Raw genomic sequence first — 259,944 nt, forward strand, 5'->3', positions numbered from 1 at the left:
GCTGCCTGACCCATATAATCGCATTTGTCATGTAAAATGGACCATAAAACATGTATCACACGACACTTTCATATTGTGACCCCCCCGTGACCTGACCTCTGTGACCTGACCTGGTATCATTGACCTCAAATAGCAAAATATGTGTTTGAAGAACATTTCCCCATCGATGATTTTCAATGAAATGCATTTTACTCGATTTTACAACGCATTTCTTGAAGTGCCTGTAAACGGTGAAAATTGGACCTTTGACCTGACCTGTGACGTCATCGGTTTGACCTAGGTCAATAAAATTGGGTCACAAGGTAGTTCCCCGTTGGGGCTATCCAACACCGTTTACCGCTTGTCGCTATGTTGCGTGGTTCTCGAGATCTTAGGGGGGGGGGGCCAAAATGGCCCCCCCCAACCGGGCGCGTTGCTCGGCAGAGCCCAACGGGGCGCGGGTTAATGCAAGACGCCATGTCATTAGATATATCCATGCAATGTGTCTATATAGGCATTATGCACATAATAACCTTAAAATATTGGACTCAGGTTTCCCGTAAAAAGCCTTATGGCCAATGGTCTGGTTGTTGTTTTGCGACTGTTATATTCCTCGAGATAAGCATTCATCCGATCTGGTGAGCAAGTGTGAGACATTTGATGACTTATAGTATTCTTGCGAGTCTGCGACCTACGTGCTGTTTTCTAATTGAGTACCGTTTTTATGCTGAACTTCAGGTAATGTAACAAAATGATTTTTATAGTGAAAAACAAAGTGTGCATGTATTTACTAAATGGTGAGCTACTAGACGAATACATTAACCTACCATTATGACGCCGGCGCTGAAAGTGGACGCTGACCCGGAGCTGGAGCTGGAGCTGGAGCTGGAGGAGGAGGCCTGGGCCAGCTGCTGTTCGAGCTGTGCGATCCGCTCGTTCCTGTCGATGGCCGTTTGTCGGGCCACCATCAGAGTGATGTAGAGCATCTGCACGGACAGATAGCCGGCTAAAGAGAGCAGTATCAGCGTGATGGGAGGCATGGTCAGCCTCTGGTCCTGCGCCGGTCCTCCAGCGGCTCTTTGATGGCCCTCCGCTGGCCCTCTGCTGGCCCCCCGCTGGTCTTTCGTCGGTCTGCTGCAGGTGTTCGCTTCTGATGTTACGGCGACGATGTTGGCTGTCTTCCTCCTATATCCAAAACTGCTGTGGAGTTGTGCTCTCCTTCAACCGTTCGGATAATCTCAGTCTGTGGCGCTGCAGTTAACTCAAAGGTCTTCTCACTTTACCCAGGAGCCACACTCACTCGGCGTCATTCTCCAACAAAATATGCCGAGCGAATTTAGCGCACACACACACTGCTCCGTCCGTCACCAGCAGCACACACCGTCTCTCCTCTGTCTCCTGTGTCCGTCTCCGTGGATGTCTCCGTGGGTGTGTCTATGCGCCTGTAACCCACAGCGGCGTGTGGCTGCTCGCAGTACCGCCCAAACAAGGTAACCACTGATGGACCGCGGGCGGGCGCCGCGGTACTGCCTGCAGCTGTTCAGACGGGTAGGCCAGTGGGACACACAGTCGGTGGTCCAACTGGGCCACCGGGGAGGGAAAAGAAGCTTATGTATACGCACAAACCAACAGGACAGGTCTGTGTTTTTGTTTGTTTGGTCAAATATTTATTGATGATTGGTAGACGTATATTTACGCATTTCAACCAAAACACCAAACCCTGAGATCGTAAAATAATTAGTGGATCCTAGCAACTGCTCACTAGTCCTTGAATTACTGAAGCGTGACAGTGACGTGAATGAGTGAAACAGTGTGCGTGATTCTGCGAATTCACGAGTAGCTAGTGAGATTGCGGATTTTCCGGGTAATTCTTAATGAATCCGTGGACTATCGATTCGTTTTCAGAGAATCCACGGATATTGTTATTGTTATGAGACTTGTTTATCCATAAGCATCTTGATCCCGTCAGTGCTTTTATCATGTGCAACTGCAGCCCACTTGAGAATACCTGTGCTATTAGCTAAGACTCTCAAATCCCTACTTAGCCAACCCCTATTTCATTCATTTTTATTAAAACAACATGCTGTTTTTCGTATATTTATTGCCCGCCTACACGATGCACGTAAGTGCACGCTGACATAGCGTCACAGAGCGGGGCCGGGGCTCACGCTCTGTCGTGACGCCGCTGTGACGTCACTCCCAGGTGGGCGGTGACGTCACAGGGCGTCACGACACGGTTCGTGACGCTGTCGTCGCCGCTCGGCGGTTCGGGCACAACACTCAGCTCTACACATCGATGGACACAGCTCGGCAACAGAAGAAGCAGGGAGTCCCGTCCGGGCTGCACAAGTCCGCGGAAGGAGCGCACGAGTCCGGTACGGACAAATGACAGCGGCGTCCAATGTATGACTACCACAAAACAAATACGGACGTTTTTAGGCAGACATAGTGACACTGATGATAACCATTCAAACGTCTAAAGTGAATGGTTGATTAAAAACGGCTCTCACATTTACGGTTACAGCGATTATGAAACATAGGTGTGCAAGCTATATTCGTCCTGAATACAATGAAAATATTAACCGCCCTGCTAACAACGAGCAACACAGCTTTCGTAACGCTAGCTTGCGTTATCGAAAGCATAACGACGAACAGTGTTTCATGCATCGCACTCTCTCATGAGATCACTAAAGCAAATGAAGCAGCCGCTCGCTCCTCACGTTCACAGACAAGCTGACAAGCTGGATTACAACGCGTCCCTGGTCATAGGGAAACGCTTTGTCCACACACGCGCGCACATAACGATTGTCCGCTATTAGGTACTTAGCAATAGGTATAAGTCATCTTGTGCTATGGTTTCAATCAATGCAATGCTGTCACCTTTTTACATAACTTTTTTGCAAGATAAATTATATTATTGGCAAGCTGGAACGAAGGCCAACCCTAAACGGGCTATATTAGTCGAATCGGAATATGTCAACCGTTTGAGATCGCTGTTTTCTACCATCGATACCTTCTTGGCGCCAGAACAAACCAACGCCCATAGCATGTAGAATTGCACATCAGCACATATATCATGACAGCACACTCATCATAACGCAATTTTCACTCACACATCTGATATCTCTCTACCTCAGACTCATTGGGCGGCACCCTAGCGCCCAACACTTATCCTAGCTTGGAAGACTTGGATCTTATTGCCCCGAATGTAAACTTCGGTTCTTCTCGCCAAAAGGCGGCACACTTATGCACACATGATACAAGCTATATATTGCGGGGTCGCAATGGTCGGACCAGCATCATGGGAAGCACATCGTTTAATGGCAACGTCACACATGAATAACCAGGAACACCGCTTTGGAAGACATAGTTTTCTCATGGAAGATACCGTTTGGAAGACTTAATTCTCCTCCAGCTTTCGACAGCCGTTTGAGAGCGACTGTCAAAGGTCAGTCATTTGTCTAAAGTGCTGATGCGGTGCGGTGATTTTATTTGAAGTGAGGTGCTCGATAAGGTGTAGTCAGGATCGGTCCACGTGGGAGGGAACATCTGGCCCATCCCGGTTTGGCGTGCTGTGACGGTGCTTTTGTGTCGTGCCATTGTGCGATGTGGCTCGAGATGCTACACACAAACAATGCATAGATACTGGCAGCTAAAGCAACGCTGAACATGCCGCAAAGGATCGGATGGTCACTATGGGGCTTTCCATAGCATAATCGTCATATATACGTAATTTGGATAACCTTCAGTAGCATGATAATCATGCTTAAGGCAGAAGCAATTGAGAAGTGAGCCGTCTTGTGACGTAAACGAATTTCCGACCATTCACTGGCATGTCAGCGCTGCTTTACCCAGCCACGGTCCCCAATGCTACCAATACACCGAGTGCTGAGTGCAGTATTGTGCGGCATGCAGTGCAGGAACAAAACGGCATGCGTCCACTACCGGCAGAACTGAGTCGAACTGTGAGTGGCGCTTGGCCGCAGCGTGCATAAAGGAAGCGACTGACCCGCCCTACGGCATGTCAGGTCAGCTGGAAACGGGGTCCACCTCGGGGACGACGCTACATCGATATACAATACAGACCGGGACACAACGTGCTTACGTCAGAACACACTTATTCGAAATAAAGCGCTTCAAGTAAAAAAGTTCAAACCAAAAGTTCCCGGTCAGATCATCCTTTGGAAGAACATCTGAGTGCAACTTTACAAAAATGAAGCAAAAGCAAACCCTCCGGATCACAACATCCCGTTTAAAAAGCATTTAAGTGTCAACACCATCCGCCAATCGTCGGCCCATTCACACATTTCTATATGTACAACATGCCTTGCTCCGCTGTTCAGACTATCACTAGTTATAGCACCAGCACTAGAAGAGCTTGCAACAATTCGGTACCAACTCAAGAACGTCGGAAACATTGCTGTGAAAACAAACGCACCCGTACAAACACACACATTCTTACAATAATTACATGTGCATTATGCAAACACCTCTCGAACGCCCATCACCATCGGCATCAACCATACAAAAATTACCCCTAAACAAAGTCCCCACAGGAATCCCATCCCATTCGGACCCAAAACAGTCAGAATGACGGCCCGAAGCTTACTGGCAAGCGCGGGCACATAACATTGATACATGTAAAGCCAGCTACAGCTCCGGACAGCTCCACGACGGCCACAGAAGGGACCACCGAGCTGGTGAGATTCGTGCCCAATAGGGGCCGGCGAGTATAAGAAGCGTGCAGCGAAGGGCCGGTCATGAGGAAGTGAAACCGGCGAGAACTTTGAGGCAGCGCAGTGCAGCAGAAGTGAATGAAGGGCGCTGCTCTAGGAGAGGAGTGACAATGACTGACCCAGGCCAGTGCAGTGTAAGAGAAGGAGGCGGCTGCTGTGAGAGACGGTGAATGCAAACGGCCAGATATTGACGGGAAGAATTAGAATGATGGCCTGAAGCCCTCGTTTTCAGATAAAGATCAGTAGAAGATAATTGATGCAATGCAAGCAGCTTATAGTAGCAGACAGCCGACAGGGACATCAGACAGCAGACAGCGACAACAGACAGACAGCGCCCAGCCAGACAGCTGACAACACGACATGGGCGATGGAGCAGACAGGATGCAGACAACAGATGATAGCGCAAAGAACAGCAGTGCAGACAACAGTGCGTATAATACACAGTGGCCCCAGACAACAGTACATCAAAGGTCAGGAATGTGTTATGTTACACATCATAGCTGAAATGCCCACTAATTTAGATCGGCCAAGGAAGAATTTTGGAAGACAAAAGTGCTACTGACTTCTGGAAGGCATCCATATAATAACCATGCATAATTTAAGTCCTTAATGGATGGCAACTGGCAAATCAATTATCCATGTAACAATGTGCTTTTATAATTACAATTTCATGGTGAAACTGTTGCAGTGCTAGACGGTGGAATAAATTATCGGTATAAGCCCTGCACCGACACAGACGAGTTAGAGTCCATTGAGTTTAAGCGAGAAGGCCCGTCCTATACATTGTTTGTTGATCGAGGATAGTGTGTTTTCCGGGCACAAAAAGACCGTGCCAACCGAGGATTGGGAAGACGAGGGTGTAACCGGGGCTGGTGGGTTTGTGGACCCCACCAGATGGGGCCGCGCATCGAGTTTGAGCACGTATCAAGGGTTGCCAAACATCCAACACAGAAATCGCCCTCTCACGCTCAGCAGTGTCGAGAGACAGGTCCGTGACACCACCTTTAACGGGAACGACAAGCTGCGTGCGCATCACATATGTTCAACGGGAAACTAGGTTAGCACCTATATCACATTCGCTGCAAGTAATTTCTGATATCATGTTCAACAAGCATTCGCGCTCACAACTCTCAGAAGGATATGTGAAATTCAAATAAGCCTTTGTCTTCAACTTTCGTAAATAACGTTAACTTGGCTCTGGTATAACTGTGATAAACGTAGCGTTTTGATAATAAGCACAACGATCACATTGCACATCAATCTACACGAACAACAGCACGTTGATAAATATCGATAGATCGACCAGCCTCTGATGATACTCGCGCCGCACAAAGTGCCCTGGACAGGCCACCTTGCTCCGTCGTCAGCACAAACATTAACATCACGATGTGTCTAACATTAACACGGCAATAAACGATGTTGATAAACGTCATACGTATCACTTCGCTCTCGTCGTCAGAAACCCTGCTTGAACGGCCATCTCCGCGTCATCCCACAACACATACATCCTACCCTGATTTCCCACAAACAAGAAATACATCCGTAAATAAACTCGCTCCGAATTCATTCATTCTCTCCGGCGACGGCAGGTTTCAGCGGCTGCCCGCCGCTCCTGCTATCTGTCGGGTGGTGCACAGCGCCTCTGGCGGCCGCTGTGGGAAGCGTTGTCTACAGGTCGTTACCGAGTCGCTCGATCTCGTCGAGCATGAAGCGGATGTCGTCGCGTGTGACGGCCTGGTTGTTGATGATGTTGCGGAAGAAGTTGGGTCTCTGGGTGGAGGTGGTGCGCAGAGGCTGGTAGCACACCATCAGTGTGCCGTGCTCCATCATTCGAGCTTTGATTGTCGGGCACAGCTGAGAAAGAGCATAAGCTCAGTGAGGCCAGCACGCACAAATGCTTCGTCTACTGCTGTCTGCTTGATAAAAATTCACACTCGTTTCGGGGTTCCATGCGTGGTTGAGTAACCGAAGTGATCAATGCCAGAAAAAATATTTTACTCCTGATCGGATATGAACTCAAATGAAAATGAAACTGCTCGTTTATACCTCAGCTACGTAAACATACGTCGCTGTTGAATGCTCTTTCATGATACACTCAATCTTGCACTCAATTGTAAAAAGCCTTGAGCGCCTGCCACTGACCTTTCCCAGCTCCTCCTCCCGGTTGGCGTCGTGCGGCGTCTGGCGCAGTCGGGCCGGCACGTACCAGAAGCACACGTTCAGACACTCGGGCTCCTCCCAGATCAGGTAGAACCGGTCGCCGCGCCGCTTGATCTCCTGAACCATGAAGTCGGTCACGTCCCAGAGGTACTCGACGTGGCGCGCGAACCCGCTATCTCCCTGGGTAGATATAAGATAAATGATGTCAGACGGGGTTGGAAAGCTCAGAGAAGGTTCATGTATGTTCAAACGTTTGACAGAGGTGCGTATGGGTTTCAGGCAGGTATTTTGGTGGGAAACAGGTGTAAGACGATTTGTTATGGGATGTGAAACGTAGTATGTTGTGGTGCTTCGTTTCGGGCGAATATGATATACTAGAGGTAAGAAATACGGCATTAAATTCGTGCTGTTGCGACTTGGGATTGGAGTGGGGACGCTTGCATTGCCTGTTATTTGGATGTGGCACCGATAACACAGGAAGGTTATGTTGAACAATGAACATACCACGAGACTCGGTCTCAGCCTATTGAACAGTCAATAGATGTCGCCACCCATCAGCGCCTGGAGTGATACTGTACCGCACGACGCGACCATAAACCTTATTATTGTCAATAGGTGTCGCTACACGTCAGCGCCTGAAGTGATACTGTACCGCACGACGAGACTATAACTCGATATTACGGTCAATAGATGCCGCTACCCGTCAGCGCCTGAAGTGATGCTGCGCCGCACGACTCGGTTCAACTCACGATACTGTCAATAGATGTCGCTAGCCGTCAGCGCCTGGAGTGATACTGTACCGCACGACGCGGCTATATCTCATATTACGGTCGATAGATGCCGCTACCCGTCAGCGCCTGAAGTGATGCTACGCCGCACGACTCGACTTTAACTCACGATACTGCCAATAGATGTCGCTAGCCGTCAGCGCCTGGAGTGATACTGTACCGCAGTACTCTATAACCGCCTGACGTTGCTACGAGTCCGCGTTCGAAGTGATGCTGCGCTGCATTTCATTGTGGCTGCTTATTGCTTATTTTACTGTCGTTCAATGAACTGATGTGATACTGAATCGCATGCATTCATCGTTATTTCCCGGCTTCCTAGTTTGGACGGTATATAGGGCCTTGGTTTGGACATGAATATGTATTTAGACCTTAGCTGGAAACGTCAGCTGTGATGTATGTACCACATGAACAAAGGCAAACCAAAGACCGAAAGTTGAACACCTTCCTTTCCTGATAAATACAATACTCCGCTTCTTTACCAACTTTCAGTTCTGTCATCAGTTTCATCACCCCTGCGCGGCTATTACAGGGCTCACTTCGCATTAGATCTCCGCGAAACGGCTCCTCTTTCCGCGCCATTTACCTTGGCGCGCCAGAGAAGCCAGAGCTTGAAGATGTCGTTGTGGCGGCCGCACTGGATGACCTTGTCGCCCGTGTCGAAACTGGTGTCGTAGTGTTTGTCCTGCTGGAACAGGTACTCGGCGCACATCTTGTTGCAGTTCATCAGTAGGCCCTGTAAACGATGGGAGCGACAGTTTGGCTGGTGTTCGTACAAATAATTGAACATTTGAAGTCAAATTTAGATTGCTTAATGCCATTCGATTTTCAAATGGTGATTGCAAAAAAGAAGCTGCACTTGGACGAGAGAAAGAGGCCGATGGCTTTTACTCTTATGCGATTAAATCTTGGCCATGCTTTCACCATTATCGGATTATGCGCTAAGTGAGAGACTTATTTAGGTATTTCAACAATTGTGTGAGCGCGCACTAGGCTTCCCATCTATTTTGATTTTAAGAATCAGTCACGAGAAATGGCTCTTTGTTAAAATGGAAAACTATAAAAGATCCAGCGCAAATTTTATGCACAATATATCTGTGCACTTTTACAGCAGCAAAAGCAACGAGTAATTTTCCCCAAATCCTTGCTTAAAGCTCGCATTCCCGTCCAATCGCTTATTTTAATTTGCTCCTTTGCGGAATCAAACTATTGCTTCCACACGACTTTCCATTCATTTGACGTCGTTCTAGAATGACTGGAATTTGTGGAAAAACACTGTCTGATAGAAGCAGCCGACATTGCTGCTCACTCTTCCGTGCATGCTCTCCCTTGCTCACGTGCTCTCTCTCTCTCTCTCTCTCTCTCTCTCTCTCTCTCTCTCTCTCTCTCTCTCTCTCTCTCTCTCTCTCTCTCTCGTCTGATGACTCACGTCCTCCCTGATGTGGATGGTCGAACATTGCAAAAGCACACCCATCTGCTTGTGTGGGTTCCACGTGACAGAGTCGGCGCGCTCAATGCCGGCGAACAGGCGGGCCTTCAGCTTTGGTGAGAGCAGGGCGCCGCCGCCCCAGGCTGCCTGCGAGGTCACCGTGGAGGAAGCGGTCAGAACTCCTGTGCATTCGATCCTGTTTAATGTTTATTCATCAAATACTTGCGACTTTTTTTCTTGTATAGTAACTCTCTTGTAAGGTTTATTTTGATAGTGATTGGCTATCTTGAAGCTCAAAAAGCATTGTTTTCAGAACATGATTAGGTAAAAGCAATTTGATTCCGACTCATGAAACTCTCGCTATAGCCAATCCACATCGATCTCAGCATTTGACATAAGAAAGCTACTACTTTTCCGAACTCACGTCGACGTGCATCCACACTTTGTAGCGTTTGCAGATGTCAGCGATGGCGTGGATCGGGTCGTAGGCGCCCACCACTGTGCTGCCGGCCGTGCAGTTGACGAAGAACGGGATCATGCCCTTCTGCTTCGCCTCCAAAATCCTGCCGATGAAAGAAACTTTTCAATATTTTGACAGATCACATCGGTAAAACTGGGTGTTGGTTAATTAACTTGTCACCATCTACAGTTTTTTAACCTTACATAAAGTAAAGTCAACTGATAAGTCTCAATGCATAGGTTGCAGTAGTTTTGTCAAACTTGTTCCACCGAAAGTCAATTGTGTCCGTCCTATCTGATTAATTTATTGTTTCACCTGCAACGCTTTCCTTACGCGTTTTATTTGGCTCGTTCCCACCTGAACTCCTAATTGGCGTTGCCTGTTCTTACCTGGCCTCCAGTTTGGTGGTATCCGTTCTTACCTGGCCTCCAGTTTGGTGGTGTCCGTTCTCACCTGGCCTCCAGTTTGGCGTTACCCGTTCTTACCTCGCCTCCAGTTTGGCGTTGCCCGTTCTCACCTGGCTTCCAGTTTGGTGGTGTCCATCCGTCCGCGTTTGTCGCAGGGCACCTCCCAGACGTGGTCCGTTCCCAGACCGATCACTGCGCCCGCCGTCATGATCGAGTAGTGGCTCTGACGGACGGGGAGCAGGGGTCATCGAGAGGCCGGTGCACTGGTGCGGGGGAGCCAGCAATTGGTTGTATGATGAGGTACATTGGTAGCATTTATTTCCGCATCAAGTTAAGCATGATTTAATGACTTTAACCGTGAAGTTATAATTTTCATTTACCTGATATTTTTAATTAGATTCATCCTTTTTTGTTGAGTCATAGTTATTATAAAAAGGCACAGATAGTAAGTAGGCTCATGCTTTTGAGTAATCCTTCCCCCACGCCCTTTATATCACCAGTTCACTCACGTATTCAGATGTGAACATGACCAGGGGCGCCGGCAGGCCGTACAGACCCTGGGCCTTGACATTGGGGAACATCTTGTGTCGAGCCACCAGTGCGGCGTACAGGTTCGATATCGTGCCGCCTGCCAACACAGCATCAGGGGAATACAAGAGACCATTTGAGGCCATGTTACATGTTGAAAATCCTAAAGCGCAAACTGAAGAAATGTAGTAACCGTTAAATGAAGTTATCCATGAGTGTAGGTGCAAAACATCAGTTTATATGTCCACATGGCTATATGTACAGTTTCATTACTTGACCTTATCCTCAAAGTAAGTGTGCAAAGTTTTTTATCGATGTCCACATGGCTAATCAAATTATTGATGCACGTTTGTCGCTGATGCTTGATTTGGTGAATGGCACACTACTGCCCAAATTAGATCGCGTTGAACATTGTTCTCTATGTACCGGGGCAGAGTATGCTGTCGCCGTGGTCGCGCCAGCCGATGATCTCCCTCATCTTCTGCATGGTCTCGGCCTCCATCAGGATGAAGACGGGCGCGATCTCGTAGGTGAACATGTTGGTGTTGGCGGTGGCCGTCAGCCACTCCCCGGCTAGGGAGACCACCTCCAGACCGGTGGACAGCTGGTTCATGTACCGCGGGTGACCTGAGGGAGGGGGTCCACAGGGTCAGGCTGGTTCAGCTGCTGTGGGCAGCCTGAGGAAAGTAGGGCTGAGACGGAGAACCTGGTCATGAAGAAGATGACCTTTCGCCAAAGGTCAGTTGTGGGCAAGATGGGCCTGTAGAATTGCACATGTCCTAGTTGACTGTACAGAGCCAGAGGTCTCTATGCACATGTATTTTTTATCATGTACTTATATCGTTGGTATCGACAACACAGAACAGTGCCTCATTGTTTTTTGTTTGCCATTTTGCATTCACTCTGTCATGGACCTTATGCAAAAATATATTCCATTAACCACATTTTCATAACCACCACCCCAGTATCGTTTGCAAATGATTGACTGCCCGGCGGCCCTATTAGGAATTCCATTTATCCGAACCATAACTCAGTGGGCAACATCCGCCGAGGTCTGGCCGCCGGCGCGGTACGACCCGCCGAGGTCTGGCCGCCGGCGCGGTGCGACCCGCCGAGGTCTGGCCGCCGGCGCGGTGCGACCCGCCGTTGAGGCCGTTCCCCGGGGGACATTACCCGCCGCCGGGCATATCTCATTTCCCTCCGACCACCCAATCTCCTGCCCGACGGCCAATGTGCCGCAATCGCGCCGAAATCTGGCGCGGCGGTGGCGAAATCGCGGCGCGTTTATCATGCCGCGCAGCATCCGGACACACCCGCTAAATCACTTATCTGCGCGTTTTGTGAAGCGCCCTCCCGCCAGAGGAGGCGCGCGAAAAAGCACGCGCGCCGCCGCCGCTAGTGTCAGTGGCGGTGTAAGTGGTTTTCTTATCTGTGGTCGGCATATTTGGCGCGTCGGCGGCGGCTGAATGGCGCGGCGGCCGATGTAAATGAACACATTGTGTCGCCGCGGCGACGGCGAGCTGATTTATAGAGAGCGGGCGTAATCGAATCAAAACAGCGCCGATTGAACGGAAGGAGAGGCGGCGGGGCCGGCGCGGGACGGAGGCCGTGGTCGTCTCCCGGAGACGGGGGCGTCAATACGACACACTAATTGCTGCCAGATGCGACCTGCCCGGAGAATGACAGTCTTCCCGGTGGGTCGGCACTGTGTGGATGACTAGGATCCTTGCATGAATCCAATGGAGTCAGGGCGGCGGAGCAGGCAAAGAAATGTAGAAGCCTGTAAATGCTCGTAGCTTGAAAAAAGAATTGCCACCTTCAAGCTTCAATATTTTTCAGATGACTACCCTTTTCAATGTCGTTCGCAAACTTGGGACAGTTGTAAGTACCGTCTTTTTAATTAAACGACCAGTGTCCTACCACTCGGAAGATTTCTGCCAGAATCAGACGAGGACGTCGGCCTGAAGATGATCACAAATTACTGACGATGACAGCAAACGACGCTGCTCGTGCCTCCTTCTCCGAGTAAAGGCTCGGGCTCTTCGTCTTGTCGAATGTCAGACAGCCAATTTTGTTGGGGATTGGCCGCTCACAGTGGCGAAAAGCCCAAAGTGTTCATTTCTCCGTCCTTTATGCAATATCTCATACTAAAGCTTCACACCCATTACAGAGATTTACAGAGATGGCAAGAAGCGTGAGTGTCTTCCCGTTCTTCCCTTACATGTAGTGCAAGTGTTATGTTTTGCTCCATTCCCTTCTGCACTCCCTTTACACCTTTTTGCACTCAAAATAGGCATCTTTTCATTCAATTTCGGCGAATTGCATTCAATTTTAGCGATCTCTCATTTGCTTCGAATAGAGAGATCGCTAAAATTGAATGCAATTCGCCGAAATTGAATGAAAAGATGCCTATTTTGAGTGCAAAAAGGTGTATTTTCCCTCACCATCCTCGCTTTGACCCGTCACCGGCTGCGCTGAGGGGCTCTCACTGTTCCTCCCCCGCCGTCCGCCCTCTGACCTGTCACCGACCACTGCCGCTGACCGGGCACCCCTGAGGGGAGTTGTGACGTCACGGCCACTCGAGTGTCGGCGGCCGACAGCCGGACACGGTCCGCCAGTCAGCTGTCAGGGACACGTGACGCCCCCCTCCCCCTCCCCTCTGCGTCACCGCCGGCCGACACTCCACGTAGAGAGGAAGGGCGCGGCTGTGGTCGGCCAGTGACGCTGCAATATCGGAGCGCACTGCCCGGCGCGGTGGGTTACAGGAAGACAGAGAAATTAGTACTCGTACGTTTCCTGATTATCAGATTTTGTTTGCTACCTCAGAGCCATCCACTTCATCCAGACCTTTTCTGAAGTCAAATATTCGCTTACCGTATGAACGAACTGTCTTATTTGGAATATCTCAGCCGCATTATTATATTTTGGTGTAAATGTATTTCATGAGGCTGCAAAGAGCAACGAATCGTCAATGTTTACTTGTTTTTACGCCTGACCATCGAATAAGGGAATTTGCCCTTTTTCTGTTCAGATTTTCCTGAGCCTTGTTGTTACTGTGATTGGTAGTGCTGACCCAATGGCGGCGGCGTTATTGGTTTAGCCCCATCAAATGGGAGCCGCCCGGTCATGAGCCCCTAATTTATAGACCGCTCCTTATTGAAATCCACAAATGCGGGTCGTTCCGGCCAGCCGGCGGAGAAATTTACGGCCCTCCGCCGACCAATCGGGGTCGCCGAGGCCGCTGTTGTAGGACACAGTCTCCCATCGGCTCCGACTACTGCGGTAATTGGTGTCCATCTATTGGTTCATGGCGCCTCGCCGCATCCGTCGTCCGCGGCGGCAGACAGCTCCGCCGCGTAAATAAAGCTTTTGATGGTAATCGGCGGACGCAGATGCTACCATCATCCCCTAATAAATTCCCCCGTCGGCGACTGAGTGTTATTAAAAGCCCGATTGGAGAGGCAGGGTGGCGACGACAGAGGGGTGATGCCGGGATCCGGCAGTGCCGAGACGGCGCCGCCGCGCTGGCTCCGGTCGAACGGGATGGACAGGCGGGACGGAACGGAGCAGACAGTAGGATCAGAACGGAGCGGAACAGACCTTGGTTCCTTTTTTCGCTTAGAGTTATATTGCTGTTAAAGAGAAGTGGGGGCCCGATCAGTCAGGCCTGCATTTAGGTGCGATGCTTGGTAAACACCCGGAAAAATGTTTTATGCATTACTTTTGGGATACCTAAGTCCCGTGCCGGTAGGTGTTTGCTTTGCACAACATTTTTTTATTGTTTTTCTTTTTTTATAATATTTATTTGACCTTCGGATTCATGTGTGTCTTCCGTAAGTTTGTTGCACGTGTCGGTCGTAAGTTTATTTTTCAAAGGGAAGTATTGATAAGCAGTTCGCCAGTGATTACCTGATAAATCTCATCTCTTTCAAATAAATCAACCCTTGTTCGTAGATATTTGCCCGTATAATCAGCCGCCTTTATTCCCTCTGCCGCCGCCCGTTTAGTCAGAGTTTGTGATATACCTCATCGGCCAATATTGTGTGCTTCCCGGTCCGCCGATACGGGCCCAACCATTCGGCATTCAGGACCACTTATTCGGCCGTAAATAAGCCATCTGGTTGAATGGGTGCCGTGGGCGGGAGCCTCCCCTGTCGCGCGTTCGTCAGTCTAGTTACGACTCTATTCCGGAATAATTCCCAATTCCGATGGCTGAGTGAAAAGTAATGGAGAGCGCCCAAAAATACGAAGATTTCGGGATCAGGCCAAAGCCAGGGGTCTTAATGAAAATCCCCAACATATTTCAGTCTGACGTATTTGCCGGCTGGCCGGGCGGGCGGGGCGGCTGTTTTGCTATGTGGGGCCGGCCGCGGGTCGGTGCGGCTGGGGACAGGACCATCTGGCGCGTGCGGGGGCTCAGGGTGCAGTCGGAGGTGGAATCAGAAAGGGACAGAGGGGCTGGCCTCGGACAGATGGAGCTCCGCGGGAAACAGCAACACGACGTCTGCGGCCATAGAAAGACAGGCCAGGCAGAGGGCCACGGGAAACGGCAACACGACGGCCGCGGCGACAGACAGACAGAGGTCGGGACGGCGCAGAAATGGACCGAGAACAGGGACTGAAATAGCAGTGTGATAGTACTGAGAACACAAACTGAAACCAGAAAAACAGACTGAGAACAGGGCCTGAAATAATAAGGAAGCAAAACTGGGAAAGGTTGACACGACTGAAAAATGATGCTGGGAGACGGGGTCAAAGGACCAAGAATTGTGGGCTCATGTAAAAGAACCGGAGGCAGCATGAGCACCATTGCGAACTGATGCTCTTGCTAAAGATGCTTTAGTGATGTTAACTATTTAAAACAAGATGCCGCAACCTCGTCTCTACTTTTTGACCAGCTGATCCGATCCTACGCATTTTCCCGTCCTATTCTCGCTGCTGTTCCATTTATCTTTTCTATATTACTGCAGGTTATATTTAGTTATAACCTGCAGTAAAAGTGAAGTCCCCACACTGCACCTCGCCTCTCTGACCCTGTCCTGTTCTGTTCTATCCCGTCCCGTCCCGTCCCGCTCTGTGTCCGTGCCCGGGGAGCCCGTCGCTGACCCTCGTCTGGCGCGGGCGTCAAGAGAGACCGATGGGGGCGCTCTGCCGCCGCTCAGGGCACCGCCTGCCACTGACATCGCCCATATTTCCGAGATCGATCTGCCGCCTGAGCTGTATGTACGAGTGACGACCATGCTTCTGACGTGGGACGCGAGACGTGGGATAGCAATGGTAAATGGTCGTCAGTCGGTCTTCAATAGTGGACTGGCATTCTGCATATTCTATTCATCTAACTGTGGGCAGGTTTCCCTGTGACATTGCTTATGCGTGTCTCATGCTATAGAGAAATACGGAAAATACGAACCTGGTGAAATGAGCTGGATAAAAAGCGATTAGCATTAAATAAGATTTAAAAGAAAAAAAGAGAAACGCAGGATAGAGAAATGATGTCTAAATAAAACAAAAATTCTGGAATAAGGCGACAGAATATGCCGAAGCATAACAGCGAAAGAACGAAACATCTGATCAAATGAATGCCTGTCACCGTAAGGCTTATGCTGTTGTCTTTTGTCGCCACTGCGTTTGAGCCTCGCTTTCCGAGCGACCGCTGCAATGTAATCCCCGCTTTAGCTGGCACTACCGTGGGCGGCGGTGGCGGCGTCCGGTCCATTTTTCACCGTGCCACGTCGGGGGCGTCTATCGGCCAGTATTAGCGCGTGCCGGCCGTCCATCACAGCGCCAAGTGTTTTAACCCGGCCGCCGGTCGGGGGCCATCCATCAGCTGGCGGTGACGGCCGCCGGTCGGCCTCGCGCGGCGCGCTTTCACACCGCAAACGTCGACAAAAATCTCCCCCTGGCTGGCAGAGGGGCGCCGCTCAGTGCAGCTCGTAGCGTTCGCGGCTGTGTGTGAGAGCTGCTCCGAGTGGTGGTTGGTGAGAGTGTTGACAGTTTAATTAGAGCCCAGGGGAGTGTGTTTACCCCCCGGCTTAGCAGCCACTCGTGATATGGAGATAAATACGGGCACGTGGCAATTCTCACCTACATTTGGCCCGCCTCAATCCGCCGGAGCCGATTGGAATGGGAGAGCGTGGCGCGAGAAAAACAAGGACTTTTGTGGAGAAAAATACAAACGGAGAAGGGCATCTGCGTTTGACAGTTGCCGGTGCTTGCTTTTGATGTGGAAGTTACGTGAAGGAAAGCACGTATTTCAAATGCATGTCAGTCAGAGGCTGGATCAGTTAAGGCATCCTAGTATAACCACTATCATGATATTTATGACACTGCATACTGATAGCGGAGGTAGAAGAAGTATCAATTCAAACGCACGATTTCTTTCGGCACTACAGAAGGGGGTTTTATCAGCTAACGAGTGGGACGGTAGCTTACGAAGACCCGGCGGCTGCCACCAAGAGTCTCCGGCTGGGCTGAGTTCTCTCAGCGCTCCCACTCGAGACACTTGAAGTCAACAGACACCACTCAGGCTCCGGCTGCAGAGGTGCTCCGGAAAACTTCTCCGCAGACACTTCAAATGTTGAGAGATAAATAAGAACGGATTGTTTTCCTCTTTTGCCACTCGTGGACTCTTTTTATCCCCTCCAGTCAATATCTCTCGCACACTATCCATCCAATACATCTGTGATATAAAAAATGCCCTCGTAACCTTACTTTTTTGCTTTTTCTACTTTTCTTTTCTTTCGTCTTCTGTTCATCTTCTCTTTCTCTCCACCTCCCTTTTCCCCTACGTCAGTCTGATCTCTGTACCTAATGGGCCTCCGCAATGTTATTCTTTGTTCTGCTTTCTCTCTTTTTATTCTGTTTTATTCGAAATTATTCTCTCTGCACTGTTTTTATTCTCTTAACCCCTTTCTCCTTCTCCTCCTCTACTTTTTATCCGCTTTAAGTCCTCCTTCCTCCCACCCTCCGTCGAGGAGGAGGCTGCTGTTCGGGGGCGGCCCGCCATTTTGTGCCCGTCGCCGGCGGCTGCCGCTGACAGCTTGCCGCCGCAGCGATAGTGGCCAACTTTAGGCGTCGGATTACAGAATTAATTTCCTTCGCCGCCAGATATCAGCGGCGAGCTCCGCCGCGCCGCCTCCGACGGCGACGACGGGCTAGAGGGGCGCTGGGACCGCCAGCCGAAGGCAGTGGCGAGGTGGTTGATGGGGGGGGGGATGACAATTCTTTTAGAACTGGCTATTCTTAGACGACTGCTAATAGTGAATTTTGGAGAGAAATTTGCAAAATATTTTTAACTGCTTGTTAATTTACCCTGTAGAAACGGTATTGAAGTAGGGGAGAGTGGGGTAATTTGGCCGGTGGTGTAAATTGGCCGCCCCCACCTGTACGAAAGCTGATAAAAGTGAATGAAATAACTTAGGTCTCTATTCATTTGTCATCGGCAGAATTAACTCGAGAACAAATATCAAAACTTTCCCCCTCTTAGTTTTATTCAAAATTGATAAAAGGTGAATTACGTTACAAAATGGTAACTTTTACTTCCGTTTAAAAATTTGTATAACATGTAGTATTTGGGCTGTAAACGAATTAAAACATTAGTAGCGCCATTTTTGAGGGTGTTCAGCGGCTCCAAGAGCAATTTCATCTAGTTCTGTACAGCCATGACGACTTTATAGACAAAAAATTTCAGAATGGCAATGTGGGGTTATTTGGCCGGGACTAGCGGGGTAACTTGGCCGGTGCGCTCAGAGTCACTATGCTGGGACGGCCGAGTTGTCATGGTCAATTATACCATAAAGGACATAATTCATGACCAACTTTGACTACCTTGATGCCATATTTCCTATTGGACAGCTGTAAGGGCATGTGACGTCATCAAAGGTTAACTAACGCTTTTTTGCTAATAAATACTTACAGAAAAAAGATACAACCGCGCAAATGGTCTCATTGTGTTCAGCTCGTCAAGGCGCATCGAATGATATACATGATGACCTTGAACTCACGTAACCTTGAGGTCAAGCGACCTGAAGTAACGAGACCTGAAGCCAACCTTGACCTTGACCTTGACCTTGACCTTTCGAGGTCAACACATACATGTTTCGATGCGGAATGACGAGAGAATTACGATGGTGTTTTTAGTTTTGGCCTAACTTGATTACTTCAAAAGTTATTCGTAAAAAAACTGTCATCGCATCTAGAGCCGCTATTTTGACTATTTTCGACCCCTGTGACGGCTGAGTCAACCTCCAAAATGCTTCAAATGCGTCGTAGGACACGCGTCATTGCTGAATGTGAAGCTGACTCGCCTATAACAAAAATAATGGCCTCAAACTAACACCGGCCAAATTGCCCCACACCCCCGGCCAAATAACCCTGCTACTGGGGCAATTTGGCCGCTTTGCAGACCTGTGTAATCCGCCACAATTTCAATATAAGTAGTTACTCAATCATTTCAAGTTTACTGTCCAAGAAAGTAAAATGTATGCCACACCTGTCCGCGTTGAGAAAATGCAGAAATGTGTTGTCGATTTTTAGTTACATCGTTTTCTAAAAAAAAGCGGCCAAATTACCCCACTCTCCCCTATCAAGTAACACACCTTTCTGTAGTCAAAAGAAACACACTTTTATCCCTGTCCTGTTTCACTGGCAATGGCCGTGGACATGCTAAGACATTTCATGCACTCTGTGAGCGGCGGACCCGTCTCGGCCGTTGGGGACTGACCTGTTTTGACCTGGTACTTGAGCGTCTGGCTGCAGTCCTGCAGCAGCTGCTCGATGGTGACGCCCTGCTCCGGGATGCGCAGGTCCAGCAGCCGCCTCAGCTCCTCCGGGTGGTGGAAGTCGATCACCTTCTCGTTGCGGTCGAACGTCTTCTGGATGAAGTCGTACAGGATGTCGACCACGCTCTGCAGAAATTCCTTGGTCTCCGGGTAGCCGTCACCATTACTGGGCAGCAGATCTGTGGAGCGAGTGGGTAGAGATGATGAGGGTAGTTACTAGTTGACAGTTGTGGTCAATACTCGTTAGTGGATGATTAATGCATCTCTATGACAGTTTCGGTTTCTGCCCATCTCATACAGGCGCTTAGATGAGAAAGCGCAAAATACTAATGTTGCCAATGTATTCAAAGATGCTTAAATATCAAGATGCGTCTTGCCAGTCTGTCTTCAGGTCATAACTGTGTGTATACGGATATGTATATGTCTGTCTCTCTGCCTGTATTTCTATCCAGATTAAAAGTATAGTCTCCGGACGTGCCCGTACCCAGGCTGTTGTCGCCTGTTTCTACCGCGCGCCGCTGCCGCAGCAGGAATTAAATCGCGGCGGGCGCCAACTGGGGACTAATTGGCGTATTTATATATGCGGGATCTGCAATCAATGGGGCGAGATCCTCAATTAGGCCCAGAGGAGGGGTGGAGGGCAGAGCCGGAGGGGAGGGGAGGGGAGAGGGCCAGCTGCTCCCGACTGTGTAAATACCGCTGGCGGCCGACGGCCAGCCGCCGTGGCAGGACTTGGTGAAGGCTGTGTTAGGATGGGGCGGTGGTTTTGGTATGGGTGGTGGACGTGGTGTAGCAGTGGCTGACAGATGGAGGCGGTGGCTGGAACACGGCACAGCGGTGTAAGAAGGTCGATACGACACATATCGTTTACGTTCATCATATCATTCACACACAAGTACCGGTGAGACTACAAACATGGCTTTGTTTGCATCCAAAGCAAACGTCGATCTAGTGTATGCTCTCGTCTCGTGCAACTAACGGCTTTTGCAATGCTTTGGTGTAGAGATTTTAGCATAGAACACACAATGAATGTGACTGAAATCAGCGCTGCTGTCAGAAAAAAATAAGTTCATTTAGCCAAGTTGCAAATAATAGTGCTGCAGCAGCGGTTTTGTGGTATACCTTCAGTCTTTTGCATACCATTTTCCTCAACGAAAGATGTGGTATCTTTCTCTCGCATCTTTCGGTGTCAAGAGTGTTCAACACACCATCCCATCCTGGGTATGCAGATCGGATATGCCGTATTTTCCGTCCGAGCTGCCTTCAATAGCCCCACTCCTTTCCAGGGGGACGGCACCCCTCGCCTCCCTCCGTTGACTTTGTTCCCGCCCCGGCGCACAGATGCTCGGAATGCCTTTGCAGGCGGCTGGGCGCGGAATGCGGGGGAGACGGCAACATATTGCAGCCACGTCAGACGGCCGCTCATTTCGTCGCTCTCAGACGGGGAGATATTGTATCTCCCGGACGGGGAGATATTGTAGCCGAGCTGGTGGTGTCACCGGCACGGCTGCCACCCAACGATTTGTTTACTGAACGTGAAACGGCGACGGTGTCAACATAGGAGATGAGAGGTCCTGATGTACTGCCGGTGGGGGCCAAATACTGCGGTGGATAGGGGCGATGACTACCTTTTTGCACCGCTATTTGATAAACATGACAGTGTTTGGTCAGGGAGCCGACAGACAGGCTCAAATTCGACTCTTTTTAGACGGGATGTCCGCAAGAAGGTGTCGGACTACACATAAACTAACTATTATAAATAAAATCAGTAAAACACACATCACGATTCACGCGGTGCACGCTGCCTGCTTGGTAAACACTGAGCAGCATGTTACAATTTGGTGTTTGGTTGACGGGAAATCTTTTTGAAGTATAGCCGAAGACGTCCCTCTAGGCTCTAACGGTTACGTTAAAAAAAATATTTTGCAATAATATTATAGGTTAGGGATGAAAACAATGCAAAGTCTCTTTTAATTTGAAGGCTTCTCCATTGCCGCAATAAGCAAGTGCGACCACACCGCCGCTCTCTTCCGTTGGGATCGGCGCCGCGCTCGAACCTGAAACGTAGACTGTACCGCAGTAGCTGCCTGTGCTGCGGTGCAGCATGCGCCTGGCTCTTCCTGCCGAGTGCCTTTATGCATAAGGCCGATTGGAATGCTTTGCGTGTCTCAATTCTCATAATAAATCTGCGTAGTTTCTTCAATACGCAAGAATATTATATGAGTACATCGCATACCATTTTCCAACCCTTCATCAACATTTCCGGGAAGCACATGAAATAACAAACTGAATACCGACAGCAAGCAATTTCAACAATGAACGAGCCCTGCCAGATAAAAGAGGCCAATATCGCGTGTTTTCGTCGTATGCAGCCGTGGTTCGTAAGGGTGAACGGAGCTGCTATTGCCGGCGCATTTGGGGCCTTATTGATCGGTGGTCACATCTGTTAGTCGGGGTTTAATTAAACGGGGCTCGCCGGCTCCAGCACAGGCGAGAGGTTCGGCACACAGTTGGACAGAGAAAAAAGAGAGAATGATGCTGCTGTTTTTGTCAGAAGAGAGAGAGAGAGAGAGAGAGAGAGAGAGAGAGAGAGAGAGAGAGAGAGAGAGAGAGAGAGAGAGAGAGAGAGAGAGAGGAGAGAGAGAGAGAGAGAGAGAGAGAGAGAGAGAGAGAAAGAGAGAGAGAGGGAGAGGGACGAGGGAGAGAGAGGATGTGTGCTATATATACAGATTATCCCGAAAAGAAAGAGGATACGAAAGAGGGAAGGTAAAAAGAAAGAAGTGGTGAAGTAAACACTAATGCGTACCTCTTAAACTACTCAAACAACTGATGCTTGGCAAAAAACTTCAAAATGAGACTGAGCAAACGGCTTTGCCTTGCGTTCATATACCTATTGCTGCATGCTGCAGCATGCCTTCACTCACAGCTGATTCCTCCTCCCCGTTACCGTTGACCTGTGACCATTCGACCTGTGACTCCCCTGCCGCGTTCAATACGCCCACGCAGATTGTAGACAAACAATCCGTAATGTGTAATCGCATTACGTCATCGCCAGCCGCGGCGCCCCGCATCGCCGCGGGCTAATCACGCGCGGTCTCAGCTGAGTGGCACCGGATTCCGGACTGGGGTCGGTCGCCTCGGACAGACCTACGGAGGGAGGGTCCCCGGCTGCTGACCAGCGCACGGCTCACGGGATGGACACGAGCTCATGGTAGGCGGATCAGTACTGGTGTAAAGCAGGTTTATCGTGGAGTAACGATGTTGTTAGTTTTAGATTAGCGCCCTGGTAAGTGGTAACGCTGGGTGGTGTCGCATTTCTGCGTGGTTTGCATTTCGTAGTGCTGGAGGTGTGTTTCACTGCCTAAATACATACTACACTGGAATAGATTATCGCGGTTGATTTGTGCAAACGCAAACGCGCATTGAATGCAATGGCCAGCGTGATCGTTTTGCTTGCAAGCTAGACATAAACACCAGTTTATATATATATATATATATATATATATATATATATATATATATATATATATATATATATATATATATATATATATATATATATATATATATATATATATAACTAGCTTACATAGTTGTGAGTTGTGTAGTGATTCTTTAGCGTGGCGCGATGGTGTTATTCCGTTTGATTATCTTACATTACACAGGTACGAGGATTGCAGTATTTTCATAAGTGCGCTTGAAAACGTTGCTTCCCTGGACGTTTTATGTTTATATAGCGTTAAGAGCTCTTTTTGATTTCAATCTCTTCAATTGAGAAGCAATTGTAGTTCTATTCTTTCAAGAACCACCTGGCCCAAGAAAACAATTTCTACTCTCAGTACGGCTCAGGAAATCCTCTCTGTCTCTGCACTCCTACCGCTCCGGGCCCGGTACCGGCACATCTGTCGGTTCCCGGCGGCTGAGAACGGCCTCTTACCGTCTGTGCTGTGCCCCGCGGCCGCCCCCACTTTGTCACAATCCGCGGCACTTCCGGACCAATCTGAAAACGCTTTTAAATCGCTCCGACGTCGATCGACGTTAATCGGTTCAGCGGCGCTCTGTGCGGCCCGCTCGGATCTAGAGAGAGACAGAGGGAAACGTCGGGAATGACGGGGGGAGGGGGTAAGCCCGCGGCGACGGCGGTAAGCTCCTCCGGCAGCCCGGGTGTGGTAAGCCCCCATTCCCGGCCTAGCCCGGGTGTGGTAAGCCCCCAGTGCCGGCCCAGCCTGGGTGTGGTAAGCCCCAGGTCCGCCCCAGTGACAGTTGGAGGCTGGAGATCAGGCGCTGGGGTCGCGAAATGCCGGTGGCGATTCGTCGGTGATCAGGGACCGCGGATTCAAATTCTCGTAGGGTGTGCAAGATGTGGCGACTGGGCCCCCCACCTCACGCCGGGCCCCTTCCAAAAAGTCAGCGCCGCCACTGCTCCGGAATAAGCCGGTTCTAAGGAAGCGGGGCGGGAAAACCTTCAAAATTGACGGTCGTAAGATGACTGAGCGAGCATCTTACGGTCAGGAGATGCATGAGCAGAGTAAATGCACATGCATGCATGCAACGTGATCCAAATCGATCTCCGATTTTACCAAGCAGGCCCCTAAAGGCTTACAGTGACCTTCAAGGGCCCCTACGGGCCTCAGAGAGACCTTTTGCACAGTTGATGTTGGCACACTTCTTTTTATCATGGATTACATTAATTAGTTTAAAAATAAAACACGGCCGGCGGGATGTTTGGGCCCATCGATTTGGCCCCTATGACCTATGGGGGTCTGGCCTCCGGCCCCCCTTAGCTTCCCCATTGCTCTACGGTCCACACGCTGGCTTTGGGGCCCCATAAAGGCCGCACGCCAGCTCCTGAGACCCAACGCCGGCAATTCTAAGGGTCACCGGCGCACCGCACACGGTCTTTGAAGGTCCCATAACGGCCTCTGGAATACCTCATGTACATAGAACTAGATGCCGGCAGCGCTCTTGCGTTGCCTTGGGCCAGAATTGGAGGAACGGTGCTGAGGGCACACACCGGGCAAAACCACCGAAACCCAGACTGAGCTTGGACTGAACCAGGAACCTGAAACCAACCGAAACATCCCAAAAATGCTTGAAAGCACGCGAGATTGGTGTGAATATCTACCTACAGTAAGATATGAATTAACTGCACGTGCATAGTTCATGCCCCAGGCACCCCAGTGCAGTCATTTTCATGACATCATGTAGCGTGTGTCTAGTTCTATCAGTGTACTGACTTTTGTGTCGCTAGATCGACGTTTCCCGGGATCAGAGGATCCCTCGTCAAAACCGTTATCCGCCCCCCGCACGCGCAGCTTGCACCCCTCGGATATTATCTCGCCGGAATGTCGTGATCAAATGTATTCTTCTTATGACCTGCAAGTTTTGAACCAGTTAGAGCTGCCGTTTACCCTGCAGGCGTGGCAACGTACGAAGGGGTGCAATCGGCTTGCACGTGCATAGCTCATGCACCACAGAGTTTAGCTCAACCAAATGTGCATTATTTTGGAGGCCTTGCCTGGGACTACCATTGAACCGATTTTGAGGTTGATAGCTTAAAATTTCTTTGAGCCAGAGGACCTCACGTCAAAACGGTTTTCCGCCCCCAGCACGTGCAGCCTGCACCCCTAGCAGACGGTGACCCCACTGGAAACTGGTTCAAGGTGTTAACGATGTGTCCCGCCAGTATGGCTTTGCCCGTGACCTCTGGTTGACCTGTAGCCTTGACAAAAAATTTCGTGTCACCGAAACTTTGAAGCGGAATAGCATGTGCCACGAAGCACCGAGCGAACCGAGGCCAGCACCAAAAGTTTACCTCGCCGGAGACGAATCAAACGGTCCCACTTTCGTCCCGATCGGTCCACCCATTTTGACTCCAGGTCCAAAAAAGCTTGGACAAACTCACATACTCACTCACTGACAAACAGGTTCAGGATCTCAGGTATCTCAGGAATCGGCCTGGGGCCTTCAAGAGCCAGTTAGGGCCCTCGGAAAGTGGCATTATACCCTGAGATAGCTGTGTAAGGCCCTCGGGTAACGGCTTGGAGCCCTCGGGCATCGGCCTGCGCCCCGGGCATTGGCCAGAGGTCCTTGGATATCGGTCTAGGGCCCCTCAAGAGCCGGTGAGGGCCTTCAGAAACTGGGGTGGGGCCCTGAGATAACTGTGGGGGCTTTCAGGTGCTGATGCGGGACCCTTAGGCATCGGCCCCAAGAGGAGGTTAAGGAGGGCAGGGGGCAGGGGCCCTCAAGAGCCGGTTAGGGCCCTCAGAAACTGGCGTGGATCCCTGAGCTAGCCATGTAGGTACTCAGACACCGGCGTGGGACCTTTAGACATCGACTTGGGGCCCGATCGGGCATCGGCCTGGGCCCTCAAGAGCCGGTGGGAGCACTAAAAATGGCGTGGGTGGGGTTCTGAGATAACCCCTGAGATAACACTAGAGCCTGTTCACGCCTTCAGGCACCGGTGCGGGACCATCAGGCTCGCGCTGGGGCCCTCGAGAATCGGCTTGGGACACTCAAGCGCCAGGGCCGCATGGGCCCCCACAACGAACTGTGGGTGTGCAAAAATAGGTGTTTGCACACCTGTGGTGCTGTGGGGCAGTTCACCACATATCAGTGACTGGGTTTTACGTTAATCAGAAATGGAAAATATCAACCTGGTGCGTGTTCCAAAAATTCAATCAGTTCGATCCAAACGGCCCCAAGTAAAAGAATTAATTTAAGAGCGGGTTGTTATATTTAAATTACCAAAACGAAGTCAAAAACCAAAACAGCGAATCAGACAATGGAGCGACGAAGAGACGAGAATGAAATCCAAGTTTGCCAAATATGCCCTGCCTAATCTAAGTTATAAATCCCGGACAGAACGGGCCAAATCGCGGAGCCAGACGTGACGCGTCTGCTCGGGCCAAGAGCTCGGCCAGAAGTCCCGGGGTAGCGCGCGGCCCGACGCAGCGGGCCGGGTCCAGACATGCGCAGAAGCACTCGGACACCACGTGGCTGCCGATCGGAGCGCGGATTGGTCACTGGCCGACGCACTGCGGCAGCGCAGGCCGCAGACACGCGGTCGCATCGTGATGGGACAAAGTTCACGAACAGACACGTCCTGGGCCGCCTCCCCAGCGCCGGGGCGGGGTAGCGACGTCACAAGTCGGCGCGCGAATCGGTCTGCGCCGGGAACTCCCGTGCCGGCCGGCGACACACGTGGTTACCACAGTACTCACCGCCTCAGCGCGGAGCGCATACACGATAAGCCAAAACAATCACTTTTCACATCACTCGGTGCGCGACGCGATCGACACTTCACTGCGCGACGCAATAATCACTACACGGTACGGCGCAACGCAATTGTCACTGCACGGTCCTGCGCGACGCAAGAATCACTACACCGCGCGACGCAGTTATCACTTCACTGTCGGCGCCACGCGATCAGGATCGTCCTCGAACGCACGTACGCGGGCGCACTTAAAAGTATCGGAAGTCCGGTTGCGGCCGGAACTGCACGCGGCGGCCGCTGCGGGTGTGCACCGGCGCAGCCGCGGACGGCTTGTCGTCCTTGGCCGGCGATGCGGAAGACGTCACTCCAGGTTTTGAAGTCCTCTTGCTGGACGGTCTTGTAGTCGTTGGCGTCGGTGTCGGCTCGTCGGGCGCCCCAGTGGCGAGGGACCCGAGCGAGGTCGACGGTGACGGCTGCTGCTCCGGAGCCGCAGGCTCGGTACTGCTCGGACCAAGCGTGTCCTCAGGTGGCGGCATGTGTGCCGGTTTGAGTCTGTCGACACTTACAGTGTCGTGGGCGCCAGTCGGCAGCTCCAACGTGAACACTTTAGGGCTGCGTCTGATGACTCGCATGGGGCCGCGGTACGGGGACTCCAGAGAGTGCCGCACGCGGTCAACGCGTACCCACACGTGTGTGCATGTCATGAGATCGGGTGGCACGTGCGTCGGTGGTGTGCGGGCGTGGTTCGAGCCCTGTGAGAGTGTGACGAAATCGATTTCTGACATACGCTTTGCCAGTTCTTGGACGTACTTTGTCCCGACGGGGACCTTCTCGACGGCGCAGCGGGGAAACAGCACCTGCGCGCCTGTGACGGCAGTGAATGCCGAAAAACCCGACTCTGCTGGCATGGCTCTCAAACCTAGCAAAACGACGGGTAGCGCGCGCAGCCACTCTTGCCTGCGCGCCCGGATGGCGGCTTTGAGCGTTCGGTGGACTCTTTCCACCATCCCATTGCACGTCGGATGATAAGCAGTGGTTCGGAGGCGATGGAAACCTATCATTGAAGACAAATGCGCAAACAGTTCCGATTCGAATTGGGAACCGCGGTCCGTGACTACATGCAGTGGCACTCCGAACCGGGACACCCAAGTGTCGAGGAAAGCAGAGGCTACACTTTCCGCGGTGATCGAGACCAACGGCACGGCCTCGACCCACCGCGTGGCGCGATCGATGCATGTCAACAAATAACGAAATGGCGCGGTGAAGGGGTGCCCGTGGGGTACTGACGGGGGCAGCGGCCCGACTATGTCTATATGTACAGTTTCGAACCGCTGTGAGGGCACGTCAAACCGACCGGGCGGAGAACGAGTGTGCCTGTGCACCTTGGCTTCCTGGCATGCTTCACACTCCTTCACCCATCGCGCAATGTCACGGCGCATATCATGCCAGAAATAGCGAGAGCTGATGAGACGGGTGGTGCCTTTCCTACCCGGGTGTGACAGGCCGTGGAAACGATCAAACACGGCGCGCCTGCATGCCTCTGGTACGTACGGGCGTGGATGTGGTCCAGTGTTGTCACACAGGACTGTGATGTCGCCAGACAGTGTTACTGGCTCCAATCGGGAGGTGTCCTGCGGCTTTGAGCGCGATTCTGAACCTGACTCGGCATGCTGGTGCTCTGAATCAGCAATGCCGGCGTCTCTGTCCTTTTCCTGCTTCTGAGCCGCCGCGATAAAATGGAGGTCACATGCATCGAGGGACACTGCATTTACCGGGCGACTGAGGCAGTCCGCCACCACGTTGTCACTGCCACGAATGTACGAGACCTCCGTGATGTATTCCGTGACGACACACCAGTGGCGCTGTTGGCGGTCAGACTTAGCAGTGTGCGGGCTGTGAAAAGCGCGCACGAGTGGCTTGTGGTCCGTTCGCAGGGTAACGTGGCGGCCTTCGATCATGTCACGAAAATGGAGTGTGGCCAGATAAGCCGCGAGTAGCTCTCTGTCATACGCGGCGTACTTCTGTTGGGCCTGACTGAGCTTCCGTGAGAAGAAGCCAATGGGAACGGGTACTCCGTCCACAATCTGATGGAGCGCGGCACCCACCGCGACTTGTGATGCGTCAGTAACAAGCTCGTACTGCTCGCAGTGTGGCACTGGGTGTGGCAGAGTGCAGGCGCCAGCTAGCGCTGCTTTACTGTCACTGAACGCCTGAGTCTGTTCCTCTGTCCACGTCAGTTCTTTGCTTTTTGGATTGAGTCGAATCAGTTCGGTCAGGTGGAACGTGACATCGGCGAATCGCGGAATCATGCGCCGGTAGAAGCCGATGAGTCCCAGATAGCGACGCAGTGACTCTGAGTCATGCGGTAGAGGGAGGTCCAGAATCTCCTTCACTCTGGCCTTGGGAGGTGTGACACCTGTGCTGGTGACGTCATGACCGAGGAAAATGAGCGACCTTTTCATGAACTCGCATTTCTCCAGTGAGATGCGAAGCTTGTGCTCAGCCAGCTTGCTGAACACGAGGCGCAAATCTTTCTCATGCTGCTCCTGGTTCTCGGAAAATACCAGGATATCGTCAAGATAGACGAATACGCACGGCACGTCTCGGAAGATGCCGTCCATGACCCTCTGGAATGTGGCACCTGCGTTGCGAAGCCCCATTGGAATGAAGGTGTATTCGTACAAGCCGAAGGGCGTGGTGACGGCCGTCTTCTCTGAGTCAGCGGGGTTCATAGGCACCTGGTGATATGCACGGAGCAGATCGATTTTGCTGAACCACTGAGCGTTGTGGAGCTTGGTTGAGAGGCTCTGAATGTGCGGCAGTGGGTAGCGGTCAGGTTTGGTTACGGCGTTGAGCGCGCGGTAATCACCGGTGACACGCCACTCACCAGGGGTACTCTTCGGAACCATGTGAATGGGTGAGGCCCACGGGGACCTAGAGGGACGAATCACTCCTGTTTTGAGCAGCACATCGAGTGCTTGTTTTGCCGCGGTTAGTTTGTCGGGCGGCAGCTTGCGTGGGCTGGCGAACGTGGGTGGAGCGCTGCCGGTGTCGATGAAGTGAGTGGTTTTGATTGGCGAGTCTGTGTAATCCGGCTGGTTAGGGCTGAGAACAGCGGGGTGATCCTCTAGGATGGGCCGCACTGCCTCAGGCACCTGGGCGAGATCGTTTATCACCAGATGAACAGACTGCCCGGTCGTCGGTACACCGGGAGCAGAGAGCAGAGTGGTGGAGTCGCGGAGAACTTGTGAACCACAATCGACAACCAACGAGTTGTGAGCGAGAAAATCGTTACCGAGTAGCGGCTCTGTCACTTCAGCCACTACAAATGTCCATGTGTAACTGCGTCGGAGTGTGGGGAGGACAATATCGAGAGTGGCCTCGCCATGCACGCGCAGTGGCTGCCCGCTGGCAGTCGTGATCGAAACAGCGGACGGGTGAATTAGAGTTCCATTCACATAGGAGGGTGGAACCAGGGATACACCAGCGCGAGTATCCACGATGAATTTCAGGGGCTGATCATTCACCTTGGCTGTTACCCTAAGGAGCGGCAGGCCGAGGGCTGCGTTTACGGCCTGCTCCTCTCGTTTCCCGACTCTGAGGCTGCACGGGAGGGAGATGCAGCTCGTGAGGACGGCTGCATGGTCAGATCAGCAGCTTTGTCGGGCCAGTGACACCATGGCTTGCAAGTGCGTGCTCTGCTGCCGAAAAACAGGTGAGCACGGCATACTTTCGGCTTCTGGTCAGGGTGGAACGGCGTGAGACCGAGAGACGCCCTTGAATCACGAGCATCACGAGCAGGGGAGTGTGTGGCGGCTCGGCTCTGCGGCTGAGTGGCCCTGTGGTACCTTGGGTGCTGCTGAGCCACAAAGAACGCCTGTGAGTCGGACTGTGAGTCCTGATCCTGACAGTGAACCATGTTAGCAGCTAGGTTTTGCACAAGAGGGATCAGCTCGTCCGCGAGTTTGCCCAACTGCGACAGTGAGAGCTCGCGCTGAGAAGCCAGGGCCGTTGCAATGCCTGTAGGTAGCGACTGGATAAATTTGTGCCGAACGAGATCGTCTCCGACACCAACCTTGTCGGCCACCTCTCTGAGCTCGCTCAGAAAGAGTGAGGGGCGGCCCGTCAGACGCGTTTTGCTGATCAGTTTCTCAAACATCTCTGGCTTTGTCTTTTCGTACATGTCAGTGACGGCTGTCTGTAGCTCAGAGAAATTTTTGTTGCTCAAGACAGCACGCGGAATGTGTGAGATGGTTTCCGGAGGCAGGGCAGAGAGAACGTGGTAGAATTTGGTCTGCGAGTTGGTGATTTTGGCAATGTTAAATTGGGCATCCATAATAGCAAACCAGCCGTCAACCGCGGTGTCCATAAAAACCGGCGGCTTGATCGACACATGATGGACCGGCTCAGCATGAGCGGGTTCCATCGTGCCCTCGTTCGTCATGATCGTTAAAGTATAGCCGGTGTTTGCAATGCACTGAACAATTAAAATTTAAAACACCGAGTGCAAAATCCGAAAGAGCCAATGGAACGCCGAAATAAGATCACCGAGAAGATAAATGCTTAACTAATCACACGGCGGAGAGATGGCACAGAAACCATCATGGAAAAATGGCGCAGAAGCCACTGTGGAGCGACGGAATAGCAATCCATGTGGGGGAATAATATAAAATAATTGATTCGGGAATGAGCGGAGGCGACAACCCGGAAGTATGGAAAAATCGAACAAGAATCACGTCGGGGTCACCAATATGTGGTGCTGTGGGGCAGTTCACCACATATCAGTGACTGGGTTTTACGTTAATCAGAAATGGAAAATATCAACCTGGTGCGTGTTCCTGTCTGTCTGGACCCGGCCCGCTGTCTGGACCCGGCCCGCTGTCTGTCTGGACCCGGCCCGCTGCGTCGGGCCGCGCGCTACCCCGGGACTTCTGGCCGAGCTCTTGGCCCGAGCAGACGCGTCACGTCTGGCTCCGCGATTTGGCCCGTTCTGTCCGGGATTTATAACTTAGATTAGGCAGGGCATATTTGGCAAACTTGGATTTCATTCTCGTCTCTTCGTCGCTCCATTGTCTGATTCGCTGTTTTGGTTTTTGACTTCGTTTTGGTAATTTAAATATAACAACCCGCTCTTAAATTAATTCTTTTACTTGGGGCCGTTTGGATCGAACTGATTGAATTTTTGGAACACGCACCAGGTTGATATTTTCCATTTCTGATTAACGTAAAACCCAGTCACTGATATGTGGTGAACTGCCCCACAGCACCACATATTAGTGACTGGGTTTCACGTCGGGGTCACCAATATGTGGTGCTGTGGGGCAGTTCACCACATATCAGTGACTGGGTTTTACGTTAATCAGAAATGGAAAATATCAACCTGGTGCGTGTTCCAAAAATTCAATCAGTTCGATCCAAACGGCCCCAAGTAAAAGAATTAATTTAAGAGCGGGTTGTTATATTTAAATTACCAAAACGAAGTCAAAAACCAAAACAGCGAATCAGACAATGGAGCGACGAAGAGACGAGAATGAAATCCAAGTTTGCCAAATATGCCCTGCCTAATCTAAGTTATAAATCCCGGACAGAACGGGCCAAATCGCGGAGCCAGACGTGACGCGTCTGCTCGGGCCAAGAGCTCGGCCAGAAGTCCCGGGGTAGCGCGCGGCCCGACGCAGCGGGCCGGGTCCAGACATGCGCAGAAGCACTCGGACACCACGTGGCTGCCGATCGGAGCGCGGATTGGTCACTGGCCGACGCACTGCGGCAGCGCAGGCCGCAGACACGCGGTCGCATCGTGATGGGACAAAGTTCACGAACAGACACGTCCTGGGCCGCCTCCCCAGCGCCGGGGCGGGGTAGCGACGTCACAAGTCGGCGCGCGAATCGGTCTGCGCCGGGAACTCCCGTGCCGGCCGGCGACACACGTGGTTACCACACACCCTCAGGATTTTCAGGGTGTGCAATTGCACACCCTGCCCCCCGGAATCCGCGGTCCCTGTCGGTGATGTGTGAGCTGTGGACACTGGCCAGCTTTCTGAGAGCTCCTTGGAATATGGTTTCACGCACATTTTCATAGCATAAAGAAAAGTTCGAATAATCTTTACAAGGTCATTATGATTTCACGGATATTCTGTTGAACTTGCATTCTCTAGATACTTATTAGCTTCTCGAAGTCCATTTGGGATATATTCGTGATTGAGCGGACACGATATCGCATTACAGTCTGTTTTACCCATCAATTTCCGCATTTTGCAACAAGTCCAATCACCTTGCTTTAATAAAACTGATGCGTACTACCATTTCAATAAATTCCTAGAACACATCCTTGCAGCACTGCGAGTAAAGTATGAACACGAATGACGTTCCATTTTGTCATAATAGACGTTACAACACTGCCATAGTGATTATTTGTGTATGTGGTGGGTAATAAAACTTACGGTGCCGGCTCGAGCCGAAGTAATTGATGACCAATGATCTCTTACAATATCCACCAATTGCAGGATCGACATTTGCTCTTACTCATCTATATGTATTGTGCGCGTCTGTGAGCATTTGTATGCGTTGTGGGACAGCTGCCCTCGGTGCCGTCAGTGACAGCTGGTGCCGCTGTGTGAGGCAGCTGGTGCTGCTGTATGAGGCAGCGGAGCGGTATGAGACAGCGAACCTGAATGCTGATTGGTCAGAAGGCAGTGGCCAGGACCGGCCAGTTTGTGACTAGGCCAGTGACCAGGCCAGTTTGTGTGGCGAATGGAGTCCATGGTGTCCAAAATCTGGCCCAAGTTGAACATTTTTTTTTCAGCGACAATTCTCTCCGACTGGACTCGGCAAGAAAATAGGAGGATGTAAAATGCATGATCAGTGTGGTGGAAAATGCATGGAGTTGTGAACCTGAACTGCGTATTACGCACGCCGATATGAGACACCGCAGCGGTCCTGGTGGTGTACATACAGGGTGTCCCAAAAAAATGTACCTCATTTGAAATTAAGATATCTCAGTGTCTGAGCATACAATGACCCTAAATTTGGTATCATATGAAAGCTCATTCCATAGCATTTTGTTTGATATAAACTATTTTACTGTACGTTACGTGACAGCCGAGTGATAACGAAAGAGCAAAACCTTTGCAATTTCGCACTTGAACTCCTGCTACAAGTGTTTCTAAATTGTGTCTCATGTCAACTGAAGACATCTCAGAAAATACGCACGTGATGATAACTATCATTTATTTTATCTAACTTACTATTCCAACAGAATCCGTCTGTCTGTGAGTCTGTGTGTCCGCACATCGTGTAGTGGGTTCAATTTGTTACGGCTTCAGGGCAGACGGTACGACGTAGGGGGCTGAAATTTGCACGCCTTCTAGGTGACAGAGCGGGTCAGCGCCTTTTCTAGGTTTCGACTCGCTGGGGTCCACGGTTCGCGCGTGGGGCGCGCTGGAACAACGCCAATGAAATTTTGATCGGTTCGTAGATCTTCATTGAGAGCCGGGGTCGACAAACTTTGTGAACTAAATGCATGCCGATCGGCGGCGGGTGCCTCGCATTGACGGATGGGCAAGTTATTAATTTGAATGAAAAGTGGCGAAAAAATGTGTTGATTGTCGCTAAATGGGTACAGTTTGTGATGAAATTTCCAAATACACCGAGTTTGCCGCAAGGCGTCACATTGGTCACAAGGCGTCATTTTTGCCGCAAATCGCACAGTTTTGTCAAATATGGTCCGATATGGGTGCAATTTAGTGCAAAGATGCATGCTCAATTACCGGTTGAAAATGAGCCGTGTTTGCCGCAATGCGCCACATTTGTCACAAAGCGCCATTTCCGACAAATACAATTAAGGGTAATGGAATGGCACGAACAGGAGCAGGACTAGAAGCACTTTTAAAGTTTAATTAAAAAAGAATATTGGATCCAATTATTATGCGACCTGACATGAACCAGTGGTAGGTAGTGGTAGTGGTAGGGGTAGGGGTAGCGGTAGGGGTAGTGGTAGGGGTAGGGTAGGGGTAGGGGTAGTGGTAGGAGTAGTAGTAGGGGTAGGGGTAGTAGTAGGGGTAGGGGTAGGGGTAGTAGTAGGGGTAGTAGTAGGGGTAGTAGTAGCGGTAGTGGTAGTGGTAGGAGGTAGGGGTAGGGGTATGGGTAGTGGTAGTGGTAGGAGTAGTGGTAGTGGTAGGGGTAGTAGTAGGAGTAGTAGTAGGGGTAGTGGTAGGGGCAGTGGTAGGGGTAGGAGTATGGGTAGTAGTAATGGTGTAGTGGTAGGAGTAGTAGTAGGGGTAGTAGTAGGGTAGTGGTAGGGGTAGTGGTAGGGGTAGGAGTATGGGTAGTAGTAGTGGTAAGGGTAGGGGACAGGGGTAGATGTAGTGGTAGTGGTAGGGGTAGGGATAGTGGTAGGGGTAGTGGTAGGGGTAGTGGTAGGGGTAGTGGTAGGGGTAGTGGTAGGGGTGGGGGTAGGGGTAGTGGTGGAGGCAAAAGTAGAACAGTGGCCCGGGCTGATCCCATCGGACGAGAGGTGACCTATGTGACATGGCCTGACCCAAAGTGACCGGGGCTGACCCCTTTGACCCGTCTTGACTCCGTATCAGCCAAATGGTATCCAACACAGCCCTCAGAACAGTTCTTTTTTAAATTCTCTTCACATTTCCGTCCATATCTATGCTTCTAGACGACACATCGATTTGAATCGACCACCATTCGAAAGCAAATTGGCTGGTGCCGCAATTTTTTCCTACCACGCAGCAAAGCAAGTGGCGCAGCCGCTTGTCTAACTTACTATTCCAACAGAATCCGTCTGTCTGTGAGTGTGTGTGTGTGTCCGCCACGCCGTGTAGTGGGTTCAATTTGTTACGGCTACAGGGCAGACGGTACGGGGTAGGAGGTTGAAATTTGCACACCTTTTAGGTGACAGAGCGGGTCAACGCCTTTTCCAGGTTCCGACTCGCTGGGGTGTACGGTTGGCACGTGGCGCGCGCTGGAAGAACGCCAATGAAATTTTGATCGGTTCGTAGATCTTCATTGAGAGCCGGGGTCGACAAACTTTGTGAGCTGAATGCATGCCGATCGGCGACGGGTGCCTCGCATTGGCGGATGGGCAAGTTTTTAATTTGAATAAAAAGTGGCCAGAGAATGTGCTGATTTTCGTTCAATGGGAAGAGTCTGTGATACAAGTATAAAAATGCCCCGCGTTTGCCGCAATGCGCCACAATTATCTCAGGGCGTCATTTTTGCCGCATATCGCACAGTTTTGTCAAATATGGTCCGATATGGGTGCAATTTGGTGCAAAGATAGGGTTACCGGATGAAAATGCGCCGCGTTTGCCGCAATGCGCCACATTTGTCACAAAGCGCCATTTCTGACAAATACGATTAATGGTTATGTAATAGCAAGAATTGGAGCAGGGCTAGAAGCACTTATAAAGTCTGATTTTTGTCTTAGTACTTATTGGATCCAATTATTCCGTGACCTGACATGACCCAGTGATAGGTAGTGATAGTTGTACGGGTAGTGGTAGTGGTAGTGGTAGTGGTAGAAGGTAGTGGTAGGGGTAGGTGTAGTGGTAGTGGTAGTGGTAGGGGTAGTGGTAGTGGTAGGGGTAGTGGTAGGGGTAGGGGTAGTAGTAGGGGTAGTAGTAGGGGTAGTGGTAGGGGTAGTGGTAGGGGTAGTGGTAGTGGTAGATGTAGTGGTAGTGGTAGATGTAGTGGTAGGGGTAGGGGTAGTGGTAGGGGAAGGGGTAGTGGTGGAGGCAAAAGTTGAACAGTGGCCCGGGCTGATCCCATCGGACGAGAGGTGACCTTTATGACCTGGCCTCACCCAAAGTGACCGGGGCTGACCCTTTTGACCCGTCTTGACCCCGTATCAGCCAAACTTTATCCAACAAAGGCCTCAGAACAGTTCTTTTTTAAATTCTCTTCACATTTCCGTCCATATCTATGCTTCTAGACGACACATCGATTTGAATCGAACACCATTCGAAAGCAAATTGGCTGGTGCCGCAATTTTTTCCTACCACGCAGCAAAGCAAGTGGCGCAGCGCTTGTCTAACTTACTATTCCAACAGGATCCGTCTGTCTGTGAGTGTGTGTGTGTGTCCGCCACGCCGTGTAGTGGGTTCAATTTGTTACGGCTACAGGGCAGACGGTACGGCGTAGGGGGTTGAAATTTGCACACCTTATAGGCGACAGAACGGGTCAGCGCCTTTTCTAGGTTCCGACTCGCTGGGGTGCACGGTTCGCGCGTGGGGCGCGCCGGAAGAACGCCAATGAAATTTTGATCGGTTCGTAGATCTTCATTGAGAGCCGGGGTCGACAAACTTTGTGAGCTAAATGCATGCCGATCGGCGGCGGGTGCCTCGCATTGGCGGATCGGCAAGTTATTAATTTGAATGAAAAGTGGCGAAAAAATGTGTTGATTTTCGTTCAATGGAAACAGTTTGTGATACGAGTATACAAATGCACCGTGTTTGCCGCAATGCGCCACTTTAGTGACAAGGCGCCATTTTTGCCGCAAATCGCATAGTTTTGTCAAATATAGTCCTATATGGGTGCAATTTGGTGCCAAGATACATGCTCAATCGCCGGGTGAAAATGCGCCGCGTTTGTCGCAATGCGCCACATATGCCACAAAACGCCATTTCCGACAAATACGATTAAGCGTAATGGAATGGCACGAATAAGGGCAGGGCTGGGAACACTTGAAGTCTGATATTTTAGTACTGATTGGATCCAATTATTCTGTGACCTGACATGACCCGGCGGTGTTGGTAGGGGTAGGGTAGTGGTAGGGGTAGGGGTAGGGGTAGGGGTAGGGGTAGTGGTAGGAGTAGTAGTAGGGGTAAGGGTAGTGGTAGGGGTAGTAGTAGTGGTAGGGGTAGTAGTATGGGTAGTAGTAGGGGTAGTGGTAGGGGTAGTGGTAGGGGTAGGAGTGTGGGTAGTGGTAGGGGTAGGGGTAGATGTAGTGGTAGGGGTAGGGGTAGGGGTAGTGGTAGGGGTAGTGGTAGGGGTAGTGGTAGGGGTAGGGGTAGGGGTAGGGGTAGGGTTAGGGGTGGAGGCAAAAGCAGAACAGTGGCCCGGGCTGATCCCAGCGGACGAGAGGTGACCTATGTGACCTGGCCTGACCCAAAGTGACCGAGGCTGACCCCTTTGACCCGTCTTGACCCTGTATCACCTAAATTTCATCCAACAACGCCCTCAGAACAGTTCTTTTTTTAAATTCTCTTCACGTGTTCCGTCCATATCTATGCTTCTAGACGACACATCGACATGAATCAAACACTATTCGAAAGCAAATTGGCTGGTGCTGTATTTTTTTTTTCTACCACGCAGCAAAGCAAGTGGCGCAGCCGCTTGTCTAACTTACTATTCAAACAGAATCCGTCTGTCTGTGAGTGTGTGTGTGTGTCCGCCACGCCGTGTAGTGGGTTCAATTTGTTACGGCTTCAGGGCAGACGGTACGACGTAGGGGGTTGAAATTTGCACGCCTTCTAGGTGACAGAGCGGGTCAGCGCCTTTTCTAGGTTTCGACTCGCTGGGGTGCACGGTTCGCGCGTGGGGCGCGCTGGAACAACGCCAATGAAATTTTAATCGGTTCGTAGATCTTCATTGAGAGCCGGGGTCGACAAACTTTGTGAACTAAATGCATGCCGATCGGCGGCGGGTGCCTCGCATTGGCGGATGGGCAAGTTATTAATTTGAATGAAAAGTGGCGAAAAAATGTGTTGATTGTCGCTAAATGGGTACAGTTTGTGATGAAATTTCCAAATACACCGAGTTTGCCGCAAGGCGTCACATTGGTCACAAGGCGTCATTTTTGCCGCAAATCGCACAGTTTTGTCAAATATGGTCCGATATGGGTGCAATTTAGTGCAAAGATGCATGCTCAATTACCGGTTGAAAATGCGCCGTGTTTGCCGCAATGCGCCACATTTGTCACAAAGCGCCATTTCCGACAAATACAATTAAGGGTAATGGAATGGCACGAATAGGAGCAGGACTAGAAGCACTTTTAAAGTCTAATTAAAAAAGAATATTTATTGGATCCAATTATTATGCGACCTGACATGAACCAGCGGTGTTGGTAGGGGTAGGGGTAGGGGAAGGGGTAGGGGTAGGGGTAGTGGTAGGGGTAGTGGTAGGGGTAGGGTAGTGGTAGGGGTAGGGGTAGTGGTACGAGTAGTAGTAGGGGTAGGGGTAGGGGTAGTAGTAGGGGTAGTAGTAGGGGTAGTAGTAGGGTAGTGGTAGGGGTAGGAGTATGGGTAGGAGTAGTGGTAGGGGTAGTGGTATGGGTAGGGGTAGTGGTAGGGGTAGTGGTAGGGGTAGGGGTAGGGGTAGGAGCAGTGGTAGTGGTAGGGGTAGTGGTAGGGGTAGGGGTAGTGGTAGGGGTAGTGGTGGAGGCAAAAGCAGAACAGTGGCCCGGGCTGATCCCAGCTGGACGAGAGGTGACCTATGTGACCTGCCCTGACCCAAAGTGACCGGGGCTGACTCCCTTGGCCTTTCTAGGCCCCGTATCAGCCAAATTCCATCCAACAAAACCCTCAGAACAGTTCTTTTTTAATTCTCTTCACATTTCCGTCTATATCTATGCTTCTAGACGACACATCGATTTGAAACGAACACCATTCGAAAGCAAATTGGCTGGTGCCGCAATTTTTTCCTACCACGCAGCAAAGCAAGTGGCGCAGCCGCTTGTCTATACTACTATTTGAACAGGATCCATCTGTCTGTTTGTCTGTCCGCCACGCCGTGTAGTGGGTTCAATTTAGCCGGCCTACAGGGCAGACGGTATATCGTAGGGGGTTGAAATTTGCACACCTTCTAGGTGACAGAACGGGTCAGCGCCTTTTCTAGGTTTCCACTCGCCGGGGTGCACGGTTTGCGCGTGGGGCGCGCTGGAAGAACGCCAATGAAATTTTGATCGGTTCGTAGATCTTCATTGAGAGCCGGGATCGACAAACTTACTGAGCTAAATGCATGCCGATCGGTGGCGGGTGCCTCGCATTGAAGGATGGTGAAATTATTGATTTTGATAAATGGTGGCGAAAAAAATGTGCTGATTGTTGCTAAATGGGTACAGTTTGTGATAAGATTGTACAAATGAACCGCGTTTGCCGCAATGCGTCACATTGGTCACAGGGCGTCATTTTTGCCGCAAATCGCACAGTTTTGTCAAATATGGTCTGTTAAAGTTGCAATTTGGTGCAAAGATGCATGCTCAATCACCGGGTGAAAATGCGCCACGTTTGCCGCAATGCGCCACATTTGTCACAATGCGCCATTTCCGACCAATAAGATTAAGCGTAATGGAATGGCACGAATAGGAGCAGGGCTAGAAACTTTTTTAAGCCTGATTTTTTAAAATACTTATTGCCGGATCCAATTCTTCTGTGACCTGACATGACCCAGTGGTAGGTAGTGGTAGTGGTAGGGGTAGGGGTAGGGGTAGGGGTAGGGGTAGGGGTAGTGGTAGGAGTAGTAGTAGTAGGGGTAGGGGTAGTGGTAGGAGTAGTAGTAGGGGTAGGGGTAGTGGTAGGGGTAGTAGTAGGGGTAGTGGTAGGGGTAGAGGTAGGGGTAGGAGTATGGGTAGTAGTAGTGGTAGGGGTAGGGGTAGGGGTAGTGGTAGTGGTAGTGGTAGGGGTAGGGGTAGTGGTAGTGGTAGGGGTAGTGGTAGGGGTAGTGGTAGTGGTAGGGGTAGTGGTAGGGGTAGTGGTAGGGGTAGTGGTAGGGGTAGGGGTAGTGGTGGAGGCAAAAGCAGAACAGTGGCCCGGGCTGATCGCAGCGGACGAGAGGTGATCCCTTTGACCCGTCTTGACCCCGTATCACCCAAATTTCATCCAACAACGCCCTCAGAATAGTTCTTTTTTAAATTCTCTTCACATTTCCGTCCATATCTATGATTCTAGACGACACATCGACATGGATCAAACACCATTCGAAAGCAAATTGGCTGGTGCCGCAATTTTTCCTACCACGCAGCAAAGCAAGTGGCGCAGCCGCTTGTCTATATTACTATTTGAGGAGGGTGCGTCTGTCCGTTACCGAGGTCCCGACTTGGTGGTGCTTTGCGTGGACTACAGGCCAGACCGTTGCACCTAGCGCGCTGAAACTTGCACAACTCATAGATCAAGGATGCGCGACGTGCCTTTGAGGGGTCTCAGCTCGATCGGGTCGTTAGTGAGCGCGTGGCGCGTGCCCAAAAAGTGCAAATTTGCGTCATAGACTTTACATGTATAAATCGGCGTGCGAAATCGGGCGAAAGCAGCTAAATTTGCCCGACACGGGTCCGGTCCCGGTGCCATATCTTGGTGACCAGGGATCCGACCGGCACGGGGAAAACAGCATCGTGTAGATAATTGAATGGGCAATGGAATGGTGTGCGATACAGAGGATAGCACGCACCACGTGCACCGGGGAGGGCACTTTTGTTGAAAAATTGCGGTTTTTGGCGGATTTTGGAATTGATTTTATTTTTAGGTGACCGTTAAATGGAACGAGTTGAATCAACGCCTATTTGCAAGAGAAAGGTACCGCCTCTCATATAAAAATTGTGAAAAGCTGATTGATCCAAATCAAGGTGGTGCAAATCACAGGAGAAAATGGTGTTTGTCAATTTTTTGCCACTTTATTAATCACACGGGTTTTGCTCAATGATCTGGTACCTCTGGCAATTAAAAATGGCACCGTTGGAAAGAACATTCAATTCTGTCCAAGGTTCAGTCTTTATTTTTGCATGATGAGCAACAGTATTCTTAAAAATATAAATGTTCCAAACCATTACATTGTCATTTTAAGCGAAATTCATCGATGGCCCTCAAAAGACTTCACGCCAGTTTTCGAATCATTGTTAAGTAGAACGCATGATAATACGACACGGGCACCTCGATGCGATGTATCGTTTATGTTTTATTACAAAATGCTCGGCCGTCAAAAAAGCAATCAAACGAAATGGATACCAACCAAATCGACACAGACCAACCCAATACCCACGAGTCAAAAATAGCCCTTCTTCGCGTTGCGGAGCACGCGGGTAACCCTAGTTAAAACTAATTTCATGGCAGGCAGTTAATGCCTGGTTAATGCTCCACATCTTTCATTTTGAACAATGGGGCAGCTGAGCAAGGAGGAAAGGATTCAAGTTGCAAAATTCTACCTCCAAACCGGCTCTGTGGTGCAAACACAGCGGAAATTAAATCCCCACTTAAAAAACAAAAAAGAGCTCCTCCCACAAGTGTGCAAAAAGTGTGTGGACACCATCAGCCTCCAATGGCTACAGCAGGACGGGGCTCCTCCACACACTTCCGAGATCAACGATGGTCTGGCTCAACGAGCGCATGGGTGATCGGATCATATCCCAGCGTGCCAACGTTAGCTGGCCGCCACTCTCCCCACACCTATCGCCTCTTGACTTTTATCTGTAGGGGTTCCTCAAGAGTGTGGTATACGCAAAGAATCCTCAAGCTCTGGACCAGCTGAGGAACTCGATCCGGATATGCATCCGGAAAATCCCGCTTGAAACATGTGCCCGCGTAGCCCAAGAGTCCTAAAGACGCTCCGCCATGTGTGCCGAGCGAAAGGGAGGGCACTTCGAGCGTTAGCACGGCTGAACCTTTAACTGGGATGTGATGCGATGTGTGTTTTTGTTATGTTAGCAATGCATGAATGAAACCTAGTTTCAATATTTCTAATGATTTTTGTGTTTTGTTCTGAGTTGCTGAAAATATCGTCAAAACAATTGAAAGCTTTTTCCCAGAAACGCCCGTGGAAATAGTTGAAGAGCGAAATTGCAAGGGTTTTGCTCATCCGTTATCACTCGGCTGTCAAGTAACGTACAGTAAAATAGTTTATAGGTATGAAACAAAATGTTAAGGAATAAGCTTTCATTGGTACCAAATTTAGGATCATTGTGTGTTCAGACACTGAGATATCTTAATTTCAAATGAGGTACATTTTTTTGGGACACCCTGTACATATGCTTGGAATTACGTGGGTCGAGAGGACCGGGGCTCGATTTCCGATGCAGCCGATACCCCGGGCTGCCGTTTTAACTGCTTCACTATGGGGGTTGGGGCGGGCTGCATCTGCCGTAAATCTGATTAACTGTCAAAAAATGTGATTGTTGCTATGATTCTGTTCGTTTATTGCTGAAAACTGCCCAGCCTTACAGAATAATAACTTATAGGTGCTCGCAATGTTTCTCCAAATGTTTAGCCCGGTCTCACACATAACGGGATTTAAACACCGTTTTTTTTACGGACGAAAGGGTTTTTGCATTGGGCGGTGTGTACTGCAGACAGGATAAACATGAGGATGAGAAGGTGGGCAGGATGCAGGAACGATTTGTGTACGTACGAGCGCGAAGCGCGAGTTTCCAATATAACGGTACAATATCAGTATGGCGGCCCGACCCGGCCCGGCTTGTACGCTTTTGAGAGGCTTATATCTCAGCAGCCGCTGGACCGATTGGCCTGCGGTCTTTTTGTTGTGTAGCCCCATCCCTTCTACTCCGTAATTGGCTACTCTTGGTGCATCTGATGCACCGTCGTGGCATGTGCCACGTGAAAGTCAAGGGTGTTCAAGTTGTTCTTTCTGCTGGAGTAGCGCCTTTGAGAGGCCTATATCTCAGCAACCGCTGGGCGATTGACATACGGTTATTTGTGTAGGGTAGTTACATTTACATCCCTTCTAAAAAGCATAATTTGGGATATTCTCGACCATGTGGGTGACCCCCACTTCGCGTGCCATGTGCTAAATGAAAAAATTGTCAGCTTCGTTTCCATTATAAAAATCTGCAATTATTGGCTCGAATGCGCTGAAACGTGGTCTTATATTTGTATTGCTGGCCTGCTGCTATCAGCAATATCAGCCGAACTGTGCTTCTGGAAAGTGACAGGCGAATAGCGTGTATTATATATTTTTTAACTTTCTTTCACTGTCATTCTTCAATGGCTTTTTTCCTCAGTTTCCAGGAGAGTCGATGCTCCTCTTGCAGGAGGCGGGCCGACCAGGTCAGGGTCACTTATCTCCCTGTTGGAAACAGGTGGGGATGGGAGACTGACGCCGGCAGCCCGTCCATCGTCTGTGCCGGTGTAGTGTCCAGACAGGGCGGACGGCAGCTATTGTCACTGCAGATGTGCTGATTCCGCCGTCAGAGCCGGCTTACATACAGCACTACCGGTACCGCGACATCTTCTTGTAAACAGCCCGAATACCTACTTGGCATGTGGCTAGCAAATACATTTCCACGTGTCACGGACAAGGTTGGGGTGCTACTGCACAGTGCACATTTGCACGTGCAAGAGTCGCTTCCAGATCTCGAGAACGACTGGGCCGATTACACTCAAATTTGATAAATCGTTATAGCGACCGATGGGCAAGGTCTTGGGCCAAAGTTTGTTGGAACCCAGTTTGCACGCGCGCACGTACAGGTATCGCGGTTTTTAGCGGTAGGTTTTGCACCTAGAACATTTAGTGTACTTCAGGCTATATCTTCGTCGTCTTAAGCTTTTAACTGTTGAAGATGCGATCCACTTGTTGGTTCACAAGCCGGCCATGATCGTGTAAAATGGCTTCATCGTAGATCGATTAGCTTCTGAGATATAACCGGAAATGTATAAGTGCAAACCCTACCGCTTAATCTCGCGAGAGCCGCACAGGTGCCGCTTTTACATCTCTTGAACGGTTCGACTGATTGCGCTCACATTCGGTACACCCTTAGTGACCGGTGAGTAGGGTACCGGGAAAAAGCAAGTTTATAGGTTGCACGAACGCACTTGCAGGATGACGTTTTCACGCCTTGAGAACGGCTGGTTCGGTGGTGCTAAAATTTGGTACACTGTTGGGGACCACTAGAAGAGTGGTCTGCAGACTCCACAGGTCATTTGGAGTACCTTTTCGCACTTCCGCACCTGTAGGGCTTGCTCTCGCCCTCGCTCGATTTTTTTTTTGCGTCTTAAGGCGTCTGACTGGTTAAATGGTTGATGTGCTAAAATGTTATCATCTTTGTGTTTCCCTCCTTCTTCTGAGGTCTCTATTACCTAAGAACCAACCCTGACTAACTGCGTTTCCATTGTCATACAGCAAAACGTTTACCTTACTTTAATTGTTTCTTATTTTCCCCGATTGTGCTGTGGGTGCCTCACTCACCGATGTAGCGCAGCGGTCGGATGTCCTTGGGCTTCCTGTTGGGGTCGGTGGCCGTGCCGTTGGGCAGGTGCACGTCGATGGTGTCCTTGGCGCGGTCCTTGAACGTATCCACCGTGTCCGACACCCAGCGGAGCAGGTTCTGGGCCATCGCGGACAACTAGACGACCGGCAACTTCACAATCCGATTAGCAACTACGGCGGAAGGTCGAAACAAAACCCTGGGAAGGAGAGAGTGGAGAGACAGAGGACTGGGGCGGGTACAGGTCAGGACCCAGGACGGTAAATAATGCAGCGACTGTGTGAGACGCTGCAGTGTGCCAGCAAAAAAGGTCGGCACCGCCGGGCCCAGCAGTGCGGCCCGTTTGATGTTGCGGCCTCCCGCTGCGTAGCTCCGCCCTCTCCCCATGTGACCGGTCAGTCGACCAATCGGGAGCCGGGCAGCTGCCGCCGACCGGCGTCCGCCGCTCCGATTGGTGCCGCCGCACACCCACCCCGGCAAAATAGCGTCCAATGGCAAATCGATACGGGACGGCTTCTTGACAGTGGTCGCCGCCGCCTTGGCCGGCATATTTCTGCGCGACGCCGTCGGCACTGACTACTATCGCGACCGGCAGGCGTGGGCAGGTCGCCCCATAAACGGGTCACCGGAGCCGCTCAGCAAAATTCATGGCAAGATATGAGGCAGACCTGCACCGGCGTGGGTTAATTCGGGAACGTGTGCTCGGGGAATGAGATATTCAACAGTTCGCCAGACAATGCCGAGTTGGGCGCAGCCCCAGATTCCCTGCGAAGTAAGCTATGAACATAGATACTAGACCTATAAACATAGACATTTGCTACAGAAATAGGTCCATTATTTAACCTTTCTCCAGATGTCTAGTTACTATAAACGGTTAACAAATAAAGCGAAGGTAAATCACTTGTCTTTCACAGCTCTGCGCTGGCACAGGGTAACCGGACATAAGCATAAAGAAAATATAATTGTATGTAGGTATTGTTGGCCTCTCGTGTGACGCCTCCGCCTGTCTGTCGTTTGACGTCATCACCGACTGACGTCACGCCTATTGACGTCACTGACGACAAGAAGTAGACGAACATCGTGGAGTTACCGGCGGCCATTTTTAGCACCGTGTCCTTGGAGGAGGTCGCCATGTGTTGGATAAAGCCAGGGGTAGATGTGATTTCGGCCTGACGTATATCTATGAATAGACATAATAGAAGAAGTTTGTCAGCAGGAATGTGGAGCTTGATCGGAAAGAAATGATGCATTAGTTTTTTATCGAGTGGTGCCATTGACAGTAAGTGCCTTTCTCTTGTAGATGAATACGGAAGAACGATACAATCGAAGTGGAATGTGCTTGACTTCTATATTTGACTTAAGAGAAACGATTTAAACGCAATCAGTCGATAGAAACAATGAAATACAAAGACGTTTTCATCATCATGAGGACGTTTGAATCATCATGAGGTGCAAACGCCTATGCAATGCCCGTAGGAAATAACAGTGCACAATTCTGGCCGTCTTTGTGGTTGATGTGAATAGTTTTTGGTTTTTGATTTGAAGACTTGTCTTTAGATTTATCGCGTCCGCCCCACCTCACCTTCCAATCGTTCGGCTTTACAGTTGAGGTGTCTAGAGATGTTTCCAGCACGTTTTGTTTTGCAAGCTATGTGAAAATCAATTGTCTTTTTATATAAATCAGAGCAAATTCTCATTAGAGTTCACTGTTCTCAGCATGGATGACCCAAATTAGTCCAGTTTTAACATTTCTCATTACCACGCTTACTTTACTTCCTCTTGTTATGAACAGATATAGAGAGGTTTCATTTAACTTATCAAATTTCATTAAGCTTATTTTGCATGAGATTTAAAGCTACGTTTATGCAAATCGCTTGCATTTGCCTAAAGCACATATTCATCAAACTTGACCGGCATAGATGCATTTGGCAGACATGAGTTGGATGTGCCATCGAGCACAGAAGAAATCTTGATGCTCCTGGCCATACAGATAATGTGTTTGGTTTTAAGCCCCGCCATTGGGCTGGCACAGGCTGCAAGAGGTAAGTGAGCGATGCTAATAAGCTGCCTGATCTGATCTCTTGGTAAATCGCGCATATTTCATTTCCTTTATATAAGTGGTAGGGACGGAACTTATTCAAATATGACCTCTGCCTCTGATAGTCATAGCTATTTCGTTCCTAATGCAGTTATCGAATGAGAAGGCTCCTAAAACAGTCATCGAATGAGCTTCATCATTTCATTTCCGTCGGCCATTCAGAGAGACCAGCGTCGATGAGGGTCGGACCTCGGACGGGACATCTGTTTGACCGATGGAGCGGAGCAAAATTGGAGGATATGCAAATGACGCCATTAAACAAGTAGAGAGCGTCATCTGTCTTGTTGAACCCAGTCTGGCGTGTTATTTAGCTTGATAAAGTGGCCTGAGGCAAGGCTATGAGCTGGGAGTGTCAGCTGTTTCATTATTTAAAATCTGCATTTGAAGCACCAAACGAAATCTATGAACTGTAATTAAGCAGGGTTTAATCTTTCCTCTTTTTATTAAGCGGCATGTGTGATTAAATCGGTAGTGGCAATGCGGATTTTTTTGCGATTTTCTGCCGTATTTGCTGGCAGCTCGTAGGTTTTAGCCGTTTTCACGACGGGCTATCCGGCGAATGCACCTGATTTGACCAAATCTGCACCTAATTTCTTTTACAGCAAATATCTTCATTTTATGAATTTATTTCAGTGTTTTAATCGATGATGCTCTCTGATAATATGACAAAGCAAGCATATAAGCAATTAGTGCAACCCTAGCTGATAGCTGCTAAGAGACACACTGAACCTGATTTGACCAAATCTGCACCTAATCTGTACCAGATGTGCACCAAATGTGTACCAGATGGCCGTCGTGAAAAAGGCTATTATCAAGTTGCGTCATGTTCTGCACGGCAAACGCTTTATTTGCTAGTTTGCTACCTGCAATGTGCGTGTTTGGTGGGTCGTAGGCCGTGCCGCGTAGTTTATTTACAAACCGCTCTGCGTGGATGTTTGAAGGCAAAGCAGGGACACCAAACCGGATCGAAACGCATTGTATATAGGCATCGTGTGTAGTGGGTTACTTACGGGCTGCGAGATTCTCACAGAATAATACATGACATTGCCATTCGCAAAGAACTATGAATCGTTCGAGCTCATTCCATTCCTTGTTACCCTTTGCTCCTCAGCTGGTGTGTTTGTTTGTTTCCAGCGTCCTCAGCCACACACCACCCGGGGCCGGACCGTTTGGTGCCGAGTGGCCTGTACTACCCGCTGCTGCAGGGGGTCGGCGCCCCGTGCCACCAGCCCTCCTCCCTGAGCCCGGCCAATGTGTCCGTCTGCTGTCCGGCGGACCAGGCCAACTGGACGTGTCCGCGGCCCGAGCTGGACCCGCCCGAGCACAGCTTCTGCTGCCACGTGCGCGCCGACTGCGCCTACTGCTGTCCAGAGGCCGAGTTCTTTGGCGGCCACGACCCGGGACACTGCCAGCAGACGTGAGTCGAACACTGCCAGCAGACGTGAGTCGTAGACTGCCAGCAGACGTGAGTCATACACTGCCAGAAGACGTGAGCCTTAAAGTGCCAGCAGACGTGAGCCTCACGATCGTACATTGCCAGCAGACGTGCGTCGTACAGTCGAACATTGCCGGCAGACGGAAACAGACACTGTCACCAGACGTGAGTTGCACACTGTCACCAGACCTGAGTTTCACACTGCTAGCAGACGTGAGTCGTACACTGTCAGCAGACGTGAGTCGCACGCTAGAGGCATGTATTGTATGTACTAGCAGACGTGAGTCGCCTAGTCACTCAGTGTTGTGTGTCATAAGACGTAAGTCACATACCGGGTGGCCCAGAAAAAACGTTCCCAACTTAAAATCAATATTTCTCAGAAAGCGATAACGATACAACATTACAACTTCCAATAGTCAATGCGGCATACATTTTCAGTAAATGGTATGATTTTTATGTTATTCGGTCAATTACTTTTTAAATGGTTCGTGTTTCTAGCATGCCATGTAAAAATTACTTTTTTGCTCAGATGTTTACTAAATGTGAGTGAACGGGCCACTTCCATCTCGGCACCACGGCCTGCAGCCATGGCTGCTACTGGCAACTAGTCTCATTGATGGTTCAGGCCTCAGGGTGACACATTCCCTCTAGCTTTTTTCCTTATTCGGTCGATTTACTGTTTGATCTTCTTGAAGGGAGGGCGATCAGCAGTAACCCATGCACCGTGCCACTCCTGCTCGAAACAGGACTTGTTAAAACAAATGGCATCCATTAACACTATTTTGGCTCAGCATTTGAATATTTGGCACATAAGGGGGACAAAAATATTTATAAAATAACAACACACGTGCTGGTTTCATTCACGTGTTCTATTTTTCCATTCTTTTTTCTAACATGGTACGTCTAAGCCAATCATTACTGCCGTTCAACATCGGCAAAAAGAGCAAAAATTCAACATAAGATTGCTGGCTTGAAAATAATGTTACAGTGTTATAATTTGGCATCCTACCAATGCGCAAAGAAGTGACGCGACCTTGATGAAAATTTTGGCTCGTTATTTGCACTCGAATTTGAGATATAGGCCTCCAAAGTTCGGAACGTTTTTTTTGGGCCACCCGGTATATGTAGGAGAGAGGTGCGTCGTACACTGCCAGCAGACGTGAGTCATATGGTCACTCAGAGTCGGTAGACGAGAGTCGCACAGTCGCACACTACCGGCAGACGAGAATCGCACAATCGCACACTGCTGCAGACGTGGGCCGCTCACAGGGGGAGGTGAGAGTTGCGGGAGAGGGTTGAGTTACACGATGCATTTGCAGTCTTGAGTCACGAGAGCCTCAGTTGTGTCTTGAAATGCTTGAGTTGGAAGCTGCACGTTGGGCGCATTAGGTACAAGTTGATATAATTTTTCAACGTGACTAATTATCTTTAGAATATCATTTCAAAACTGTAAATTACATTGTAATGAATCATGTTATTTTTCTTAGGCACGTTTCAAGATGCGGTAAATTTTCTCAGATGTGTCTTTTGAGGACTGATGTGCCTGCTGATGACTGACTGGTTTACCTTCAGACCTGGGCAGCTGATCTCACTGTCGGTGTGTGTGCTGGCGTTTGCCGTCATCCTAACACTGACCTGCTGCGCCGTGACGCCGGGAGCACCGCTCTACACACAGATCTTCCCCGGTGAGAGGGGTGAGAGGGCAGCCGTGGGGCAGGGGGAGAGAGAGAGAGAGAGAGAGAGAGAGAGAGAGAGAGAGAGAGAGAGAGAGAGAGAGAGAGAGAGAGAGAGAGAGAGAGAGAGAGAGAGAGAGAGAGAGAGAGAGAGAGAGAGAGAGAGAGAGAGAGAGAGCGGGAGAGGGAGGGAGAGAGGGAGAGCGCTGAAACGAAAGAGACAGAATGAGAGGTAGGGATAGAGAAATAAGAGATGATATGTATATGAGAAGCTAAAGCGTACTATGGCGTGACTACAGGGTCTTTCATAATGAATGTTATTTTTAAAGTAGCCATAGCTCAGGTGATATACATCGCAAAGCTATTGTCAATACCCGAATGAAATAAGAAATCATGGGAAATTATGTACACATGACTCACATTTAGATACCCTTCATGGATTTTGAACTGTGTCGCCTCGCTTTCGGACACAGATTTCGGCCCGCTGACGCAAATGGGGCACCACGCGCTTCACATCCTCCGCGCACATCCTTGCAGCAAACCTCTCCACTGTGACCTGTAGCTCTTTAAGGGTCACTGGAAGGGTCTCTTCTGTGGCCAAGACGACTTCTGGGCCCAAAATCAGAAGTCCATCGGTGAGAGATCAGAGCTCCAAGCTGGCCATGGCCACTCAGTGAGACGGCTGATCACCCGTCTGTCAAAGCTGCCATCCAACCACTGGCGCCCAGCCGCCGTTGCGTCACATCAGTGCCGTCCTGCTGAAACCAGAGGCCTTGCCTTCGAACCCCGCCAGGCACATGAGGCCATAGTTCTTTCTTAAGCAGTCTCAGATGAGCTGGCCCGGTCACTGATGAGCCAGAAGCGAACCAGTGGACGAAGACCCGCCGGTCGACCACGGCAGCCCAAAACATGACCTTCCGTGCGTTTTGTTCCTTGCAGTCAACCGTGACATTTTGGAATCTGTCCACAAGCCTTGGATCATTTTAGAGCGGACACTGTGCTTCTTTTGAAAGTGTACCCAAACTTACGGTGGACAGCCGTCAGTCCCTCAGTGAGCCGCTTCCCACGACCACCCAAAACTCCTACGTGAAAAAGAGCTGACCCGTGTTGTAGGGGAGGCATTTCATGTCCGCACAGGGGGGAAGTTTGGTGAGCTGTGACGGTTTTAAATGCATCAACAGAAATTCCAAGAAATTTTCAATAATGTAAATACAAAATTTATGCTCTTACTATTTACAAACACCCTAAACTTCGCGCTTTAAAAATAACCTTCATTATGAAAGACCCTGTACCTACATATGACTGTAATAGACATAAAATGATAATGCCGAATTATAAAATATCGAAGCTATATGATGGAGAAACGTTATTGTAATCATAGTGCGTATAATAGTGCCCCAATGCCTTTTGTTGTCCTTTCAGGCTCCTGAACTTCGTGCAGGCAGCTCATTTCAATGGCGCTATCATCCAGCTATGAAAATCAGCATTGCTATTGAAGATATATTGAGGCCTGTGAAGTTTCCACCTCTGGTGCGCGTGTCATTGTTGTGAACCAGCTACAGTGGGACTCAGGCAGTGACATGGAAACGGCATCCTTTCATTTGTCTGTTTACCAAGGTATTTTTATATCATGTCTCATTTTGTTTGTCCTTTTTCTTGAATAAATTTCGTCAGATTCTATTGCCAGGATTCTATTGATAATTTTTACTGCCTATACAAGGAATATAGCTCATGTGTAGACATAGGCACGAAATAAGCCGGCCAAATTATGTATATGCGTCATACGAAGCACAGCGACCGACTTATGCTCGTCATACAAAACTAATGACCTCGTGTCAACTGTCAACCCACCTTGAAAGACGTCATTGAACACGCTGTACGGTCCTTATGTCGTGTCGCTGTAGCGCGTTCTTACTTAAAGGCCTAACACTCGCTCCACCATGCACTTTTGGGAAAGGCAGATACATATACATAAATGTCTCACTCAGAAACTTCCATGTTTTTCATTCTTTGATTGTAAAAATAACAAAACGTTACGAAAAGTAGGCATATAAGCGATTTTGTTTTGTCTTTCGAATCAGAAGTCTTTTCCCATTTTATTCACCCTTTGTAATTTCTTCATCTTTATCATTTTGGAAACAGATCAAAATTTTATTTCAGGAGCGTGAAATACACGTCCATCTGTCGGCCGTACGCACTCACGCACCCCATTTCAGACAAATTGAAAGCTTTTGGAGTGAATGACGTTTAAGTGACGTCATAACTCCATATTTGCAAAACAATGTAAATGGTGTTATCTCCCTTCGTGTGGAGGTACCGATAATCGATAAGACCGTTTTTGGCGTGTTACGAAATCTATATTTCAAAAACGATACAAATGAAACTTTCAAGAGCATGACACAATCAGACACAATGCTCACATCAAGTAATTATTTCATGTAATGGTACATCACATCACTTATTTTTAATGCCCTAATGCTTCACTCATGCATCGCTTGCAATGGTAGTTGTAATTTAATGACTAACTGCACGCAACTCCCCTAAATAAATTCGCCGTGGATGCAAAATGACACATTTTGACCATGGGACCTACATGTAAAGCAGTTTGTCTTGTGATCCTAGGATTGTACATCCCATTCCAGCTAGTTGAAACTTTTTACTTTGATCTGGGTGAAAATAACCAAGATGAACAAAACTCTCAAGAGTTCTTCGGACCATTCTTTGAGATACACGGACCTGTACCGACTGATAAAGGCAACGAACGAGAAGACGAAGCGAATAGCTCACACGAGAGTGACTTAGCCGACTTTTTCCCATCAGTTAACAAAAGTAAGATTTTCTTCTCTGTGTATGTACCTACGATTATAGTCAATGCTTAGAACTATCGGTTTAGCGAAAAGCAATGAACCTTTCCCCACTTCCAACCGTTTAGAAGAGCTACGACTTTCGCATAAGCCAATATCTTTGTTATGAGTCTACGGCGTTTAACCCAGGTGTTTCTGCGATATAATTCGACCAGTAGTACACGAATTATGAGAGCCCCACTACGTGAAGCGAGAGAGATGTTAACAGTCTGGGTCGATTACAGCAGAGACGAGCGGCCTGTCGCTACTTCAGGAGCAGGGTCTCGGCTGTGATGAGGTCCGTGAAGAAAGATTCCGCTGCTGCCGGGTGTACGACCAGGTGATCGAGGCCTGGTGGTGTCCCGAGAGGCGGCCCTTCTGCTGCCATCAGGTAATGGTTCGACGCTACTCTTTTACGATACGATACTTAGGGGATAGGCGGGAGAATTGGGACTCATTTCTAAGGCCATGTTTATTGAGATTGTCATTGTCCCAATACCAGGTATGGACAATGACAATCTCAAATTATTGTCGTGTCTATAACTAGGCAATCATTTGATACATTGGAACTTATCTTCACACTATCTGTTTCGTTAAAGGGCGGGATTGTCAAGCACGATAACAAAGTTCCCATTGAATGCACATTTTCCTTACCAGAGTAAGACTTTCTGGTCACTCTTCGCTTTGATGCATTTGTGGCTAGGGGGTGCAGCTGCAACCCCATCCAAAACATGGAAGTGCAAATACATCTTTTTGCACCTCTTTACTATTTGCACCATTTGGAACAAGTGTCCCATTATCCCACACACCGCCATATTAAGTCACGCATTTTTTGGTCATTTCTCACTTCACATAGCGTGTTCATGCAAACCAGCAATCGCATTAAGACGTGACATGTTCAAAGAAATATAAGTTGTCATTTGAAATACACAGACAACTCAGAAAAACACGAGAAAAAAAAGAGATATTTTAATGCTCAGCCCGCATAGCGCAACCGACGGCCAGAAAAAGGTTGCTAAGACTTCCCAAAGTTGCACGACACGTAAAATAAGAAGGCAAAGGCAAAAATCATGCAAGGATGCTGCCCATTTTTTTTATTTTTGCGTGCCCCTATTCTGCGTCCCAATTCTCCCGCCTCTCCCATGCATGTTGCGTAGCTTTAAGTTTATGGCGTAAATTAGCTATAACAATTAACAAGCATTTTATCATGTTAATAGCGCATATTATCAACCATGTGCCGTATTACCTTTTTTTGCCTTCCAATCATCCTAAGTCATGCTTAAGCACGGCAAAATTAAGAGCTTGCGACAAAAAGTTCGTCCACTCGCCTGCTACCCAGCATATCGCGAAAGATGTGTCTGTTTGTTTTCCCCGTTCCCCTGTCATTACACAACCGGGATTATTGGCCTGCCTGCCTGGAAAATTATTTGGAGCGGACGTTGGTCTGCTATCTCCTGAGGTTATATTTGGCTTTGCCAACAGGATATATGTTAAAGGGACTATCCCACCTTCTAAAATGTTGTTAAAACCAGTTAAATTGTGCCCGACTTTATAGATTGGATGACCAGGAACACGGTTCTGGCATTTATTTTTCATAAAACATCTTAGGCTTCCCATATTCCAAACACAAACTTTCAAATATGTGACGTCACAGCCCAAAATTACCTCCTTCCCCAGGCCACATTACTGTCATAAAGCTGATTCTTTTTACTCTGTAGGCACCACAACAAAGTTCAGACCAAGTTTTAAGCGATTTTTCAACGAACAAACCCATTTAAATCAGAATGACTAAACGAGGTGACGTCACACTAACGGTCGCTCCATGTTGAAGATAGGGCCTTGTACAAGGCCCATTTTCAAATGAAGGGAACGAATTTCTTCAACACCAAGAGGCCGCGGGGGTTGCAAACTAGATAGATAGTGGTTTCTGAACCTCGCCGCAAACTTGGCTATCTCAACTCAAACCCCATGTTAAAGGTGGGATAGTCCCTTTAAACAAACTTGCAAAGCCCGCAGGACTGGGATAGGCGTTGTGAGCTCTCAGCTTGGTCACCTCGATAAGTCTCGTAAACACTTCGCATGTTCTATGACCGGCCGTGTGGAGTCACCGTGATCCAGTGAGTCTGCTGTTTTTGCCGTTCAACTAAAAAGTGGGAGAGAGGGAGATAGAGAAGGTTTGGAAATGGGCTGGAGTTATAAGTAAAGTAATCTTGGGTTGGAGTGTCATGCAAGTGACTGCAGGAGATATTCGAGCATGCAGGATAGGAGGGAAAGGGAAGGCAGCGAGGTGGGGTATTGTGTTTCACGCGCCATGGAGTCGACCGAACATCGCGTTGGAACGCATTCATGGGCGATTGTTTGGGTGGCCAGCGACCGCTTGTGCCGTGCTAATCGACGGTGACTGGCGACTGGCCGCTGACCGTCCTGTGTCGACCTCTGTGTAATACCCTGTGTCGATGGGTGGCCTCTGACTGCCCTGTGCTGTTGACCGCTGGCCGTCCTGTTCAATAGCGGTGACCTCTATCCGCCCCGCGTCACAGTCAGGGCACCTGCTGCGCCCTCTCCTGCTTTTTTTTTTTTTTGTTAGTTTAATTCGGTCTGACTAGAAGATTTCAAGGCCGGAAGAATGATAGGAATTAGGGGGAGACGTTGGTCTGGGTGGGCATCCTGGTGCTCCGCCGAGGTTGGGCCTGTCGAGAGGACAGGCCACCCAACCCCTCTAACGGTCACTGCAACCGGCCACGGGCCTGCTCCGGGGTGGAGCTCCGCGCATGGGATAAAGGTGACCGTCCAGCCCAGATCAGGGGGTTGAGGCGTGCAGGAGAATGATTTGACTATCCTGGTGATGGAAAAGACGGAATGGTGCGACTGACTAACCGTTGACCGCCCTGTGTCGATGGAAAGTGACCTCTGCTCGCCCCGTGTCACCCTCAGGGCACCTACTGCGCCGTCTGCTGCACCCCAGACGAGCTGCGCCGCTGACCGTCCTGTGTTGTTGGGTGACCTCTGCCCGCCCCGTATCCCCTCAGGGCACCTACTGCGCCGTCTGCTGCACCCCGGACGAGCTGCGCCGCTGACCTCCCTGTGTTGTTGGGTGACCTCTGCCCGCCCCGTATCCCCTCAGGGCACCTACTGCGCCGTCTGCTGCACCCCGGACGAGCTGCGCCGCACAGAGGCCGGCCCGCCGTCCGCCAGCTGTCAGGAGGGCCGGCCGAGGTCCGCCGACGACCGCCGCCAGCCGCCCCGACCCGAGATCGCGGTCGATGGCACCTGGTGAGAGCCGAGCGACGGGCAGCGTCATCAGGCGGGAGGCGCGGTAAACTGCAGTTTACGTACCGACCGTGGGTGCCGGTGGCGGCGGTCGGGTATTGATTTCGGGCCGGCCGTCTGGAAGGATCGGTAAACGGTGAATCATAGCATCATTGCCTCATTGGCCGGCGTCGGCCTCAGAATAGCCCGTGCCGAAAACACACGGTCGAACAATGCATATGTTTGATGAGGATGAGTGGGGCCTCAGCAGAGAACGGCACGATGTAGGACCTCGAGAGGAGAGGCCGTTTCTCAATCGAAAATAATATTTGTCAGCAGTCAATATTTTTATGTTAATTATTAAGCATTTTATTTTAACCTTGCCGAATAAGATTTTTTCGGCTTCGCTGCTGTGTCAAAGCAAGGAAATATTGAGTTTTACTGTTTATCTGGGGTTATTTTTTACATTCTCCACTCTCCAGTGATTTATCTACTTTCCAGACTTTTTTAATCATGCCAGATCCAGAGAAGTGATTCAGTGCCGATGTTCTGGTTGGCTGCAGGTTCTGGAGCGGGATGAAGGCGGCGTGGCTGACCATGTTTGCCGTGCTGCTGGCCTCCCTCCTCTGCACCTGTCTGGCCTACAGGTGCATCAAATTCCTCGTCACATTCGTCAATGAAGAAGGTCAGAACAGGATAGGTATAGGTTCTCCATGTGCGATGGAAAGGCCGAAGACGGTTTAGTTGTGAAAGTAGTTATTTGCATAACGCCAAACTTAAACGTTTTGTTGGTGACACGTATGACGGCATGACACATCGTTGACCAGAGCGTGTGTCATAGACGACCCACCGGACCGGTTATCTGACCCGGCCGTGACCTGCCCGCCGGCAGACTCTGACCTGGAGGAGGAGTACCTGGCCTACCACTTTGACAGCCTGGGCCTGGTGAACGCTGAGGACCGCCAGGCGGGCCGGCCGGTGATCTCGCGGGCCCTGCTGCCGCCCAAGTACTCCGACATCAACTTCATACCGGTCCAGCCAGGTCAGTCAGAGGCGCTCCGAGAGGGCACCGGGCGCTACCGTGGGGAGGGCTGGCTGTATTTTGCACCGCCGTGTTGTCGGGTGGTCGTGGTCTTTTGTTTTTTCATCGATAGCTTCCGTTTAAACTTGTTGACCGATCGAATTAGTTTATGAAACGATTAAAAATCAAATAAATTGATCTCATATGACTGTTTTTAAACGTTTTTGCCATTTTTATTTCCAGCACTTGGTAAGAATAGTGACGTACTGAATGACGGAATGACATAAAAAAATGGACGAATCAGCCAGTTTCTGTTATCCAGAAGTTCAATTACCGACCATTCACGGCGTCCCGTCCCTGGCTCCGTTACAGACTCTGCCCCGGTGGTGGCGGCAGTGCCCGGCGAACCGCCGCCTCAGTACACCAGCGAGCCAGAGACGGAGACGGCGGCTGTGACAGAGACGGAGACAGAGACGGAGACGAGGGCGGAGACGGCGCGTCCGACCAGCGCGCCGCCGCCGGCCGGCCAGCTCTGAACGCCGGCGGCGGCAGTGACAGTCACTCTACATCTGCACAGGAAGGGGGCCGAAAACCGCTCTGAAGGCTCAGCGATGTTTCTGGATGCATTGCCTTGCAACACAGCACTACGGCGTAACTGAGTTCCGTTCCGAGCCGCCTGACCCGTAATTGCATGAACACTGAACAGCACCATTCATGGGCCGTTTCTTCACCTAACCAGCGAAAAAAAATCATTGTAAACAGTTCTGCATATCTAATGACATGGAAAAAATTGTTTTAATACTGCCTGAAAAATAAAATTAAACGCATTAGTTGTAATTAATTGAAAAGGCATATGCCGATGCACCTCGGCTGTAAAGCTCTCCACGAGATCGTCAACCATCATCGTCGGCTAACGGGATCCTCATCAAATATGTCTTTCTCTTGATACTTTGACTTGATGAGGAAAATGGCTTGCCTTGTTGGTAACTTGTAGGTATTTGTAAGTCGTGAACTTCAAATTGAGCTGACCCTAGACCTATGTCGCCGTCCACTCCTATAGGTAGGTAAACAGAAAATCGGGCGGTACTTCCTACCACAATTTATATCGCGGTATACGTTACATCTGCCTATATCTATTGGGGCGTTCCACGACAAATCGACAAATAAAAAATTAAATTTGCACCCTCATATTTTATTCTTCGTTGAAAACTGGTGTAAGGGGTTGTGATGGGCGGGGAAGCCAGCTGTGGCAAGGATTTTTTTCTTCAAACAACGGTTTCCGAGATATAGCCTCGGGCAATTCCTGGAGTTCGCGCTGCAGCCCTATGTTTGGAGGCCTATAACTCAGAGACTATTGTTTTTTTACCATAAAAACTTATATGGTTCAACTCACAATCAACCAACAAACTTTTTGGCTATCTCGAATTTTCAATTTTTGAAAATTTTGATCACGTGACCTTTTGTCCTATTTTTCTAAGAGTGACCTTGATATTTTCCCCACTGAAAGTTGCAATTTTGTCTGATGACGATTAAAGCCTTATCGATTGTCATTCATATGCGATAATAAAAAAACTGGTTATCGCCCTGCATTGACCTCAGGTCAGGTCGTTTTTATGACCTGTCCATTATTACGAGCGGGAGCGACAGCGAGATCTCGAGAATAAAGCAAGATAGCGACAAGCGGTAAACTGTAAAGGGTACACATGGATAAGGTCTATAATTTTTACTGAGGTCATTTTCAGGGCAGGTCAAAGATGACGTCACAGGAGCTAAAAGGAAGTCAAAATAGCGGCACTATACATATATATGAAGTTTTTTTTCTAATAACTTTCAAGGTATCCCAGCTAGGAACAAACTAATAGCACCATCGTGATCCTCTCGTCGATCCGCATCGAAACATATGTATGTTGACCTCGAAAGGTCGAAAGGTCAAAAGTTGACCTTAGATCACGTGACCTAAGGTCAACTTTTGACCTTTCGACCTTTCGAGGTCAACATACATATGTTTCGATGCGGATCGACGAGAGGATCACGATGGTGCTATTAGTTTGTTCCTAGCTGGGATACCTTGAAAGTTATTCGAGAAAAACTTCATATATATGTATAGTGCCGCTATTTTGGCTTCCTTTTAGCTCCTGTGACGTCATCTTTGACCTGACCTGAAAATGACCTCAGTAAAAATTATAGACCTTATCCGTGTGTATCCTTTACCGTTTACCGCTTGTCGATATCTTGCTTTATTCTCGAGATCTCGCTGTCGCTCCCGCTCGTAATAATGGACAGGTCATAAAAATGACCTGACCTGAGGTCAACGCAGGGCGAAAACCACTTTTTTTATTATCGCATATGAATGACAATTGATAAGGCTTTAATCGTCATCAGACAAAATTGTAACTTTCAGTGGGGAAAATATCAAGGTCACTCTTCGAAAAATAGGACAAAAGGTCACGTGATCAAAATTTTCAAAAATTGAAAATCCGAGATAGCCAAAATGTTTGTTGGTTGATTGTGAGTTGACCCATATAAAGTTTTTATCGTAAAAAAACAATAGTTTCTGAGTTATAGGCCGCCAAACACAGGGCTGCAGCGCAAACTCCAAGAATTGCCCGAGGCTATATCTCGGAAACCGTTGTTCGAAGAAAAAAATCCTTGCCACAGCTGGCTTCCCCGCCCATCACAACCCATTAGACCAATTTTAAGCAAAAAATAAAATATGAGGGTGCAGGGCACTTGTCGATTTGTCGTGGAACGCCCCTATTCTATCATGACAGTCACCATTATGCAAGTTTAAAAAAGAAGTCGTTCAGTCGGTTTAGCCAAGGGGACATCGGGTCAACTTCAGCTAGAGATGAGGTCACCTGACCTTGCTGAAAGACAGTGGAAATTGTTGTGTGTCGATAAGGTGCGCCACTGTCATTGAGTTATTCGCGATTTAACATCCGTAATCAAATGCGGATGTAGGGTAGGAGCCTGTAGGGGAGCCCCCCTCGGCTCGCCACCCTCCGGTCACCGACCGTTATCCTCCCGCCTCGCTCCGTCCCCCCGTTACCGTCGATAGCGGACGCACGCGGCCCCTCCGGCCTCGCTGCTCACCCTCCTCTCCCCCGCCCGGCGCCCCAGCCTCGCTCTACCCCCCCCCCCCCCCCCCCTCCCGGCTCCCGCCTCTCCCGACCGGCGCGCGCCGCAGGCTCCCCGTCCGAGAACGTCCAACATCCGGTCTGTGACCTTGAAATAGACCCAACATCGCTGAAGGATCTGGCCTCTGATTGGCTGCTGAGGGATGTTGGACCTTAGACCGACCAATCAGGTGCCTGCAATTGTGCTCTGTGTCCCACATTCTCTGCATTATCGTTCATACCCCGCCTACGGCCGCCCTGCCCACGGCCGACCCACGGCCCAAGACATTATTTCAGCCCGGTCCCTCAGTCGTCGTTCCGCCACCGAGGAGAGGGCTGGCATCGAAACAAACATCAACATAGACGACACGCCGTCGGCATTCTGTAACGACAGCGTCGGCGGCAGACATGACACTTGATACCACCTAAAGAAACTACTAGATCGATGTGATATAAATAGATAAAAACAAATACCATGTCAAGAAGAACCAAAATGATGAAAATGCAGGGTTGTTTTGAAAAAAAAACGTTTATGGTACGAAGTTTCGAGCCTGAAAACAATCGCTACTGTTCGAAAAGTATATACTAGACTAGGCGATATGGTCTGATTTTAGTATAAACTAGGCCGTTATACTAAGGATCCTTCACAAAAATGCGTTCCCGACTGAATGGTGGATTGTCACTTGAGGGGACAGGAAGCGCCAATTGTCAAAAGTTGTGGGAAATCAGCCTAATGAGCCTTGTTGACATGTCGCGTGATTGACATTCAATCCAGACATGCCATAACAAAGGCCTGTTCTGGTTTTTGGGTTGGGTTAACGAATGAAGTGTTTGAACGACCCCAAGGTTAAATGCAACGCAAATGGATCACGATGAAAGGTGAGCTGTTTAAACAAAAATAGATGTTAATTTGTTGACATTTACTAATTAAACTTGATGAGCTTCTCTCGAAGAATTATAAAGCTAGTTTTTCTTGCGATTTTGATCTTTGAACTCGATTTATTGTTTCATTTGTCATACAAAGGCTCATGAAAAGCACCAAAATCAGTGGTTGTTGTTTTTCATTGTCACTGCTTTTATTGACCTTCTTGAATGAATGCAACAAATGTCAAAATGCTTATACATTTATTGTTGTATATAGTTTTTGGTCACTGAACCATAATATATGGTTAATGGAACTGTATGTGTAAATGGCAGTGACCAGTTTGATTACAAAATTGAATGTTATTTTGACTATGACGCTAAAAAAACATCAGGTTTGAGCTAAGTCTCATAGATACTCCAATTTCTTTCAATATTATTTGTTTTTTATTGTTAATGTGTTTCTTCATCAGTATTAGTTTTGAAGTTACTTGCAGTTTGCAAACATAACGCCGCATCTATGGTGCGTAAGACTTTGAACATTTTTTAGCTGAATATCTGGCACTAACAAACACTTTTTAAGCATTTTATATAAGTATTTGATGGTCTTAATGTCACATTTTACCTGAACTGAATCAAGTTTCATTTTATATTCAATATGAGTATTTTAATCTATTTGGTTTATTTACTATTGGCTGTTTTATTAGTACCTCAAGATAGGTACCTACATAAGAACATTCATGTTGATACTTTCTACCAATAAGTCAATGCTCTGATGTGCTTTTTGGCTCCAAATGATTTGCATGAGGTGTGCTTTAGAGTTGTGTCTTACCAGTTTGTCCCTGCGTGCTTGTCATAATAGTTCCTGGTTTGTCAGTGATGAATATTTGGTATTAACCCGCGCCCTGCTGGGGGGGGGTGTTTGAACACCCCCCCTTGTGGTTTTTCGCGAATATCTCAAAAACGGCGGCGCTCCGCGCCGCCGTTTTTGGTACACCTTATCATACATCAATTCTACACATGTTGTGAAAATTTCAGACCAAGGTCATTCAAGGTCAGGTCACCAGGTCACTTGAAGTGACCTCACCTCATAAAAACTTTCAATGTCTGTCATAGCCACACCGAGTGACCGATCGCTTTGAAACTTTCAGCGATTGCTAAGAGCAATAGCATGTACAAAATGTATATCTCAGAATTTTGATATCGATGACCTAAGGTCAGGTCAATTTTGCGACCTCCCCATTATAAGTCAATGGGAGAAAATTGAAATGCGCCTCTTTTGGATGAAAGACATTATAAACACTCCCAAACACCGAATTACAAGTGGTTTAGACACACTGAACTTGAAAATGGTGTCCGTGACCCTTGTTTATGCCCTGAGGTCATCTTAGGTCACGAATGGTATCTAAGTTTTTCGCAAATAACTTTTGATAGAGGCATGCTAGAGCGATGAAAACGCCTTAGATGTGTTCAGCTCGACGATACGGATCGACTGATATGCAACATGACCCTTTCCGGTCAGGTCATGACCTTGACCTGAGGTCAAATTTTCAAGTTGACCTTTCAAGGTCAAGTTATAGTTCATTCGATGCGTCTTGACGAGAGGAACACGATGCCGGTAAAAGTAAGCTCGTACAAGGCTTGGGTCAAAAGTTATTGCAGAAAAACTGTTTTCGAAAAAATCGGCTATTTTTGCAGTTTTTGCCCCCTGCAGGCAAAACCGTTGACGTTAGGTCAAATCTGAGAGAATTACTCAGAAAGGGCGTTAATAGAGCTATCGAATGCGCTTTTCCGCGGCGCTGTAGCTCTATTGGTTCCCGAGTTATGCGTTGGCTTCTTGGAAATTTTCGACATTCGACCTGGAAATCGGCGAAATTTTGCCTTCAATTACCTCTGGTGACCTGACCTTTGACCTGACCAAAAAATTGACCGAAGTGATTTCGTCATTATTTTTGACGCTCTTTCGAACGCCGCCTTCCGCGTATCGCTACGTGGCCCAGGAGCCGAGTTACAAGGGGGGGGGGGTGTTCAAACACCCCCCCCAGCAGGGCGTGGAAATCCAGGACCCCCAGCAGGGCGCGGGTTAATGAACCAATCTCATTTTTGAAATAGTATTCAATTGCAAACAGTAATGGAAATTCATGATTGAATTTATGGAGGCTACCAGTAATCCTTATCTTCTGCCTGGTTCTTTTGTCTTATTTGCCCTATTTAAAGCCAACTTGATCACCTAGGTTTAAAACAATTTGTGTTTTGACTTTTTACGAGCGAGCGAGCGCAGCGAGCGAAGCGAAGTCTTTTCAATATAACGGAAAAATTTCAGTATGAGCGGCCCGGCCCGGCCCGGCCCGGCCCGGCCCGGCCTGTAACGCTTTTGAGAGGCTTATATCTCAGCAACCGCTGGACCGAATAGCCTGCGGTCTTTTTTGCTGGGTAGCCCCATCCCTTCTACCCCGTAATTGACTACTTTTGATACATCTCAGTGACCGCCGTGGCACGTGCCACGTGAAAAGTCAAGGGTGTTCAAGCAGTTTTGCAAAAGTAATGATTTTGAGAGGCCCATATCTCAGCAGCGGCTTGAGCGATTGTCTTGCGGTCATTTTTATAGGGTAGCTGCATCCCTTCTACCAAAGGTCGGATACTCTTCATCTATGTGAGTGACCCCCACTGCACGTGCAAAATACAACAATAAGAGGTGCCAAATTTGTTCCCATTTCAGTAACTCGGTAATTACTGGGGCGATTTCGCTGAAACTTGGCATACAGGTAGGCACCCACCAGGCAATGCATTCCCATGTGTTTCGGTTAGGGTGCTACTGCACGTGCGCACGTGCAGGGGGCGTTTCCAGATCTCGAGAACGGCTGGGCCGATTGCGCTCAAATTTGGTACACGGTTGGGGACCGGTTAGTAGGGTGCCGTGCAAAAGTCATTTTGGACCCCGTTTGCACGTGCGCACGTGCAGAATGCCGCTTCCAGATCTCAGGAACGGCTGGGCCGATTGCGTTCAAATTTGGTACACCGCTAGCGACCGGTTAGAAGGGTGCTTTGCACAAGCCCGTTGGAAGTACCCTCTCGCCCTTCTGCACGTGCAGGGCTCACTATCTCGCTCGCTCGTTCTTCGCCCAAAAGGCGTTTTACTGGTATTATCTTTTTTCTAAATGTTTCACTAACATTGTTCTGCATTTTTCAGTGATCCAAGTGAGCTGGAGAGCTTTCTCCAAAGCTGTTTGGAGAAGGTGAGCATGAATTCCCACAAAACAACTTGTAACCAGTCCAAAATGTTTTTCACATAGTTGTATAATCATTAGTTATCAGTAAGTGTGAATATGCAAATAAATAGGTAGCTCTGCTTAGGGTACTGGCTTTGATATGTTATGACTTGGTGAAGGTACACTTTAAAATGTCACTTATGTTATCTTGAAGGCCTAGACAAAGACATGGGTTGTTGTTGTGTGTTTGTTTATTTTTATCCATGCCATAACATATAAATCTTTAGCTCATTTTGTCTGTTTTTGCCTATAGCCCTCATGAGCCATGTGTAACCAACCATTTCTGTGTGTCAGGCGAGTAACCTGCTGGGCATGGATGAGCAGCTGCCCAGCAGTGGTCTGGCACCAGCACCAGCGCCCGCGCCCGCGCCGCTCACCAGCCTAGCTCCGACGCCCAGCCAGCAGCAGCCGCCGCCGCAGGTAGTGCGGGTGCCGGTGGGCCGGCCGGCCGGCGGCCACAGCGGCCCTGCGCCGGCTCCCGCCGCCGCCCGCGGCCCGCGGGTCGTGCAGAACGGCCTCCAGCACGGCCTGCTGCCCAAGTCGGCGCCGGCGCCGGCCGCGTCCAAGCCGCTGAACGGCGCGCTGGCGCCGGCCGCCCAGCTGCTGGCGCCCTCGCAGGCGGTGGCGGCCTCGCCGTTCCAGGCGGCGGTGCGGCCGCCGGCCGGCAGCCAGCCATCGCCGGTGCCGGCCGCCAGCCCGTACTCTGCGGCGCGCTCCCCCGGCCAGTCGCCGGCGCCGGCCAGCTCGTCACCGGCGCTGGCGCTGGGCACGGCTCGCGGCGCCGGCAGCATGACCACCCTGTCACAGGGCGTGGTGCCCGCCATGCCGCACGGAGTCATCCTGTCGTCGCAGTCCGGTAGCATGCAGTCCGTCGTCGGTGAGTTGAAAAGGGAGACGTGTTCAGTAGCTGTTGGTTCTTGTAAATTTGTCGTTAGTAAAATGCACGAGGTTGTAATTAATGAAGAAAAATACCTAGCGATTTGGTTCTCGATGGTTTGTTTTTCTGTTGCGCATCGGTCTGTTTTTATTAGCGTTTTTTTTTTTACACTCTACCATGTCGTGTCCGCAGGTCCGAGCCTGATTGCCGCTGGCGGCACCCTGATGCCGTCCAACGGGCTGCAGATGGTGGCCGGCGCCCAGAACGGCACCGTGATGCAGCTGGTGCCCGGCGGCGGCGTGTCGGCCGCGCCGGCCCCGCTCTCGGCCGCGCCCGTCCGCGCCGCAAAGGCCGCCAAGCAGCCGCAGCTGCTGCCCAAGACGCTGGCGCCCAGCCTGCCGCTGGCCAAGCAGACGCTGATGGCGCAGCCGCCCATGGTGCTGGCGGCGTCTGGCGGTCTGGGCGGCGGCGGCGGCGGTGCCATGGTGGTGGTGCCCGTCATGGTGCAACAGCCCGGCGGCGGACACCACATCCAGTACATCCTGCGCGAGCAGCCCAACCTGCTGTTCCCGGCCGTGTCGGCGGCGGCCGCCGGGAAGCCGGGCGGCGCGCCGGCGGCGCCGCAGCAGGCGGTGCTGCTGCCGGCCGGCGGCGGCGGCCAGACGGTGCTGCTGCAGCCGTCCCAGCAGCTGCTGCAGCCGGCCATCCGACTGCTGGCGCCGCAGATCCAGCAGGTGCAGGCGGCCGGCGGGCCGGCGCTGTTCGCTCTGGCGCCGCAGCAGCAGGCCGCTATGCTGCCGCAGCACATGATGCCGCAGCAGCTGCTGGCTCAGCCGCAGCAGCCGGAGCTGCGCGCCCAGCACCCGGCGCCGGTGTCTGCTGCGGCGGCGGCCGCGGCCCGCCGCACCCCCACCAACAAGAAGAAGCGGCGGGACGAGCCGCCGCCCGGCCAGCCGGCCAAGAAGGCCTTCGTCGACCTGGAGGACATCATGAAGAAGAGCGGCATTTTCGGCGACATGGACGACGAGCCGGGCCTGCACACGGAGCCGGCGGCGCCCGATCCGGCGCCGGCAGCGCCCGTGAAGGCGGAGCCGCCGCCGCCGGCACCGGCGCCCGCCGAGCCGCCGCTTTCCATCGTACAGCCGCTGCAGGTCGGTCCGACTGCTCACCGCCGGCCGCCACCTGACGTGGCCGGACGGTGGAGTTTTGCTCTCTCTAGATATTGGTAGCTTTCATTCCAGCATTCAGTCTCATCTGTAATAGGTGACCTGCTCTAACTCTTTTGCTCTTAAACATTTTTGTTTTTGTCTTGTCCTAGCATCTGCTTGCTTACTAAGTTTATCTTCTAGTACTAGAACCTAATCTAGTTTATTTTAGACTGTCTTTATGAATGTTTTTCGGTCGTTCATTCGTAGTTTCTGTGCACGATGCTCCCCGTTGCTGCTATCATTTTACCTGATTAGCTCTTTCGTACAATTTTCTCGTTTTGTGCTCGATTTTGGTTGATTTTGTCTGCTCTGTCTGCTGTCCGGGCTGCGCGCCTCCCTCCTCTGTCTGCCCTGTGCCTGTACGTTTGCTGCGTGTGTGTACCCAGGGCGGTGCTGGCACCAGCAGTGGTCTCGACGTGAGCGCGGCCGCCCGGCTGTCGGGCGCTCCGCTCTCGCTGCCGACTAACCTCAGTACAAACTCGGAGCCCGCTGCGCACGCGGTGTTCTCGTCCGCCGGACAGGTCAGGCCCGCTCGGCTGTAGCTCATCCATCAGCCCTCCCCCGCCCGCCCTCCTGATCGGTGGCCCCCGCCGCCGACCAGTTCACCAACCACGCTGGCAACGTGCACCCGGCCAAGTTTATGCAGTTTTCAGTGGACATTTGCATAACCTGCTGGCGTCGCGATTGTTTCATTTTTATTTTTGTCGAGTCTGATGCAATCGTCCCGGAGTTGATAGCCAATTTTATAGACCGGGATGCATTTTAAGAGACTGGAGATGGCAGTTAATGTATCATTTTATGAACCGTTCACATTCCTGAAATGGTTGGGGTAATGATGCTGTGATTTCGCGTCTATTGTATTTCAACCAGTGTCGTTTAGTGATGCTGGTTGCCCCGCACTGACTGGTGTTGACGCTGTTCTGCCTCCGGACAGGTGTTTCTGAACGGCGCGGCGTTCGTCTCCTCTGCGCATCTGACGCCGGTGACGGCCTTCTCGGCGGCCCAGCCGGTGCTCTCGTACGCGGCCGGTCCGGGACGGCCGGTGCTCTCCACGGCCGGCTCGGTGGTGCTGCCGCCGCGCGCCGCCGCGCCGCTGGTGGTCAGCACGGCGCCGGCGGCCGGCAGCGTGCTGGGCAGCCTGCTGAGCCAGCCGAGCCGTCTGGCGCGGCCTGCCGGCGCGCAGACGCTGGCCGTGGCGGCCGCCCCGCTGCCGGCTGCCGTCTCCGCCCCGTCTGCGGCCGGTCTGCAGCCCCTGTCGGCGGCCGTCGGGTTCAGCGTGCCGCAGCCGCTGGCCGCGGCGGCCGCGCAGCCGGCGCCCCGTCCGACGGCGCCCACCCCGCCGGCAGCCTCCACCGGCGGCAACGCCTCCTTCCAGAACGCCTTCCTGGAGAACCTCATCAAGAACCAGCTGTGCTCGCGCAGCAACAGCAAGAAGAAGCGGAAGGAGCAGGTGGTGCGGGTGACGGCGGCGCGCACGCCGGCCACGGTGACGGTGGCGGCGTCGGCGGCCGACTCCTCGCGGCTCAGCAGCGCCGCGGCGGCGCGGCTGGCCGACAACAGCGTGACGAGCACCACGCAGCTGGAGCCGGCGCCGGCGCCCTCTCCTCTCACGCCCACGTCTTTCACGGCGCCGCCGGCAGCCGCCGAGCCGGGCCCGGGCGCGCCGCGGCCGCTGGTGCCTTCAGCGCTGCGCGCTATCGCGCCGGCGCCGGCCGGGGCCGTGCCCGTGTCCGGCGGCGCGCTCACCGTTCCTCACGCACAGAAGGTGCAGACCATCCAGCTGTCGCCAGAGAACCAGCAGGTGAGTCCGCACTACCCAGGCGCCGTGTAGGTCAGGAGCGGCTTAGCCTTATGATAATTATTTAGTGGCTTGGTCTTGTTCATCGATTGAAGGGTGGTTGTCCGCAGCTATATGGGATAATATTTCAGAATTTTATTTGGCCGACTAGGTCGATTAATCCGTCAATCAAACCCTTGACTGGGATTGAGCCGGGGCTAGCGAGTGCTCATCTCTCAGCCAAGTTCGACCACGCCATCCAAGAAAAGTAGATTTACTGCAGGTCACGGTTCCAAGTTCGGCGTCCATCTCCCAGTTCCTGGGTGGCAACTGCACTGACCTTTACAACGGGAACTGCTGGAATCAGGAGATTGATGCATCGCGGAATGCGACCTTTGTGCAGTTTCATTTGTATTGAATATTAAATATTCTATTTCAATCAGCCTGTCGTCCGTATAGAAATTTGTTCATAAAATGCCCACGATAAAATATGTTGCTTTGGATAGGATGCGGCTGGGTGTCACTTTGATGTAAGAGGGCTTTTTAAGCTTTGACTGAGTCAGTTGCCGAAGTTGACAGTCATTTGGTGGTGGGGGGGGGGGGGGGGGGGGGGAGCGAGGGTTGACATGGAAATCGGTTAGTGTTCTGTTGAATGTAATTCGGGGACTGCCATGAAAATCGGTTAGTGTTCTATTGAATTCAAGTCAAATTTGTTTGACGTTTTTATGATATCGCGATATTTTACATATTCTGTCAGGTGACTGCTGGTCGGTTGCATGGGCGCCGATGACCCCCTGTCTGTAGTCCGGGTGCCCAAAAACCCCAATTCATCATCATCATCATTGGTTACCTGCAAGCCATGTCGGCTCGGTCAATGTTACACAATCCGCTACGATTGCCAAACCTAGCCTTGTCTAACCTCCCGTAGCCACCGTTACCCATCAGCTGACGCTCTGCGATCTCCCTCGGTCCGTGCAGGAGCTGAACCGGGTGAACCTGCGGATGCAGCTGCTGCTGCGGCACCCGGAGCGCTCGGCGCGCGACGCGGACGAACTGAAACGGCTGGAGGCGGCCCGGCAGAAAATAATCGCCACCGGACAGTCGGTCAGCCTACCGGTCAGTGTTGTGCTTCGGGCTGGTCGAAATTGACACGCGTCTCCCTGCCCGGGAGTGGGACTTTCATTGTTTTTGGTAGACGTCCCACCGCCCTTGATAGACTCCCACTAGGCTGGCCTACCCCGGGGTCGGCACTGGCCAGCTCAAGAACATATTTATAGTTGTTACAAGTGGTAAAGCGTGTCATGCTGTGCTTGTGGACACAGGTGCAAACCAGATAGATTTCCGTTAAAGATAATGCTCCGGTTCGGAGTTTTGATATGCGCGCGGAGCCTTCATTCCTTGACAGATCTGTTAAAGCTGTGTTGTGGGAGCCATATTCAATGTCAGTAATTTGTGATTCTAGCGTTTCGTTGTCGGGTTGCTTTAATGTCGCCTGTTGCTGGGTCGTTTTGTGTCATTTGAAAGCTTGATGGCCTCATTTTTTGTTCTAAATTAGTTATTGTCTCCGTCCAAGAGTCCAAGGTAGTCTCACGTTTAATTTACAGGGTAACTAGCCGTTACGATGTGTCGGGGTCCCAGTTGGTCCGTGTCGAGCCGCTGGTCGTCGGTCGGCGGCCAGCGGGGCCATTAGGACGTGTCGCCGTCCCCTATTGGCAATCGATGCGGTCGGTCCGGCCGGCCGTCTGTCGGGCTGTGGCCGGTACCTACGGCTCTGTGCGGCAGTGGAGTGCCGCTACCCCCCCCCCTTCCCGTCCCCTGCCTGACTGACTGACACGCCGCGGGCTGTGTGCCGCAGGTGCGGTGGTCGCTGCCGACCTCCACCGCCGCCCCCGCGCCCGCGCCCGCCGCAGTCACCGCCGCCGTGGTCTTCTCCACACCCTCGACGCTTTCATCGCAGCCAGCAGTACCTCAGCCGCCGCTGGTGGCGGCCAGCTCCGCCAGCCAGCAGCACCCTCAGACGCCCAGTCAGTCCCAGTCCCAGCCGCCGCCGCAGTCTCAGCGGCAGCCGTCCGGTCAGCAGCAGCAGTCGGCGCCACACCAGGAGCAGTCTCAGACGCCGCAGGCACAGTCACACTCGCAGCAGTCACATCAGTCACATCAGTCGTCCAGCGCGGCGGGGCCCTCCTCCCAGTCGGCCGCGCCGGTCCAGGAGGCGCCCGCCGTCTACCCGTCAGACGAGAGGTGGGTGATGGAGCGACAGGCGACGGACGCCTTACTGACAAACGGTATAGTTGTCCGAGTCAGTTCGTAGACAGTTACGGTGATTAGTGAATTACTCGGAGCTGATTTTGTCGGTTCTACGTGAGCCTGGTCATGAAGCTTGTGTTCCTTTGGGTCATGAGAATTTTAACAAGAGCTCTAATGGGTTCGTCTATATAAATTGTCTGTATTGCGCCTGTTTTCCCCGGTCGGCTGTCTGACGGTGCCGTTTTCCGCAGGTTCGCCGCCCAGCTGCGGTGCGACCAGCGGGCCGCGCTCTGTCCTGACACGGAGACGCCCTTCCTGAACGTGGCGGACGCCGTGAAGCGTCTCTCCAAGTACCACGTGCTGCAGGACGCGCCCGCCGAGCCCGAACAGGTGCTCATTGAGGACGAGGTGTTCCGGATGCGTGCAGAGTACATCCGCCACAAGCGGCACGTCATGAACAACAAGTACCGCCGGCTGCTGCTGAAGGAGAGCATGGTGAGTGTTACTGAGGGGGCGCTGATCTGGATGGGAGAGGGATGACTGGGAATGGGGACGGTTGGGCGGCGGTGGTTTGAGCTACGGGGCACTGTTATATGTAGACGTGGTGAGGTATCGTGTTTTGGGTGAGTCTGGATTGCGTATGTTCAGTGATTAAGTCTGTTATGTAGGTTTGTCGCGAGTCTTCTCAAACTCACGGTTTATCTAATCTTTGTCTTAACTGAGTCGGTGATCGGTGATGTCTGTCTATAACTGAGAGGTAGTCCGTCCCTTCCGCTGGCGCTGCTCTGTGTCCTTGTTTATCTATCAGTACCGGTCTTTAACGCCACCCCGTCCTTTTGCAGCTGCTGCACCCGACCTGCGAGAGCATCCAGCTGCTGCGCTACCTGAACCAGTACGACCGGGAGCAGCTGCAGCAGGACCGGCAGGCGGCCGAGGAGCAGCGCCGGCGGCACGACTCGGGCGGCCCGCAACCCGTCAAACAGGGTCAGTGGAGGGAGCGCGGTGGGGCGCAGGGACGGGAAGGAAGCGGATAGAGCTCATGGTGCATCGTTTGGTGAGGTGAAGGTGGGGGATACGTCTTAGCAGCTAACACAGGGTTGAAAAGTTTCGGGTCTTTGGGTGGCCGACTTCGGTGTCTTTAGTGGTGGTTTCTTGAGTTGAGGTTGGTGGCTGTACTCGATGGACATCGTCAGCTGGAGCACTATTGTACAGTAACTCATCTGGACGCTGTTGTAGTTGTACCCAAATGGCTGACTTTCATTACCTTGACATTCCATTTTTCTGTGTTCCAGAACACGCATCTCAGCCGGGTGCCGAGTCCAGTGCAGCGGCGGCCCCGGAGTACCCCTTCCACCCGGCCAACAGTCGGTCTGGCGCGCACGGGGAAGGCCCGGCGGCCCAGTCGGACACTCAGCCCGCCGTCAAAGTTGAGCCCAAACATGAGCCGAAGCCGGACCGGGAGCCGGCGGCGGCGGCGGCCTCAGCACCCGGTGCGGCCGGGCCGGGGCGGACAGATCTGACGGCGCCCGACGAGCGGCTGCTGCACCCGGCGGCGGCCGCCGCCGCGCAGGCCGACGCCGAGTTCGAGCGGCTGTTTGACGAGCCGCTGGTGAACGGTCACGGCGGCGCGGACGGCGACCCGGCGCCGGCGGCGCGCTCCCGAGTCGAGGATGACCTCCAGAGCGCCATCAAGAGCATCCTGAACCTGCCGCGCACCGACAGCGAGCCGGTCGACGAGCTGACGCCGCCGCTGCCGCCACCCAGCAGGTTCAACATCAACGCGTCCTTCTTCAACGCGGACGGCTCGACGGAGGACAGCGAGGCCCTGGACGAGGCGGTGCGGAGCATCCTGCTGTAGGCCAGCGCCGCCGGCCGGCCGGCGCCGCCATACGCAAGCTGTGATGGATCGTACAGTTCAAACTACTGTGTGATATTAGGGTAGTTGTTTCTGTAGGGTATGTTTTGCAGTAAATTTTGTACCCTTTTCTCTGGCATTTGCTGCGTTGCGATCTCAAAAGAGGACACCCTGTCCAACGCGGCACGAGCCGGTCTGCTCGCACGAATGTTTCTGTCGATTTCTTGCCGACACCGAGCGGCAGCGAAGCCTGAGTGCACTTTTTACGTTTTTTTTTCTGGTATTCGCTAAGTATTACCGCGGATGATCTATTCGTGTATGGGCATATTATGCCTTCTTTCATCAATCATGTCATGCATTCGTGGCAATATGGTGCCCCGTTCGTGGCTCCTTCCCATCGTCATGTATTTTTAATGGCATTAAAATAAAACATGTGGAGCGTTTAGCGAAAGCATTGTGTCGTATGTTCGATTGAAGGACTGAGGACAGGCGAAATCAACGTTTCGTTGCGTTTTTTTTTTTAAACCTTTTCAACAGATGAGGTTTTCGAGGGACGGCAGCCGTCAAATGGAATATTAATTGGGTTCACACTGCGGAGGAATCCGAAGCCACTTCATATCTCACACGTACTCTAGTCTAGCTCCCAAACTACATTCAGCGGGGTCAGCGGGACAGAACACATAGTTTGTGTGTAATAATCGTTCGAAATGTGGCAGCTTCGATCAGTACCCGTAACGACTCCAGCGGATCTGCAGCACAAAGACCTCGTGGGGTGACGTCTAGGTCGACAAATAAATTTTTGATGGATCTGTGAAATTATAGGTAACCACAAATTGATAGTATTCCAAATTAACTAGTAAAAAATCGGTCATTTAGGTACAAAATTCAAGCTTTTGTCAAAATAACTTTGGACTTCAAAATCCCGAATCGGTAAGATACTTTATTGGGATTATCAAGCAATGTAAATTTAACAATGTGCTGCCACTGAACATGCGATTACATCAGAATTTTGAAAACTTCCATGCACCGATTCATGTTATGGCAGGGTCCAAACGCCGAGGCCGATGACGGCGATCTTGATGACCTGACCAACTTCAACGCCAGACCTCCCATCGTACACGTCCTAGTGAGAGACGAGGCAAACGATGGCAGGCGCCATATGCCGAAGACAATTTTCACGGCACCGAACATGGAGCTATCCGATAACGACCCACGGCAGGTGCTGCAAAACCTCAGACGTAACATGCAGGCCGCTGCAGAGCAAAACCGGCTACGTCAGTTGCAAGTTGCTGAAGAACAGGCAAACAGGCGGACCACGATGCTCTACACAGGACTCGGCCTCTCCATCATGATAGTGGTAATGTTGTACATTCTCGACCCTTACATCATGCTACAAGATGTCCAAAACATTTTCACGTACTTTGGCGAAAATCTTCTGAGCTCAGATTCGTCGTACTTCCTGTGAAACGTTCACGTCGGCAACAGAACACAAGAACGTAACAAGAATCTTGCGGACATCCTGCAGCAAATCATCGCCGAATCATTAAACACGCGTTCGTATTTAAAATGTATTTGTTATCCCAAAGCCACATATTCTGCTCCCGGAATAAAAGCCCCTAAACGTGATGGCGGAACATTGGAATAAATAGCGTCTAGGGAAAGACTGGAAATATTAATTTGGCTCACGGTACGGGGTTCAGGAACAGTGCAAGCGTGGTCCGAACGCGTCATAAGCTCCGATCTCGACCAGTCGCTGACGCGAGCTCCGTCTATTTCCAACCAATCATAATTTGACAGCTACATGAGCGCTCCGCGGCGGCGGCGGTGGCGGCGTCCCGACGGCGCGGCGCTGGTCGGACCGGCCGGCGGCAGCGGACCGTGTCCCCACCGGCGACCCTCTGTGACACACGGCCGGTGGCAGCCCGCACCGCGCCGGGGCCGGACACACCGCGCGCGCGCCGGCGGCGGCGGCCGAAATCTCAGTCATTATCACAACCTAACACGGCCCCTGGCTCTCGCTGTTTGATGCGCGCGCGCCGGCGGACGGGCGGGCGGTCCGCGGACCCGTGCGGGCGCCGGACGGCCGTCCATCCTCCGCCGGCGGCAACACAATCCCACGCGGCAAGACTAGATGGGGTGAAGCCTATCGGGATTACAATGCGATACCGCTGTCATCGAACGGAACAACCACAAACTGGCATCAACAAAATTATTAAAAATACAATTTTTACAGCATGGCAGTACGCAATATTGGGCGGCGAACAAAGCGAGCCCCGGAGTCGACCGAGCAGCATGGTACAAAAATAAGCATTGTTCTTGATAAATTTGTTTATCGGTCATCGAGAGACGCCGAGCGTCACTGCGCGGAAGAATCACATTTCAACTCTCGAGGAGCAACGTAGGCGGTAAATAAGAGGTAGACGCGTACACCGAACAATAAGGGATAGACGAACACGAGGAGAGAGAAAGGGAGGGGCGCTCGGAGGTGGAGAGAGAGAGAGCAGACGACGGGCGGGGCGGGAGACAGAGCACTGCGGGCGGGCGGGCGGACGCGGCGGGCGGGGCGGGGCGGGCAGCAGGCGGCGGGGCCGTGGCCGAGTATTCCCGCCTCCCTGACGGGCGCGTACCGCACGGGCCGCCGGCGGCAGCGGCCCAGTTAGTACAGTGTTCGGTCACCATCTCTTCTCTCGCTCTCTCAAATCATAATACACGTCCTATCCATATGACAAATTAATAATCATCTGTATATATATCTACACAAGCACGTGAGGGTGGCGGTCTCGGCCTGGGGAGCCGTCGGCGGCGCTGGCGCCATCTACAATAAATAGTCCGCGCCGGTGGCGCCGCCTACAGGGCCGACTGGGGCCGGTGTCCGTGCAGGTGGCGCGGCGGGTACTGGGGCGGCGCGGCGCCGCTGGCCGGCCGGCCGCGCGCCACACTCAGCTGACCACTGCTGCCGCCGCCGCCGCCGGCCAGCGACGAGCCGTCGTCGCCGCTGCCGCCGCCGCCGCTGCCGTCCTCCACCTGCAGGGCCGAGAAGCCGAGCCGCAGCGACTCGTCGTCGAACTGCTCCAGGTTCAGGTGGTGGCGCTCCTGCAGGAGCCGGATCCGCTCGGCGCGCTCCTGCTGGAACTGCTGCCGCTCCTCCATCATCTGCAGGGGACGCAGGCGCGTGACCGACGGGGAACGGACCGGAGGGCGACGGGGAAACATTCCAAGACTGTCTAAACTCGACACATTAACATCATGGATGATCCATTTCAACCCTGACTAGACTGCAAGCTGATCACCTGACCCAAAGATTATCTCACGAGACCCCGCCACGTTCTCTCCCCCATGATTTGCATACCTTCTGCTCGAGCAGCTGGCGCCGGACGCTGACGCGCTCCTCCAGCTCCCGGCGTTCCTTGTTACGCTGACGCTCGGCGTTCAGCTTGTTCTTGCTCTGGTAGGCCATCAGGATCTCGAGCTCTCGGTCGAGCCGGTCCTTGAGCTGCTGCTGCTCCACCTCCTGAGACTCGTCCAGTCGGATCTGCAGGACGGGCAGGAGAAAGATGAGATAAGGAGGGTCCCACGCTCTCCTGCCTACTTTCCCCAGCATCGATACTTGAACAGAATTGAGACACATTACTCTAACTACCGTTTGTTTGCACCATCGTGAGCTCACGAAGCAGGCATCCAACACAAGCATCCGACTTAATCCAGTCAACTAGCCACAATCACCACTGGACAAAACAGTGAACACTCCCGTCTTACAGCTCACATAGCCCATCCCCAAAACAAACCACTAATATAAATCCCTCCTTTCCCTTCCACACAAACACAAATATAACCAATCACCCAACGTGACCCTCGTCCAGTCTTTACCGACTGTTTCTGGAGCATCTCGGCGATGCTGTGCTCGTACTGCTGGCCGAGCAGCGCCAGCTTGCGCTTCTGGTCCTCCTTGAGTCGCTTCAGCAGGCTCTTCTGCTCCTCCTTAGGCGTCGTCTGCTGAATCTGCTGCTTCAGCGCCTTGAACTGACGCGTCTGGATCTTGCACGTCTCGCGGTACTGCTTGCGGATCTGCACCTCCTTTTGCTGAGAAATGGAGAGGAGAGAGCGTCAGGAACTTTCTCGAATAAACACCATTCTAAGCATTACCAAGGATATGGTGCATTATCACATTTGACCGCTCCATCCAACCGCTTCTTTGCAAACTATATTCGCTTAATTGGATCAATTGGAACTCAGGTGCAGTCGGGCGATGCACACACCCCACTTGACATCCGAAAAATGATCCATCGAAAGCTGCGTCCACAACACCAACGCGTCAAACCCGCGGCCTCAACCGACTCCATCCCGACCCTTCCATCGCGCCCACTACACTAACCTTCAGACTCTTGGGCTGCTGTTTGAGCTCTAGGGCGTGCTTTTTCCGCAGCTCGCGCTGGGCGCGCCGCATGTACTCGTGCTGATTGTTCAGCTCGGTGGTGTGCATCGACTTGACGTGCTCCTCGCGCATGGCGTGCACGGCCTTCTGCTGTCGGTACTCGAGCTCCTGCGTCTGATCGTGGTGGCGCAGCAGCATGGCGTGCGCCTGCTCCAGCTGCTGCTGCCGCTTGTTCAGCTCCTGGAAACACAGAGAGTAGGGAGGATTAGACGGCGCAACGTAGAAACGTGTTAGGTGGTTGACATATTATCATTGATAACTCTGGCCAACGCCCTTGCACTCGGCATCAAAATAACAGCACGATTACGAACAACCCCCTCATTACAATCATCGTCAAGGCCCAGACGCGTATAACCTAACACTACCCTGTCCACGAAGTGTTTACAATCGTGCACCCTTCCCGCACTCGAGTATCCACCGTCACTCGTAACTCACATCTCTGAGCAGGTCCTGTTCGTGGTGGTGCTGGCCGACCAGCTTCCGGCGGCGGAACTTGCGGATCTCCAGGTCCAGGTAGTCCTTGTGGGTGCGCTTCAGACGCTGGTCCTCGGACGACTCGTGCTGCCGGATACTCTCCTTGTGGTTCCTGGAATAAGCGAGTGGGATGAGTGACCTAGTCGGTCGCAAAGGACCATGTAGTCCGAGCGCCCATAAACCCCGAAGGCGGACGGCGTCTAGCTCTAATACTGTGGACGGTTTAGTTTTTCATAAAAGCGATACACTGGACTCAAAATGAAAATTTCTACTTTAGTAATTCCATGGCAGTAATCCTACACACCGAAACCCCCAGAGACTAGATTAAGACCCCGCCCCGCCCTCACTTTCCGCTCTGTCACAACCAGGACATCCCACCACGATTACTTCCTTCAACCACTCGTCACGTCCCGCCGTCCCTGTTCCAGTTATACACCTCGCCCCTGCCCCTTCATCCGCCCCACCGCCCACACTCACTGCAGCATGGCGTCTCGCTGTTTCTTGGGCGTGCTCTCGTCGGTGCTGAGCTCCCGCTTCCAGCGCTCGATGTTCTGTTTGTTCTCCTTTTTGGCCTGTGCCAGGTAGAGTTTGTGTTCGGCCGCGTGCCGAGTGGTGATCTCCTTCTGTAGCGCCCGCTCAGCGGCGTTGTCGCCCTTCACCTGCAGCCGAACGACACAGGGAGGGTCACAAAACGATTATCGGAGTGTGTGAAGATTGGACAGCGTAAACAAAATAACCGTGAGAGAGCCTACATGTGCCGAGGGATAGTTATTATCACTAGCAAAATGTAAGCTAGTAAGGGACTAGAACCAGTCTGATCTACTTATGGCCAATCTGATCTATGCGGACTCGCACGGAAACAGATGAGGAATCCAAGGTTGTGTCTGGATGACGTCATGATACACTGGATACCCCTATTCTATCTGCAATCAGTCCTCTACATGCTTAATCTGCAGTCGGTCTCAGCACCCACCTTTTTCTCCATTTCCTGGTTGTGTTTGACCTGGAGCCGCTCCAGCTCCTTGGTGAACTGGGTGATGAGACTCTCGTACTCCTTGTCCAACACCGCCTTGTGGTTCTCCATCTCCACACGACACTTTTCCTCCAGCTGAAACACGGCGCAATATGACCGGTCAGAGCCGACGGACGTAGGACAGAGCAGCTGCAACGTTCGGCCATACCCAGCAGCTCAGAGCAGAGCTGTTGAAGGTATGATCAAAACGGCACAGTACTACTGCTCCAGGAACCAAAACAGCTGGAGGTGCCGTAAGATGGAAGCATCAGATTGCATGGACATTGTCTGCGAAAAGGCGGGAAAATACGCGCAACCACAGGCTGCCTACGTCGACCTCATGATAGAGCACACTGACCAAAGTCATAGCATGACATGGCTCTAAGCCCACAACACCGCTCCATAAAAACAAAGACAGTTAAAACTAAGCTCCCACCCCAAACCCCGCTCAGACGGCCGTACCTTGATGAGCGCGGCCTGGTGCTCGCGGCGCATGCGTTTGTAGCCGGACATTTGTTCGTGCATCTCCTCCTGCATGTGCTCCTTCTGCTGGCGCGTGATGAGCGTCGTCGTGCGGATCGTGGCGAAGTTGTTACTGTTCGCCTCCGTCTGCAGAAGAGAAGAGGAGAGAAGAGTCGCATTAATAAACATCGTGATGGGAAATATGGTAGGCTTGGCGAATGGTGACAAGCTGCTGCTAGAAACTGATCAGGAGCTGAAACAATGTAAGGCTTATGGGGTGTTTCAGAATGTCTATGTAGACCTAAATACGATAATAAGCTTGTGTTTTGATGCCATTCGAGTTTGGGTGGTAGTAACTAGAGGTGGCACTCGAGCTGAACCTACTACCGGTGACAACCTTTTTCGACGACAGATTATCCCATTCAAACAACTAGCCCAATCACTACACATTTCATGCTGGTCCGCGAAAGTCTTCTCCCTTTCCAACCACCCTTCAGCCCGGCGTCTCTGACCTTTGGTTTTCTGCCGGCGGTGAGGAAGCCCTGCGCGCCGCCCTCCCCGGGCGGTATGCTGCTGGTGGAGCTGCTCTGACTGCTGGCCGATATCGCCGCAGACTGCTCAGACGTAATGCTGTTGGACTTGCTGCCGTCGCCGAGCAGGTCGCCGTTGTCGCCCACAGAGTCCACTGTTGGGATGTAGAGGGGCGCGGATTGTCAGTAAGGAGTCCAGCTGAAGCCACTGCAATTATAGTAAGTCGTAACGGTACAGGCAGCACAGAGGCTAGTATGTCTGGAGCTCTAAACGAATTATATAAAAAAGAATAGAGAAGAGCCATAGAAGAATTAGCCCTGAAAGAACTGAGCCACGCGGAAGGAATCCGGAAGTCAATCAAAAACTGTGCAGTCCACCACAAACCTTTTCACATCAACGACTCCACCCGGACCCTGTCAACATTGAACCATCGCCCACCCTCACACCCCCATCTTCCACAACAGCCTATCAGCCTCCCCGCACACAGTCCCGACGTCCCCGACTGACCCTCGATGTCTCCGACGGTGCTCTCCGTCTCCGTCTCCACCATCAGGATCTTCTTCATCTTCTTGTAGTTGAGGTTGTCCAGTTCGCGCACGGCCGCCTTGGTGCGCGCTATCAGGTCCAGAATGATGTTCGGAGAGCGAGGCCGCACGATAAAATGGTGCTGCGGGAGGGGACAGAGATGGTGGTGTGATCAAAAGATATTAGACCGAGGCAGTCATGAGACGGTGGTATTCTGGTTCAGATTAATGGTTCCGCCAACTCATCGCACAGTGTCAGGACTCAGGTAATGGCTCGGATTCTCCATAAACCAGACAAATTTGCGAAAGATGGAGGGGGGGGGGGCAGCAAATCAGCGGTAATTACCAGCAAGCGATCTTTCTAAATATGGACTTCTATCACGCATGAGGCGGACTTCTAGCATGACGTATGAGAAGACCCTCAACAACAATATCGGCCTTCAGACATTATTTTGCAACAAAATGATGCAATAAGAGGCTACTTTAGACACTTGATAACTAGGGAGTCCCCGACCCGCCCCCGTCCCCCCGTTCCGTCCCCGGAGTTATCAGCCCGCTGCGCTCACCGAGAGTAACCGACTGGCCGTGGGTCGGTCACACGGGTCCTTCATCAGACACAGCGTCACAAAGTGGCGAAACACGTCCGACCAGCCGCGAGACGCCAGCGTCGGGCTGTCGTTCTGCGCTATGTGGTACAAGGCACTCATAGCGTTCATGTTGAAATACGGCGGCTTCCGCTCCGCTGTGGGGTGGGGGAGACGGAGCTGTCAGCGGGGAGGGGAGGGGAGTCAGACATCCCGGACATCAGTGAGGGGTTCATCCTAATATGGCAAAAGTCCTGACAAGGTACGAATAACACTGCGGCTGTCATCAGCTGATCTGATAATTGAGCTATCTACCACACCCAAAATCTGAGATATCCACCGCATTTAGCACCAAAGGCTCAATCATTCTATCTTATCCTATCATACATAAACACCGTCATCCGACCGAGATTCCGTCCGTCCGTCAGTCATCTGACTGAGGCGCCACTGCCGTGGGAGGCGGCGGAGATCTTATGTAACGGCCTCAGATGGCTCAAAAACTAATCGGCTCTCGTACTATTTACAGACGGTCCACAAGCACACGTGCGCACCAGCGCAGTGCGGGAGCCGTCGCCGCTGAATGATAACGAATAACGATACGGGCAGCAGAGCATCGCAGTGGTGGTCCTACGCATCTTGTCTGTGATATGACGCCTGCGCTACGACATGCACACGTGCCAGAAGTGTGTGACAATAGTTGGTGTACTCCTCGCGAAGCTGTACCACGAACCTCTATATAAGAAGTTACAATCAAATCCTTCCTTTTTAAACTTACTGCATTCGCCCAAATCATTACCCCAACGCATAATTACAACATCACTAACAGACTTTTCAGTCCCACTGCCACGGTCCGCCCTAGCCATCGTCACGCCGTACGGCCGTCGGCCAGAATCCGGACAAAAACGCATAAACAGCTGTCCAGGCACGCGTTCTGTCCATCCGGCGGACGGCGGACGGCGGCGACGGACGCGTCTGGCCGGCCCCGCGCCCTCGGCGGGGGAGTAGGGTGTACGGCAACTGACCGACTATTCTGTCTCCACTGTCCGTCTCCACCGACTGTCTCCAGAACAGTGTTTGTTTGAGTTGGATGGAAGACCGGGTTTTAGGGAGGAGTGTCATATTGACACACCCCGTACACACGCCCATTCACGTGTTTTGTCGAAAGTTGGAGCGTGCGCAAGTTTGATAAGACAAACTATCATGTTCGAGGACTGGCTGCTCCGACGCCGAAGTTATTGAAACTTGAAATGAAAAATATTTCTCTCGTATGCTCAGAACACGACAGCCGGGAGCAAAAAATCAAAGCCCACACAAAAGCATCGAAGCCGAAACGGAGCTACAACGAGAAGTCGACTGAAGAAATAGTTTTATCGTCCCAACATTCCGGCTATATCGACCAAGCATGAAGTCACAGCTGACAAGGAAACTATACCTGCGAGCTGTTTCTTTTAATAGAAAATCGATAGGTAATTAATCATGGTCAACACACCCAAAGCGGCTCAAACGCCGGACAAACACAACCAGAAGTCCCAAATCACCCGATAACCAGATTCAGCCGGCATTCTCAGTCACCTACCATTCCCCGGTGCCACTAAACCAGTCCCTTATCACCCACCACGCCGTCCCCTATAATTTCCTTCACTTCCATTCAGTTCACTGACCCTGAGCGCCCGTCCCACCCACACAAAACTCACCGAGTTCCAGGCAGGTGATGCCCAGTGACCAGATGTCCACTTTGCCGTCATACTGTCCCTCATCCATGGCCAGGATCACCTCCGGGCTCATCCAGTACGGCGTGCCCACAAAACTATTGGCCGGACACTTGAGACTGGCCGAGCCGAAATCAGCTGAGGGAGGGGGGGGGGGGGGCGGGTCAGTGCGGGCGGGGCGGGGCGGGGAGAGAAATACGTCACGCTGGGATAACACGGCGGCGGCTGGGCGGCTCCGCCGCCATCACCCGTGGTTAAGTGTCAAGTGAATCACTGGGGTGGAATGACGACGGTGAGGGACGGGGGAGGGGAGAATTGGAGCCAGGAGAGGGGGGAGCTGGAACACGGACCGCTCACATGCAGCCGGCCCAATTGAAGCCAGTTGTTGGGAGGTCGACTAGACTGAGCATCCCACGCTGTAGCTCGGCTCACCGGCCGCCGCTACCATCTCCACACGCGCACACACCTAACAAGGTCATATCAGCGCCAAGGGCTGGTGGTCGGCGCCGCTCTGTTGACGGACATTGCCAAATGCCACCAGTGAGCACTCGAGCTCGAGTGTGATGCATACCGGCAGATTGTATATCACCTACTTGACCCGACCTCAATCACTCACCCATATATACTCACACCTTGTCTAAGCCTGACATTCACAGCACACCAAGGTCACACAATACAAACATCCCCATCAATGAGTGTGCACCCACATTATAAACCGTGTAGCTAAATGTCACTACTTAAACGAGCTACTAGATTTAATTCCAACTGACTACTCTATCGTCCAGCCCCGACCCGCCACTATCCCCGTTTGTGGCACGTACCGAGTTTGACGTGTCCGTACTCTGTGAGCAGGATGTTTCCGGCCTTGATGTCCCGGTGGATCTTGCCCATCGAGTGGAGGTAGTCGAGCCCGTTCAGCACGTCCTCGGTGATGGCAGCGATCTCGTCCTCCTTCAGTGGCGCCTTGTGCACCTCGATGATGTCCGAGGCCGAGCCCAGACAATACTCCATCACAAACTGACGGAGGAGAAGTAGAATACAGACATGCACTTAGAGGGTACCAAGGGCAAACATTGCCGTTCATAACTTTGGCATTATAAAAAGCATACGTCAGCCTGACCTTCGCCATGAACTGAAGGCCAGCGCAATACGCATACCGTAAAACAGTAGCATCCAAGCGAACATGAGCATAAATCAGCCCGACTTCCATAAAGAAGCGGACTAACCCTGCTTATAAACTTTGATCCGCCTAATAGACCGTATGATATGATAGATCCAGTGTGGCGATGTCGGATGACATTTGACACCGGGACTGATGACCGGCATCTTCGCAATATTTTGCCCGCGACGACGTCTGCTGCCAGCCTGACGGATCCGTGCCCTCCCTCTCGAACTACTTAGTCCTCTCTGCACCCTGACGTATCGCCCCTGACATCCGGTCCACCGCTCCATCTCCGCTGGAAAGACCGAACAGCCGCTCCGCGAGCCCTACTGTCCGCGGTGGACCGTCCCCACTGCCCCGCTTCCCATAATCTAAAACAGAAGTGGTTAACCCCGTAATGCGGTCCTAATCAGGCCCACGACCGCCTGACGTCCGGGCCGCGACTGGCGTCGACAATAATTTGAAACTCGCTGTTGGCTACTGGAGCATTTCAACCAAGAAAGTATATTCCATCGTGACATGACCCCAGGACAAGAAATATCGGCTCTCACAGTTCACCACTACATAACTTTGCTGTCATATTTCCCAAATATTACATGCAATTGTCAATTATGCAATATCCATTTACGCCATCGTCTCTCCGATCCGCTGACTTGTTCCAGATCTCATCCGGCCCGCGTCCAAAAAAGTTGGCCGTCTCTGCTCTGCAGCCTCCCCCTCCCACCACGCCGAACAGCGACCCTTCCCATCACAAGGCCACGCCCTACAGGACCCTCCCCTCCCCTCTCGCAAGGCCACGCCCTACAAGACTCCCCCCCCCCTCCCTCCCACAATTCGTCTGAATGGCCGTCAGCAGCGCGCACAGAGACACTGTCTCGGGTGATTCAGGTTTTCCAGTGAGCGCGGCAGGCGGCTGCGGAGGCGTGTGCGGTGGGACGGACTGTGTGGGTGTCACTATCGGACCGGCCGTGAGTGACAGCACGCGCCCATCACACCAACATACACACACGGGCTAGATAGTGGCTACGGGGTAACGAACGAGCGTGGCACGGGTTCATACGAAACCCGTCGCCGGGTTTAGGACGTTTATTCTCAGTTTTGTCGGAACTCGGTGACGTGTAGCCGACATGTTTGGACGCCAGCCGCTGATGAATTGGGATGAGCCACACTGAGATGGCACGGAGCGCGCTGGTGAGTTAGTGTGGCATGAGCCGGCCCCGTGTCGGACGTAAGGGCTGAATGTATGACCCGATGACGCTCTGAGTCAGTCGGTCGACTCGAGGAGCCCGTGGCTGCGTCCATCATCGGAACCCCTGACGCACCGGGCCCAACTAGCCAGCAGTGACACGACGAGAAACTATGCAGCAACCTATATCGACGGGCACTTCTACTTTGAAACCTCTGCACCATGCTCAGACGTTAGGCACCAACAATGAATGAAATGATGTACCTAGTGGATAGCAGTGATTGTCACAGTGACTGAGCTGAGAAGTAACTAGAAGTTCGTAATAGTTGCGGCCAGTGGACATCACCAGAATTACGCTGGATGACGTCATAACAGCCCAAGCTGTTTTAACATCACCGGATGAGGTAATTTTGTGTGCCGTTATAATAAACATCGTTCATCAGCACCAGGCTTACGATGAATAACGCTACACATTTCGTGAGAAAAAAAGCTATAAACACGAACCCGGTGAGACGAAATGATTCAGCAATATACTTAATGTTAATAGTTCATCGGATATATTTCGCTGAAATATTCGCAATGCAGTGCTAATTTCAATAAATAACTCAAATGACGCCGTAATTGTTAAACTGACCGATAATGCGTTCAACTGAATTTTGCGAGTCAAAGAATATATGATGCATCCGCTCTGTGATAAAGTTGGACAGAGACAGATAACCGTAATTACAGTAATTTATTTCACTTAATAAACTACGGACAACCGTGAAAACTTCCTCATTTCGATGAAATGAATTAATACGATGGCTATCAAATGTGATTGTCGAGAGCATCACTCCCGACTAAGCCTCAGGGATGGCGAACCGGGGAAGAATTACATTCTTGAAGTTATTATATGAAGCTCACTGATCTCTGATACAGTTAGCTGCTATCAATAGCTATCTTTTGTGAACCCATATCTAACGAAAATAACGTGTATAAACGAAACGTTTTACGGTGTCACGCCCACCTCTCTATGTTCTGGCACTGCGGTGCCATGCAAACTATTCCAGTTTTTCTCATGACTAAAATACTTTATCAGAACTGCATCTGGTCAGAGACTTCACAGTCGTACGTACGAGACCTGCATTTCTGTGTACAACCCAGTATGAGTTACAGAGTAGTCCTGGCACGCATGCATCATCACATGGATTAGGCATCATAATTCAGAACACTCACCCATGCCGTATGATCCTTGAGATAGCAGGCCTTGTACTCGACAGTGTTTTTGTGGTTGAGCTGCCGCAGGAAGCGCAGCTCCTTCAGGATCTCCTGCCACTTTTCGGCGCTCTGTTTGCCTGTGTACGACATCTTCTTAATGGCGACCACCTACGAACGGCCGCGAGGGGAGAGGGCGGGTCAGAGAGCCGTCAGAGGGGCGGAGGTTGGCGGTCCGACACGGAGGAACAGAGACATGTGACCCAACATTAGCAGCATAAACAAACACATTTACACCTCACTACAGACCCCTAGTGCGCTGATAACACTGTCTGCGTCTCGGTAATCTCGTACCTCCTTTGTGACGACATTTCTGGCGTAGTAGACGGCGCCGAAGCTGCCGTGACCGATCTCACGCAGATCCTCAAACACTCGCTCCGGGTCATCGCGCTCAAACAGGTCGGCGATCTCGGGGTCCTTCAGACTGCCAGCCCTGACAAACACAAACACACAAACACACAGGTCAGATTCTCAGCCCTACCACAGCCAGACAGACAACCAGGCCAAAGACCACACATACTGCCAATCCTGCCACACAAACATCAACAGGTTGGCAATCTCAGGGTCCTTCAGACTGCCAGCCCTGACAAACACAAACACATATGTGTCAGATTCCCAGCCCTGCCACGAAAGATACAAACAGGCCAGCATGTTTTTAGCAGTTTGTCAGTTCTACTACAATATGCAAAAAGGTCGAGAAAATTAGGAACCTACTGCTTGCAGCCCTTAAATTCACAAACATACAAATAGTTCAGTGGTCTCAACTTCTCAAGGCCTTTCAGACATTCAGCCCAAACTAGCCAGTAAATCTTGGCCCTTCAGGCTGCCAGTAGCCAATCACTGCTACTTCCAGACAAGCAGATCATCAATATTTAGAGCATGATGTTCAACCATGTACATGGTTGTAGGAATAAGCTACATGCATGTAGCTTATTCCTGCTAGCAAGCCTGCACAAAACCATATCCTGATTTTTAAATACTAGTTTTCATACACACAAATTCTATGCCATATCAAAAATAATCAAATTAATTTACAATAGAGTGGAGTAAGAAGCCAATGGAGTAAAAAATGGAGTGCTTACTTCTGGAAAGCACTGGTTCATTTATGCCTTTGGCTGGTAATTAATTTAACATATTTGATTAACATTCAAGTGACATATGAATCTATGAGAAATCACAGAATTGTTTGTAAGGTAAAACAGTCTGATGAGGGTAAGTATTTGATACTTCTTCATGCCAAGACATAAAACTCATACAAAATGAATATCACAATAATAAGACACAGAAGTAAAAATAGTAGTGAAACATGAGTTAAAGAATTAAGAAGTTATTAATGAAAGTGTATAACTCAGCAGATATCAAACAAATGTTTGGCAAAGATACAATCTTTAATTTCCTGTTCACAATTGACAAATGAAAATGCAGCATACATCTGCTCTTATCATAAGAGTACAACTTGGCTGTGTCATATGATATATCTCATCATAATGCTCAGATTTGTTTTCCTATGAAAACAATATATAAATTTATACATGAAAGGTAGGTATTCCACTATGAACAAAAATGCTCTTCAAATAGAGCAAATTCCTTATTGCTTTTTGTAACACACATCTCCAGATTGGAAGGTACCTCAAACAGGAGCAAAGCTTGTATGCGTGTTCTCACCTTATGCTGGGCGGTGGCTGAGGCCTGGACCCTATGGTGCCAGCTTCCCGAGTACAACGTGGTAAAAACACTCCCACTCACACACCACCTGGAAGACCAATTATCTGAAAATGCGCAGAAATTAGCAGTAACAGCAAGTAACACAAAGTTGAATGTTTATGTTTTATAAAGCAATAGTTCTATTCTAACAAAATCACAATATAAAACAATAGTTCTATTCTAACAAAATCACAAATATTAATAGCACATTGAGGTAGGTACCTATGTAGCAAAGTATTACTTTTAATATGAATTGATAGGTATGTTATTTGAAACTTTTCCTAAACTTCCAGTGAATTCTGCACAAAAGCCAAAGCTTAAAATACTCCAGACCCTATAGAGCTAAAAAAACTGAGCAATACTTGAGAAGCGCTTAAAATCTTAGGATGTGTCGGGAATGTGAAATAAAAATTCTTTAAATAATCAATTAAACAACATCACACTTAAATGAAACCAATGAAGTGGAAAGGTTTCATAATAATAGCCATCTGTTAATTGGATCATGAACATAAAGAACCAACAAAACTGCATTCCAAAACAGTAATTATTCATACAAAAGGAAGCCAACTGGTGTAGACAAAAGCGGCGCTTTAGGGTGTGCCAGTTGACCCTTCAGAGATTCACCTCCTTACTTCGATAAAGGCATTACGGTAACGATGATTTTTACATTAAAACGCAAGCAGAATTATTGGTCTTTTATCTCTAACTGAGCTAGACCTTCAGAAAAAGCACAACAATGAAAACGGGTGGCATCACGCCGAGCCTTTTACAGACCGTCCTTCACGGAGGACTCGCAAAAACACGATGAAGGAACAGCTTGGTGAAGACACCACAATACATGCGAATAAAATTGCCAATCTGCAAGCGAGAATGATAAATTAAGTGTCACTACAAACCTCTTTTGTCTTGAAACAAAACAAAAAGGAAGAACGGGACAAATTCTATCTCCGATAGGAAAATGGCGCACGAATGCGCATGCGCGAGTCAAAAACATGTGTTTTGCAGGTATCAGTAAGAACTGATTCTCATTAAGCCAGTCTTTTATTACCTTAATAATTATTCAAAAAATATTTAGTTTTTAAAAAGGATGCTATACCCCTAAAATATCACAAAAACTTGAAGTCATATTGAAAACTTAGCATTTGATATTGTTTCATATCTCACGCGTCAAAGACGTAATAGACGCAAATGTAGATGGCCCTTGTTTTTTTTTTTCAGTTTTTGAAGTTTTGGAAGACTGCAGCTTTGGCGGGGAAAATAGCTTGTTGTTGGATGCTGTATTGTTGTATTTCGACCTGTACCTACGCATCTTAGTGTTGTTCTTTGGATTGTGGCAGAAAATAATTGCCTTTACGTCCTTTACGTTTCGGAAATCTTGAGCTCAAGGCCTTGATTGAGCTGATACTCTTGAACCAGTCCCTGCCAAAACAGGTAGGTAGGTTAAGGTAAATATATCGTCTTGTATTTATTTCATTACAATTATATAATTTCAGAGTAGGCATTATCATGGATTAGGTATTCCTGCGAAATGCACGTGAGTCGTGAACGTTTTGAATTTAGTCTTAAACTTATTGAAATTGCGCCTATAAAGGTGTAGTGACTTACCTACAGACTTATCCCTCCTACACCTGTAGATATTGCTATATCTCAATCTGATGTCATATTGTCATGTCAATGAATTTTTATTCATGGGGTTGGTTTGTTTCACAAGCATGGTGACACATACCCGCCCTGCCTATCATCAGGAGGTGCTCAACGATGCCAAACGTGCGGCTTGGTCGGCCAGCAGGAATGTCAGAGGATGAATCTGACTCGGACGATGGCATGGCGGTGGGCCCTGCACCGCCGCCAAGAACCCGATCCAGCAAACCGATGACGAACGGCACACCAGCCAAGGTCAGTGTCTGGTCAGCTGTACTGTAGCAGAACCACAGAGTTCTGTTGCCCTGTAGCCCATCCATTCCCACTTCCCAGCAAATGTCTGTTTGTCATCCATCTGTTTGATCGCCTGGCCGTTCGTTCGTCGATTTGTTTTTGTCCATCTGTCCACCATGCACCATGAAACACATGTACCTAATATCCAAAACACGCAAATCATCTAACCAATGGCCGATGCCGTGTGTTATCCTTCCAGGGCGGCTCGTCGTTCCTGACCCACCCCCGGCGCCGGACCGATTTCACCGCCCCGCCACTTGAGGATTTCCGCACTGCCATCGCCCAGGGCAGCCTGGCCGACGTCAAGATACTCGTCAACCAAGGTAGGGACTTAAGGGGTGCAGGCTGCACGGGGACGGCAGTGAAGCCTAATCCTCTGATTGTTTTAACGGGGATTCGAATATTCGAACTCGGACTCGCGTCATGGATGAAAACTTGGGTATCTTGACGCATTTGTCATCTTATTTTGTGAGTTTGGAAGGCTTTTTCTTTTTTGCGCTGAAATATACATTAAAGGAAAAGGGCCACCTTTAACATGGGGATTGAAACTGAGATAGCCATCTTGTAGCCCGTGTCCGAAAACCTTTTTGTCTACCTCCTTACGGCCGATTTCGGCCTCCATTCGTAGTTATCGGCAATTTTAAAAGAAAATACGCCAGGAATGCGTCCTTATCCCAGGAATGCGTTCTTATCCGACAATACAGCCACCCGCGGCGAGGCTTTGGTTTTTTATCAATCAGCTCCAACCAGCTCAGCTTTAACCAATCAGCTTATCTGACACAATCCGACGAGTCTGTCTTCTGAACGCTGATTGGCTTGAGTGTGACGTCATCGCTATGCCATCATACAGTAGGTGCCGTAGAGAGTATCAACATAGTACCAATATGTTAAATAGTATTAAATACTTTTTAGCGAATTGTGCACTTCTGGCACCAGTTTTAAAAAGAAAATGAAAAATAATAATGTCAAAATGAAAAACAACGATATCTTCATATTTCACGAAGGTGGCCCTTTTCCTTTAACGTCAATTATCCGATATCTACTACCCCTGGCAAGTTTCCGGCCGTTGGCGTCACGTGAATCATCTCTGCCTCCTCTGTCAGGGATATCTGTGAACCAGCTGCTGAAAAACAACTGGCCGGCGCTGCTGTGCGCCTGTGCGGCGTCCACCCCGGCCGTGGTGCAGTACCTGATCGACCAGGGAGCCGACGTGAACACGCATAAAGGTAACTTATGCGAGAACGGTTCGGGAAAGGAGTAACCTCGTTTGTAACACCTGGCTATCTTCCTAGCAACATGCATCTATGAAGTTTGCCTTGCCATTAGTGTATTGTATGAAAAACACAAAGCACTAAATTAATGGATGGAATATGGACTATCGGAGCATCACATCACATCTCACTTGTCGTTTTTGCACATTATCTGTCGCTGTGACCTGACTCCGCTCTGTCTCCCCGTCAGACCTGTACACCCCTCTGATGGCGGTCTGCTGCTCCACCCACTACTCGGAGGAGGACGCCGAGGTGGTGGTGAAGGCCCTGCTGGCGGCCGGCGCCAGCGCCTCGGCCGCCGACCGGCACCGCTGCACGCCGCTCATCTACGCCGCCAAGGAGGGTCGCTCGGGCGTGGTGCGCCTGCTGGTGGCGGCCGGCGCCGAGACCGGCAAACAGGACACCATGGGATGGACGGTACGTGGGGGCGGGGAGGGGCGAGTCTGCGAGATTGGGGACGAGTGTGTATCGTGAAGGTAGCGTAGCGTTCCTTTTTTTGGGTTAGGCCCTTTCGGTCCAATTAGACCATTTCAGAGCCGGAAGGATGCTAGGAATTAGGGGGAGACATTGGTCTGGGCAGGCACCCTAGTGAGTCACCGGGGCTGAGCCCATCCCGTAGCACAGGCCGACCAGCCCCAAGGTACTCACTAGTCACTGCACCCGGCTACGGGGTGCGCTCCCTCGGGAGCAGCGGTGCCGCTCCAAGGGAGCAGCCCGCGTGAGATAAAGTTGCCTGTCCAGCCCGGAGGAGGGTTGCGGTGTAGAGGAGAAGGATTTCAGTATCCTGAGGATAGAAGCACGGAACGGTGATGTAGCGTTTCTACTCCTGGCTAGTCGTTTGAGGTGCCCATAAACGACTTTGGGACTTGTTATATTTACCTTTTCGCTGACTTGCTGGTCTATGTGAGTTTGGCTACATAATCCTTGGATTTTGTTTGTGTCGCTTCGATGTGCTCTACCACCACATATAACCCGTACGGTCACCGAGCTCTGTTTGTCGTCAGGCCATGATGCACGCGGCCAGCCGCGGCTACGGGCACATAGTGCGACATCTGGTGGAGGCAGGCGCCGACAGCGCCACCTATAACCTGAGCGGACAGACAGCGGCTGACCTGGCGCTGGCCAACGGCTTCCATGCGGTAGGTCATGTTATTGGGAAATGAGGGTCGAGGGATGGACGTCTGAATGGTGAGGAGGATGGAACTGATTGAACAGGAGAACTATGTAACTTTTGACTTTTGACATTATGCAATGGATGGTTGGATGGTTCTGTTTTAGGCGGTTTAGGCATACCAGGCGGCCGAACGGGGAGGGCACCGGGGCACCGTGCCCCCTTTGATTTTGGCATTTTGACATTAGCCCTATGGGCGTTGCATGGAAAGAATGGGATCAAAAGTCGGCAGTGCCCCCCCCCCCCCCGTTCCGCCGCTACTTGGTTTAGGGTCATTTACGACGCAATGTGACGCCTGGGCTCGTATTGTCCCGTGGGGCGAGGGCGGGGCGGGGGAAGCTGGAGTGAGATACCTGAGCGGATACTGCTGGGAGGGGTCGAGCTAGTGCCGTCTCATGTTCACGCGTTGTGCGGGGCTCGGGTCCGTATCTGATCTGAGGAGCAGTAATACGATCCGGCAATCCAGCTCAGTCGAGCGGAGGAGCCGCCGACACATGACACCGGAACTGGGGAGTGAGATGGGCGATAGGCGGTCACTGCTGCAGTGGGGGTGGGGGCAAGGTGGGGGGGAGTACTCAGTCATAAACGAGAATGAATGAAATTATGAATGCCTGATGAAGCAGATTCATTCAATACTTTTGGGCTTTTATGTTGAACTGAATATGTTCACTTATGAGTTCATAAGCTGTTATCTTACAACTAACTTTTCCAATTTAAAATTTGAATTTTACGTGAAAGACGAGAAAAAATATCAAAACACAACATGCACGTGAATACACCATGCTTGTCTGCCCTGTGAATTGGGAGCGTGGCTGCCAAGCCCGGCTAGCTCAGTCGGTAGAGCATGGGACTCTTAATCCCAGGGTCGTGGGTTCGAGCCCCACGTTGGGCGATGCTTTTCGCTCTGCACCTCTTGTTGGTCTCTGAGCATGACGGAAATTTGGAAGCTTCAGTCATCGATGATTATTGAAACCTTGGTGACCACTTTGCTGTATCTTCAGTCCTTTTTACTTTTCATTTATTGATGGGTTCATTTTATTCTCATTCGTACAGTCTCAAATCTATCTTACTATTTGAACAGGATCCATCTGTCTGTCTGTCTGTTTGTCCGCCACGCCGTGTAGTGGGTTCAATTTAGCCGGCCTACAGGGCAGACGGTATATCGTAGGGGGTTGAAATTTGCACACCTTATAGGTGACAGAGCGGGTCAGCGCCTTTTCTAGGTTCCGACTCGCTGGGGTGCACGGTTCGCGCGTGGGGCGCGCTGGAAGAACGCCAATGAAATTTTGATCGGTTCGTAGATCTTCATTGAGAGCCGGGGTCGACAAACTTTGTGGACTAAATGCATGCCGATCGGCGGCGAGTGCCTCGCATTGGCGGATCGGCAAGTTATTAATTTGAATGAAAAGTGGCGAAAAAATGTGTTGATTTTCGTTCAATGGAAACAGTTTGTGATACGAGTATACAAATGCACCGTGTTTGCCGCAATGCGCCACTTTGATGACAAGGCGCCATTTTTGCCGCAAATCGCATAGTTTTGTCAAATATGACCCGATAAGGGTACAATTTGGTGCAAGGGTGCATGCTCAAACAACAGGTACAGATGCGCCGCATTTGCCGCAATGCGCCACATTTGCCACAAAGCGCCATTTCCGACAAAATCGAGTAAAAGCAATGGAATGGCACGAATTATTCTGTGACCTGACATGACCCAGCGGTGTTGGTAGGGGTAGGGGTAGGGGTAGGGGTAGGGGTAGGGGTAGGGGTAAGGGTAGTGTAGTGGTAGGGGTAGGGGTAGTGGTAGGAGTAGTAGTAGGGGTAGGGGTAGTGGTAGGGGTAGTAGTAGGGGTAGTGGTAGGGGTAGTGGTAGGGGTAGTGGTAGGGGTAGGAGTATGGGTAGTAGTAGTGGTAGGGGTAGGGGTAGATGTAGTGGTAGGGGTAGGGGTAGTGGTAGGGGTAGTGGTAGGGGTAGGGGTAGTGGTAGGGGTAGTGGTAGGGGTAGTGGTAGGGGTAGGGGTAGTGGTAGGGTAGTGGTGGAGGCAAAAGCAGAACAGTGGCCCGGGCTGATCCCAGCGGACGAGAGGTGACCATGTGACCTGGCTTGACCCAAAGCGACCGGGGCTGACCCCTTTGACCCGTCTTGACCCCGTATCACCCAAATTTCATCCAACAACGCCCTCAGAACAGTTCTTTTTTTAAAGTCTCTTCACATTTCCGTCCATATCTATGCTTCTAGACGACACATCGACATGAATCAAACACCATTCGAAAGCAAATTGGCTGGTGCCGCAATTTTTTCTACCACGCAGCAAAGCAAGTGGCGCAGCCGCTTGTCTATACTACTATTTGAACAGGATCCGTCTGTTTGTTTGTTTGTTTGTCCGCCACGCCGTGTAGTGGGTTCAATTTAGCCGGCCTACAGGGCAGACGGTATATCGTAGGGGGTTGTAATTTGCACACCTTATAGGTGACAGAGCGGGTCAGCGCCTTTTCTAGGTTCCGACTCGCTGGGGTGCACGGTTCGCGCGTGGGGCGCGCTGGAAGAACGCCAATGAAATTTTGATCGGTTCGTAGATCTTCATTGAGAGCCGGGGTCGACAAACTTTGTGGACTAAATGCATGCCGATCGGTGGCGGGTGCCTCGCATTGGCGGATCGGCAAGTTATTAATTTGAATGAAAAGTGGCGAAAAAATGTGTTAATTTTCGTTCGATGGGAAGAGTTTGTGATATAAGTATAAAAACGCACCGAGTTTGCCGCAAGGCGTCACATTGGTCACAAGGCGTCATTTTTGCCGCAAATCGCACAGTTTTGTCAAACATGGTCCGATATGGGTGCAATTTAGTGCAAAGATGCATGCTCAATTACCGGTTGAAAATGCGCTGTGTTTGCCGCAATGCGCCACATTTGTCACAAAGCGCCATTTCCGACAAATACAACTAAGGGTAATGGAATGGCACGAATAGGGGCAGGGCTGAGAAGTGAGAACACTTTAAGTCTGATATTTTAGTACTGATTGGATCCAATTATTCTGTGACCTGACATGATCCAGCGGTGTTGGTAGGGGTAGGGTAGTGGTAGGAGTAGTGGTAGGGGTAGTGTAGTGGTAGGGCTAGGGGTAGGGGTAGTGGTAGGAGTAGTAGTAGGGGTAGTGGTAGTGGTAGGAGTAGTAGTAGGGGTAGGGGTAGTGGTAGGAGTAGTAGTAGGGGTAGGGGTAGTGGTAGGGGTAGTAGTAGGGGTAGTAGTAGGGGTAGTGGTAGGGGTAGTGGTAGGGGTAGGAGTATGGGTAGTAGTAGTGGTAGAGGTAGGGGTAGATATAGTGGTAGTGGTAGGGGTAGGGGTAGTGGTAGTGGTAGGGGTAGGGGTAGTGGTAGGGGTAGTGGTAGGGGTAGTGGTAGTGGTAGGGGTAGGGGTAGGGGTAGTGGTGGAGGCAAAGGTAGAACAGCGGCCCAGGCTGATCCCATCGGACGAGAGGTGACCTATGTGACCTGGCCTGACCCAAGGTGACCGGGGCTGACCCATTTGACCCGTCTTGACCCCGTATCAGCTAAATTTTATCCAACAAAGCCCTCAGAACAGTTCTTTTTTTTAATTCTCTTCACATTTCCGTCCATATCTATGCTTCTAGACGACACATCGATTTGAATCAAACACCATTCGAAAGCAAATTGGCTGGTGCCGCAATTTTTCTACCACGCAGCAAAGCAAGTGGCGCAGCCGCTTGTCTATACTACTATTTGAACAGGATCCATCTGTTTGTTTGTTTGTTTGTCCGCCACGTCGTGTAGTGGGTTCAATTTAGCCGGCCTACAGGGCAGACGGTATATCTTAGGGGGTTGAAATTTGCACACCTTATAGGTGACAGAACGGGTCAGCGCCTTTTCTAGGTTTCGGCTCGCTGAGGTGCACGGTTCGCGCGTGGCGGGCGCCGGAAGAACGCCAATGAAATTTTGATCGGTTCGTAGATCTTCATTGAGAGCCGGGGTCGACAAACTTTGTAAACTAAATGCATGCCGATCGGCGGCGAGTGCCTCGCATTGGCGGATGGGCAAGTTTTAATTTGAATAAATAGTGGCGAGAGAATGTGTTGATTTTCTTTCAATGGGAACAGTTTGTGATACGAGTTTACAAATGCACCGCGTTTGCCGCAATGCGCCACAATTATCTCAGGGCGTCATTTTCGCCGCAACTCGCACAGTTTTGTCAAATATAGTCCGATATGGGTGTAATTTGGTGTCAAGATGCATGCTCAAACAACAGGTACAGATGCGCCGCATTTGCCGCAATGCGCCACATTTGCCACAAAGCGTCATTTCCGACAAAATCGAGCAAGGGCAATGGAATGGCACGACTTATTCTGTGACCTGACATGACCCAGCGGTGTTGGTAGGAGTAGGGGTAGGGGTAGTGGTAGGGGTAGTGGTAGGGGTAGTGTAGTGGTAGGGGTAGGGGTAGGGGTAGGGGTAGTGGTAGGGGTAGTGGTAGGGGTAGTGGTAGGGGTAGTGGTAGGGGTAGTAGTAGTGGTAGGGGTAGATGTAGTGGTAGGGGTAGGGGTAGGGGTAGGGGTAGTGGTAGGGGTAGTGGTAGGGGACAGGGGTAGGGGTAGTGGTAGGGTAGGGGTAGTGGTAGTGGTGGAGACAAAAGCAGAACAATGGCCCGGGCTGATCCCAGCGGACGAGAGGTGACCTATGTGACCTGGCCTGACCCAAAGTGACCGGGGCTGACCCCTTTGACCCGTCTTGACCCCGTATCACCCAAATTTCATCCAACAACGCCCTCAGAACAGTTCTTTTTTAAATTCTCTTCACATTTCCGTCCATATCTATGCTTCTAGACAACACATCGACATGAATCAAACACCATTCGAAAGCAAATTGGCTGGTGCCGCAATTTTTCTACCACGCAGCAAAGCAAGTGGCGCAGCCGCTTGTCTATCTTACTATTTCAACAGGATCCATCTGTCTGTTTGTCTGTCCGCCACGCCGTGTAGTGGGTTCAATTTAGCCGGCCTACAGGGCAGACGGTATATCGTAGGGGGTTGAAATTTGCACACCTTATAGGTGACAGAGCGGGTCAGCGCCTTTTCTAGGTTTCGGCTCGCTGGGGTGCACGGTTCGCGCGTGGGGCGCGCTGGAAGAACGCCAATGAAATTTTGATCGGTTCTTATATCTTCATTGAGAGCCGGGGTCGACAAACTTTGTGGACTAAATGCATGCCGATCGGCGGCGAGTACCTCGCATTGGCGGATGGGCAAGTTTTAATTTGAATGAAAAGTGGTGAGAGAATGTGTTGATTTTCTTTCAATGGGAGCAGTTGGTGATGCAAGTATAAAAACGCACCGCGTCTGCCGCAATGCGTCACATTGGTCACAAGGCGCCATTTTTGCCGCAAATCGCACAGTTTTGTCAAATATAGTCCGATATGGGTGTAATTTGGTGTCAAGATGCATGCTCAAACAGCAGGTACAGATGCGCCGCATTTGCCGCAATGCGCCACATTTGCCACAAAGCGCCATTTCCGACAAAATCGAGTAAGGGTAATGGAATGGCACGAATAGGGGCAGGGCTGGGAACACTTAAGTCTGATATTTTAGTACTGATTGGATCCAATTATTCTGTGACCTGACATGACCCAGCGGTGTTGGTAGGGGTAGGGGTAGGGGTAGTGGTAGGGGTAGTCGTAGGGGTAGTGATAGGGGTAGTGGTAGGGGTAGTGGTAGGGGTAGTGGTAGGGGTAGTGTAGTGGTAGGGGTAGGAGTAGGGGTAGGGGTAGTGGTAGGAGTAGTAGTAGGGGTAGGGGTAGTGGTAGGGGTAGCGGTAGTAGTAGGGGTAGTGGTAGGAGTAGTGGTAGGGGTAGTAGTAGGGGTAGTAGTAGTAGGGGTAGGGGTAGTGGTAGTGGTAGGGGTAGTGGTAGTGATAGTGGTAGAGGTAGTGGTAGGGGTAGTGGTAGGGGTAGTGGTAGGGGTAGTGGTAGTGGTAGGGGTAGGGGTAGTGGTGGAGGCAAAAGCAGAACAGTGGCCCGGGCTGATCCCAGCGGACGAGAGGTGACCTATGTGACCTGGCCTGACCCAAAGTGACCGGGGCTGACCCCTTTGACCCGTCTTGACCCCGTATCACCTAAATTTCATCCAACAACGCCCTCAGAACAGTTCTTTTTTAAATTCTCTTCACATTTCCGTCCATATCTATGCTTCTAGACGACATATCGACATGAATCAAACACCATTCGAAAGCAAATTGGCTGGTGCCGCAATTTTTTCCTACCACGCAGCAAAGCAAGTGGCGCAGCCGCTTGTCTATCTTACTATTTGAACAGGATCCATCTGTCTGTTTGTTTGTCCGCCACGCCGTGTAGTGGGTTCAATTTAGCCGGCCTACAGGGCAGACGGTATATCGTAGGGGGTTGAAATTTGCACACCTTCTAGGTGACGTAACGGGTCAGCGCCTTTTCTAGGTTTCGACTCGCTGGGATGCACGGTTCGCGCGTGGCGGGCGCCGGAAGAACGCCAATGGAATTTTGATCGGTTCGTAGATCTTCATTGAGAGCCGGGGTCGACAAACTTTGTGAGCTAAATGCATGCCGATCGGTGGCGGGTGCCTCGCATTGGCGGATGGGCAAGTTTTAATTTGAATAAAAAGTGGCGAGAGAATGTGTTGATTTTCATTCAATGGAAACAGTTTATGATACAAGAATAAATATGCACCGAGTTTGCCGCAATGCGCCACATTGGTCACAAGGCTCCATCTTCGTCGCAAATCGCACAGTTTAATATGGTCCGATATGGGTGCAATTTGGTGCCAAGATACATGCTCAATCGCCGGGTGAAAATGCGCCGCGTTTGTCGCAATGCGCCACATATGCCACAAAACGCCATTTCCGACAAATACGATTAAGCGTAATGGAATGGCACGAATAGGGGCAGGGCTGGGAACACTTAAAGTCTGATATTTTAGTACTGATTGGATCCAATTATTCTGTGACCTGACATGACCCGGCGGTGTTGGTAGGGGTAGGGGTAGGGTAGGGGTAGTGGTAGGGGTAGTGGTAGGGGTAGTGTAGTGGTAGCGGTAGGGGTAGGGGTAGTGGTAGTGGTAGGAGTAGTAGTAAGGGTAGGGATAGTGGTAGGGGTAGTAGTAGGGGTAGTAGTAGGGGTAGTAGTAGGGGTAGTGGTAGGGGTAGTGGTAGGGGTAGGAGTATGGGTAGTAGTAGTGGTAGGGGTAGGGGTAGATGTAGTGGTAGGGGTAGGGGTAGGGGTAGTGGTAGGGTAGTGGTAGGGGTAGGAGTATGGGTAGGAGTAGTGGTAGGGGTAGGGGTAGTGGTAGGGGTAGTGGTAGGGGTAGTGGTAGGGGTAGTGGTAGGGGTAGGGGTAGGGGTAGTGGTGGAGACAAAAGCAGAACAGTGGCCCGGGCTGATCCCAGCGGACGAGAGGTGACCTATGTGACCTGGCCTGACCCAAAGTGACCGGGGCTGACCCCTTTGACCCGTCTTGACCCCGTATCACCCAAATTTCATCCAACAACGCCCTCAGAACAGTTCTTTTTTAAATTCTCTTCACATTTCCGTCCATATCTATGCTTCTAGACGACACATCGACATGAATCAAACACCATTCGAAAGCAAATGGGCTGGTGCCGCAATTTCTCCTACCACGCAGCAAAGCAAGTGGCGCAGCCGCTTGTCTATCTTACTATTTGAACAGGATCCATCTGTCTGTTTGTTTGTCCGCCACTCCGTGTAGTGGGTTCAATTTAGCCGGCCTACAGGGCAGACGGTATATCGTAGGGGGTTGAAATTTGCACACCTTATAGGTGACAGAACGGGTCAGTGCCTTTTCTAGGTTTCGGCTCGCTGGGGTGCACGGTTCGCGCGTGGGGCGCGCTGGAAGAACGCCAATGAAATTTTGATCGGTTCGTAGATCTTCATTGAGAGCCGGGGTCGACAAACTTTGTGGACTAAATGCATGCCGATCGGTGGCGGGTGCCTCGCATTGAAGGATGGGCAGGTTTTAATTTGAATGAAAAGTGGCGAAAAATGTGTTAATTTTCGTTCGATGGAAACAGTTTGTGATACGAGTTTACAAATGCACCGCGTTTGCCGCAATGAGCCACAATTATCTCAGGGCGTCATTTTTGCCGCAAATCGCACAGCTTTGTCAAATATGGTCCGATATGGGTGCAATTTGGTGCCTGGATGCATGCTCAACCAACAGGTACAGATGCGCCACATTTGCCGCAATGCGCCACATTTGCCACAAAGCGCCATTTCCGACAAAATCGAGTAAGGGTAATGGAATGGCACGAATAGGGACAGGGCTGAGAACACTTTAGGCCTGATATTTTAGCACTGATTGGATCCAATTATTCTGTGACCTGACATGACCCAGCGGTGTTGGTAGGGGTAGGGTAGTGGTAGGGGTAATGGTAGGGGTAGTGTAGTGGTAGGGGTAGGGGTAGTGGTAGGAGTAGTAGTAGGGGTAGGGGTAGTGGTAGGGGTAGTAGTAGGGGTAGTAGTAGGGGTAGTGGTAGGGGTAGTGGTAGGGGTAGTGGTAGGGGTAGGAGTATGGGTAGTAGTAGTGGTAGGGGTAGGGGTAGATGTAGTGGTAGGGGTAGGGGTAGTGGTAGGGTTAGTGGTAGGGGTAGTGGTAGGGGTAGTGGTAGGGGTAGGGGTAGTGGTGGAGGCAAAAGCAGAACAGTGGCCCGGGCTGATCCCAGCGGACGAGAGGTGACCTATGTGACCTGGCCTGACCCAAAGTGACCGGGGCTGACCCCTTTGACCCGTCTTGACCCCGTATCACCCAAATTTCATCCAACAACGCCCTCAGAACAGCTCTTTTTAAATTCTCTTCACATTTCCGTCCATATCTATGCTTCTAGACGACACATCGACATGAATCAAACACCATTCGAAAGCAAATTGGCTGGTGCTGCAATTTTTTCCTACCACGCAGCAAAGCAAGTGGCGCAGCCGCTTGTCTATATTACTATTTGAGGAAGGCGTAGTTTCTGTCTATTACGAAGGTCGCGACATGGTGCTACGTAGCGCGGGTTACAGGTCACACCGTTGCACCTACCGCGCTGAAATTTGCGCAAGTTATAGAACAAGGATGGACAACGTGCCTTTGAGCGGTCTCGGCTCGATCGGATCGATAGCGAGCGCGTGGCGCGTGCCCAAAAAGTGCAAATTCGCGTCATAGACTTTACATGTATAAATCGGCTGGCAAAAACGGGCGAAAATGGCTAAATTTGCCCGACACGGGTCCGTTCCCCATGCAATATCTCGGTAGCCGTGCGCCCGATCGGCACGGGGAAAACAGCATCGTGTAGAGAATCGAACGGGCAATCGAATAGTGTGCGGTGCAGGGGTGGCACGCGCCACGTGCAAGTGTGAGGGCAATTTCATTTCAAAAAGTGTCATTTTAAACGGATTTTGGATTTTATTTTATTTTCCCGTGACCATCAGACTGAGAGAGTTGAAACAACGTCAATTGCCAAGAGAAATGTACCGCCTCTCATGGAAAAATTGTGGACAGCTAATTGATCAAAAACAATGTGGAAAAATCGCTGAATTAAAATGGTATTTGTCCATAATGTGCCACTAAAAAGATACACGGGATTTGCTGCTTAACCTGATACGCTTGATAATTGAAAATGCTATCATTAGAAAGAGCATTCAATTCTCTCCAAGATCCAATCATCACGTTTGCATGACAAGCAACAGTATTCTTAAAAATATAAATGTTTTAAACCTCTGCAAAACGATTTTTAGCGAAAATTATCTACGCCTTTCATTTGTCTTAAAACTACGCACCTCAATTATAAAGCACATTTGACAGATTCTGAAGTGGAAAGCATGCTTATCAGACACGGGCACCTCGATGCGGTGGATATTTTTTCCACAAACCAAAACGTTTAGCCGTCAAAAAGCAATCGACCGAAATGGATAGATAACCCAACCGACACAAGAACAACCGAACACCCGCCGATCGAAAATATCCCTTTTCGCGTTGCGGAGCACGCGGGTCACCCTAGTACCATGCTAATCATACAGTGTATACTGTATACGAACTTTCCATGCCTTCTCTTCTCCATGTAGATGGTATTCATGCCGGAGCCTCACTTCTGCGTATCGTTAGAATGATATCCACACCAGCACTGCCACCGGCGCCGCGGTCCGTTACAGATTGGCCAAATCACCGGTTCTTGTTCGGACATATTTTCTGAGAACCGTCTCAGGGAGAGAGGGAGGGACAGGATGCGTTACCCCGGCGCCCCCTCGGCCTGTCTCGTCTCGCTGCTCTCTCGTCCCTCCTCTCCCTCCCTCCGTGGCAGAAACTAGCTAGCCTAAAATATGAATAATAACAGACTGTCAACTTGTTTGTCGACTTGTATGAGACTCTCGTCGAGTTGTTGTTTTTTTCAGTTGTGATGCTTTTGTGTTCTTGAGAGTCGTAAGAGTGTTACGCGCAGTGTATGGTACGAGTGTAGGATACAGCTACAGGATTCGGGCAGTGAGCATGGTGTAAAGGTGGCATTGAGCTCCCCCCCCCTTCCCCTGCTGAGGGACCCTCGATAAAGCAATATTAGTTCCGTTTTTTTTTCATGTCCATGATCTAAAGTTCGTTTATGCTAGTTATTTAGCCTTTTAATTGGCACCTTTGACCTTAGGTCGTTAGTGGGAAGTTAGACACCAGTCTGGCCAAGATCTGTTTGTATTGGATAAAGCACCGCCAGAGTTTCCTCCTAATATTGTATACTTTGCCTGCCGATTAATTTCTGGTTTCGCGCCTTGCTTATGTGAAGACTAAGAGCTTCAGGCGATGGTGAGCTCACTTAGTATTCCGTCTGAATTGTGTGAGAAATGAGAGTACCACACTAACCCGGACATGTTTCAGAGAAGTTGGTGTATGGTGGAAACACAGTGACCTTCAGTGACCTCCGATGTTGTGTACTGTTCCAGATCGGTGACCTGCTATCCCGGGCACTGGGAGGACCGGTGACCTCCGATGACCTCGGAACACTGATGGAAAAAGAAAAATCACAGGCGGAAATAGCGCAAACCAGGTTTGTAGACTAGGAATTTTGCGCAAACAAAAAACACGCGAAGCTTAAAAGAAATATGTCATTTTTTCCCTCGGCAGGACTATGGGAATAGGCTATGACCTTGATTACGAGATCGCCCGGTCAAAGTGACAAAGAGCACGCATTTATCCTCAAATTGTGTATGCTAAAGCTTGCTACGTAGAAACTGACTTTGCATAGTCTCCCCTGCTCGTCAAAGTGCCAGTTTATTTGCTTATCAGAGCATAGATTTGTTGTCCGCTCGCGTCCGTCCCCCTCCATCTCCTGTGTATTTCTGTCTGTCCGGCAGCGTGTTCGGTGAGCTGGAGATGGTGCTTTCCGGACTGGAGCTGCAGCACCTGATCCCACTGTTCCACGCGCACAACGTCAGCTTCGTCACCTTTCTGCGCTTCACCGACGACGACCTCGACCGCATGAAGATAGAGAAGGTGAGACGCTGAAGGATGTGGTGGCCGGGGACGCTTGATTGTGAGTGGATCGAGGCAGGACTCAGGAAGGAGAAAGAAACTTGTAAGTTATCGGCTGTGGAGCGAGTGATGTTGCTTGGCAGAAGAGAAAACAGTACGTCGTTCCGTGATCGGTTTGCTGTAGATATACCGTAAGTGTGACGTGCGGGTGCCGGCTGCAGTCAGTTCACAAACGCCTATCCACCACGGGGATCTCTTTCCAGCACTGCCCATCGTTCCCTGTTCGCCAGAGCCAGGTCTAGCTCCCCTTGCTATGGACCGGGCTCCCCGCGTTCTGACCCACTGTGGTCCTTCATACCACTCCTCGCCGTGTCGCCGTAAGTCCCACCGTCCCATTCGCTGGACGTAATGGGTGGTCCCCTCCATCCCGTCACTGACGGCGGCCGCCAGCGGGGTGTAGGACGGCCACTGCGCCGCCACTGCGCCCGCCCAGACAGGGAGATTGGGGAGGCGGCGGTCCAGAGACGGACGGTGCTCGTATTGTGCGCCGCCCATACCGACAATGACGGGAGAGAATGGGAACGGGAGATTAGAATTGGCTCGGGACGGGCGGGTCAGGAAGGCACTGGATCGCTTTTGTGTAAGGTACTGTTGTTTGCTGTGGTGTTTTACGAACATTTTTGGCCGTGTGATAATTCGATGGATGATCTGCTTTCAGCGGCTCAAATCATGGGCGGACTTGATTTTTACGTAGGATCTTTAGTCCACGATTGTGTGCTCCGATGTGTTCGGTGCTTGTACGATATTGTGGTACGCATTCTATTTAATACCCCGCGTGCCACTGTTTCTAACAAGCATATTTTTTGCTCATGCCCTGCTCAATGTTCATGCCATTCCTGGCATCTTTATTATTCCCTCTGTGTATGGATAGTTTCTCGGCACATTCCTATTCTATGCCTGCTTCCGGACGTGAGCGCTAGTCCGTCAGGATGAGCCCGTGTGGCGTTTTCCCTGTATATTTCCCTACCCCGTGTTACGGCTGGATTACAGGTGGGAGAGCGACGTAAGATCCTGGACGGAATCCGAGAGATCCACCAGCGCGAGTGGGAGCGATCCAGCCTGCCGACACTGCACTACAACAAGTACCTGACGTGAGTACCGAGTACCGACACTGCACTACAACAAGTACCTGACGTGAGTGCCCGCCGACGTTACACTGTAACACGTACCTGGCGGAAGTAGTTACCTGCCGACGCTCGAATAGGATGGAGTTATTTGTGAACAAGTGAGGCGTTGCTGCTAAAAGTTTTTCTTTTTTAACACGTTTGCAATATTATAAATGTTTGATTCAGTAGTATTGCGTTATTACACTACCTTTTTTCATTAAATAAATGCTCGACGTCCCATCTTCTATCTATGTAAACCAATTCATCATGGTTGAGCCAACTGCCCCGGGCCGGTTTAAGGTTCCAGCCGCCGCGGACCTTCAGAGGTCACGGGTTTAATTCTCTCAAAGTCTGTCCGCCCAAGAACGTCACACTGGCTGGCACTGTGAACAAATCGATGTCCGTAACGACACGGCGATAAATACAATTCCTCGAAGCTGCTGCCGCCACGAATATCAATCACTCGGCTGTTAGGAAAAGACATTTTGGCAAACGACATTGGTTAGGCACTGGAATCCCCATGAGCTCGATAAACCACTCATGGTAAACTTTGGCAATTCAATTACTTCTCGAACTTAAGCAGCGTGTGTCATATTCCTCTCTGCCGATTCAGAACTCGTTAGCCCTCGCCCGGCCAACACCCGGCGGTGATTTATTGCGCCGACATTGATCCAGGAATGCCCCCGCCGCGGCCGTCGGCTGGGCGCGGGGGCGACGGTCACGAGACGGTCTGCCGTCCGCCTCCGTCGACACACATTGTACAGTGGATACCCACGCAGGTGACTCCTTGAGAGTGGTGACGTCAACAGGCACGCCGACGCCCATGTTCTACCGGTGGCCGTTCCGTGGGCTACGCGAGGACTCCGTCTCCTGGCATCCGACCAGAAATACCGACTGTCTACTGGCTCGCTTATATCTTTCGCGCCTCCCAGACTCGAGCTGACCTGACCCGACCTGACCCAATCTGGCTCAAGATAATCCTACATCCGGCCTTTATCCCTCAGCATTTCTGCCCATATTGCTTGTCACATTTTCTACACAAACTCTCCAGCCCAACCCCACCTGCCCAAGTGTACCACTGTTCCCGATCCGGTGTCCATCCTACCACTGGCCGCCTCATCTCCCTCCCCGCCCCGCCGCCGCCGCCGCCACCCGCTGAGTGGCTTACCGTGCTCTCCGAACTGACCTCAGCATCAATCGACCCTTCGCCAGCAGCCGGCCGTCCCGCGGGTGGTCAACGACCGCTCAATCGGGTCATTTCAGCGCCCGCCGCCGGCTGGAAAGGTTCACCGGGGTGCAACTCGGTCACACTGTCAAAGGGGTTACTGATACAGCTTTGGGCGACGGTAGGGAGAAAAAAGCGAGACGGGCAGAGAGGCGGCATTTGTGGTAGGGGAGAGATGTTGTTAGATACTCGATCCTCAGTATCGAGTGCGTTTTTTTTTTTTTTTTTGCTTTACAAGAGCGATAATAATTATATTGGCCTAAAGCATTGAACAAAGTTGGTTTGATGGAAGTTCCGGAATGTCTGCCCATATTTTGCGACATATTTAAGCATCGGCGCCGGAGACCGGAGTCGATCGTTTCGATTGCATCAGCCCGTTCTGCTGACGAGGTCGTCTGATTTGGTCCGGGTCGCATCGGTCAATACTGACCATCATATGTCTGGCAATGTGGATGATGCCGCAATCGATTTGTCGTAACCAGTTGGCGTTATGCTTCTTCTTAACCCTGTCTTATCTGATGCCACAAAAAAGTAAAACCTCTTTGTTGTGCTCATTTTTTGTTTTCTTTTTTAATTCATCAGTATGTATGGCCCGATTCGTTTCCTTTGTTGAACCCGTATTACGCTGTTCAAATTACGCAGCGTTAATTAAGATCTCATCATAGACTCCTGCTAACCATTATTGGCTTTCCTCGCTACTTTCCTCGGATTGGTTTTCGAATCAGTAATTAGATCGGCCTTTTTGCGTTGCTGTGATCTCATTGCTATGCATCAGACTCAGGTCTCCAAATTTGATTTCAGCTGACCTCGATCGACCTGTGTGTTTGTTTGTCTAATGGTGTCTTGACGAAACCTTGACTTTATTTTGTCAACGTATGTGTGACTTAATTGTGAGTGTCTGCTGGTTTTTTGATGCGATATTTTGTCAACGTTTATGTGACTTAATTGTGTGTGTCAGCAGGTTTTCTGATGTGGCCTTTGCTGGCCTCTGCTGACCCGTGTGGATGCCCTGATGTGACCTTTGTTGACCCCCGCTGACTTGTGTCCACAGGTGTCCCGACGCCGTGGGTCTGATGATGAACGTGTCGCGTCACATTCGTCTGATCCACGCCTCGGTGGGATACCTGCGGGATCAGATCCAGGCGCGGCCGCGCATCCTCGAGCTCGGACAGGACACCGCCGGCGTCACGTGAGTGACAGCGGATGCTCTCCACAGGGAGCGGCCTCTCTCCCTCTCCCTCTCCCTCTCCCTCTCCCTCTCTCTCTCTCTTCTCTCTCTCCTCTCCCCTCTCTGCGTTTGACAATCTCTTTTGAAATTTTACCAGAGACCGTCGAATTGAAAACTGGACTGCCTGCCCTCTCATCCCGTTCCTCGCGTGCCCTGTTAAACGGATGCAGCGGCCAGCAGCACGAAATGTTTTACTCGCTACACTGAGCCTCTTACGTAGAATCCTGAGCGTGGAGACGATGCCAGAAAAGACATAAGCTAGCCACGAGCGATCTGAGGAGATCCTCAGATCGCATAATATATTGTGCATGTGTATAATAATATGCATAATATTGTGTACTCTAAAAGCTAAATTAAGCCGGATATAACGGTCTCGTATTTTGTGCATACGGTTGAATTGGATGTGGTGTCGTACTTCAGTTCTACGAACTGAACAAGTCCTGGCTGGATATGACGTAACGGTGGCCTGCATGCAGACTAACTGTACCGTCATCCGTTTGTCTGGATACGACGTCACGATGCGACGTCCCTTTGAGCCGCCCTGCTCCGCCACTTGTCAGCTGTTACATAGATGTCTACCACGCCCTCCGTCTGAGAGACCCTGTGAAGGGCGTATACCCGTCTCAGACGCCTATATTTCTGACAGTGCTGGTTCTACAATGAACCGGGGCCTTGCCAACGCTACTGAAGCAGACAGGGAGCTTATATAGAGTGGGTCTCTCAGCTGCAGCCGTTGCCCACTACCCTGAGTGAACCGTCGCCCAGCGACCGTCCGTTCGGCCGGTTCGGCTAGGTGTCGGTAAGGTGCCGTTAATTACGGAAGAGATCAGAGTGGTGTCTTCCATAACGGCGGTCAGAAAGTGCAACGCACCCGGGAATGGGCTGTTTTATCGGACGGAATGGCGCAGCCGGATTCACGATGGCCTGTGTTGTGGCCTTCGATCGGTATTGGTTAATTTCTCGTTAGTGCGAGATGGTGTTTGGTCGGCATCAATGCTAACGAACGACTCTCCTGTTAATTCTTTGAAGATGCTGTATAAATTATGTGCCACAGTCGCCTAACAAGGCACTGATTGAAGCAGGGCTCTTGTTTATGTCAACCTCTCATCTTTTCACCGGGGCTGCTTGTTGACTCTCCCCGTCCAACTCCTCCCGTTTCCCAGATCCTCTTACGGCGCTGCTCGACTCTCGAGGCCTCTCGTCCGCTCCCTATCCGTTGTGTGCTGCGCCGTGCGCGGCAGGCTCTGCAGTGGCTCTCGACCCGTGTCTCCCCTCCCTCCCCGGTCCCTTGCTCCGGTCCGCTCCACTGAGACCTATAGGTGAGCACTGAACAGGTCGACATTAACCTTTGTCTCTGGAGACGTCCGGCGCTCACCGCTACCTGAGAGGGCCCGGGTGTCAGAGCTCTCACAGATAACGCCGAGAGGCGGCTATCTGTGCGTGCATCGCAGTGGGCGAGAGCCACTCTCATAGCGTGAACTCGCTGAGACTGGTGACTCCTTAAGGTCCCATCGTCCTTGAAATGCTATTTAAAGGTTGAAAAGAATCATCAAAACTTTGCTTGTATCTAAATGTTAGCTGCCTTTGGGCTAATCAAGCAAGATAAATCCAGTTCGTTAATTGATTTTAGTCTTACAATAAGTCATCAATTAAACATGTTTTCAGGCATCTATCACTTTAAGCACATCCAAAATGTACGAACGTTTTCCGGCCCGGCGCGGCGGTCCGTTTGAGCTCACCATTGTTAGCTGCGTTTCTTTCCTGCCTGAATCGCTATGCCTGCACCCGGCTGCTCCCGACACCCTTTCAAAACTCAGCGCTGCGCAGCCAATGGTCTGCACGGCACCAACCGGCCCGCAGCGGGCAAACTTCCGACCGCGGCAGTTCAACTTTGCACCCGGAACTCTGAGGCGAGCTCGGGAATCACCTGTAAAAAAGCAGAACTGCTTCCCTGTAGATGGGGCGGAAAGCCCTTGCAGTGGAACGGATAGTCGGTATTCGGTGAGCTCGCCCGAGTTTATTTGAGGCGCGTTTGCGCGGTGTCCTGCGTATTGCATGACTTTTTCACAGTCAACCACCTCGCAGGGCGCAGCGTTAGTCGTTGGATGCTCGCTAACCAACCATAAATTCCTCGGCGTTAGTTACAACTCGTGTTGGTCTCTGTTTCCTTGTTGACTGAGAAGAGGATGGTTGGAAACTTTGTCAAATTAGTTCGCCACTTCGAGTTGGGAGCGGAGGGGTTTGCTGAAGCCGAGAGTGGGGGTTTACAGAAGAGCGGGATGAGCCCTCACTGCACTGGAGCGGTTGGACATGCCGGTGGAACGGAACAGCTGCTGCTTGGTAATCTTGTGCGCCAGATGCCTGGAAAATCGGCTAATGGGGCTGCAGCAGCAAAATTAGCAGTATAATGGCACAGAGCCTCAACTGTAATGGGAGCTTGCAGCCACAGTTTTTCACTGCGTCGCAGAAAATAATTTGATTCTATAATAGTGCAAACAAATAATTAGAAACATTGCGAAACTTAATCAAGTTACATGGAAAGTATCTCCCAATCGTAACCGAATGTCATTTTGACCGACGCTTTAACCGTATGGCAATTTCCTGGTGTGAGCATTGCCCTAATGAACAAGTTTTGCCCACCATAATTTTCCTGTCTTAACTTCAATCAGGCGCTCATTATTTTGTAATGTAGCTGTCGAACTTGAGCAGAAAGAGCTAACTTATCTCGGAAGATCATTAGTCATTCGGAATCAAGTAGGCATTTAATAACTATCTTCTGTCGAACACCTTTCATACGTGTAAGCTGGTCAGCGACCAGTGGTGCGTTCATACGATCTCGTGAGGTCGAAGTGAACCGATTAAACTAAAATCCTGGCTCCTAATCCAGTGACCCAGATCGGGAGAGGGCGCTCTGCTGAGCCTGTAAAATGTCAGTAGAAGCCCGGGCGCGTCCGGTGTTGGTCGGGCAGATTGAAAGCTCCCTGATCGAGTGGGTTCTCTCGGAGACGCGGTGACATTCCCAGATGTCACAGTAGGCCACCAGAATGTCAGAGAATCCTTTGGAAAGCACAGCGACTCCGTTCGAACTCGAGAGTGACCCTAGGTGGTCAAGGTTGGCGACAGCAGGCGACAGTGTTGTTGAACACAGTGGTGGTGTATTGCTGCATGCCCAGTGAGACATCCATCGTCGCGACTCAGGAATTCCCCAGAGTAACGTGTCAGTCAGGGATATCATTAAAAGTGTGCTCAGTGTCTGATCTAGTCAGGGTTTAGCATTCAGGCAGTCTGATACGATTTTCTGGCTGTCAGTTTCAAGCTATCAGCCACTCAGGCGGCCAAGCTATTCATTTTGAACCTGGTTTTACCGGTGGTATTATTCTGTAAATGAAACATCACACTTTGCGTATTACAAAGAATATTTGTGCAAACGACAAATGAATTTCTTGATTTCAGAGCGCTGCAATCCGTTACATCCCATCGTCAACCCACACAAACAGACGCGTCCAGAAACAGAAATAAACTCCAATTTCCTCTCAGCGCCCGGCTCACGGGCCGCCCCAGCAAATCTCCATCTCAACGCCGCGCCCGTTCCTTTTCCACCACCGCGCCGTCCTGCTCCGTTTTTCCTCTCTAGCCACTAAGATAACGGACGACTGCAATCGGCGAGATATATATTCGAGCGGGCAGTGGACGCGCATGCATGTCTGATGGCCGAGCGGTCAGCTGATGACCGGCGCCCGAGCGCGCCGGGGCTGGGGCTGCTGCGGCGGCGAGCCGAGGTAAAAATAGAGCCTGATCTGACATTGATCGCGTCTACTGACGTGTGTGGGGGTGGGCAGGGTTGGAGGGAGTTGGAGTGGGAGAGGAGGGTGTGGGGTGGGAGTTGGAGCGAGTGGAGGGGTGGAGTGATGCCAGATGGGGGAGGATTGTTAGGAACAAGTGGTGTTGGAAGAGGATGGTAATTTGTAAATGAGACTTATGGCAGAGAATGGGGTAGCGGGTAAAACAGAAATTAGCAAAAGGAATGGGCTCGAAGGCAGAGGGAAAAATGGAATTAAAGAAAAAGTCGACCAGTTGTGCTTAAACTTGAAGAAATCGCCTTTGATCTCATGTTCGGTGGACATCTTACACAAGACACTGGAAGGTTTTGCATCATGCATCACCGCAATCACTATTGCACTGTCCGTTGAATTAATGCAACCACTCAGCGATCACCCACCCGCCCGTGGCCTTTACCTTGACCTTGACCTTGACCCTTGACCCTTGACCTTCTCCTCCTGTACAGGTCGCTGGCAGACACGACAGCCGAGACGAGCCGCCACCTGCGCGGCCTCTACCAGGAGCTCAAGTTCCTCAGCCTCCACCTGAAAAAGGTAAGGACCCACGCTCTCCTGCTGCGGGCTGCAGCGTACTTGCAGCGCCTCAGGGCTCAATGCTTTCTGCTCATGGCTTAGTGGGCTCAGGAGATTAGCTGATCCTATATGCAGAATACTTGATAGAAATAAGACAGACTTTCATGAACCACCATAAATCCATAACTAGTTAGATAAAGCTCTAGACTACTTGCAGGTTTATTTTTTATCAGGCATTCTTGACTTGTCATCCGTAAAGTTTCCCACATTCACGTAATTCTGCCTTCCAATGCATAACCTCCTACCTCGATATGCTGTGCCTATGTATGCATCATTTCGTCTATAGCGTTCAGCCGTGTGTCATTCCATTGATCCCCGGGCGGCATTCGATCAGCGTTAGTCCGCGGGGGGCCATTGGGACGCAGTCTGAGGAGCCGCCTCGGGGTCTCCCCATGGAGGGGGGAGAGGGTACCCGAGAGATGGCGGTCAGAGGCTGAGGGTGTGTGAGAGAGAGGGGGGGAGGAAAAGAGAGAGAGAGAGTGAGTGAGTGAGTGAGTGAGTGAGTGAGTGAGTGAGTGAGTGAGTGAGTGAGTCGCAGGAGTGAGATGGTAGGGGTTACCGTGACTGTGCCTGTGTTCATGCGTCTTGGTTACTGAGACCAGAATACTCTGTAGTCACCACAATAAGGTGCGAGTCGTGGCTATCACGGTTTATCGTGCCGGGTTCGAAATCAGTCGCGTGATATCATCATTGACCGTGTTTTATTTGACCCGGTCATTGGACTTTGTCGCTGACTGCTGGTGGTGTATCATAAACTGCGTAAGTTGTCCGCGATAAGAAATGAAAAAGTGGCCTGTGCCGTCGAGCATGACATGTTTCGGGGGCTTGAGGACGGCTCAACTCAATCAATGTATTCATCTATCTATTTTAAGGGTAGGGTACTATGGTTTTCCCATCAAGTGCGTCTATTTTCATTCGCCATGAACAAAGATAAATGGCACTGCTTGATTGTATTGAATCATCAGCATTCAACAACTATTCATTGGCGTCCTGAAGACCGTACCGTCACCAACCATCCCTATACATACTGTTTACGTCGGTGCGTGCTCTGCGGTCTCGAAGATAGGTAGCACGACCGTGACCTCAAGCTGCTACCGGGTGGGGTGGGAAGCAGCCGACTGTTCTTCTCATGAAATACCGGCAGCAGCAGCGATCTGCCCCGAACTCTGAGACCAAGGGTCGGGGGAGTCGAGGGCGGGCAGGGATGGGCGGTGTACTTGGACTGGAGTTACACAGGGTATTCGGCCCGGCGTTGGTCGCCTTTCTTCCGCGGATGGGTGGAACGCGGTCGCTATAGATCGCTGTTTCACATGAGGGTGAACATTGAACCAGATTGGGATATTGTGGCCGTCGGACGAGCTCTGAGCACCAGCACCGAGACTGGTCCAATCAGCCTCCATGTTGGCCGTCTCTGCCCCGCCCCTCACTCCCACCCACGCACTCCTCCCTGCCCCCGCCCCGTCCCTCCCGGCACCCACGTACCGGCTCCCCCGCTCCGCAAACAGCCAGTTCAATCGATGTAGCTCGCCGGAAATGGGTGGCGGCACTGGCGGAGCGGCGGCGACGACCGAGGCTGGTCGGTGTCAGACACCATACTCGTACAGCGCCCGGGATGGCGGCAGGGAGGGACCCTTTCAGCTGGGACACTGCATACTGCGTAGTGCATTGTCCTTTCGGTCATGAATTGTCATGGGGCTGGATTGTCATGGAATCTACATTGACGTGTAAACATCGAACCATGATGTGCATGGGACGTAGAAATTCAAAATGCTTCGCTGGTCCCGCTAACGGGACCTCGGACATGGTGTTCCCATGATATTTGTTGGTACTCGAATGGAATCCGAACTGGGGCACCGGCGAGCATGCTTTTGAAGCGCTTCAAAACGTATTCATCTTACTTTTACATGTAAAACAAATTGATAATTTTGCACTCGCTCATCAGTCAGCTATGGGAAGAACCGTCCATTCCCCCTCCGCCTCCCCCTCGCTGCCGCTGAAGTTCATCCACCATCATCGGCAAATGGATGGCTCACTGGGCCTGCGGACTAATATAGCCGTGAGTTTGATCTCCCGGATTGGCGAACTTTGCCACTTGACAAACATTGCCATAAACATGTCAGCGGTTGATATAGCGGCACGGCCAGACTCCAATAGACGGATCATCAGTAGGATGCATGTTGTCAAGCGGTTTGTTGGTATTGAATCGTGGCATGACGGCTCACATATAATTTACTGGCGGATGTAAGCCACAATCCACATGGTGCTGATCATGCCATTAATCGCAGAGATATTGATCGCCCTTGCCCCTTATTTAGACAAATGTTCAGCCATAACATTATTTCAAATGAACTAATTGAGTGAAAACTGCGTAGGGGAAGTTGGGGCAATGCAGGAGTTGGGGCAAAGCCGAAATTCGAGATATTTCGAAAACTGTACGACATGGGTGCCACCTGTCAGTGATGCTCTGAAGCTTAAAGGTAGTGTGCCACCTTTGAAAGATTTCCCGTTTTATTTTTCCTAGGATAAGAAGCTTCTATTTTTACCTAATATCGCAAAAAAATCAAAAATGGGCCTGGAATAGTGCCTTTTTCGCCTAAAAGTTTATCGGTTTTTAGATATGTATAACAACTGTAGTGGGCTCACCTGCAAACAGGCGTCGGGCAACAATCGCGAATGCGGCGCACTTGTGACAATAAGCAAAGGTCATTATAGTGTTACGACCATACGACGTACGGGAATGAGTTATCAGCTGTCTAATCGTAGACAACTCAATGTCGAGCCTTAAACTGTAAGCCTGTATTGGTATTGTTTCTTAAATTTGGCTGTCGAACATTAATTTGTGGTTTAAAATATGATTTTATGTAAAATAATTGATATGAAACAGCCGTCTCTTAAGTTATGACCCCATTACACCACACGCAAGTGGCAGAAATGACAATGATCAGCTGACGCATTTTTCTTGGCCGAAGTCAGAGCGCGCGGCCCGACGCACCACGCGTATTTGGAAATTCCGACCTCGACGAGCATCAGAAGCCACCTAACAGGCGTGTTTGAAACCGCAGGAGATGATGATGAACGGGTTTATCGAAACTTGATTGGATGAGCCTATCGGTAATAGCGATTTTAGTGTGTGCATTTATTGTTCATAGTGGTGTGAAATGTGGTTGGGGTACGACCGACAACCCGTCGGGGCGAATTTCGCACTGGGGTACTCAAAATTTGAAGAATTTAAGACGTTTCCATAAGTTTTGAAGGTATGGATAAGTTCTAAAAATCCGGTTCTCCTTATCCGGGTCATTAACTCCATATGGTCCAAGAAAGCTGGCACACTACCTTTAAGTGACTACCAATTATCGCATGTTTGTTACGAGTCGTCATTCGGAATACTTCGGCTGTGAGGGCGCCAAGAGCGTTTTCAAGGTACGTTTTCCTTGTACTACATGCGCCTTTCAAGCAGCATTTCTTACTCATTATGCTACCGTTTGTCTGGCCAATTCGGTCAAGTAATCTTCAGCATGTCTTTGCATAAGTGTGCTGCCTATTTGAAATTCATACAGCACGTTGAAAAGTTATGGGCCTGGAAATGAAAGTATGGCTGGCTGGGGTAATGCCGAAAACGTGCAATTACGCACGTTAAAGCACGCTACGTGGACTTTACTGCTGTAGAAAAGCAACGCATATTTTTAGTCACACAAATTACACTTTCAACCGGCACATCGGCCTGTTTCCTATAAGGAATGATTTACCTGGCCTTTTCTTATTATATCACACAATTATAACTTCCAGTGTGCACCAAGCGTCCTCAAACTAATAAAAAAGTGTCAGCTTTGATGAATTCTGGATAAAGTTTGAGATGAAATGGCAAAACATCAATTTCAGCATTCCCCGTAGATCATTTCTCCCATTTTCGGCTTTCCCGCAGTCCGGGGCAACGCCGAAAAAAGTCACTTCTTTGATATTTTTAGTTTGTGCGCTTAACGGAATGCGAATTCATCAAATGCGCCTGGTATGTTTGAAAGGCAAAAGACTGGCCTCTCGAATGACGCCAACAAGAATAGCTTATGTTGTCTACCTTGCGTGCTACGGGCGTCAGAAAAAAGTATTCGGCGTTCCCCCAACTTCCCCTAATGTTTGCTTTTAATCAGCGTCCGTTTTACGCGACTAAATCTAGCTAGTTGATTACGTGTGGTAGCTGTTCGCCCACCGGAGAGGCCGGAGAGGCCGGTGGGTATAGCTTTAGGGGCTGGTTCCTAGGAGATGTAGCGGTGGTGGCAGCGACCGTCTTCGGCCCTGACACATGTGACAGGACTGCAGACGGTCACGGAAAACTGGAACAGACGGGTCGGGTGACGGGGCAGTGGGACGGCCATGATACTGGGACGGCTGTCATCCGGGGAAGGGTACCGGGTAGCTAATGCGATCGTATTATGAGAATATTGGTCTGGACTGGGCAGCAACAACGGGCTGCATTTAAACCTCCTTACTCCCTCTATGCAAAAATAACGGGACGGTAAATTGCAAGTTGACCTGACACATCTAAGTTTATGATTAAATGATAATCAAGCCGTTCTATTTAATTATCAAATTCTTTCTCCAGCGACCCTGGAGCCGCCAAGGCCCGGTCAATCATGTGGCCTAGTTCATTACTGGCCTGCACTCATAATCGCGCTATTGTTGATGCAGCATTTTCTCGGCGTGTCCTCTCAGTATGTGGTGCCTTGAAGGTGACCGGTGTGGTATGCAGAATGTAGGCACATACGGCGGTGGAGCTGAGAGAGCATCACTGGCTGGAGGTTATCCTCTGTTTGTAGTTCGCCGCACACTATGTTATTAGGCGTCTCTATCTATTAGGCCTCCTCACGAATTGAAAGCGATGTCTGCATGCATTTCATGCAGAGGACAATGATTGATTGCCCTAACGAATGCTGATAGTATCGGTATAATTAGGTGAGTGTGTAAATATTTGACCTGGCTCTATGTGAGCGTGGTATTGGTTCCTCTGTTTCGCCCAAGGACGCACTGCCCGGTACGCCCGTCTCAGTAATGCGGATAGATCACCGTCCCGTCACGAGGTTGTGTGGTGTGATCTATTCTCCCGTATCAGGCGACTTGAGATGAAGGTGACGACGGTTTTCTACTTCTGAAGAGCGTGATTATCTTGTTGTTTCTGTACACATGGGAGCGGACTTATGATAATTGATACGGTCTATGTAGTAGCACGCCGAACGCATCCGGCTTTTTTACATTTGTGCGTCACTTCCCCCGATGTCACATTGGTTCCAAATTAGCTCCGACTGTGTGCGGCGACATGCGGATCAATAAGGAGCACCATCCGCACGGCGTAGCCACTTATCGATTGGTCTGTTCTCCGTATACGCTGGCTCAGTCGGCGTGATCTGGCCTCGTCCATCCTTCTAAAATGCATCATTGCTTGATAGTTACTTATTAAGTAGCCAGCCCCTAGCTAGGGAGTGTGTTATTTCAAGACTTTCCTTTGAGAAAGCATGTTTACTCGTGTTTGCTCCAGTGCTAGGAGATGTCGAGTTTAAAATTTTTGACCCTGCACCTATCAGGTAAACCTCCTCTCCGCCGCCGTAATTATTCGTGCACATCTGAAGTTCTTGAGTTATTGTGAAGAGATTCCTTGCTGCGTATTTTGCTCCAGATGCAACCAGTTTTGAGCTCAAGATGCTTCCTTGTTTTCTTTAAAAAACGGCTGATTACAAAACTACATATTCACGACGAAAAAAACTCGACAAAACAATGAAACTTTGCGCATGAAGTGCGAGTGTTTCTTACGTTGTGTCAGATGCGGTGCATCCCGTTCCTTGGCACTGGCTCTGGTATTTTACCCTCCAGAAAGTTCACTTCAACTTTTAGACGAAAACACTACCCACAACACTTCAACATACCCACAATGCTTGATTAGTACACACCGCTCATAAGTTGCAACTCACATGGCATGTCTACTGTGGCCGTTTACAAACCCCAGCTCTCTAGCGTCGGACGCGGCGCGCCGGCATCGATCTCTGTTTCTGCAGACATCAGTGCGGACCACTGTAGATCAGCGTTGAAGGCGAACCGGGCGGCACTCCAGCCGGCTATATTTGGCCCGCTCATTGACCATCACTGGGTCCGGGTGTCTACTGTCTAGTCTGGTGATGATTTTCGGTCACTGCGCTGAATTAAACCTCTGCTTACTGACCGCTGCAGTCGTGCCATCGGTAACGTTGATTGGACAATGGACATGTTTGGAACAGTTCTTCAAAGCTTTTAGGCGATGAAAATATAGGTGATGAGGTTAATATGTTCGAGTTGTGTCAAATTTATAAAATTGTTCTCTTTTTGACCCTCGCCCTGGCAGGGAATTTTTCATAACACGGCCTGGCAGGGGCGGGGGGGGGGGGGGGTCGATGCGACCCCCCTCGCAATTGGCTCCTATGGCACCTAGAAACACCGAAGTTGGTAGGTAGGTGGGCCCCCTTAAGTTCTCGCCCCTGTGCAAATTTGGTTGCTCTAGGTCAATATTTAGGGGGGGGGTGCTTGGGGGTATAAATGTAAAAATTTCGCTAAAAACAGGTCAAACGTTTTTCGTTTCTAACTTTTGATATAATTAAGCTAGAGCAAAAAGAAAAGCACCAGTGAACTCAGCACGTCAAGGCGCGTTGCATGACATACTTTTTTGCTTGCTTAAGTGTACTTAAAGTTTTTCTTAATTATTAAGTAAACTTTAATTAATTTATTAAGTTCAAGTTGACCAAATTGCATCATATTGCATATCGTTCGATTCGGCTGATCACCAGGAACACAATGACACCATTTTTTAAGCTCTAGCGTCATTATGTGCCAAGTTATTGTCAAAAACATCATTTGACCTCAGTTGACCTCATTTGACCTGACCCATGGATAAGTACACCAAACAAAGAAGCACCAAGTGACCTGTTGTTAAGGACTGTGGTTTCGAAGCACAAAAGTGATAGAACGAAGCGTATATCTAGTATTTTCCGAATTTAGTATTTTCCCATAGGCTTAACATTACGACGTAATGACCTCTAGGCTCTAACTGACCTCAGGTCAGTGACATAAAAAAAACGAACTACATGTTATAAAACTCAGTGAACTTAGCATATCCTGAAAGTTTGAAGGAAATCAGTCCAAAACTGTGAGTTGGACAGGTGCAAAAAGAAAATTGAAATTTGACCATGACCTTGTACCGGTTTTTCTGACCTGGTGACGTGACCCAAGGTCACCCGGACCTGAAATTTTCAGGTCACATGTAAAAAGGTTGCCCAATAGACTGTGCCAAATTTGGCGGCGCTGCGCGCCGCCGTTTTTTACGCTATCTTCGAAAAACCTTAGGGGGGTCGCATCGACCCCCCCCCTCCCTGCCAGGGCGAGGGTTAATTCTTATTTTTACACATCCGTCTTCCTTTTCTTTTCAACCTAGCCTGATGGTATTTTTGTTCTTTCTTTCATTCTTTTTCTGTTATCCTTCCGCTGTTCTCTCTCCCTGTCCTTCCCTCGCTCGCCGTCTCTTCCTCTTCCTCCGGCCGACCGATCGACCTCTGCCTGTTGGCCGGCCGTGGCAGTGCAGTGCAGCGGGGCAGCCATCAGCCACCTCTGTTTACCGCCCCCACCAGCCGCATTTGCCGCCCGCTCTGTGCCGCTGGCCGCCTTCTGCCTGCGTCCCCACTACACCCAGCAACGCATCGCTGTGTGCCGGAGACGGCAACAGCCATCGCTGTGTCCCGGTTTGCTCTCTGCCGCCTCGCTGTGCCGCCGGCTGCTCTCTGCCGACGGCACCAGCCATCGCGGCTGGGAGCCCAACGTATGCATCCGTTCACATGTGTTTCGTCTGGTCTGGATTCCTGCATATGCGTATCGCAGGTTATTCCAATTTATGTTGCGAACGTTGCTACCAACCTTCCGAAATGCTGCAACTGGTACTGCCAATGAAATAGACCACCGGCTTTTGGCATTTTGCTGTCAAGTGCTGCTATGCCCTGCCCTGTTACGCTCTTGTCTTCTCTTTTCTGCTCTCTTCTTTATTTCTCCATCTCTTTCTCTTTTATATCTCCCGACCTCTCATGGCAACAGAAGACGTGATCTCTCCCCTCCGGCGGACCCCAGGGCCCCTCCTCGTGAAGCAATGGCCAAATGACAGTCCCCGGTGATATGATATGCTCCTCTAGCTCCGTGACCCTGCGCCTGGCTATATTGACGCCCGCCCTGAAAGGAGGCCGCCATTACCGGTCACCTCACGTTCCAATATGGCGCCGATATCGCCGCACCCGGTCGCCGCCGGACGGCTCATTGAAGGTGCGCTGTTTGGGGTCTTGCATTAATTAAACCGAAATGAAATGAAGATGGTGTTATTTTGGGACAGCATAGGCTCCTATGACTGCAGAATAGATGATTTCCGGGTCAGAAATGTTTCTCATTCTGAGAAGATGAATATGCTAAATGTACGGGGTGGTAAATGTCGGATAACATTGGTCTTATCAAAAGCATCAGTTTCACTTCCAGTTGATTTGATCATTGTTAAGCCTCTTCGTTCAGTTGATTAGATAATTATCTGTCGAGACAGATTCTGGCCATATAATGCTTTATTTAAAGACGGATTATATCTTTCAATTTTACCGCCGTTCTCATTTTGCAGAGAGTGGGGTGACCACTAGTCAGCGGCCAGCCTTCCGATTATTGGGTTTGGTCTGTGGTGTGCACGTGCGGACGACGGAGAGCGTCCACCGTCTGTTCTGGGCTTAGATCAGCTGTTTTACCGACCGTCCGTCTGTTTTCTGCTTGATCTCCCCTCTCGGCCGTCCGTTCAGTGAAGATTCTCTGCTGCTCCGCTAATGATGGTCTATTGTATTTCAATCTTTAGTCCAGAAATTCGGTTATTTGCCTCGCTATCCATGCTTGTTTGGGGTTCGTGTTAGAATTAGACAGACACTAGCTGGTACTGGTCGCGCTCCCATGTAATTATCCTATATAGTTCGGAAATCGAGCCGGCTACGTCGACCAATGACCGCGGCACATTTTATTCCAGCTGTTTATCTCCAATTTTCTGACTGCTAACGGTGAACAATTTCCTCAGTTCGGACGCAGACCCGTTACAATTATCTCCGAAATCCCCAGCGGTGTCCCAGCAGCATGCCTCCAGCTCGTCCGTTGAGTTTGGAGTTTGTACCGAGTTGGACGGCGGCAGCGGCGGCCGGCGCTCGCGGGCCGCTCCCAACTTGTTACACCGGGCCCGGTGCAGCTGCGACCGGCACCTATCGAACGGAGACTCGGGCTGACGCCGCGCGGTGACCCTCGTTACGCGCCGGAAGTCGGTCGGTTCCGGTGCGCCCGGCGCGTGGGAGGATCTCGGGGGTCGGCGGAGAGCTGGACGGAGATTAGATCGGTGGGGTGTTCGTATCAGCTTCAAAAGGAATTTATTGATGAATGTATTCTGTAAAGGTAGGAGACTGTACGTGTGGTGGCCTGGAATAGAGCTCGTCGAATCACAGATGCTGCTCGTTTACCATGCAAATACCTGCTGTCATCAATCTATTGAAATTGGTTCGCCTCGTCTTATATTTAGTGGGTAATTTACGCTAATTAAACCGTTCCTGTAAGCAGAATACACGAATGAAAGGGCCTCTGCGTGTTTAAGGAGGAAGCCTTTGTTTTTGCTTAATTGAGCAGAAGCAACGTATGTGCGTTCGCTTTTACGTTACATCGCTATCTGAATAAAACTCTTTGGTTTGCGTTCTTATAAAAAGAGAAGATCAACATGCTTAATGCAATATTTAATTTCTTTCATTTAGCGACACATAATTTTGCAAGGAAGTTTATTGCCACAATGCCATTGAAGTGCTTGCTCACCTACACTGCATGCCAAGCAGCACCGGCGACATTCTGCAATGGCCAATTTCGTGGTAAGGTCATGGCGGAGCGGAGAGACAAGCCGACTTTTGTCCCTGAGGGCGCGGGGTGAACGATGGCCCCGCACCACGGACTACGTTGAGCAGGTCTGGCGGTTCCAGGGGAGTCGGGCACATCCTACTCAGCATGGCGCGTGTCTCGGACAGTCGGCCAGCCGGCTCGGAGACCGCCTCTCGGTTAGATTAGCCGGACTCCGATCGATGTCTTCAGGGAGAGCGACGTCGGGAGGCGGCGCGCTGCGCCAAATAATGCATGGAGTTATGGAGGCGCTGCCTGCGACCGGGCAGTGCGCCAAAGGTCAGCGAAACTCTGCTGACGACCCGACTGGCGACCCCGTAGCGACACGCCGGCGGTCGGCTCGCTAGAGGTGCCTATAGCTGGCAGACGAGTGCTGGAAATAGAAACGGTCTTAGTGTTATGCATCCCGGAGATGCATACCAACATGCAAGCCTGGTTTTAAGTGCGTTTATTGGTTGCCTTTGTGAGATTGGCGTGCACGTGTGGCACAAATACGGCATGGCAGCCAGTTGATCTGGCGGGCGTTCTACCCATCCGTCCGGGAGTGGTCGGATCAGCGTCAGTTGCTGAGGCGGCGGCTCCAGGACCTCACCTCACACCACCCCTACAACGCTGGACCACCATGCTATCACCGGCATGGCACTCCGCTGGGACCCATCTGCTGTGTGCTATTTTCAGGCCACGAACGGCCACAGAACATCGTGAACCATATTGTCCGGTGGCGTCTTAGATCCGCCGACATCCGCGGTGGTTGAAAATCTGTCACCGTTCCGCGGCCTGTCTCCGCCTCAGAGAGTAATGGCGTGGCTGATGACAGTACGGTCGTGGATCCATTTCGGTCTGCTGAAATATCGCCCCTATTGCGGCGGCGGCCCGTGTCCGGTTCTAAGAACTGTGTGACGTCACGACAATGACCCTGTGTCGTCGTCTCGGCTGGCCACGGCTGTCGTGTCTGCATTGCGCATCCGCCGCCGGACCGGTTTGGGGTGACTCAGAAATCTGACGGACCTCCGGCCTTCCGACCGCTGAGCTCGAATGTCGTAATATGGAAATATCTGGGAATCGCCAAAGTCCTACCCATCCGATTTAACAGCGAGTCTTGGTCGGCAATACCTTGGCATTGCCCGCCTGTCACTCGTGTGCCTGCCTGCTTGTCTGCTTCGCTGCAGTACGGGCAGTGGACCGTGAAGTAGAGCCAGTTCAGACTGGTGAAGTCCAGCCGGTAAGCCTATGATGAGCTTACCTTACCATTCGGCAACCTAAGTATTAGTTACGCTGAATTCCGGGATTGCATAATGCAAAGGACGAAAAATCCTCGACCCTTCACTTGGTTATTGAAATGCTCTCGACTTCGCGTCCGGATTCGGGAACGAGGGATGGGGACGGAGACCGACATCAGGGGTATCTGACACTTGGGTGACATCCCGACTGGAATACATACTCAAAACGGACTGATTAGGCAGACTGATAGACGACGAGTCATTTGACATGTTGTATGCGAGGATGGTGGTAAGTTGGCTTCAATTCTCGCAGAAATGTAGAAACGTGATGTTGAGGTCGAAGTAAAGAGTTAGAGATCATTTGATAACGTTTGATATTTGATTTAGATGATTTGATAACCTCTGACCTTTGAGGTGCTGGACGTTTGATGTTAACTTGCATGACATGAAATCCCGTTATGTTTATGGATGATGTGATCAGTCCTGGTATTTCCTTAGCTTCATGATCCTTCATGATTCCTTCGCCGCTCATGCCAATGTGATTTTTAGATCAGTCGTGAATGAACTCATTTTCAACGTAATCGTAACAGTGTCATTTGTGGGAATTCATTGATTCCACAAATAGATCTTTAGCAAACTTATGCATGCAAGCCTCGCCGCCTTTTTCTGGACTGGTTTTTAGATTCTCCGCAGAGCTGTTCATCAAATAATTCATGCACCGATGCTCTTTGGGTGTGTGAAATATCCATGGCTCGCGATGGACGACTGTTATCTCTCCTATAGTCTCCCTCCACGTCCATGTAAGTGGTGGCTACGTTGAACGTTCCTTGAGTACGCTGAAGAGTGATTCGATGCCGATTATAAAACCAAGGACGTGCTCTTACTGCTGATGTGGCATTGTTTCCGTTAAATTGCCCTCATTTGTTTAGCTACCACGTCTCTGTTCTTCCCGGCATAATAAGCACCTCTATAGCTCGTCGCATTGTGAGCACATAATCATGGTTCGAGACAACGGCACCTTGTGTCGCAACAGCTCCGTGTCGTGTCACAGATCGATCACGCTCTCCGCGGGGGATATTAACAGATACATGGGAAGTTTGGCGGCCTGTGAGAATCACCGACGCGTCAGAAGCTTATACGAGTACACACGCACCCGCAGGTAAACACGAGCACACGTACCGCGGGCATGCCAAACTCCAGAAGTGACAAACCCTAGACAAACTTTTGTCCGGGACGTGATTAGGTCTCATATCCATTATCCAAGGATGTTGTGCCTAAAAGCAAAGCAATGTTCTGCGATGTTTTATCAATGTTTGTGCTCACTGTGCAACTTTGCGCAGATTGCACAACCTTTAAAGCTACGACATTGACTTCAACCGTACCGGGCAGCCCACGTATGTGACTGGTCCTCGGCTACAATTCCTCAGCTCTCCCAGCCGCACCCAGCTGGCACGCCTATATCCTACTGCAGAGGTCCCGTCCTTGTCTGCTCTGACCTTCCCGTCCTTCCCCCTCCCCCGCACGGGCCCGTGAGTCGGCTGATTACCTCAGGCTTGGTTCGGTGACTGAGTTACCTCTCCGTGAATCACCCGATAAACGTTCAGCTGCGGGCGGGTTGTGAGCGTCATCACACGACCGTCTTCACGGCAGTGATCAGCTCAGCAGGCATGTCACCGTTGATTGATATACCAGATGTTTAACCCGCGCACCGACGGGGGGGGCGGATATCCGCCCTCCCTGAGGTTTTTCGCGAATAGCGGAAAAACCGCGGCGCGTAGCGCCGCGAAATTTGGTATGACTATAACCTCATCAATTTTACACATGGTGTGCAAGTTTGAACCTCCTATCTTTTAAGGTCAGGTCACCAGGTCACTTTGAATGACCCAACCTCAAGTCACTTTTTTGCAACTTTGTCACCGTGCCAGAGCTACAGTAGATGTCGGAGGCCTTTGAAAGTCGCAGGATATTATTAGGTCATTAGTAGCTACAATTTGTATATCTCGGAATTTTGATATCGGTGACCTAAGGTCAGGTCAATTTCGCGACCTCCCCATTATAAGTCAATGGGGGAAAAATCAACTCCCTGTTTTTACCACTAAAACGGGTCGGAATGGCCCCATATACCATACATGACTTCATATACGATCAACCTTCACTACCTTGAGGTCTGTTTTGCTGTTGGGCAGCTGTGAGGTCATGTGACGTCATCAAAGGTCACCAAAGGTTTTTGGCCAATAACTCCGTACAGGAACAAGATACAGACGCGTGGATGGTCTCATTGTGTTCAGCTTGTCAAGACGCATCGAATGATATACATGATGACCTCGAGGTCACGTGACCTGAGGTCAACCTTTGACCTTGACCTTTCGAGGTCAACATATATATCATTCGATGCGGATTGACGAGAGGATCATGATGATGCCCTTAGTTTGTTCCTATCTTGACTAATTCGAAAGTTATTCGAGAAAAACTCTCTCCATATCTAGCGCCGCCATTTTGACTTTTTCGACCCCTGTGACGTCATCTTTGACCTGACCTGAAAATGACCTTTGTAAAAATTGTAGATCTTGGCCGTGCGTATCCGATGCCGTTTACCGCTTGTCGCTATCTTGCTTCGTTCTCGAGATCTCAGGGGGGGGGGGCGGTCATCCGCCCCCCCCCCCCCGTCGGTGCGAAGTTGGCGCAGACCCCCGTCGGTGCGCGGGTTAAGAGATGGCTCAGCATATCCTACATTCTATATGGACAGATGCTATTGCCGATACATGTTCCTCGAGCCGAATTTCCGCATGGGTGTTTTCCTTCATTTTACGAAACGGTGTTTGCAAATGGCGCACAGCACAAACGAAACGTTTTCGGTTGTTTTGTGCTGAAAGAAACATTGCCATTAGTTACCACAACTTTATTGATCAGTATAAAATTAAAAGTAGCAGTAAATTTTGCTGCATTTCCATTATTGCAAAGTAACTTGTCTCGTAATGAGCACTGCTGACTTTCATACCAGGCTGAATTCTCACGGATTCACAGATTCTTACAAAATCGCGCCACGTCACACTCTGCACACCGTAGTGGTGAAATATGACCGGTGGGACTATGTGTTGCAGGGACAGGGACCACCGATATGTGATGAGATAATCTATCAGACGGCGTGACCCACGCTCCATGCTTCTAGATTTGACCTTGTCAGGTCTATGTTAATTACGACGGTCACAGCAGGTCGCCTTGTGTCGTAAATACTTGACCCAGACTCGACTCCAGGTAGTGTATAGTGAAACTGGCTCACAGCTGTGCAGCGCAAATGGCCCTCCTCTCCCGTAGCACGGCGCTGCCACTGTGCGTGTCACCGCCCCTCTCCCCGGGGTGAAGCAGTGTCACGCAGTCACTGTGACCCTCGCGTCACGCGCCTGTCGCGTGCTGTGTCACGGTGCAGGTTGTCGCCATGCATTGGTCACATCACCCCCACTGCGCCTGCTACCGTTACCTGCTACACACCGGCCAACAGCCCGCGTACCACGGCCGCTCCAGCACGTTCCCTTTCATCCAGCAGTGCGCGGCGCGGGCCAGTCCACGGTGACGTCACGCGAAAGGTCACGGCGCGGGGCTGGCGGCCGGCGGTTCCGCGCGCCACTCCGTGTCCCGTCCTCCGCGCGGCCGCCGCGCCGCTCGAGCACCCGATTAGATTGCGCTAATCGTCGCACTGGGAGGTTTTGTCTTGGGTTATCTGCGGGTCGTAAACAGGACGGCCCGGCGGCGGCTCAGGTGGACACAGACGGTGAGCGCCGCAGGATGAAACGGTCGCCGGCTGACAGCCAGCCGGGTGGTGATTTGTGGCCACAGAGAGCGTTCGTGGTGTGTTGTGACGTATTTGTGCCGGAACTTGTCGATAGTGAAACAGCGAGTGCAGCGGCCTAACGTGAGCTGGTTTGGTTTGTGCATAAGAAGTTTTATGAGTGGTCGGTGCGATATTTCGCAATGGCCAGCTGATAAACAGTGAAAGAACATCGGTGCTTTCCAATGAGGTCTTCACTGTGAGAAATGTGGTAGTGAACTCGTCTCCCTGAGGCTAAAACTGTGTGTTTGTGCTGGACGTTCATCATCATCAACAAGATGGCGCCAGTCTTTACGCTGGCTCTGCGGAGTATGGACTTTGGGGACGGGCCGATAGAGATCGTCGACATCCAAGGACTGGAGGCGCAGCTGGAGCGCAAGGAAGCTGTCAAGGGTGAGGACGGCAAGACCACGCTCGTGCATCAGCACACGTTCACCGTTCACTCCTTGCGAAACGCGTTCGTCGTACCAGTCAAAGACAAGTCGTTCTTCGAGATCACGCTCAGCTTCAAGTCTGGCAGCAAACTGCACACACTTGTAGCTGCCACCACTCTATTGCAGAAGTGCGAGGATACTAAACAAAACCATGCGCAGGTGATGCTCAAGCTCAAGCCCTCCGGCAAGCTGAACATACGTGTAAAAGTAACAGATGACGGTGAAGGCGACGACACACCCGAGGGCACGGAGATCGAAACTCAGACAGCCGCTCCCGCCAGGCGCGGGGCGGTCAAACACCTCAAGGTTTACGAGGTGCGCGGCCACAAGTTCGTCGCGAAGTTCTTCCGCCAGTTCACCTTCTGTGCCTTCTGCCACAAGTTCATGTGGGGTTTCAAGAAGCAGGGCTACCAGTGCCAGCAGTGTCAGTGCTCAGTTCATCGCGACTGCCACGGCAAAATCCTGTCACGTTGTCCGGGCTCTGCTGCCGAGAGTGAGCAGAGCGTCATCCTGCGAGAACGCTTCAACATCAACATCCCGCACCGTATGAAGGTGCACAGCTACCGCACGCCGACGTTCTGCGATCAGTGTGGCACGCTACTCTACGGACTGTTTCGGCAGGGCGTGCAGTGCGAGTCGTGTGGTATCAACTGCCACAAGAAGTGCCAGAGCTTGTTGCCGAACCTGTGTGGGGTCGATCAAAAGCAACTGCAGGAAATGCTTAAACAAGTCCAAGACTCGAAGCGACCAAAGAAAGTCCCGGGCGAGCTCTCCCTGCAGCCGATCACAGAGGGTGAAGGAACGGGTGCCAGCGATGCACCCTCTTCACTGCAACACGATGACACCTACTATGCCACGTCCACCGAATCTGAGGCCAACGAGCAGGGCTACAGTGTCGATGACTTCAAAATGCTGAAGGTACTCGGCAAGGGAAGCTTCGGAAAGGTCATGCTGGCAGAAATGAAGAATGTGCCGAACCGATCATTTGCCATAAAATGTCTCAAGAAAGACGTTGTCCTCGACGACGATGATGTTGACTGCACGCTGATCGAGCGTAACGTGATGGCGATGGGCACTCGTCATCCGTTCATTTGCCACCTCTTCTGCACTTTCCAGTCGCCGTCCCATCTCTTCTTCGTCATGGAGTTCCTCAATGGTGGAGACCTCATGTTCCACATCCAGCAGGCGGGACGCTTCGAGCAGGACCGTGCTCGCTTCTATGCCGCTGAAATTCTCTGTGGTCTTCAGTTTCTCCATTCGCACAACATCGTCTACCGTGACATCAAGCTGGACAATATCGTGCTGGACTCGGATGGTCACGCACGCATCGTGGACATGGGTCTGTGTCGAATGAACGTGTCTGACCAGAACCGCTGCGCCACGTTCTGTGGCACACCCGACTACCTGGCGCCCGAGATCGTGAAGGGCAAGCGCTACGACCAGGCCGTCGACTGGTGGTCGTTCGGAATCCTCCTTTACGAGATGCTGATCGGGCGGTCGCCGTTCTCGGGAACGGACGAGGACGAGCTGTTCTGGTCCATCTGCAACGAGGACGTCTACTATCCGCGCTACCTCACAGTTCAGGCGAAGGAGCTGCTGGGATTGCTGCTACTCCGAGACCCGGAGAAGCGACTGGGTATGCCCGGATGTCCGGCAGGCAGAATCCGCGATCAGGTCTTCTTCAAGTCGATCAACTGGGAGAAACTGGAAAAGAAGAAGCTGCCACCGCCGGTGAAACCGAGATTGAAGAACTCGCGCGACTGGTCATGCTTTGACAAGACGTTCCTGCGAGAGACGCCAGCGCTCACTGTGATGGACAAGGAAATCATGAAGACCATCGACCACAACATCTTCCGTGACTTCGCTTACGTAAACGAGGTCATGTTCCAAGATGTAAAGATGGATGGTAGGAAGATGTCGAAGGGTGATCCACCGAGCCGTAAGACATCAAAACAGGCGGATAGCGAGAAAGAGCACATGTTGAAGCTTCTCAATGACAAGCGCAACCTAACGGGAGGCAAGGCCCCTCACCGAAAGATGTCTGCGCCTACACCCCATGGTCTTTTCCCTCCACCAGGTAGCAAGTCTTCCAGCTGCCCCGGTCGAAAGATATCTGTCCCGACAGACATATCTGCGCAATATATCGACTCTGAAGCTACAGCGACCCAGGCAAGAAACAGGAAGATCTCAGCTCCTGTTAGTGGTGTGATGCGCAAGATCTCCAACGTCCTCGGCCGAGGAACCGACTCTACAGATGGCTCTGGTGGAAGAGCCAAGAGCCCGTCACCGCCAAGTCGTAGCTCGAGCCCTGCTCGCTCGCCGAGTCCCCGTGCACGAAACGGATCTCGCAGTCCCACGCCGACGGACGCCCACGCAGACAGCGTGCGGTCCCACGAGAGCCGCTCTCGCTCTGGGAGTCCATTGATGCGTGGAGCAGACTCCGGATACCGCTCCGATCTTAGTGCCAGCTCGCCGCGCCGCCGCTCCCCCTCGCCGAATTCCAAGGCGAAGGACCCCTCGACCACCAGAGGTCGGTCGAAGAGTCCGTCTCCGACGCCGGCTGACCTTCGTTCCCCCAACACACTGGCCGTGAACGGACACGACGCCAGCAAGGGCTGGACGCCTGGTCGCCGCAGCCCGGAGGGGCGACAAAGGTCTCCGGCGCAGCAGGAGCCCTCCCTACGGCCACCTTCGCGGTGATAAAATACATTGTTGTGGCATGCTAGACCTGGTCACTGACAGTTAAGTGCTGCCGAGAAAGGCAGCACCCGAGATGATGCTGATGATGCCGGGTTTGTTATATCTTGCTCTCTGGCTCAACCTCGATGTGACTGACGCGATGTGACGATGTGAAACGATGGAGGGTGATACGGCAGGGATCAAGCTCACTATGGCTCCGCCCTGGTTGGTGGAATGGCTGGTCCATTTTGTGTTTACTCTCCGTTGTCTAGTTATCATGGGCAGTGAAATGTCCGATGTGAATCAACGTATGTTGCAATGCCAATGCGGCAAACTCAGGTGTGAGCTGGTAGGGTTCCTTGCGTATGATACCTACCGCGCTGCGAATGCAGAGACGGCGAGCGAACATCGTCACAGATTTAAATGAATCGTTCACCATGGGGAACTTCATTATGTGCTGTATGCCACTTGTGCAACGGACAAGATGTACTTATAACATATCATTGATTGCCGAATCATGTTTTACTTTTGATATTATTTTGATGAGTGCCTGTTTGATTCGTGTTAGTAAATGTCCGCAGCAGATTAAGAATGGTAACAGTTCTTGCATGGTGTTCCTACCTTGCGAGTGTGTTTTCGAAAATACATGACTTGCACAAAGCTTTGTTTTCGTCTCATGCGGCTGTATCTCACCGTGACTTCACGCTTCCCCGCCGTGAGGGTCGCGGATTACTTCTGTTGCTGTCAACCTTCGTTTACTCTGTTTTCTCTCCGCATCGCACGCCACATTCTCGAAATATAGTGGCAAGGTGCCACGATACAATCGTATTCATTGTCCGTTGCTCACGTCTTTACATTTGACATTTTACGAACAATTTTTGAGTTGCTGCACCATAACCATACCATAACTATTTGCGCGTTGTCTGATAGCCCATCAGTCCCCTTTTGTTTCAACAACTTTGCGTAAATGTTATCATAATTATGCTTGAATGCCTAAGCTATAAGTATTAAGTAGTGACTAGTGGTTCGGCTTTTTCCATCTGTGTAGTGTTGGTAAAGACAGTAAGCGGTCGCTGCCCCTCCCCCCTCTCCTCCGTGAATCAGCCCAGCCGTGTGTGACGTCACTGCCACGATAGGCGGAGTATGACGTCATTAGTGCGGAATGTCGGCAGTGACGCCGGGAGCGGGGTGGCTGGCGGACTTTCCCAGCGTCGCCAGGTGCTGTGTCTGTGCTGATGACACTGTCCTCTCCGCGCTGGAAACTGCACGGCCGTGCCTGGTGCAAAGGGTTGATCGGAATTCGGACTGACATGTACCTAAAAAGTTGGAATGTTTCGATCAACTAACGCGATTAATAGCGTTTGGTCGGTGCAAAGACTGCAAAGCATCAAGCGTGATTCATAGCTTATCGAAAAACTGACGCTAGCTAACTTTTATTTATGATCAGGAAGGAGCTGTGTCTCATTTATGTGTCCATTTATTAGTCTCGGGCTCTCGGCAAAGTCTGGCATCTCTTCAATATAGCTGCAACGTGTACGGTGTAAAGGTTGACGGTCACGTTCCATTGCAGTGTTGACTATGCAACAGGCAGCGACGGCGCTCTAGGCGGCAGCTGTCGCACGTCAGCTGCTCTTTTAGTGGACGGTGGATGTGAAATGGACCAACACGTGCTATGAAGTGCAGGCTTGTTTTAGATAATGGTCTGGGTCAAGGAAAGCTCTGGCCAACGGGCTGCCTGTTGCAAGTCTGTCGTTCATTCTGCCTTGGCCGAAGGATTTAAAGCTCGGAACCTTTTGTCGCGGAGAATAGTAAAACGATCGGAATTCGAGGAATATCAGACACGTCATCAATACTCCTGACAATCAGCATGCATCAGCAATTATTCAGTTAGTTCAAGGAGCGGAAACATGCCGGAATTAAAAAGGGATTATAAGTGTCATTTATTTCGACAGTTATGAAGCGACACGCTGCCTCAAAAACAGAGTTGTTCTTTGAAGTGCACTCTTTGGAAAGAAAAGTACAATTTAAGGCAACTCAGACAGCAAAACATGAATTGAATCAATTGTGTACCTATTTTGTAGCACGTAACTAGTCAAGTTTACACATGCATACATACAGTGATGCACATGCATGCATACAGTGATCAATCCTACGCCACCGGGCTACGGCTATGGTGTCAAGCTGAATTCTACGTTCGTTGCATTGCAATTAACTCCGAAACTATTCGTGCACATTGCATATTTTGAACCTTTTGCATCACAAACAGTATGTTCATCAGTTCAGTATGTTCATTACGTTGCTGTCAGTGAACTAGCACACAAAGTTCCTGCATTTTAAGGAGCTGGTATCAACCCTTTGAGGACTTCAGTCCACTCACAGTTAGAACTCGCAAGCCTCGGCCCAGACGTGTGCTGTTAGTACTTTCTGGTTCGTCATTAGCGTAATACATTTGTCTAGCAAATGGCAAACAGCTTATAACACGTTCGCCCTACGCGACAGACGTATCACCAAAGTCTCCTGTTCGCAGTTATGTGTCATATCGCATCACCTTGACGGCGGTCGAAGTCTGTTGGAGCTCTGTCGGCCCGGTTTTCCTTGGCCTGCATCATGTCCGTTCACTCCCAGAGTGTTGGCTGACTTGGTGTGACGCAGTCGCGAGCTCCCACCAGACGCTGCCTTCCTCCCCGGCGCCGGACTCGGCGAACGAGCGCCGGACGCGCGCGGAGACGGACTCTTGGAGCGGCCTCTCCGCGCGGAGGCGTCCTTCGTTCGGGGGTTAGGCGACGGTGAGCGGCCCCGTGCTGAGGCTGCCTTTCTGACGTCGGGACTGCGCGAGCGGGGCCGTGGTGAACGCGCGCTGCGGTCCGAGCGGTATCCTGAGTCGGCCCCGCGCGGCGCCGGACTTCTGGAGCGAGATCGGCCATCGCCGGGTCGTAGACTACGCGAGTGTCCATCAGCTGGCCTGGGACTGCGTGACCTGTCACGCGGCTTTGGGCTCGGCGAGTTGTCATGCTTGGGTCGTGGACTGGGAGGACACTCGTCCCGGGATTTTCCGTATTTGCCCTGCGGACTGCTGGCGGCGCCGTCTGTCGAGTCGGAACCCCGGCCGAGTGCCTTGGAAATCTTGCGCACCATGCCGCCGACTGGAGCAGAGATTTTCCTATTTCTGGCCTGGAGGGGAGAGTCGTTTTGAACACCGGCTGGCGCGGAGACCGGCGTTGGGACAGATATTTTGCGGTTGGGCGAGCCGGTCGGTGTCTTGCCTGGCGGTGGCAGAAGCCCTGTTGGGGTTGGCGCAGAGATCTTACGGTGAGAGGCCTTGTTGCCCGTTAGACTGCGGTTGTCGTTGAGAAGCTTTAGCATGAGTGCCTTCTCACCTTCTTGCTGCTTTGAGATTTTTCGGTTTGGCGCCTCGGCCTTCGACATCTTCCTTGCATCTGTCGTGACGTCCTGGAACATGGCTTCGTTGACGTAGGCGAAGTCGCTGAATATGTCGTGGTCGATAGTTTTCATGATTTCCTTGTCCATCACAGTAAGCGCCGGTGTCTCTCGCAGGAACGTCTTGTCAAAGCACGACCAGTCACGCGAGTTCTTCACCCTTGGTTTCACCGGTGGCTGCACCCTCTTCTTTTCCAGTTTCTCCCAGTTGATCGACTTGAAGAAGACCTGATCGCGGATGCTGCCTGCCGGACATCCGGGCATGCCCAGTCGTTTCTCTGGTTCTCGGACAAGGAGCAGCCCTAGAACCTCCTTCGCCTGAACTGAGAGGTAGCGTGGATAGTAGACGTCCTCGTTGCAGATGGACCAGAACAGCTCGTCCTCGTCCGTTCCCGAGAACGGCGACCGTCCGATCAGCATCTCGTAAAGGAGGATTCCGAACGACCACCAGTCGACGGCCTGGTCGTAGCGCTTGCCCTTCACGATCTCTGGCGCCAGGTAGTCGGGTGTGCCACAGAACGTGGCGCAGCGGTTCTGGTCAGACACGTTCATTCGACACAGACCCATGTCCACGATGCGCGCGTGACCATCCGAGTCCAGCACGATATTGTCCAGCTTGATGTCACGGTAGACAATATTGTGCGAATGGAGAAACTGAAGACCACAGAGAATTTCAGCGGCATAGAAGCGAGCGCGGTCCTGCTCGAAGCGTCCCGCTTGCTGGATGTGGAACATGAGGTCTCCACCATTGAGGAACTCCATGACGAAGAAGAGATGAGACGGCGACTGGAACGTACAGAAGAGACTGCAAAGGAATGGGTGCTGCGTGCCCATCGCCAGCACATTTCGCTCGATCAGCGTGCAGTCAACATCATCGTCGTCGAGGACCACATCTTTCTTGAGACACTTGATGGCGAATGATCGGTTGGGCACAATTTTCATCTCTGCGAGCATCACCTTCCCGAAGCTGCCCTTGCCGAGAACCTTCAGCATGTTGAAGTCGTTGACGTTGAAGCTGGGTACGCTCGGCTCTGGCGGCGGCTCGATGAGCGCCAGGGAGTCCTTTCTGTCGGGTTTCTCTTCACGCGGAGGCAGTTGTACTGCCTCGTCACTAATCTGTACCGGACCGTCAGTTTCCTTGATCGGTTCCAGCCGGTTCTCTGTGCTTCCCTTCTTCGGTCGCGTTGACTCTTCGCGTACTATTTTGAGCATGTCTTGCAACTTCTCCTGATTGATGCCGCAGAGGTTTGGCAGCATGGCTTCGCATTTCTTGTGGCAATTGAGTTCGCACACCTCGCACTGTAGACCCTGTCGGATCAGGCCGTACAGCAGAGTACCGCAGTGATCGCAGAACGTCGGCGTGCGGTAGCTGTGCACCTTCATACGGTGCGGGATGTTGATGTTGAAGCGTTCTCGCAGGATGACGCTCTGCTCACTCTCGGCGGCAGAGCCCGGACAACGTGACAGGATTTTGCCGTGGCAGTCGCGATGAACTGAGCACTGACACTGCTGGCACTGGTAGCCTTGCTTCTTGAAGCCCCACATGAACTTGTGGCAAAAGGCACAGAAGGTGAACTGGCGGAAGAATTTGGCGACGAATTTGTGGCCGCGCACCTCATAAACCTTGAGGTGTTTGACCGCCCCGCGCCTTGCGGGAGTGGCTGTCTGAGTTTCAATCTCCATGCCTTCGGGCGTTTCGTCGCTCTCGCCATCATCAGCCAGCTTCACTCGGAGGTTCAGTTTACCGGAGGGCTTGAGCTTGAGCACCACCTGTGCGTGGTTCTGTTTGTTGTCCTCGCACTTTTGCAGCAAGGTGTTGGCAGCCACTAGCGTCTGCAGCTTGCTGCCAGACTTGAAACTGAGCGTGATCTCAAAGAATGACTTGTCCTTGACTGGAACGACGAACGCGTTTCGCAAGGAGTGAACGGTGAACGTGTGCTGATGCACGAGCGTGGTCTTGCCGTCCTCACCCTTGACAGCTTCCTTGCGCTCCAGCTGCGCCTCCAGTCCTTGGATGTCGACTATTTCCATCGGCCCGTCCCCAAAGTCTACACTCCGCAGAGCCAGCGTAAATACGGGCGCCATCTTGAAGTTAGCTGTCCTGTAGCACAGCTTCGATCAACCCCCGCAGTTTCGTGTCCCTTACACCGTTGCCACCTTTACGCACTCTACTAATCACGCCACTGTTGGTCGTTGTAATGCATGTTTGAATTCTCCTTTCGAACGCGTTTTTAACACAGCCACAGCTCTGTTCAGGATCACAGCACCGGGGTTAGTTGTCGCGCAGCGCGGAGACTAGCGGCGACCTGCGCAGTTCACCGCGATCTGATTGCCGGGGCCGGCAGAGCCCCTGCCAGCCATCGGCGTCCGCCGTGGTTTATGGCACGCTGATAATGTAAGACAGGTCTCAGTGGCGACAGCACTTCTTGATTGTCGGTAGGTCGAGAGGATCCGCAGATCGGCGCCGGCCGAGATCGGTGCTCTTGCACCTTCTCTGCGGGGGCTCAACAGTGCATTGGTCTCATCTGGCCCTCCCCATAATTTCCTCCAATATCACTGTGTCGGCAACGATGCCAGTGCCATCTTATTTATCATTCTTCTTGTCACTTAGTTGAAATTTTCATTAGCTTTTTCATTTACTCACCGCAAAGCATAAAAAACTGTTCTTCTGAAGGGTCTTCAGATGGCATGTAAGTGTCGCTATCAAAATGTTGGTAGCTCTTCAATAGTTTGTGGCAGATATTAAATGACAAAGAAAAGCACTGTCCTCCCCCATCACGCTGTATGTAGTTACGCCCCTGACAAGATCGCCCAACTTTTCGAAGTGTGACAGTCTTATCTCTCTAATCTGAATGCACGGAATGTCGTTCTGCTCCTTGATCTGATAGTGTCACAATAGAGTCGATGCTAAGAGTGCGTGAGGTTTATATGCTTGAGCTGAATGACGTTCAATCTCGATTCTTATGCACAAGTGCAACTAAACGTGCACCAACTGTTCCTGGGGAAACTTTTCGGGATTTATGTGTCCCTGAATAACTTCATTCTAGCCAACATGCGCATTCGTCAAATTTTCTTCAAATCCATATGATCCATTCATTTCCCAGCACATATGCTGGTCAGCATATCTTGACATAATGTGCGGTGTTATAGCTGGATCTCTTAATCTCAATATAATGGCATGGGCGACTCCGGCGACCGGATATTGAAATATTTGGACGGGAGGCCCCTACTAACTTTGAACTGCTTAGAAATTAAACGCCGTCACTGATCTGTGAGAAGTGTCAGGTCCACGCGGTTTATTAGAAACCCGGCAGTCGGTCTGAAAATTCTTTCACGCCGGATGCCCCTGCTCTCCCGAAAGTTCAAATTGCTTGAGTTTCGAACCATCCACATGCTGCATTGACTTTGGTTGCTCTTCCATTGCCTATCTGCATAGGTTAACTTTCCTCGCAAACCATTGTTACATGGATGATTGCATCCTTCTAAGTTGTATCTGACCTGAATTTCCGATCTCTTGCGCTGATCACTGATCAGTGTTCTCAGACACAACCTGCTTACTGAGATATTCCTTAAACCGGATACGTATTCTGACATACACGAGATCTTATGAAAACATGCCACCCCGGCCCCAGCACGCCGGGCGGTACGGGTCATTCAAACTCGTTATTCTCCCACGTTTTTCTTCCGTCCTTTCTTTCTGGCTAAACTCCGCTCAGCAGTAGCTGTTCCTGTCCTTGACATCTGACCGGTACGAATCCCGCTGGCGGCTCCTCACGCTCTCGGGGCGTGTGCGCGCCGATATGTTATCAGTCGCCCTCCGGCGGCTCCTGGGCGGCCGGACTCGCCGCGCTATCTGTGCTCGGCGCTGTTTGCACGCCCGGCCGGCCGCCGGCACCTCCTCCTCCTCCGGCGGCTATCGGACCGCCACCGCCCCCGCCTCCGCCTCCGCCTCCGCCTGGGCGGTGGGCGGTCGGTCGATAGCCGCCGGCTGTTAAACTGTCAGACGAGGTCGCACCGGTGGCCCGAGGCCGCTAATCTCGACCACACCGCAGCGCTCTCCTCTCAGTCGCGCTCTCTTCTTTCTTCTTTATGTCTTTCTTCTTTCAATCCCTCCTCTATCTTTATCTTTCTTCTTTCTATCTTCATTCTGTTTACATTCTGTCTTTATCTCCTCCGTCACTCTCATTCTCTCTCTCCCCCTCTCTCCTCTCTCTTCTCTATCTTGTTTGTTTTCCCACGTTTTTCTTCCGTCCTTCCTTTAAACTGTCATGCATTTTCTACTTTTTCGCGGGTGAAGGAAAAAAGAAAATAAATTAAGTAGCAGCTAAGTTGTTGTGCTAATCTGAATAAGTCGTTTTTTTCTTCGTTTTTGGCGCCCCTGGGACTTAATTAACACAATTTTGAACAATATTCTAGTTTGTGGTGCCTTTAACAAGAAAGTATTCACTCTTTACTGGGCACTGGGTGTCTGTCAAGTTCGCCACGCCTTTTTCCTCAATTGTCTCTTTTGCCCACTTTGTTTAAACCCATCCCATTTGGCACCTCTCCCCGACATATTGCCCCCTATTTCATCCCCGACCTTCTCAGAGGGCTTACTGGGAGATGGATGCGGCCGTGCCAATATTACATGTATGAGCCCAGTTTCAAACTCGTCAGTAAAGCTGGGCTATATTCCCGCGTGGGACGCTGGGGCTACTTTGATTAAACGCGTCACATACGTCTCCCAAGTTGTACTGGTGGTGGTGTCGAGCGAGCGGCCAGCGCGGCGGTGGCTGAGCGGGGATGGATTGAGAGCAGAGGGTGGGCGGATGGAGAGCAGAGTGGGGCGGAATGGAGAGCTAAGCGGAGGGTGGGTGGGTGGAGAGCAGAGGGTGGGCGCATGGAGAGCAGAGAGTAGGATGGGATGGAGAGCTGAGCGGGGGCGGATGGAGAGCGAGAGAGGTACCCAGCGAAGCGAGCAGTGGGTGAGCGGGAGAGCGGCTGGCGAGATTGGTGTGTTGCACGCCTTCGCAGAGCGACCGTCAGCTGAGAGTTCTCGCCGGCGTAGTATATCTCCGTTCAGTGCAAGATGAGTCGTGCTCCTCCAATCCCCTTACGGTAAGACGAGCAAAAATTATTTGATTGTAGCACAAATTTCGATACTCGGTATCCTTTTTCCTTTTCGACTGTTTTGGAATGTTGGGTCCTAGGTCTCTTGAGTTATGCGCAAAACACGAGCCATTTTTTTTGCACTACATATCCGTCTTCTTGGTCATTCTGTTCGGTCCCATGTGTGCATTCGACCTTGTTTGGGAGATAATGATGGGGCGCCGTTGACCTTGACCTTTGGCCGTCGCTGGCCGCCGTCCGGGTGCGTCCATTGTCTTTCCTGCGCGTCTGGCGAGGGCTCCTGGCCGTCACATAGGGCGCCGGTCGCACGGGCCGGCCGCCAGCCAGGGCCAATCTATCTAATGAGTCGTTTTTACCGTCCCATCGGCGCGCGGATTAGACGGCGCGGCTGACGGAGACGCCAGACGGGCGACACTGAGTCTGGGGTAGCGGCTGATTGCCGACTGTCTGCGCAGACAGGTGGACTGAGTTGGTGGAGAGGGGCCGGGGCGCCCCTCCCCGGCTGATTGCTAAACGGACAGTGCAGACAGGTGTGCTGAGTCGGCCGCACTGGTAGAGGGGTAGCCGGGGCGCCCCTCCGCGGGCTGATTGCTGAGCGGATAGTGCAGACAGGTGGCCTGAGTCGGCCTGAGTCGGCCGCGCTGGTAGAGAGGCGGCCGGGGCTCCCCTCCCCGGCTGATTGCTGAGCGGAGAGTGCAGACAGGTGTGCTGAGAGTCGGCCGCGCTGGTCGAGAAGAGGCCGGGGCTCCCCTCCTCTGCTGACTCAGAGGCGGCGGTGAGAGGTCTGCCGAGTGCTCTCGGCTGATATCGCACTGATGGTCGGTAGCCGGAGGTCGAACCATACAGACCGCCTCTGTTCATGGGGTGGGTGCAGTCAGCCGTTACGAAACCTGTACGGTCTGAGCTTTTATGAGTCTGGCTACAGCGATTTTACGGGCTGTGATCTGTGGTTATCTCTACTTGACCAACTGCAATGTGGTTCATGCTTGGGCCTGTGTTTCATGGTCTGTGATTTTGTTGAAGACGGGTATTGTTTGCAGGACAGTAACTCCAAAACCGCTACCGATCCGGTTGGTGATTTCGAAGCCAGACGATTGATTCTGCAGTACCTTCGCTCTCAGATTATGGCTGTGATGCATAAATAAAGGAATAATATCTTTGATAGGGACTGCCTTTGTTCTGATCTGTAGGTCAGTGTATTCTCAGCAGATATACGAGGCCGTGCCGGATGTGCTACGTGATTGAATGATATCACTGTGCGGGTATTCACAGTGATCAATGCTTTGTTTAAAGTGTACGTATCTATCATAGCGTTTCAGCTCGCAGTTAGCGTGTTGCCACAGAAATTGCAATCGGTCCCCGAGGTATGCGCGCTGCACAGAGACTAGTTATATGTATCGCATTCGCACGCAATGCGCTGTCGGCGGTCAGTGCTAAAATGGCTCGTTTTCGACGCAACTGGGTTCCGTGACAAAAATTTCGGAGAAGCAGAGCAGCATTTTGTGTGTTGTTTCCGAAGAAAAATACGATGATGCGTATTGTTAAATGAACAATGCACAGCAAAGTCTCCGTCAAGAAAATACTATATTATAGTTTTGAGAGATGATGCTCCTAAACTCAATGCTGAATGCTGATATAGGTACTCTATCATTTACTCCTCGGTATATAGCACAGTCGATCCAAAGATCTGCACCGTGACACTGTTACTCTCTCCCATTTCTATTTACCGACTGAGAACGTAAAGGGCCGGTGTCACGCCGTCTGATTTCTGTGTGTAGGTATATGTGATCACTGTATTTATGTGCGTATTATATACCGTGAATGGGATAATTTACGCTTCATTGCTTCATTCATATTCACTCCAGTGGTGTATCTGCATTCTGCAGGCCAATTTGTGACCTTATGCTTCACCTATGTAGGATCGCCATTCATAGACTAGATTTGTGTTTATTGAATGTAACTTAGCTAGTGAAAGGGTACTGGTATGTAACTATAGGTATACTGATCCGACGGTGCCTCGGTGCGCTGTCTCCACATTACGCCGTGTCTCAGAGTCTCCATGTTACTGTGAATCGATGAAAGCTGAACTTTGAGGGATGACCGACGGCCCCTGACCCTGGCCTATCGCTGATCGTCGATCAAGACAAATGACCTGTGATCCGATGGGCATTGACCACTGGCGGCCACCCCCGACACCTGACCACTGTCCACAGCCGCTGACTTCCGACCGTTGACCGCCAAACGCTGACTGCTGACCGGCTCCCATCTGACCACTGACCTCCCCTCCCCCTCTGTGTCCCCAGATGTGCGGCGCCTGTGACCTCTGACATCTCCACCCTCGTCCCCTGTGTTCCCAGGTGCGCTGTTCATCTGACATTTCCTTCCTTCCCTGTGTCTTCAGTTTCGCTGTGCCTCTGACCTCCCCCCCCCCCCTGTGTCCCCAGGTGCACTGTGCCTCTGACCTCTCCCTCCCTTGTGTCTTCAGTTTCGTCTGACCCCTTTTCTCTCCCCAGGTGCGCGGCGCCTCCGATCACGTGCCGGCCGACCTGGTGGTGTCAGCGCCGGCCGCTCGCTGGGCCGGCCGGCTCACCGGCTGGGCGCTAGTCTCCGCCGTGCTGGGCTACCTGGCGGCGCGCCGCTGGCCCCAGCTCGGCGCCAGACTGCTGGCTTCACTCTCTGCCAAACGGGTCGGCTCGGCGGTGACACTGGTCTGAGGTGGTAGGGTTTAACCCCGGGCTCAGGTCTCGGGCAATAGCGTTGTGTGAGCGCACAGAGAGCTGGTTGGTTGTGACTGACTGTGACAGAGCAGTAGTGAGCTGCGGACGATGCGCTGTCTTTGGCGTGATGGTAGGATCTGCCCGGGCCCAGCGTTGATAGGAGTATCTCCTAGACGTAGATGGGTGTTTCTGTTGCAGTGTCAGCGAGATAGCTGTTTCCTAGAGTTCCGGAAGGAGTAAAACAGTATTGTTCACTGCCCCCGATAGTCACCTCTCAGGAGAGCCAGGTGAATTGTATCAGCTGACGGCCGCCAGTTTGTCAGACAGGTCTGGTGGAGAAATCTGTGCCATTCTCTGGCTGCAGGACACTGCCGTGTGGTACCCAAACCCTGCTTCAGCCGCCGCTCAGCTAACTGCTGCTTAGTGCCTTTACGTGTCGGTGTTGCGAGCTGGTAGGGTTTTAGCGCGCAGACTTCCTCCTCTCTGGTTTTTCCGTGGTCAGCTCGAGATTCGGTCGATCGAGTGAATCTCGATCTGACTCCTTTTTCAGCAGTGGGTGTGTGGATTGCCAACGAGGGCGGGGGCCGTTTGGAGGGGAGAGTGAGGGAGGAGGGCCGGGTGCGTCGGTCGGGCCGGGTGGGGCTCTCTGCCGCCGTCGGTACCGTTACGGCCCGTCGGAGAGCGGCCCGAGGCGCCGGAGGAGCCAGCTGCGCCCTATCGCCGCCGCCGCCAGCCCGCCCGGCGAGAACAGATGGGCACAGCAGCGACCGGAGCGCTCAGAGACACTGAAGGAAATGAAACGACATCGACGCTCGACTGAACGCGACTGAAATGAACCGACAGCGACTTTGGCCGAGTTAAACTAACTAAAACTATAATGAGGCCATGGCTCGGCGCCCCTAGGGGGCTCAGTTTCAGCTCGATCTGACGGAATGAGAATCCCTGTAAAGTGTGGGACGGCAGATGTGTTTCGCGTCCGGTGCTCCCGTGTGAACCCGACTGTAGCGTTGACGCTGCGTAGGACCAGAATAGCCGTGTTGCTCGCGCTTAGCTCCAGTACAAAGAAACGGGTGGACGCTGCGACTCGCGGACTGTTGGTCGCGTTGGCTGTTTCTCGCTTTCAAAGAGATGTGACCCATTATTGTTGATGCCGTGCCGTTGCGAGCTTTTTCTAGTGTTAGTTTGTGACATGTCTGGCAGCCAAGAATAAACGTTATTACGTTGTATAAGGAGGACGTTTATTCGCGCCAGGAGTCTCCTATTTACCCAGTCTGTGGCGAAAGGTCCGTCCCACGGGGTCCGCCGTCCCGCTTCCTGACAGTAATTGGCGTCAGGATGTCCGTCTCACCAACGCCTCTCAGCTTCCCAGCTGGGCCGGTAGGCGGCGCGCTGGTCGGCGGCCGCAGCTTCGCCCTTCGTCCGCCGCGCGGCGCCAGCGTCGACTGGCCGCGCGCCGTCGCAGCGCTCATTGATTTTCTTATCAGAACATCCGGGACTCTGGGTGGCCGACGGCGCCGAGCGGCGGCAGCAACAGTAAGGCCAGGTGTCGGAGCGTGTGGTGTGCCGTCCGACTGCCGACCGCCGGCGCCGCCCTGCCCCAGCTCGACCTCGGCCGCCTCCTCCGCGCCGCCCGCCGGCCCAGCCTGCAGCCCGCCGCCCGCCGGCACCGGTGGAGCCGAGAGCGCCCGACCAGCGGCCCTTACGGTGAGTCTCGGCCCGTGTCGCGCCTGGCGCCGTGCCGTGCCGCCGCGCGAACGATCGATAAAGGCGCAATCACGGCCGACAGATGCCCCGGGGGTGTGCCCTGCGGCCGTCACCCGAGCACCGCGCCCCGAGCTCTTTCGGTAAACCCCTTGAACGAGAGCAACGAGCGGATAGGATAGTCTGGAAAGCGTAGAGTAACGTCCATCCTACGGGCTTCGATCCGCCTCGTCTGAGGCCACTTCAAAGCAGCAGGCTTCTTTCGTCGTGGTTATGATTCTCGACCCTCGCAATGTCCCCTGTTTCATCGAGCGGAAATCAGTGCTCTCGAGCTACCAACAGCTCCCATCAGCTGTAGAACATCCAGCCGATGATTCGACATTGTGGACCATCTCTCCAGCGAGTGGATCGGAGTTTGAGTTCCCGATCGATGTGGTGAGCGCCGTTTAATAGGTGGCCGGCGGGTCCGGCGTCGCAGGTCGAGCGGTCATTTGGTGGTGAATCGCCGCTTGTCAGAGGACAGTGACGTCAGCCGGGCCCGCCTCTGTTTGGGGTGACGTCAGCACCCCCCCCCCCCCACCCTCCTGAGGGAGGGGGTGGGACAGTTTGGGGACCGACCCGGCGAAAGAACACCTGTTGCGGCGGTAATGAGAGGCTGGACGACGTATGGTGTTGCTTGATCAAGTGATGTGAAGATAAGTGAGATGAGGTGGGATTGGAAGATGTAGGACGGCTTTCAACCCTATATTGGGCGGGATCCGTGGAATGCTCCTGATAAGGCTATTTGCACCACTCGACATAGTTTACACTCCGTCCTCGGCTCCTTGCTCGCGCTTGATTCGAGCCCGTGGCCACGTCACCCAATTGCGACTGCCCCCGAACTTCCAGATGAGGAAGAGCATCCTAGATTTCGATTAGACAGGTACCATTGCCTCTCATTCAGCACGCACTTATCACATTAAGCATCTAGCCTTGATGATTGAACACGGTATTGATGTAACCCTCACTGGGTCATTGGCCGGGTCAGGCGAACCTCCTATCACCATCGACCTACCTCTCGGCGTTCTATCGCAATGATCATGAGACGGCTCCTCCGCCGAAGCTACGGCTCCCGGGGGAATCATGACCTGTCTCCTCCTAAATAAGCGGCTGTTCTAGGAACACGGGACACAAGCTTCGTCCGGCGCCTGCCGACCGAGTCCTTTGACAGCTGAGGGGACCGGCCGAACTGCTAGCCCTGTTAGATCGGAGGAGGACCGGCCGAGCTGCCGCTGAGCCCGTTTACAACCGGTGACCCATGCCGGGAATGACGGCGAAGCTCCGGCCGACCCCCGCCGTACACAAGTGTCAGTCTTGTGCGACTCACAGCTCCGCAAGTGTCGCGCCTGACCTGGGGATGGGGCGGGGAGGGAGAAACAGCTGCGTCTACGGAGGTCACCGGGCGGGGGTCACCGTGGAGCGACCTCAGACGGGGCCTGTCACCGCCCGAGTCCCTGTAATAGACCTAACACAGCCGGGGGACGGGTCCGAGCGACGCGTCCCACGCGGCTCGCGACTCACGTGTCCCTAATGACAGACGAAGCCGGGGCGAATAACAAACACGGGTATCGTTCCAAGAAAGCTCAGAGTTGAGCCATGTCACGGCGGTGTGATCCTGTCATGTTTCGTTCGGAAGACTCGATGAGAAGTTTTGTCCGAAATGTGTGTGGCTGTGCAGGCTGGTGCCTCTTGCTTCATCCGTCTAACCCTGTATCAGCAGCCACGTGATGACACCATCGGAACAACACGCTATTGAGGACGATGGAACAGTGAGCTGCCCGGTTTGCGAAACCTTATCGTGTCGGCACACATGACATCCGATATGTTGTGTCTCTGTGATGATGAAATCACAGCCAATTGTGCTCGGGACGGTGGGATGTGGTGGCTTTGTGGTGCTATTTCGGGGAAGGTCGGGCCCTCTGTCAGCTGATAATTATGCGGTCGGGGTCACCTTAGGCCGGCTGTGTTTGAGGTAATTATTGCCTCTGTCATCTTCAATGATCGGGATGGCATTTACCTCAGAGCTGCTACGAACAGCTCAGCTCGAATCCTATTTGGTAGATACAATAACCGCCCACAACAACAACACATAAGAGTTGGAGCCAATGTACAAAACGCACACAATAGATTCGTATTGCTTTTGCTTCTTACTGCTTCTTACTCGACTTCTGCCATCTATCTTTGGTTCTCATGTGATCGATAATCGTTTTTTCGGAGAAGTACGAGTATCTACCGCTGAATCTCCGTGTCTCTGCCTGTCCTAATTGGTGATGTTATTGGGCGTCAGCAGTAGGTAGGTATCATGTTCACTATTTTCAATAAAGGTTTTATGAGAATCCGTGTAAGTACCTTATGCTTTGATGTCGAGCACATCTAAGTCGTATTGATAAAAGAGGATCAGTTGCCTCTTTGTGGGATAGATTCGCATATAGATCTCTATACCGGTATACAGAGGTCTATGGCTCGCATATTCTGATTGTATTTCCCAGCACCTTTCTGTTTGCTAGTCTCACATATCTATATCTGTTAGATCTGAATTTTACATGTTATTCGTAACTCTATCTCAAAAAGTATACGCTGTGTCGACAAGATTCAATTTTCCCTGCATTCTGGGAAACATCACCAGATGTTTGTAACAGGCACGGCCTATTCAGCTTTCCGCCCGAGCCGTGGGCTTGTTATCTGAACGGAGCACAACAGGTATCCTGTCATACACAGGCTGCGACGCGGCGGCGACATTCTTGACGCACACTGCGTCACTAACGCCGTATGCGTGCCGGGCTGGCATAATGCGGAATACTGCGTGAAGGATAAACTGGAAGGCTGCGAGGAGTGTTACTTTTACAGTAGCGTGTTAGAAATATCGCACTGTGATTCTGTTATCACTATGGTGGGAAATCATCATCTCATCTCATCTCTCATTTATTTTCAACAGAAAAAGACAAAATAAGTACAAAAGTGAAACAAATAGGATGCCTGCCTGTGGCTGGCGGCTGCTTTTCCAGAACATAGCCAAACAAGCATGCCTCTGAACGCCAGCTTCCCTGCCGGGGCCGTTAGGAGAATGAAGCGGTCCCAACAACCAAGTCTGTCGCACTACCGGCCACCTCAGCCGCTCCTGCGCCGCCTATCAGGCCGCTCAATGGCCTCTTGTCGCCAGTGGCTCGCTGCCTATGACGGCCTTTATGGCCGTTCTCGAGCAGCTCACGCCCACGCTGCGCAAAATCACCAGACGCCCGGCGACCAGATTCCCGGAGACACTTCGCAGAGTGTGGGCTGACGAAATCCGACAGGCGAGACGGCCTCTCTGAAGCCGTGTGCGTCACCTTTATCGGAATTGGGCACCGTTTGCCGCTAACTCGTTTATATCGTTTTCGTGCTAAGCTCCTGTTTGCTAGTGGGTCGTTGCACCAAAATTACCGCTGGTGCGCTGAGCGTTGCTGACCTTTACGGTCTCCAAGGTGTTGAATTTTTCATCGATTGGTAAAGGTCGCGTCTGCTGCAAGTGGCGGCACTGTTAGAGACATGGTGTGTCATGTACAAACAGTGAGTGTCGGATCGTGGGTCGTCTCAGGCTGCGTGGGTGCAGTTCGCAGCAGTGAAGATTGCTGCATGCAACAAAACACTGGACAGCTAGCTGATTCACACGGGGATAGCATGAAGCAAATGCAGCGTCTGCCCGAGCTGCCTGTCTCCTGCTCTGTGCCGGGCGACGAGGGGCCAGGCTGCCTGGAAGGTAGGCTGTGCCGTCTGGTTATGTTCCAGTCCATAGATGTCGCTAGTGGTAGGCGCCTGAAACCATGCTGTGCCGCACGACTCTGCCAGGCGTGATTCAACGTTTCGCGGGGCAAAGGCTGCAAGTGCAGTTGAATGAATTGCGTTTTGAGTGACGTTGGACTTTTCTGAATGTTTCAACGTTTGCCGATATCACCGTGGGTGACGGACAGTTGCGTGGGTGTCGTACATATGTCAGAAGTTCGGAATAACTCAATTTAACATTCCGCACTCTGGATTCGACATAACATGAAGGTTATTTTTGATGCACTTATATAGTGTAGTTTGATAAAACATGCAGAGCTGCTTCATTCACTATGAGAGCTCCGAGATAAAGGCGTCATACAGCCGTGTACGCCATTCAGCTGTAATGGCACCTCACACCACTGGTCGTCGTTCCTCACTGCGCCCGGTGGTAGGTGTTTGTTCCTTTGTTGGCCGTGTTGATCGTGGGTGGCGTGCCGGCTGGACCCGCCACCGGTCACCGTGATCGATCTGCATACGCCGCCCCTTCGGCCGATCATTACGTTCACGGTATTGGTGCGGGGTAGTGTGAGCTTTGGACCTGCGCGGTGTAGTGTCGGCCTAAGAACGTTGTGGTGTGAGCCTAGGACCGGTGTACGGTGTCGGCCGCACAGCACCGTGTCAGACCAACAGTGAACTGCTCCGTCACCCCGCGGCTGCTGTGTCACTCCGGCCACTGTCTGCCGTGTTAGGTACCGTGAATCGGGGGCCTGGGTGCTCGCCAGAAGGGGGCGGTACAGTCATGGTACAGCCATGGTACAGCCTTGGTATATTGCCGCCAATTTGCAAAGAATGGGTGCAGCGTGATAGGTTCATTGACCAAGTTATTCCAGCTTCATGAGTTCGTCCTCATTTTTGTCATTTCAAGTAGCCTGGTCTCAAGTCTGGTATTTTATTCTAAGCTATGCTGCTATTTGCCCTGGCTTATTTTTACTCGCTTTATTCATTTCAATTCTGTTGAGGATTACGACAGAATTAGGTTTAGAGCCCCTTGATGGCTAACTTTATCGCGATTTGACGCCCGACGTTACTCACGTCCGGACTGATACGCCTAATGCAGCTTCAAACGCCGTAATAGTAGGTATATTGTCGGGGTGGATGTTGAATGCAATCTACTGCATGTGACTTATAGGGCTTTCTAGGAAGGGCATCATAACGCATGTGCTGAATCAAGTTTCCTGATAAGAGTCATAGCTAACATGCCACGGTTATGTTGCCATGGTAGTCCATTTTATCTAACTTTATGCCAACAATATGTTTCTTTAACAGGAATCGAATAGAACACTTGTGTCAACTAAGCATTTACGTGCTACTCCGAGAAAACAAACAAACAAACAAACAAACAAACAAACAAACAAACAAACAAACAAACAAACAAACAAACAAAGGCGGAACTGAAAAGGGGTATCATTTAGGGCAGAAACAGGGCAGATAAGAACCTGATTTAGAGAACATTGCTTTGTGAGACAAACCTTTTACTAGCAATACTTTAAGGCGTAGGCGGTAGGCCTTAGCTCAGTTTTAACCCGCGCCCCACTGGGGGGGGGGGGGGCTATTTATAGCCCCCCTCCCGTTTTTCTGCAATAACTTCCAAACCGCTTGACGCATCGACGCCAAACTTTCAGTACCTTCGGCTGCATCAATTTGACACCTTGTGTTAAAATTTTAACTTCGTACCTACCATAGGTCGGCCGGAAATGACGTCAGAGTGACGTCATGTTCGGCCGATTTCGACGCAAAACATTGAACCACGGCAATCGCTCCCAAGAGCTCAGTTTCTAAGCTAGATCCAATTTCTTTGCATGAGAGGACTCAGAATAGACTGCGCTATCAAACTGCTATCTCGGATTTTCAAAATATTGAAAATTTCGAAAATTTTACATAATAAAATTCAAAATTTATATTTTTACATTTTTTCAAAAAGTTTTTGACTTTTCGAAAAAACCGGAATATATGTGATAGAACGCATTATTATGACTAGCTCTAGCAAGTTTTAGCTTAATATCTTCAAAAATGGCCAAGTTATACGAATTATTGCAAAAAATTTCCAATTATTAATTTTTCAAATCAATTTTTCAGCACGAATTTGACATCGTACGCCAATATAAATAGCACCATCATGTTCCTGAGCTCAAACTGCATCCAATAGACACCTTTTTTGTTGAAAAAAATTAACTTCAAAATTTGACCTTTTTTGACCTAAAAGTGACCTGACCTTAGCTAAATTTGACTCAAAATGACCTCGAATGACACAGACGACATCAAATTCGAAATGTTTGACCTAAATGGACCATAAAACATGTGTCACGTGACCGACGGATGATATAATATTTTCGTGACCTGTGATGACCTGACCTTGACCTGCAAATCAAAGTACAAGTTTGGTACCCTCAGAGTATCTAGAGCATCTGTTCACGAGTGTGTGAACCAAAAATGAGCCTGATCTGACTTGTAAGACGGCGGCCAGAGCCCAAAACGTGACGAAGCCAAAATGCTAATAATTTTTACTTTGACCTGACCTGTGACGTCATCGGTGACCTCGAGGTCAATGAAATTAGGTTTCGTTCGACAGTTTTTCCGGGGCTATCAGACGCCGTTTGAATTTTGACGATCGGCCCAGTAGTTTCGGAGTTAGGAGGGGGGGCTATGAATAGCCCCCCCCCCCCCCCCAGTAGGGCGTGTTATACGCAGACCCCAGTGGGGCGCGGGTTAAACGTAATGTGTGTGCAGTAACGCTCTTCAGGCCGGGTCTGTATCTGAGGGGCTCAGTCAGTGAAGGCCATACATCACCATAAAGATAGGCCGTGGGAGAAGATACGCCCGCTGTGGTCTGATGGCCGACCTTCGCCGTCCCATCATCGCTGCTCCTGGCTGGGAGGCCTCAGAGGTCAGACCGGCCATTGGAATAGCGCTGGTCGGACGGAAGTGAACATGACTAGTGGACGCTGACTGTGTAAAAATGTGTGATCTTTAAGGTGTGATACTATATACGTGAGAGAAGCTTACATAGAGACAGCATAGATTGAGCATAGGTGCATTTGGTCTCAAGCTTTTGTGATAAGACGTATACCTGTCAGCGAATAGCGTAGTTCTGATAGCTTGTCGGCACACAAATTCGCTCAAGCAATCTTAGAGGCATGCACACAAAGTCAAAGAGCTTATTTCTGCTTAGCTGCTTACTGCTTGGCAATTAAGCTAATTATTGGTGGTGCCCTTTTGTTTAAAAATCTGTTTCACCTGACACATTTCGTCTTTTGTCTTCGGCGTTTTCTTCATTTGATCATCAAAGATCACGTTAGTGTGAATTACGGTTGTGCATCACGCTTCCTTGTTTTTCAACGGTTTTTCCAAGGGAAGGTATGCTGGAACTGTCGCGGGTCCCACTGCAGTTCTATGTCAGAAGCATGTGCCAGTGAACAGTGATGGTAGGTGTCTGGTGATATCGTCCATCATCTGATACCTATCATCTGTTGGCCAACTTAATTGATAGTAGCTAGTTCCCAATCTTCGAAGGCCCGTATTGATGAGACCATCAGCTGGTTTGTTTCATTTCACATACAAATGTATAACAATAGGTAGGTTTTGCGTAAAAATATGTGGCCTTTACCTGATTTGTGTAGTCATCGCTTTTTCTGTCTTAGCTCGCTTTATATCAATGTCACAGAGGTGTTGAAAACGACTTATGTCAGGACCATTGAAGGACTGATATCGACATTTAGCGCCTCCGTTTGCGGTATAAAACAGATAGCGGTAGTAGGTCGTTGCAGGTCCTTATCTACCGCGGAACTGCGATGGAGTGGGCCGATTACAGACCGCTACGACAGGAGTCAGGACATGAGTCCGCCTGTCGCCATTCAAGAGGCAGTGCAGGCGGACTGTGCAAGAGCCAATGCAAGAGGCAGACGTAGGCATCGCAAAGCGTGGTTTACGCGGAGTGGCGATGCTATAGCATTACCAGACCGAAGGTTTCAAAGCATAAGCTAAGCAAATAGAATGAATGAAAATCGCCCACCTCGTCTGCCGCATGCCCGCAGCCCACCACAAACAACAACGCCACCGCAAACGCCACAATATAAGAAAAGAAAAGAAACGCCCGCAACGCCCCGCCACCTAAGATGCCAAAGCGAACGCCGCGAAAATTAAGATACACAAAAAATAAATAATAAAAACGGCCATCCCATCCGCCGAAAACATCGGCTTGCTTTACCGGCTGCTTTAACGGCCTACTTTGGCGATGATGGGTAGCCCGAAACTCGTTTGTTTATTTCTTTATTTGTTTATTTCGCAACATATCCAACAGGCAATGCCCTTTAATAGGCGAAGTTTGGGCGGAGATTGGTTGACATGCCCCGCAACAGCCTTTCATCATTCATCAATGAAAAGCTGTGACAAGTATAGCCTGAGGCCGTCATCGATCGGTGGCGATCAAGTTTTGTCCTTGGCCGTTTAAATAGGTAGCTGTATAGGTATAAAACTTTCCAAATAAGACCTTCGGGTACCCAGACCTCCGGCAGCCCAGACCTCCGGGTGCCCCAACTTCAACTCATGCTCAAACTCGTCCTTCAACCCGTGATAGGGTTCAGAGTCATACTCGGACCCATTCCCGGAGTCACACTCTGACTCGATCTCAGACTCGGCCGCTGTCTCGGTGACGTCCCCACCCACCGGTCATCCCGACACTGGTACCGGCGCCAGCCCCCAGTGGTCTCCTCTCGTGCTCTCCGGCGACGGGCTGACGCCGCCAACGCGTTATCGATTATCGATTGTCGCTGCTGACTCAGTGCCGGCCGTCTCGGTCAGTCAGACGCACTCGGAACGGACCATGCGGTGGGTGGCAGACAACATGCACGGTCGGGTACCAACGATGGCTAGGTATAACGTGTTAAATGTATCTACCATACGCAGTTGATCTTCTGTCTCATTGTGCTATTTGTTTGGAATCATCAATAAGCTAGGCGTCCAAAAACATGTGAAGTCGATACGTACAACGAAATCGTCAGTCGGTAGACATGACTCTGTACCTCATATATACGCCTACGGCCAGAGTTTTTCACCTGATGATGGTCTAATTTGCATGAGAAAGCAGGCTTGTAAAGTGGAACAGCTCCATAGGCGGCTTTAGCACTTAATCCTCCTTGTGTACTCGGGTCGTCGAAAATCTGTCGCTCTCCCAGCCCTTGTCCATCCGTCCCTGACACGGCGCCGCGGTGCCGCCCATCGGTAGTCGGCCCCGCTGGTCGTGTCCGGAACCTAACGATCCGCACTTCCGAGACGTGGCGCGAGCGCCGCGCGACAGAGCCGACGGGGCCAACGGGTCGAGACGGCGGCGACGGCCGGCCGTGTGACGCGAGCGCCGCGCGACAGAGCCGACGGAGCCGACGGGTCGAGACGGCGGCGACGGCCGGCCGTGTCGGGCTGATCCGGGGGGCCGCGGAACGGGGCACGGGGCGGGATATGGATAGTCGATGAGGAAACGGACATGGGGAGTGAAGGAAATGATATGGATTTTAGACATTGACACAGACGAAGGGAGTGGAGGGCACGTATGGATAATAGACACATAAGGACACGATCTCGACACCTTGCATAACGTAAATGGATACCAAGCATGGACTCTGATCGATGAAGAAAATAGCCTAGAGCGGCACTCGCCAGAACGGCATGAGATGCCCCGGCACAAGACACATCTGACACGAATCTCGATGAAATTATAGATGAATCTGGCCGCCACGGAGCTAGAAATTATTACATAAACGACGTCGATCACGTCCCCAGGCAGGAATATGGAAGTTGTGAAGACGGATGACTCAACAGCTACCTTTCATGCCTAGCATGGGCCCTTATTATGTTTTTAATCATATAAACTGAATTGCAAATTACGCATAACGTCCTATATTCGATGGTTGTTGACACATATCTTGGTCGGACAAAAAAAAAAGTAGACGGACAGATATGACGAAGGGTCATGGAGGACATGTGATGTGGTCTCCGAACAGAGGGGCGATTACAATGCACGACATGCACAACAGAGTGCTCGTTTCAAATACACAATGCATGGCACTTCTATGTTTACGTATACCACGAGTTTGCGTCTTTAATTGAGATTGATTGGTACTTGACATTTGAGGTGAATAATGAAGGTCTGTTGTTTTGATGAAGGGCAACAGTAGGACAAATTGCAGGCAAAAGTAGAGCTTTGTTAATAAAATGACGGGCTATTGGTTAGGTTCAGAGGTTTACATTATTTATTACGTCGGCCCGAATGGCTATTCACTATCAGTGACCTGTATGGAAAAATTGACGCCTGGCCAGCTCATAAAACATCTAGTACAATTATTTTTACTTTGAGGATATAATTAAACCCATCTTGAGGCATGTGCTCAATGCTGGATGCAATTAGGACCTAAATCACAATGGCGCTCAGTGAAAATGCAGAGTATGTTCGCTACGAGTATACCCAAATAAGTCCTCGCTATCCATAATGCTGCATCAAGCAAACGGCTCGAGCAGCTTCCATGATGACATTGCCACGTCGATCACATGCTGACGGAACATTGCTGCTCACTCGCGCTGTCTGAATTCCATTCACTCGTGTGTGAACGATCTCATTCAATCGATGAGTGCAACGATCGACAAATCAATATGCTTTGTGCGCTGTGCTGTTTGTCGTCTTTGACACGATTACATTGTTCTTTCGTGTGAACAGTATTAGCTGAGAGCGGATTGTGACTGTTGAACTGCGTTTGGTGCTCGATGTGTGACGTCAACGTTAACCTTTAGGAGCGAGTCATTCACAGCATCGCAAATAAAAATGGCGAGGGTTGGCTCTATAAGAGTACATATGGCGCGAGATGCTGGCTTGGCCAGATTAGGGCTTTACAGTTCCTTGGCTCTGAACCAAGACCTCTGGCTTCTGACCCAGGTAAGCATTATCCATGACAAGCCATCATGTTCTGAGCGCCACCACTAGCCTGACTCCACCTATACCGGCAGGCTGCATCTCGGGGCTCCACAGAGGTCGACCTCGGGCCACGGTACCGGGCGCTGGCGCCCTCTAGGTACCGTCACCCCGTAGAGGGCGCTGCAGCCGTGTGAGGTCTGTCAGCTGAGGGAAAACGTCGATAGGGGTCGACTGGTACGCCCACCTGGGTCTGTTTTATCCTTTCTATATGGTTATCTATATGATTATATGATTATCCTTTCAAACTGGCCTTCGAACAAGTGCAGCTTCACCCTCTGAGCAGGGGATGGATATCTCAATCCGCAGGTCTCGAAATTCATTTCTCTTACATAAAGACACCCTAAGCACAATGACATGACCTACGGTGTTTCACTTCTTAATGACAGAATCGATACTCCGATTGAAGGCCGAGTATTATATAACTTGCCATGACATTGGTTCCCTGCGGAGTGCATGGAGCGTCATAATCTACAACCGTGATCGTAACCTCGTGATCTAGAAGAGTTAGTGCGTAGTATTCGTGAGCGTTTGGTTCGGCGAATGTTTTTTTACATATGACAAGTACTAGGTTAACCCTCGCCCGTATTGGTGTTTTTCCAGCCGTGAACGTATAGGGGGGGGGGGGGGTCCGTTGGACCCCCCCTTGCCGTTTCGCCCCTGATCGAGCTAGAGCTTCGCGGAAAAAACGAGCGTGTTGCCCGTGACGAGAGGAAGCTGATGATACCCAATTTTAAGGTCCTAGGTCATTGGTTGACCTTGCAAGTCAGGTCAATGACCCAAAAGTCGGGAAAATCGGGACCTGTTAGAACGTCGTAAAGTGTGGCTGCTATGGGTTTTTTCGGGGTGCTGATCACGAATATCATGTTAGTTTTGATCACAGATGATGTCTTCATGCATTTAGGTCAGGTCGGGTCAGGTCAGGTCAGGTCAACCAGTAAGGGTATTCGTAGTAGGTGGCAACCGCCTCTGACAGCTTCGTAACATGTTACGAAGGCACCAAAACTACTTCGTAAATGTTCATATGGTTGCTAAATTCGAATTCAGCTCCAAAAACTGGCCTAGAAACATGTAAAACTCGAAAAAAGTGAATCAAGGTCATCAAAGGTCAATGACCTGACCTGACCTTCAGGTGACCTTGACACCCACCCTAATGCATGTAGGCAACATCATATCACATGTTTGAACGCTTGAAACCACGAAAAGACTGCAAACGCGCGGCTAATGCGAGCCGACATACGCCGAATCGCGATTCCGGCCAAACATGGTCTCGAAAAGTAGGTCACAGGTCAAAGGTCATTTGGGTCAGGGTCATGAAATTTTCAGGGTAGGTGTAAAATTGATGAACGCGAGGGTACTGAAAGTTTCGTCGCGATCGGCCGCTTTTTACGCGAGTTATTCGCGAAAAACCATGGGGGGGGTCCGTTCGACCCCCCCCCCTATACGGGCGAGGGTTAAGGTACATATTTTCGCCTATAAAATACATCCGTTTTTACAGGCGACATTTTCCGTGTCACTTTACGAATTCCAAATAGGTATTTCAATTTCGAAGAATGTTTTATCTTCCTTAACATTCGATATACCTACCTATAGTTGCTTTTAATTGGCGTATTTTCTAAAAGCTTGGTAAAAGGACGACCAAGTTTCGGCGAATTTACAATGAACTTGAACAATGAACAATGAACATGTCATGGGGCGGCCCGGACCGCCGCTCCGGGCAGGAGCCATGACCGCTCCCTCCCCTCCCCTTCCTCCCACCCCCACATACCGGGAACGGTAGCGGTGTCGGGCACACGCTGAAGCCCTGTATGTATATCGCGCGACTGACATGTATCGTCGGGCTATTTCTGCCGCTCTGGCGCGACCCGACACGCGATCAGGCGGTGCTCGGCCCCAACCCGTCCCACACCGCCGGGAATTCCGGATAGTGCAGCAGCGCTGGGGTAAATCAGTGCAGTTATTCGATTCAGATATTACACAGCTCTGACGTTGCTTTCATTAGGCCCGGACATTACCTTATCCCAAGACAGTGCCCCAGCCCCAGACCAGGCCCAGACCAGACATAGGCAGAAAAGTGCGACAGTCTCACTCTCAGACAGTCCAGCATTCCCATCCCATCCGCATCAATATTAGCCCCGTCTTCCACCACCGCCTCCTCCGGCGGACCAGGCACGGCGGGAGCCGCCGGCGCGCACGTCTAAGTTCCATAATTCACCGACAATCAATGGCCGACCACTGACGGCCGACCGCCCACCGCGCCCGGCGTGCTTCCGCCGTGCTCCGGGCACGCCAGCGGCGTTCTCGGACGTGCTCGGCCGTGCTGGACGTTTAGTGGGTGTGAGGTGATTCAGCTATAGCGCATTTATAACTATGTGGCCTGCAGTGTGCGGTTGCCGGTTTAGTGCAGCGAACTGCGCCGCAGTCGCCAGAAGTATTGCGGAATTTGGTACCTTGACCAAGTCCGGTCGTTTACTGAGCAGTTGTAGCGGTCAGTGTCACAGTGCAGCCATGGCACGGTGACAGCCGAGTCGCAGCTCGCTGGTACCGCGGCCCTGTCTCTGCGGGGGTCCGCGGCAGGGGGAGCGGTGTCGTGCAGAGAGGGTGTGAACACCGCCTGGTGTGCCCGGACGGCGGCCAGCCCCCATGGCGCCAGCCGACCGTCCCAGCGCCGCCGACCGACCGACCATCGACACCACCGACAGTGTGAGGTGTGCGGGCGGCGCGGCCGGGCGAACGGCCGGAGTGAGCGCGGGGAGAGGGAGGGAGACGCGGTGACACGAGAGTGACGTGACAGGGAGAGAGTGAGAGAGGCGGAGGGAAGGTCACGTCACCCTGTCCGTTGGGTCCAGTGAGGATATCGACGCGTTGAGAGCGCCGAGCACTGCCGGTCTCGGCTGTGACGAGCCCCGCGTGGGAGGTGAAACGGGAGCGAATCGGGCAGTTACCACCGCCATTCCGTCTCACTGAGCCCGGCCTGTGAATATCCCATGGCGCAGTCTCAGGTGGTGCCCTATCGCGTCGGCAACTGAATAAATCCACCTGAACGGAGCGCTGAATGTCCTGGTGAAGAGCGCGGTCAAGTGAGCACTGAATGTTCCGGGAACGGGAGCTGAGCGGATAATGCTCCGGTGATTGGTGCAGTGAAGTGAATGCGGGACTCTGCGAGGCGGACCGCAGTCACGGTGGCTGACCCACACTGCTCAGTGGGAGCACAGAGCCATGGGGGACCCCGTGTACATGCCGCAGCGCAGCGGAGCCGGAAAACACTTCGCCGCTCTGTCAGAAATGGTACGAAATGTGCAACATCACACTTTTATTTTATTATTTGCCATAAATGGAGGGATTTGTAAATGATATCAGGGAACAAAGCGGTTTTATTTGTTTTGGTTTATTGATAACCGTCTTCACCACCACTCATTTCCTTTCATTTATTGCGGATATTTATTACCTAAATTACAATGAACGTCTGACTACCTAAACCGGCATGACATATTTTTTGTTCCTGTGGTACCTACAGCTGTTTTCACGTGAGAGGTTAGGTACGTGCTCGAAAGAGCACTAGCATCGAAGTCTTGTCTGGTGCCTTAATGCCTTGCGTTGCAGTTATGTGTACTTGTGCTGTGACAGTCATTCGCGAGCGTCTGGCAGCGTCCGTGAAAGCTGATTACTTCGTCGCTAGGTGGCACCACCAGTAGTTACTTGGATAGGTAGACTGTGCCGCACGACATGAATCCAGTCTGAAGAACGGGTAATGTAGTGTGGTGTCATATCGCAGAGTGGTGGGCTTCGTAGCATCCTCGCAAATGGCTCAGACTGGTAAATGGCTAAGAAGAGCGGAAAAACATTTCACGACTACGTGTGGAATTGTATCATTCGATATTTATGGAAGGTTAACATCGTAAGTACATAAGCCCTCGCCGAATCTCGTGCTTGGGGCGAGTAATGCGCGTGCGGGCATGCCGTTTTTAAGCCGTGGCGTCTTCGGCAAATAAGCGCAGGTAAAAATGTGGCCCTGGCACGAATTGCGTATCGATTTATCCGCTGTCAGACGCCGTCTTATCCACCGGATACGTTACGGCTGACCACCCATGACCTCTCGCTTAAAGGTGAAATGTCATGACCGATTCACAGACCGGTTATCATGCATTGGTGGGTACTGGGTAGCCGCAATCTATGTCTCATCCCATCCCCTAAGTAGCTCGTTTAGAGTATCTGTCTCGTCTAGTGGTGCCGTGGATGGTTGGGGGGATGGAGTCACGATAATTTAGATTTTAGTTAGCTTACAGTACGAAAACTCCGTCCCTCACCGTGCCGGCATAGTATCTCCAGTTCCCTGCTAGATTTGTTACTCCTTTGGCTGAAACTGAGGTTGTCGCTGTGCCTTTGCTACCGCTGCACCTTTGGCTGAGGTTGCGGCTGTACATAGGGGACAAACTCGACGGCCTGTTACCTGGAGTGTCGCGGCCGCTGTCGGCGGGTCAGCCTCGGCTTCTGTTCTCTGACGTGTCGCGTCCGTGGGACAGTCTCGGTGTCTATTCCGGATAGTGGACAAGTGTCGCGGCGCCTGGCTGCGGGACGGGCTCGTTGCCCTGTTCCCTGGACAAGTGTCGCGGCTCTGGAGTGTCACCTCCGCTGTCGTCGCCAGCCGCCTGTCGGTGACGTAGCGACTGCTGACGCCACCGTTGGACCGGGCCACAGCCCCAGACCGGGGTATTGTCCCCGGCCGGTCAGCCGTGGTCCCACCACCGATCACAGGGACAGACACTGAACTCGGACTTGGCAACTCCACTCGAATTAGATGCACGGTTTAACATAGTTATTTATAAGAGTATTTGATGACAATAAATAGTGTGAAACGGGTCTAATCAATCATAACTGATATGGGTGATATAATTTTGTTATAGCGTCTTGTTTAGATGAACAGACAGCAATTTTATCGCAATCGGACCACACAGGTATCGAGTGGTAATTATCGACATCGATATATTTTGAAAAGTAGCTTTTTATTCACTTCGGTGCACAGTGGAACAAGCGAGATAACTTGCATTTTCGACGCGTACTAACAATCTAATTTTGTCTTCCTTGCAGATGGCCGGCCAAGATCCACGATGGCAGAAGGACGCGGCAGACCAGAACTTCGACTACATGTTCAAGTTGTTGATAATTGGTAACTCGTCAGTGGGAAAGACGTCGTTTTTGTTCCGCTACGCCGACGATTCGTTCACATCTGCCTTCGTGTCAACAGTCGGAATCGACTTCAAAGTGAAAACCGTGTTCCGGCAAGACAAGCGAGTCAAACTTCAAATATGGGTAAGTAGTGTACCGGAAGAGAGAGAGAGAGAGAGAGAGAGAGAGAGAGAGAGAGAGAGAGAGAGAGAGAGAGAGAGAGAGAGAGAGAGAGAGAGAGAGACGCATTCGCTGCTTGAACATCCAATTCATTAACGAAATAAATATCCACCGTCCATCAGTTTCCCGGAGATCACAGACCATACTCTTTGTCTGGACAAATACGGCCAAATCACACGCTCCGTTCGTCTCTCAGTACGCTCGCCATCGTTTCATGTCATCCGTACAACACAGCACCATCTGTTCTCGTGGGCACGGATAGACAGAGGACCACCCACCCTCTTCCCTGCGACAGGACGCGACCGCCCGCTCCCAGTAGGTATGGGACGCTCATTGGACTTGATTGACATATGTTGTCTGCCTGGGTGGAGACACTCGGATGGAGGGTACAGTAGGACTAGCGTCTAGCGGGACGTAAGATGGGTGCATTGGTCTGGGAACGAATGCTTAGGAGATTGGCAAAACAGGATACATTTACTGGTGAGGTTGACATTCTTGCTGCTAGCCGATGTCATGCCGTAAGGTAGGTACATGCGTTAAAATATTTAATATTTGTAAGCAATGTAGGTGCCCACCTACTCCACAAGTAATCGTCTACTTCACAACTGATAATTTGGGGAGTAAACTCATTTTATTAAAGATGGGTAGGGGAACATATGTGAACATCAAAACACAATGCAACTTTGCCAGTCGAAACTTCATTCACCACAAGCGACCGGTGATCGTTGTATTGAAACAGTATCGCCTGCCCTCACAATATGACGAAACACTGCCGCCATTCAGCGCCGTCACGGTCCACCGTTATTACGGCAGACGGCTACGAAGCTATACCTGTCAGCTGCCAGCATCGTTATCGCGCAATCGTGGCTCAACTGTCAAATGAACCGTGACGGCTTCCGGGCGAAATGGGACTCACGGCAGACGCTGGTCAAAGTTCGGTGCTCTGTGGCTTTATTTAGCTGATGACTTTTCTTGATTACTACGAGCGGTCTTCAAAGGGAAGCGTCCTATTTTGGCCGAGCATGTTCATTTTTATCACCATGGCACTATCGATTAACGTGCACGAAGTGAAAAACTGCATCAATACGGAAGTACGTGCTATAGGTATAGGAGCATGGTCTATATTCGTATGCTTCTGATTTCTCAACAAATAAAATCACTGTCATCATCGAGCATCATTACTTCACAAATTTTTCATGGTAATGTATTTCATCCTAAAGCACCAAGCGCCCAAAGGTAGCTGGAGATACCTCATGGTCTTCTCGAGCTATACCATTTTCCACACGTATCTGGACAAAATCAGCGCCTGGTCAAAGGGAAGCACTCAGCGTCACACATAGCAAGTGTGGCGGCCCAGAGTCAGTTGTCTCCGCGCCTGTGACATTGAAAACAGATGTGCCAGACCAAATCAGATGACATTTGGTGGCCCACCTGTAGCCGGCTACCATTACAAGTCATACACATGTGCTAATCCAGGGAGCGGTTTTGTTGTCAAGGCACAGAGCAGAATGACCAGGCAAGGTGCAGTTAGAATGCTGATGGAGCACGACTTAAGGTCAGGCATTAATGCTGAACTTTAACATTACGTATGGCGGACAAAACGGAATTGCCGCATTTTAGTCTTTGAATGCACGGCGATTTTGCTTTTACATTATGTTGGACGGAAAGGTCACCAGCTGGAGCCAGTTAGCACTTATAGCCTAAAATAGCGGCATTGTAACACTTTAGTATCACCTGACAAACATAACTCAATAGCATGGTCAACACTGTCCTTGCAAACACCATTCAGTCCTCCACTGATCCATAGCCATCAGCCGGACTGCCGCACCGTTTAACCCCGGCTGACCCGCCGGCCGCCGACGCGGCGCCGTGTCGGTGTCGACGGGCCGGCTCGGTGCGGCGGTGACGCCGGCTCCGGGTCGATATCAGGCCGTGTGCACCCCACCCCCCACCCCTCCCCGCTCGGTCCGGACTGGCTCTTGGCCACGGCGCGCCTCCTTCGGCGGTGTCGGAGCTCGTTATCACCTGGCCTGAGGAGCAGCCGACCAGACGTCCGGCTGAATGGGCCAACCACCGGACTCAGTGACGCCAGCCGCAGCCCAGACCGACACCGGCCTCTGGTCTGCAGCCCCCGCCCCCGCCCCCGCCTCCAGGGCGGCTGGCGCCTGGCCCCGTCTGGTCTGACCGCAGGGTCAGCCCCGCCCCCGCCCTCACCCTGTGACCGGGGTGATATATACCTCAGCGATACTCTTTGGCTTAAATAAATAACATTGCACATAAAAATGAATCAAATAAAACCGCATAACTGTCCGCAAAGGAATCCGTGAACTTTAATATTAAGTCAGAGGAGACACCCTAGAGTGAGCGCCGGCGTCCCTGCAGGGTATTGGGGAAAGTTCTGCTGCGGGAGGAGACGCCAACTCTAGATAGAGTTATCGAGTTTCCAACCGCAGTCACCTGAGGAACGGTGAAAGGACTTCACCAGATGACTCAGAGGAACGGTGAAAGGACTCCACCAGATGACTCAGAGGAGCGATGGAAGGACTCGCCAGGGACTCAGAGGAGCGATGGAAGGACTCACCAAGGACACAGGGAAACGGTTCGGTGGAAGCAGTGTTGGAATGACTCTGACGAAAGACGTGACTGTTGGGCGGTGGACGGTTGTCGGTGCAGCTCACCTCGGGCGGTGTGAGGGTCCACAATATAGCGATAAGTGGACGGTGGACGGTGGACGGTGGACGTTGGACGGCGAATAGTGGACGATGGACTGTGGACACTGGACGATGGACACTGGCCAGTAGATAGTGGACGTTGCGTGGACCGCGGTGTGCCCTGCGGGTGGTGAAAAGCAGGACGTGGACAGGAAGTAGACGACTGACGATAGACCGTGGACGGTGACAGTAGACGAGGAATAGCTGACAGTTGACGGTGGACAGAGACGACCAGGAAGCATGTAGACGGACGGACGGCGTACATTGGCCCATGGACGAACGGTGGACAGTAGACGGACAGTGGACGGACGGACAGTGGCCCATAGACGAACAGTGGACGGTGGCGATGGTCGGTAGACGGTAAACAATGAAGGGTGGTCGGCGGGCGCAGGCCCACCAGCAGAGCGCAGCAGCCGTGGCGGTATCGGCGGCACGGTCCGGCGGAACTCCATTGAGCGGATCGCCCGGCGGCCGCGCCGACTGTCTGTCCATGCTGGACGCGGCACGGCACAGTGCGCAGTGCGGCAAGACATCTCCCCGCTCTCTCTCTCTCCTTCCCTCTCCCATCCTCTCCCCGCCCTCCGCGGGGAGACGCCAGACGGAGCAGGGCGGGGCGGCGCCGACCGTCTGCACTGGCCACCGATGACGACATTATCTGTGTCAGCAGCAGTGGAAGCAAAAAATACATAGATACATTTAAAATGTCATCTGATTTTAATCACAATTTATCATATTGTATTATAATATTCCATCAATTACATCCTCAAATTTTGACATTTCTGTACTTCATTTTATTTTCACATCCACAAGCTTGTGAAAAAATAAAACGTGCACAAGGTTGTGTGCGCAACTGTGGGAAAAAAGTACAATGGTTCTCGTTCGTATTTCTCCTTATACTTAATTTCACGCCGTGCTGCTCTCTAACCCAACACATGCCCTTTCGGCAGGACACGGCGGGTCAGGAGAGGTACAGGACGATTACGACGGCCTACTACCGCGGCGCCATGGGCTTCATCCTGATGTACGACATCACCAACGAAGAGTCTTTCAATAGCGTTCAGGACTGGTGAGTGCGGCTGACGCCATGCTGACGTCTGCTGAAATGGTCAGTGTATAACGAAAGATATTCCGTCGTTGCATTAATGGTGTTCCCACTTTCCTTGATACCGTCTTCTCGACTCTATAGGAAAGGTCACTTGAAGACAATAGACTGCTATGATTACGGGTTATGGTTGTCGGTGACGCTTACTGCGGGCAAAAGAGTGAACATTTAAGGTGAAGACTGTAACTAGAGAACAATGTCAGTTATACGGAGGGTGCGAGTCCCGTCCAGTGTCCTAACCGGTTACTGGCGATTTAATGTGAGAGAGAAGGAGAGAGAGAGAGAGAGAGAGAGAGAGAGAGAGAGAGAGAGAGAGAGAGAGAGAGAGAGAGAGAGAGAGAGAGAGAGAGAGAGAGAGAGAGAGAGAGAGAGAGAGAGAGAGAGAGAGAGAGAGACCGACTCAGATATATCTTAAGTTTCATAAAATATGTATGGAATATTTCGTATTCGATCTGTTTTACCAGCTCGTCTATCGATTTAATAACGATAGGTAATATATAATACATAATATATAATAAATTAATAATATAATATATAATATATAATATATAATATAAAGGACAATGATCATAACAAACGCAGATATCGAATGCATTATCTAATGTTAACTACCAGATGCATGGTATACAACAGGCAGGCAAGAGCTGAGTATTTGTAGCTCAAAGTGCTGATTCATACCCACATGTTGAACGTTTGTCACACTAATGGGGTACCTGTGATGTTCATCATTTCGCTTCAGCACTGAACAGTTCCATTACGCCGCGGGCTGCCCCGCTTACCTTGTGACCCACATAGATCGACCCTGGTTCACAGTCGACTGGGTCGCGTATCCCGGCTGTGGCCGACTAACGTGTGTGCGGCCCTGATAGAGCGTGTCCGATCGATATCAATAATGTAGCGCTATTTATGACGGCGGTCGGCGCTCGATACTGGCACAATGGTGGCGCGTGAGCCACGAACGGGACAGGCGACAAAAGCGACAGGAACTGATCGACACAGCTCGGCCACAGAAGCTGTTACTTGTCGCTCAACGATTGGATCAATTGTGAACTGCACTGCAGTCCTGATCATGCTAAGCTAAGAAGAGCTATGAAAAATGAGGCTTAGCCTCGCTGCTATGGTGCCGCGCGGCGGTGCCAGGTGTTGTGCGGTGCAGCCTATCCCAGAGTCTGCAGGCGCTACAACTAACGCCATCTATTGACAGCGCGGCGAAACTCTGAACGCTAGTGGCAGAGCGCTGAGATCGCTTCCCTCGGCGACAATCATGGCCATTATCAAACGGCACGAGCTTGTCAGTAGGGCTAAGGCTTTCTTCCGTGATCATAAATTGACCGGTCAGGGGAAAGAAGACCGCTGAGCTTTGCGTTTTCTCCGTGGCAGAGTGCTTCCTACTAAGGCTAAGTGCCGCGGCTAGAAGCATTGGCAGACACTGCTACAGGATGGTGGTCATTTAGGAAATCGTATTATGTCTTATTCAGCCTTGACATGACACGTGAGGCACTCAACACAAAAACGTATGTTGTTTTTTCGCTTTCGGCAAGCAAGGTCGATGGAACGGACCAAACGGGTTGACATGACATCCCAGGCAGCATGGTTTGACACGATAGGTACTAACTGTCTTCCTTCCAACCACAGGTGCACCCAGATCAAGACGTATTCTTGGGACAACGCCCAGGTGATTCTGGTCGGGAACAAATGCGACATGGAGGACGAGCGAGTCATCAGCTACGAGCGCGGAAAGCAGCTGGCCGACCAGCTCGGTCTCGAGTTCTTCGAGACCTCCGCGAAGGAGAACATTAACGTCAAGGTAAGTGCATGGTGGCGCTAGGGGGACACTGCAACTAGTGGGGGATCAGGGGAGTGCCTGCTGTCCTGGGGGGGGGGTCAAGGATGTGAGCGATGCCTTTAGTTCGTCTCAGATTGCGTGATTCCACTAGTCAGACTCAGGAGTCAGGACAGAACATTATATGTAGTGTTCTCATTTTCACCGCTGCCTGCTCTGTCACCAGGCCGTGTTCGAGCGACTGGTGGACATCATCTGTGACAAAATGTCCGAGAGCTTAGACTCGGACCCCAACATGATGAACGCCAGCAAAGGCACGCGGCTCACCGACCAGCAGCCCCCGAGCTCGGCGCCGTGCAACTGCTAACACCAGCGCCGCCCTAGCGGCCACCCCGGCAACTGCCGGCGGCCGCCTCACGGACGGGGCACGCGGGCGGGAGGGCCGGTCCTGTCCGATAGGCACGGACCAGGGCGGCTGGGAGGCTCAGAGGGCTCAGTCGAGGCCAAGTGGAGTAATCTGATCTCAGTTGGGGTCATCTGAGGTCATGAGGTCAGATGGTGTCAACTGAGGTCACGGGCTATCAGCTGATATCAGACTGAAGTCAGCTGCGCGCAAGGATTGGTTGATATCAGCTTGGCCCGTCTGAAATCTGAGGCCAGGGGGCCTCGTCTCGAGTCACTCCAAGGCAGCTGGCGTCAGCTGAAACCGGCTGAGGTCAGTTGAGCTCGCGGCGCGGCGCTCGGTCAGCCTCAGTCGCTGTTGGGCCCTCTTCCAATGGCCCCGCGCACAGCCCAGCCCGGTACTCCGGGGAGGGCTCCCAGAGGAGGTCAGGCGGCCGGTGGCGGCCCTGGCGGCGCGCCCTGACGCTAGTCGCGTCAGACCCCTCAGACAGACGCGCTCCTGGTTCGGTGGGCGGGGAGGGTCGGATCGGGCCGGGCAGTGACCCTCGCTGTGCCTCTCGGTCCCCGAGGTCTCCGTGTTGTCTCGTGCTGGCAGCGGGCTGGCCCTGGTCGGACGGACAGCTGTGTGAGCGGGCCGCAAGCAGACGCTCGGCGCGCTCTCTCCGGCTCTCTCCTCTCTTTCTCCTCGTTCCTGTCTGTCTCTGTGTTCCGCCGCGGCCTGCCGCAGGCGGAGACCGCCGACGCTCCGGTGAATGTCCCTCGCGAGTTAAACAGACTTCCTCCTTCTCTTCGAGACAGGAATCTCCCCACATGTGATCGGAACGCTCACTCCTCCGATTTGGTCAGACTGGTCTCCTATAAACTCGCGTTCTTCCCCATCTACCTTTACTCTCGATATTCGGCATCTAAAAACAATCAAATCGGCGCGGTGACACGAACGCCACCTATACCGCTCACCGTGCGTGTAGCCCGCCACCTAGCGAGTGCCAGTGGAGTCTGCCCGTGATGGACCCGCCGCGCAACAGCCCAATGTCGCGTTTCCCCTATATAGACTGTGAGTTTGTACGTGTACCTGTGAGCTGCATGCGATGTATCGGTGCTGTCGCCTCTCCTTCGCTCTCTCTTTCTCTCTTCCCTCTGTCCCCGCGGGGACAGGCGGTCGCCTTGTTACGTGTTGCAGTTTCGTTACGCTGTGGTGTGCCCGTTTTCGTTTCGTTTCTGTTTAGTTTGTTATGGTGAAAAGGCTCTGTGTGCGACCGAGTGGAGGCATCACATGTAGCGGAATGACAGGAGTGCCACCACCAGCCCGCCAGTAGACATGTTCTTTGCGTTGTTTCGAGGCGGTGTGTTTCTGTTATTTCCGGAGCAGCGCGGCCGCTCTGTCGAACAGGGCACGCGCAGTGAAGTCTGTTAGACAATGCGCCGGGAGCGCTCCGCGACTCCTCTGCCGGCGGCGCAGCGGCAACTGATAATGCGCCGTGACCGCGGCGCTGTGCCCGCTCGTCAGTTACATTCCGTTCCGCCGCTCTGGAACCGCGCGGTGCGCGCCCCGTTCCGCGGTGTCGTTCCGTTCGTTGGGCCGGCCCGGCCTCTGCCGGTGCGCCCCGTTACGTTGGACGTCTGTACACACCGGAGCGGAACCCGTGCTTCCGCGCGCGCTGATCCGTTTATGATTGTACATATATATCGTAGGGACCGAGTTGCGTTGCCATCCAGTACGAATACACATGTTAAATGTCCATCCGAGTTGTCTCAACAGCCGTATGAATGCAGCTTTCATGACAAAATAAGCGCGGAAAGGATGCAGAGCAAACAGGGTCTTACATAATCGTAACAGAACTCAAAAGTGTCGACGCTGAGTCAGAGCAGTGTGTATTTTTCTGTAGAAATCTCGGGACATGAGTCACTGTTCATGCGACATTTACAAATCAGTGGGTGTAGGTACCGATAAAGCGCCTGCCCGACGGCACAGAAGGCGCATACATACAAGAAACGAACCCAAACGTGATATCATCATAATACCGTTAGATAAGCGGGCCAACTGTCGTGAGTGAATTACATCGAGTTTGTAAACGGTTACGAATCTAGCAAATACGGCACATAACAGCCTAGTATAGAAGCTGTTTACTGTAACATAACGGAAGCTAAGGCATGCGTCGCTACGCGGTACACAGTATTACTGAATTATCACCACTTGGTTACAACATATTCGGAGCCATATTGCAGCTCACAGCAATCGAGTACGAATAATGCATCACCAAAGCTCCACATGCACATGATACATAAGTGTCTTCCTGTACAACAGCCAACCAAAACTAAAACTAATAGCGTGTGTCAAAGGCAGATCACACAAAATAAATCTTCTACACACATGGATACAAAACAAATTCAAGATATGTCGTCAATATGGATCACCGCAGTTTAGTCAGCCAACAATCGATTGTTTTCGCAGCACCGATTCAATAATCCATAGCTCTGCAGTTTGAAGCTGACCTTATTGACGTCAGGGTCCCAGAGGAGGGTTGAACATACCACAAACTGCACGTATAAACGTCCGATTGTACCACCACCACGCGGGCCAGCCATCAGCGGTTATGGCAAGATTTGCATCAGTCGCCGAGCAGTCGCCACACTGGGTGTTACCAGAGTAACCACCGTGTAACCACGGTGTAGCCTTCGAGCTAGTTACAGTCTCACATGGTTTGATTTCTGTGACGCCCCCGTGAGCGCTATCCTACGATACCGAACAATTAACTACCTGTCTGTCACTGTCAGACAGACAGTTTTCTCGTGAGCTTCAGGCCAAGTACAGAATACAGAGTACACGCAGCTAGCGGAGATACAAACATCAGTACGGCATCAGCGCTACATCACAGCGACATCAGACTGACGTCACCCGCAGCTCGCCACACGCAGTCAGTGACGTCACTCCTTACGTCACTCTGACGCCATCACAGCAGCCTACGGTTGGTGGCGGGGTAGCAGTCTTTGGCCCGCAGGATATAAAGTGACGTTAGCAATGCACTCAAGCTACGTCTAGTTGTCATGGCAAAGGTTGGCTTCAGCTATATTCCATCAAATCACCGAGGCAGTGTTTGGAAAAGGCGGCGACTGGTTAGTGGTTGTGTGTCTTCTCAACGTTATATCGCAGACAGGAAAGCCTGGCATCGACTCCCACAAATCAGGAGAGAGTGGGTCCCTGACAAGTAATCTCCTGCTCCTGAAAACTGTCCTGTCTGGCTCCTGCTGTCTGTGTCCGAATGAACGCCCCATACAGCCTCTGATCCCCTGGCCATCCACATATAACAGTCGAGATTCCAGCCACATCTCATCACATGATATCTTCCGTGAGCTATGATCTCAATAACGCTGCCCCAGCCGGCGTCAGCGCAGTGGTCCACAATACACGGTGGTCCACAAACCCAATCTAGTGAGAGCGCGACTCAGCTTCAACCCTAACCATCCATGCACGTATGCAAGGGTATTGGCTGCTCAACCATCGTACATACACGATTCAATATAAGCGCTCCATTTCGACGCCGCAGCCTCCAGTCTCCACCCTCCAGCCCAGCCTCCAGCCTCCAGCCTATTCTCCACGTCTCTACACAGCAGTGGCACTGAAGCATCCCGCGATCGCCGCGCGGTGACCTACCCGAACATGGCGGCGCCCAGAGTCAGCACGTCGTAGCACGTGTCACACACCCGGATGGGCTTGTTGATGTTGTACTTGACGATGGGCAGCTGCTTGTCCGAGCACTTATTGCACAGCAGCCGACCGCAGTGGCGACTGCAACGACCAAAAAAGGTTTGTTACACAGCGCGTTAAACAAACGGAAAACTCGAAGCAAAAAAAAAAGCAATTTACATACCTTAGCAAGCCGATATTATTCAATGACGTCAGGGTGTGCCACGTCATGCAGTTCGATCTCACTCCCCTGAATTTTGACTATTCTCTGGGACAAGTTGACATATACTTTGCCTGCCTGATGCCTGTGTATTTAAAGGATGACCACTGCGACTATGTGATTGAAATGAGAGCATTCAAAGTCAATCACCGAGAGTCTGTCGTACTGACCAGTGGTGTTTTCTAGTGGCGATACCGAACTTGGTGCCGCACTCCATACAGTGGTCACCGTCGTTCCAGCCCGGCTCCTGGGAGAGCGCGTCCAATAATCTGGAGAGGAGCGGAGTGAAAATGTCAATCGGCAGACGCAGGGACATAAACACACGGAGGGAAAGGCTGTAAAGCCGGCTCCACTTTTAGGGACTAGAAGTCCTGAAACAAAACCCCATCCACTTCATAATGTTCTGTGCAATTGTTACATTATAAATTAGCACGTACCACCTATCATGCTCGCGTCCCAGCCGCTCGTCGCTCGCAGCCCGTACCTGAAGAGGAGCTGCTTGGTGGCCACCTGGAAGTTGAAGATGGAGACGCCCTGGTTGTTCATGATGCCCAGCGAGGCGCCCGCCTTCACCAGTGTCATACACAGGTTGACGTTACCCTTCATGTAGGCTAGAAGCAACGCTGCAAATAAAGGGTGGGGAAGGAGAAAGGTAGTCAGTCGACCAGACTACACACAAACGACGCATTACAGAAATGGCCTCATCTTTGGACAAGTGTAGCAGACGGACTGACCGACGAAGCTTATGTTATCAATACTCGAATACCCAAGTATTTTCAAATTCACGCCATATGCAACTCTTACGCTCCAATCTCCCAGCTAACCCATCTCCCAACCCTCACGATGCCCTTCCAACTCCTCTCTTTTTCTCTCCCTACCCTCTCCCCGTTCCTCACCGGTGTTTCCCTCGGCGTCCTGTTTGTCCAGCGGGTATTTGGGCATGGACTCGAGGAACAGCTGGCAGATGGCGGCCGCGTTCTCCCGTCCCAGCGCGGCCACCATGTGCAGCGGGGTGCGGCCGCGCAGGTTGGTCGACTCGGCGTCAATCTGTGACTCGGTCAGCAGCACACGCACCGTGGATAGGTGCCCCTCCTGGCGGAGAGAGAAGGGTAACATCGTTAGGGCACAAGGTAGTGGCCAAGTGGCCCTCCTGTTAGGGAGTGGGGTAACATCGTTAGGGCACGAGGTAGTGGCCAAGTGGCCCTCCTAAAGACAGCGGGGTAACATCGTCAGGATACAATATAGATACCACGTGACCCTCCTGGGGACAGCGGGGTATCATCGTCAGGATAAGAGATAGTGACCAGGTGACCTCCTGGGGACCACAGGGTGGTGAGGTCAGGATACGGGCCGTGAGTAGATGACCCTCTTGGGGAAGGCAATTGGCATCACGACAGGGACAGTGGCCAAGCCGCCCTCCGGGAACGGCAAGGTGGCAAAATCAGGACCTGGTACAGACAGAATGACAAGATCCTCAGGTCACGGACGTTGGGCAGACGGTCCCTCCTGAAGACGATAGCGGGGTGGTGAAAACAGTAAGATTTCCCGGTCCACACACCCACTTTTCCTTCCCTTTCCAGCAATGAAGCTCATCACTTCCCCACTCCAGTTCCACTACTTCACTCACCTTACAGGCCACATGCAGAGCGTTATCCAGGTTGTTGTCCACGGCGTTAAAGTCGACTCCCTTATCGATCAGCACGGAGACACACTGGTGGCAGTCGCGCTCGGCGGCCAGGTGCAGGGCCGTCTGCTTGAGTGGGGTGCGCTCCTCCAGACGGGCGCCCGCCAGCATCAGGTTCCTGCGAGACAGACGGACGGACGGGGGGACTAGTAAGAGTAACGGGGGCGCGTAAGATATGAGTGTAGTTCATATGGACATGGGCGAGTACCGAGCCGCTATCTGTTTCCATGGTAGGATATCTGTAAATATCCACTATCGAGTAACTGCCATAACTATCAGCTACAATTTACTGTTCAAGGTCCTTATAAAGTAAAGTCGACTACAGAATAATGTTCCACTTTTCACAGGCAATTATTTGCCTGGGGTGGTAGGCTGTGCCGCATCACACGGGCTGAGTTCACAAATTACAGCTTTGTCCCAATGCTCATAATCGACACGCTTAACCCGCGCGGGGCTGGGGGGGGGTAAATTTTACCCCCCCCCCCTTAATTTACCCCCCCCCCTTGCGAATTTTTGCAATATCTCAAAAACGACGGCGCGCAGCGCCGCCAAACTTTCTGTACCTTTTCTTACATCAATTTGACACGTTCCCTGAAAATTTGAGCGAAATCCGTCGGAAAATTTTTGAGAAATTGACGTTTTAGTGACGTACTGTTCGCCATTTTCGCCTCAAAAACGGCAAAAGTTCAAACGCCGCTAACATCTTCATTTTTAGAGGAATCAAGACGTAACAAAAAAGGTTATACGTAATTCTTCTTTGACTATCAAATGGCTATCTCGGTTTTTTGAAAATGTTGGATTTTGGCCCAATTTTTTGTCAAAAAACTGACTTTTTTTGTGAAAATAATTATAAAATCCAAAATTTTGGGTGTATCGAAAAAACCGGAATATATGTCAGAGACGTGGTCTATGTGCACCTACACACCAAGTTTTAGAAGAATCGGTTCAAAAATGTGGGAGTTATTCAAAATTTTATGACGTCACGACACACAAAATTTTTGAAAAATGACTTTTTTGGAAGTTCTAGACCTCGTACGGAAACAAAAATAGCACCATTCGATTCGCCGTGAAAAAGCTGCATCAGATAGACACCTTTTTAGGCCTTAACAACCAACTTCAAAATTTGACCTCACTTGACCTGACCTTGACCTGACCTCGACCTGAAATTCATCCAGAGGTGGTCCATATCACTTATTGAGTGTGCCTATTGAATTCTATGAGTAAAATGACCCATAAAACATGTGTCGCACATGCCCTTTTCTATATTTTGTTTTTGGTGACCTGACCTGACCTGACCGGACCTTGACCTTGACCTCTGAATGATATTGTATGCAACGAATATTGTCTTGGTAGCCTAAGAACACGTTTTGGGCGATCAGTCTCAGTCCATGACTCCATTCTTCGGCAACTACGGTGCAAGGCCGATACTGTAGGAACTTGCAATTTGTACCCTTGACCTGACCTTGACCTTGACCTCAAACTTAAAATTAAGTACACGTTTTTAGTTGTTCGTGATGAGATCTTTCGATTGGCGTTTGAATTTTCAAAATCAAAATCGGACCATTAGTTCGGGAGATAACAGGGGGGGTAAAATTTACCCCCCCCCCCCCAGCCCCGCGCGTTCGGCTGGAGACCCCAGCCCCGCGCGGGTTAATTGCGTGATAAACGGCACAACTTAGCGCTCCGGTCAACTGATAGCTTCTGAGGAGTGGAACATCATTCTGTAGTCGACTATACAAAACCTGTTTACACTCGGCTTTTACAGCAGACTCTCACCCGAATTATAAGTCTGCAGCCGAATACGATATCACCTGCGTATAATTTCACCTGAGACAGACTTTACCTGAGCATGCCTCTCGCTGGATCCTCACCTGAGTATTCACTAGATCTAGGAGTCACCGCACTACGATCTCACATTGGCATGCCTCTCATTTTATCTCACCTGAGTATGATCTCGGAGTCGGCCTGGGCGGCCAGGTGCAGCGGAGTCAGGCTCAGTGAGTCGCGAGTCCGGGAGTGCACGTTGACGTGGATCGACAGCAGGAACATGACTGACTCGATGTCCTTCTTCTCGATCGCCACGTGAAGGAAGTTCCGGCCGCGGCTGTCGTACTGCGGGAAACCAGTGAGGGTGGCAAGTCGTGTGATGGTAAGCACAGGATGTAGAAGCAGAGAGCAAGCGTCTTTGGCTCGGTAGGACTGTGGCTGGAGACGCAAACAGATGTAGGTCGTTTGTGTCATCTCGGGTAAGTACAAGTAGACAGTGCATGACGACAGTGCATGTTATGACCTAAGCGCAAACGTCCAATAATACGTGAGAAGGAAGATCACGTACCATAGCATAATACACGTAGCATCCTTCCGTCAAAGATAATGCCACATGATTGGTAGCAAATTTTTACTGAGCACACATATATTCAACCACAAATCACAAGAAACTTGTTCTGCGTTCGAATCACAAATTATATGCCCACCTGCTCGGCGACGCCCGGCTCCCTGCCGAGGATGGCCTGCGCCGCCTTGTTGTTCTTCATCGTCATGGCCAGGGTGAAGGGCGCCCGGCCCAGCCGGTCGCGCGCCGTGAGATCCGTCTCGGGGGCCGACAGAAGCAGGGTGATGATGCCAGTGTGGCCGTTCTCTATGGCGTGGTGCAGAGGAGTCTTCTGGTCACAGTCCTGGAAGGAAGCAGGGGCAGAAGAGATGGTAAGTAGGCAGTTAAAATGAGTCCATATCAGACCATCGGCAGACACGGTCAGTGTGTGACGCTCATCAACATTATGGAAGACGGTTGACGACGCATTTGAAGCATTCTCTGCGTAGCTGTTCATATGGTTACCTTTAGTCTCCCCCTCCTCACGGATTTCCAAATTCCCTGACACGAGTGCCATCTGTATCGAACGCCACATCACTGACCCTGGCGTTAGTGTTGGCTCCGTGCTCCAGCAGTGCCTGGACCGTCTCCTGCAGTCCCCACTGGGCACACAGGTGTAGAGGTGTCATCTGATCACGCGCCTCGTCCCCGCCGCGGCCGTCCGGGCCCGGCCGGCGCGCGCTGCTCACGTCACAGCCGCTGGGGGAGAGGGGAGGGTCAGAGGTCAGGTCAGAGGTCCAGGCCCGGCCGGCGCGCGCTGCTCACGTCACAGCCGCTGGGGGGGGGGGTTTAGAGGTCAGGAGTCACAGCAGAGATCGGGCTGGGACATATATTACACGAACAAAAATTTCGGCTCGAACAATTAACGCACGAGTATTAGGAAGAAGCACTTTTACCCGTTCCCTTTAAGCACCTTTTACCGCTCGCTGTTACCTGCGTATCAGGAACCCGGTGATGTGCTCGTTGTTCTCGTCAATGGCGCGGTGGAGCAGTGTCTGGTAGCAGCCGTCCGGTCCCTCGCCCCAACAGTCCGTGTCTATTCCGAACCTGGGAGCGGGGGATGAACGGTCAGCGACGTAAGACACTACGCGCCACGGTACTGTGGTATTTGCCGGCAGCAGCACTGGTGAACATTGGCAGTTACAATTTATAGAAAGAAGACAAATTGTAGGACATGTGATTCCTAGCACGATATGAAGCATATTCAACGAATACCCTCTTTCGCCCTCCTTCCCGCCCTCTCTCCCTCCCTTCGACCACTTTCTCTTCCTCTCTCCTCACCTGACCAGCACAGAAGCAGCGTCTGTGCGTCCACTCGCCAACGCCTGCCAGAGCGGCGGGCACTTCCCCCTCCTTCCCTCCCTCCCCTCCTTCCTTCTCTGCTCACCTGACCAGAACCGAGGCGGCGTCTGTATGTCCACTCGCCAAGGCCTGCCAGAGCGGCGGATCGTGTCCGGGGGAGGAGGACAGGTCCGCCCCCGACTCACACAGCAGTTCCGTCACCGACAGCAGACCGCGCTCGATACTCAGCTGCAGCGGCGACAGGCCGTCCCGCGTCCTGCGGGGTCGGGAAAGGTTGGGTCAAATCAGCTGCTGAAAGACAGTAGTAACTAAAGCGACCAGACACCGAGTGTAGAACAAGTTCGACCATTGACCAGACCGGGGTCTTCAGGGTTTGAGACCGTCGCTGAATGCCCGATCAAGACATATACGATATGAAAAGCGACATGACTGTTCTTATGTCTGCCTAAACGAAAAGCGACACCACATCGTGGTACATAATGCGATGACCTGTAATGCATAACAGAGCTGTGACACTCTCAGCGTCGCCTGGGGCCCACTCACCTGCAGTTGATGTCTGCGCCGTTCTTGAGCAGGAAGGTGGCTGACCGTCCGTTGTCGGTGCGTATGGCGCGGTGGAGCAGTGTGTCGCCCTCCAGGTCAGGGATGTCCACGGACGCGCCGCCGCGGATCAGCTCCAGAGCCACCTGTCCACGAGGAGCGAGAGGTGAGGAAGGGGGTAAAGGGGGAACAGTTGACCACCGTGGGAGAGTATAACGTGTCCGAAACGACGGATACAGAGCGAGGAGCTCTGTGGTCAAAATTAAAACGTTGCATTTTGAAACAATAACAAAGACGTGTAGTTATCATTGGGCTAGACGTGTAAATAGTCATATTCAGCAAGAGCTCGAGCAGCATTCAGGAGGCGTCTAAGTAGCATACATCAAAGTCCCGTAGATTCGTCTGCAAACACACCTCATTCATGTTCATGTCCAGCGCCAGCGCCAGCGGTGTCCTGTCGTTTGAGTCCTTCAGGTTCAGGTCCGGTACTATGGTGTTGGCGTCCGGGGAGCTCTCAGCCATACCTGCGACGGGTACGGGCAAAGCAATGCATTAGGTATGGTAACGAATGGATGACGAGTGCTTCAATATGGCGGAATTTTATACACTATCTTAGCAAAGTATCGTGGTTAGGCTTCAGGATCAAGGTCAAGACTCTTCATGCGTACGTACGGCTCTCGCGAGATTAAGCGGTAGGTTTTGCACTTTTACATTTCCGGTTATATCTAAAAAACTAATCGATCTACGATGAAGTCATTTTACACGATCATCGCCGGCTGGTTACCCAACAAGTCGAACGCATCTTCAACACTTAAAAGCTTAAGACGACGAAGATATAGCCTGAAGTACACTAAATTTTCTAGGTGCAAAACCTACCGCTAAAACCCGCGAGACCTATACACGAGACTCAAGCATGTGTTAAAACTGTAGAGTCCGCTGCCACTCACGTCTGTGCTCCAGTATGGCTGCCACCACGTCCCGGTGTCGGTACTGGACAGCCAGGTGGGCGGCCGTCTGCCGGTGCGGCTCCCCCACCCCGCCGGCCTCGCCGCGAGCCGTGGCCGCGTTAGCATTGGCGCCGCGGCGGAGCAGTTCAGCCACCAGCCGGGACAGGCCGTGTGCGGCCGCCACGTGCAGAACGGTCTCACCCTGTCAGGGGAGGGGACGGGGTCAGAAGGAGCGTGTGGGTTAGCGGACATCGGCAGAGAGCATCGGTTATGCATCCTTGGCGCTAACATATTCTGGAACGATGGAACATTTATGAGATGAAGAAAGGGCAATGACAAACTAAGGAAAAGTAATCTAATCCCTGATAAGATTTCAGATCGTTTACCACTTTAAACTTGCTACATCAGTTCCTCCAGAGCAGTACTAAACGACGACATCCTAGTTCCAAGCATGCAGTAAGAAGGAAAACGTTCGTCGAAGACCTGCACCATAAGTTCACCAATGAGTCTAAGACCAGCTTCATTTAGCCAGGATCCTCTACTCACCTGCTTGTTGAAAGCTCCTGTTTTAGCCTTGGCCTTGACCAGGAAGATGGCTTCCTCCTCGAGGTCGTTCAGCGCCGCCTGGTGCAGCAGTGTGTCCTGGGTCGCCTGGTTCACCTGGGAGAAACACAGACAGACATAAGCACTACCATTGGGAGAGACAGCGCCGTCTGGTGCAGCAGTGTGTCCTAAGTGGCCTGCTTCACCTACAGGGCAGCATAGACATAAATATCACGATTCGGAGCGGAAAACCACAGCAGCATGTTGTCAAATCTTCCAAAACAAGGTAGAAAGAACATCCGACCAAAGTATCACGGATTAAATATGATGGAAGGTAAAGCACAATACGTTCCGACAAATCTCATCCACATCATCCAAATAACACGTAACCTGCACACCAAACTTCATCTCAAACCAACACAAATTATACACACCACCAATAAGTATCCTACCCCAGCAGTTTTATTCCCCTTCCCTCAGTATTCAGTTTCACTGTGTATACGCTGCTCCCTTCCCTCCCTCTCCCTCCCCCTCTCACTCACGGCATCCACGCTCGCTCCGGCGGTGACCAGTCTCTGCGCCATGCTGTTCTGCTGTACGCCCGCCAGCAGGGCGTGCCAGAGCACGGTGTGGCCGCGCCGGTCGCGCCGCTCCAGGTCACACGGACGGGTGATGAGGACGTCAAACACGGGCGTGCAGCCGGACGATACGCACACGTGGAGAGGCGTGCTGTAATAAGGGTAATGGTGGGGTTAACGGAGTGAGAGCGCTGTTGGCCAATCGCTTAGTTAGAGAAAGAGAGAACTGTGACTTTTTTTTTGCATATGTATGCTCCGGAATCCGGATCCTCCGGATAAGTTTTGCATTATTGTCGGATCTGATAGACCAGTATCTCATTCAAGCTCTCTCCCGCCTCACCAAAACTGTTATCTCCCTCCTTATCCCAGCTCTCTGTTCCATCTGCCCATTCCCCACTTCTCCGCCCTTTCTCTCCCCTTTGTACACCTCCGCTCCATATCTCCCACTCTCCCCACCTGAGCTCCGAGTTCTGGGCGTTGGTATCAGCGCCCGCGTCCAGCAGCCTCCTGGCCAGCCGGCCCCTCCACTCGTCTTGGGGTCCGCCGGTGGCCAGTAGGTGGAGCGGGGTGTCGCCAGAGACGGGCACGGCGCCGTCCACCGCCGCGCCGTGGTCCACCAGAAACAGCGCCGAGCGCTCGTCATCTGATGGAGAGTAACAACGTCATCGTTAGCGTCATCATTATTATCATTATCACTAGTAGCAGTAGTGGCGGCTTAGTCCTCAGCACAGGCCGTGGCGGAGGCCAGTGTCATACACCTCGATCACTCATGCTGTAACATGGAACGCCAACCATCTGCCCGTGTTCTTTAGAAACACGGGCAAAGGCAGCATCTGACTTCCAGGCCCCACCTTTGGCAGCTCAAAATTTAACAAACAACATTGACAGTCATCGTTTCACATTGAAAAACGCTACTGCAAATGATGCTGACTAGATTGAAACAAATGCTGCATAACCACTTCCATTGACGGTCGTCGCGCCCACCTCGGAGTATGGCCTTGTGCAGCAGGCAGCGCCCCTGTCCGTCGGCGGCGTTGACGTCCACTCTGTGTTTGAGCAGCGTCTCACAGATGGCAGCCTGGTCGAGCCGCAGCGCCAGGTCCAGAGGCAGGTTATCGCGGTCGTCCGGCTCGTTCAGGCGCTCCGGCAGCTGAGGACAGAGGGGAAAAATGTTACACGGATGAAAGTACGTTGTGCTTTTTGAACACGGCATTCAAAGGTCCTGATAAGGTGACATCCGACACCAGAAAGAGAAGAGAAGAGATAATGCATTTTGAAAAGCAGCAAAATAAAATTCCGTGACCGGTTGGTAACCATTCCATGGACAACATTCCAAGATGTGGCGGCATCAGGGCTTATGACGCCCCATAGTTACTCTGCGTTATGACACAGGTCATCAGTTGCTCAATTGTTCCATCCTCGCCCGACCCAACCCAGCCAGTCGAGCTGTCGCGTTGACATGCGCTAATAGCCGTAGCTGTGACGTCATTCTGAGCCTTGTCAACTGACTGTAAATGGCAGTCCGACAAGCGATAAACAGGCACACTTGAAATTACACAGCCGATCGCGTCACTGTGCGCGATACCGTAAAATACCGGCCCAGCTCACACTAAAAACGGAAGGACAAAAATGCCGTGACATTCTTGTTCCACGATACTGGTAACAATGGCTAATGCTTACACAATGCAGTGCTCCACAAAAAAAAACACTGCATGTGATCAGTTTAAAAGAGGCCTCACCAAACACCACTCACAAAGAGTCTGCAGGACGGCTGGCAGCTCAGTCATGCAATGACCATGTAGACATGCTCATCGCGTCATCACCTGGCCGGTCTTTTACCTCTGACGGCGGCAGGCAGGCACGCAAACCCACCCGGTTACGAAATCGGAGCAACATCGGACGCCCACATTTGCCGGATCCGTACCAAATTTGAGGGGACCGTCTGCATTGGGTAGACATGGGGGCGCGATGGGGTGCATATTTTCTACAGCGCCACGCAGAGTTGCGAGGGCTAAGTTCCGGGTGCTGAGCGAATCGCCGAACCAGGACGGGGCAAAGGACGGCCGGACAGCGTCGGACAACATCTGACAGTATCTGACCGCGACAGCTCGGTGCAGCCGGCCAGAAAAGTCGCCGGGTGGTCGACCAGCCATGTCGCCAGGTGGTCGGTCCGACGACAATGCAGCATTGTCGCCCGGGACGGCCCGTGCAACTGTCTCGGTCGGTAGCAAAGTGCAGACCGCGCAGCCGCCGCGGACAGGCGACGGGAAACGGCACTGACCCGTGACCGGTGGCCGGTGACTTCTGACCAGTGCCTCATTGACCTTTATACGCGTACGGGTAGGTAAAAGATTGGTGCAACCGGACGGCCACTGAAAGTTTTTCATCCAATAGCATATGTCTGGTGACTTATTGATCATAATCACGATGATCATTGAAAGTCGACAACGGCACAAGATGACTGACGGCACGGCCACATAACGACACATCCGGAACCATTAACCCGCGCCGGGCCGGTGCTCTGAGATTCCGCGCCGGGCCGGGGGGGGGGGTCTGAACACCCCCCTTCTTAACTCGGCTCCTGGGCCACGTAGCGACACGCGGTAAGCGGCAATCGAAAGAACGTCCAAAATAAGGACGAAAACACTTCGGTCATTTTTTGGGTCAGGTCAAAGGTCAGGTCACCAGAGGTCACCAAAGGTAAAATGTTGACTATTTCAACATTTCGGAAACTGCCAACGGCTATCTTGGGAACCGATAGAGCTACAGCGCCGCGGAAAAGCGCATTCGATAGCCCTTTTACAGGCCTTTCTGAGTAATGTTCTCAGATTTGACCTCAGGTCAACGGTTTAGCCTCCAGAGGACAAAAACTCCAAAAATAGCCGTTTTTACGAAAATCGGTTTTTCGGCGATAACTTTTCACTCAAAAGAGCCATGACATTACTTTTGCCAGCATCGTGTTCCTCTCGTCGAGACGCGTCGAATGAACTATAAGTTGACCTTGAAAGGTCAACTTGAAAATTTGACCTCAGGTCAAGGTCATGACCTGACCGGAAAAGGTCATGTTGCATATCAGTCGATCCGCAACGTCGAGCCGAACACATCTAAGGCGTTTTCAGCGCTCTAGGACGCCTCTATCAGAAGTTATTAGCGAAAAACTGTTAGATTCTGTTCGTGACCTGAGATGACCTCGGGGACATAACGAGGGGTCACAGTTGCCATTTTCTGGTTCAGTGTGTCAATTTTACCTACATCTCGATGTTTGAGAGTGTCTAGAATGGCGTTCGTGCAAAACAGACGCTTTTCAATTTTCTCCCATTGACTTATAATGGAGAGGCCGCAAAATTGACCTGACCTTAGGTCACCGATATCAAAATTCCGAGATATACATTTTGTAGATACTGTTGCTCTAATCAATCGCTGAAAGTTTCAAGGCAATCGATCAATCGGTGTAGCTATGACGAGCATTCTTATTTTTTCTGAGGTGAGGTCACTTGGCGTGACCTGGTGACCTGACCTAAGGCGACCTGGGTCTGAAATTTTCACAACATGTGCGGAAAAGATGTACGAACAGGTGTCCGTTTTTGAAATATCTGCGAAAAACCGCAGGGGGGGTGTTCAAACACCCCCCCCCCCGGCCCGGCGCGGGTTAATAAACCAATGAGCTGATGAATCACGGAGTAGCCGTTCGTTGACACCGAAAACTTAAGTGACCTCTCAACACTAAACAAAGTCTAGAACAAAGACATAACAGCAAAGTAACGGCAGACGTCCAAATAAACTGGGCAAACCAATCCAAAGACAATGGACGTGTTAACACATCGATAGCATCATTCCAGCAGGCTTTGTAGCACGGAAACATTGTTACCAATCGAGTAAATAAGTGGAACGCCGCACTCACCGCTGCCACAAAGAAGAACCGAACACTCCACGGGCCTTGATAAGCCCATTGACGAATTTCCCCTGAATCCATAACACGCGGGCCGACCAGCTGCAGATAATCAGGTTCAAACGGTCGCCGGTGGTGGGCCAAGAACAGCAGAAGCAGCCCATCAATTTCCGTCACATCACCATCGCCTTTCGGACGATTGGATCAGCCTTTCCGGTGCCCGAGTCGACTGATCAGAGCGCTCATCGCAACAGGGATACCGATCATTTCGCTAATGAGGCCCAGCCAATAGACTGGGAGGCAGCAATGGACTGGGACGATATGGGAAGGTGACGTCCTTCGGGCGCCCTTTGGCATCCTTCGGGCTTCTTTTGGGCGTCCTTTGGGCATCCTCACGGCGTCTCAGAGTCGGGACACACCACGACACCGATATATGATCAACGGCCACTCCTTTCAAACACTGTTGACCGGTGTCATAAACGTCTCGTCAGACATGTTGGCGACATGTTGGCGACTCGTCAACATGGCCCGCTGGCGTCACCCGCCCCGATTCGGCCGGGGGGACACGACCCCGATCAAGATGCAGAGGTGGGATACCTCACTGCATGAGACGGCGGTGCATTTAGAACGCCTCACAGAACGCCCCTCCCCCCCCCTTTGGTCCGACGGAGAGGGGAGGGGAGAGGGGAGGGGAGAGGGGTTAACTTATGCTCCTTGGTGACAGCATATGACATGGATCATCAGAGGTCATACAGCCCATCCGCTGCGGCTGACAAGACCTCAGACGTGTACCACTAAGTATGGCACGGCAGGGCGTGGGAGCGTATCAGCAATGGCCCCGGCCGCTGGATAACACCGTTTGAAGTTTGAGGACAAATACCCAGAGCTCAAATCGGCGTACCGGACGCCAGACAAAATGTCGGGATTTTGCAGTCATAATCAGCATGAGTCATGAAAAGATAGGCATAAATTGGAATTATAGCAAAGGTTCAGCATACGATGAGTCAGGCCATCAAGTCGGGTCAAATATTCCTTCCCGGCATGACGATTTGACTAAGGAACAACACCTACTTAGCGAAGATTAAGTTTCGAGGAAGGTTTACTTCCTATCGATAAGACCACCAAAGCAGGGTGAATACAAGCATCATGGGTAAAAACAATAACAATCGGATAGATAAACGAAACTGAACGAATACTATAACCCAGCCTGCAAAGGACAAAAAGTCCCATGTCAATCACTCGTCTAACAATGCCGTTTTATGCTTCCACGGCTTCACTGCTAAAATAGCGCGCAGAGGCAATGTGCAACTTTTTGTCACTCAATCGTTTCCCCGCACCGGTAATGGTCTCTTTCGCCAACCCGTGCCAGTATAACTCACTGTTCCCCTCGTCTTGTCATTGCCCCTCCTCTCGGGATTCAGGTCAGTCACCTATCATTCAGTCTTATCTACCATACCGAACATCATAGCATGTAACTGTCTTTGTAATGCAGTAACCCCACCCGACCGTCACTGACTGTAGATTTCCTTCACCAGCACAGCCTCAGCAGCGACCAAAAGGAAAGAAGAAGGACAGGAGGGAAAGCAGAAAGGAAGGAAGAACGGAAGGAAGGACGCGCGGTTGCCACGGATGACCTCACACCCCGGCGCGGCCGGCCCGTGATTCACGGCCCGATTACCTCAGCGCGCCGGCCGTCCCTCACGGTGCCATGTTGATCTCGGCTCCAAACAGATGTCGAGCGGCGGCCGTGACATCAGGGCCAACTTACGGCTCCATCAGAGAGCACAAATCACCCGAGCGGCCGGAGCCGATAGACGGAGAGCCGCTCCAGAGGAATTCAATAACAAAACTCAGACTGAGCGACATTAGTTAACACAGATGAGCCCGCATTAACATTTGGACCCTAGACGCTTGCAAAACAAATCACGGCACATAAATTCAACAAGTTTTGAGAGTTTCGCTTAATATCAGGAACACTTTTGTCATGTTTACACAAAAGCTGTTAGAATTCTTCTCGCCAAAAAAAAAAAAAGACAACAGCAAAACTTTGTTGCACTCTCCAACCCCCTTCCCCCGCCATTACCTAGCACCAGCGCCGGGACAGGATATATGTAGAGCGCTCCCGAATCAGACCCCTGATCCACCTGACGAGTGGTGAGGTCTGCCGGCACACAGCGACTCCTGGCAGCCGATGTAGGAATGGACCGGAGACAGGAGGCCACTGCTCGTGCCGCTCATATGTGAGGTGAGAAATGGCACCAGCGGGCCCACCTACCGAATTAATGCACCGATCGGCCACCCACCGAGCTGAACCAAAACAAACGCGGCAGCATCATCGCGTAATTATAACACACATCAAACGGAAATGCCAGCGATTCTCTCCTATCGAACAGAGATCATGCAAAGCTACAAATTCGATATGGTACAAATGTTTCTGATCCAGTCAATAAAGAGATTAATCATGAGTCTTGCTGGCCTTAATTTCAGATGTGTGGCATCCCATCAATAAATTAGACGCTGCAGTCGTTTGCAGCTAATGCCACAGTCAGATATTGACCAACACGGCATAAGTAACCCATCGATCAAGTCAATTCGGAGGCGGGTAACAGCGGTGATTGACGTTGCTTCACCGAGTCGACCGATGGCGAAATGGTCACCAGGTTTTCATACAGTTTTTGCACATACATGTAAGACATTTTGCGCTGGAGAGTGGGCAGATGAAAGCCACAGAATGTTGCCACTCGTCGCTAGCTCAGCACGTACTACCCAACCAACAGTCGGCTACCTTCTCAGACTCGGTCAGCACATTCCAACTTCCAATAACCTCGGCCAAGAGCTAACCGAGACAGGTCAACCGGTCAACCAGCACTAAGTGAGCACATGTGAATGACACGTCAGTCAGTGTCCGTCGCGGTAAGGTAGGTACTCCTCACCCCAAAACTCGGCTCGGGGCGGCCCTGTTGACCGTATTCTTGTATTCTTGTATTTGTAATAGCCAACTACAGGCCTTGCAGCCCATTTACAGTGGCAGTCCGTCAGCATGTCCTGTGTCTAGACAACACCTGTGTATGACAGCGCGGCCCATTCAGAGCGGCCCGGCCCATTCAGCTCCGCCGGATACCGGCAGGTGCCGCGGGTCCGCGCCCCAAAGCCCGCCGGCTTACCCGTGTCGCCGGGGTGATAATGGCATTCGTGATCCCACTGGAAATGAGCCGAAACACGATAAACTTAAGCCACTACTTAGTGGTAAGCTACAAGTTCCGGTGAGAAATTCATTCATTCAAGGCGAGGGAAAACCCAGACAAGGAATGCACGATAAAGTGATACGCACGCTAACACCACCAACCGACATGCCTCAGCAATAAATCCATAAGCATCTACACCACTCATCTGTGTTGCATGGTTTTCTTTAGACAGCCTTTGGCAGAGTTCTACAAAGATGACCGAAGTGCTGCAGTTATTGCTCAACAAAAGGTTGACCAGTGGTTGGTTAAGCTATAGCTACAACTGCACGCACGAGCAAACAGTCGGTGTTCAGCGCACGAAATAAGCTCTTCACTTTGCCTAGATATTATTCAACGCACGACCGACAGGACGGTTCTATAGTCTCCGACAGGACCACCCAGGAGTGCGCCGTTCCACGTCTCACGCGTTGCGAACGTCGCCAAACGACCCGTGCCCCGGCCACGACCAAAGAGCGCCGTCACAGAACATTGGGAGCTCTAAACGTCCGTGGCGCCGCCGCCTCTGTGAGGTTAACCCGCGCCCTGCTGGGGGTCCTGGATTTCCACGCCCTGCTGGGGGGGTGTTTGAACACCCCCCCCTTGTAACTCGGCTCCTGGGCCACGTAGCGATACGCGGAAGGCGGTGTTCGAAAGAGCGTAAAAATAATGACGAAATCACTTCGGTCAATTTTTTGGTCAGGTCAAAGGTCAGGTCACCAGAGGTCATTGAAGGCAAAATTTCGCCGATTTCCAGGTCAAATGTCGAAAATTTCCAAGAAGCCAACGCATAACTCGGGAACCAATAGAGCTACAGCGCCGCGGAAAAGCGCATTCGATAGCCCTATTAACGCCCTTTCTGAGTAATTCCCTCAGATTTGACCTAACGTCAACGGTTTTGCCTGCAGGGGGCAAAAACTGCAAAAATAGCCGATTTTTTCGGAAACAGTTTTTCTGCAATAACTTTTGACCCAAGCATTGTACGAGCTTACTTTTACCGGCATCGTGTTCCTCTCGTCAAGACGCATCGAATGAACTATAACTTGACCTTGAAAGGTCAACTTGAAAATTTGACCTCAGGTCAAGGTCATGACCTGACCGGAAAGGGTCATGTTGCCTATCAGTCGATCCGTATCGTCGAGCTGAACACATCTAAGGCGTTTTCATCGCTCTAGCATGCCTCTATCAAAAGTTATTTGCGAAAAACTGTTAGATACCATTCGTGACCTAAGATGACCTCAGAGCATAAACAAGGGTCACGGACACCATTTTCAAGTTCAGTGTGTCTAAACCACTTGTAATTCGGTGTTTGGGAGTGTTTATAACGTCTTTCATCCAAAAGAGGCGCATTTCAATTTTCTCCCATTGACTTATAATGGGGAGGTCGCAAAATTGACCTGACCTTAGGTCATCGATATCAAAATTCTGAGATATACATTTTGTACATGCTATTGCTCTTAGCAATCGCTGAAAGTTTCAAAGCGATCGGTCACTCGGTGTAGCTATGACAGACATTGAAAGTTTTTATGAGGTGAGGTCACTTCAAGTGACCTGGTGACCTGACCTTGAATGACCTTGGTCTGAAATTTTCACAACATGTGTAGAATTGATGTATGATAAGGTGTACCAAAAACGGCGGCGCGGAGCGCCGCCGTTTTTGAGATATTCGCGAAAAACCACAGGGGGGGGGGTGTTCAAACACCCCCCCCCCCCCCAGCAGGGCGCGGGTTAAATAGCTACAGACGAGACTGGTTGTCCGCCAAAACTGAGCTAATTGAAGAGTTCGACCGAAGAACCGAGCTATCAGATGCGACAACTATGACAGACATGACGCGAGTTCCGATAGCGATTCAGCCCACTAATTCGCCGGCGGGGTAGCGCCGGAATATTATCGCATGTCTCCGTAGTGTCGCTATTAAGGACACGTGTTTCGCCACTTGGTCGTAATAAATGTCTCTCGCCATTCACTGAGTGTCACTAATATCACCTGTGTCACATGTGTCACTCGGTGACGACAGTAGCTCAGGTGTGGGCCTCCGAGGTCGTCTGAGGAAGTCGGTGGAGAGCGGCTGACACCGGCAGAGTTTTTAGTTTTCTGCTATCCTTCCTCGCCCTGCCACCGTTCTGTTTCACCTTACCACTTCAGCTGGTCTGGTCTGGTCTGGTCTGGTCTCATCCCGTCCCGTCTCGTCTCGTCCCGTCCCGTCTCAGACTCGTCTCGCCCGTCACCTGCTGCGTTTCGGCGGCATACCGCGCGGCTGTCACTCCAACAGAGCCCGGTAAGATCAAAGAAGCCCACAACCACCACTGACCAGTCCGCCTGCCACTGCGCGGCCGCCAGCCGCATAGAGGCACGCACAACGCGTGATAAAGTGCAGAGACACCGCAGTCAAAACACGCCCGCACTGCTGCGTGTGTGTGTGCCGCTGTCTGGTTACCATGCCAACCAGCTGTTAGCCGGCGTCGGAATTACAAGGAGGGCTTTTATGTAAAGGCTGCGGGCGCCGGGAAGCACTTTGAAGGTTGTTTTGCAAGTGGAACACCACTTGCATTGTAATGGAAACTACAAGGAACGTAACGTTTTAAAAGTATTGTAAAAGAAACATAAATAAGTCTCAACAACCAGTTACGAAAATGGAACGCAGAACTTATGCTGGATGCTTAATGATCTGTCAAAAAGCGATTTTATAATCGTAGTAAATGTCAAATAAAAGATACCTACATCTTCAGTCTCAGATGTAATAAGCAGACCGAGAGAAAAACACAAAACCCTTAATCAGTTGCAAATGTGTTATGCTCCTTCATTATTGCCAGTAAATCCAAAACACTTTGGTGAGGCAATGCTTCATTAGAGTTTAAGCTTGCTACCTTCCCGTTTAGGTAGATACAAGCCTTGGCAAAATGTTGACAGACAAAAAAAGGCAAGGAGTTCTGCCGTGCGTGATGGAACTATACTGCCTAAAAATTCATGCCCCACAACTCAAATATCATCCTTGACGTTATAAGGCAGCTTATTTCTCACATACATTGTCATATGATGCTCAAGCCTACCGATGCAAGAGCGCTCCCCTGAATACATCATCTTCACCAACTTTCTCACTCGAAGAGTTCGAAGCATAAACGTTGTAGGGCTGGGTCAAACCACCAATTACGATCCCTTCCCAGCCCTTCAATTAACACCAAAGTCACTACTCGCTAATGTCATTAGAGTCATTTCCTGTCGAGTTACGACAGGAATAATATCCCCAATATCCGGGGCAGGGACGCCACATATTTCAGATAGGCGACGCCTTCCCCTCAAGAGCTACCGATCCCCGTGAGGCAGTCGACACAAGTCCATCCGCTGCACTGCAGCCGCCCCAGCCACCAAATCAATAAGGCACGCCGCGCATGTAATACGTCCCGACAGCCCGGTCCAGAGCCAAGACACACACGCACGCCATGGGCTCGATTTGACAGCCGTGCACTCAGAGACGTCCGGGTGATATTCACCATCACAGTGACGTCACAGAGGAATGGCGTAAGGCAAATGATGGACGGCAATATCATAATGCCTCCCTCCAGGGTGCCGTAGTAATATCCAGACACGCCATCCCGAGGCTATCTTATGTAACTTTTCCTAGTTCTCTGACAAGTGACAATGATTTCCTTTTTGTGCAAATGAGGGACATGATATAAAACCTGACTTTGAAAGTCACTCTGTCTCATATGGTCTCTCTCTGTGTCGCATCCGCAGCTCCACCATCCCCAGTCACCACCAATGGGGACGCCCAGTGACCTGATGACGTACCGCCCGTTCTACCCGGCAGCATCGTCAGGTGATGACGGCACGGACAAAAGTGGCGGCGGAGGCAGACTGGCGGCGGCAGAGCGGCGCCTCCGTCACCGCAGAGCGCCGCAGTGCGCCAATTTCGGCACCGCAGCCCCCCCCCCCTGGCCACACCCCGGATGGACTGTCCCCGGTGGTGAGGGGACGGGGGGGGGGCGGGACCATCTGGCCAGGACAGAGAGGCGCCTCTCCCCACAATACATTACACGCTGTACATAGACCAGTCAGTCAGAGTAACTACCGCGGCAAATACAGAGTGGATATAGGGAGTGAGGACGAGCGATCGCTGGCACCCAAGCACTTCAAAACTAAGCGCCCGGTGGCGGCAGCTGGGATGAACTTAAAAAAGCCAATTGTGTGTAACCAACCATGCTTCGAAACTGTTGCTTATTTTAGAATAGGTACAGCATCCATGTAGTTATATAATGAGCGATATATTTGTACCATTGTCATGTTGTTGCTTGTATGTCAGATTGTACCATCCGACAAGAACACCCAACCATCACACTTTTTCTTCCTGATTCATCATCCTTCACAGGCGTGTGAAAACTCTAGATAAAAAAGTAGATTCAACAAAATGCCAGGCAGTTTCCTTCCCGATTCCAAAAGGATTCCTCACAACGGAAGCGCACAGACTGAGATAAGTAATTTCCTTTCTGAGTTCACACAAACCAGACGGCTGAGCTAATCGGTCCGATAAGCCAGCCAGCCCCGGCATGGTTTGGTCATTAGAGCGGAACCGTGTGAAGTAGGTATATATCGGGCGTCACTGCGGGCCTGGTGCCGTGGCCTCGGGTGAATCACGTACTGAGGTCACTGCTCTGATATCGGTATATTGGCATAAACGTATACGTAACTGATCTGAATCAGTTCCTGAATCAAAGACGGCGCCCACCATCAACCCATACTAGCAATAGTCGAACAGACATGGCATTTGAAGCGTAGAAAAATGAAGGTAAATAGTAAATACTAAATACTACAGCCTAATAGAAATTGATGTACTGTCGTAATGCAAAGTATCAAGAGCACAATGTAGCGATACCAATTAAAGAAGGTTTAATTTTAATACGGGTTACTAATTGTTCACGTTTTCGGCTTAACCCAGAAACACGAAAACATTTGAACGACTTAGGCTTTAGTCCCTTGATAAGGAGAATTAATCAGCCCATCAATTCACCAAAAGAAGGCGACTGCTCATCTTTTCTTGCGAAGCAAAAGACCACTTTTGATGGCCAACAAATCCTGAGATGCCACCGATTGCCAAATAAGTTACCGATCCGTTATGCCAATCCCTACAATCCGACCCATAACCGAGTAAATGTCGAACAATGGCTGCAGTCATGGCCGACGGCAGCGGGACGGGTTACCGCCTACTCCTCGAGGACCACTAATGGACGAAGGACAAAGACATTGGACGCTGGACACTGCACAGTCCGCCCTACCTCCATCCTGAGACTTCCAGTCACAAGAACGAATACGATGAATGCTGTCAGGCCCACTGCCCAGCCCGGCGTCATGCCCAAGTCTGTTCACTGTTCAGTATGTATTCATGTGCAGTCTCAGTCGAGTCTGGTTAGTTTTGAGTCATGTCCACTGTCCAGTGTGGCGTTATGCCCACTCTCGAGTATGTTCAGTCTGGAATCATGCCCATTGTCCAGTCCGGTGTCTTCTCCAGTCGGTAAATCACCATATGTATGTTGCAGAATGAAATACCTACTGCACCGCTGACAGACCAGCAAACCGACCAGTTTAGCGACTAGTGACTAGGCCCAACTGGTAAATACAATATGTAATATGGCATGACCCAAGAACCAGTCTCGTTCGCCGCCCCGGTGTGGAGCGTGCAGACTGTCTCTCCCCCAAGCTGGTTCGATGGGTCTGCATACTGTATGCTCTATGCAGAGGGTGGGGAGGGAAGAGAGCAGTCGAGGCAGAGGGGTGGCGGAGTGCAGCCGTTTACGATAGGGAGGTGCCGGAACGGTGGAAATGTTAACGGTCTACTAAGGAAAACGTAAACCGGGGGAAGACGAAGTTGTGCATAACTCACGAAGTGTCTGGCATACCAAATGTAGGAAGAGGTGTAAAACAAATTAGGAGGGCGCTACGAGAGGTGAAAGGTGAACAGCAAAAATCCACAATAACATCCGAGATAGATTCTGAAGGTTCAAGTTGGCTGAAAAAATGAGTATGTGGGGTTTGAAAACGGCTAGTCATCATCAATTGATTGCAAAACACATCAATATATATATATATTCCGTCCGCTTCTGCCTCTACATAACCGCCATGTGCACCATTCGTTCCCTGCGTCTCTCTACCCGTTCCGCCCCAATAGCCTTGGCCAGTTTGATGGCTCTCTTTAGCCGACCTGACAGTCGATGAGGCTGTGACACGGAACTACCTCAGCATGCAGTGATAAGGGACAACGATCGCACGACTGACAGATCATCGGCCGACCACGCCCCGGGGGCGACAGGTCACCCGCAGGGGCGGCGTCAGGGGTGACCCGCAGGGGTGTGTGGTCGGACCACAGGTCACGATACCACACCGGCCGACCCCCATCGCCCCTGCCGCCGACCTAGACAGGAGAGTCGTGCCCGGGTCCCGCTGCACCACCACCTACTGAGACCGGGCCTCCAAATGAGCCGCGACGACACCCGCTCAACTAGCGACAACACAAACACGCGGCACACGGACTAATTGGGACAAATGCGCCGCAGATGTGCATTGCTGTGGAGGCATGTCTCTGGTAACGGTGGCGCTGCTAGAGGTCTTCATGGGCGACAGAAACGGGAGCAACGGAAGGTCTGATGTGTAAGAACTGATGCACTTCTGTCCCGTATCAGTGAACGAAATCTTCATCAACGCATGTGGCCGTAAGGCGCACTGCTCTGCCTAAAAGGTGGAAAAACAAAACAATTTTGGCGAGCTGCACAAGACACGCCATAATCACCATCAACACCCAAGAACGGATCTCAAAACACCCACCGATGTACCGATTGAAGGTATGATTACGCAGCAAAACAGATGATTACCAACTGTCGGCACGTAGCACCGAGCCCCAAATTGAGACGTCAAACCAAGGTCGCTGCCTCTCCACACGTCCACCGCCGACCCAAATGATCCGACCCAGTTTCGGACACCCGGCCTGATGGCTTCATTCGGTATTCATGCCGTGGATTCTCGGACGCGTCCGGCATTCGTGATCCGTTTTCACGCATCGCCAGCTTCCGTTCGGGCTCTCAGACACGAGCGATAAATCACTCAAATGCCTGGTTTAACCTACTGATAAAATGCAGAACCCACCTAAAAAGATCAAGGATGTCTCAGCCCTCTACTAACTACAATATCTAATAATCAACTAAAAAGTTATCGCAATGAGAAACAAAAATGGAATGACCAAAGACCATGACATATGTGAATCATCATCGCCCAAGCCCTCCACTGTGTTTCCCCGTCGGAACCATAAACTTGATCGATGGCATCTCGTTCACATGACCCTGTAGCCGTTTCCTTCCTTCTCGTCCGTCGGAAAATCTGGTAAGATTCACAGTTGCACGCCACTAGCCCATCACCATTTCTCCCAATCCTTATCGACAGCACACGAAGGAAGCGGCACATGTCCCAGAACTGGCTAACAACTACCCACTCCTTGTACTGTACTCACTAAACTCGCCCGAGTGACGTTCCGGTGAGTGATCGGCAAACTCCGGTCGGCATCCGTCGGGAACTCGGCAACTCGGCGCTGGTCCCAGGACGGAAGTCCGACCCGCACTTCCGGAATGGTTCCGGAACGTTTCCGGGGTGTTTCCGAGTGACGCCATGGAGAGGCCGTTACCATGCATTCCGGCTTGGGACGGTACAATGACCGATTCTCCAGCAAATAGTGAAACGGTGAGTGGGCGTGGGTGGATAAAATGTTTGGCGTCCGCCATAGAGATCCTGAACGCATGTATCAAAAGCATTCACCCAACTTTCTGTCCCAAACCTACGTTCCACTGGGATATGCAAAATCAATGATCTGAAAAAGGATCGCGTGAACCCTCACTCCATTCGAGGTCAAACCAATTAGCCTGCAAATACCTACCGCCTGCGTCAAAGGCTACAATCCTCGCGTCACTTACTAACAATAACGACCCATCACCAGACCCCAATTACCGCAAAAACGCCGCACCTTCCCCGCCGCCCCCACGTGCTGTGCGGCAGAGTGGTGACGGAGGCGGGGGCGGCGGCGGGGGCGGGGGCGGGGGCGGCCCGCCGCCGATGGTAGCACAAACAAACACCATGTGTCGGTGACAGCGTCGACAGTGACGCAGCGCCAGGCGCTCTCCCACGAGGAGGACCGCCGCCGCGCCCGCCGGTCGTGTCCAGACTTGTAAGCGATTCAACTCTGATTGAATCGATTCTCATGAATCGCTTGAAGATGCCGACTCACTGTGATTGAGTCGGTTGAATCACCTCTTGTCACCATATGAGTTGTGATTGAATCGGTCACACATGGCAACTACAAGTGATTGAGTCGGCAACTCATGTATTCAAGTTGATTGACAAAATCAACAAAATGATTCATTCAGCATGTACTGGAAATTGAAGCTATGACCATATTTAGTACTACATTATGTAGAAATATATGTGGCATTTGCATCAAAGACACACATAATGCACTGCAACATTTTTAGGTATTTTGTCAGTATTATAAATGCGCACCGCTATCATAATTGAAAAACCATAAAAATTCTGTTTGAAGTTTTTAATCAAACTGTCAACACAAAATTATACATATATATGATATATGTCAATGCATGAAGATGAAAAAATGCATGTAAAGTTTCTTTCCATTGCCCTAAAATCAGTATAGTAATCAAGTTAACAATAGCAGTACCTAAGCAGGCGCACATTGCTCAACACACATGTTTAAGATATTATGTTAATCTTTATATTTTTAATACCCTGTTTCATCAGGACATTTGTGAGCAGGCAAAGCATATTGATGAATACACAATTTATGTTCACATTATAATTTGGTAGGTAACCTTAGTTACTGATTTGATTTTGGGCTAAGGGTTATAAATTGCTTGATCTAACCCATGGTCTTCTAACTCACCTTACATTTCCCAGCAGAATCAGCGTTTACCTATCAACATAAATAATTGGAATACCTTGGCTTACGAGCATTAATAGATGTCACATATTGCCGTGGCTCTCAATTACACAAAAGTAAAGATACAATGGCGAAAAGTAGATACATACCCTACTAGGTATTAAAAACTCAACCACCTTCACTTCACCTCCACTATCACCCAAAAACTATTGTTTTCATAGCTCAACAAACAATCTTTATCCGTTTGATGTTCTTCGCTTTCTAATTTTGAGGACCGCTAACAGTTTTGCATTCGATGCTAAATTTGGATTTGAGATTTGCCAGACTGCTCGCAATATTTGCCACATGCAAACCACGCAGAATATGCTTTTATGTCGCAGCTGCGTCAATATACGCTACAACTACCTAGTGCTGGGCTGAATACATATTGCCAAGCCAATTTATATTTTTACTGTTCGATAATTTTTATTCTTAAATAAATTGGACAGAATAAAAAAATGTTTTACACTTACACGCATACATAAATATGCTTAATTGAATCTAAAAATATAAACTATGCATTTTGTATAGGTCTGCTGCTGAATAAAAGATGGCTGCCCACTTAGCGCATGCGTATAAAGGCCTAGCTACACTATGCGTTTTCTGCGTGGGTTTTTGGCGAGTTTGCGTGTTTTGCGTATATTATATAAAACTTAATAAAGCCTTTATGATAATTAAGTTTTCTTTTATAAAAAATACAACAAAAACGAAGTATCGTTTCTTTCTAGAACCATATAACGCAAATCACGCAAACTCGCACAAGCAAAAAACGCACGCAGAAAACGCATAGTGTAGCCAGGCCATTACAAAGCTCCGCCTCGTATGAAGTTTGGTGTCGTGGGGGGCTTGGAATTGTTTTTTGTCCTTGAAGATATGATGGTTGAGGTAGTTTTATCATGAGAGCATTCAAATTTATATTATGTAACTATTGAATAGCTTCGAAGTGTCCATAATCCGTAGTCTTGATGCCTAGTAAACAAAACTTGTAGCGAGCCGAAAATGTCTAGTCCTGTGTAATACTTTACCTGCTTTACCACTGCTTCATAAAGTATCAATCAATATTTTTTTATATGGCTGATCACCAGCTATTTTAGTTTGGGTGTCACAATTGATTTGCAAATTTCGGTCCTTTTCGAAGATGCTGATAATAATATGTGGTAGTGTTCTGTGAAATTTTGCATATGTTTCCTTTTGCAAGCGTCAGGCAGATGAATAAATTTATAAGTCCTCTGGTAGCTTCATTTGTAACAGAACTTGTGTATTCTGTACTTAAATTATCATCTTTACACCATATTTATATGAATACCTACCATTTTGTTGAGTTCGGTATAGACTTAGTACTTTTCTATGTTTTTTGGTATTCTCCCAGTGTATTTGGTTGGTATCAGTTTGGTATCAGTTTCCAAAAATTTCTTAAATTGATATCACATTTGTATATATTATAAATAACATGTTGATTGAATCGCGTTGAGTTGAATCATGAGTTGAGTCATTCCCTGAATCACTGATAATGGGACGAGTCGCGATTGAGTTGAACCACAAGGTCCATGAGTCGTGATTGAATCGCTTGGAAAATCAGGACTGTTTGATTGAGTTATGATTGAATCGGTCATTTCATCAAGTGAGTCGTGATTGAATTGATTGAATTTTTTTGAATCGCTTACAAGTCTGGTCGTGTCAGGCACGCAGGGTGCAGACCCCGCCGGCGTACCGCGGGAGGAGCAGAGCGACGGCTGGGGTTGGTGGGACCGCTCGGTGGGGCGAGGGACGGGGCAGAGGAAAACTCGACCAAAGCGGAGAACAGCACTGGCCATAGGAGAAGCGTTGAATGCAAAATTTAAATACCGTTGCATAATGCATACAGCATCACTTGTCTGGGGGAGACGAGAAAGCTTGAACTATGGACAAGATCTGTGAACTGATTTCGTTTTCTTTATCTGTGTTTTGGACTTATCGTCCGTCACGGGTGAAACATAAAACGGCTTATGCACTATTTCCACTGAGCCGCGTAACATGCTGCATACATTTGTATGATGTTCTCAGGAACAAAAGAAAACCCAAACTCAGTTGCCAACGGCCGTGCAGCACTTAAGATTGACACTACCGCCAACATGTGCGTCGACGGCATACCTGACCTAACATGACCCAGATGGGGGCTGAGCGGGGACAGCCCGGTCACCCTTTGAGTTCACGGCTGATGGCGGCGGCACAGCGCGTCACTGTCTGGCTGTCAGCATGCGTCATCGCCGACGCTGCGGCAGCGGCCAGCATTCCGAGGGACGGCGACGGCCATCGACGTGCCTGGAGACAGGCCGTGTCCCCTGCTGGAGTCAGCGCCGGCCACTGACAGGTCAAATAAGGTCACCGCCCGCCGCCGCCCGCCGCCGGTTCCAGGAACTCTCTCGGGGATTATGCCAAATAAAAGAACATGAAGGTTGTCTAAAAATATTAACAATATCAACAGAAATAGACGGTAGACTGATATAGCTCACGAACAAGTAAAAAATCACATGAGTGGCTACGCCTACGCCTTCCAGCATGAAGTCCGCCGTTTTACCCGAGTTTTCGTGCAGGTGTGCTATCAGTACCTCTGAGTCTAGACAGGGAATTGGGCGGAGGGGGCGGCTGGCGCGGGCGGCCGGCGGAGATGGGACGGTAGGCGCCGGCGGGGCGGCCGCGCGGTCGGCTGAGAGCACCTGACCCGTGCCCAGACGGCACCGCGTGCCTCCCCCGCTAACGAGGGGGGGGGGGGCGCCGGAAGTGGAGCGTCGGCAGGCTGACCGTCCGACGGTCCGAACAATGTCCGTCCGAGGAGTGGACGACGGCGGCACTGGAGGCACGAGGCGCGAGTTAGCACCTGTGACATACAGTTCCTGAGAGGGAGCGTCAAGTAAGGGGTCACGTTGCCCACGTTTGAGCATTGCTCTGACTCTGAGAGCCATCCATGAGTCCACAGGATTCAGGGTCGACAGGAAAATCATCAGAATGTTGGCAGAGGTCAGAATGGAGCATAAACCTAACGACCCGTGGAGGGCGCCCAGAGAAAAGGACCTCAACAGCGGCGAAACTACTTATTCCGAGAACTCTGTCACGCTTTGGGAAGAAAGCCAGCCAGGACAGACCAACACTTTACGTGCGTGGCTGCGTTCACACCGCACTTTCTTCCCTGAAAAACAGAGCGTGATCGTGGGCCGCGACGATCCATGGCTCCGCTTTCTCATGGCTCGCGGGTCACGGCACGGCGACTCACACCTGCGCGCCCGTGAAACCGTGTGGGAGGGAGTGAGTGAAACAACCCGTGGCATCTATTCTCCACCCGCTTAGCACGCTTACGGCTTACATTATTGCTTCAATGCAGGTCTATCATTTGCGGTGCTTAGGTAGTTGTCACAAAGGCGATATTGTTGCTTTCTTTTAGTGTGCCTTTCATACTTTTCAGGGAGATACGATGCAAAAAAGCACACGAGTCGTTTCTTGTGCGAATTCCTGACCGACCAACAAGCCGGCAGACCGTCAGGCGTACCGTCCACCGTCCCCTTCCGGTCCATTCAGGACAAGCACAGAAACATCCTAACAACGCTCGTTACAGGGTGCCCTCTGGCCTCTCGTTACCCTTTTCCTTCGTAGCGTGACGCCCCCTCCCCCTGTGGCACGTGGCGGTCAGCGTAACGTGACGGTCATCGGCCGGCACCCCTGTGTCCTCCCCTCCCCTACCATCCCCTCCCCGCTGACTGGGGGAGATCAGCTGATTTGGCATTTAACTTGGAGGGAGGGGAGGAAGAGAGGGTGCCGGATGTCACCTGGGGGAGCCGGCTGGGTGCAATGGTGGACAGTAAAACCAAGCCGAGTACGAACGGCCGAAAAAAAACATTACCAAAAGAAAGGAGTCTGCATATCAAACGGAGCGAACACCTCCCAGCACATCTTCCCTCACTCTCCTTAGGGCTCTCTGTCCACACCAACGAGCAAGTATCCACTGCCGTAGGACAGTCAGGTAAATGACCTTCCCCCGTAGGCCGTAGCGTCCGTCCGGGCGCTGGTCGGGGGACTGGAGAGGGGCATTGGTCGCCGGAAGGGGACGGCCGGCCGACGGACAGACGGACAGACGGCAGCTGTGGGGTGGGACGCAGTTTGGGGAGAATCGATCGCGGAATGTCGCCCCATCGTACCGCGGATAATTACAGAGGTAATTAGTGACGGCAGTTAATTGGTCACCACCGGAACCCATTGGGAAACGCAGGCAGCAGCGGGGAAGAAAGGTTATATGTGGCTAATTGTTATATCCGTTTAACCTGCGCTGAAAACAATTTAACCTGAGGCCGCTCTCCCGCGGTTGTACCCGCTCTCAGCGGACATTTCCGCGAGAGTGGATATTTCCGCTGAGGCGGGCACGACTACTCTGCAATGGGACCTAACGTAACTCCTGGTAGGGTGGTTAAAAATGGTTGCGGATAGGGGTACACGCGAGGCATCGGTTCACTCACCGGCCTAGGGTTAAACTGTTTTTAGTGTGTGCTTCAAACAAGAATGGCAATCCTCACTTTTTGACAGTAGACTGGTTCCAAGCATAATAGGCATGACTGCGCCAGCTCCCCTCGTGTTATTGCAATATGAACTTGCTATGTCCCATCGCCATCGAGTCATTGTGCAAAACCCATGCTCTCCCGGTGACCACTTTTTATTAGTCAGTGGGGCCATTACATGATTTAATCCATTCGTGATTCGGATAGTGATTGTTATCACTAAGGGCCACCACGTTCTGAAGGAGCTTGCACGTACCCAGTCAATGTAAACTCTCGGCCAAGGCCAGAAGACTCTACTCCTCATCCCTCTCAGTAAGTAGGTATTATCCAGCTGCAGGTAAACCCACTTCCGCGGCGGTAGCTGCACAAGGGCACACCTATTAGAATGATACGGAGGTGCGCGCTTCCGCGATTTCAGGATATAGCACGTTTAGGCTCATATTTGCTAAACTTAGCAAAACTAGGAGCAGTCAAATTCAAGGGTCTGCGGTCTTCGGTTACTGGTTAGTAAGCAGATCATTCACAGACCTCGACATCCTAGCCCACCGTCAAGTGCAAATCTCTCCGCCGATGGAATAATGGAATAATAGCCAGGGAATAACTAATTCTCACTGGCTGGACTATCAGCATTGAGCAGTGACAGCCGGGGACAGGGCGAGGGACGAATGGACGGGCTCTGGGCAGTGACAGCCGGAGCCGAGCGGGCATGAAGACGACGCAGGCAGGATAGGAAGCCGCCGCGTCAGGTCCAGGTGCGTTCTGAAGGCGGACGTCGCTGTCACCTGGCCGCCGCCGATCACTGATGACGCCGCCATTGTCCCGATGACGGCGCGCCAATTGGGCGTCATTAGCGCCGGGCCACAACGGAGGGGCCCGTGGGGTAGTTTGGCGGGGACCAGGGACTTGGATAGACAGCAGGGGTGGGAGGAACAACAGGAGGTTCGACAGAAGAGTTCAACGCGTAAACGGGATATATTGACAACTGACCATGACAGTTAACATAGATCACATGAAGTAATTAATCTATGAAATTAATTAATGTCGACTACTGCAGGGCAGTTACCGTTACCTGTCACTGAGCACGAGCGTACCACTTTTGGAGCACGAATAATGCGCGTGGATGCCGCATAACATTAGCTCAGCTCTCAGATAAGATAAAAACGAAAGCAGGAAATCACGTGTGTGCCAAGGACGTCTTAAAACAAATGTCACAATATCCTGATGGCACGTAAGTCCCCTCACGACGTAAAACCTTATTAACAGTTTACGACGAAAAAGAGGTCGCTATCTCGATCAGTTATACGGCATTCCAAACCACTCAAATTGTTTTGCAGCAGCATCCATTAGACAAATAAACACCAGCTGTCTAACCGTAACAGACATGAGACAGGCAAATAAACAGTAAACGTTTAATGCACATGTGAATGAATAAGTGAATAAGCGAAAAACGAATGGAAGAATGAATGAATAAATGAATGAATGAATGGCGGGGAAGAAAAGAGAAACAACGAAATAACAAGATGCCGGCATTCCCAGACAACGACTTAAAGGAAAAATGTACACGCAAGACAATTTTCTTCAATTGGACACATATCTTTGTCTTCAAAGTAACCAGGCGATGCCGGAATGCTTTCATGCAGCAGCTGCCAGTGAAGTCGCGAGAGAGAGCAAGTATGCGAGAGTGAACAGACCGGTCCTGTGCCCCAAATAAACCGGCACTTCTCCGACGCGGCCGGCTGTCGGCACAACTGGCACCCACGACATGTCATTCGACACTGGCTATACCACGACGGGTACGCGACATTATTTCCACGCCGAGCCGAGTTGATGTCTCTTTTTACTCTTAACGCTAGCAGATCGAGATAAGCCACCAGTTTAAGAGAATACGGAAGGGTGCCTTAATGTAAGTTTGTTTCCACGATCCGTTGAGCGCAGCACTTTCCCGCTCCCCTCCGTCTGTCTTTGGCAGACGACGCGACGGAGAGCGTGGAGGGAGGCAGAAAAGTGTTTACGCTTACCGAGACGACGCAGGCCCCCCAGACGAGCGTCCGCCCGCAGCTCCGCCGCTGCGACTAACGAATGGGATGCTATCTATCAGAGTAGGTTTACAGCTCCTGATACAAGGCTGACGTCCGTGTAATGACGTACAAAAGAGACAGCATTTTCATGTAAGGTTTCACTTGATAGATGACGTCAAACATTTAAAAAATAAAATATGAATTTAGTCACCTTATAATCATATATATTATCTGGATCGATGCATGGGCGATCACAGAAGTCCACAACAATAAAATTAAGAGCGACGACATACATTGCGTAATGACGGCCTTCCCTTAAAATTTACACGACCCGTATCACCTGTGTACCGATCCCCACCCGATAACTGGGTTCCTTTAGCACCAATTTGGTGACGGGCCGAGCCCGTCCAACCGGTCAGAGAGTGGAGGATCCTGACCGGACGGACCCCCGCGTCATCGTTCTCTCCGAGAGCTAATCAAGTCAGACGGGAGAGAGTGGGATCCGGTAGTGACCACGGGAGCTGGTCGGGCAGAGTCGTTTGATTAGATTTCGCTAGATGACGATGTCAAGCATTCGCACAAGGGACTAAGATGCGCTAATTCGGCCGTCTTTAGCTCTCCCCGGTCACCAGAATCAAAAAGTACAGAACTTCCACTTTCGCCGTAGAGAGGTAAGTCGTAACCACAATGAAGGACGGTAGCCTAACTTCGCTCCTTTCATTGCTAGCATCCACTGACGACCATGCCCAAACTACCAACCCGCCAATCCATCAAGCACCTCCCAGCAGACAGCTCCTGTCCCAATCCCACCTCTCCCACCCCTGACAGCCGCGGCATATCCCCATCGACCGACCCACGACATCTCCCCATTGACCGTCCCCATCTAACGGTGAGTCTGCCGCCCTGTCCGGCTGCACCGTGCCCCGATACGGTACCTCTCTCCACCGGTCGTGACCCGTCTGAGACGGGGACGGAGCTGGAGAGGGAGGCGACTGGGAACTCCGCTCAGAAGGTTCCCCGAACTCAGTGCCGGACACACCAGACTGGCACAACACTGGCCGGTGGCTAGTTGGTCCAGATTACAACCAGGTTAGTGCTGTTGATTAGTGCAGTCAGTCATGCATCATTTGCACACCGTACTGAGATAAACCAGTTTTCGTCTAACCTCTCCCGAATACTGTTCGTTAATTACCTCAGCATCGTACAGCTCTGCACCTGATGCCTGACACCATCGCAACCTCCCACTGCTCAATTTTCTTTTGCACCAAACTTTCTCGGCGAAAATCGACGATTCGAGGACTGAAGACCCATGAAACTTTTTTAGCATCGCATGACGCACGAAATCCTCAGACGCACAATCAGTGCCCGTCAGTCTCACATCAGCAGCACAGTCATCAGCACATCAGCGCGTCATCACTGCAGCAGCGCGTCATCACCGCAGCCTCACCGAACAATTAGGACCCCTGGGGCCGTCATCGGCGCGCCGCGTGCGATGACGCCCGGTCACCGGCGTCGTGGCGGCGGCGGCGGCGGCGACCAGTGACCCACATGGGCCGGGTCGCTGTCCGGTCGGCCGGGCCCCGCCGGCACTGGGCTGCATCCAGCCCAGTGCGGGGGCGAGCAGCTGCCACCATCCGTATTTGGACCGACCCCGGCGGCGCAGAGGGTTCATGCAACAGTGGCGTAGACAGCAGTGGAGATCGTGGTGATTGGGTTAGCAGGCAAGGGGTTCCTGGGAGTACATATATGATAGCTACCTAAGAGCTGCGGCCTGCGAACCTCTCCGAACCATTTCTGTCCCACTTTGTTATGTATATGTATGTTCTTATATCAAAGAAAGAACAATGCGGCACAGTTTGCGCACCTCATTGCAGGCTTGTTAGTGACCGCGCAATGTGCAGCCCACTGGGAGCCACATACAGCGACAAAACGGCAGCTGATTGGCCAATTAGTACCGGCTGCTGCGCGTCGTGACAGTCAGAGACGATGACTGACCTACACAGGAGTGAGTCACACAGGCGAATAAATAACGAGACAGGTCAACGCTCCATCACGGGCCACTCTACGAACGGTTAGTCATAGAGCTCGTCCGAAAATGCTTTCTCCGCGCCAAGAACGCAGCCAGTTTATCATCCTACAAAGACTGGACATCGATAATCCTGCTGGGTTGAATCGAGGCGAGTTGCATTGCAACATATTGTGCAGCGGCGTCCTCAGACGATAGGTCAGTAGCGCCACTCTGAGAGTGAATGACCATCGCTCCTGGGATGTGGGTTGTACGGGGCAGCGATGGTTTACCGAAGGGTCACTGGGGGGCTCGGCGCTGCTTTACCGAACGATTACCAACGGTTCGCCTTAGGGTCATCGGGGACTCACAAATACTGGACCAAAGGACCACAACACTTTGCACGTGTTGACTCGTAACTAGTTCACGAGAGCTTTCAGTTTTACGGAATGTTTAGCGAGGATCTGTTCACTGGGTGTTTGCTGTAAGTACATCAACGATTCAACGAGTTACCAAAGGACTCGGACAAAAACACACCAATCAACGGCCTACATACACCATCGAGCTTATAGGCCGAGAGCTGCTGCAGCCAATCCCGGGCAGCCAAGCTCGGATCAAAGCGTCAGCCCAATCACCCTTCTGGTCAGAGGCTGGGGTTCGAGGAACGCCGGGCAACTTATCCAGGACTTGCGCCGCACGCGAGACGGGTTCGCAGACTCCATTGATTGCATGTTCCGGGAGGGCCACTGCTCATTACGATCACGTTTTGGAGTGGTATTGGATTGTTCCAGCTGGACGCTAGTAAACTGGGGTCGCTTGGTAAGCGCTGAAAATGTTGACAACGCTCAAGTAAGGAATCAGATTTATCCAGCGGCGTCTAGATATGGTCTGGATGCATCAAACGAGTGTTCAATCCGTGTGCAGTGTTCTTGGAAAACTCCTAAAAAGAATAGAAAGGCATTCAATTTCGAGTCACTATGCACAGAAGTGGCTGCGTCTACCTGCCACGGGTCGCAGGTATATGACGCAGCCCTGTCCCAAACGAGCGCTGATCATGATTCGTAATGCGCTCATGGACAAAAATAATCCGTAACGCCACTTGTCAAATTATGCTCCGATGACGCATACCGAATCATTCCGTGAAGACCCAGTCAGTTTCCCATCAGCACCGATCAGGTCGATGATCGTTTCAAGATGACCCTGACGAGTTGGACTTAAAATCCAGGAAATTGCGCATCACATCATCGATGAGTGAGTGACTAACGATTAGGAATTTTGATCCGAATCCACGCACGCGTTTCTGCTATAATTTCCCACACGCAACATGTAGGCATAACATGATTCATCATCTCAGCATATTCATCGTCCTGCAGAAAATGTCTGCGAAGTGTACGGCCGATCGTCAGGTAGCAAGTTACTCCAAGCTGCCAAGACGAAATCCGCACGCTGCCTCCGTCAATCAAACACCCACTAAATCAGAGACACCGGTACGGTCTACAAGCACCGTCGGCCCTATTATATCACCACCGTCAGATCGGAGTCGACGGCGGCGGTCGGTGCCAGCCGGGTGCGGCGATTTACGCCCCGGATGACATGTTTATGGGCCGGCGGCGCCCAGTCGGGTCCATCTGTCAGCCCAGAGCCCACCCCGTGCCGACCGAAATAGTGGCAGCGGCACAGCGGCGACCGAAATACCGCCGGCCGCACACCCACACTCACTCATGGTCAAGGTCAGGTCGCCGCTCGACCACGGCCGGGGATCAGCATTGAGCAGGTCGGAGACGCTCTATTCAGATATCGGAAAATTTTGTTGTATGGCCCGAAAAGATGTTGATTATAAAGACCGCAACAATGGCAAAAGACGAAGTACCTATGTATAACATGCCTGTGTTATGATTAACTGGTTCCCAATCATTATGAGACTTTTAATTGACAGGCATTTGAAAATTAGACAAACATACCTAGATGTTTATTTCTGCGAATACAGCGTTGAAGTCCATAAATTCATCACCGGTCGGCGGCCATTATAGTTCTGAGCTAGATCTAAACGGCTATTGTCATGTTTAACAATCGCTTCACGTCAGTCATTCGATGTCGTAATGCCCTTTGTATTCATCTGTCATTTTCCCGTCAGAGTATGCACTTATGTCTTACATAAATCACACCAAAAACCCGTCTTCCTATAAGTCACTGCCCTCGACCTTTGCCCGATAACGAACACCGGAACATCGGAACTCAACATGCACCCGGGACAAACCATTGCCATGGTGACGTAACCATGACGTCACGACCACCGTGCCGGCTTCAGTCGGACACCGCTCGCTGGTCTCACGCTCAGTGCACTCTGTGGAGATGCACAGCCCAGGCACGCGTGATGAACCGCTCTGAGCCCGGATTTGGACGTGTTTTGGCATCTGCCAGCCGACTCCCTCTGTGGTGGTGGCGATATAAAACACGCGCCTGAGTGCCAGCGCGTGGGGAGAGTCCGTGCGATGAGACTAGGCTGATTCTTTGTCTCTTTTTTTCTGTATCTAAAGAAAGTGCCAGCATAAGACTGCGCAACCATGTCAATTGTCAGTGGTTTAGAGAGTCAGGGGACCCAATTATCAGTCAGTTATTCTACGTCGATATCTTGGAGTGCCAGCCTTGATCACAGCCCCGCGTGGGTCGTCGCCACCTCAGGCCAACTCGGTGTGTGTTCTTTCTCGACACATGTGCCGCCCGCAACGGTAGCGTCATCCACAACGGCGTGTTCATGAGTCACACGCAATCCACACCACACGGGCAGGAAAGGAAACACCACACAGGGAGAAAAGGACATGCCACACAGCGAGCCGCGAGAGATGGACGAACACAGCGTACACCGAGGGACATCATGGTGCCAGTACTGTTTCGCTCCCTCAAAATGGTTGCAAATTAGGCGCAAACTCGGCGACACCTTGCATGCAATAACGCTGCAGTGCGTTCAATCAATGGGGTCATGAAGATCACGAAACATGAACGGAAATTCATTTGAGACTAGCAGCGCTGCTGAGACAAATTCGAGGTGTGATTATCCACGGCAATGAGAATGATTCTCAAACCAAGAGAAAACATTTCACCTGGTGCGATACCGTAAACTACCCTAACCCAAAGGACGAAGCAGAAACAATGAAAAACAGCATATGATCACGCTATGCTGACGTTCATGGAAAAGAAGGGATGAAGCCCTTTTGATGTTGAGCTTGGAACAATATCTGTTTCACAAAACTCTGAGGAACTCACGTTTTCCAGGACTTTAGTTCACTTCAAACAAACCAAACACTAGAACACGCGTCTCGCCAGTCAGTCAAAGTCCGCCGTCTTTTCGGCGAATATCTCCGTGCCTGAGACGAGCCACCGTGCCGCTGACAAGTGTCGAGCACCTGGCTCTCTGTCACGTCCGATCCTGTCCAATCCCGTCAGAACGTGTACTATCTCAGGACTGTCCTCGTGCTCACACATCCAGACGGCTCAACTTCCGGGGGAGGGGGAGGGGGGATTGACCAGTGTCTGACCTGACACAGGTGGTCACCAGTCATCACACCGCAGAACGGACTGGACGGAACAGCGAGACAATTGTTCTGGCATTTAACAGCAGCCAGAGGGGAAAGGTCATCACTGCATCTCAACGGTTCAGTTAATTCATTAAAAATATGAAGAAGTCAGTAATCATTTCATCAGAACAGTGCAGCTGCAGCCGGAAATAATACAGGTTGTAACACTTAGTGACACTATCAGTGTGCCGAGCGACAAAGGCAAAAGGATGGACCGACAGCCAGTTATATTGTCAGTGACAAGGCTGTCAAAAGCAGTTGACAGACAAATCAACTGTCAGTCTCCTGAGTAGGCAGATCCACCGACCAGACAGACACTATCCACTCGCATCTCTGTTTACGCGTACGCTATCTGCCCTTCAATTCACGCGTTCGCGTTCGTACACTGGCCGTTTGTTGGCAGCAATAACAGAGAGAGAATTCGCTCTCAGTTCCCACTCTGAGGCGGCCCGGTAAAAAACTGACAGCGCCGGGGAGCTGACTTCATCCGTCCGCCCGTCTGTCTGTCTGTCTCTGTCTGCCCATCCTGCGGTTGGTGTGAGGTGCGCTTTTGTTTGAAACGGTGCGGTTGTGGGAAGGGCGGTGCACGTTGCACAGCAGCAGCGAGTTCTACGCACGACTGTACGATTTTGTGCGCCCGTCTGTCTTTGACAACCGGCCATATTCAGACATCCCGTCCTGTAGTTATAAATGGACAAGTATTGTATCGAGAGTACATGAACCTCCAGGCTCCACGAATCAAACTATTAAAACAGTTACATTTAAGGCGTACCGGTTTCGTCTATTGACTTCTTCAGCGCCGTATGGCGCTGAAGAAGTCAATAGACGAAACCGGTACGCCTTAAATCGAGAGTACTAGGCGCTGAAGAAGTCAATAGACGAAACCGGTACGCCTTAAATGTAACTGTTTTAATAGTTTGATTCGTGGAGCCTGGAGGTTCATGTACTCTCGATACATCCCGTCCTGTCCAGTGTCCAGTCCTCTGTCATGTCCTACACGGTCAGTTGTCCTGTCTTGTTCTGTCTAAGTCACGCGTCTTGTCCTGTCTTGTCCCATCTGTCATGCCATGCCACGTCCTATCCAAGCTCTCGCCTCGCCTGTCCCCAATACGCACGCCTCTCCCCAGGCAGTGGGAGCGGCAAGTGCACCGATCTGCAGCCAGTGTGAGTGAGTGCGGTTGCGTGGCCGGGGTTTGTGATGTGACAAATGGCAGTCTGTCAGTGGCAGGGGCTGTGCGGGAGACGGATGACCGAACCCTCCCAGTCGGTCACAGCTGCAGGCACAGACGGAGAAACAGACCCGCAGCGCTGCAGCTGCACACACTCAGCAACGAGGCCAAAAAGCAGCCGGCTTTGTACCGAAACGGGGAAAAGTAACACATCACTAATTATAACAAGCAGGGATGCATGCCGTGTTTGCTTTCTGAGCTTCTGTTTAGTTTTAATTTCTGAGCAATTGTTGTGTAAACGAGCAAAAACGTTTTATTCGCAAATTACTGAGCCAATGGAAATACAGATAGATATACCTTATATCGCAATGTCTCAGTTCGCATTTCAGTCAGATCAGAGCAGACCATAGAATAAACAAGACAGCACACGTATAATGCATCATAAGGGATTTTACATCTCAGCTATCACAAACGCCAGCTCCGTCTAGCCATGTGTGTAATCCCGGCATGTCGGCAACGGCATGCATGCACTTATATCTTTATCTCGCCATCATCCGTGCCACCCGGTCGCAGTGGGCGGCAGCCGCCACCGCCGCCGCCGCCGCCGCCGCCAGACCGTCAGTCGCGCTCGAGCCGCCGAGTAGTGCGGGCGCCGCCGCCGCGGCTGCCACCCCCGCTTCCACCACGTGCCGTGCCGATGTCGCCCCGCCGGGAGGGCGGCGTGAACGTCGCCGTGCTGCTAGCACTGCCACTGCTGCTACTGCTGCTGCTGCCCATTGTCAGAGGTGAGTGTAAGAGGTGGGAGGCAGGGTATACGAGCTGAAGTGTGTATGTGTAAGGATGATCTGAGGGCTGTTCACGGACCCTGTGTGCGGTCGGACCGCACACAGCCTCCAAGCTCCGCCCACTGCGTCCCTACGTCAGCCTTGCGTCACCGCACACAGCGACCGCTGTGGCCGGTCGGGACTGGCCACAGCGGACCGTCCACCGCACGCAGCCGTGACGTCAGAGCCACCTACCCATCCCCTACCCCCACGCCTGCTGGACGTACCGCACACACCGCACGCAGCAGTGTGCGGTGCCCGTGAACACCCCTCGGGACTCGAACTGGATGCAGTCTTGGACCGGGTAGGCATATTAGACCGGATAGGCTAGTGAAGAAATACGTGAACTAGCACGTGCGCTATTTGGGTTAGAGGTGGCAAAAGATGAAAATTTTGGGAACCAGACTCGAACCAGACCCGGCTGGACATTTCTGGAACCAGTCGGACCCGGTATTAGTTGGACTCGGAACCAGTTGGACCCGTTCCCCAAAAGTCAATTAATACAAACTACTTGTTGGTATCATTAGTTGCATCATGTAAAACAGCCTATTTTCCACTGGGAATGCTCATGAGCTACTGTGTGCAAAGAAACATTCACTTCATTCACTTAATTCACTTCATATTTTGCAATAATGTGTAGTGTGCAAGATGTATAGTTTATGGTAGGACCCGGTTGGACCCGTCAGAAAATTTCCAGGAACCGGTCTGGACCCGGACCGGGTCCTCGGGTCCACAGTTTGCCACCTCTAATTTGGGTATAAGCTGACACGGTATAGCTTCCTCGCGAGCTTTCTCTTCCACAAAGGTAAAAACAGCATCGCGGACATTCATCCGTCCGTTTGCAAAGACAATGGATTTAATCCACTGACAACTAAACGACGGCTTTTGCGTGACGCTGATTTTTAGTGCGTTTCTTCCCGGTCAGCATTTAGAGCATTCGATGCATTCGATTCCTTTAACCGAAGGCATTTACCGCTTTTGCAAGTCGCTATATCAGGATACAAAATGATTGCACCAGAGAAATTCCGTAAGTCGACCGACGCACACCAAAGTGCCAATCGACGCGCTCTTGAATCAGATGCCGGATAAACGGCGCCCATCCAGACCCTCCGTCTGCCGGACATGTTTTCTTTCTGTCTCCTAATTCGAACTAATGGTGTGTCCAACATCCACATAAGTTTTCCTCTGGTTCCTAATTTCGGCCGAGCACGGCGGCGTTTGTTGGACTCTCCGTGTGTCCGGCGTGACTCCGTAACTCGTCGGGCGTAACTCCGTCCGTAACTCGTCGAGCGTAACTCCGTCCGTAACTCGTGGGGCGTAACTCCGTCCGTAACTCGTCGGGCGTAACTCCGTAACCCGGCCCCGACTCCGGGGAGCGGGCCGGCGAGTCGGCCACTGACTCAGCGGCGGGTGGCCCGCGTCACTCATCATCCAACAACTCACCGCCGGAGACGAGCGTTTATTTGGCCAGCGGATAATGGCCCGTGCCAACTCTCCTGCACCGCTGCCCGGTCTCTGTCGCTCGGCGCACCGCTTTGCAGAACGGCGAAACTGAGAAATTCACACCTCCGCACGCACTCTGCGTATCACTGGCACGGCTGTTTGAGTTTCCTGTGACGCACAAAACTGGCATACGAAGCCGCAGGTAGTTCAGCTACTGATCATTACACTGAATCTAACCAAGCACCTGTGCATAGCGCGCACTGTGCAATGAACGGTTCTCTGACGGATAACGGCAGACGACCGCCGTCCTGACAGAGCTAAGCATGCAGATCGTCGCAAATCGGATGTGGTTTTGCACCGACTAAAAACGGAAAGAGCATCTCCGTGCAGCCGGCACCAGCCAGCACGAAGATCAAGGCCACGCGATCCCGTCAGCGAATTTCGGCCAATTTTCCTGGTGTGTGCACCCGGATGATTGCCTATCAGGAATGGGGAAGAGATGAGTCGGTAAAAATTGCAGAGGACGAGCTCGTTTTACCGAGTCGGTGCGGAATTTACCCACAACCCACTTCCCAAGTCTAATTCATCCTTGATAGCAAACTGATACTACGCAAACAACGACCGCATTAGCTCAGTTGGTGCAACATTTTCGTCATTTCAAGCCGGCAGTCATGTCGTCCCTCCCTCCCACTCCCCTATCCGATGTCAAGTCCGGTAAAGCACACGTGCTGACCGGCCGGTCCTAGTTCACGTTCAGACGTGTTTGGCTGGACCCAGACTGTCCTTATCAGCCGGGTCTGTTTACAAGGACCGCCGGCGTCAGATGTCCCCGCGTCCCCACCTCCCCGCCCTCCCCGGGTCCACTCCCCCATCAAACACCAATCAGACCCCATCTGATATCAATACTGTGTCACTACTCTCATCAAACACCCATCGGAGCGGCACCGGAAGCACGGTAATCCACACGACCAGACCGCACCACGTTCCACATTTCATCGCACCTGTTCCGACCACTCCGTTTACCAATTTCCCACGTTTTTAGCGGCGTCACCGCCCGTGCCACTTCCCATACAGACCCGTCCCCGTTCTCAGCCGGTGGCTAACACCCGTGCTAACCGAGCTGTCTCCCGGCGTGCTGACCACCGCTTGCAGTCAGCCCGCCGGCCAGTAATATGGGTCATCTACGCTGTATCGGGGACAGGAGATCGCAGCGTCGCGACGCCCGGGCGGTGGGCGGTGGACGGTAGACGGCGGACGGTGGGCGGTGGGCGGCAGCGGCAGCGCGCCGGTGTCCAGCGCTGACCTACACAGCAAGCCTCACCGGCTCGGCAGCCCGCGGCGAAAGTCGTTCAGCCGGCCGGCGCCGGTACCGGCCGTGAAACTGCCCCCGGCACCGTGGCACACATCCACGGTCCGATCACGGTGTGATGCGGCACAGTCGCCCTCGGCCGTCTCAGGGGCAGCGATCGGCCGCGGCGGCGGCGCGGGTTCAGACACCCCCCCCCCCCCCGGCGCGCCGGATGTCTATGGTGGCACGTCTGACCCCCACAACGGAGATGACTCGACAGTCGACAGCTTCCATTTCAGTCATTTGCCAGACACGCAAATTCCACAGCCCCGCCGAGGGATCCCCGATGATAAGCGTAGCTTCCGGAGCTTCTCAACTCGTGCACATTTGCAACAGCTGTGCGGCTGCTCAAATATCACTCCACCCTCCGCGTGTATACCGATTCAGCGTGCCGATCTGACGCTGCGATGCTCGGATACTGACACCCGAGTTCGCTGGACCATCAATCTCTGCAAAATCAGCACGGCACGCTGCTGTTTCGGGCTTCCTTACCAAAGATTTGAGCACCGTGACCACGCGATACCGCTGCCCGGGACAAAACGGTCACACGATCAGCGGCTGGCAGACGGGGCCGGCGACATTCAGTTTCCCACACACTGCACTGGGAGCGGAGAGGATGACATTCAATGCGGGCATCCCGTTACCGAAATCATGTTCCACCTCCCCCGGATCTGACAGAGACCGGACCCGGCCGCCATTGACAGAACTGCACCCCTGAGCGTGCAGCGCAGAGTCAGCAGGAACGGTGACTCATATGACTCCACACCGGCGCGACTCGGGCAGGACTGGTCCATTCATGAGTCGGCATCCGAGGATCAGATAGCCAATGCAGGACGGCCGGGTCTGTGAGCCAGGGCCGCCCTGCGGGTCAGAGTCGGCCGTGGAAGGTAAATGTCCCTCCGGCGAATACATTAGCGTCCATCGCTGTCAGCTGAGACACGTCACAGCCACCCGAGTCGCAGAATCAATGGAAGGTGAATACTCTGGAAAGCATACAGTAGCTATCCAGTAAACTCTGGCATTAAATCAAACCTCGAAGCCTAGCCCCAGGTTGGTCAGAAATGTTGTGTGCGATTCTCCCCACCTCAGCGATTGGGACTCAGTCCCATGTCGCTTCCACCGTCCGATCAGCGGCGCGCGCGGGCAGGAAGCACCTCCTGCGACCGTCCCTCCCCACGGGACAGGACCACGAGCCGTGACACGAGCACAGGTCGGCCAGGCGGAACGACAGCCATCGATTGACAAGCCCACGGGAAATGGACCGCGCGCCGGGGGCACCCTGCAAATGACCCGAATGGGAGTCGGCGCGGAAATGACCCCGACTCAACGGTACAAAAACGGGATGACGAGTGAAAACGATCACTCCTGCTTTCAGTCAATGATCAGGCCGTGCTGGCCAAATGATGGTTTTGGCAGGCGAGCTGCGAGAATAGTGCGACCACTGGCATACAGGGTCTTTCATAATGAATGTTACTTTTGAAAGAGCTATTTCTCAGGTCATATATGTTCCTCATGTAATATGTACCATCACATAAAACAGAAACACATTAGCGTTTTTGCACACACAACTTTCATTTTAGTGCTCCACAGGAATTTTCCACTGTATCGCCCTTAATTAACCCTCGCCGGCCGAGGAGGGGGGGGGGGCGGGTGCCGCCCCCCCATAGGGTTTTTTCGCGATAGCTCCGAACACGCTGGCGATAGAGAGCTGAAACTTGGCATACCTGACCTTTGATCCAAGCCGCATCTTTTGACACCAACCGCATTTTTGGGTCAGGTCAGGTCACTGACCTATGACGTCATAAGTGAACCTCTGCACGGTCTTCAGATGTCGCAACTTCGCAACGCCCTCACTGCCAGAGGAGATGTCACAGGGAAATGAAACTTGCGGGATCTAGTATCCATTATGAGTCCCACAACTTGTATATCTCGGATTTTTCCTAAAGGTCATATGAGGTCAGGTCATTTTCGTGACCTCACCATTATAAGTCAATGGGGAAAAATGAAAACTGCTATTCTGGCGCCGGGAACGATCTCCAACTATCTCAAGCACACAGAATCGTGATTTGATGCACTCCTTGCAAGGTTAGATGCGTCACTTTTGCAATGTTGACCTTGCGTGACATCATTTATGACGTCATCAAGGTCATATTAGTTTTTCGTCAATAACTCTTGATCAAATTGAGCTAGCGAGTCGGGAAAGCCACCAATGGACTCAGGAAGACCTGCCGAATCGAATGATATGCGACATGACCTCTTTCGACCAACTTCGTGACCTGGGGGTGCTGACCTGACCTTGACCTGAGGTCAACACCCCAAGTTGACCTGACCCGGACAAAAAGTATATCATTCGACGCGCCTGAGCGAGACAAACACGATGCTGCCAAAATCGGCGCTCTGCGGCCGTTTTTTGCGAAGTTATTCACCAAAAACTGAACCGTACCTTGGGGCACTTGACCTGACCTCAGAGGTCACCGGTTGACCTAGGACCTTAAAATCGGGTACCAATCTCTGCGTCTCGTAACGGCGCACACGCTCGTTTTTTCCGCGACGCGCTAGCTCCACCAGGGGCGAAACGGCGAGGGGGGGGTCGTACCCGCCCCCCCCCCCCTCGGCCGGCGCGTATGTAGAAAACCAATAGGTCCGGCGAGGGCTAAAGGGAGATAATGACCTTTTTCCACAAAATCTGAGTTAGGATCATTTTCTGACAAAACACAACAAGTTATAATGTAAATTAAAACCATTTTGCTCAATGCGGTACCTTGCCGCAAATATCTCAACTTGAAGTCACGTTAGCGGGGAGCGCTGAAAATGACCGTTGAATAAGTACTTACATCACTTTTTGGTACTTGCATGTAATTTTGTAAAATGAGCGTATTCCTTACATTTGATCTTCATCACATCTAGTTAGTTAATGGTCGTCTATAGTGCCTTCAAAAGATATTCATGGTTTGGGGGTGGTTTATGTCTAAATTTACGCAACTATTTTTCCTGTTCATCATCTGAGGCCATATGCTGCTATTTTAGTAGCAACGACTCAATTTTGAATCGGTCCCGCCGACTGCACAATAAAAGAAGATAGATACAACACTTTTGCGGCATCACTGAAAAACTTATGCAGTACTGTTATCAAAATTCTCATAACACCGTTCGACAAACCTGAAGTCTTTTTGAAATAAATATGCTTGTATTTTTCGCTTCAGGCTCTGAGGCCAAAATAATGAATTTCGTAGTCGCAATCGCAAGATTTGGCTGCGTTTCTGGCGCATGCCGTTCATTTGTGGCGCAAAATAATACTTGGAAACAAAGAAGAACTTAGGCACTATGTACGAATCTAATTAATTCTAAACCGAATTAACTCTAATTCAAATTAGAATCCTTACAACCAAGCAACGCCAAGGCGATAACATAAACAAAAACCCAAGCGTCGCTGTTTGAAACAAAAGCGCCATATACTGCGACTTTTTTATAGAGAAGGACAAGAAGGACAACGCATTTCGGTGGGTGTTACAAGTACTGCAAGTACTGCTTCTTTTTTGCAAAAATAAAAACCTTTTTCACATACGAAAATGTGCTAGGAAATTTTCATATTTTATAGAAACTACAGTAGAAATAGTATAGATGTCGAGTAATTTTTACTAAAGAAAAAAGAAAGCTCATTATCTCCCTTTAAGACACACGTTTCGGCCCTCTGACGAAGGTGTCGCACCCCGCGCCTCACAACGCCTGGGTCCAGGCTTCCAGAAAACCTCTCCACTGTGGTTCGCAGTGGATGGCTGCAGGAGGGTTTTGTCTCAGATCTGCCAATGCGACTCCCCAAAACCAGTAGTCCAGCGGGGAGAGGTCAAGACTCCGTGGTGGCCATGGTCGCTCGGTGAGGCGGCTGATACGCGCTCTTCGAAATTTTCGATCAGCCACTGGCGCAACAGCTGCCGTGGTGTGCACTAAGGCACCATCCTGCTGGAACCAAAAGCCGTCTCTTTGAACCTTGTCCCTGACCTGAGGCAGAAGCATTCCTTGAGCAGCCTGAGGTAAGCCACCCCGTTCAGTGTTGACCCAGGGGAGAGCCAATGGATGAAGACTTGTCCGTCGACCGTAATCCGTAATGCGTTTTAGTGGTGTCGACATACCCTGCTTTTGCGTGAAGGAAAATTGGCGTTGTGATTTTTTAATTTTTTGGGACAAAACCCTAATCAATTTGCAACAATATGCATATAAAATTGACGCGGAAGTGATAAATTAAGAGCTCCTAACTAAATGTTCAAAAGTTGTAGTTAGTGTCTATGCGGCACCGCCTCAGCTCCACTACTAACGACTTTGCAGTGGGGATAGCCAGTGACACAAAAGGCCACGCTATCGAGGGCCATGACAGTCAACCTAATGACATCACGCCCACACGTCCAGGTCTGATGACCTTCGACCGCTAACGCTGACAGATACGGCACAGTTTCCATTTACCAGCAACGCCACCGGTGTCTGTCCTCCATCCAAAGGACAGCACTGACCAGACGCCTCTTCTGGCCACTAATGCAACAACATCCCCTCGCTCGCTAACCCACCAACACAAGGCCGGTTTGTAAAGCTGATGCGACCTTAATGCACCCCCTCCCCTGATGGGTCTCAGCGGCGCAGACAGGCCGGCTGTCCCCCTATCTGCGGTGACCATCGGCGGCTCGGCTCGGCCCGCTGACCTTCCAGTGGCCGGGCGGCTGCATAATGTGGTACACGGTCCACACCGGCACGGTTAGGTTGGTTGGACGAGAGACCGGCGGAGCTGGGGTCGGGGGGGGGGGAGGACTGGTAGAGGGAGAGGCAGTCAGGTGTGGTTATGGAAGAGTGGGTGAACTAGGCACTAGGCAGGATGTTTTTGATACGCTGCTTGGCAGGGTAGTTGATGGCTAACGTGATAGTTCGTTGGTCAGATCACCATTATTCGAATTAATGTAGTCAGTGTCCAATCATCAATGTCCCGTGCCAAGGGAGCCTGCGGTAAAGCTGACGAGGCTCTATGTAAAATTTAATGGACATCAGTGGTGGACAATCTGCGGCAGGTTCAGTTCCTGTGGCAGCGACAGCCACGCCCCTCGCCCCGGTACGCCACCCCAGCCCCGGAACACGACCCAACGGAGGCGTGACCGATTCCAGCTGGTAGCGGGGGAACGACCGAAAATTGCCCTCCCCTGCCGACTCCCCGCGTGCCTCCCGTGCCTCCCTCCCTGTCACACGCCCCACGCTCGCGTAGCACGGACGCCCGCCACGCGCGCTCGACCACTGACCGCATTCCTCGCTCTGTTCTAACCGCGGCACTGGTGGACGTTTATGGTCGCGCCCGTGGTTTATTCCACGATTGTTCTCGCTGCGCTGAGCGGCTGAGCCGCGGGGAGGTTTGTCGTCTCGTTGAGCAGGCGCGCCGAGCCGGTACATTTGCCTGTGATGGTGCGTCCTGCGGAGACAGGCCGCGTGGGGCGGCGTGCCGCGGCCGGCGGCGGGTCGTTGGCAGCGAACAGCTGTGCGTTACCCGCGGTCTGGGACGGCGAGCGGCTCCCCCGCGTGGTGTCGGTGCCCGACTGCGTGTCGGGGCGCCGGCCGGCCCGCCAGGAACCATGCCGAGTTGACCACGCGCGGTGATCAGTGTCGGACGGTGCCCAGCTGTGACCGGACGGGTCGGCGCTGCCGCCCATGGACATGGGAGCTGAAACTGCGGCCACCAGCGGCACCGCGGCCGCCGCTAAAGGGCTTCCACCACCAGTGCCACTAGCGCCGCAGTCGACTCCCCCACTGTCATCCGGACATTGTAGCTGCCGCCGCCGTCACCGCGGTGCACCGCCGCCACTATCACCATCATCGCGGTCCCCCGCCGCCACCCGCACCGCCCCTACCGCCGCCGCTTCTGTCCCCACGTCGACCACAGCCACGACCACAAATGAGCGTGTGTTCCCAGAGGTTAAAGACGTCACCTGTCCACCTGTGCGGTCCGCCAGAGTCCAGTTCGTCTCTCCTCGCAGTGATTATAGGAACCTGTCCACAATGGGCAACTGAGACGGAAGTGGTCCATGTTCAGAGACCGTCAATGGGCTATTAGGGACAGGTGAGATTTCTCCGCTCGCACTGCGTCGGATCCGGCCAGAGACGAGTCGTATGGAGCTGACCTGAGCTGTTCAGTCGGTAGAATGGTGTCAGCAGTCAGAGTGAGCCAGGGTGAGCTACAATGAGCCTCAGTGAGCTACAGTAGGTCGCAATGAACTCCAGCGGAGCTCTGGCGAGTCCATGGTCTTCCCCAGATTCTGTCAGCGTCGCGTGGACTCCCGCTGTGCCAAGTGCCCACAATTAGCCCTTTCGGCCACCGTCTATTGGGGAGACTGACCCACTCCGGCGCCACCGAACAATGGCATGGCAAATCGCGGTCCGTGAATCGTACGCTCTTGAGCCCTCCTTCCCCACAACTCACTCGATACTGCGACCCATCCCCGCCCCACGGTCCCGTCCTCCCTGTCCTGCTCGCTTTGTCCTCCCGCCTCTCTATAACCAGTACCGTCCTACAGTTCTCCTGTCCCATCCCGATCAATACTAGGGTCACTCACTCTGGTGCAACAGCCCCCGCGCAGTCATAGCTCTGCCGAAGTATCGATATCTCGTGTCGGGCAGACGGAGACGCTAATGGCGCTACCGGCCGGCCAAATTATCATAATTGGTGCGCGCGTCCGTCATAACGCACCGCCGACACGCGAGGGGAGCGACACGTTAGCTGCTGTCAGATGGATATCAGTGGTGTGATCTACTCAGATACTGCGATGGATGGTCAAATAAAGGGGAATTATATGGCGCGGTGGAAAATTCAGGACGGTACTACGTTCTTGAAGCAAAAAGTTCCAGTTTTACTGCAGTTTTTGTTCGGGATACGAGACACATTAACCTACAAACCGTTTTTCCCTTTGGTCAATCCGTAAAGCGACCGAAATACGTACTCAATCTCCCGACTATCTGGCCCATGTCCTTAGTCCACTCTGGCACAACTCACCTCCTCAAACCATGAACAGAACTAGGGCGGGTCTGACTGCACTGTCGCCCAGTTTCAGCACCTACCAGCCCCTGTCAGGGGCGGTGCTATGGTCTATGGGCGGTCCCTGGTCTACAGCAGTGACCTCCCATGGACTACCACCGCCGCAGTGTACCGCTCCGACACGGCGGGGCCCGCCCGGGTCACGTCTGACGTTATGGCCCAGATCATGACCCGGTCACCCCGGCGTCAGCACGACAGTCACGATATGTGGGAACGGCACGGGGCGGGGAGGGACACGGGCAGTAGGCAAGAGGCGTGGGAGGTGCACGCACCGCATCACCATACTGTAAACGGTGTGCGGCACAGGTTTCGATCGCATGGAATCGATATTTGTAGGGCAACTAAACGAAGCCTGGCTGGACTAAAGTGTTTCTGTGTGCCCTACCAAGTAAAATATCGACAAAGTCTCCCATGGAGGGTCGACGCCATCGTCCCACAAACAGCGCTCGGAGCATTCAGCACTGCCTCCCCAGCCGCTCTCCTTCACAGAGAGTGATCCTCATCGGCCCTGACGTCGCCAATACGACGCCTCTGGCGTCCGTCCCCGGGGAGCCGATCGGCCTCCCGACGATAGAGTTCCCGAAATCCCTCCCCAGTTCTCGGCTCCATCGCGGTAATCCCCCAATTCCCCACCCAATCGTCTTGGGCCAATGGGGACCGACCCAATACGGTCGTCTTACGGCCCGAATGGCTCACCGATGGCGATGGAAAGTCAGAGCCGACGGCTGGAAAGGGTCGGAAGAAACGTCCGGCACGTCGGTACCGATGAAGCCGGGCCAAACGGAACCGACGCGAGCGGGAAAACATCGACGGTCGGCGATGGGTGGAGAGATACATAATGACGGCAAAAACCGACAGACAAAAACACGCGCAGTCATCGCCGGAGCGCGAAGCCGCGGAGAGCAGCCGCAGATAGAGAGGCACAAAAGGGCGTCACATTGGCAGACAATGGACGGACCAGCACCGCGCTACGGCCGGCCGTCGGCGGTCCGGCTGCCGGCGGCGGGTCTGACGGCCGCATGTTGCACATTGCAGATGCATATTGCACAACAGATGGGCTCGGTCACGGCGGAGGCGAATCCAGTTCTGCAATGCTGCCGAGTCATTCCCCACGGCCACGGCCCGGACCCAGATCTCTGAGGGATCTCAGATCAGATCCGGAGCTGGCAGTGGGACGCAAGTCCCGCTCCATATTCGAGTCTAACCTAGAACTCTCCTTTTTCGTTCGTCAGAATCCCGACGTTGTTCAAGATTGAGCGTTCGTAACAGCACTTCGTTCGAGCCTCTGTGCAGGCATTTATAACGTACCGGGCGAGCCATGATTCTGCCCGTCATACAGGTGAGCTCCCGCCCCGCACGGTCCACCACGCGCGCCAGCCCACACCGAAGCCAGGGGCAGGCGGAGCCCAGTGCAGCCGGCCTGTATCTCCTCTCCAATCAGCCCTAGAGCGACCTCCATAGCCTCCACCGCCCAGCGGGCGGGGCGCTGGCCAGCCCAGCACCGGTCGAACGGCCTCAGAGACCTTGCATGTGTCCCGGGGCGGTCAGAGACGGCTCAACTGGCGGCGAACGGCCGGCTTCCCATGCAGAGCAGGTCCACCCCGCTCAGCTCCCCATAGGCTCGTATCCGGCGGCTCGGAGCCCATTCTGCAGTGACGACGCCGTTGGCGACGGTAGACGTGGGCCGGTTTGGTCCCGGACCCACGGCACACCGCCGGCACGTGGCCGACGACGACACGGGTCAGCGCACGTGACTCACGCGGCAGGCACGTGGCGGTCATGGCACGGGGGCGGTAAGGTCACAGGCATGTCACGTGCCGAAATGGGTTCGCAGTGGCGACACGGGCACGTGTGGCCATGGGTCTGTCAGGTAGCGAGGTCACGAGTCTCACCCCGCTCTGGTGAAATTAGTTGACCGGTTGACCTCAGTCTCCGTCAGAAAAGCACCGCGATGACGCTGCAGCTTCCGCCCCCCCCCCCGCTCTCCCCAAGCATCCCCCGTATGCAGATCACTCAACGGCGGCCTTCCGGCCCCGCCCACCAGCCGTTCCGGCCCCGCCCACCAGCCGTTCCGGCCCCGCCCGCTCGTTCTTCCTGTTCCTCCAGCGCCATTTCAGAGAGCCATCTGGTCTCCGTGAACGTCAGTCACTGTTTGGGACATTCCGCAACCCTTCCCGCTCCACTCTTCCTCTCTACTCCTCCCACTCTGCCTCTCTACTCCTCCCACTCTTCCCAACGGCCGCGGAGTGCCTGTGCCGACCCACGCCGGACCCGGGACCAGATGGTCGCCACTCAGCACTCTCCCCGGGAGAGAGGGCCGGGGGCAGTCCGTGAGGTCCGAACACGTCACGGCCGAACCGACAGCACGGCCCGGCTGTGCACGGCTCCGGTCGGGAACGGTCCGGGTACGGCAGGAGCACGGCAGGGGCACGAACAGGAATGTAGGATCGAAGCACAAACATGCACGGAGTACATACAAGTGCACCGCCCGTACCAAAACGTGCACAACAGTTTCAATTGTTCCTTCTGAGAATGCTCACTGATCCCGGAAACCCGTTCAAATGGATTACGTCGTCTCGTTTTGAAATCTCGCGTAGGCCTGTGTGTTGAGTGGGAGAGATTCGCGGTCCGTGGGTTGCGCGAAATCGAGTTGGCGACGCCGTGGGCGGGGTAAAATGGAGCTGACTGGCCCGGTGTGAGTGAGTGGCTTCAATCAGCCGCAGCTGTGTGCTAGCTTCTGACGGCTGTCGGCGGCGGCGGGGGAGGAGTCAGTCAGACAGACACACTCATCCCCCCGGTACGTCCGGCGTAGCGCCGTGGCGGAACGCCGTGCTATTAAAAACAACACTGGAGCGCGGTGTGGCGAGCGGTGGCAGTTGGAGATCATCGGTCACATGAGGTCGATCTTTTGACCGGGAGGTACACATCTGGTGCGGTTTTCACTCCACTAATGATCGGCACATGTTGTCAGCTGCGGTTGGAATTGCTACATTCGTCACCGATGCGTCATCACCTGGCTCATGATGACGGTAAAATACACAACTTCATACCAATCAGTAAGCAGCTCGTTACCACCTCATTACCAGCTCGTTACAGAATTTCGTGTCATCTCACAGCTCGTGCCTTCCTCGAAGGTAGTAATTTCGTGACGCAGCGCTCCAAGCCAGCTACAAAATCGGCAGACCCTGGCATCCAGCTTCCTCCTAGACTGGTCAGTCAGACACACCAACCGCCATCCGTCATCCGTCATCCAGCATTCGTCATCCGTCACCTGCCAATTTTCTCAGTGGGTCGTCGGGAGCGACGGGACCGTCGCGTCGACAGACTTAGTGAATCGTTTTCGTCCTTCTGAGTCACCCGTCACTCATTCACTCAAGAGTCGTGTCCAGTCTCAGGTCTCAGCCATCGTTTCACTCTTGCGATGACGTATACCGGTCACGCCGGGTGATGACTCACACATCAGCGTATCACACGACGCTGAGTTACGCTTGCGTTGTAACCAAACGCTTTCGCCCGTCACACTCATGTAGTAACTAGTAACCAAAGGCGCTTGATTTGATCGCTCCCTGGAATCGTTACTTTACGCACGAGTGACTCGCTGGAGCTCAGTCAGTGTTTCCTTCCTCAGGTGACAAACCGACTCGGTGGAATGTGCGGGAAAAGTGACTGACTCAGTCACACCTGACTCAGTAGTCAGTTACGCATGTGACGTCACCGTTTGCATTTAACGCCGCCGCTCCCAAAGCAGCCGTGGCGAAATGAGCGCAACGTATGACTTACATAAGATCAGTACTTGGTAGTTAAACAGCCGTGCCTGCCAGCTGGGCGCTGGGCATCCATGAAGCGTCAGCTCTCGAGCTCTCTGACCGTCGTGAGTTGTGACATTGCTCAAAGTGGTCGCGGTGCATTATCTGGTTGCAGTATCTTACTGCGTATTTTGACGGCTCGGTGTATGATCGGTGGCGCGTTGCGATTCATCAGCGACTCTGAGAGACTGCCAAAATTACGGCCCGCAACGAAACTCGCTCAACGGCCGACCGCCAGCTGGCGTGAGCGCTGAGCTCGAGTGGCTCAGACTCGACTCATTCCTACTGAGCTCAGGTGGCTCAGACCCGGCTCATCCTGCTCAGCGTGCTCACTACCCAGTGCTAAGTCTAGGCTAGGCTCAGGGCTGAGCTCTGACCGCGATCACCGGCGGCAGCTGATATGTGGCGGCATGGGCTGTTCAGACAGCAGGAGATATAAAGGCGAGGAGCGAAATAAGCCGCATCTCTACCGGGGAATCATATAAGCACAGTTGGATTTACAAGAGATTGTAACGGAGCTCTTCAATCTGCATGCATACCGATCAGAGTTTCGACTAGCCGCGTTCATGCAGAAATGCCAACGATGCAATGGCCATCAAAGCCGGAAACCCTATGGACGTACGGCTCTTGTTCTGACCACTTGGACATCCATTCAGCTCCAACAGTAACAAAGTCTCTCAGGTCACCGTCAATCCACGGTAACGCTTCTTTTCCGGGGCGGCGATTGACAGTTACACAACGGAACAAGACTAGAAATTGCTTCAGCTGTTGTCAAAACCACTACCAACTACCGGGCGTAACAAATCGTTACACGACGACCCTGTTGTGTTTCGTGACAGTCCGTGATGATCGTCACACATCCCGTGATGCCGCCAGCCTTGAATCGACGCCCACTGACGCCAGGACCGCCGGTAAAAATACAGAGCCTGACGTCATCGGGTACCACCTTCCGCGACTTCTCCCGGCTGCGAGGGCCGAGTTTCAGGCAGGTAGTTGTCGGCGGCGGCTGGGCGGGTGAACTGCAGCAGAGGCGAATTAGCGGCCCCCGCTGTGCGTGTTTATAACGGCAGCGGGCGGCACAGAGGTGTCCCGCCGACATGCCGAGCCGATCTTTTCGAGCCTGGCGCTCCTGTGAAGCCGGCTAGCAAAGTACGAAGGTTCGGAAACGAGCTACCAGAATGGCACAGTGCAAGTGGATGAACCACGAAAGCAGCACCTGTCCTTGTGAGTTTCCGGGACGGGCTGTATCCAACAAAATTCGAAAGTGAAAACCAGCAACCAAAACAAAAGAAAATAAATAGCCTCACTCCAACTTCGATTCTGTCCATAAAACTCCGAGCACTTCCTATCCGGGTTCTTTCCGAAACTGGCGAAATTCGCGTGAGCTGTTGCAATGGCGGCCAATCACGCCCTGCAGTACTGAGCAGGGAGTTCAATAGGCGTGTTGATGCCAGATGCGCACGATTACTGAGGTCTCCAACACTAGACAGCACGGAATGAAACAGGGCCTCCGTCCGTGCAACTCTGGTCAGCCACTCGTGTTTAGCGGATTCTGGCCTCACGGAGGCTAAGATCACGGCATAACGCAACGTCTACTGCGCGGCGCTCTTGACCACCTGTGGAAAGACGATCCCTAACAGGAATCTTAATGATGAAGTACATTTAAAACAACATACTTTCATATCTGAGCAATTCGGTAAGTGAAGCTAGGGACAGACTGATGTCATTCCAGGTCAGGAGCTTTTCATGATTGCCGCCGGTATGAGTTTGTTTAGTTTCGGCCGTGGCCCGTGGTCTCTGTTGAGTGTTGCTGCACCGGCTTCGCTCGCTGTCCTTGACAATCATTCATGACATGTGATATTGGCCCTTCGGCATTAACCACGTACGACATCTTTCCAGTTATATTTCCTCAGTTTTCCTTATCTGTAAGACGGCTGCCTTTTATAACATACAGCATTTTTGCAAAGGTTCCGTCAGTTCCCTCGACCATATTTGGTACTGACCAAGTACTGTCAAACGCTGTTGTAATGACAATTCAGTCCACATGATAAAAACGGCACAGTTATGGGCCGCCATGCCGCCCACCGTCGAACCTTACATAATTTACAGAGCTCGAATTGGGCAGTCGTTGCCGTTGACTAGCTCCGGAAGGGTGCGACTGATGCCCATGTCACCGTCGGGCCGCCGCCGACCCCCTTCTGTGACACTCGACACAAATTGTGTGGGTCCGATCTGGCCTTGGTCGGCGGCGGACCGCCCTCGTGCACGGCTCGCACGGCGGAGGGTACCGGCAGCACGGCGGGACCTTCGGGAGCCATATACGGGGGGCGCAGGGCCGCCGGCTGGCAGACCGACTGACCGGCCGACCGGCAGACCGCACCAGCTGCAACACGGCGGTCCCGGGCTGACGGTAGAGGGATAGGATAGGATGGGATAGAATGGGCAGGGATGGGATGAGGGGTTGGGATAGGAAGAGAGCCGACGAGCGCTCTATATGGGGCTGAGCCGAGGGATGGAACTTCACGAAGCTCAGACAGAAGCTGAGCTGACAGGATGAGGCACTAACAGGAAAAGCCACCGTCTCAAGAAGGCTTTACAGCCAGAAGCCTCTCGACTGAATCTGAATGAGGAGGCCGCTGAACAGCCGACCAGGATCCTCTCTCAGTCGACGGCAAACATCCTTTCTGGGTACAAGGGCGGCCGCTGCCGGCCAGTGTGACGATGATTGGTGGTTTTCACACCGTCTGTGGTCGCCGGGGGATCGAAGGGCCGGCTCGTATCATCACCTGGTTCTAGTTAGGAGTTCACTGCAGCCGCCATCTGGCCGGGTTCTCTCTCTCAGCCGCTCCAGATGTGTCTTAAGTACGGAAGCCACCAGGTGTGTGCCAATGGTGCGAGCACCGGCAGAGATTGAGCGACTCGAGCTGAGCAATCGCCTGCGAACGGGTAACTCCGGCAGCAGCCTCCCGCACGGTTTTTCACACACTACCCTGGCAAAACAAACAACGAGATGAATCGATACAGGGGAGAGAATATCCCGCGCGCTGCGCACTGCGCGCGGTGTGCTATTGCACGAGCAAAAACACAACGGAGCGTGGGAAGTCTCCGTTCATCGTTAGCACTGATTTCGCGTGACACTTGCTCTGACGTGCCATTCATCAGCGTCTGTTCCTCTATTTATGTTCAATACGGCTCATGTTGACACAGATTTCGTCTGCGGCCTGTACCAACAAACAGCTCTCCTCACGCTCTGTGACGGACTCAGGGCTCTGTGACGGCTCCCAGAGCTGGGGGCCGGCGGTAGCCGGACCTGTCAACTCGTCAACCAACCGTCATTGACGGACGGCGCCCCGTGCAATGGAGCGTGTAACTGTGCCATGCATGGACTGCAGATCAGACCTGCTGAGACGGCCGACCTACCGGCGGACCGGTCCCAGAGGTGGAACAGCAGGCCCTGCGCCACCGGCGGGGTCTGATCCGGCAGTAACCACGGGACGGGAGGGAGCAGCTGCACGCCTCAGCGCCCCCGACCCTCCTGGTAGCGCGTGCCGCTCCATCGCAGTCTGATCATGGGTGCAGCCGGTGGTCCCGTGAGTGCTCCGTACCGTCCGTCTCACAGCACCTGCCTGTCCCTCCGTTCGTCCGTCTGTCCGTATCTTTACCTCTGTCTATCCGTCTTCGGTCAGTCTACCTCTCGATGTGTATCTCATCCCGCCTATATCTCTCTACGATCCCCTGACCCATTCTGCCTTCCCGTTGGTCTGCATCTGTCGGTACTGGTTTATTCTCAGTCTTTCTTCGTTGGAGAGTGTGTCTAATACATGACGATTTAATCTCACACGGCTGCAGCGACGGAGTGCAGCAGCTGCACGGATTTGTCTGGAACGGTGAAAAAATGCAACAACAATACGAGAAACACATGAATTACGATTTGTACAAACGGTTCGTCTTCAGGAAATCTGGCGCATTTTGCATGGATAATCAGCCGATTGTGTCACGAAAATACACGGTCGGGTGATTCCCGCATACAGCCATGTTACTTTGACTTTAAACGTTTTAAAAACACTTGGATAATAACCACATTTTGCAGTCAGTATTATTCACTACAGCGCACCACGCACCGGTAACAAATCCGTTGAAGGCGCATCATTCCCATTGGCACCACTGCAAATTTCGATCTCTATACTCTAATCGATAGCAGTATCGGTGTCAAGCGGATCTAACTGATCCAGTTAGCCCCACACGTGCCGGACAGCTCTCCATAGCGGTCCTCTCCGCCCGGGCGCCCCCAATGAAAGCCGGGACGTCATCCGCTCTGAGCATCGTCATCCGCCCATGACGCCGAGTGATGACGGTCTGGTCATGGGTGACGATGACTGAAACGGTGCCGGGACGGATGACGGGTGGATGACGGGACGGATGGCGGGTGGATAACGGCGTATGACAGGTGACTGGCCGTCGGATGACTGATGGATGCTCAACTGAATACTCACAAGTATCCTTCCGTCTTATCGGCGTGCCGTGTATCTCGTTTTGCATGAACGCTGTGTGTTTTTTTACGGCACCTAACCCGTTTCTCCATCTGTTTCAGGAGCCGGCATTCAGTGCTACCGGTGCACCTACAAGAGCATCTCGGCGCGACGTAACCGCACCGACCCCATCTTTCCGTGTGCCTCGTTCGACGGACACAGTAAATACGTGGTCACCTGCCCCAAGTCGACCATGTGCGAGATGAAGACATTCATCCTCGACCTGCCAAACGGAGGTAAGCGACCGACGGCCGCCGCGACCTGTGTCACACGTGACGTCATCGTACCTGACACGTGACCATCAGTGACGCCATTGTTACCATTCTTCTCTTGGTGCTGATGTGTCTATTTTAGCGGAGAGGGAGCGGTCTGCGTTAGCACACTAGGTGTTTAGTTTAAGCCATCGCCGACTCGGTCTGTCGATAAATGAGCACGCCGTCTGTCACTGGTTCCCGGTAAAAAGCTGAATAACTTCCCCGTTAAATGTCAGACCTCGGCGAGCCATCGATTCCGACGTGACGGCCGGGGCGGTGCCGACCCGCGCTCGCTCAAACCGACGACGGGCGGCACGCGCGCGATGCGGCCCGCTCGTTACGGCCGCCTTTATCGCCGCTTTGTTTCAATTCTGGCGCGTCGGCGACATGGCGCGCCGCACCCGACACCGGCCGACCGTTCCGGGCGACGAGCGATGAATTTCGGCGGCGCCCGCTCCGCTAGCAGACGAGATGGGTAGACGGGACGGGCCGCGTCTGGTTGGGACAGAGAGCGATTGGAACCAACTGGCTCTGAAGCCGATAGTTGGGGGTGGGGGACGCAGAACTAGGCACCGATATTATCGTGACATTTCGGCGGCGAAGGGACGCTAGGTGTACTGTTAGCAAGCCGGTGTTGATAGATTTCTAGCTAGGTGTTAAGCCAGTTCTTTGTCAATTCATAAGGCGATTTTGATATAATCAGTCCGACTCGGAAGTCTCTCCCAGAGTGACCGTAACTTTTGCGGCGGCACGTTTGCCGTCAGGGACAGAGTCCCTGACGGTACCACCCTGCTCTCCGTCTAGCCGAGTCACGGACACCACAATCCCCCCTCACGACGAACCCGTGTAACAACAGCCGCAGCCAGGCGACACCCACTATTCCTCCGAACCAACCAACCGCTAATCCTTCTACCGTGAGCCTATCGGCACTGACTCCCACCCAATCTCTACCGATCCGCCGAGAGCCAACCAATCGCCGCCTCACGAGAGGTCATCAATCAGCCTCCCAAAGTTACCTGTAAACAAACAGACCCGGCGACTGAGAGACACCTCCGACCGCCTGACCTACAGCGGCCAGACAGACGACCCTCTCCCCTCACCCGTCCCTCCTCCAGCACGCTGTTGATGTTTCCCAAAGACAGTGAGGCGGCGTTTCCTCTCCGTACGAGCCCCATCACTGCCGCCGGGGTCGCTCCGCCGCCGCCACACCGGCTGTGTCGTGTCCGTCGGTCCCTCCCGTCGCCTATCGTCGCCATCGACAGCCCCCTAGGTCGGACACGTCCCACCTGGGTGTGTGAAGCGCCGGCGGAACGGCGGTGGGAGGGTGACGGGACGGCGGCGGGACGGCGTGTGGGAGTGTTTGGACTTGGAGGGAGTAAGAGAGGTTCCCAGACAGCACTGCAGAGTGCAGAGGGTCCAAAAGGGGTGACAGTAACTGCAGAGGAGGAATTGAAGGGCAAACTGTGGTTAGTAATCCTATGGAAAAGCCATGAACCGCAGGGGATGTCTGGAAGATTGTGTATGACGGGTTCCTTAGTAGGTGAAAGACACTGAGAAATAAATAAGGGATTAGCTCATAACTGTAAAACTCTGGAGCTATCGCGCTATCACACTCAACCATTACAGAAGTAACCAAGAGAGATACATCCACCCACTGAACCCACCCAATCACGCGACTCCCGCCCTCCACCCTCTGTGTGCGCGTCCCCTCCCTGCCCCTCCTCTCCCAGTGGCGCGTGCCAGGTTCTCGATTCGCCACGGCTTGCCTGCCTGACTCACGGGTTATTCTCCGGGTGCACCGGCCGTCGAGCGGGCACGGAGCACTGACAACGGACGGTAGCCAGCGACACTGCAGGGTGTGGCTCGGTCAAAGACAGGCGGGCCTATAGAATTATCGGGCATCAACCGGCTGATCGGATAGTAGGTTTACGAGAGACAATGCCGTTGTCGGTTTGCATTAGGCACGCACAAGGTCGGTGCTATCGATGGGGATTGAGCCGCGCATTGTGCCAAATTGGCGAACATGAGTACGGAGGGTGTGCTCCCAGCCCGGCACGACACTGAGCCGATAACTCGGTGTCTGAGCGCGCCCGGGCCGAATACAATGGCCCGCTCGTGCGTCCCACCGTCAGATCGTGCCGCGCCGGCTCATTAAGCCCCGCCGCACGCACCGAGCGGTCATTGAAATTCCATCTGACCTTAACCCCGCGGAATGCCATTGACACCCCACCGCCCATTAGTGTGAACATTATCCGACCATTAAAAGGGAGCGAAATGGACCAGACATCTGTCCACTCAGCTGACTGTGTTTCTCCTCTCCGCAGAGACTATAACGACGACCACGCGCGACTGCGCACACCAGAGCGTCACCTACCGCCGCTTCACGCCCAGCAAGGGCTGGCACGAGGTGACCGACATCTTCGAGGACGCGCACGCTGAGGGCTGCCAACTGGTGGAGCACACGGACGGCATCAAGGTCACCCGGACCGAGCACTGCTTCTGCAGCGACGACCGCTGTAACGGCAGGCTGAGGTACGAGCTGACCGGCGGCGCAGACGCGGTTCGGTGGAGCGCCGCGGCCGCCGCCGTCTCAGCGCTGCTGCTGCTCGCCGCACGGTGACCGACCGCAGCGACACCTGTCGGGCTGACGCCAGCGCCGCCACGCGACCGCCCGACGAAACAGAGACGCGCGTTGTAGCGCGTACCGTGCGGTCTTGAGTGACGACACTGGACGAGTGCCGGTCGCGTGGGTCTCGTGGGATGCTTCAGAGGCTGTTTGTGGTGTGTTGGTCGGATCAGGCGCACCAACCTTTCGCGCGTCGATGTGATATAGCCCGGATCTCAGCTGGTCTGTCAGCGGGCCGCTCGCGTTTAGTTGAGTTGTATTGTTTTCGCGCGTTCAGCACCGGCCATAAGACCGTGACCATTTGTTGACAATGACCTTAGCGTAGAGCATGCCGAATGTTTACACTAGAGATGTCAATCGGATACCAACTTTTTGGTATACCGATACCAAACCGATACCAACTTGGTATTTGGTATTTCAGGCCTAATACATTCGGTATTTTGTTGGTATTATGAATCCTCGCTAATGTAAAAGAGGCTGTAAATTTGGTAAAAAGTTGGTATTTCCCTCATATTCTCAAGTCGGTTCGGTTTCGGTATTTTCTCATGGCTATTTTTGGTATTTGGTTTGGTATCGGTATCACGATTTTCCGCAATTGACATCACTAGTTTACACCCTCCCCGGGTGCCGAACGCATCCCACCAGCAATCTGTCAATGTTGTGTTATCCGTTCGTGCTATTTTCCGTTTTGACTCCCGAGCTCGCCACAAAAACACATCCGAACCGCATCAGGCTTAATCAATTCGGTCAGGAGCTAAATGGGCATAATCGAAACGACTTGTCAGCCGTGAAGGCATGCGCCACGAGCGAGCCTTCGCGTGACCTGTGGGGGCGACTGAACGGCAGCATTCGAAACTAGGCATGTTGGGGTGTCTGGGGGGGGGGGGGGGTTCACTGGAGCGGCCCCGCCCTGCACGCGGACAACGCCAGCGGTCCCGACCGTGGGCCGGTGGCGCAACAGTGCTGGTTATCAGCTGTGAAGCGTGTCCATAACGACGATCGGAGAGATATGGGGTATGACTGGTGTTAAATGACAATATGTGAGAGCACGTGCGGTTCATGGTTAACATAATATACATATGCACCTGTGATGACACTGAATGAAAATAAACACTGGTATCAATTCCAGAAATTATTAAATGATTGTGTTTTGTCTACAATGAAATCCACAGAACCCACTGACTCCACGACTTACACGCAGCTCGCAACAGATCGCAACTCAAAAGAAATCCTAAGCTGGATTTCTTTTGACCTTCACGCGCATCCAGCAATTAAATCCGGAAATGCCCAATACTACCGAATCAACCACAAATTTACCATTTCTTTAAAAAAAAATCAATGAATAAACGATTCATCAGCATCATTCTGCTCTTTCTGGGCTAGATGGGCACATAATTATACCCCTTAAGCCTAATACCGGTCACGAACAACACACCTCTATTTTCATCTCGGCTTTTGTTTTTGAGTCGTTACCCCATCGTCAGAGACTGGGCTGCCTGCCTGGCTCTTTACACACCCATACCTCATCTGTGCCGCAGCCAAAACACCACCCACCCAACTGGAGCGGCCCGGCACAGGTCGTAAAACGCAGACGCAGACAAACGAAAATAAGGCACGCCGAAGCGCGCATTATCCCAAAATACACGCGCCCCAGACGGCCATACGGCGCGGTCGACTTGCGCCGATTGATCGGAGGGTTATTAAAGACGCCACGGCTGTTATCACGGACGCTGCACGCGCTGCAAGAGGGCATGTCGCGGGGAGGGGTTCCCATTCTACTCGGGCCAACAAAAGCGGCCGCTGTGCCGACAGCAAGGGAATGAATGTGATATTTGAGCCGCAGAATAACAGCAGCGCGCCGGGCCAGGCGGGCGCAACATGTGGGGAATGGTGTAGCCAGTCTTCACTGAGGTCGTAAAACCCAGCGCAGTTGCCGTGCGGCGAAAACAAACCGTCTGCACTTAAACTTTGCTCAATGTGGGTCAGCACTCAGCAAACAATGTACCAGTGCTTTGCTCTGACACAGGAACTGGCGTGATTCTATCGACAGGGCGCTGTCTTCAGCGAAAGGTAACCCAATTCAGTGGTGCGACTCTCGTGCCACTGCAGCGAAGGAGCCCGTCCAACAGCACAGTCTCCACTCCTTCCCTCCGATTTTGAGCAATTACCTCACCCGCCCCCCTACCCCCCCCCCCCGAGCCGTTCGTCGGTCCGGGGACCCACCTGTGCGTTGAACTCGATCAGGAACAGGAAGACGACGTCCTCCCTCAGCAGTCGGATGGCAGCGTGCAGCGGGTAGCGGGTCTTCGACTTGAACATCTCGTACACCAGCGGCGCCTTCATGTGCGCAAAGTCCTCGCTGGTGAAGTCGTTCTGCGGACCGACAGAAGGGTTAAGGTCTAGCTACACTATGCGGGATCCTACGTCCGTGATCTGCGAGTTTGCGGGTTTTGCAGAAAATCGGTACGCAGGTCAAGTTCAGCTGATAGGAAATACACAGGGTCGGCTACACTGGGGTCACGCAGATTCAGTCAAGGAAATCCCGGACGTTCAGTACCAGGGGTGGAGAAATATGCCGAGTTGGTGTTGCACGGGCGCAGCAAATCCGCCGCCGCCCTAGCGGTGACCTTGACCTCCGCCGTCTGGTGCGGCTCCAAAGCCAAGCCGGCGCAGCCGGCGTGGAATTGGAATTTGGAAGGCTCGTGCTACCCCAACTCGGCACAATTGTCTACCCCTGTTCAATACAGGAAATGCCGGATAGTCAGGACGGTCAGGATGTTCCGTACCGATATAAAGTTCAGAGCTACGAAGTTTTTTTTTTTTTTTGCAGAATCTGCGAGATTGCGTGATATGAGACAGTTGTTGGCGCACTTGGTGGCGCACCGTATGAATCCAAGTGACGTAACTAATAATTTGTTTCTTTAATTTTCATGTGTTTTTGATGCTTTATTAACAAAATAAACTAATTATCAATAAAATAGTATAGAAGATAGCAAACTTAAGCGTTTTGTTGCGGAACCATTTATTAGTTTTTATTATTACGTCAGCATACAATAATTCACGGAAATTCTGGAAAATCGCAGAAACCGATGTCAAGGGAGTCTTGCAATCACGGATCTGCAGATCACGCACGTAATTTCCTGGACGGTCACGCATAGTGTAGCTCAGCCTTTAGGTGTTCTAAAGAGTGAAAGGGAGTGAGTAACGTGGCGTGCCATCAGCGGTTACTTGGTGAAGTCACTACTCATCACTATAAAGAGTCGTACCGATAGTGGCTGTGTGTGCACTGTGCAACCATGGCAGCAGGGCTGTGCTCGACTAAAAAAAAAAAAATTGCCGACTCGACTCATCATTCAACTTCAGAAAGCCCTGACTCAACTCTGACTCAAACAAGGAGCTGATTTTTTTCCCTTGACTCGACTCATGACTCAAGCGGCTCAATGAAAATATTAGTCGACTCAAACTTGACTCAAATTTTTGTTGAGTCAAGTGAGTTGACTCAAAATTGACTCAGATAAAAAAGTTGTTGAGCGGGGGGGGGGGTGAAAAAAATCCGGCAGCAGGGCCAGGGCTAAGTTGTTAAGCAGGGGGGGGGGGGGTGAAAATATATTGCTTCTAGAAAGTTGAGTCAGCTGACTCATGTTCCTAAACGTTTGACTAAGCTCAATGTCAAAAGTTATTTTACTGACACAACTCTGACTCAACTCAACGCCTTAATATTTTTGTCCGACTCAACTCTGACTCAACTCAACAGCTCAACATTTTATCCGACTCGACTCAAAACTGACTCTCATTTGAGTCAGAGTTGAGTCTAATTTCTGACTCGACTCATGAGTCAAGCACAACCCTGCATGGCAGTACGCACAGTGGCATAGCAGCTGGAAGAAAACAGTTTCTTGGTGATGCTAGGAAAGGCGGACAGTCTGCCGCGAAGTGTTGCTTCAAAGTCTCTTTCCTGCGCTGTGTGCTGTGTGGCTGTTCTGCTTATGTATTTTTCTTTAATTATGCACGCCAAAATTAGATAATTTTTAATATTCGATCTACGGAAAGTTCACCTCTCGGGACCTCCAAGCCTCTGAGCCGCCGGAGTCAATCACTGCCCACTGCCCACCCCATCCCACCCCTCGCGGCCGTCGCCACGTCAGGCACACCCCATAACTCCCGAGCGTCTGATATAGCTCTCACTCCCCCAAACATACCGACAGAGTCAGTTCGGACCGCCCGGCGGGGCAGGAGGGGACATCACTGCCGCCAAGAGTCTCTGATTCACCTCTGAGCCCCGGAGGCGCGGTGACACGATGGGAGTAAAATTAGCACCGCTCTCTGTGATGTAACACACCCTCACCCGCTCTCCCTCCCTCCCTGTCACCAACCGCAAACCCATCCCCTCATCACACACCCCAAACCGACCCACCCATCTCCGCCCAGTCCCAAACAAAGAAAGATTGGCATGTGATTTGCTAGGCTATGCGAATTGGCACTGGGCTATGGCTGAAATCTTGTAGCGGGAAACAACAGCCGAGTGATTGTAGTTCGTACATAACTGAGTCAAACTGCCGCCGTCAAACTGACGTTACGCCGTAGCTGAGTGAGTCTGACGAGGTCTGTCAGTTATGCAGCCGGATTACTGTGATGTAGCGGCACAGGTGGCTGCGACAGGGATCATTCGGTCCGACTAATGCCGACAGATGATGAGAATTCCATTGTCCGCCGCTAGAACCGCTCTGGACACCATCCAAACAGGTGTGAATGAACGGGGTGCGGCTGGGCGGCTCATTGACGACCCGGAGAAATCAGCGGGCCTGGCTGGGTATTTTGACAACGGGCGAACTAACAGGCGTTTGCTATAACAAAACACAGAAGCTGCTCCTCCTCCGCTCAGTGAAACTGAAATTGGGACCCGTTCAGTGAATCGTAGCTCCGTAACGATGAACGTTCTCAATCTAAGAGGGTAATTATAAACTCGATGGAAAATCTCTTATTTTCAAATCAACAGAACGCGGCGCCGGTTCTTGGCACTATCAATTCTATCCGTATGCCGTGTGGCGTTCAGACTCCAATGTCTGGCTGCCAAAGCCGGTGAAATTACCGGGAACAGTGACGTCTGCGGGAGTGACAAAAGGCATCGGAGGGGGTGACAACTGACAGAGGCACCCCGGTGGGATGGAGAGGGAGACGGAGATAGGCAGTTGGCGCTTGGCAGTTGGCAGACTATAATACCGGGAAACGGAGAAGTGGTGAGGAAGAGAGAAGTAGACGAACGGAAATCATTTGGAACCCCTTACTTATAATAATATCGATTAGATGGCTGATGATCCGGTGCATCTAATATTTTAGATGGCTGATGATCCGGTGCATCTAATATTTTAGACATCGTTTTCCAAGAAAGGTAACCAGGGCGTAAAAACATGCTATAGCCGATGCAGAAAAGTAATGATCGGCCGACCGCTGCTGACGCCGAGCAGCGGACACCGGACAAGGCCTCGACCTCGACCTTTTCCCTGGACACCAGCTGGACACGTAACTAGTGGCCAACGTAGTCCATGTGCAGTGACACGAAATGTAGGCATAATATGTGTTACATTAGATGTTACATTAAGTTTATGAGACTAGTTTCCCTCCTCAAAGTCCCGCACCCCTACCCAGCCCCGCTGATAGCACAGCCCTGAGACCCTCACTGACCCAATGTGTGGAGATGAGCCGCGAGCAGTACCGGGCTCTCTAATGTATGTACTGCCCTCAGACCGTCACTGACCCAATGTGTGGATACTGGATGTCTCACTGACCCAGTGTGTGGAGATGAGCCGCGAGCAGTAGTCCTTCAGCGTGCCGGCGCCGATGTCGTCCGCCGTGGTGTAGAATTTGATGCAGTTCTTCACGCTCACCGAAGACATGAGAGCGTTCTCGCACCTGGCGGCAGAGGAACGAAGCTTTAGTGAGGCGATGGTTCCGATGGCAGAAGGGTAAAGTAAGTTGAGAGTTCTAATCAGCTTGCATTTAGTATTTTAGACATCGTATTCCAAGAAAGGTAACCAGGGCGTAAAACATGCTATAGCCGATGTAGAAAAGTGAGATCAGAAATAAAATATGTGTACTCAAAGTAAATCATTACCATCTCCGCCAGTCAAACATACAAAATATATAATAACTTATCCATACGACAACCCATCGCCAGTCGCCGGCGCTCGCTCAGAACGTACTTGGTTTTCAGTTGATCCAGTTTGAACCGGTCGGCGGTGCGCATCACATCCAGCACAAAGTCGTCTCCCTGCGCCAGCGCCGCCTGGTCCGTGTAGATCCACTGCAGCACCTCCATCCCCACCTCGTAACTGATGTCCGACCAGTCTGGGGAGTGGGGGTAACAGGGGAGGTCAGGGGTGTCCGACCAGTCTGGGGGGTACCGGTAACAGGGGAGGTCAGGGTTGTCTGACCAGTGCGTGGGTAGTGGGGACGGGGAGCAGGGTCAGATCAGTCTGTGGGTAGAAGAGGAGGTCAGGTTCCGATCTCGTAACTGATGTCCGACCAGTCTGGGGGTTATAAGGGGGAGGTCAGGGGTGTCCGACCAGTCTGGGGGGTAACAGGGGAGGTCAGAGGTGTCCGACCAGTCTGGGGGTTATAAGGGGGAGGTCAGGGGACAGGGGTGTCCGACCAATCTGGGGGTAGTGAGGGGAGGTCAGGGGTGTCCGACCAGTATGTGGGTAGTGGGACAGGTCAGTGATCTCAGACGACTCTGTGGATAGGGGGAATTCATGGAGGTCTTGTAGGCTTGTAGAGGCCTGCAGACATAGGTGTCAGCAGCGTAGTGGTAGTAGCGGTGTTTTTTTGCTCGGTGCCTAGTCAATAAGGTCCATCCACATAGTGTCAGAGTGTCCTATTTTAAACAGCATTTGGATTCTTCAAACATATACGTTTCCACAAAGATTATCGCCTTTTGGGTCGATTCGGCCAAGGCCAGGACGTACGCACTACACAGTACAGCGACACGACAGCCAATGATTCAGGCACGTCAAACGAGCGAAGTTCTGGTTTTCGAGCGTCACGTCTAATTTTTCCTGTTTGGCCCATTGCTGGTGAGCCGGCCTAGATGCCAGCACGCATCACCAAATCAGGTGCTCCCGGTAAAATGTAGTGGTGTCAAGCATTCAATATCAGGCTGTAAAAAGAAAAGGCTTCGTAACTCCAACGGTACATGCGGTGTCGCAGACGGCAAAAAAAAATGTTACTCGATTATATTTGCTGCACCCGTACAGGTTAAATCCTGATGTGTTGCCAAAGCACAGTATAACTAATAACTATGGTGTTGAGGATTTTGTGGTGTGAAATGATCTTTAAAGGAATCAAAATGACAGACTTATCAAATGGAGGAAAAACGGAAATATTTTAGCGGTCACAAACAGAAAGCCCACGTACCGAGCTGGACGTCCGTCACCGACTTGACGATCCCTCCTCTCTCCCCCCTCTCCCCCCCCCCAACCGCCACACACACACACGTGACACACTGTAGCTAGGCACCAATGACCAAACCCACCCCTACATACCGAGCTGAACGACGTCGGCCACGGACTTGACGCCCCAGTGGCTGCCACGGGCGACGAATACGAACTTGTGTCCCTGGAACACCTGGTCACCGACCTTCACTGACAGGTCACTGTGGGCAGAGGGGAGGGGTCACTAGGGATAGAGGAGGGTCACTGGAGGCAGAGGGGAGGGGTCACTGACGGGTCACTGTGGGCAGAGGGGTAAGGTAACTGACGGGTCACTGCGGGCAGAGGAAAGGGGTAACTGACGGGTCACTGCGGGCAGAGGGGATGGGTCACTGACAGGTCACTGCGGGCAGTGGGGAGCCGGGAACGGTCACTGGGAGCAGAGGGGAGGGGTCACTGAGAATAGAGGGGATGGCCAATGGGGTTAGAAACTAGAATCAATGTGCGGTTTCAGTCCTGGGTATGTTCTGCTTCTGAAGCTTAGGAATAATTAGCCAGACCACAATGAAACTTTGAATGTAGCTAGCCTGTATCGTTACCCTTGCAGCTGCAACTTTATCTATTGACGTCTTCTTTTCGATCACTCCGCATTAAAAAATCGCCAGCCAAAGCCATCCGTTGAGATTGGTAAAACCACACATTTTTTTTTTATAAATTTAGTCCGAACCTTTTGATGGGAAGGATTCACAAGGACAGAGCCACCGCTAAGCGAAGCTTGTTGCGATGACCCTGCCCTCTACCCTCCGATCGCGCAATTCCGATTCTATGGCAGAATTTAGAGTCCAAAGTTTAACGTGCGCACAAAGCCGCGCACGGCCGGTCCCCTCGCTGACTTCGCCTGGCTACGGCCTGCCACCAACCGCAACCATACCTGTCAGGAGGCCCATAAATGTCGAGCGCCCGTCGCGCTTCGAACCCGGACTGTCATAACCGGGAACGCGTGCTCTCACCACGCGGAGTCCAACGCTCTAACCAACTGAGCTACGGGACCGGCAAACTTTAGCAGTGGGCTGTACGTACGTCGTATGTACGAGGCACACTACCACGCCGGTTGAGATTTGAAATAATGTCAAAGGATTAAATCTTTTGGAACAAAAAAGGCATAATATCTGGATCCTCAAAACTTGGAAGAGAATGAGCAAACTTGGAGAGAAATAGAATTTTCACACAAGAGCATGATGATGTTAGTCTTAAATGGTGTAAATGTAAAGACAATGTCCACAAAACAATCTGATATCCATATTTAGCCACAGAACACCCGGAAAATAAGACTGCAACTCCCAAAATATCAACCCTCCTCTGATACTCATCACCATATTGTTTTGTCTCCCTTACCCTATGCACCTTTTTCTCCAGTCACCACTCCCTCTTACCCACACACCAGCCCCCACCTTTCCTCACCTGAACTGTTTGGAGCGGAACAGGTCAGCCACTGTGGCCACCAGAGAGGCCACGTAGCCGCCGGGCTCACCGCCCTGAGCGCCACTCTCCGCAGACAGGATGGCATACTTGCGGCTGACATCTGCCAGGTCGCGCTGCAGCCTGACGTACTCCTCCCGCAGCAAGGATAGGTGCAGCTGCAGCTTGTGCACCTCGCCTGTGAAACATGGAAGCGTCCAGTTTGCACTGGGTAAGGTAGAACAGGTGTGAAGGATGTATCTAGCTTATTACTACTTTGAGTACCTACTTGAAAGCTTGAAGGCTGAGGTTATAGGGCATAAACTGCTCACAATTTGAAGTTGCGACCCAATAACAAGCAGCACAAGGAAACTTTAACCTTTATGACTATACAAACAGCTTCAGTGTATGCTGATGAATCTCATGACTGATTCATACTGAAAATCCTGCAATGCAACTATAACATCAATCAGATTGAAAAGCGACAAAGGTAAAATTATGACTGGAATGCTACCTACCTTGGTTGAGTCACTCATTTTATTTAACATAGAAATATATCAACGTCTGATAGCCCCAAATTGAAATGAGCAAAAAAAGAAAAAGGCATTGTCCCTTATTCACCCATTTTACTGAGCTTACCTTGGTTGTCCATCGTTGATGTCGATATTGATTTACCGACAGAGCAGAAAGCAAATTAAACTCAAAATTTAGATGGCTTGATCAAAATTCCTTGTGGAAACGTTATGTGAAGCTTTTCAGCTTTCTACTGATGCAGAATCTGGCAAAAATACCCACGGACCACCTTCGATAATAAGAAGTTGGTTTGAAGCAAGGCAGTATATATTAGAATCACCGTAACCGCTCCCAACCTGGAACCACGAGATATCAAATTCTCACGAAACCGTGCTAGCCCACTAATGAGATTGTTTATTATCTTTCCGGAGAGAAATTGTCTCTACTGCGTCATTTTTGGAAACTAATAAGTGGGCGGTATTCTGATGCCATGCGACATCTAGTGGCAGCTCTTGTTAGTCTAGCTTCTCCCCCTCTTCTTCATGTAATGAAGAGGACGCAAATGCATTTAAAAGCGATATGAAGACGATTCGCAGACAAAATAAAAGTACGAATCACAAACGTAGGTCATAGTTGGGACAAAAGTACGTAGTAAAAAAGTAGAGTACAAAAGTTCGTACGCAAAAGCGCATATGCGACAAAGTATGTTAGAACAAAAGTCGGGTCACGGATGGGTCACGGACGGTTTACGGATGGGTAACGAACGGGTAACGGACGGAATCACCGTATCACGGACGGGATCACGGACGGGTCACGTGAAATTACGGACGGATCACGGACGGGTTCAAGGACCAGTCATTACGGATCACGGATGACTTACGGATGGGTCACGGACAGGATCACGTCTGGATCACGGGCAGGGTCACGGACGGGTCACTGTCCAGATCACGGACGTGATCACGGACCGTTGATGGACGGGTCACGGCCTGTGCAGTTGGGATAGAGGTCGTTTGGGTCTCACTGCACTCTATGTACTCCACATCTCTCTGAGACCGTTTGCACCCGCCATGGGGTCTAAACAGTAGCTGTCGAGCGCCACCATACCACTCGTGTCGTAACGTAGGCATTCAAATAGCGCGCTAGACTAGACGCATAAGATCCCTATGCCTATACTGACTTTTGGCGAGAGTAATCCAATTTTATCAACAATCAAATTTTTCACTTCAGTCAAATTTTAATTTGTCAAATGAACAAAAGCAACGTCCAACAAATTTTAGGGTCGCAACTCGCAAGATACCTATTTTACTTTTTAGGCTGGGAAACAAAATGAACCGAGTTCATGACTAGAGATTGGAGTTAGGTATGCACATTATAGACCTGTTTGATTCCGATCTTTTGACTTAACCCTTTTAATTGCATAATACCTATGTGTTGCATAAACCCAACTGAAGGTAGGTACAACAAAATGCAATTAAGTTTTCTCCTTTTATTGAGGGTACAAACAAACTTATGTAGGTAGGTGTACCTATACTATCAGTGCATAGCTAGAAAGCAGTTTTGTCAGGGATACATAATTTCGATTGGTTATTATACTTTTACGCCAAGCCAGGCCAAAGCTGACGACTCAAAGTTGCAAACATCAGATGTGTCCAAAACAATGATTCAAGTCTTTGGTCTACCATGATCGTTAAAACCTGATTAAAACATGATCATTCCCAAATGCCCCGTTTAATTTCTATTGTAAAAAGAAGGATGAATACCTACCGGTAAAGTCGCCTCCAAAATATATAAAAACATAAAAATGATTCGTGAAAGTATGTAAACAGTAAAAAGGTGTTGCTAACGCTTATTTCCACAACTATCAGCCCTTTATGCGCATATGTTAAAAAAATGTATGCCTCTTTTTCAGTCCATAGTTCTCAAATTTAATTTCCCCGTTGCGCCACGGGACGCTAAAGTATTGACTAAGGTGACCTAACCTACCTCAGAGCCGCCGCATGGGTGCACTGTTATCACGTGCACGTCTGACGAAAGGCCTACTTCTCACTAAGCCGCGACTGTCGCTCTCAACACGTGCATCTGATGAGGGCGGAGCCGCGGAAGCGGGATAGGCACGTGAATGTTTTGCATATTCGCGACTTATATAAGCTGATAGCACTACGCCGTTTCACTGCCTGGCTTTCCAGAAAACTTGTAAAACTCTGCTCCTGGCTGTGACTTCCATGGCCACCGCTGACCTCTGGTGCATCGATCTGAGAATGGCGAAACTTATGCAAACTGGGGCTCTGAAGTTTATTCATTTTCAAAAGATGTGATAAATTTTTATCAGTTAAAATGTATAGCAAAGGTTCACCTACCTACCTATTGTTTTTCCATGCAGTAAAATTAACCCTTCAAATTGGCAAGAAAATATGATCGATATCGACGATATCTACATGTAGATATGCGCATTATTTTACTTCACTTCTTTACAGTATGTTTGTAGTTCAAACGTTGAATATACGAGATAGTCATAGGTAGGTAGGTATAGTATCGCCATCACGCTATTAGCTCGTCAATGTTTTATATTCTTAGAGCTGCAACGGATCCATCGGGTATGAAAGTCATTGTTCATTATTCGCTCTCAGGAATAAGACGAAACCCAGATTATTCCAGTACTGCTTATTTGAATTAAGGACCCTCCCACCTTCAAAAAAGTTAATGAATTGGCATGAAAGTGATGTCGCTCGGTTCAGAAAGAGCAAAAACGAATATCTACCAAATTTCATCGAAAAATATTCACCGTTTTTCAAGGTATTAGACTTTTACTTTTGTTTACTTTTTGGGATCTCCGCTGTTCCTAGCGACTTTATTTGAAAGTGCTGCATTTGTTGCGCGCGAAGCAGCATATACCACCGCGTGCTACAAAACGTTTTAGTCAAACATTTAACGGACGTTCGAAAGCCTGATGACGTCATCAGATTCCCGTAATGGTTAAAGGGACCCTCCCACCTTCAAAAAAGTTAATGAATTGGCATGAAAGTGATGTCGCTCGGTTCAGAAAGAGCAAAAACGAATATCTACCAAATTTCATCGAAAAATATTCACCGGTTTTCAAGATATTAGACTTTTACTTTTGTTTACTTTTTGGGATCTCCGCTGTTCCTAGCGACTTTATTTGAAAGTGCGGCATTTGTTGCGCGCAAAGCAGCATATACCACCGCGTGCTACAAAACGTTTTAGTCAAACATTTAACGGACGTTGGAAAGCCTGATGACGTCATCAGATTCCCGTAATGGTTAAGAGATACACTGAGAAAACAGTGTCCCGATTTTCGGGCTCAGAGACCAGTTTTCGGGCTAATGTACCATATTCAAAACAGACAGCACATTTCGAGAATACTTTCTGAGCTAGCGCCACATGGGCTCATACGATCCCTTAAATCGGTATCATTGATCGCAGAAACAGAGCTCAGTCAGTACCCATTATCGGTGTCAAGCTCTAAAACTAGTCTCACTATGATACCAGTTTTCAGCCTGATCCCCATTTTCGAGCTCACCTGATTCCAGTTTGAGGGCTCAAATTGTGTGGTGAAGCCAATATTAGGGCTCACGTCATCGCTTTTCGGGGCTTTGGTAAAAGCTGGATTGCGTCAGCTGGCTGGCCAGCTGGCGACGCACGAAAGGTATTTAATTTTAGATATACCTAAGCGCGGTAGTAGGATGGACATAAATATTTCAAATGGCTTTAAATGAAAAATTGATTGGTAAATATTCATTCTTTTATATCTAGCATTGATATGTAAGAAGCTCTGCTAGCGCCACCATACGGCGCCAGCTGGCAAAAAATCCAGTTAATACCAGAGCCCGCTTTTCGTCCGATGCAGCCCCTCCTCCCCCCTCCCCCGTGTCCAGCAGCTGCGAATAAGACGAAGCCGCGGACAAACTTTTTTTTTGCTCGGCCAGCCTAGCGCCAGTCTCGAGCGGTGGGACAGTTAACCGGCAATTTTGGCCGGGATGCAAAAGTTACGTTAAACCGGTTTATGTTAACCCGGGAGCAAATAACAACGTGGGAGCCTATCTTAGGTGTGGCAAAGCTAACGGATTACTTACTTGTTGCCGAGGTGCCCAAAGAAGGTACTGGAACCGAAAACACAACATTGGTTCATGTATTTTAACATTCATACACACAGTCATACTTGTGCAAGGTGTCAGTGTTCGGTTGTGGGGTGTAATAGCCAGGGAAAAAGTTCTATGAACTGAAAAACCCGGCGCCTATTACTTCGCAACATGGTTGTGTATTCAACATGAACTGCAAGGAGTGCAGACGACATTGCCTGTGCTAACTTAACGTCTCACGGGCAGCGCCGCGCTCTGACACCTTGGTCCCAGAAGCGGCGGCGTTTCTGACCGCAAATCGCCGGAGAGCCGGTCGACGCCGTTGAGGGGACTGAGCAGGCCGCTGCCAGCTCCACCTTCACGTCCGCGCGGCGCAGCTCGGTGTGCGGCGGCGGCTCATCGCGCGGGCCGCACCCGTCCGTCCGCTGCACGAGCCGCTTTTCGATCCGACAGCGCAACACCGGCACGCCATTGTGCTGCCTGAGCGGCGGCAGCGGCACGTAGGCAACAAAACAGTAGAAATCGATGGGCCTGGATCGGCGTTGCCAGCAACGCCGGCAGCGGCGCGGCGGGAGGCGCCAGTGCCGCCGTCGGGGACGTGTGCCCTTCGCTGCGCTCATTCGAGTTGGCCGGCCGGCCGCGCGGCGTAGTCCTTTTGACACGGTGCGAGAAGAGCCGGATGAAGGTGGACTTTTTATTGGCGTTGCTGGTGCTCACGCCGCCGGCGTCCAGTTTGGGCGGCAAGTCCGAGTACCAGGAGTCGGACAAGTCCCGCGCGAACGCCACCAGCCGGTCGTCGTCACTGCTGGCGGCGGCCCGCCGACGGCGCTGCCTCAGAATCGGACGAGTCGGTGGTACTGAGCACCTCGCGGGACGGGTAGCTGGGAGTGGGCCGGCCGCGGCCCCTGCCAGGCCGCGCCACCTTCACCGGCGCAGCCGCCTTCAAACTGCCCTTGCTGGGCGGCGGGTTGGTCGGCGGAGGCGGCAGCGGTGCCTCGACGTCAGTCCGAGTCGCTGTCACTGGGCGGCCGCCGCGGAGACGGCTTCTGTTTGACCCGCAGCCGGCCTGGGCCGGCTCGGCGCCCTCGGCCGGCGGCGCGCGCCGTTTCGAGCGTTTCACCTTTTCACTGTTACTCTCGCCTGGTCCTCAGCGTCGAGCGGCTCGGCGCTGTTCGGTTTCATGTGGCCCATGCTGCTGGGAAACTCGGGTGGGGACAGCTTTCTGACTGGAGTGCCGTCGAAGATGGAGGAGACGGGGGTGCTCGCAGAGTCCTTGCCCAATGCCCATGATAGAGCCGAGGCTCCACTGGACGCCCAGCTTAATCGGGCTATCGCCGCCCTCCTTCTATGGTGGATTCTTCGGCCCCCTACAGCCACTAGGGCCATCATATACTCCCAGATGGCGGCACCTAGGGGATGAGGGGGGGGGGGTGTCTGGGCCACTTGTCCACCTCGTGGCGTCGCCAGCGACGCCTGCGAGTCGGAGCAAATGATTATGGGGTCTTCCTCGAAGGACGGGTGCTTCAGGAGATGTTGCTTTGCCGTTTTGGGCGCCACCATCTCAGATCGGTAAATGGAGCAAATCCTCCCCGCCGCCTCCCGCAGTACCAATGTTGTACTGTCTGGGTGCTCGGTGAGGACCCCAGCGCCGCCTTCCTATTACTCCCCCGGTCGCAGACCCGTCGACCCAGGCCCACGTCGCACGCTGGGGGAGCGCTCCCAGTCACGCCTCCGCAGCACTCCTCCTCGCTGTCGCGGACGCCCCGATCGGCAGCAGGTCCAGGTGGACCGTGACGCCGTCTGTTGGCGTCTACGGGGGCAGTCTCGTGGATAAGCGCGCCTCGGCGGGCAGCGCCACTCCAGTGGTCCCACACCGCTCCCCCGCGCTCTCTCCAGCCGGTCACTGACTTCAGTCACGGTTGGGGGGGGGGGGGGGGCTTCCGCCACGACGCGGCGGGTCCTCCGACGGGAGGGAGAGCGCCTTCGCCAGTAGGCGCGATGCCAGCGCATCCCTCCTCATCTCTCCATCGGCACGACGCCCGCCTCGGCCCTCACGGCGAGTCTTGGAGCATGGAAATCGGGCAGCCAGTGATGACTCATGCCACCATCAGCATCTCCGCCTCCAGGACGCCAAGATGTGTGGCCGCAGCCGCAGGCAGCCACGCCGACCCCGCTGCCCGCATGCCCAAGTAGTCTCGAATCGCTGACACCTCTCCTGAAACAAGAGTGGTGTCGTAAACTTAAACCCCTTGCTGGAGCCCGCCAGCCGCGACAACACCGCCACACCAATTTTTGTGACCCCGGAACTTCCGTCCCGAGCCTTATTTCACGGCACGATGCTACAGTGCGCTACACGTATTGTGGTATTCAGCTTCCATGGAAACATCAACTAATTTGGACGCTCAAACATGGGAGTCAGGAGTGGTTAAGGCCCAGAGCGTTCTGTCTGGTTTATAAAACCTTGGCCAGCAGATGTAAACGTGCTTTTTGTATAAGTGGCTTAATTTTGACGCAAAAGGGCACTAACCTTCGGCGCAAATAATGCAGAAATTTCAGCGCAAATTGCAAAATAGCTTGCGCCGAACTTCGGCGCATGACGGCTTCACGGGCGTCCGGCGTACCATATGGATGTTTTCCAGTTTGGGCTGCAGGTTTTAGCTCTAGGTTTTAGACTGTAGGTTTTGGGTTGGGTTGGGCTGGGCTGGGCTGGGCTGGGCTGGGCTGGGCTGGGTTGGGCTGGGCTGGGCTGGTTGGGGTGGTTGGGTTGGGTTGGATTAGGTTAGGTAAGTTTAGGTTAGTTTAGTTTAGGATAGATATGAATACCTATTTTTTGTAAGTTGAATTATTTTTTTCATTTTGTAGCATCATATGCCTTCCATCTTTGAACTGCCATATTCAAGCACCAGAATAAGTATGGACTTGAACCTTTTCCAGTCTGGATGTCTGTATGGAAGTTGTGCAAAATCATGCAGTTGAAGGTATTGTAACCACAAATAAGAGCTCATGACTCAAGTCTCAACTTGTCCATAATTGGTTATCTTGATGTATACTTGTAGACCCTTCCTCTTACTTGGCACACAGGCATGGTGTCACAGTGTTCTAAAATTGGATTTCAATTGGGTGTCCCAATAAAAAAATCTGAAGACAAAATGAGATAGATTCAGTCTTTCCGCAAAACTGCATAATGCCATTTTTACCTCAGATTTTGTCAGAACCTTCACAGGATCTGAAATGAAATGATGTAGAGTAGATGCATCAACTGTCAAGTCATGCGTAACCTGGCAGCTGGCTGTTGAATCAAACTTTTGACATATTTTTTTAGCAAAGATGAAATAAAGCCACTTGTCATATTTTTAGGATGAAAACATTTTCCCCATCATGTGTGGTTATTCACCTAAAATTCTGAAACATGGAACACTGTGATACCAGCATTCCATCATGTCAACCAGCATTCCGCAGCATGTTAGCAGAAGCAGCAGCATGTTATAAGTATATGAAAGATCCAAATAGGTTGTAGGTTGGTAGGTATTGGTACTAAGTTTAACTTAATAGGTTAGTAGGCAAGGTTAGGATTAATTTTAGTTGAGCATCAAGATAACCATTACGAACAAGTAACAAAATCCTTACCTACCCTTGAAAGCATTGCTTCAATCACATCATCACGAAGAACCAGACAAAATTTTTGCACATTCTTACACTATTTGACATCCTGAATCCAGATATGATGCTTTCATGTAGCGCAAATACAAGAAAAACGAATAATCAAACCCGTGCGTATTCGTATCAACGGCGCCACAATTGTAGATCTGACCTTTTCTGAACAAATGCCACCACAATTTTAATTGATAAGGGATTAAAATGGCATGAGCATCAACATCTTGATTTTTTCTAAAAGATAGCGATAACTGATAACTAATAACTTACCATTCATTTTGAAATCACGGCGGTAGGTACACCAACACATGGCACTGAAAACAGCAAAAGACGGAATGGCGGAATGTCGTATGGAGCCCTAAAACGCAGCTCGAATTGAGCCCGAAAAGGAAGACGAACTGATGCCGCTTTCGGGGCTAATGTACTTTGAGCCCGAAAAGGGCGCCTAACTGATCCCGATTTTAAAATCATACAGATTTGAGCCCTGTTTTGGCACTCATATGAGCCCTTATTCAAAAATGTTCTCAAAGTGTTTTCTGAGTGTAGGGACCACGCTGGTCCCACCCTGCAAGTAAAGGGAAGAAATTTCTTGAACACCATAAAGCTGCGGGGGTTGCGACCGGGATAAATGGTGGTTTCTGAGCCTGGCCGCAAACTTGGCTATCTCAACTCAAAACTAATGTTAAGGTGGGAGGGTCCCTTTAAGAGATAGGGACCACGCTGGTCCCACCCTGCAAGTAAAGGGAAGAAATTTCTTGAACACCATAAAGCTGCGGGGGTTGCGACCAGGATAAATGGTGGTTTCTGAGCCTGGCCGCAAACTTGGCTATCTCAACTCAAAACTAATGTTAAGGTGGGAGGGTCCCTTTAAGTGTAGTACGCTACTCTTTCTGGAGCTTTGTTTCTGGGAAAACTCATTTTAAGTGTCAAGGAAACTGCAATAGCATGCAAAGTTATTCATAATTCGAAGAAAGGTAGCCAAATTTAGACATATGTGCGTCATGTGCAGCTCCAGACTAAATGTACCCCAAACGGCCAAACCGGTATCAGTCGGCTCCGAGGAACGGGGAACCCGGCATGCAGGCTCTGATTACAATGGCCTAATCAATCAACTCGCCATTAGAGACGTGTGTATCTGAAAATTGAAATATTACTGAAAATTAACAGATTCGTCAGAATGACTGAACATAGCGACTGACTGTTGATGGTGATTCACTGGTATGTATGTATGTATGTATGTATGTATGTATTGACACCAAAAGCCTTCCACATATGGCGTGGCGCTCGGCTAGGTATGGCAATTTTAACTTCCGATAGGCTACCTAATAACCTATGCGGATAGCCTACCTATAGGCTATCCGCACAGGTACTGTCAGTGAAATGTCTATATCTGTTTAATTCTCACATAACTGATCGATTTGTATCACATACCTTTTGCCGATAGTTCACGCCCGGAGAATCCTACTGCCCAACAAATTTTTAACAATGGTCAGCCACCAGACCATTCCGAGGTGGTCAGTAGCGAGCGCGAAGGGCGAAGCGAGTCTTTTTAATATAACGGAAAATCTCAGTATGAGCTGCGCGGCCCGACCCGGAGTTATACAGCGAGTTACAGGCAGCTTCGTATTCGAGCCCTCCTTGGCCTTGTTTCAGAGACCAATAAGAGCCTCTTATTCGTCTCTGTATAAGATTATATTATGTACATACATGATATAATAGTGTTTATAATAACATGACTACTATTAGTTATAATATTTGCTATATTATAATAGTTATAATAATGGCTAACTTGTTTGAAAATTCAACCAAACGCATGTGCTGTCCGACGAGCATTTAATTACTCAAGATCTCGTAAAATCAAAAAGGTAATTTGTAAAATCAAAAAGGTTAATTCTGACTTTAAACTAAACCAGTCCCTGAAGAGCAAGGCATGATCGGCTTTTCACATGTTTAATTAGTCTTAGTAATATTTTGACAAATAACTCTACATGTTGACCATTTAACGATAAACGGTTTAACGATGGTCAATGCTACATTAAATTTCATGAGATAAATGCACTTGTATGCTCTTCCCTATGAAAAAATGTCAGGTATTTTGCCACAATTAGGTATAACACCGTCTCATCGATGCATCTTCCAACGCAAACAAGACTGTGACTTCACGATTCGGTCCCCGTTTGGCGTTTTGTATTCACACAAGACTTCAGCTCCAGAAACATTCGGCACATCGATTCAGTTCCGGATCGACCAAATGACCCCTCAGTGTATCTACGAAGAGCTGCGGGGGCTCCGGCTGCTATACCTGCTCCTCCTCCCTCCCCACCTCTCGCAGGAGGACGCAGTCCGCAGGAGAGGGGAGTGGGGAGGAGCGGGTCTAGAAGACGATAACCTGTCTCGGATGTTGCAACGATCGCCCCCGCGCCCGTGGGGAGAGGGACAGACGAGGCCTCGGTTCGCATTTTTCCGTCGCCAAATCGTGTTTCGCAAGCCGGCCGGGCCTGCCTCCGTGCCGTGATGTTTTGCTCGGAATGCCGGGTGTGAGAGAGGGACCGGGATTGCAGGCCGAGTCGAGGAACGGGGGGGGGGGGCTGGATGGAGAATGGGTGGGGGTTTCTGCTGAGAGCACTGAGGGTGAAGGAGGTGCTCGCTCACCACTGCTGTTTTCTATGTGTACAGTCCACAGCATAAGTAATGTGCGGTTTCAGTCCTGGGTAGTGGGTATGTTCTGCTTCTGAACCTTAGGAATGATAAGCCAGACCACAATGATACTTTGAATGTAGCTAACCTGTATCGTTACCCTCGCAGCTGCATCTTCATCTATTGACGTCTTCTTTTCGATCACTCCGCATTAAAAAATCGCCAGTCAAAGCCATCTGTTGAGATTGGTAAAACCGCACATTAGCGGTGGGCTATATCTACTGATATGGGGGATGCCTAACCGGTGCGAAACTGTCTATTACTGCAGTCTGAATTGCATTTATATCGTTCTATATATCGTTCTTATATCTTATCGTTTATATCGTTCTATATCGTTCTACCGTTCTATGAACGATACTGCGATGTGCTAGTTGCTACATTGCATGCTCCGTTGACACGTCCTTCAGTGCAACATCGAGCTGCACCTTTTTCCAATAAGCAATGAAAAGAGACAGCGAAATGCTGTTATTATTCCACCATTAATTTGACACCGCCTGAATGAAAGAAACATTCACGGTACGGTAGGCTTAATCACCGGACCTGCAAATTCCTAGCCTGTCACTGCCGACTTGCATTAGTTAAATAATTATATTCAGCTACCTGTCTAACTAATTGAAAATAAGTATAGCTTCTCATGCGAACTAGGGCCTATATAGAAGTAAGTGCACAGATGCCTATGAAGTTCGATATTACCTTCTATGCCCATTACCCATGACTCAATATCGCAGCCGGCATGTACCTAAGCATATTTGGGAATTTTCCCCGCGGAATCTCACATGCAGCTGTTCAGTACGTCGCCGGTGAGTCTGCAGCATGAGCAGCCTGGCGTGACATTCTTCGTTCCATTTAATTTGGTAACTTTCCGAACTCTGCCAAGTTACTTTAGCATAAAACAATCAGGCACTAAAAATAATTAAAGGCAAAAAGATAAACATGAAATGTCATTTGATAGGCAGACACGTAGTAAGAATAAAGGGCAGCAAAGTTCAGTAGGTACGGAAAACATCGGCCACAATTTTGTATCTGCGCTCAGTAAATCTGTACTTATAAACTAAATGGCGAACAGCTCTGCAGTTGCGCCCGGAAGTGACCTCTTTGCCCTCCGAACTGCAGTCATCCGGGTTCGCTTCCTGGGCAGGTCACGTGGCCATGCGGCTCCTTGGTCGATTGATGTTCGGAATTGTTCCGGTTAGCGTTTGGTCGACAGGATTCAGTGTTTCATCCACAACTGGCCGACCACGAAGAGCGCTATGCAGGATTATGTGCAGGTCCCAGCAGGTGTACCTGAGAACTGCGACGTCAGATCGATATGGCAGAATTCCATTATTTCAGAGAATCGCCCGTGGAAGGTCGGTCAACGGCGCAGAGATAAGCTTCGAAAGGCCGACACATCAATCCTGTTGGAATCCTGTGGAAAACTACCTTGGTCGCGCGAAGTGAACTGCGCATTGTGAATGTTCTAGAGATGTGATCTGAAAGTGTCGTCATCCGGAAGGGCTCCTGTCTATTAACCCGCGCCCTGCTGGGGGGGGGGTGTTTGAACACCCCCCCTTGTGGTTTTTCGCGAATATCTCAAAAACGGCGGCGCGGAGCGCCGCCGTTTTTAATACACCTTATCATACATCAATTCTACACATGTTGTGAAAATTTCAGACCAAGGTCATTCAAGGTCAGGTCACCAGGTCACTTGAAGTGACCTCACCTCATAAAAACTTTTAATGTCTGTCATAGCTACACCGAGTGACCGATCGCTTTGAAACTTTCAGCGATTGCTAAGAGCAATAGCATGTACAAAATGTATATCTCAGAATTTTGATATCGATGACCTAAGGTCAGGTCAATTTTGCGACCTCCCCATTATAAGTCAATGGGAGAAAATTGAAATGCGCCTCTTTTGGATGAAAGACATTATAAACACTCCCAAACACCGAATTACAAGTGGTTTAGACACACTGAACTTAAAAATGGTGTCCGTGACCCTTGTTTATGCCCTGAGGTCATCTTAGGTCACGAATGGTATCTAACAGTTTTTCGCAAATAACTTTTGATAGAGGCATGCTAGAGCGATGAAAACGCCTTAGATGTGTTCAGCTCGACGCTACGGATCGACTGATATGCAACATGACCCTTTCCGGTCAGGTCATGACCTTGACCTGAGGTCAAATTTTCAAGTTGACCTTTCAAGGTCAAGTTATAGTTCATTCGATGCGTCTTGACGAGAGGAACACGATGCCGGTAAAAGTAAGCTCGTACAAGGCTTGGGTCAAAAGTTATTGCAGAAAAACTGTTTTTAAAAAAATCGGCTATTTTTGCAGTTTTTGCCCCCTGCAGGCAAAACCGTTGACGTTAGGTCAAATCTGAGAGAATTATTCAGAAAGGGCGTTAATAGGGCTATCGAATGCGCTTTTTCGCGGCGCTGTAGCTCTATTGGTTCCCGAGTTATGCGTTGGCTTCTTGGAAATTTTCGACATTCGACCTGGAAATCGGCGAAATTTTGCTTTCAATGACCTCTGGTGACCTGACCTTTGACCTGACCAAAAAATTGACCGAAGTGATTTCGTAATTATTTTTTACGCTCTTTCGAACGCCGCCTTCCGCGTATCGCTACGTGGCCCAGGAGCCGAGTTACAAGGGGGGGGTGTTCAAACACCCCCCCCCCCCAGCAGGGCGTGGAAATCCAGGACCCCCAGCAGGGCGTGGAAATCCAGGACCCCCAGCAGGGCGCGGGTTAAAGATATTAATGTGAAGTCGGATGCTTCTATCAACACAGATCACAGCAGTTAACCCGCGCCCTGATGGGGGGCCATTTTGGCCCCCCCTGTGGTTTTTCTTAAATAGCGAGGAAAACGGCGACGCGCAGCGCCGCCAAATTTTGGGTACCTTACCGAACATCAATTTGACACCTTCACACAAAATTTCAAGTCACAGGTCACCTCAGGTCAGGAGTTATTGAGGTCAAACTGAGGTCATGTTCGAGTAAAAATGAGCAAAAAACATGACATCTTGAAACGCTCACCAATTCTACAGTTCACAAGAAATTTTAAAGTTCGTTATGTGGTTGTGTAGAGAAAAAACGGCGCTACAAAACTGCTATCTCGGATTTTTGAAATTTTTGGATTTTAACCCCCAAAAATCAAAAAAATTGATTTTTTTAGAAAAACTCAAAAAATTTCCAAAAAAATTTCGAATTTCGAAAAACCGGAACATATGTGATAGTCCCTGCGCTCTTCGATATACATACCAAATTTTAGATCGATACCTCTTTTTTTGGCCAAGTTATAGCGAAAAAACTGTTAAAAATTGATGACGTCAAATTTTTGAACTCAATTTTTAGCAATTCTAGACCTTGTAGCGCAAAACGGAGACCACCATTGAACTCCCCGTGACGAGCTGCATCGAATCGATACCCATTTTATGCAAAAATATCAACTTTGAAATTTGACCTAATTTGACCTGACCTTGACCTGACCTTGACCTGACCTTGACCAAAACGTGACCTAAGCTGGCCCTAAAGTCTGTCTGACCCACATAATCGCATTTGTCATGTAAAATGGACCATAAAACATGTATCACACGACACTTTCATATTGTGACCCCCCAGTGACCTGACCTCTGTGACCTGACCTGGTATCAGTGACCTCAAATAGCAAAATATGTGTTTGAAGAACATTTCCCCATCGATGATTTTCAATGAAATGCATTTTACACGATTTTACAACGCATTTCTTGAAATGCCTGTAAACTGTGAAAATTCGACCTTTGGTCTGACCTGTGACGTCATCGGTTTGACCGAGGTCAATGAAATTGGGTCACAAGGTAGCTCCCTGTTGGGGCTATCCAACACCGTTTACCGCTTGTCGCTATGTTGCGTGGTTCTCGAGATCTGAGGGGGGGGGCCAAAATGCCCCCCCCCCACCCCCATCAGACCGCGTTGCTCGGCAGACCCCATCTGGGCGCGGGTTAACTAAGGCGTCAGTTGCGCTGAGAATTCGCCTACCCTTCAGCAGACTGCACTGTTCCCGACCAAGTCGATCGTCTCGGCCCTTGCCGACGTTTTCATTTCATCTCCCAGCCAGCCGGGCCCGGGCCCGGGCCCGAGCCTTTTACAGCTGACAGCCCAAACCGACACAGGACCAAGGCCATATATAGGCAGAGAACCATTCCTCTTCCAACTTCCTTCAGCAGCTACCGAAAAGTTTGTCGCAAGTAACGCGAGAAATTGCCCGGGGCACCGCTGAGCCGGCCGCCCGCCGCAGGGGAGCGGCCTCGGGCGACGAGCGACGCGCGGCCAAGTTGAGCCGGAAGTTGAACCGATTGGCGCACATTCCGTACTCGCTCGAACGGAATCAGACCATTCGCAGCGAGAGAGCCAACTTTGGCCCGTAAAGAACGCCGCCACGGCCGTCACAGTTGTTTGCTGTTCTCAAAGCATTGTGGAGTTGACTGTGATGAATGAAAAAGCACTCGGCCACCGTAGGAAGCATATTTTGCCGTGATGGCAAAAGTTTGATGCTCGTTGTCTCCGAGTAATGTATCCTGCCCGGAGAATGTAACTTTTGTGCAGGGTCTTATCGATTTCTTGGAAGTTCTGCTGAAAAATGAGCTTTATAGATCGGGAAACTTGTGCGGCGTGTTTCAGACAGAGTAGGTATATAGCTGTTTCTCTTTTATTCATTATATCAGCAACTAAAAATATCCATAGCCATACCTACGAGAAATATTTGACTGATATCGCAATGCAAGTATCGATGATTGGCAATTGGCAAATGGCAATATGCACGGTATCGGGTATAGGTATAGAGAACTGCAATAACAAACAAAACAAACAAAACACATTTATTAAACATAAATATGTTTACCTACCTATGCAAATGTTGAATGATCTTTAGACGAACGTGCAGCTTGCAAGTAGAATTTAAAACAAGCGAAGTTTTAATGTTATGTAACAGAACTATTCAAGTCATGTGAGTAGGAAAATTCTAATAACAGCAAAAGGCAAGTGCAATTTGGGATTCAGTTTGCGTAGCTTTCGACTCTTTAGCAACATATGTTCACTTTTATGTTATTTCGTGTAGGAACCTTCTATCGCTTTTAGTCAAACAGCCACGTTTTCAAGAAAGCTTCTGGTAAAGAGTTTGAGTTGTAGGTTGCTAAATTTAGACTTTAGAGCATCTGAAACTTATCTTTAAAACCAATTCAAGGCATTCCAAAACAGCGGAGCACTCCCAAGAACATGAACACTCGTGCATTCCTACTGACAGCGTCTCGCAGCTCCATCTCACAGGCACAGCTCACTGTAATCCCATTCTCTCACATTTGTGATTCTCACAACTTCAGCACCCCTTCCCCCACCCCCTCCTGCAGCTCGTGCTCAAGGTCACTATACCGTCGCTGCGCGCCGGCGCAGTTCCCAGAGCGCTGACTGAATCACAGACTCAGCAGAGAGTCATGACTCGGTGACTCAGCCGGGCTGCCTTTCCGGGGAGCTGCCGGGCCAACTGGGGAGGGGGAAGGGAAAGGGGAGTCGCTGTCTGCCAGCTGGGGAGGGATGGGGATCCAAGAAGGGAAGGGAGACGAGCCTACTGACGAGTGATGTGGCGGTCAGGACATGTTCCATTGGTCACTGTCCATTAGTAACATGCTATTGCAATTTATAGTCATGTCTGACGATGACGAGTCATGATAATGAATGATCAGATGCATCTCCTCCCGAGTCCCGATTGATGTAACCGTATACCTCTGTAAATGCATATACACATCTCGTGCGCACAGCACCGACGTCATTCATCCGTCCCCACCCTGCGACCACGTCATTGCCGCGCTGTCCGGCCCTGCTCAGTAACAGCCTACCCTGTACCGCGGACCGGCGCGGGGGCCCCATGGCCTCGCCGCGCCCGGCCGTCCGTGCCGGCCGCTCGGGCCGGGCGGCCGGCCGGCCGGGCCGACTTTCGCCGGCGGCCCGGACCGGTCGCTGAGCCATTCCACCGCGCCGGCCCGGGCGGCTCGGCGGGCCGGTTTTTGTGGACCGGCGTGAGCCGCCTCCCTCCCTCACCCTCCCTCCTCTCTCCCCCTCTCCCCGCGGCCTGACGCCCGAGATAAGACGGCGCGCCCGCAGAGGAGCCGCCGGGCTCTGCTCTGATAGAGCAGCGCCCGCAGCCAGCCAGAGTCGGCAGCCATCCCGGCATACAGATCATCACCTGTGATAAGCTCATGTTCGCGGTACTCATGACAAGGAAGGGTTCCAGCAGAATGACTGCTAATGAATTCAACCTGTTCCGGATTGAAGATTGATGGCCGGCTTCTGCATAGGTAGTTTAATTTGATTTAAAAATTGAGTGGTTTGAACGTAGAGTTCAAAGTCTAGCTGACTACCTACCACGCTCGTTGTTGAGGTTTTAATGAGATAAGATTGAAACTTCTTCAGTACGATATTCCCTGTAATAAAAATGTAGTTGTATCCTGTGTCACTTCCTTATTTTACAGACTTCAATCCATGGATTAATATTTAAAGTAATGGTGCGCCAACTGTCCCTTTGTGTCGCAGTAACAACTAACAACCTGGTGACTGGAGCAGTGTTGTCTGCAGTCTGCAGGAAATATCGCGCCTTGACGACGTCCGCTTCCGTCTCAGTTCGTTGGCGTTCCTCTGCCCCTTGGTGTTACCCTAGCCCTTGCCGAACAGTCGTTTTGTTAGTTTCAGCACGGACGTGTGGGCGAGTTAAGCCGTTCTATTCTGCGTAGGTAGCTAATTACACTCCCTCAACTTTCATTTGTTTGCTCAATACATTACATAGTTCAATTTACACTTATAAGTTATGAGTATTTTTTTAGAGGGGAGGGGCCAGCTACTGTAACAGTTTGTCAGGGCCTCCTCTAAGGATTTTTCACTGGGTGGGCAAAATTTTCGCTACTCCCCTGCCCAAGGGTGGATCCAGCCACTGTTTTGGGGTTCAACCAATTTCATAACCTGTTACCGGGGGGGGGGGCGGGGGTGAGGCGAAATAAGCAGTGCCGTTATTGGAAATAAGATGATAGTTTGCAAAGTTAACGTTTGTCGTATGTTTTATGGTTAGCAATGCTCGAGCGATTCGTTCCAGAGTTACATGTACAGCCCTCTGCAAACTGCGTGGTAGGTAGGTATTCTTATTCGGTATTCTTGCTATTTTGACAATGCACCAGTTTTTGTGACCTTGTGACCTGACCTCGGGTCACTGGAACCTAAAACTCCAAGGCCAAGTGACAAACAGATGCAGCGGCGTATTTAGAAAATCGCGAAGGGGGGGCCAAGGGTTTGGAGGGCGCCACCTCACCCAAGGAGGGCGCCATACGGTCGCGAGATAAAAAATCGCTCAGTGGGGGTTGGGGGGTTGGGAGGCGTTTTTTACCATGCCACCAGTTTTTTTTTTGCGTAACCTCGTATAGGTCGTGCTGCATTGATTTTGCATCGTGTGTATTCTTTATACTCCAGGTCACAAAAGGTCAAGTGTTCTTGAAATGCTGCGCCGAAGGCGCGCGAAATTTTTGAAAACAACCTTTTCCTCCGCTTTTTAGGCACGCCTTTTATACGATCACTGTTCAAAGCTCCTCTCGCTCTTTTACCAAATTTGAAGGTGTAAAAAATACCTAAGGTTTGGTCGGGCCGCTGCCACACAAACTGTACAGAAAGCTTGGCTCATGGGTGTCGATGTATAAAAGTTTATTGGCGGTGGCATATCTACGCACCAGATCACCGTATCGGATTGATACCGGAGCGCGAGATGCGTAAACATCATCCAAATTACCTCAGACCAGCCTTCATAGCCTTCTCACAGATGCATACAGTGTACCCACATAACCAGTTTCAATCACCGAAACTTCAGATGCCTGCTGTTGCGCCCGAACCTGTTGACAATACTTAATCGTAATCCATATAGATGCCATGATGCACGTAAAGTAGGGTCAATCCGTTAAGACCAAAGACGTGTTTTATGCATCGTAGAGCGTAGATAGTTTTGGTAGGTATAGATACTTCATTCATTGTGCTGAATGCACGTTCATTTGTGGCAGTTTTCACAGGCAAGACATCAACTATGTGCAATAGAACGACTAAGTTGAAAAACATGCCAAAGGAGTAAATAAATGATAGGAGGGCAGCGATCAACGGATGTTGCCAATAGGTAGAAGGACTGCGATCCACAGGAGGGCACTAATAGGTAGAAGAGCCCCGATCAACATCCCGAGTTTCGACAGTAGGGCACCGATAGGTAGGAAGTTGGCGAGCAGCAGGAGGGCGCCAATGGATAGAAGGGCAGCGATCAACAGGAGGGCACCAATAGGTAGGAGGGCGCCGATCAACAATCAACAGGAGGGCGCCACCAGGTAAGAGGGTGGCGAGGAACAGGAGAGCACCAATAGGAGGGTGGCGATCAACAAGAGGTCGCCAATAGGTGGGAGGGTGGTCATCAACTGGAAGTCGCCAATGAGCGGAAGGGTGACGATTAAAATGGGGGTGGCAATGGTGAGGAGGGCGCCTTTGCTCAAGAGGATGACACGAACAGGAGGGCGTCTGTGCGGAGGGCGCTGGTCAACAGGAAGGTGCCAGTGGATAGGAGGGCGGTGATCAACAGGAGGGTGCCAGTGGTTAGGAGGGCGGCGATCTACACGAGGGCGCCAATAGGAGAAGGGCCCCGATTAACATTCAACAGGAAGGACTAGGGAACCAATAGGTAGGAGGGCGGCACTGAACAAGAGGGTGCCAAAAGGGAGAAAGGCGGCCTTCAAAATTTCACATGAGGGCTCAATAGGTAGGAGAGCGCCAATAATTATGAGGACGCCGATCAGCAGAAGGGCGGCAATGTGTAGCAGGGTGGCGACCTACAGGAGGGCGCCTTCGGGTGAGAGGGCGCTTATTTACAGGACAGCGGCTTACATAGGCGACCACCGTTACGCTTAGAGAGCTACAGCCTACAAATGTGGTTGGAGGGCGCCCGAGGGAGCCCTCCAACCGTATTTGGAGGGCGTATTTGGAATGGGCGTCCTCCGAGGGCGCCCTCCATCCGTATTTTCCCTGTAAACACATTCGCGATTGGAGGGCGCCCTCCAGTCGCGATTGTTTTTCGATTCGATTATATCACAATTGCATTTGCGATTGGAGGGCGCCTTCGGCGCCCTCCAATCGCAAAGGGCGCCTTCGGCGCCCAAGGGGGGGGGGCCATGGCCCAGTGGCCCCCCCCTGCCTACGCCCCTGAACAGATGCTCCAAGTCGTGTCTTAAATTTGGTAGCGCTACGTGCTATAGAACTCACGCTATCAACGAAAAACTCTGGCATTCGGTTGCCGCTAAACTGTTAGTCCAATTTTCCCCTGACCTTGTACCGGGTTTGTGACCTGGTGACCTGACCTGAAAAGACTAGAGACCTGAAATTTTCAGGACAAGTGCCAAAAGGTTGCCCCAGAGGGTATGCGAAATTTGAGCGCCGCCGTTTTTACGTTATTTGTGAAAAACCTTAGGGGGGTGCATCAACCCCCCTCATCGGGCGAGGGCTAACTAACATAATACATTGTAGTAAAGGCTACCCGAACCGGTAATGATTCTTGCTTATTTGTTCAGCTCAGCCGTATTTAGAGATTTAGCTGGCTTTGTCCATGAATAACAATATCGGCAGGGGCGTAGCCAAGGGGGAGGGGCCACGGGGGCAATGGCCCCCTCCCTTGAGCGCAAAACGCGCCATGGGAGAGCCCCTCAGGCCCCGGGATATTTTTTTTTCAAACACTGGATAAAACATCTTTTACTCGGAAGAAAATTGATATCGAAGTTTCATTTCTCTGGCCTTCTGATGACCCAATGGGCCCCTGCACTCATCCGATGACCCCCGGTTTTCTGGGGCCCCTGGTCGCCTAGGGGGCCCCGGTCGCTTGAGGGCTAGTCGCCTGGGGGCCCCTGGTCGCCTGGGGGCCTGGTCGCCTGGCCCCTGCCCCCTGGTCGCCTGGAAGAACGTTTGTCACCTGCAGTGGCATAGCCAATGAGGGGGCCAAAGGGACCATGCCCCCCCCCTGGAAGCCAGGGGTCCTTATTCTATAGGGGCCCCTGGCTGACACAGTGGGCCCTTGGCGACGCAAAGGCCCCTGCGGCAGATCCTTTGACACAGCTGAGTAGTTATACTTTGGCCAAGAGAGCCCCAATTTTAGAGCCTTGGGGCCCTATTGAAACCAGGGGGCCAGTTGGATGGGATGGGTCCAACTTGGGTCCAACGGTGTGTAAACAGAATCAATGCGTTCCGACTGTTGGTCTGACCCTATATCGGTTTGAGGGAGCTCGGATCGGATCCACTGTCGATTTGAGGGGGCCCTATCGGTTTGAGAAAGCCCTCAAATGCCCTGAACGGGTCCTTAGTTTGTCTAAGAGAGCCCTCCGTCGGCATGACTGGGCCTCTGCAAGTGCAAGGAGGGCTTTTGTCGGTCTTAGTGGCCCTTAGGCGGCTTATATGACCCTCAGACGGCTTACGAGGCTCTCATGCGCTGTAGGGGCCTCTGACGGTCTGAAGAACCCTCATCCGACCTACGGGCCCTCAGACCGCCCTCAAAACCGACTGGCGACTCTATGAAGCTATTCGTGGGCCTATCTAACAGGGCCCATGGACTGCTTACCCCCTAAGTTCTAATATTTTTGTTAATAAATATTTTTTTCCTATTTATTTGGGCCCCCTCCAAAAAATATTGGATGCAACCAGATGGCTTTTTGGATTTTGAGGGGGTTATCTTGGGCCCCTGTGCGTTTGGCCCCCTCCTTGAGGAAATCCTGGCTACGCCCCTGAATATCGGGCAACCAGAAAACTTTTTTGACCTTCAAACAGCATCCAGTTTGCTTAAGACCAGAAAGGTAGTACCGGACGTCCGGCCGGACCAGAATTTTTGCATTGGGGCATTCCACGTCAAATCGAACAAAAATCGGCTGTTTTGCACCTTACCATCAGCGATTTCATTATAAATTTGTGAGCGAGTTCCTGTGTCGCCCCGGACATTACATTGATGTTTTTTGCACATTCTGACCACAGGTCTTCTAAATATAGGGCATCGAATTTTTACAAAATGTTGCATCTTTATATTTTTGAACGACCATAACTTTGGTTGTACTTGTTTGATTTGAATGAAATAAACCTTACTGTTTAGGTAATTTCTTAAGCATTTGTTTAGAATTGCATCGACTTAAATATATGACCTTGAAATTTGCTTAACTCTGTTCTTAAGCACAAAAATTGAAATAGCAAAAAACACGCCACCTTCGATTTGGCTCATTTTCATATATTTTATTGCCTACCATATTCTTAACAACCTGTGAAAAAATTAGAGTGGGCCATTCATAAGTTTTGAAGGAAATGGCACATATGCAAACGTATGTTAGCACGCGCAGTGGAGGGGGAAGAGTGAGTTTCGCCCCACCCCTCCTGTTTTTCGCCAATATCTCATAATATTGATGCGAAATTACTTATGGCTACCTGTCCAGAATTGAATTGATCATCTCATCGTGCAAGCAATAAGAAAATTGGTTCACAACTGTTCTAGTAATAGCGGTGTAAAGTGAACATCCTGTCGCCGCGGCGACGCGGCGACTCGGCAGCCGGCGCCGACCGCTACGCGCCGCCTGAATTGTAGACTGTGCCGGGACGGAACGGAACGGTTCCGTCTTTACATCGCGCTCCTTACCGCTGATTACGTTCGATTCGCGTCAAATTTTGTGAGAAGACTAAGAAATGTACAGGCAATCTTATGGTGAAAGAATTCTGAAAATAGGTTGGTAAACAATTGAAATATGAACGTGTAAACACAAAATTGTGACTGCTGCGTTTCCCGCGTCGGCCGATCCCGCCTCAGCCGGCGACATGTTACTCAATTAGCAGGACTCTAACTGCCATATTTATTATCGGATTAACTAGAAATTCCCCATACATACTCAAAAATGTATGTTCTTTCGTATAGTGAAGATCAAAAGACGTGAAGATATCGTTGCGTGATAATGTTTTCGTTGAATTTATTTCATGATGCATTTCCACACGGCTCAAAATTCACCGCAAAATACCGTTTGCCTGAGACACTTTTACAATGGAACGTGAATGCTTGACTACGATGACTATGCATTTCCATTCTCGCAGAGTTTGGGATATCACTAATCAGCAATCAGTCATTTCAGAAAGTGTACACAAGCAAGCATGTCTTGACTCTGTCTTTCAAGGACACGCGCGGTTGCGTGATGTTGATGCATGAAACGGCGTTTGCCGCGAAAGTTATGAATGGCCCACTCCAATTCTTTCACAGCTGGTTAGGAACATTGTGACGGACATAATATGTAAAAATTACTAAAATCGAAGGTGGCGTGTTTTTTGCTATTTAAATTTTTCTGTTTTCATTCAAGGTCAAATGCATTTCAAGGTCACTTCAATTTAATTCTATAATTAAAAATCAAAGTCTTATCAATTGCCTACAAGACCCTATTAATATAATTTTGATACCAGAAAAGGAACCAGAGTTATAAGCATTTAAAAAAATAATGTGTGGCATTTTTGGCTATATTCGATGACCTATATCTCGGCGATACGTTATCAAATTTCGAAAATATTATACGTAACTCAGTTTTGAACCATGCCCAGTCTGCCTACAAATTTTCAGAAAAATCGAAGGGGATGACGGATTTCGGTGTTTG

The 259,944-nt window shown here is 51.3% G+C and overlaps 10 protein-coding genes, 1 long non-coding RNA gene and 1 other non-coding gene across 17 annotated transcripts; 8 read left to right on the plus strand and 4 right to left on the minus strand.

Moving 5' to 3' along the window:
• Window positions 1–2,066: 2,066 nt before the first annotated feature.
• Window positions 2,067–44,958, minus strand: LOC122384100 (glutamate decarboxylase-like). The gene is made up of 10 exons (XM_043371114.1): window positions 44,616–44,958; window positions 19,207–19,443; window positions 10,911–11,111; window positions 10,466–10,584; window positions 10,067–10,179; window positions 9,514–9,652; window positions 9,090–9,236; window positions 8,247–8,396; window positions 6,858–7,055; window positions 2,067–6,569 (listed from the first exon to the last, which is right to left on the minus strand). Exons 1-10 carry the CDS (start codon window positions 44,761–44,763, stop codon window positions 6,384–6,386), a joined length of 1,638 nt encoding a protein of 545 aa, XP_043227049.1. The 5' UTR covers window positions 44,764–44,958; the 3' UTR covers window positions 2,067–6,383.
• A 1,199-nt stretch (window positions 44,959–46,157) lies between these two features.
• On the plus strand, window positions 46,158–57,783 carry LOC122384102. 3 transcript variants are annotated; one of them, XM_043371120.1, is made up of 9 exons: window positions 46,158–46,676; window positions 47,867–48,149; window positions 49,740–49,852; window positions 51,263–51,457; window positions 52,929–53,074; window positions 55,808–55,956; window positions 56,496–56,617; window positions 56,825–56,974; window positions 57,326–57,783. In XM_043371120.1, the coding sequence occupies exons 4-9, from the start codon at window positions 51,421–51,423 to the stop codon at window positions 57,487–57,489; spliced, it is 768 nt and encodes a 255-aa protein (XP_043227055.1). In that variant the 5' UTR covers window positions 46,158–46,676; window positions 47,867–48,149; window positions 49,740–49,852; window positions 51,263–51,420; the 3' UTR covers window positions 57,490–57,783. The 3 variants fall into 3 exon arrangements, with proteins under 3 accessions (XP_043227055.1, XP_043227053.1, XP_043227054.1); XM_043371118.1 differs by lacking the exons at window positions 46,158–46,676; window positions 47,867–48,149; window positions 49,740–49,852; window positions 51,263–51,457 and adding an exon at window positions 52,211–52,669; XM_043371119.1 differs by lacking the exons at window positions 46,158–46,676; window positions 47,867–48,149; window positions 49,740–49,852; window positions 51,263–51,457 and adding an exon at window positions 52,220–52,669 and having other exon boundaries at window positions 52,932–53,074.
• Window positions 57,784–60,717: 2,934 nt separating this feature from the next.
• On the plus strand, window positions 60,718–72,614 carry LOC122384114 (nascent polypeptide-associated complex subunit alpha, muscle-specific form-like). Of its 2 annotated transcripts, XM_043371144.1 has the most exons (11): window positions 60,718–60,948; window positions 64,121–64,166; window positions 64,494–65,076; window positions 65,269–66,227; window positions 66,671–66,805; window positions 67,219–68,085; window positions 69,040–69,177; window positions 69,917–70,302; window positions 70,560–70,803; window positions 71,151–71,292; window positions 71,601–72,614. In XM_043371144.1, exons 1-11 carry the CDS (start codon window positions 60,932–60,934, stop codon window positions 72,164–72,166), a joined length of 4,083 nt encoding a protein of 1,360 aa, XP_043227079.1. In that variant the 5' UTR covers window positions 60,718–60,931; the 3' UTR covers window positions 72,167–72,614. The 2 variants fall into 2 exon arrangements, with proteins under 2 accessions (XP_043227079.1, XP_043227080.1); XM_043371145.1 differs by lacking the exon at window positions 66,671–66,805.
• Window positions 72,615–72,960: 346 nt separating this feature from the next.
• On the plus strand, window positions 72,961–73,833 carry LOC122384116. The gene is made up of 2 exons (XR_006256987.1): window positions 72,961–73,093; window positions 73,209–73,833. It is a non-coding gene; the product is annotated as an uncharacterized LOC122384116 (long non-coding RNA).
• Window positions 73,718–88,188, minus strand: LOC122384115 (serine/threonine-protein kinase Tao-like). Of its 2 annotated transcripts, none has more exons than XM_043371148.1 (17): window positions 88,094–88,188; window positions 87,159–87,262; window positions 85,788–85,926; window positions 85,455–85,604; window positions 82,713–82,908; window positions 81,877–82,029; window positions 80,165–80,340; window positions 79,582–79,741; window positions 79,056–79,228; window positions 78,544–78,690; window positions 78,043–78,177; window positions 77,547–77,728; window positions 77,031–77,181; window positions 76,536–76,775; window positions 76,031–76,243; window positions 75,513–75,695; window positions 73,718–75,316 (listed from the first exon to the last, which is right to left on the minus strand). In XM_043371148.1, exons 4-17 carry the CDS (start codon window positions 85,584–85,586, stop codon window positions 75,011–75,013), a joined length of 2,547 nt encoding a protein of 848 aa, XP_043227083.1. In that variant the 5' UTR covers window positions 85,587–85,604; window positions 85,788–85,926; window positions 87,159–87,262; window positions 88,094–88,188; the 3' UTR covers window positions 73,718–75,010. The 2 variants fall into 2 exon arrangements, with proteins under 2 accessions (XP_043227083.1, XP_043227082.1); XM_043371147.1 differs by lacking the exon at window positions 88,094–88,188 and adding an exon at window positions 87,830–87,943.
• Window positions 88,189–88,381: 193 nt separating this feature from the next.
• Window positions 88,382–141,686, plus strand: LOC122384119 (ankyrin repeat, SAM and basic leucine zipper domain-containing protein 1-like). The gene is made up of 12 exons (XM_043371151.1): window positions 88,382–88,628; window positions 88,943–89,093; window positions 89,332–89,455; window positions 90,236–90,358; window positions 90,594–90,820; window positions 91,408–91,542; window positions 102,530–102,633; window positions 102,941–103,079; window positions 104,109–104,209; window positions 106,501–106,638; window positions 110,963–111,050; window positions 140,257–141,686. Exons 2-12 carry the CDS (start codon window positions 88,956–88,958, stop codon window positions 140,455–140,457), a joined length of 1,518 nt encoding a protein of 505 aa, XP_043227086.1. The 5' UTR covers window positions 88,382–88,628; window positions 88,943–88,955; the 3' UTR covers window positions 140,458–141,686.
• On the plus strand, window positions 92,394–92,466 carry Trnak-cuu. The gene has a single exon. It is a non-coding gene; the product is annotated as a tRNA-Lys (tRNA).
• Window positions 125,898–129,856, plus strand: LOC122384118 (putative protein kinase C delta type homolog). Its single transcript, XM_043371150.1, has one exon. It carries the CDS (start codon window positions 126,362–126,364, stop codon window positions 129,215–129,217), a length of 2,856 nt encoding a protein of 951 aa, XP_043227085.1. The 5' UTR covers window positions 125,898–126,361; the 3' UTR covers window positions 129,218–129,856.
• Window positions 131,089–135,021, minus strand: LOC122384117 (putative protein kinase C delta type homolog). The gene has a single exon (XM_043371149.1). The coding sequence runs from the start codon at window positions 134,717–134,719 to the stop codon at window positions 131,741–131,743; it is 2,979 nt and encodes a 992-aa protein (XP_043227084.1). The 5' UTR covers window positions 134,720–135,021; the 3' UTR covers window positions 131,089–131,740.
• A 262-nt stretch (window positions 141,687–141,948) lies between the features above and the next one.
• On the plus strand, window positions 141,949–166,041 carry LOC122384087 (ras-related protein Rab-3). 2 transcript variants are annotated; one of them, XM_043371086.1, is made up of 5 exons: window positions 141,949–142,164; window positions 158,045–158,266; window positions 161,961–162,079; window positions 163,751–163,922; window positions 164,125–166,041. In XM_043371086.1, the coding sequence occupies exons 2-5, from the start codon at window positions 158,045–158,047 to the stop codon at window positions 164,263–164,265; spliced, it is 654 nt and encodes a 217-aa protein (XP_043227021.1). In that variant the 5' UTR covers window positions 141,949–142,164; the 3' UTR covers window positions 164,266–166,041. The 2 variants fall into 2 exon arrangements, with proteins under 2 accessions (XP_043227021.1, XP_043227020.1); XM_043371085.1 differs by lacking the exon at window positions 141,949–142,164 and adding an exon at window positions 155,657–156,244.
• Window positions 166,042–166,155: 114 nt separating this feature from the next.
• Window positions 166,156–237,256, minus strand: LOC122384086 (rabankyrin-5-like). Its single transcript, XM_043371084.1, has 23 exons — window positions 236,948–237,256; window positions 236,312–236,507; window positions 234,965–235,074; window positions 233,627–233,771; window positions 233,213–233,336; window positions 229,650–229,799; window positions 177,155–177,320; window positions 176,627–176,813; window positions 176,135–176,321; window positions 175,596–175,709; window positions 175,050–175,251; window positions 174,517–174,626; window positions 174,106–174,248; window positions 173,648–173,818; window positions 173,194–173,307; window positions 172,803–172,959; window positions 172,364–172,564; window positions 171,832–172,001; window positions 169,833–170,007; window positions 169,102–169,297; window positions 168,690–168,828; window positions 168,376–168,474; window positions 166,156–168,087 (listed from the first exon to the last, which is right to left on the minus strand). The coding sequence occupies exons 1-23, from the start codon at window positions 236,958–236,960 to the stop codon at window positions 167,949–167,951; spliced, it is 3,408 nt and encodes a 1,135-aa protein (XP_043227019.1). The 5' UTR covers window positions 236,961–237,256; the 3' UTR covers window positions 166,156–167,948.
• Window positions 206,163–228,121, plus strand: LOC122384088. Its single transcript, XM_043371087.1, has 3 exons — window positions 206,163–206,321; window positions 224,609–224,782; window positions 227,125–228,121. The coding sequence occupies exons 1-3, from the start codon at window positions 206,234–206,236 to the stop codon at window positions 227,418–227,420; spliced, it is 558 nt and encodes a 185-aa protein (XP_043227022.1). The 5' UTR covers window positions 206,163–206,233; the 3' UTR covers window positions 227,421–228,121.
• Window positions 237,257–259,944: the final 22,688 nt, after the last annotated feature.

Source organism: Amphibalanus amphitrite, unplaced genomic scaffold (assembly GCF_019059575.1).
Source record: "Amphibalanus amphitrite isolate SeventyFive unplaced genomic scaffold, NRLGWU_Aamphi_draft 000181F_arrow, whole genome shotgun sequence".
Classification (NCBI taxonomy): domain Eukaryota; kingdom Metazoa; phylum Arthropoda; class Thecostraca; order Balanomorpha; family Balanidae; genus Amphibalanus; species Amphibalanus amphitrite.

Excerpts from the sequence above, each read along its gene's own strand:
- LOC122384100 (XM_043371114.1), bottom strand. The coding sequence starts at position 44,763 with ATGGCCCAGAACCTGCTCCGCTGGGTGTCGGACACGGTGGATACGTTC. Across the intron at positions 10,180-10,465 it reads TCATGTTCACATCTGAATAC|AGCCACTACTCGATCATGAC; the intron begins GTGAGTGAACTG and ends CCCGTCCGTCAG. Across the intron at positions 7,056-8,246 it reads GGCTTCTCTGGCGCGCCAAG|GGAGATAGCGGGTTCGCGCG; the intron begins GTAAATGGCGCG and ends ATATCTACCCAG.
- LOC122384102 (XM_043371118.1), top strand. The coding sequence starts at position 52,423 with ATGGGACCTACATGTAAAGCAGTTTGTCTTGTGATCCTAGGATTGTAC. Across the intron at positions 53,075-55,807 it reads GGCCCTTCTGCTGCCATCAG|GGCACCTACTGCGCCGTCTG; the intron begins GTAATGGTTCGA and ends GTATCCCCTCAG. Across the intron at positions 56,618-56,824 it reads CACATTCGTCAATGAAGAAG|ACTCTGACCTGGAGGAGGAG; the intron begins GTCAGAACAGGA and ends GCCCGCCGGCAG.
- LOC122384114 (XM_043371144.1), top strand. Across the intron at positions 69,178-69,916 it reads GACAGTCGGTCAGCCTACCG|GTGCGGTGGTCGCTGCCGAC; the intron begins GTCAGTGTTGTG and ends TGTGTGCCGCAG. Across the intron at positions 71,293-71,600 it reads CCCGCAACCCGTCAAACAGG|AACACGCATCTCAGCCGGGT; the intron begins GTCAGTGGAGGG and ends TCTGTGTTCCAG.
- LOC122384115 (XM_043371148.1), bottom strand. The coding sequence starts at position 85,586 with ATGTCGTACACAGGCAAACAGAGCGCCGAAAAGTGGCAGGAGATCCTG. Across the intron at positions 80,341-81,876 it reads CATCACCTGCCTGGAACTCG|CGGAGCGGAAGCCGCCGTAT; the intron begins GTGAGTTTTGTG and ends CCCACCCCACAG. Across the intron at positions 76,776-77,030 it reads AACAGGACCTGCTCAGAGAT|GAGCTGAACAAGCGGCAGCA; the intron begins GTGAGTTACGAG and ends CTGTGTTTCCAG.
- LOC122384119 (XM_043371151.1), top strand. The coding sequence starts at position 88,956 with ATGCCAAACGTGCGGCTTGGTCGGCCAGCAGGAATGTCAGAGGATGAA. Across the intron at positions 89,456-90,235 it reads CAAGATACTCGTCAACCAAG|GGATATCTGTGAACCAGCTG; the intron begins GTAGGGACTTAA and ends CTCCTCTGTCAG. Across the intron at positions 106,639-110,962 it reads CAGGACACCGCCGGCGTCAC|GTCGCTGGCAGACACGACAG; the intron begins GTGAGTGACAGC and ends CCTCCTGTACAG.
- LOC122384118 (XM_043371150.1), top strand. The coding sequence starts at position 126,362 with ATGGCGCCAGTCTTTACGCTGGCTCTGCGGAGTATGGACTTTGGGGAC.
- LOC122384117 (XM_043371149.1), bottom strand. The coding sequence starts at position 134,719 with ATGGCGCCCGTATTTACGCTGGCTCTGCGGAGTGTAGACTTTGGGGAC.
- LOC122384087 (XM_043371085.1), top strand. The coding sequence starts at position 156,176 with ATGGGGGACCCCGTGTACATGCCGCAGCGCAGCGGAGCCGGAAAACAC. Across the intron at positions 156,245-158,044 it reads TCGCCGCTCTGTCAGAAATG|ATGGCCGGCCAAGATCCACG; the intron begins GTACGAAATGTG and ends TCTTCCTTGCAG. Across the intron at positions 163,923-164,124 it reads AGGAGAACATTAACGTCAAG|GCCGTGTTCGAGCGACTGGT; the intron begins GTAAGTGCATGG and ends CTCTGTCACCAG.
- LOC122384088 (XM_043371087.1), top strand. The coding sequence starts at position 206,234 with ATGTCGCCCCGCCGGGAGGGCGGCGTGAACGTCGCCGTGCTGCTAGCA. Across the intron at positions 206,322-224,608 it reads GCTGCTGCCCATTGTCAGAG|GAGCCGGCATTCAGTGCTAC; the intron begins GTGAGTGTAAGA and ends CATCTGTTTCAG. Across the intron at positions 224,783-227,124 it reads CCTCGACCTGCCAAACGGAG|AGACTATAACGACGACCACG; the intron begins GTAAGCGACCGA and ends TCCTCTCCGCAG.
- LOC122384086 (XM_043371084.1), bottom strand. Across the intron at positions 233,772-234,964 it reads GGCCGACGTCGTTCAGCTCG|ACTGGTCGGACATCAGTTAC; the intron begins GTATGTAGGGGT and ends CCCACTCCCCAG. Across the intron at positions 176,322-176,626 it reads GCCCAGAACTCGGAGCTCAG|CACGCCTCTCCACGTGTGCG; the intron begins GTGGGGAGAGTG and ends CCCTTATTACAG.